Source organism: Pongo abelii, chromosome 6 (assembly GCF_028885655.2).
Source record: "Pongo abelii isolate AG06213 chromosome 6, NHGRI_mPonAbe1-v2.0_pri, whole genome shotgun sequence".
NCBI lineage: Eukaryota > Metazoa > Chordata > Mammalia > Primates > Hominidae > Pongo > Pongo abelii.
This window is the reverse complement of record NC_071991.2, coordinates 37,169,374-37,457,731: the sequence shown is the minus strand read 5'-3', so window position 1 is coordinate 37,457,731 and position 288,358 is coordinate 37,169,374. Positions and strand designations below refer to the sequence as shown.

Below are 288,358 nucleotides of genomic sequence, written 5' to 3'. Positions count from 1 at the left end.
GGCACCTGTATGTCCTCTTTGGTGAGATGCCTCTTCATGCCTTTTGGCCACACTGAGAGTTCCTTTTCCTTGCCTCTCACAGTGATATTTGGAAAACAAATGAGTGGTGGTTGCCAGGGGTTAGGGCTGTGAGGGAGGAGAGGGGTATACCTCTAAAGAGGTAGCAGGAGGGAGAGCTATGTGGCAGTGGGACAGTTCTGTGCCTGGATTGCAATGGTAACACAAATCTTCATGTGTGATAAGATGACATAGAACTACACCCACACACTGAAGCAGCGCCCATTTTCTGGCTTTGACATTGTGCTATAGTTATGAAAGATTGGGGGAACTAGGTGAGGCGTGTATGGGCGTTCTCTCTGCTATCTTTGCAAGTTCCTGGGGATCTACAATTATCTCCAGATACAAAAATTAAAAAGAAAAGTCAGTATCGATCAGTCTGAGAGTAGAAGTTTCATTAACCTATAATTGCTATTTTACCTTTTCCTCCCAATTAATTAGTTGTTTGTTCTCACACAGCCAGACCACATCATATAACATTTAGGTTCTGACTATGTTCCTTGAAGAAAATACACACTCATCATGTGGGGAAACAATGGTGACGTTTCACCTAAGGAATGTGAAGATGGAAATCAAAGTTTTCTCCCAATCAGGTAACTGAGAAAGGCAGGAGGCCAGAGAAGCAGCCGCTCCAGCCCCACGGGTCACATCTGTGCTGAGTGACAATCTGTGTCTTAATGAGAAGCAATAAAGGCTAATTATCCCTAGAGTTTGACAGGTCTTTCTCAACACTTCTGCATAAAAAAGCAAGGCCACCCAGTTGGTGTCTGGATTGCAGCCTGCAAGAATCCCATGGTGGTGTTTAAACAAACGAGAAAGAACACATCAAAGGGGCATCTTACAAAGGCCCAGGAGAAACCAAAGGCACCTGGTGGCCCAAGTCCCCAGCTAGAAAGACAGATTGAAGAGTGGTCATTGCAAAGTGTAGGCTTGAAGGGGATAATGTGTGGCCATATGGAATAAAAGGAACCTCATCTCATCGGCCATCCATCACTCCCCTCCAACAGGAACAGGTGGGTGATGGACAAAGGCTGTAGATACAGGTGCGTTTCTACCCCACCAAATTAGCCTAAGGAAAAGCACGGTAGGAATGAAATTAGGCATTGCACCATTTATCTAATTTACATTTAGTGCCTTAAGAGCCTGTGAATGAACTGGTTTATGCAGTCTGTTCACTCCGTTTTCAGTGGATTGCTGCAGAAGTAGCCTCTGATTTTATGGGGCCTGCACACGCTGGCTCCTGCAGTCTTAGGGCCTGGTCTGAGGAGGGGCCCAGAGAGTGTGGAAGGATGAAAAATAGAGCAACCCGGGCCAGGCGCGGTGGCTCACACCTGTAATCCCAGTACTTTGGGAGGCCAAGGCAGGTGGATAATGAGGTCAGGAGATCGAGACCATCCTGGCTAACATGGTGAAACCACGTCCCTAATAAAAATATAAAAAATTAGCCTGGCATGGTGGCACACGCCTGTAATCCCAGCTACTTGGGAGGCTGAGGCAGGAGAATCACTTGAACCTGGGAGGTGGAGGTTGCAGTGAGCCGAGACTGCACTACTACACCCCAGCCTGGGCGACAGAGTGAGACTCCGTCTCAAAAAAAAAAAAAAAAAAAAAGAAAGAAAGAAAAGAAAAAGAAAAATGGAGCAACCGAGGCTCAGAGGGTCTAAGGTGCTGGATGATGGCAACTCTGCAGGGGCAGGCTCGGATTCCCAGTCCGGTGCATCCACCACTGGCCTTCACAGAGATTCTTCGGGGTCTGCAGGGGCCTGCTGTATGCCAGGCCCTGGAGGTATGGCCAGGAACACGACCCACTAGGCTCTGCCTTATGAGCTTACATTCTAGAAGTGGGAGATGGAGGTAATCAGTCCATATAGATGGGGTCAAAGGCCTCTCTGAAGATGCAGACTTTCCGAACACTCACACCAGCCAGAGGACAAAGCATTCTGGGGGTCTGGGCTGGGAGGACATACGAAGTCCTTACAGTGCCAAAGAGCTTGGTCCCTCCCAGGCTGGACAAAAGCTGATGGTGTGGGGCAAGCAGGAGGGGAGAGAGGCAGAGCCAGGCTCTGAGCAGCAGGCAGGCGCCCCAACTCACTGAGCTAGGGCTGATGGGGCATGGTGAGGAGCTGGGTTTTAGTTAGAACTCAGGTGGAAGCTGCTGGAGGATTTTAGGCAGGGGAATCATAGGGTATTATCAGCTCTACAAACAGAGAACTCAGGTGTTGTGTGGAGAAGGGATTCTGGGGGGCAAATGTGGAGGAAGAGAGGCCAGGTAGAAAAGTGATCAGAGCAGAGCAGAAAACACACCTGCATTCACACGCTCATGCACACACACATGCACACATGCACACATACTCTCACACACACACACACACACGCACACATACCCTCACAATGCTCTCATACAATTGTGCACACATACACCCATGCACACATACTCACAATGCTCTCACATGCCCCACAGACACACACACTCTTACAGACTCACACACTCACGTGCACTTTCATGTACTCACACTCCCTCACACACACAAACTTTTATACATATTAGCATACACACTCAGACAAACATACACACTCAAGCACATCCCGGTGGTGACTGATCAGGGCAGTCACTGTGCACATTTTAACACAGGAGAGAAATGGCACCTTTAAGGGATTGTGAGCTAAAGCAATCCTCCTGCCTTGGCCTCCCTAAATGCTGGGATTACAAACATGAGCCACCACACTTGGCCTCAATGCAAATTTTTTTTTGTTTTTTGAGACAGAGTCTCTTTCTGTCACCCAGGCCGGGGTGCAGTGGCCGCAATCTTGGCTCACTGCAACCTCCGCCTCCCTGGTTCTAGTGGTTCTCCTGCCTCAGCCTCCTGAGTAGCTGGGACTACAGGTGCCCACCACCATACCTGGCTAATTTTTGTATTTTTAGTAGAGACAGGTTTTCACCATATTGGCCAGGCTGGTCTTGAACTCCTGACCTTGCAATCCGCCCACTTCAGCCTCCCAAAGTGCTGGGATTACAGGTGTGAGCCACCATGCCTGGCCACCTCAGCGCAATTCTTAAATGACACTGAAAATTGTTAGCTTAGTATGATGTTTTTCCAGGCATACTCGGAATACTGAATTGACTTAATTTATGCATAGGAGGCAACATGCTGCCTGAAGAAAAGGTATCCTAAACCCTAATGGTTCAAGTCATCAGGTATGTCCAAGTTCACCAAGAAATTCAAACCCTGTCCTTGTTTACCATTTGAGGGAAAGCTGACACAGATCTAAATATTGATGTCTTTCATGTGTACTACTAACAAGTAAGGCAGCACAGAAGAGTAAAAATGCCTCAGTTTCCCAAATCTTGCTCTTGGGTTCAAATCTTGACTTTACTGAGTTTCAGTGTGCCTGTGTATTGAATGGGTGCAACAACAGTTATCGCCCATTCTTTTTTTTTTTTTTTTTTTGAGACAGAGTCTCACTCTGTTGCCCAGGCTGGAGTGCAGTGGCACAATCTCAGCTCACTGCAAGCTCTGCCTCCCGGGTTCGTGCCATTCTCCTGCCTCAGCCTCGCAAGTACCTGGGACTACAGGCGCCCACCACCATGCCCAGCTAATTTTTTGTACTTTTAGTAGAGACAGGGTTTCACTGTGTTAGCCAGGATGGTCTCAATCTCCTGACCTCGTGATCTGCCCACCTCAGCCTCCTAAAGTACTGGGATTACAGGCATGAGCCACTGCACCCGGCCCAGTTATAGCCCATTCTTTTTTTTTTTTTTTTGAGATGGAGTCTCATTGTCGCCCAGGCTGGAGTGCAGTGGCGCGATCTCGGCTCACTGCAGGCTCCGCCCCCCAGGGTTCACGCCATTCCCCTGCCTCAGCCTCCCAAGCAGCTGGGACTACAGGCACCCGCCACCTCACCTGGCTAATTTTTTGTATTTTTAGTAGAGACGGGGTTTCACCATGTTAGCCAGGATAGTCTTGATCTCCTGACCTTGTGATCCGCCTGCCTCGGCCTCCCAAAGTGTTGGGATTACAGGCGTGAGCCACCACGCCCGGCCAGTTACAGCCCATTCTTACAGCACTGAAAGAATTGTGCACTGGCTATGTAACCCCTGGGTGAAGTGCCTGATTCATGATGGTGGAAAAACATTCCTTTCCATTCTATAGAACACATATGTATTGGATGTCTTTTCTGTGCTGGGTATAGTGCTTGGTGCTTAGGGAAAAAGCACTAGAGAGACAGATGTGGTCTGTGCTTGTGACAGTTTCATGTGTCAACTTGATTGGGCTAAGGGATACTGAGATAATTGGTAAAACATCATTTCTGGTGTGTCTGTGAGGGTGTTTGCAGAAAAGATTAGCATTTGAATTTGTAGATGGAGTGAAGCAGATCCACTGCAAACTTCTCTACGCTGTCCTCCAAACCACATGACACTCCTCTGTACTGTGAGGTTTTGTCATGTTGGTTATCTGTAGATGTCATAGCTCTGCAGGTACCTGCTATGGTTTGGAAATGGGCTTATTCATCTCTACCATCAGTGTGGTGGCTTTGGGAGATGGGGCTTAGCGGGAGGTGCTTGGGTCATGGGGACGGATCCCTCGTGAATGTCTTGGTACTGTTCTTGTGGTGGTGAGTTCTCACTCTGATGAGCCTGGATAATTTCCCACAGAATGAATTAGTTCCCACAAGAGTTGACTGCTAAATAGACAGAATGCCTCTTGCATTTTGTTTCTTCAGGTGTGTCTTCTTGCCCTTTGACCTTCTTCATCATGTATGTTATGATGCAGCCCAAAAGCTCTCATCAGAAACCAGGGCCATGCTCTTGAACTTCTCAGCCTGCAGAACTGTGAGCTAAATAAACCTCTTTTCTTCACACATTACCCAGACTCAGGTATTCTGTTTTAGCGACACAAAATAGACTATGATGGAAGATTGGTACTGAGCAGTGGAGTCTTTTTATAAAGGTACTTGAAAATGTGGAAGCCAGTGTGGAACTGGGAAATGGCCACAGGTTGAAAGAGTTTGGAGGAGCAGGCTAGCAAAGCACTGCATTGCCCTGAAGCAGGCATTAAGGATAATTCTGGTGAGGGCCCAAAGAAGACAAAGAGATTAGGGAAAGTTTGGAATTTCTTGGAGACTAGTCAAGTTATTGTGACCAAAATGTTTATAGAATTACAGACAGTAAAGGCCATTCTGATAAGGTCTCAGATGGAAATGAGAAGTATCTATTTGGAAACTGGAACAAAGGTCACATTTGTTACGTTACCAAAGATTTGTATTTATGCCCTAAGGCTTTATGGAAGGTTGAACTTAAGAGGGATGACCTAAAATAATCTGGCGGATGAAATTTCTAAGCAGCAAATCACTCAAGAAGTGGTGTGGTTACTTTTAATAGCTTATGCTCAGTTACGGCAGCAAAAGAATGACCTGAAGGCAGAATTTACAATTAAAAGGGAAGCATAGAAATTTGGAAAATTTCCAGCCTGGCCATGTGGCAGAGAATGAATGGGCATTTTCAGGAGAGGAATTTAAGGGTTCAGCAGAGCAATCACTTGCTGAGGAGATGACTGGGGATGAAAAGGGAGCTGGATGGTAACAGTAAGAACAATGGGGGCTGGGCGCGGTGGCTCACGCCGGTAATGCCAGCACTTTGGGAGGCCGAGGTGGGCTGATCACCTGAGGTCAGGAGTTGGAGACCAGCCTGGCCAACATACTGAAACTTGTCTCTACTAAAAATACAAAAATTACCTGGGCTTGGTGGCAGGCGCCTGTAATCCCAGCTACTCAGGAGGCTAAGGCAGGGAATCGCTTGGCCAGGGAGGCGGAGGTTGCAGTGAGCAGAGATCGAGCCACTGCACTCCAGCCTAGGCGACAGAGTGAGACTCCGTCTCAAAAAAAAAAAAAAAAAGGACAACGGGAAAAGGCTGGAGAGGCATTTCAGAGATCCCTGAGGCCTGCCCCTCCCATCACAGGCCCAGAAGCCTGAAAGGGCAGAATAATTTGCGGGGGATGGGCCTGGGACCCTGATGCCCTGTGTAGCCTCAGGAAGCTGTTCCCTGGATCCAGGCTGGAGCAGCGGTGGCACAATTGGCTGAGATATTAAAGTGGTGTCATTGTCTGGGATAATACCTGAGGTTCATTGTCCCATGGCCATGGAAAACTAGGATGCTTACACACCAGGGTGAGGTTAAACTCAGAAGTTTAATAGGGGAAAGGAAGAGAAGAGCTCTCTGTGCAAAGAGGGGTCTCAGAGAAAAATGGGTTGCTGTGGTGAAATGCAGGAGGTTTTATAGACGAGCTTGAGGAGGCAGTGTCTGATTTACAAAGCGCATGAAAGATTGGCCGGACCAGGTGTGCCATTTGCATAGCATGCATATGGCTGGGGACACAGTTCCTGAGAGCTCAAGTTGTAAGCCTTGGAGGTGTCCATGTGATGTCAAGTCTGCAGGCGCCTAGAAGGCGAGGGCTGTAGAGGCTTGGCAGCTTCCTTTTTCATTTCAGAGGATGTTTCTGAAAATCTAGGGTCCAAGGCCGAAAACTGCTGCAGGGGCAGAGCCACCACAGAGTCCCTCCTGGGGCAATGCCTAGTGGAACTATGGGGCCACGGTCACCACCGAAAACCTGGAATGGGAAAACCACCAGCAATATGAAGCCTCAGCCTGGAAAAGCTGCCAGCACCAAACTCCAACCCATGAGAGCAGCCCATGCTGTGCCCCGCAAAACCATGGGAGCAGGGCTGGTTAAGACACTCACTGAGTGTTTCCTTACTAGGTGTTGACTTCCGCAGCAACTGAAATATATTCCTTGTCTAATTCTGACGAGGCAGGCTAATTAGAATTCTAATGCATAAACACCTCCTTTATCTAGGCACTGTGACTCATGCCTGTAATCCTAGCACTTTGGGAGGCTGAGGCGGGCAGATCACCTGAGGTCAAGAGTTCGAGACCAGCCTAGCCAATATGGTGAAACCCCCTCTTTACTAAAAACACAAAAATTAGCCAGGTGTGGTGGCACGTGCCTGTACTCCCAGCTACTTGGGAGGAGGCAGAAGAATTGCTTGAACCCAGGAGGCGGAGGTTGCAGTGAGCCGAGATCACGCCATTGCATTCCAGCCTTGGAGACAGAGAGAGACTCTGTCTAAAAAAAAAAAAAAAACCAAGAAAACAAAAACCAAAAACCAAAACAAAACCCTTTAGCTGTCTAGAGAACATCAATGGCTGTGCATATATCAGTGGTTCTCAAAATGTGGGCCATGGATACCTGAGGGTCCTTGAGAGCTCCTCGGGGGACTGTCCTTCCCATACCAGGACAACGTTCTTTGCCCTTTTCACTTTTCACTGTGTTTAGATTTTCACTGATGGTCCAAAAGCAGTGGTGTCTGATACTGCTGGTGCCTCAGTGTGAATGTGGTCACTGACACTGTAAATCAAAAATAAAAGTCTAAGCCCCCCAATCCTCAGAATGGACTTCCTCCTAGGCCAGGGAACTCTTATATTTAACCTGAAAGACTGGTTCAGGCCATGATGGGGAGAGGGGGTTGGGCGCGCCTCATTTTCCCTCTCGGGCACCAACATCAACACAGACCTTAAGTCTGATAAGAAACATTTACAGGTCGGTTTGGTGGCTCACGCCTGTAATCTCAACACTTCGGGAGACCAAGGCAAGTGGATCGCCTGAGGCCAGAAGTTCAAGACCAGCCTGGCCAACATGGAGAAACCCCGTCTCCACTAAAAACACAAAAATTAGCCAGGTGTGGTGGTGCGTCCCTGTAATCCCAGCTACTTGGGAGACTGAGACAGGAGAATCGCTTGAACGTGGGAGGCAGAGGTTGCAGGGAGCCGAGATCATGCCACTGCACTCCAGCCTGGGCGACAGTGTGAGACTTAGTGTCAAAAAAAAAGAAAAAAAAAAGAGGCCGGGAGTGGTGGCTCATGCCTGTAATCCCAGCGCTTTGGGAGGCCGAGGCGGGCAGATCACGAGATCGAGACCATCCTGGTTAACAAGGGGAAACCCCATCTCTACTAAAAAATACAAAAAATTATCTGGGCGTGGTGGAGGGCACCTTTAGTCCCAGCTACTCACAAGGCTGAGGCGGGAGAATGGCATGAACCCGGGAGGCGGAGCTTGCAGTGAGCCGAGATTGTACCACTGCACTCCAGCCCGGGTGACAGAGCAAGACTCTGCCTCAAAAAAAGAAAGAAAGAAAGAGAAGGAGGGAGGGAGAGAGGGGGAGAGAGAGAGAGAAAGAGAGAGAGAAGGAAAGAAAGAAAGAAAGAAAGAAAGAAAGAAAGAAAGAAAGAAAGAAAGAAAGAAAGAAAAAGAAAGAAAGAAGAAAGAAAGAGAGAAAGAAGGAAAGAAACATTTACAATCTACTGTAATGTATTCTCATGCAGATGAAGCCTGCTACCTGGAGGCTTCATCTGCATAAAAAAAAACTTTAGTCTCCACAACGTCTTATCGCAACCCAGACATTCCTTTCTACTGATAACTCTTTCAACCAATTGCCAATTAGAAAAATTGTAAATGTACTTAGAACCTGTAAGCACCCCCCTTCCTGCTTCAAGTTGTCCCACCTTTCTGTACAGAACCAATGTATTTCTTCAATGTATTTGATTGAAGTCTCATGTCTCCCTAAAATGTATAAAAACAAGCTGCACCCGGACTACCCTGGACACACGTTCTCAAGATCTCCTGAGGGCTGTGTCATGGGCCATGGTCACTCATATTTGGCTCAGAATAAATCTTTTCAAATATTTTACAGAGTTTGACTTTTCTTTGACACAGCGTTCTTTATTGCCACAAACTTGGAGTAAGAAAACTCAGTTTCTGATAAAACAGTGAACACTATTGATCAAATGTCGAGCCCCTGAGTACAGATCTCTTAAATATATCCTGTGGGTTGCAATGGGAAGGGCACAGAAAGCCCCTTTGCTGCTTGCTGAATGGCACATGCTGTCTGAACAGAAGCGCTTGTGTGATCCTTGCCTTGGAGCTGAACAGACAGCCTTTGCCAGGGAAGGAGCAACTGACAGGCTGTGGTCATTAACACTTGTGTATTGGTTGGCTCATGGAGACTCTTGTGAAGAGAATGGGGACGCTATTGACAAATAGGGTTTCTTTTTTCCTGTCAAATAATAAAATGAGTCGACATTTGGAAGATCTGCTTAATTCAGTGAATCAACATTTTTCAAATGACCAACGGATGACGTTACTGATTCACACATAGGTAAGATATTCATTCAATGTGCTAGAGAGACCAACAGATTTTATACACAAAGTAGGAAAAGTTCATTGATTTCACAGTGTAATTAAACTTTAAGGAACTATTGCATGTCAAGTTTTGGTGGATTATCAAATAAAAATATTGACAATAATCTAAAAATGTCATTAAAAGTGCTCCATCGGCACGACATGATGGCTCACACCTGTAATCCCAGCATTTTGGGAGGCCAAGGTGGGCGGATCACGAGGTCAGGAGATCGAGACCATCCTGGCTAACAAAGTGAAACTCTGTCTCTACTAAAAAAACATGAAAAATTAGCCGAGCGTGGTGGCGGGCGCCTGTAGTCCCAGCTACTCAGGAGGCTGAGGCAGGAGAATGGCATGAACCCGGGAGGCGGAGCTTGCAGTGAGCCGAGACCACGCCACTGCACAACATCCTGGGCAACAGAGCCAGACTCCATCTCAAAAAAAAAAAAAGTGCTCCATCATTTCTTTTTTTTTTTTTTGAGACGGAGTCTCGCTCTTTCGCCCAGGCCGGAGTGCAGTGGCACTATCTCGGCTCACTGCAAGCTCCTCCTCCTGGGTTCATGCCGTTCTCCTGCTTCAGCCTCCCGAGTAGCTGGGACTACAGGCGCCCGCCACCGTGCCCAGCTAATTTTTTTATTTTTAGTAGAGACTGGGTTTCACCGTGTTAGCCAGGATGGTCTCCATCTCCTGATCTTGTGATCTGCCCGCCTCAGCCTCCCAAAGTGCTGGGATTACAGGTGTGAGCCACCGAACCCGGCCTATCATTTCTTAACTACGTATCTACGTGAACCTAGATTTTCTTTTCATATTTCACCAAAACAATACTCTGCACAGACTGAATGCAAAAGCAGATTGAGAATCCAGAATCTCCGCTAAGCCAGATATTAAATAGATTTGCATAAAATGAAAACGACACCACTCTTTCCACTAAGTTGTCTGGTTTGGGCACATACAGTAGTTGATTTCCTTAAATTACTATTATTTATGTTAACATGTGATTGATTTATTACATTTTAAAGAAATAAATGTTTAGTTTAAACAATTTCTACTGTGATAAATATTGATAGTATGAAACACATAAACATAAGCTCTTTTGGCCTCTTAATGATTTTTTTTTTCTTTGAGATGGAGTCTCGCTCTGTCGCCCAGATCATGCCACTGCACTCCAGCCTGGGTGACAGAGCGAGACTCCATCTCAAAAAAAAAAAAAAAAAAGTTGCTCATCTAACGGGTATCTGTGAGAGACACGGCTCTGGAGACGAAGCCAGCCTCGTGCAGGGGACCTCCTGGGATTGCTGTGGACTTTGGTCCTCCTCAACCCTGTTACACCCACACTGTCAGAAACCAAGGCCCTGGAGGTGGAGTGGCTCGCTTTGCTTCACACTGATGCACCACAGCATTTACACCCAGCCCAGGCCTGTCTGGCTGCATTCCCTCTGTTCTCTACAGTGCTTCAGACAATGAGTCGAAAGTTTTAGGTTTTCAGCTCTCATCCCCTGTGCTTTTCCAAGGATATGGACACAGGGGTGACTCCAACCCCTCCCATTCCTTCAGCAACAATGGGGCATGTTGACTTTGGGTCTCCTAAGGTTAGAGGCTCTCATCACGTTGTCTCTATCCATTTACCAGTGACAACACCAAACAATGTTTGTCTACAGTGCCTGGTGAATTGCCATTAGCTTTGCAGGAAACTCTCAGAATAGAGCATTAAAGGGTAGGAAGTTGAGCCCAGTGGCCAGGAGTTTGGACCTTCTAGCCAAGCTTAGGGAGATTCACGCTGGCTGGATTTCCCTCACTGGAGGCTTGTTTGAAAAGACCTCCCAAGCCAGGGCTGGCACTGCGTGTAGCTCCTGGAAGCAATCCTCATGCTGGCCAAACACGCCTACCTTGGGTGGTCAGCACAGCAGCCCAACTCCCCAGCTCCACTTCTCACAGTGAGAATCAAGATTTAGAAACTGCTGTGATTACAGAAGCTGCTAATATGTTGTTAGGGCCAGGTACCTCAAAGGACATGTCTTCAGCTAGGCAACCTCTTCCGTAACAGTGGCTTGGTGAAAGTGCACAATAAACACCTAAAGGAAAAGCGTATAATGGAGAGAAACGCACATGGTGCTTAAGTGCCAGCACAGAAACTGTAGTGGGGTGGCCCCAGCCCCTGCCAGTAGGAAGGGATAGTCTATATCAGTACTCATCACTGCAGTAAAAGGTGTGAATAAAAGGCTTGGGAGAATGGATATAAAGTCCAAGGACTTTGCTTCTTAAAAAAATTAATAGGCCAGGCGTGGTGGCTCACACTTGTAATTCTAGCACCTTGGGAGGTGGAGGTGGGCAGACCACTTGAGGTCAGGAGTTCAAGACCAGCCTGGCCAACATGGTGAAGCCACATCTCTACTAAAAATACAAAAATTAGCTGGGCATGTGGCGGGTGTCTGTAATACCAGCTACTTGGGAGACTGAGACAGGAGAATCACTTGAACCCGGGAGGCAGAGGGTGCAGTGAGCCGAGATTGCGCCACTGCACTCCAGCCTGGGCAACAGAGTGAGACCTTGTCTTTAAAAAAAAAAAAAAATTAATACACTTTATTTTCTATAACAGTTTTAGTTTTACAGAAAAATTGAGCAGATGGTACAGAAAGTTCCCATATTCCTCCTGCCCAACAGCTGCCTTTTTATCAACACCCTCCGCCAGAGTGAGGCATTTGTTATAACTGACGGACCTGCACTGACCCATCCTTAACACTCAAGGTCCATGGTTTACTTTAGGGCCCATTCTTGGTGTTGTATATTCTATGGGTTTTAACAAACGTGTAATGTCATGTACTCACCATTAGAGTATATCATACGGTAGTTTCACTGCCCTAAAAGTCCCCTGTGCGCCACTTATTTATCCCTCCCCCAAACCCCTAATCTTTTTATTGTCTTCATAGTTGCCTTTTCCAAAATGTCATAGAACTGGAATCATACAGTATGTAGCCTGTTCAGATGGGCTTCTTTCACTCTGCAGTATGCATCTGGGGTTCCTCTATATCTCTTCTTGGCTTGATAGTTTCTTTCTTTTTAGTGCTGAATAATATTTTATTGTCTAGATGGACTATAGTTTATGTATCCATTCACCTACTGAAGGACATATTGGTTGCTTCCAAATTTTGACAATTATAGATAAAACTGCTGTAAACATCTGTGTACAGGTTTTTAGGTTTTCAGCTCTTTTGGATAAATGCCAAGAAGCTCAATTGCTAGATCGCATGATAAGAATATGCTTAGTTTTGTAAGAAATCACCTTAGAAACTGCCTATCCATGAAATTGCAAAGAAGGTAAAAGAAGTTTGTGCTAGCTTTGCTGTTGTGCTTCAAACTGCAACAGTTGCAGCCACAGTGTGTGATATATTAAGATTGGAAAGGCATTACATTTGCCCGTGGAAGACCTAAACAGAAACTTGTTACAATTTTTTTTTTTTTTTTTTTTTTTTGGTGGGGGACAGAGTCTTACTCTGTTACCCAGGCTGGAGTACAGTGGTGCAATCTCAGCTCACTGCAATCTCTGCCTCTCCGGTTCAAGTGATTCTCCTGCCTCAGCCTCCGCAGTAGCAGAGATTACAGGTGCACGCCACCACATCTGGCTAATTTTTGTATTTTTAGTAGAGACAGGGTTTTGCTATGTTGACCAGGCTGGTCTTGAACTCCTGACCTCAAGTCATCTGCCTCCCTTGGCCTCCCAAAGTGCTGGGATTACAGGGGTGAGCCACCTCACCCAGCTAACATGTTACAATTAACAGCAATTCAGTTTGGTATCATCTGTAGTTTCAGGATTGGGGGAAGGGGGCCTTGGATAAGGGCTCGGATAAGACTGTGAATGCCAGGAGACATAGTCGTGTGTCCCTTAATGATAAGGATATGTTCCTAGAAGTGCATTGTTAGATGATTTCATCGTTGCGTATATGTCAGAGTGGACTTACACAAACCTAGATGGACTAGCCTACAACACACCCATGCTGTATGGTATGGCCTATTGCTCCTAGGCTACACGCCTGTGCAGCCTGCACTATACTGAATACTGAAGGCAACTGTAACACAATGGGAAGTATTTGTGCATCTAAATATATCTGAACATAGAAAAGGTGCAGTAAAAATACAGCATACAAGATAAAAAGTGGTACATCTGTATAGGGCACTTCCCAGGAATGGAGCTTGCAGGACTGGAAGTTGCTCTTGGTGAGTCAATGAGTAGGTGGTGAGTGAATGTGAAGGCCTGGGCCATTACTGTGCACTACTACACACTTTATAAACACTTACGCTACACTAAACTCATTAAAAAATACTTTTCTTTCTTTAATAATAAATTAAGCTCAGCTTACTGTAACCTTTTTAGTTCATAAACTTTTTGATTTTTTAAACTTTTTTTTTTTTGAGATGGAGTCTCATTCTGTCTCCCAGGCTGGAGTGCAGTGGGGCAATCTCAACTCACTGCAGCCTCTGCCTCGTGGGCTCAAGGGATTCTCCTGCTGGAATTATAGGCACTCGCCACCACCCCTGGCTTTTTTTTTTTTTTTTTTTTTCCTGAGACAGAGTCTCACTCTGTCGCCCAGGCTGGAGTGCAGTGGCACGATCTCGGCTCACTGCAACCTCTACCCTCCGAGTTCAAGCGATTCTCCTGCCTCAGCCTCCTGAGTTGCTGGGATTACAGGCGCCTGCCAGCTCGCCTGGCTAATTTTTTTGTGTTTTTAGTAGAGACAGTGTTTCACCATCTTGGCCAGGCTGGTCTTGAACTCCTGACTTTGTGATCCACCCGCCTCCGCCTCCCAAAGTGCTGGGATCACAGGCATGAGCGACTGTACCTGGCCAATTTTTGTATTTTTAGTAGAGACAGGGTTTCGCCATGGCCAGGCTGGTCTTGAACTCCTGACCTCAAGTGATCCACCCGCCTCGGCCTTCTAAAGTGCTGAGATTGCAGGTGTGAGCCACCACACCTGGCCTGGTTTTTTAAACTTTTTGATGCTTTTGTAATAACACTTAGCCCAAGACACAAACACATTGTATAGCTGTACAAAAATATTTTTTTCTTTATATCCTTATTCTGTAAGTTTTTTTTTCTGTTTCTGTTTCTAGTTATTTATTTATTTAGTTTTTACTTTCTAAAGTATTTTGTTAAAAATGAAGACAAAAACACACATATTAGCCTGGGCCTACACAGGGTAAGGAGCATCAATATCATGGTCCTTTACCTTCACATCTTGTCCCACAGGAAGGTCTTCAGGGACTAACACACACGGAGCTGTCGTTTCCTGCAATAGCAGTGTCTCCTTCTGGATACCTCCTGAAGGGCCTGCCTGAGCCTGCTTTGCAGTTAACTTCTTTTTTGCATAAGTAAGACTACACTCTAAAGTTACTATAAAAGTATAGCATAGGGCCAGGTGTGGTGGCTCACACCTGTAATCCCAGCACTTTGGGAGGCCAAGGTGGGCGGATCACAAGGTCAGGAGTTCGAGACCAGTCTGGCCAACGTGGTGAAATCCCGTCTTTACTAAAAATACAAAAAATTAACCGGGTGTGGTGGTGTGCTCCTGTAGTCCCAACTGCTCAGGAGGTTGAGGCAGGAGAATCGCGTGAACCCGGGAGGTGGAGGTTGCAGTGAGCCGAGATCGCGCCATTGCACTCCAGCCTGGGCGACAAAGCAAGACTGTGTCTAAAAAAAAAAAAGAAAAAAAAATAGCATAGTAAATACTAGGGGATAAGAGTTCTTTAGCTCCATTATAATCTTATGGAACCACTGTCACATACGTGGCCTGCCATTGACTGAAGCGTCAATATGCGCTGCATGAGTGCATTTTTGTGGCACATGAGTATGGTTTTGTTTCTTTTTGGCAGTCGGTGCACAAGGGGGAGTGTTGAAGAGATAACATCATTCAGTACATTTTCACTTGTGGCTTCCACTATAAAATCTGTGGTTAACTACTGACCCTTTTATTAAGCTTATTATGAGGGTGATTTGAGAAAAGATTTCTGAAAAAAACACATGTGATTCAAATTTTTATGCAAAACAAAATTAAACCTAAAATGGCTAGTGGCAGCTGCTTAGCCTTTGGTATTGCTTTTAATTATTTAATTATTTATTTATTTTTTGAGATGGAGTTTCACTCTGTTGCCCAGGCTGGAATACAGTGGCACAATCTCGGCTCACTGCAACCTCTGCCTCCAAGGTTTAAGTGATTCTCATGCCTCAGCCTCCCAAGTAGCTGGGATTACAGGGCACATGTCACCACACCCGGCTAATTTTTGTATTTTTAGTAGAGACAGTGTTTCACATGTTGGCCAGGCTGGTCTCAAACTCCTGACCTCAGGTGATCCACCCACCTCAGCCTCCCGAAGTGCTGAGATTACAGGTGTGAGCCACCGTGCCCAGCCTGGCATTGCTTTTAAAAACACGTGTTCATGGTGGAGAAAAGCTGTGGTCCTGGTGTCCTGTCTTCTGTCCTCATTGTCTGGGAGGCCTAACCTTAGGCTTCCCTCGGAGCAGTAAAGGAACTATAGGGTCTTAGAGCTGGGAAGGGGCTCCCATGTGCCTGATGTTGAGGCCATGGAGCCTGCGAAAGGGAAGCAAGAGGTCTATGGGATGCCACAAGGCTGTGGCTGGATCAAGGCATTGTCCTAAGAGGATTCCAAACAGTCAGAAAAGCGGGGAGATAAAAAGGGCCTCACAGTGCCGGGCAGGGGGCGCACAAAGGGGCTCTGTTCCTGTGCCCCCAGGGTGCCCCCTCTGCCTGCCTGGCTCTCATGCTTGTCAAAACAGAGGGAACATTCCTCAGCTGACCCAGGACACAAAGGCTTGTCCTGGGCTGGGAGCGAGGCGTAGTGGTTTCATTAGTCCAGGCATAGTCATAAATCCTCCCCGGAAGCCTGGCCTGCCCGCCTCAACGCCCAGCCTGACAGCCATGGCCAGTCCCACAAGTCCAAGGTAGGCTTGTTTTTCTTCATCTGTAGAAAATACTTTTTGGTCCCTGTAACATCAATTGTTCATTGTGGAAAATTTGGAAACTACTGAAATCAAAGAATAGAAAGCAAAAGTCATATATACTATCTATATCCACAAATAATTACTGAATACAAACACGATATATGTGTATTTACATACATATTACGTATATATTTTTATATATACGTCAAATATCTATATATGTTTGAATAGGGCGGGATTAGTGTTTTGTCAACCTTTTTATTGTGAAATACAGTACTTAGGATGCATAAACATAAGATGTGCAGGTTAGCAAATAATTATCATGTAAATCCCACGAAGCTGTCAGTGACACCAAAGACCCCCTGAGATAGTTTCTTCTGAGTCCCCCACCTTGACTGTAGCAGTAACCGCCATCCTAATTTTGAGGACACATCCTTTTACGTTTCTTTGTGGTTTACCATCTTACATATGTGTCCCTAAAAAGTTTAGTTTAGCTTATTTTTGAACTGTGTATGAATAGAACTCTCCCACTTATATACCTCTGTTTCTGGGGTGTTTTGCTCAGTTTTGTTTGGAAGATGAATTTATCAATGTTGTTGAATGTAGTTCATTCATCCTCATGACTGTAGAGTATGCCTTTCCAGGAATAAGCTACTTTCTGTTTATCAGTTTACTGCTGAGGGAACATTTGGGTTCTTTACAGTGTTGGACTCCTACACACAGTGCTTCGTTGGTTCCCGTGGCCTGTGTGCCTGGACTTCTCATGTGCAGGCCTTGGATGAGAAGCGTTGTGTCAACAGGTATCCAAAGAAGATAATGCTGAACTGCTTTTCAAATGGCTGCACTATTTATGTTCCAGATGCTCCTCATCCTCCCCAGCATTGTCAGATATCTGGAAGGCTTCTGAGAGTTTCTCATGATGGTGCATGCAGAAATAGCTGACACACAGTAGACATTTAGTATTGTTTGTGGAGGGGCAGGGGACGATGGCTCACGCCTGGAATCCCAGCACTTTGGGAGGCCAATGTGGGCAGATCATTTGAGGTCAGGAATTTGAGACCAGCCTGGCCAACATGGCAAAACCCCGTCTCTACTAAAAATACAAAAAAATAAAATAAAATAAAATTAGCCACTGTGGTGGCAAACGCCCGTAATCCCAGCTACTTGGGAGGCTGAGACAGGAGAATCGCTTGAACTAGGGAGGTGGAGGTTGCAGTGAGCCGAGATCCATCACTGCACTCTAGCCTGGACGACAGAGCGAGATTGTCTCAAAGAAAAAAAAAGCGTCTGGCAGCTCTATTTATTATGAGTATAATTAGTTATATAATTACTTATATCTCATTAAATATATATTATATAGTATAGCTATACATTAGTAACTTAACAGTATATACTATACACATAGTTTCATATAGTTCTATTTGTTATCAATTATATATTAGTTATTTGTCAGTTATACATGGTAGCTCTATAATGAGTTATTTTACGTAGCTAAAGTATTTTAGTGAGTATAGACAGCCTACTTTGACTCTGCATCTTGTTTTTCATTTGTAAAATAAAGATAATAATCCTTGGACCGGGTGTGGTGGCACATGCCCATAATCCCAGCATTTTGGGAGGCCGAGGTGGGTGGATCACCTGAGGTTGGGAGTTCGAGACCAGCCTGGCCAACGTGGTGAAACCCCATCTCTGCTAAAAATACAAAAAATTAGCAGGGCATGGTGGCGCACGCCTGTAAACCCAGCTACTCGGGAGGCTGAGGCAGGAGAATCGCTTGAACCCAGCTGGCAGAGGTTGCAGTGAGCCAAGATCACGCCACTGCACTCCAGCCTGGAAGAGAAAGTGAAACTCCGTCTTAAAAAAAAAAAAAAAAAAAAAAAAAAATAATAGTAATAATAATTCCTGCTCTATAGAGTTGTTATAAGAATTAAATAAGCAACCAGACAGATTTCTGGTACATCTTAAACATTTTAACAAATGTTTATTTCCTTCTCTTAAATAACAACTGTAGAACACTGCTGAAAGGGCTGCTTATCAGAGTTGCCTGATTAAATGTTAGCTAAAGGCATTCACCTTGTCATTCATGTGCTTCAAACTACTCTGATCTAGAGGATTGTGTAATCTATTTAAAATCTCATTTTCATTTAAGAAAACTGTTAACTTCTCTCTCTGATACTTTACCTTGAAAAACATTTTTAAAATGTGTGCTACCAAATAACTCATGAGTCATCCATCATTTCTTACAGTGACCCATTTGGAGAGAGTGACTTTCAAAACGTGTGAATGTTCCAGGATCGCGACACCCTGGAATTCAGGATGGCCAGGACTGCAGTCCCCTGTTGTGAGGTTTCTCGAGCAGACCTGGGCCTGCAGACCAGATGGACACAGCTGGCCTTTGCTTTCTATGCACCACCAGAAAATGCTTGATGATTCACTGGCTTTCTTTGAATCTAGTTTAGATTATACAGAGCTGTTAAGTGTGGATTTTTTTTTTTTTTTTTTAGACAATCTCGCTCTGTCACCCAGGCTGGAGTGCAGTGGCGCGATCTCAGCTTACTGCAAGCTCCGCCTCCTGGGTTCCCACCATTCTCCTGCCTCAGCCTCCCGAGTAGCTGGGACTACAGGCACCTGCCACCATGCCCGGCTAATTTTTTGTATTTTTAGTACAGATGGGATTTCACTGTGTTAGCCAGGACGGTCTCGATTTCCTGACCTCATGATCCGCCCGCCTCAGCCTCCCAAAGTGCTGGAATTACAGGCGTCAGCTACTGTGCCCGACCAAGTGTGGAATATTTTTAGGACAAATGATATGATTTTTTTAACCTTTATCTTTGATGTGTAATTTTTGACCATTAAATATGACCTTTTTTGATCTTGTATTTAAAAAGATGCACTGCCTTATATTAGACACAAGTAGAAAATTTAACTTTTCCAAGAGCAACATATAATTTTTAGTCATGGTCTGCTCATATTAAACATATGGTTACTGTATTACTAAAAAATATCAAACTAATTTATGACTTTTAGAAAATCCACAATGCTGGTCCTTATTAAAAAAAATATCAGGGTGAAGGTTACTGGAAGGAATGCTCTGTTGCAGTTATTTCTCTTTGGATATTTTTAACATCTTTCATTACAGAAAGCTCATAAATAGAAGTAGACAAGGAACATTTTGTCCTTGAGTCTAAAAATATGATTTTCCCCTTTCAAATTTTGAAGACTTTAACATCTCATAGTTTCTTTTCTAATGAAATCATTTAAACATAAAGTCATTGGAATAATTTTAATGAGCCATTTCAAAGAACTAATAAATTAAAATGACTTTCTGTTTCTCATCTTAACTGTTCTTTCCCTGACTGTAGAATTATTATTTGGAAAGTGGAAAGATTGGCCGGGCGCGGTGGCTCACGCCTGTAATCCCAGCACTTTGGGAGGCTGAGGTGGGTGGATCATGGGGTCAGGAGATCGAGACCATCCTGGCTAACACGGTGAAACCCTATCTCTACCAAAAAATACAAAAAATTAGCCGGGCGTGGTGGCAGGCACCTGTAGTCCCAGCTACTCGGGAAACCGAGGCAGGAGAATGGCGTGAACCTGGGAGGCGGAGCTTGCAGTGAGCCCAGATCGTGCCAGTGCGCTCCAGCCTGGGTGACAGAGCGAGACTCCATCTCAAAAAAAAAAGAAAAGAAAAAGGAAAGTGGAAACATTAAATCTTGGCAGGAGGGAAAGATAGAAGTTGGGGAGAGCTATGTCTAAGGTGATAAAGTTCTGGAAGATGTGACTGGGGAAGAGACAGTCCAGTGGAAGGCCCAAAAGCCCGATTCTCTGAGGCACAGTACCAAATCTCTTCTGCTGTCTAGATCTGGAAACCCACTGGGTATCTGTCCTTAGAAGGACACACTACCAACTTCTCAGTCCTCATTTAAGGCATTGGGAATGTCTTTACCTCTTCCTGACACTGTAGTCTTCGTGACGTTGGGGACCTCAGCCTCACCTGGGACGTTGCTTGCTTGTCTGGTAGCTCCTCTCTGGGCTTTTACTCCAGCACCCTTAGTCCTGGGCTGATTCCCACTCCTGCCTCCCAGCTATTCTCATTCTTCACACAGGCCCAGGATGGCCTCAGCTCTCAAGGTGGCAACCATCCCCTACGAACGATGAATGCACTGCAGTTTATTTCCAGCCCAGTCTCTTTCCATAACCTTAGGCTCCTATGCTGAGCATCTCCATGTTTCGCCATTACTTCACTGGATGAACTCCTCTACCCTTGCTGGGTAACTCCACATCCATGCATTCACTCTATGTCAATTGTAGGATGCACACTTCACCCATTCACCTAGACTAGAATACTTAGTTATCTTTGTCTATTTGGACTCCCTTGTTGACTCATTCAATTAGTCACTACTTTCTCTTCTGTTGACTTGATTTCTTGAATTCCACTCAAATCCTCCCAGTTTTCTTTATCAGCCCTAGGCTTTAGTTCAGACTATTCCCACTATCGCTTATTTCATCTTTAAAACTAGCTGCTTAACTGGTTTTTCTCCCTCTAGAGTTCTCCTTCTCTCCCCAGTTAATAGCTGCAATACAACCAGAGATCCTTCTACAACACTACTTTTTTATTTATTTATTTATTTTCTGACATGGAGTCTCGCTCTGTCACCCAGGCCGGAGTGCAGTGGCAAAATCTCAGCTCACTGCAACCTCCACCTCCCAGGTTCAAGCAATTTTCCTGCCTCAGCCTCCCAAGGAGCTGGGATTACAGGCGCCTGCTACCATGCCTGGCATGGTGTATTTTTAGTAGAGATGAGGTTTTGTCATGTTGGCCAGGCTGGTCTCGAACTCCTGGCCTCAGGTGATCTGCCCACCTTGGCCTCCCAAAGTGCTGGGATTATAGGCATGAGCCATCACGCCTGGCCTAACATTTCTGATCTTATCTTTTCTTTAATTAAAATGGTTCGATAGGTCGGGTGTGGTGGCTCACACCTGTAATTCCAGCACTTTAGGAGGCTGAGGCGGGCAGATCACCCAGATCACCTGAGGTCAGGAGTTTGAGAGCAGCCTAGCCAACATGGCAAAACCTCATTTCTACTAAAGATACAAAAATTACCTACTCCGGAGGTTAAGGCAGGAGAATCACTTGAACCCGGGAGGCAGAGGTTGCAGTGAGCTGAGATCGTGCCACTGCACTCCAGCCTGTGCAACAGAGTGAGACTCTGTCTCAATAAATAAATAAATAAATAAATAAATAAAATGGTTCAATGGCTCTCTAACTCATCTAGGAAAGGTCCAAACTTCTTAACGTGATGAATAAAGAAAGCCCTTTGCATTGACTTCAGTCTTTCCTGTCTGAGTCTGAGCTGGACTCTGGTGCTGAATCTGAGCGCCCCCACTTAGTGAGAATGTTGCCTCTCCCTCCATGGGCTCTCTAAGATTTATCCCACGTGTCAGACGTCAGAGAGCCGAGTCTCTCACTAAGGACAACCACTGAGTTGAATTCACTGGCACATCCTCTGCACATATGGAGTTTTGTGCTAAGAAGTTTAATAATATTTCATAAAAGTCATGATGGAATTTATTGTCTACCATAAGGAGCCATGCAATAAATTTCTGTGTATGTTCCACTTCAGGAAATATTTAGTCTCTGCAATTGGAGGCATCTGTTTTCTGTTGTCAAAAATTTAAATCAGTGTAACCTGAGGTCTCCTTTACCGTTAAATGCCAGAAAACTCAGAACCAGATACATTAGTCAAGAATCGTAAACTGCTTGGCTCTGCTGAGACTAGGAACCCCTTTTGCTTACTTTAAATAGATTCTTTTCTTTAACCCCTAAGAAACACTTTTCCCTGTTTGTTCTCCAACAACCTATAAGACTTTCGGATGTATGTGGGGTACTCAGAATGATGTCAATGTTCAACATAATGGGTTTTCTCAGTTTGATTATTAACTTCTAGCTTTTACCCATGCATTTTTACAAAGTTGCAATTTTCACATAACATGAGAAGGACAAATAAATCCTGGCCATCCTGCCTTTTCTCCTGAGCTTCTCTATTGCTTTCACTTCTCTTACATAGCTCAGACCCTCATATTCTCTGACCGGGATATATATATATATATATATATTTTTGAAATGGAGAGTCTCGCTCTGTCATCCAGGCTGGAGTACAGTGTAACAATCTCGGCTCACTGCAGCCTCCTCCTCCCAGGTTCAAGCAATTCTCCTGCCTCAGAGTCCTGAATAGCTGGGATTACAGGTGCCTGCCACCAAGTCTAGCTAATTTTTTTTTTTTGTATTTTTAGTAGAGACGTGGTTTCACCATGTTGGCCAGGCTTGTCTCCAACTCCTGACCTCAGGTGATCCGCCTGTCTTAGCCTCCCAAAGTGCTGGGATTACAGGCGTGAGCCACTGCGCAGGCTCGGCCCTGACCAGAATCATTTCAATCTTCCTTTTTGGACCGTTTGCATCCAGATTGTCTTCTGCCAATCCAACTTCAAAAATGACCACCAGAGGCTGGGTGCAGCGGCTCACGCCTGTAATCTCAACACTTTGGGAGGCCGAGGTGGGTGGATCACAAGGTCAGGAGATCAAGACCATCCTGGCTAACACGGTGAAACCCTGTCTCTACTAAAAATACAAAAAACTAGCCGGGCGTGGTGGCGGGTGCCTGTAGTTCCAGCTACTTGGGAGGCTGAGGCAGGAGAATGGCGTGAACCCAGGAGGCGGAGCTTGCAGTAAGCCGAGATCACTGCCACTGCACTCTAGCCTGGGCAACAGAGTGAAACTCTGTCTCAAAAAAAAAAAAAAAAAAAAAAAGAACACCACAGCAATGTTCTTAATATTCATGAGGTGGGTCAGATATCTGACGAGGTGAGATTTTAAAATTTATGTCTGTATGTATATGTATGTATGTTACTTAGGGAAGAGAACTATTATGTTAAGTCTGGAATTTGCTTGGTGAAGGAGATGATGGTATTCAAAGATTTAAAAGTATTAAAAGTGTATTAGGTTGGTGCAAAAGTAATTGCATTTTTGCCATTAAAGGTTATGCAAAACCACAATTACTTTTGCACCAACCTAATAGAAACCTCTTGGAAGAGAGGAGTTGGAGATTCCGATCCCTTCTCCCTGAGATTCTAAGTATAACAGGACATTAAATAAGACCTTTTCTGTTGCCTTGACATCCAGAAATACCCAAAGGCTCAAAGCGGTAGGTAAAAGACTATGTGTTGTGAAACCTGTTTGGAGACTCTTAACTCTTTACCCTCCTCCAGGATATATAAGAAATGCAGAAGATATTGGTGGAGACCTTTTTTGGAGAGAATGCTGGTGTACTATGCATTCTGGCTCCCTCTGTAGGGAAGCGATCAGGTACTTCTCCACAATCGCAAGCTGCCAGTTGAGTACGCAGTGGTTTTGGAGGGTCACTGTGAGAGCTGCACATGTCACCCAGGCATTCAGAGCCATCAAGGTCTCACACCTGATTTCCACCGGAAAACATCTAAAGGTGAGAAGCTGGCTGGTGCCCTGAAGAGTGGATCACAGCAGGAGGATGCCACATTCCCACTGATGGAGGAGTGAAGACGTGAGTTTCTGTGGTCAGCTATGGAGTCAGGTTATGTGTTAGTCCATTTGCCTTGCTATAAAGGAATACCTGAGACCAAGTAATTCATAAAGAAAAGAGGTTTATTTTGGCTCATCGTTCTGCAGACTGTACAGGAAGCATGGTGCTGGCATCTGCTTTTGGGGAGGGCCTCAGGAAGCTCAAAGTCATGGTGGAAAGTGAGGGGAGCCAGTGCATTACGTGGTGACACAGGGAGCAAGAGGGATGCCAGGCTCTTTTATTTTTTTTTTTTGAGATGGAGTCTAGCGCTGTCTCCCAGGCTGGAGTGCAGTGGTGTGGTCTCGGCTCTTTACAACCTCTGCCTCCCGGGTTCAAGCGATTCTCCTGCCTCAGCCTCTGGAGTAGCTGGGACTACATGCATGCCCCCATGCCTGGCTAATTTTTGTATTTTTAGTAGAGATGGGGTTTCACGATATTGGTAAGGCTGGTCTTGAACTCCCGACCTCGTGATCAGCACCCCCTCAGCCTCCCAAAGTGCTGGGATTACAGGCGTGAGCCATGGCGCCCGGCCACCAGGCTCTTTTAAACCATCAGCTCTCATGTGAACTCACAGAGCAAGAACTCACTTATTACCATGGGGAGGGCACCAAGCCATTCATGAGGGATCCGCCCCCATGACCAAAATGCTTCCCACCAGGCCCCACGTTCAACATTGGGCATCACATTTCAACATGAAATTTGGAGGGAAAAACATCCGAACCATATCAGGTTGCATCACTTTACAGTGATCTGGCTGAAGAGAATGGACATTTACCAGCTTTCCTCCTTCCAAGTGCCAGGGAGGTGGCACTTCTCCCAAACCATTTGAGGTTGGATGTTGCTGCATGAGTTGCTTTGCCCATTAAAAGGTAGCAGAAACAATGTGGGTCACTTCCATTTTTAAGGGCCAGTGAATGATTTGCTTCTTTCTCTCTGGCATATGTGTTGAATGATCACCTCCTGAGTGCCAGGGAAAGCAGATCAGGCAGTCCATGAACAGGTGCACGGAGATAAGGCAGGGTCTTAGATTAGCCACTCAAATCACCATAGACCACAGGTATCAAGCCAACATTCAGAGGTGAATATTTTTAGGTGGAGTTTCCTGTTAGTCCAAAATACCTTTATAATGTCTCTTTGATGGATCTGACTCAGGATGATGGACTGAACACCCACATCCACCACTACCCATTCCAAATCTCTTCAAGGTGGAGGTAAGGATATGAGGAGAACAGAGAGGGCTGGGTTACTATCAGCCATGAAACTCCAATACACTTCTGAAAAATGGAAAACAACTGGAAGGGTGCTGCCTGGTGCAGTGTGGTGGAGGAAACAAGCCCAGGATGTGCCCAGGGCAGGCTGGGACCTGGGAGGTGGAGGTGTTGACCTGGCTAGCAGAGCCCTGGAGGAACAGAAGAGTGGGAAGACAGAGGGGCACACAGCTCAAGCAGGGAAAGGATTGAGGAGCTTGTGGGCAGAGGGTTGACCCTGCCCCTTTTTCCACCAAGCATGCATTCCCTAGGCATTGGCAATTCAAAAGGTCCTTCTTGAAATAAACTGAACTAATCCTCTGTGCAAAGCTGGAGAAGCTGCTATTGAGGCTGACACTCTAGAGCAAGCCCTGTTCATTTTAGCTTTGACTGACTCCCTTGAATTCAATCACTCCTTGCCCACTTAACCTAAAATGGACCTTGCCAATTGACAAGCACAGCTCACCTACAGAGTTTCTGACTGTCTGGTTCTTAGATATAAACAGTTACTGAGCATCACCAGACCCTTGAGAAAAATCTGCAATATAAATTGGACAGACAAGATGAGCCAAGGTAATTCAGAAGAATAGGAAAGAATTACCAACAACTACCATAAAGTTTAAGTATGGTCCACCCAGAACTGCATCCATACAATAAGGAAAGGATGCTACCGTAAAGTAACAATCAGAGAATAAAAAAGGCTCTTGGAAATTAATTATGTGTCTGATTGTCAAAAGAATAAAATTTAATACAAATGTTAACAGATAAAGTCAAGGAATATTTGGAATGTAGAACAAAAACTTAATTAATTAAAAATATGAATAAGAAATATAAAAAACACTAGGGATTAGTCCAGGGCTGTATTAGCTGATTGACAGGATTTCTAAATATAAAAAAGAAAGAGCCAATGTGTAATTGTTAAATGGATTGTAAAAGAAAATTTCCATTTTGACAGAGACATGAGCATTCATTGTCAAATAGTATGAATGAAAATTTCACTTCCAAAAATAACAAAAAGTAACCACTACCACCACCAAAAACACACCATCACCACCATCACCATCACTACCACCACCGTCACCACAACCATCATTACTTGCATCATCACCACAATCACCAATGCCATCACCACTGTTACCACCACCACCGTAACTACCACCACTGCCATTACCACAATCATCATTACTTGTATCATCATCACAATCACCAGTGCCATCACCACCATTACCACCACCACCACCACCATCATCACCATCAGCACCACACCCCCAATACCACCAGCATTATTACCACCACGAGTATCATCACTGTTGTCACCACCAACACCAATACCACAATCATCACCACTGCCACCACCACCACAATCACCGTCTCTATCATCTAACCACCATCACCTCCACTATCACCATCACCATCACCACTATCACTACCATTGCCACCGTCACCACTACCACTATCACCACTACCACTTCTACCATCACCACCACCACCAAAACCACCACCATCACAATTACTACCTCCATCACCATCACCACCATCACTACAATGATCATAACCACCATCATCACCACCACCACCAAAACCACCACCATCACAATTACTACCTCCATCACCATCACCACTATCACTACAATGATCATAACCACCATCATCACCACAATCGCCAATATCATCATCACCATTACTACCACCACTATCACCATCACCAATACTACCACCCTACAACCCCAACCACAATAACCATCACCACCACCGATGTAACTATTATTACTACCATCACTACCATCACCATCTCCGCCATCATAACCACCATCACCTTCACCATCACCATCATCACTCATCACTACCATCACCACCATCACTGTCGTCACTACTAACATCATCACCACCACCAATACCACCATTATCACCACTGCCACTACCACCACCACCACCACAATTAGTGTCTCCTCCATCATAATCACCTTTGCCTTCACTATCAGCACCACCACCTCCACTATCACTACCACCATTGCTACCATTACCGTTATCACTACCACCACCATCACCATAATCACTACCATCAACACCACCACCACTATCACCACTATATTCATCACCATTATCACCACCATCATCAGTACACCACCACCACCACCGATACTACCAATGTCACCACTGCCACCATCGCCACCATCCTCACCACCACCATCATTATCACTATAACCACCGCCTCCATCACCACTGTCACCACCATGCTTACCACCAGGAACAATAACTATAACATATATTTATTGAGCACTTACTACAATCCAGTCACTGTTTCAGGTACTTCCCACATTTTAACTTATTTAGTCGGCACATTAACACTGTAGGGTGAAATTTCAGAACACCAGGAATGAAGAAAAGGTGGTAAAATCTCCCAGGAACAAAAAAAGTCACTCATAAATAGGACTATTACTGGCACCAGACTTTCCATTATCAATTGTAAATGTTAGAAGGCAAAGAAGAAAGCTTTAAAAGTTCTGAGGGGGCCAGGCATGGTGGTTAACGCCTGTAATCCCCGCACTTTGGGAGGCCGAGGAGGGCGGATCACAAGGTCAGGAGTTCAAGACAAGCCTGACCAATATGTTGAAACCCTGTCTCCATTAAAAAAAATAGAAAAAAAATTAGCCGGGTGTGGTGGTGCATGCCTGTAATCTCAGCTACTCAGGAGGCTGAGGCAGGTGAGCCGAGATTGTGCCACTGCACTCCAGCCTAGGTGACAGAGGGAGACTCCGTCTCCAAAAAAAAAAAAAAAAAAAGTCTGAGGGAATATCTATACATTAGAGAAACTATCAAGTATGGTGGCAGAACAAATTCTTTTAGACTTTTAAGAACCCACAGATGTTTTTGCAGGAAGTCCCTGAAGATGAATTCCAAAATGGAAGAGGAGGGGACTGGATCCAGGACATCAGAGACCAGACGGGGTCAAGAGCTCTTGAAGGATGGTCTCCAGGAACACAGCATAGAGAGTGGGCTCCACAACTGGAAGAACTTGAAGACAGGAAAAAGGCAGAGAGGGAAAGATTATAAATAAGCAATTTTACTCTAGGTAAAACAAAACACTGGATGAGAAAGCCGTGAACACATGTGAATAGAAACATGAAGTCAATGGGCCTTAAAGGGGAAAAAGTGGATTCTTAGCTATTGAAAGAAAAAGAGATTAGAAAATTTTAGAGGGCTGGCATGTGTTTCCTCTCTTCTCTATACCCTTTCCCTCCACACTGTGAGGAAGGGCATTCAGAATCCCAGGATTAAAAAGAAAGAGGGGAAGGAAGGAAGGAAGGAAGGAAAGAAGAAAAGGAAGGAGGGAGGAAAGAAGGGAGAATGGTCAAAATATATGATAGCTGAGGTCCAGAATATGCAAATTTGTTGCATGTTTTCAGCCATTGGTAGAATATGAGAAAAGAGAATCTATATGTGAGCATTTAAAATATACATTTGAATTTTTATCAAGGTGATACAAACCCATACTTAACAAAAAATTAAGCACCACTAATAATCTTATGATGATACATAGTGGTCTCTTACCCCACACCCCCATTTTACTTTCTCATGCCCCAGAGAAAATCTCTATTCTTCTAAGTTATTTTTGACATGTATTTCCATATTTCCAAAAAACATTTCTTATATTGATACTTGTGGATTTATTAATTTTAGACAATATGTTTAACTTCCTGTTATGACAAGTGAGACTTAGCTTTCTTACCTGGTAAGAAAGGGTACATGCAGTGCCTCTGCCACACTCTCCCAACAGTGTGTTTGGGTCCTAAAGTTAACTTAAATCATTGGTTGATCTTAATATCATTGCACTTGTGTAAATATTGTCCACTCTTGGGCTAAGAGGTGTCTGTTCCATGTTTACATTTTCTTTTTCACTTTAAACTTTTTTCCTGAAATTATTAATGACTGTTTTTTTCATTGCTTAGATTTCCTTTTTATCTAAGCTCATTTCTTCAGTATGCTCAACCTGATAGCCTACTTTATATTTCTCTTGCAAACCCATCTTGAATATGCATGTCTGCCTGCTCCAGCCTGCACTGGCTGCCCCCAGGCCTGCTGCACAGCTGTCATTCAGGATATTCTCAGGCTGGAATATCCTGAGTGACAGCTGTGTATCAGGCCTGGATCAGGCCTTATTTCCTGGATCCAATGTTGTGCTGGGGCCACCTCATATTATATTAACTTTCTAAAATTGATTGCTAAATATTTGGGAGTTTTGCAAACCACAATCATTGGCAGCCACGATGGGAACATGTATACCACCCAAACTGCCAAATGGCAGAAATCAAGCCATTTTTGGGAGGGTGGTGAGGATCTGTTCTCTCAGCACATTGCTGATTCTATGTCTGCCTCTTTATTAATTTATTCCTTTTTTTGATGAAGCGTATTTTATAGTATATTCTAGGAAAAGGAAAGGACACCAGAGAGGTAAGATTTTTGAGTCCTTACATGTTTCAAAATGCCTTTTTAGGCCGAGCATGGTGGCTCACACCTGTAATCCCAGCACTTTGGGTGGCTGAGGTGGGCAGATCACTTGAGGCCAGGAGTTTGAGACCAGCCTGGCCAACATGGTGAAACCTTGTTTCTACTAAAAATACAGAAATTACCTGGGTATGGTGGCACATGCCTGTAGTCCCAGCTACTTGGCAGGCCGAGGCACAAGAATCACTTGAACCTCGGAGGCACTTTGTCTCAAAAAAAAGAAAATACTTTTTTATTGTACTCTTACTCTTGACAGATGATTTGGCTGAGTAGAGAATTCTAAGAAACATGATTTTTCCTCAGACTTTTGAAGGCATTGTTCCATTGTCTTCTGTCTTCCAGTGTTGCCTTTGAAAAGTTGGAGTTTTTTTGTTTCCTGATCTTTCTCATGGGACCTGTTTCTTTTCCTGTCTTCAGACTTCTTAAGGACCTCCCTTTTCCATAGTATTCTGAAATGTTAAAAGACGTACAACTTGTGTGGTGTTGATGGGCCCTGTATATCTGGTATAGCATGTTCTCTAGTTCCTGGAATTTTTTTTTTTTTTTTGGCAGTATTTCTCTGACATTTTCTTCCTCAGCCTCTCTCCAAGACCTCATCTCTCATTTTCTCCATTTATTTCTTTCTGGAACTTCAACTGGTTGAATGTGATATCTCCCATAATAACCCTTTAATTTTGCATAGGTCATTTTCCCCCTTCTAATTTCCTTTTTTTTCCCCCACCTTCTTCCATCTTTCATCATTCTGTTTAATTTTTTAGTTAACTATCATCTTTTTAACTTCCAGGGCTCTTTTTTTTTGTTCTCAGGTTGTTAATTTTAAAAATGACATATCAAGGAATTTCATTGAGCCAAGAAAATGCTTGATAAAGGAATCCCAGAAGAAAGCATAAAGGGTATATCTTCAAATAAATAAAAAGATTGCTTTCACATGGCAGTGAATTAGGAGATTATTCTTCCTGGCAAAACTAGGCTATGTATGCATGCCCTCTTGCTGCAAACATCTTAAGGAAGGAGCCTGTCCCTGGATGGCTTTCAGCAGTGCCTGCAGGATATATGTAGGTGCACAGGTGAGAAGGAGTCATATCCCTCAGTTCAAGTATTGCTTGGTTCTGTGCAATGGCAATTTAGGAACAGTGATAGCTAGAGCTAGGTTGGTGCAAAAAGAATTGCAGTTTCAGATCGGGAATTTTAAGTCATTATAACCAGGCTCAAACACATCTTTATTAATCAAAGTAGGAACCATTACAATCAGCACATTTTTGCCAAGGACAGATAAGTTTGTTTATTCCTGTAGGATAAAAATACATGCTTTGGGATTAGACAAACTCTTGAAAAGCACTTTCTGCATCCTGCTGGTTGCGGAAGCGTTTTCCCTACAAAAAGTTGTTGAGATGCTTGAAGAAGCGGTAGCCAGTTGGTGAGAGGTCAGGTGAATATGGTGGATGAGGCAAAACTTTGTAGCGCAATTCATTCAATTTTTGAAACATTGGTTGTGTGACATGCAGTCGGCATTGTTGTGGAGAAGAATCGGGCCCTTTCTGTTGATCAATGCTGGCTGCAGGCATTGCAGTTTTCAGTGCATCGCATTGATTTGCTGAGCATATTCTCAGATGTAATGATTTTGCTGGGATTCAGAAAGCTGTAATGGATCAGACCGGCAGCAGACCAGCAAACAGTGACTGTGACCTTTATTTGGTGCAAGTTTGGCTTTGGGAAGTGCTTTGGAGCTTCTTCTCAGTCCAACCACTGAGCTGGTCATCGCCGGTTGTCCTGTAAAATAAACTTTTCATTGCACGTCACAATAGGATCGAGAAACGCTTCCTTGTTGTGTAGAATAAGAGAAGATGACATTTCAAAATGATGATTATTTCGACTTTTGGTCAGCTCATGAGACACCCACTTATTGAGCCTTTCCACCTTTCCAATTTGCTTCAAATGCTGAAAGGCCATAGAACGGTCAACGTTGAGTTCTTCGGCAACTTCTCATGTAGTTGTAAGAGGATCAACCATCATGATTGTTCTCAATTCATCGTTGTCAGCTTCCGATGGCCGACCACTATGCTCCTCATCTTCAAGGCTCTTGTCTCCTTTGCAAAACGTCAGCCACCATTGCATTGTACTTTCGTTAGCAGCTCCTGAGCCAAATGCATTGTTGATATTGCAAGTTGTCTCCTCTGCTTTATGACCCATTTTGAACTCGAATAAGAAAACTGCTTGACTTCGCTTTTGGTCTAACATCATTTTCATAGTCTAAAATAAACATAAAATAAACAGCAAGTAATAAGTCATCAGCAAAAGAACGTAAAGTGAGAAATGCCCATTAAAATGATATATAACATAACCACATTTATTTAAGAATGCATTCCAATATCAAATGACAAATTCCAACAATGCAAAAAATGTAATTACTTTTGCACCAACGTAATATTTTCAGTGAAAACATAGTGATGTCTGAGCATTGAGCAATTGAAGATTGAAACCAAGAATTTACTGTAATTAACACAGAATTCATGTAAAGGGTGATATTAATTTCTACTAAAACAGATGCAGTATGCGGAAGAACATATAGACAGAAGCATAACCAAGTGCTAAAAGAAAAGTGTCTCTGCTATTGAAACTAGCTAAGGATTTCACCAACTTATAGTGGGGAGGGATTGGGGTTAACTCCAGAATTGTGTCATGTCTTAATTAGAGCTTTTAAAAGATATAGTCTTAGGAAATTAACTGCATAAATCCTAACTGCACAAATCATTCTACAGTGAGAATTCATCATTTTCAAAGAATTTTTGTCTTTATAAAGTCGTAATTGTTATTTTTCTTTTTTTTCTTTTTTTTTTTTTTTTTACTTTGAAGAGTTTTATTTAAGAAAAGAAACAGGAAGTAAACAAGGTCATTAAATTGTATTAGGAAAAGAGCCACATTCATTTAACTATTGTTATCGCTGTTTTCTGGCAGAACATCTAGCATGTAACAAATTTGCAATATTTGTTAAGTTTTCTTCTTATGTTGCTATCAAATAAATACTTTAAAAGCCGCTGAAACATTATTGCAGGTATTTGATATAACTAATGAGTTAGGGTAGTTCCTTTCAATTTTTTAAACCTGCAAATTAACTAATTACAAGGATAGCTTCTGCTTGCTAATAATTTTAATGCATATAAATTTTCTATTTTAGTTAATCCTGATGCTTTTCTGTATAGAATAGAAATTTAATAGATCTGTTTATTTGATTATTCTTTTTTTTTCTTTTTTTTTTAAAAAAATTAAGTATTTATTGATCATTCTTGGGTGTTTCTGGGAGAGGGGGATATGGCAGGGTCATAGGATAATAGTGGAGAGAAGGTCAGGAGATAAACACATGAACAAAGGTCTCTGGTTTTCCTAGGCAGAGGTCCCTGCGGCCTTCTGCAGTGTTTGTGTCCCTGGGTACTTGAGATTAGGGAGTGGTCATGACTCTTAAAGAGCATGCTGCCTTCAAACATCTGTTTAATAAAGCACATCTTGCACCGCCCTTAATCCATTTAACCCTGAGTTGACACAGCACATGTTTCAGAGAGCACGGGGCTGGGGGAAAGGCCATAGATCAACAGCATCCCAAGGTAGAAGAATTTCTCCTCCCAGACAGGATGGCCAGGCAGAGGCTCTCCTCACTTCCCAGACGGGGCGGCCGGGCAGAGGTGCTCCTCACCTCCCAGACGGGGCGGCCAAGCAGAGGCGCTCCTCACTTCCTCCCAGACGGGGTGGCAGCCAGGCAGAGGCGCTCCTCACCTCCCAGACGGGGCGGCCAAGCAGAGGCGCTCCTCACCTCCCAGACGGGGCGGCCGGGCAGAGGTCCTCCTCACCTCCCAGACGGGGCGGCCGGGCAGAGGCGCTCCTCTCCTCCCAGACGGGGCGGCCGGGCAGAGGCGCTCCTCACCTCCCAGACGGGGCGGCCGGGCAGAGGCGCTCCTCACCTCCCAGACGGGGCGGCCGGGCAGAGGCGCTCCTCACTCCCAGATGGGGCGGCCGGGCAGAGGCGCTCCTCACTTCCCAGACGGGGCGGCCGGGCAGAGGCGCTCCTCACTTCCCAGACGGGGCGGCCGGGCAGAGGCGCTCCTCACTTCCCAGACGGGGCGGCGGGGCAGAGGCGCTCCTCACTTCCTCCCAGACGGGGTGGTGGCCGGGCAGAGACGCTCCTCACCTCCCAGATGGGGCGGCTGGTCAGAAGGGCTCCTCACATCCCAGACGATGGGGGGCCGGGCAGAGACGTTCCTCACTTCCTATATGGGATGGCGGCCGGGCAGAGGCGCTCCCCACTTCCCAGATGGGGCGGCCGGGCAGAGGGGCTCCTCACATCCCAGACGATGGGCTGCCAGGCAGAGACGCTCCTCACTTCCTAGACGGGGTGGCGGCGGGGCAGAGGCTGTAATCTTAGCACTTTAGGAGGCCAAGGCAGGCGGCTGGGAGGTGGAGGTTGTAGCGAGCCGAGATCACGCCACTGCACTCCAGCCTGAGCAACATTGAGCATTGAGTTAGCGAGACTCCGTCTGCAATCCCAGCAACCCCAGGAGGCCGAGGTGGGCAGATCACTCGAGGCCAGGAGCTGGAGACCAGCCCGTTCAACACGGGGAAACCCTGTCTCCACCAAAAATACAAAAACCAGTCAGGCGTGGCGGCGCGCGCCTGCAATCCCAGGCACTTGGCAGGCCGAGGCAGGAGAATCACAGGAGCCCAAGGCAGGGAGGTTGCAGCGAGCGGAGATAACGGCAGTACAGTCCAGGTTTGGCAACAGAGGGAGACCGAAAAAAGGAGAGGGAGACCGAAGAAAGGGGAGAGGGAGAGGGAGGGGGAGGGGGAGGGGGAGGGGGAGGGGGAGGGGGAGGGGGAGTAATTGTTATTTTTCATTGAGTTTCTTGTAAGTACTAAATGTTGCATTTATGCATTATGTATACAGTCTCACATTAAATATATGTGTGTTCATGTATATATGCAGATTATAAATATATAAAATCTTTACTCAGAATTTTGAGATTATCCTCACTTTTGCTTTAAGAAACTAAGCCCAACAAGGTCAAGTTGCTTGTCTAAGGACACTGAGTGACTAAGGGCAGACCTGAGATTCAGAGCAGGCCTTTTGCTTTTAGATTCTGTGACCTTTCTCCCAGCAGCACACGTACTCCATTCTCCCCACCGAGGTGTGGTCCAGTCAGCTGAGCTGCCTGCCCAGGGGCATCCCAGAAGCTGGGATGAGTGGAAACAGACTAAAAACAGCAATAGAATGCACCCACATAACATCTCCAGCAACAAACTTCTCAGTTTTCGTTTTCAGAGGGGTTTTCTTTTTCTCTTGGAAAAATATAGGAGTGTGGAGATTTTTCACATCTCTGGTCTAAGTGATGAGAGACATGAATTATCGCTTTAGCTCAGGTGGTCTTTGACATGAGGCGTTGGAAGCCGCTATGCTGCTCTGCTGCTTCTCAACACAGACGTCTCCCACCCTTGACATGGAGCAGGAGGGAAAGCCCTTTGCGGGAAGGGAAAAAGGAGCTTCCAACTCCAGACTCAGAATAGAGAGCTGGGTGCAGGTAGGGTGCGCTCATCTGGTGGGGTGTGCTCCTCTGACGGGGCGGAGAGTTTACTGGCTCAAACTCCTACCGTGACTGTGATGGCCACTGCAGGGAACAGCTCAGGGAGTTTATTTTAAAATTCAAAACCGTGGGTCTGGAACGATGGCTTACGCCTGTAATCCCAGCACTTTGGGAGGCTGAGGTGGGTAGATCACCCGAGGTCAGGAGTTCAAGACCAGCCTAACCAACATGGTAAAATGCTGTCTCTACTAAAAATACAAAATTAGCTGGATATGGTGGCACATACCTGTAATGCCAGCTGCTCGGGAAGCTGAGGCAAGAGAATCACTTGAACCTGGGAGGTAGAGGTTGCAGTGAGCCGAGATCATGCCGTTGCACTCCAGCCTGGGCAACAAGAGCAAAACTCCATCTCAACAACAACAACAACAACAAAATAAAATAAATAAAATTCAAAATTGTGGGGAAAATGAAGTCAATGTTTAAAAAAAACTTAGGGTACAAAGTTTTATTTTGAGGAACAACAATGGTACATGATGGAAGCAGAGGGAGAAAAAATAAAAGAACAACCGTAAAAAGTCACAGAAAAGAGTGAGGGATGGGGATGGGGAGAGGAGTGAGGAGAGAGGAGGATACAGGAGAAGGAGAAGACTTGGAAAAACAGATTTTTTTTTGAGACCTAGTTTCACTCTTGTTGCCCAGGCTGGAGTGCAACCGCGAGATCTTGGCTCACTGCAACCTCCACCTCGTGGGTTCAAGTGATTCTCCTGCCCCAGTCTCTGGAGTAGCTGGGACTACAAGGGCCCACCAACATGCCCTGCTAACTTTTTGTATTTTTAGTAGAGACGGGGTTTCACCATGTTGGTGAGGCTGGTCTTGAATTCCCGACCTCAGGTGATCCGCCTGCCTCAGCTCCCAAAGTGCTGGGATTACAGGCCTCAGCCACTATATCCGGCCCCCTGTTGTTTCTTTTAAAAATATATATTTTAGCCTGTAATCCCAGCACTTTGGGACGCCAAGACGGGCGGAACACGAGGTCAGGAGATCGAAACAATCCTGGCTAACACAGTGAAACCCCGTCTCTACTAAAAAATAGAAAAAATTAGCCAGGCGTAGTGGTGGGCACCTGTAGTCCCAGCTGCTCGGGAGGCTGAGGCAGGAGAATGGCGTGAACCCGGGAGGCGGAGCTTGCAGTGAGCCGAGATCAGGCCACTGCACTCCAGCCTGGGCGACAGAGGGAGACTCCCATCTCAAGAAAAAAAAAAAAAAAAATATATATATATATATATATATATATATTTTAGTCCACGGATAGAGCCGTGGTGGAAACAAAGGAACACATGGTGCGAAGATGAAAAGAGATTTTTAAAAAAAGAACAAAAGGGAGAACAAAGCAAGGTAAGCAGAAGAGACCCCATCGCAGTGAAGCAGCTGCCCCTTGCAACGTGTGTCGCACTCACACTGGCGTTGCTTGCCTGGATTCTGAGCAGCTCTCTGGCTATCAGCACTGTTTAAAATACGACAACATTTGACCTCAAGATTTTCCTATAGAATACACTGGCTGACAGAAAGATGTACTGTAGCGGGTCTTAATATTCTTTCTTTGGCACAGGGCTGTGAGACCAGGAAAGTGATACAGATGTAGTCAGATGGAAATATCCATAACCACCATAGCAGAAAATACTCAGATGCAAAAAATGGATGATTTTTAGTAGAAGGAAACAAGTTAAAGAAAAGTAGAGAGAAGGCACCTTCAACCAAATAACATTTCACAGTGGTTATGTGTTTTTTTGAAATAGAATTTTATTTACTTATTTCTGCTTCAGAGACATTATGTGGCCCTATGGTCTATGAATATCATCTTAATTGTCCTTTAACATTTAATTAACATTTACATAATTTAATATCGTCATTTAGTATTTACCCCAAATGAGCCAGGAAAGTAAAAGTTATCATAATTTTTTTTTTTTTTTGAGATGGAGTCTCACTCTATCGTCAAGCTGGAGTGTAGTGTCGAAATCTCGGCTCACTGCAACCTCTGCCTCCCGGGTTCAAGTGATTCCCCTGCCTCAGCCTCCCGAGTAGCTGGGACTACAGGCGTGCGCCACCACGTCCAGCTAATTTTTGTATTTTTAGTACAGACAGGGTTTCACCATGTTGGCCAGGATGGTCTCTATCTCTTGACCTCGTGATCTGCCTGCCTTGGCCTCCCAAAGTGCTGGGATTATAGGCGTGAGCCACTGAGCCTGGCTCACAATTTTAAATTAATTAATTAATTCATATGAAATGGGGTTGGGGGTGTCTCGCTCTGTTGCCCAGGCTGGAGTGCAGTGGCATGAAAATGACTCCCTGCAGCCTTGACCTCCTGGGCTCAAGTGATCCTCTCATCTCAGTCTCCTGAGTAGCTGGGACTACAGGCACGCATACCTGGCTAATTTTTGAAATTTTTTGTAGAGTCAGGGGTCTTCCTAAGTTTTCCAGGCTAGTCTTGAACTCTTGGACTCAAGCGATCCTCTCTCCTCTGCCTCCCAAAGCACTGGGATTATAGGTGTGAGGCCTTGCGCCTGGCCTATCTCAACTGTTAAAAGGGTAGACAATGCCACTTTCAGTTCTGAAAGAGACCAGGCCTGTGAATTGCAGCCTGGCATGCAGGAGTGCCCTGGCAGCTTCCCTATAGACAGTGGCAGCAGTTAGTGTGGGGACTCTGTGGTAGGGTTACTTCTGCAGCTGTACCTGACACCTTAGGCAGGCCCATCCCATGCTGGTCCTGCCTTGCTGCCCTGGGGCCGAGGGCCAGCATCTATCCCTGTTCCACAGGAAGCAGAGAATCACTCAAGAGTTCCTTTGGGGTGGTCACCCACAGTCACACAGTGATAATATTGCACCTCCACCTCTATTGCCAACCACCGCCTTTCCCTCACCTCAGGCAACTGCATTCATCTCCTAATGCAGCAAACACTGACTGACCATCTTCTAGGGTCAGGCTGGTTCCAGGGCCAGAGTGTCTCCATGGTTGAGTGATGCCTGGGGCTGACTGATCATGCACAGAAAAGCTAAAGGAAATGGAAAGTCCTGTTGGAGGAGGGGCAGAAGGCTAGGGAGGGCTCAGAGAGGCACATGATTCAGGCCTCAACGGGGGCATGGGCAGATAGAGGTGGGCCGGAATCAGCCATGTCACCTGCAAAGCTTTGGTGGGAAGTGGGAGGTGGGGTGGGGCACAGGCTGGGCTCAGGACCCACCACACAAGCCATTTCTGAGGGATCTTCCACTCCACCTGGCCATTTGCGAAAGAGGGGTGGATGAACACCTTTACCCAGGAATTGCTCTGTCTGCGCTCAGGAAGAAGCCATCCCTGAGTCTGGCCTGTGAGGCCCTGTTTCTCCTTCCCTCCAGGCAGCCTTCAGCCAGAGCCAGAAGGAAGAGGAGCTGACACAGTCACCCACAGAGACCTGTTTCTCTCTAGACAGTGAGAGATTCGGGCACAGTGGAGGACCTGCCCTTCTCATTCCTGCGGGGCCCACAGATTCAAAGACTCCAGGCCCTCAGTCCCATGGGAAGAGCTCTTCGCTGACCCCTGGTGAGTCCAGCACATGGCTGAATTGATTACACCACGATCTTCCAGCTGCAGGTTCCTGATTTCTGCCGAGGCCCACTGCCCGGCTTTGACGACACACATCTTTCTGCATTGCGGGAGTCTCCCCATAACAGATGAGCCACGGTGGCTTTCGGTAGGGCTGAGACATGCTTTGGGGGTTGTATCTGGAAAGGACATGTGTTCTCCATGACGAGGTGGAAGCAACCAGCCAGTGGACCAGCCCTGTTTCTGGGCCCCAGCTCCCCAGGCTGGGTGGGTTCCAGTGCTGTTGGGGTCACCTGTGGTCTCAGACGTGGTTCCTATCACTGAGTGCATAGGAGAGGAACTGCAAGGTTGTAAACAACACTGTTGCTAGCCTCCACCTGTGACATTTAAGTCAGAAATGAGGATGGGAGTGAGGCTCATAAGTCCATATTTTTAGAAATCTCCCCAGGAGCTTTTACCTGCAGTTAAGGGGGAGGACCCCCCCACTGTCTGAATCACGCTGTTGGTGAGGGGCCCGGATGGGCTCATGTGGGCTGAGCAGCCTCCCAACCCCTGCAGTGCCAGCAGAGGGGCCAGAGGTCAGAGAACTGGACCTGCCCACAGTTTCCAGACAAGGTGAAGAAAAACAGACTCCACTGTCCAAGTCAGCAGTGTAATGTGTCAAAGAGAAAAGGCTGGGACTCCATCCAAAATATGGAATGGATTGGAGATAAATGACTCCTTGAAACCAGAGCTCAGCGGCCATTGTGTGAGCTGAGGAGACTCCAGCAAAGCTGGGCACAGCCGGCTCAGGCTCTGGAGAAGTCTCCTCCCCAATGCGGAGGGCAGATCCTGAGGCAAGGTGTGGGTGGCCCCTAAGAACTCCAGCAGAGCCCTGGCCAGACGGAGGCAAGCCTGGGTCTGTCTGGAACCTGAAGTTCTGGGGGGTCTCAATGGTACAGGGTGGCTCCACCCTAGGAGGACGAGAAGCAGGCAGGGGACCTCAAGGAACGTCCCCTGGAAGTGGAGGAAGGACTTATCCTTGGGTCCCATGCAGTTGCATGCTGCAAGGGCCACACGGGTACACCTGGACCTTCTCGGCCACTAGAGTTGCTGATCGTCTAGTGTGGACATCCATGAAAAGGTTAAATTCAGTAGGAGAAAATAGTGAATGAGAGGGCAGTTAGCACAGGACTTTCTTCTGTGTGAAAACAGGGTTGAAAATTAAGTTCTGAATAAAAAATCTCTCTGAGCATTCAAAATAGATGTCATATGTATCTGTAGACTGTTGCCTGCTGACTGTGACTCTTCAGTGAATGCCATAGGCCTATATAAGGAGGAAATTTGCTCGCACTTCTTAAAAAAAAACCTTAAATGCCAGCACTTTGGGACGCCATGGAGGTAGGATCACCTGAGGTCGGGAATTCGAGACCAGCCTGACCAACATGGAGAAACCCCATCTCTACTAAAAATATAAAATTAGCCAGGCGTGGTGGTGCATGCCTGTAATCCCAGCTACTCAGGAGGCTGAGGCAGGAGAATTGCTTGAGCCCGGGAGGCGGAGGTTGTGGTGAGCCGACATCACGCCGTTGCACTCCAGCTTGGGCAAAAAGAGTGAAACTTCTGTCTAGGCGCAGTGGCTCACGCCTGTAATCCCAGCATTTTGGGAGGCCGAGGCAGGCAGATCACCTGAGGTCAGGAGTTCGAGACAAGCCTGACCAACATGGAGAAACCCCTTCTCTAATAAAAATACAACATTAACTGGGCATGGTGGTGCATGCCTGTAATCCCAGCTACTCGGGAGGCTGAGGCAGGAGAGTTGCTTGAATCCGAGAGGTAGAGGTTGTGGTGAGCTGAGATCGCGCCATTGCACTCCGGTCTGGGCAACAAGAGTGAAACTCTGTCTCAAAAAAAAAAAAAAGAGGAAAGAAAGGAAAGAAAGAAGGAAAGAGAAAAGGAAAGAAAGAGAGAGAGAGAAAGAAAGAAAGAGTGAAAGTCTGTTACAAAAAAAAAAAAAATCTTAAAAATCTGGATGGTGTGAATTTCCAGCTGAAAGAAGGCCAGGAACAAGGTGTAGAAGTGAGGAGAAGGAGGATGAAGAAAATCACACCGAATGTGGAGTCAGGGTTGGGCCCCGCAGGTGAGAGCCCGTCGCATCCTCACAGCCCCTTCCGTGATCCTAGCCCACAGGCTGACCGCAGGGTGCTGCACGGCATGGTAGGTGTGAATGAGGCTCTTCACAAGGTCTGCTGCCCAAGCAGTCCTCTTAGGAAAGTAACTGGTACTGTCTTCCGTGCCTCGGTTTCCCCCACTGTAAAAAGAGCATGCTAATAACAATCTCCCTCAGAGGTTTCTGTGAGGATTCCACATGCAGCAGAAGCTGTGCTCTTGTTAGATTTCAGCAATGATCATGACTGGCGCAGAGTCGTTGAGGAAGGAGCCTTTGACTTGGTGCACTTGTGTGGGCTTCCATCTAAATGGGTTAAAAAATCCAACCCCCACCCCCATCCCGACCTGACATTTACAACAGCAGTCCATCAGCTATTCAGGAAAGTGATCTTTCCATGGGCTCTTAACAGGTAAGACTTCACTGCAATAATCCTAAAATTTTAAAATCTGCTTGCGTTTTTTTTTTTTTTTTTTTTTTTAAGTGAGCTATTCGGGGCAGCTAAATACTATCTTTGAGTCACTTTTTCCCATGACAGTCCCGTTCACGGGTCCATTCATTTGACACCAACAAGTCAGAAATGAAATAGGAATATCTGTACCTATCACCTAGGGATTCACGTCAATATCACAGGCAGGTAATTACATTGAAAATTGAGCTTGAGGCATCACAGTTGTCTTCATTAGCATAAAAGCCATAAATGCATTAGGCGACAAGCACTGCATGCGTGCTCAGCCCCCTGCGCTCTCTGCTGCTTCTCAGCGATTTCAGTTGACCTCTCCTGGGAGCAGGACCTTCCAAGTGGATGACTAAGTAAAGAATGTGAGAAGGGCTGGAAAGAGCTGTGTTCTAAAATATCTGTAAAGTGCCTTGAAAATTGCCAGGAGACATTGCTTGGGAAACCCTGACTTCTATTATGTCCCTACACTTCATAGCAGCTTGACTGCAAACTATCTTGGCTAAATTAAAACCTTCAAAGGAAATTCCTTAAAGTAAACATAAAAAGGTCATCTTTAAATGCACAAGAACTAAAATATTTGAGGTTTAGGAGCCCCAAAGTAAATGATACATCATATATTGTCAAGAGCCCATGGGATGTTTTATTTTAAAAATGTTTTCACTTCAACTTCAAGGCGTACGGGTACAAAGTAGGTAATCTGATAATTCCAAAAAATCCAAAAAGAATGAAAAAATTTTCCCGTCAACAGCGATCACAGAAGTTCTATTTGAAACACTTAAAAAGATTAATTTAACAATCTTAAAATATCTAATACTGGTGGTAGCGTGAAGTAGTTATCCTCATGAGTTGCTCACACTGCAATTTGTAGCAGACATTTTAGAATGCATGTGGCAATATGTGTCCCAAAATATATTTTATTTTCCCTGGCCCAGGAATCAAAATTCTTTTTTTTTTTTTTGAGACGGAGCTCTGTCGCCCAGGCTGGAGTGCAGTGGCGGGATCTCAGCTCACTGCAAGCTCTGCCTCCTGGGTTCACGCCATGCTCCTGCCTCAGCCTCCCGAGTAGCTGGGACTACAGGCGCCCACCACCACACTTGGCTAATTTTTTTTTGTATTTTTAGTAGAGACAGGGTTTCACTGTGTTAGCCAGGATGATCTCGATCTCCTGACCTCGTGATCCGCCAGCCTCGGCCTCCCAAAGTGCTGAGATTACAGGCATGAGGCACCGTGCCCGGCCAGGAATCAAAATTCTAAGAGTCTATCCTTAGGAAATATTTCAAAAGAGGGAACACTTTAGAAGCAGATTAATACTCCTTGTAGTATTTTATGCTTGAGGAAGAAGACAATCACTTGTAGCAGGGGTTGGCAAACTATGTCCCACAGGCCAAACTGGCCTTCCGGCTGTTTTAGTGAATAAAGTTTTATTAAAATACAGCCATGCTTGGTGGCTCGTTTATGTTTTGTTTTCACACAATCATGGCAGAATCGAGCAGCTGGAACAGAGGCCATGTGGCTCCTAAAGCTGAAAAATGTTTACTACCTGGCGTATATTGTGGTACTGAGCTTTGAATCCTGAATTATGATATCACTCTATTCATCAAGTTATTCTCTTTATAGCCTTCTGTAAGTCTTAAATTTAATCCTAGATATTTTAGATTTTTTTGCTGTTGTGAGTAGAATACTTATTAAAAATGATATTCTCTTGCTAATATTGAAAAAGCTTTTGAATTCTAAATGTTTATATTATAACCGACCACACTCTGAATTATCTTATTTCATCAATTAATCTTTACTTGATTCTCTTGATTTTTTTTTTTTTTTTTTTTTGAGATGGAGTCTCGCTCTGTTGCCCAGGCTGGAGTGCATTGACATGATCTCGGCTCACTGCAAGCTCCACCTCCCGGTTTCACACCATGCTCCTGCCTCAGCCTCCCGAGTAGCTGGGACTACAGGCGCCCGCCACCACGCTTGGCTAATTTTTTTGTATTTTTAGTAGAGACAGGGTTTTACTGTGTTAGCCAGGATGGTCTCGATCTCCTGACCTCGTGATCCACCTGCCTAGGCCTCCCAAAATGCGGGGAGTACAGGCATGAGCCGCTGCACCTGGCATCTTTTAAGATTTTTAAGTAGACATTTTAAATTAGTTTTAAATAATTTGTAATAATTTTAATTAGTTTATCTGGAAGTAATAAACTAATAGTTTACCCTCTCACTTCCAGTATTTTTCTTTCGTCTTCTTGTCGTACTGAATCACTTGCTATTTCTAGGGCAGTGTTAGATACCAATAGTGAAGATGAGTACCATTCTGCTAATTTTGAAATAGCCTTGACCTAGTTACTCAGAAGTCTGGAGCCTGAAGCTAGCTATGAAAATCCTGATTGCAAAGAGTTTTATATTCCCCTAAAGAAATTCCTCCTGATCAGCTCACTCCACACAAGGCAGCTGCACACAGAGCAACTGAGACATCCGTGCTCTGAGCAGAGTTCTGGGTCAGCTCTACCTGGGCCACTGCGGAGAAAACCATGAATTCTTTCTACTCTCTGATCACTGGGATGTTGGTTCCAATGCTTAAGTTTTTCCCCCCAGGCACATAAAGACAGGTGTGAGGAATACAAATTTCAGAAGCTAAATAAACCAAATAAAACGTTTTAGTCAAAATATGAGGTAAGCATCCACAGTACAGAGGGTGAAAACAGCTGTGCTTTGATAGACAGGTTCTGGTTCTGTCCTATCTCCTAAAATCTCAGTGACACTGGCAAGCCTTCTCTGAGTATCAGTTCTCTCAATTGTAAAATGAGAAATAATACCTAAACTCTAGAGTTCTTGCAAGAATTAGAATTCGTAAGTATGTTATGTAGGAGATATTGAATAAATAATTTGTAAGTATTGTATGTAGGAAATATTGAATAAATCCTCATAAAACAGCAGCAATAACCATCAAAACTTTCTCAGCAATTTGAGGAAGTTCCATTGGGTGCTGAAAACACAACTGTCCTTTGAACACAAGGATTGACTGTGGGGAGATGCTGTGGTCTTGGATGGTTGTCATTTGCATAGTTTCTCTTTCAGGTTTCTTTCCTTCCAGCCATGCAGACCAACATCCAATATGATCACAGCAGATGCAATCTCAGTCTTTACTTAAAGTAAGCTTCCTTTGCTACAGAAAGGCCTAATCTTTTCCATTCATTTTTTGTGGACCACCACAGTGTGACACCCCCATCCCAACCCAAGTAGGCACATGGCAGTTGTCAAGTAACCAGAGGTCATTGATTGTGACCCACGGGTAGCCACTTTGACCCATGAAGGCCCTGCGTGGGGCAGGGCAGGTTATATGTCAACATACACTTCTAGAAAGTGCTTGATCTTATGTTTAACTAAGAAACCATTGGCACCTCCTCTCATCCCATGCCTAAGTCCTTTCCTCAGCATGCTCTATTAGGGAGACCCCACCTATTTTGTCTCTGCCTAACAATCATACACGGGGGCCTACTGCCCCTGGTGTTACAGATTAATGTACAACATTGTCACCTCTGCTAAAGAAGGACTTGCTGGGCTTCCAATCTGTAAACAAGAAGGCAGGGCTTGCATGCATGAAACACAAGGACCCTGGACTTGGCACAAAGGGCGCTGGCTTGGTGCCTGGCTCTCCAGCTGGATCTAGGCCTGTCCTTTAATTTTCATGTCTCAGATGTCTAACCCGAAAAAGGGGAGAGCATTCCAATCATTACTCTGTGTGGAAAAAGTAAAGCGTCTCTTTTTTGATGGGATCTTTATCCATTAATAATTTAGTTGGACTAAATTATTTACATTTAACTTGTTAAAGGTCTATTTATTTATATATATTTAAATTTTTATTTATTTATTTTTTTGAGATGGAGTTTCTCTCTTGCTGGAGTGCAGTGGTGCGATCTGGGCTCACTGCCACCTCTGCCTCCCGAGTTCAAATGATTCGCCTGCCTCAGCCTCACAAGTAACTGGGATTACAGGCGCCCGACACCAAGTCCGGCTAATTTTTGTATTTTTAGTAGAGCCAGGGTTTCGCCATGCTGGCCAGGCTGGTCTTGAACTCCTGACCTCAGACGATCCGCCTGCCTCGGCCTCCCAAAGTGCTGGGATTACAGGCATGAGTGAGCCACCGCTCCTGGCCCTATTTATTTTTTTAACCTAATGACCTAATAGTACTTAATAAATAACAAATTTATTGTCTATTGTTGATTCCTAATACATAAGCTATTAAAATCCATCCTGGAAGAATGCCAAATATTATTCCGAATTAAAATAGAAGTAAGAAATATCGGGGCTTGGCGCGGTGGCTCACGCCTGTAATCCCAGCACTTTGGGAGGCTGAGGCGGGCGGATCATGAAGTCAGGAGTTTGAGACCATCCTGGCCAACATGGTGAGACCTGGTCTCTACTAAAGATACAAAAAATTAGCCAGCGTGGTGGCATGCACCTGTAATCCCAGCTACCCAGGAGGCTGAGGCAGGAGAATCGCTTGAACCCAAGAGGCGGAGATTGCAGTGAGAGGAGATTGCTCCATTGCACTCCAGCCTGGGCGACAGGGTGAGACGCCATCTTAAAAAACAAACACGAAACAAAACAAAACAAAAGAAATATCAAGCTTTGTAAAAGTGAAAAAAATCCTTGCAACTATTCACAGTTTGTCATTTGTGTAGGGGATAAGTATTGAAGTGGGCAAAATATTTTCTCTCCCTTTATTTAATCTTCACAATTACTCTACAAGGCAAAAGCAATTAGAACAGTGTCTGGGCCAGAAATAAATCTGTGTTTCTATGGGAAATTGATTTTAAATTAGAGCACAAAGACAACTCTTTTTTTCTCAACAAATGGTTCTAGGACAACTGAAATCCACATGCAAAACAGTGAAGCTAGACTCAAACCTCACACCATATACAAAAATCTACTCAAAAATGGATCAAAGACCTATATGTAAGAGCTAAAGCTATAAATCTCTTACAACAAAACATAGGACTTAATCTTCCTGATCTTGGATTTAACAGTGGTTTTTCAGATATGACACCAAAAGCACAAACAACCAAAGAATAATAGATAATTTCAGTATTCAGAATATAAAAAGAACTCATACAACTCAACAATAAAAGGACAAATAACCTAATTAAAAATATACAAATTAAATAGACATGCCTCCAAAAAAGATACACAAATGGCCATGAAACACACGAAAAGATACTCAACATCCCTAGTCATTAAGAGAATTAAATCAATACCACAATGAAATACCATTTCACTTTTCACAGGATGGCTGTAATCAGAATGACAGGCAATAATAAGTGTCAGTGAGGAAGAAGAGAAATTGGAGCCCTCCTACAAGGCTGGTGGGAATGTAAAATGGTATAACCACTGTGGAAACAGTCTGGAAGTTAAGCATATAATTACCCTACAGCCTAACAACTTTGCTCCTAGGTTATATACCCAAGTGAATTAAAAACATGTTCACACAGGCTGGGCGCGGTGGCTCACGCCTGTAATCCCAGCACTTTGGGAGGCTGAGGCGGGCGGATCATGAGGTCAGGAGATGGAGACCATCCTGGCTAACACGGTGAAACCCTGTCTCTACCAAAAATACAAAAAAATTAGCCGGGTGTGGTGGCGGGCGTCTGTAGTCCCAGCTACTTGGGAGGCTGAGGCAGGAGAATGGTGTGAACCCGGGAAGCGGAGCGTGCGGTGAGCCGAGATCGTGCCACTGCACTCCAGCCTGGGCGACAGAGCGAGACTCTGCCTCAAAAAACCAAAAACCAAAAAACAAACAAAAAAACATGTTTACACAATAATTTGCATATGAGAGTTTTTAGTAGCATCATTCATAATAGCCAAAAGGTGGAAATAGCTCACATGTCCATCAGCAGATGGCTGGATGAACAAAATGTGGCATATAGGTGCAATAAAATATTATTCAGCCATAAAGAGGAATGGAGTATTGACACGTACTGCAAGGTGGGTAAACCTTGAGAACTTTATGTTAGATGAATGAAGCCAGATCCAAAAGACCATGTTTAATATGATTCAATTTATATTAAGTGTCCAGAATAAGAAAATCCATAATGACAGAAAGTAGGTTAATTTGTCATTGCCAGGAGGTGGGGGTAGATGATGAATTGGGTGCGGGATTACTGCTAATGGGTACAGGGTTTCTTCTAGGGTGATGAAAATGTTCTGGAATTAAATCATGATGATGGTTTGTAAACATGCTTTAAAAAGCCAATGAATTGTACACTTTACAATGGTAAATTTTATTACACGTGAATTTTCTCAATTTTAAAAATAAGTGCCTGAAACCCAGGGAGCACCTGGTAAGTGACGACTATTATAACTATTAAATCCTGTCACCAGCCGCAATTTACACATGACTAACAGTCTCCGAGGGAACAGGTGCTTCATCTAGGGGCACAGGGCTGGATTGCACTGCTTCCAAAACCCGCCAGTTAACCAAGATACCTTACGTCTCTACAGGATTCGTCTCTTCAAATCCTGCCAGTGACTTCCAACCCAGAGGGAGAAGGAGAAGGTAATATGCTGAGCTAAGAAATGTGTCTGATGAGAGTATGGTTTCTGTTTATTATATAGACAAGTATGACAGCATTTACATTTGCACATTTTCCTCTGTGATTAAGCATTACGTGTTGTCTTCATGTAGCATTGTTGACCAATCTCTATTCAGAATGAAGTTTAGAGAACACATGCGGCTTCTTGAATCTGAGAAAGTGTTACTATGATTGTGTTCCAAAGCTCCTACGAGTTTAGCATCGCCCTCAACCTTTGGAGTTGGACAGAATGTGGAAGTTCTGGGTACACTGTTAAGTACTCCATAATGGCGAATTCCAGCAGTAATAGTGATCACCGAAAGGTCCTAATAGTAAGGCGTAGAAGTGGTAAGAGATTGGAGCCCTTGTGTTGGGGGGCAGGGAACATGAAATAGTGTGTCCACTGTGGAAAACAGTATGGAAGCTTCTCAAAATATGAAAACTAGAATTACCATATGATCTTGTGAGTCCATGCTGGGTATACAAGCAAAAGAATTGAAATCAGGGACTCAAGCAGATACTTCCATACCTGTGTTCATGGCAGCATTATCCACAATAGCCAAAGAGAAACAGCCCAAATGTCCTCCAGCAGATGAATAGATAAGCAAAATGTAGTATATGCATACAATGGAGTGTTATTCAGTTTTGAAAAGAAAGGGAATTCTGTCACATGCTATGACACGGATGAACTTTGAGGACATTCTGCTAAAGGAAATAGGAAATGGCCAGGCACAAAAGGACAGATACTGCGTGATATTTAAGGAACCCAGAATAGGGACCTAGAATAGCTAAATTCATGTGACGGATCTAGAGTGATCAAATTCATAGAGACAGAAAATAGAGTGGTGGCTGCCAGGGGCTGGAGGGACGCAGAATGGAGAGTTCATGTTGAATGGGGACAGACTTTCAATTTTGCAGAACGAAAACATTCTGGAGATGAAGGGTGGTGATGATTGCACAATAATGTGAATGTGTTTAGATATCACTGAACTGTATTGTACGCTTACAATGGTTAAAATGGTAAATTTTATGTTAAGTGTATTTTACCACATTTTTCTTTTTAAGAAAGAGAAGGTGCAGAAGTTGTACCAGCTCACCTTTCTGTCAGTGAACCTCTTAGATCAGACAGGCCAAAACTTCTGGAGACGTTCAGGCCACTGGGGTCCCCTTTCCCCAACTGCCAAGCTATTTTCTGATTTTCATAGCTGCCCTCAAGGCCTCCTGGCCGATCCTTGAACTTGCTGCGAACTTTATGGCGATTGGTGATTGCCCTGCTTCCTGGTGGCTGGGCTGTTATAAATAATAATGATGCTGATAATGAAAAGAATTGCTCAGGGTGCAGCAGGAGGCTCACCAGGCTCCCAGACTCACGGCGGGGGATGAGGAATGTCATGTCCAGGGGGCTGCTTTATATACTTGGTGTTAATAAATCATAATAATTAGATACTGGTCCAAGTCATTTGAAATTCATTTCTTTCATTCATGCAGCATTGCAGGAAGATGAAGATGCTGGCTGATTGACCTCATTCTTCACGTGCACTCAGGGCTCAGGGCCAGCGCAGGGCTGGGGACGCTGCTTTCTTCCCACACCTCCAGGGCCCAGCCTGGCTGTCTCAAAACCTGGCCTCCTTCTTGCCTGTGAGCTCACACTCTCTTTCTTCCCCTGCATGCAGATGGTGATGATGGCCAGGACACTGGCCACCTGCCTGCAGCATGCCCAGGGCCTAGGCTTTGAGGCTTGTCTTCCCATGCTGAGTGCTCCACATGCTTTATCTCGCTGGAGCCTCACAACATGCCTTTGGCAGGTGAGGAGCCTGAGGCTGAAGCTTGGCCTTGAATGTTGGCATGAGTCCTCACCAGTGTGTGTACTTGTCAGGTCAGACTGGGCTCTGCCGTGGTAACGAAACATCTCCTAAATCTCAGTGGCTTCACATTGTCCTTGTTTATTTCTCACATACACAAAATCTTCTGTGGGCCCGTGACTTCACAGGGCAGCTGTCCCTTGTACAGAAATCCAGCCCTGCAGGCTGCTCCTGTCTCCAAGCTTGGCCAGCTCCAGAGAAAGTGACCTTCACCTTCATGGTGGGGGAACGTCCATGGAGGTCTCTCACCCTCATGTTTACGCTTCTGTCCAGAAGTGACACATGCACTTCCTCTCATGGCCTGTTATCCAGAGCAGCCACAAGCCAATCCCCCTGCAAGAGTCTTGGGGTGTGGAGATCCTGGGCCTCCGTGAGCAGAGCTGGGGGTGAGTGAGTTCCAGTGAGATCTGCAGCTGTGTCTCCTCACCTCAGTGCTGTTGACCTTTGGAGCTGGAGAAATCTTTGCTATGGAGCCTGTCCTGGGAATCATAGGATGTTTAGCAGCATCCTTGGCCTCTACCCACCAGATGCCAGTGGCACCATCCACTTATGACACCAAAAATGTCTTCCACATTGCCAAATGTCCCTTTGTGGGCAAAACGGCCTTTAGTTGAGAACCCTTGGGGCCTGCACCATGCTGTGTCTATGGGTAAGGTGCCCAACACTCTGAATCTCTTTACTAATTTCGAGTTCATGCTGCCCACTCTAGAGAGATGATGTGAGGATGAAATGTCTCTGACTTGTGTGAAAGTGTGCAGCACTGAATCCCAACTCAGTAGGGCCAGGGCCCTGTTTTTGCTTCCCACTCTATTCCCAGTGACTGGCATGGAGGAGGCTCTCAGTGTTGATTGAGATGATGAATGAATGAATGCTCAGTCCTGGCATAGGACCGTGCTGAGTAAGTGGCAGTTCCACCCCCACCCCATGACCTATTTACACACAGATATGGGTTTTTGGGCCTTCATGGAGGCAGGAAGCAAGGGGCAGAAAAGGATGGCCCTGTTACGCTTCTCTACCTGGCTGACAGGTGTCCCTCCAAGCCCCTTCTCATGGGATACTGCTCCCAGAAAGGCTATGATGGGGCTGCTTGCTCCCCAACTCTCCTTTTCCCTGGCCACTGGTCAGAGTCTCCTGGGAAGGCCCCGGCCACAGCTGGCCAGCCCAAGGGGGTCTTCATCTGTAGGGAGTCTGTGCTTCTGCGGGGGAAGAACCTCCTGGGGAGCACATCTGGTGCTTTGACTCTGACGCCAGATGGGACAAGTCCAGTGCTCAGCAGCCCCAGACTTCGCTGACAGAGGCTGTCACATTCCTTACACACCTGGGACACTTTCTCTCCCTGTTGAGACTAGCTCTTTTTCTCTTTCCCTGCACTTGGTTCCCCAAACCTGTGCTTCCCCAGCCCCTCCAGGTACCTCCAGTTCTTGGTGAATCACTCTGTGCCCCTGATACCCTTCACCCAGGCCGTGGGCCAGTCTCCATGAGCAGCGTCTGTCCTCACGTTGGCCTGTCCCCCTCTGGAGGCATGTGTGCTGGGCTCCTCCGGCCATGCTCTCCTCACTCTCCTTTGGCTCCACACAGCTCTGCCGAGGGGCTTCAGCTCGGCTCTGAGTGCCTCCTCTTGGCCTAAGACCTGCTCACTATCTTCTGCACTTTCTACCTGGGACAGGGAAAAAGGGAGCTGTGCCCGCTTCCCGTGGTTGTGGTGTGGTGGGAAGAGGAGACGCTGAGGAGCCAGACACATCTGGGAACCATCCCAGTTCAGTCCTTTCACAGGCTCAGTTTCCTCAGTTTCAAAGTGTTAATAAGATTGACCCTCGTGTCTTGGTTAGCTCAGGCTGCTGTAATAAAATAGCACAGACTGGGTGGCTTAAACAACAGACATTCGTCTCTCACAGCCCTAAAGTCTGGAAATCAAAGATCAAGATGTTGTCAGGCTGGAATCCCCTGAGGCCTCTCTCTTGGGCTTGCAGATGATGGTCCTCCCCCTGTGTCCCCACATGGTCCTCCGTCTGTGTGTCTGTATCCTAATCTCCTCTTCTTATAAGGACACAGGTCATATTGGATGAGGGCCTACTCTAATCATCCCATTTTACTTTAATTACCTCTTTGAAACCCTGTCTCCAAATACAGCCACATCTGAGGGCCCAGGAGGTTGGACTTCAGTGTATGAGTTTTGGAGGGACACAGTTCAGCCCATAGCACCTGGCAGTTGGACCTGAAGATGACCCCAAATGATTCAATGAGTTGATGTGGTTACCTCCTGTTATGCTTCAACCCCATCCTGTGCCCGCCATCCAGCCCATCATCTTCTACTCCGTTACTGCTCTCCTATTCAACAGCTGGAGACAGAGAAGCCAAGACCTCCTAACTCCACATTTAATTTTTAATTTCCCCCACTTTTTACTTATTCTGTGCTGGGAACACAGAAGTTGCGCATAGATGGAAAAGAGTAGTGAGTGACATTTCAGGGGGATTACACATGGCCGTCTACCTTCTTAGCCCAATGGCTTGTTTGCATTTGCCCCAAGGGGTGGACTTGACTTCTGCTACTTCTGTGATCACCTCTTTGCCCTCCCAGGTACAAGATGGAAGTCCTGATTTCAAGTCACTCCATTATTCTCCATGACATGGGTCTCATGCACCATGGGTTCTGGTTGGAGCCATAAGCGAGTATGAATGGAACTGTCTGTGTGACCCTGGAGATGGCCTCATGCAGGGGTCCTCAGCCCCTGGGCCTCGGGCTGGTACTGGTCCATGGCCTGTTAAGAACTGGGCCACACAGCAGGGGGTGAACTGCAGGCGAACAAGCATGACTGCCAGAGCTCCGCCTCCTGTCAGATCAGCGGCACCATTAGATTCTCAAAGGAGTTCAAACCCTGTTGTGAACTGCACATGTGAGGGATCTAGGTTGCATGCTCCTGTTTTTTTTTTTTTTTTTTTTGAGATGGAGTCGCTCTGTCACCCAGGCTGGAGTGTGCAGTGGTGCGATCTCGGCTCACTGCAAACTCTGCCTCCCGGGTTCACGCCATTCTCCTGCCTCAGCCTCCCAAGTAGCTGGGACTACAGGCACCCGCCACCACGCCTGGCTAATTTTTTGTATTTTTAGTAGAGACGGGGTTTCACCTTGTTAGCCAGGATGGTCTCGATCTCCTGTCCTCGTGATCTGCCCACCTCAGCCTCCCAAAGTGCTGGGATTACAGATGTGAGCAACCACGCCTGGCCTACATGCTCCTTCCAAGAATCTAAGTAATGCCTGATAATCTGAGGTGAAACTGTTTCATCCTGAAATCATCTCCCCTGACCCCATTGCCAGTCTATGGAAGAATTATCTTCCAGGAAACTGGTTCCAGGTGCCAAAATGGTTGGGAACCGCTGGCATACTGGGTGTGAAAGCTGTGTGGAAATTGCCATACCCCTAGAGGAGTGAGACTTTGTCATCCTTTGGCCATTCGTTCATGCTTTCCTGAGTCCACCTCTCTGGTGTCTACTGGAGTCTCCCACTGGCCATGCATGAAGAGGATACAGGGCAAGTCTGACGCTGACACTGTTCTCAAGGGCGCTGTCATCCTGGGGCAATCATCTAAGGCCTCCTGAAATTCCTACAAGGCAAGGCCTAAAGGGCCACTGGCAGGATGTGGGGACGCCCCTGTGCCAGCTCAGAGCAGCAGCGTTGGGGAAGGTGCGTGCCCGGTGTGTGGCCTTCAAGTTGGCCCCTGAGGTGTGGCGTGATGTTGCTCAGGGAGTCAGGAGCAGGGAAGGGGCCTGAAGCAGGTGGAACAGCCTGGGTGGGTGCAGGGCCAGGTATGGTTAGAAATGGCCTGCCTCCCTTGACAAAGAGCTACATACATCCAAGCTTCGAACAGTCCCCTAAACCCAGTGCAGCTGGCAAAGCCCATGTGTTTAAAAAGCCTGCAAGTCCCCGACCCCAGGGTGGCCCCTGCAGGATGCTGAGGAAGGCCATTCAAGGCATTTGGAGATGAAGTCATCAGGATTCTTTCAATACTGCTTAGATTTCATGTAACCTGAAACTTTTACACAAGCCAGTCTCTGCCTGTGAATGAAAGAATACTGTCCCCCCACCTCCAACCAAACACTTCCCTTTCCCCCTTTCTTTGATCTGGTGACAGACAAAAGAGACACGTTTGCCTATGGAAGCCATGGGATTTAGGTTCCAGGCCTACCCAGTGCTCACTCTGAGATTCCCAGAAATAAGGTTAAATGGCTGAGCCTGGATGCAAAGCTGAAATGTGCAAGGACCAATGAGGGAAATGTCAGAAGGGCGGGGTAGGGTGCCAAGTTGGGATGATGAGGGCAGGCAGTGGGCGGTCCTGGTGCTATACAAGCTCTGGGGAAATATCTGAGCAACTCTGAATCTGACATGTTCCACACTGATGGACTCTGAGATTCAGACAGCAGTAAAGGAGTTGCAGGAGCTGGCCAGGCCAGGTGGGGGTGGCTATTCCATCAGGGAGTGGGGACCTTGTGGTCTTGAGTGATGCTGAAGGGCATGGGGCCTGGGCTCCTCAGAAAGAAACAAGCCTGCTCCATGCTGCTGGCAGGCCCTCCTGCCCATTTCTGGGGTTATCTGCAAACTACCTTCAGGGAGTTCAGCAGGAACCAAAACAATGAACTCTTGAGAACAAGGTTGCCCTTAAAGGAATCCACACCCTGAAAAGCTGTTGAGGCCTGATACCTCAATTTCCTGGTGAAGGATATTTTTATCTGGTTGGCTGGGCACTCAGCTCATGGTGTGTTTGTTCAGTAAGTCATTCCGCCGAGCCCCCACGTGTCAGGGGTTTCCCCCTGGCCTGCGGAGCTTGGAAGGGCAGGCTCTCCATCCTGCGATCTGTCCATTTCTGTCAACTCAACTTCTCCTAGATGATTAATCTGCTCCCAACCAGCAAAACAGAATACTGTATGTGGAATACTGTACTCAGGATACAGCCAGGAACACCTTTGATCTGATTCTCATCAAATGTTCTGCTATGAACACAAAGTTTACACTCATGGAGGATTGCATGAAAGTCTCTTTCTTCTAAGAAGACTACATTTCAAACTTGGATTAAACAAATTGGGAAGCGTAATATTTTAAACACAGTGTTTGGCTCCTTGTAGAACCTTTACCTTTACTGAATTATACATGGGGATTAGGCCAACGGTCAGCATGGAGAGATGTGAGAGTCAATTAAAAAAAAGAAGAGTTGAAACATAGACAGTGTTGCCCAGCAGTTGAGAGAATAGGCTTTGGTGCCAGTAAAACACTGGTGTCCTCTGGCACATTACTTAAGGTGTCTGTGCCTCAATTTCTTCACCTGCAAAGTGAAGCTGTCGCTCTACCTACTTTATAGGCTGGCTGGGATGATTGAGTGAGAGGAAGAAGGTCAATGCCATGCCCCATAGAGCAGGTGCCCTTCCGTGCATGTTGCTGGAGAAGTCAGAGACCAAAGGAAGGTAGGCATGGCAGCAGGCATGATCAAGTGGAGGCTGGTTCTTCTCAGCTGGACTGGCTGGCACCAAAACTGTTTCCCAGTTCTGTTTTTGTTTTTTATGTATTTATTAGTTTTTTCACTCTGCTGCTCCACTATAAAGCCAACACAGAGTTTCCAACCAATGGCTTCTTCTTTCAACAATTTAACATCCAGCCAGGTGCATCTGTAGCTGAGCCAGTTGGAGGCATTCTGGCTCGAGGGTGCAGGGCTAAACTGATTACTCTGCATGTTGCTGTTCTGGTTTGCAAAGAAGCAATGTTCCTCATTAGTGTGTGTTAGCCTGTAGAGAGCAGAAGTTGAATTAGGAATTGCTGATTGAAAACCCGATTTTTGAACTCTCCATAACCTGGTAAATGTTTAAATGTCCTATTAGGAGGAAATTAAAGCTCTGCTGGACTAGTTATAGATTAACAATAGGAAATCTTATTATAAAAGTATAAAGAGATTTCACATTTCCTCAATATTCAGAACAATATCAACCTAGCAATAGCAACTTGTTATTTGACATTAAGCACAGAAACCAGATTATTACCATAGTAATGAAATTGTTATTCTGTTCTTCTTGCAATGAAAGACACTGATTTCTGGATATGGTTGACTACAATTTGCCACAAGGGTCCTAAGAGAGTTGGCTCTTCTTGTGTTTTGTTTTTTTTTTTTGTCTGTGCCCACTGGCATCTCCAGGTCATTGGCTTCTCCATCTCTCTGTCTGAGATATATATGAGGCAAGAGGAAGATGCCCCAAAGAACTCACCATTGAGCCATTCAGTGGGGGCCCAAAGTCTCTATACAGTCTGCCTTCTTTCTACCTTCAGAGTCTTCTTACTGTGCTTAATACCCAGTGCTCAGGCTTTTTAGTTATGCTTAGGGAAAAGTCGGTTTATTTCATCTTTCCACAAGATAGAGTGCCCTGTTGTTTCTTTTCTTTCTTTCTTTCTTTTTATTTTTAAGATGGAGTCTTGCTCTGTTGCTCAGACTGGAGTGCAATGGTGCAATCTCAGCTCACTGCAACCTCCATCTCCTGTATTCAAGCAATTGTCCTGCCTCAGCTTCCCGGGTAGCTGGGTTTACCAGTGCCCGCCACCATGCCCGGCTGATTTTTGTATTTTCAGTAGAGACAGGGTTTCACCATTTTGGCCAGTCTGGTCTCGAACTCCTGACCTTGTGATCTGCCTGCCTTGGCCTCCCAAAGTGCTGGGATTACAGGTGTGAACCACCATGTCCTGCCAGCTTTTTTTAAAAAACAGTTAAAAAATTGTGCTGAATAGCCCTGAAGTAATCATGTATGTTGATGCAGTACTTTGCATCAATTATACTACATATATTCTCTCTCTCATTCCAATTCTTTTTCTCATTCTTTCACTCTCTCCTTTGTTTTTTAAACCTTCTCTCACTGTCTCTCTCACAAAAATATGAACACACTTATATAAGCTTACACACACAGACCTTAACCTATAATTAACACAAGTGAACAAATTAAAATTAAATGCTAGAGGAGTGAAGAATCAGTAAAGAGAATTATGAAGTTATAAAACAAAATTAAATATCTAGATACATTAAGAATTTTTAGTTCAACATCTTCTCTGCAAATGTTAAAGTCAACAAAGAGATCCAATTCCTTTGCTGAGGAATAAAAGCTTTTTAAACACATTTTAAAAAGGAGTTGTTTATGATTAGAAGATCCAGATGTGCTCATATTTAAAAAGATATTTTTAAACTAAAAATGACTGCCCAATTGAAAGACTCATACTTTTTTGTTTAATGTGGTTATAGTTTAGATGAGAATCAGACTAGTTATAATCTCGAAATGCTTTAGTTCTGAAAGTTAGGGATCGATATAAAGTTTTATGGATGAAATTTTTGAATTTTGAGAGAGTAGGCCGCCTACAACTTCATGCTGTTTTCAAATTTTAACTCCAGATTGAAAAATTTTTATTGTATTTTTAGCAATTTCATCAACGGGCTGATGGCTTTCAAGTTGAAACTCTAGCTTAAGGATTGAATCTTAATAAACAGAAAAGGTGGGCTGTTTCCTCCTCATTCCCTGGTTTTGGTTTACAGCAAATGATGCCTCTGTAAGCATTCCTAGATGTCTATTTATGTCTATGTGCTCGCATCAATGTTGGGCTTTTCCTAGGAAGGAAGTTTCTAGGGTATCAGGTTTGTGTAACGTTCATACTTAGTAGTTGCTTTCCAAGGGTTTTCTGAAGTGGTTGTGCCCATTTTCACCAGCAGCGTACGTGAGTGCCCATGGCTCCCTTCCTTTCCAACGGTTGGTGTTGCCCCAGCCTCCACTGCCACTGCATCTCACAAGAGCTCCAGGGTAAGGCGTTTCTCTTTCTGTCAGTTAGAATGTTAACGATCCCCCTTCAGTAAACTAGAGGACTTCTGCACCCTCACTTTCCCGTTGACTTTTGTCATTTATTCTACTAAGTTATAATTCACATACCATACACGCCACCATTATCAATGTCTACAATCTTCATAAGGTTGTGGAATCATAACCATAATCTAATTCTGGAATACACATCTACTGAGAGCCACGTTTTCAAGTTTCGGGCGTGTGTTGTTGCATGCATCAGTTGCATGTATCATTCATTATTATAGCTGAATAATACTCCATTGTCTGGCTGGAATGCATTTTGTTTTCCATTCATCAGTTGATGGGCATTTGGGTTGATTCTGCTTTTTGCCAATTTGGAATCATGCTGCTATGAATATTAGCGTACAAGTTTTTGGGTAGACATATGTTTTCAGTTCTCTTGGGCATGTCCCTCGGAGTAGAATTGCTGAGTCATGTGGGAACTCTATGTTTAACTTTTTGAGGGACCACCAGATTGTTTTCCACAGCAGCTACACCATTTTGCATTCCCACCAGCAGTGTATGAGGCTTTTAAATTCTCCACGTCCTTACCAACACTTGTTATTGTCTTTTTAAAAATTGTATTTTAGCCATCCTCGTGGGTGCACACTCATTTTTGCAACCAAATTTCTCTTGGTAGATTCTCATAAACTCAGAGTTAAGGTTGATTTCTTTCTGTTTATTTTCCTGTAGGAAGGAGATTTAGCATACCTCTTTTAAAAACAAATACAGTTAAAAGCCTTGATTTGTTACTAGCAAGACTATCATAATTACACCAACTTTAACGCTTATTCTTTAATAGTTGTAGGGATCATAAGAAGAACTTCTTCTGTTCCCCTGAAATTGATAGCTGGTCCCCAAACTTCAGACAAAGAAGATATCAAGTACAGCTTATTCTAAAGAGAATTGCAAGATGAGAGGCAGATACTTGCTCCAGGTTTTATGAAGAGGCCGGCTGACTCTGATCACCAAAAAGTAGGGTACTCCTCCTCCCACCCCACCCCACACTCCCCCAATACCACATGGACATGTCCACCCAAGTACTCCCACTTCAGTGGGCCAGGTGCCCCAGCTCCCACTTTGTGGTTTCATCATGATCAGTGAAATCAGACAATTCCTCAACGTTTTGCTCATATTTTCATTTTGATACCTCGGGCATCTATTCCATTTCCCTTGTTTTGTAATCTCCCATGACCTCCCATGACTCATAACTCACAGATATTTCTCCCAATTTCCTCCGAGAAGGTTTCCCATCATATTAACGCACATTTCGACGGCTTGGTTTTTTTTTGCCAAGGAGCTCTGGTGCCTCCGGGCTCAGAGCTAGATTGAGGTCCCAGCTGAAGGCATTCTCAGGAATTTCCATAAATCAGGGGTGGCTTCCTGCCCAAAGGCAAGGCAGCTTGGAGGGGGTTTCACAAAGAGAAGTTTCCACATGGGGAGGAGTGGTCTTCCAAGCTGTCTCTGGCTCTAGGGGAGCACCCTCCAGGAGCAGGAATTCCTCCTGCTCTCAGTCCCCGGGTCTCCAAGGCTCCACTGCAGGTGGGAGTCAGAACCCAGGAAACACATGACAACCAGGCTGTGCGCATTGGTTGCTGAAGCGCTCATCACACTTCTTGAGGTGCTCCATCCTTCCTTGAGGAGGCACACTGCCATGGGTTGAATGGTGTTCCCCAAAAGGTATGCTGACATTTGAAAACAAATTTATGGGTAATAAAGTTTAGAGCCTTATATGTATACAAGGTGTACTAACCACACAGTTTAATATGCAGCAAAAATGTACGCTTGATATTTTTGAACTGGTTATTATTATTATTATTTTTTCTGTATTCCAACTGACCAGAACAATGTTAAGAATGCATCTTAAATGGGTGCTCACTGATCAAGGAATGGTTAATAATGAAGCCATACATTTATGTCTGGATTTAAATATTTTAAGGACTCATTTACCAAGTCCTTGTCTGTTGCCTTGAAGAACATAAACTACTGTTTCCAGTATTCACATCAGCAGGATCTTATTCATAATGTGAAATGTCTTATTGCATTGAAATGTACTGTAACATGGGAAAGTTTAAGCCTTTTGTATGTTTTCTTTCATTGTGAAATAAAATTTAATTCTGAAAGAAAAAAAATACGTTGAAGTCCCAACTCCCCACTAACTGTGAATGTAACCTTGTTTGGAAATAGGACCTTCACAGGTGTGATCAAGTTAAAATGAGGTCACTGGGGTGCGCCCTGATTCAATAAGACTGGTGTCCTTATAAGAAGAGGGAAAGCTGGACACAGACACAGAAGGCAGAGGCCACGGGAAGATGGAGGCAGCGCTTGGAGTGATGCACATGAGCCAAGGAGCACCAGGAGCCTCAGAAACTGGAAGAGTCAGGAGGAACCCTCCCCTGGAGCCTTCAAAGACAGCACAACCCTACCGGCCCTTGATTCAGACCTCTGGCCTCCAGAACTGGAGCTGTGAGGGAGTAGAGTTAGGCGGTTTAAGCCACCTGGTTTGTGGAACTGTGCAACGGCAGCTCTGGGAGAGTAGGACAGAGGCTGAAAGCACCGACTCCCAGGCCTCCCTGGCCAGATAACTGGGCTTGCCTGGTCTGCACCTCAGCCTCCTGGCTCTTCCCCTGCCTGGAACCCTGTACATGGTCTCATCATGGCTGGCTAACCTCATCATGCTTCTGCTGTGAGACCCCTCATTAGATTGGTTGGATAATGGCTGGGTGTGGTGGCTCATGCCTGTAATCCCAGCACTTTGGGGGGCTGAGGCGGGAAGATCACTTGAAGTCAGGAGTTCAAGACCAGCCTGGCCAACATGGTGAAACCCTATCTCTACTAAAAATACAAAAATTAACCAGATGTGGTGGTGGGTGCCTGTAATCCCAGCTACTCGGGAGGCTGATGAGGCAAGAGAATCGCTTGAACCCAGGAGGCAGAGGTTGCAGTGAGCTAAGATTGTGCTATTGTACTCCAGCCTGGGCAACAAGAGCAAGGCTCTTGAAATCTGCTTGGCTTCATCTCCGCTCAGGAACTTGCATGGGGTGTTCATTTTGTTCTGGTTTTGCTTTTCAAGCTGGATCTTCCAGGTGGAAGAAACCTCAGAGGTCATCTCCAGCCTTGACATTTCCTAGTTTTTATTTGAGAAATCAGGAAAGAGAGGCTCAAAGAGAGAAACAAGGCAGATCTGTCTTCTCAAAGCCCTCTCGATCACCTGGGTCTAAATTCCTCACCTTCTCTATGAGTTAAATAGACAGGTGCCATAACCATGCAATATGCAAAATGCATGTGCCTATTGGATTGTCATTGCATTGAACTCTTTGGCATCCTTGAGAGAGGCACAGTTGTTAGCCCAGGTTGCAGATGAGGAAACAATCTCAGTAGGGTTATGTGTCTCCTCCATGTTTCACAGCGAATCCTGGATGGGGCAGGATTTGCACACAGGACTGTCACTATCGACTGCACAGCAAACATGTGCAAACCTCTCCCTGCAGCGTGCTTCTGTCTACCGCCTCTCAAATCGTCTCTCCCAAAGCAATTTTGGTTGGCCAGTGGGGTGCTCTGAGGCCACAGCCCTTGGTGCCATTCTTGGGGGATCCATCCCTTACTTCTAGCCTGGATCCTGGAATCTCACCCTGAAATTTTGTTCTGATCCTTGTATGTGGTGCCAGAACTCTGTAGAGGTCACTTCCACAAACACCCTGACACCTAATATCCATGCAGACTGATTAATTAACTGAAGTTTTTGTAGAGGGGCTAGTTGGGCAAGGTGAGCTTAAGTTTTCACCCCATTTTGAGATGCAGATTCTGTGAATTACAAGTTTGTGAGAAAACAAACAAAATCAGTCAGGGTGCGGTGGTTCATGCCTGTAATCCCAGCACGCTGGGAGGTGGAGGTGGGTGGGTCACCTGAGGTCAGGAGTTTGAGACCAGCTTGGTCAATATGATGAAACCTGTCTCTACTGAAAGTACAAAAACTAGTGGGGCATGGTGGCGGGCGTCTGTAATAGCAGCTACTCAGGAGGCTGAGGCAGAAGAATCGCTTGAACCTGGGAGGCAGAGGTTGCAGTGAGCCGAGATGGTGCCACTGCACCCCAGCCTGGGCAACAGAGTGAGACTCCATCTCAAAAACAACAACAATAATAACAAACCAAAAAACAAAATCAGAAGGAAGCACAGAAATCTAGAGTGGGTAAAGAAGGCTGGGCAGCTTTTTACGCCTCCTCAGGTGTTCGTCAACTTAAAAGAATCTAGCAAGCCACAGAACAGACTTCCTGCCCTCCTCTGCAGCCTGGAAGGTAGGTGGGAAGGTATTTCTCATAGGGAAAGCAGACACCAGGCATTGGAGCCTTGGAGCTAGGTTGGAAGGTTGTGCAGACAAGCCCTGTCATTCCCAAAGTGCCAGTCAACTGCATACGGGGCTGCTCCTCTGAGCAGTTACTGCAGTGCGGTTCTTTCATTGCTCTTTCCTTCACCCTACCTCCAATTTTTATTCTTTTTGTTTTGTTTTCTTTCTGAGATGGAATTTCGCTCTTTTGGCCCAAGCTAGAGTGCAATGGTGTGATCTTGGCCTGCTGCAACCTCTGCCTCCTGGGTTCAAGTGATTCTCCTGCCTCAGCCTCCCAAGTAGCTGAGATTACAGGTGCATGCCACCACGCCCAGCTAATTCTTTGTATTTTTAGTAGAAACAGGGTTTCACCATGTTAGCCAGGCTGGTCTCAAACTCCTGATCTCAGGTTATCCACTCGCCTCAGCCTCCGAAAGTGCTGGGATTACAGGCGTGAACCACTGCACCCGGCCAAATTTTTATTCTTAAAAAGCTAACTGCATAACATCACCCATGCTGGAGAATGTGAATATGTAATGAGTCCAGTACAGAGAATGCTGGGTTCCTGTTTCCATCTACTCCAAGGCAGCCACATCCCTCCTCGTGCTACCATGGTATTCAGTGGGCAACAGGTATTGCTGCACGTGCACGGTTTACTGCCAACACCAAATCTCACTGTAAATTCAGACTAAAAAAATACGAGGAACTCTACACTGGTTTTTTGTTCTGAATCAATATAACGGTGTAAAACAGTTACCAGGGTACCCGGCATATACAAAGAGTCCTTAATCGTTCATTACAGTAATCATTACTGTTCAGTGGAGACTTTGCCATGAAGAATAAAATTTACTTTGATAGTATCAGGTGAAGCCACCTTCAGCTGCTGGAGTCCTATAAAATGCATGTTTAGTCTGTTGGTCCACCACAGACTGAGTTTTCTCTCGCTGGAAAGAAGTAGTATCCAGCCCATGGTCTGTGATCCCTAAATATTTGCTGAGCGATGGATGATTTAGTGCTTGAATAACTCCAGCAAAGCCCATGGCCAAACTGGTGAATGTGTAACTGGGAGAAACTCTTTCTAGATGTGGTCAGTCTTGTCTAACTGTGGTCACGTGATGAGAGGAGATGACAACGACAGAGATGAGGAACGGATGTCTGGGCTGGAGACAGAAAGCTTTGTCACCTGTCACCTCAGTTCTGGGTTTCTGAATGGTGATGGGGGTCTGTGTACACAGGACATTTAGAGGCAAAAGAAACATCCGGCTCTGGGCTTCCACCCGACCTGGCTCCCTGCCCCTTCCTCCTGCCGGCCCAGGACATAGGCTGACTCGTAGCCGGAGAGCAGAGAAGGTCACCAGCTACAGATCCCCCACCAGTCTGGCCAGGACAGGGAGCTTTCCTGCTGGCCACCATCATCACAACGCTGTGTGTGTGCAGGTGAGACCAGCCCGTCCACAGGCAAGGCACTGATGTTCCGTCAGAGTCTAAGTCATTTCTAGTTCACCCTATTAATGATTTGCTGTTCTCAATATAGGATATCTCTATCTTTTTCAACATAGCCCAGCATTTACTCAGTCATCCTACTTCTGACCTAAACAGCTGATTATTTCCAATGCATCTTAAACACAGTGCTTTACAACGGCCTCCCTACTCAGCCTCATGAACAGCCCAATCTATAGATGAGGCAACCAAAGCCCAAAGAGGTTGCTTCATGTGCTAAGGTCCCAAATCTCAGGGAGGACTGCGGAGATGGGGTTTGATCCACAGTGACTATTTACCTATTACGTTACTTTTGTGCAATGCTATTTCCAGTATGTGCTACATCAGTTAGAATTGCAATCGGCTGCTATTAATAGAGACCGGGGGCGGTGCAGTGGGGGGAACAAGATAAAAGCTTCTTTTCTTCCTTTTCATAAAATCAGTCTGGAGGCAAGGCATCCAGAGAAGCTATGGAAACTTGAGGGCCACTTGGGACCTGGGTTTCTTTTCTCCCACTGCTTTGCTTGTCCTCTCCAGATGGCTCCCACCCTTACAAGCTTCTCATGAATCAAGGTGGCTGCTGGAGATCCAGCTCTCAAATTCAGATTCCAGGAATAGGGGGAACAGGTTTAAGGGGGGCCTGGGTTGGAGCTCTGTCCATCTCTTAAGGAGCTATTGCAGAAATCTTGCTTAACAAACTCCACTTATGTGTCATCTGTCAGACTGAGTGGCATGCAAGTACCTGGGTGTATGGGATGCGGGTTTGTATTTCCACTTAGAGCTGCAATTCTGTTCCCAAGGGAAAAGGGAGAGTAGATAGGAAGGGCAGCCAGCAGTCTTGGTTACTTGTTTCACTTATATTTAGTGGCTTCCACAATGTGTACTCCTCTGTGCTTAATTCCAACAGAGCACTTTCATCCTTAGGCCGTGGGATCCCATGCCTGCCCGCTGTAACCTACAGAGCGTGTCTTCCCTGGATGGGAGAGTGAAGAGTGGAGGGGAAACAAAGGTGTGAGCTTCTTTTTCCTGACTACCTTCTCACCATGAGCAGGCAACACATTAAGAATATGCTGGTCTCAAGGGCTCCTTTCTCCAGGATGGACACAGCAGGTTGCCCAGACTTCAAGCAGGAAGGCGTGGCCACTGCTTTCCACTGCCAAGATGTCTCTTTCTTTCTTTCTTCCTTTCTTTCTTTCTTTCTTTTTCTTTCTTTCTTCTTTCTTTCTTTTCCTTCCTCCCTCCCTCCCTGTCTTCTTTCTTTCTCTTTCTTTCTTTCTTTCTCTCTCTTTCTTTCTTTCCTCTCCCTTTCTTTCTTTCTTCCCTCCCTCCCTCTCTCTCTTTCTTTCCTTCTTTCTTTCCTTCCTTCCTTCCTCCCTCCCTCCCTTCCTTCTTTCCTTCTTTCTTTCCCTCCCTCCCTCCATCCTTCCCTCCCTCCCTGCTTGCTTTCTTTCTTTTCCTTCCTTCCTTCCTTCCTTCCTTCTTTCCTTCCTTTCTTTCACGGAGTCTCACTCTGTCACCCAGGCTGGAGTGCAGTGGTGTGATCTCGGCTGGCTCACTGCAACCTCTGCACCCTGGGTTCTCTGCCTCAGCCTCCAGAGTAGCTGGGATTACAGGTGCCCGCCACCACGCCCGGCTAATTTTTGTATTTTTAGTACAGATGGGGTTTCACCATCTCGGCCAGGCTGTTCTTGAACCCCTAACCTCGTGATCCACCCGCTTCGGCCTCCCAAAGTGCTAGGATTACAGGCATGAGTTACCACACCCGGCTGATGTCTCATATTTCTAATGGACTATTTTCTGAGGGTTGATAGGGTTCAGGAGAGAGAGATGCTTTTCTCTTAAACGAGACACATGAACGCCTGCAGGAATTAGGGCTCTCTACAAATCAGCGAGTTGGCTGCTGGGCTGCTGAGAACATGCCCTGGACTGGGGAAGCATCAAGTTTCAAAGCCCCCTACCCGCCATAGCTGAGTCCTCATGATCTTGGCCTCATCCTAGAAAATCACGAGATTCTATTTGTTTCCTATTGTTGCTATAACAAAGGAACACAAATTTAGTAGCTTAAGATGGCTCAACTGCATTGTCTTAGGGTTCTGGAGATGAGAAAGGCCCCCAGGGCTGTGCTCCTTCTGAGGCTCTAAAAAAGAATCCATTGCCCAGCATTTTCCAGCTTCTAGAGGCCGTCCACATTTTTGGGTTGTGTCTCCTTCGCGCATCCTCAAAGCAAGCTGCACGGCATCTTCACATCCCTCTCCCTCTGTTCTTTGACCTCCGCTTCCATTGTCACATCTCCCACTCTGACTCTGAGCCTCCCTCTTATAAGGATCCTGTGATGACATTGGGCCCAGCCCCGCAATCCAAGACAATCTACTTCAAGACCCTTAATTTAATCACATCTACAATGTCCCCTTTGCCATGTAAGGTGCCATACCCACATGTTCTAGGGCCCAGGACATGGACATCTTTGGGGGTCATTATTCTGCAGATTGCAGAGATGTTGTGGGGATTCCCCTCAATTTCTCCTTACTCCCCATTCACTCTTCACTTTAGCCATTTAAAATAATCAGTCCCCAACAGGGCCCATCTGACCAAGGGCTGTCTTACCTGGGAGTGCCAACTGTGAGAAGGGATGTGGAGAGCAAGCGAGGGGAGCAAACTGGGACCCACAGAGGGGCCTCCATGTCTGAACAGCTGGCAGCAGGACGGACTTCCCTGCAGCCAGTGCTCAGGTCCTGACCTGGAGGGAGGCTTCGGCTCCCACCTCCATCCTTTCCCTCTTTGTACAAGCCCAGAGGGAGGGAACCATTCCTCTGCCTCAGTCACAATCTGACAAAGCAGGACCGTTGTGCAACTTAAATGTTCCAGGCTTGGCTCTGTGGTCTGCCAAAAGCACAGCTGACATTCATTCATTGCTGCAGGGCAGACAGTGGCAACAGGGACAAAAGGGCATCTGCCTTCAGCTCATGTTGCCCTTCTCTCGTGGGAAACACAGAACCAGCGGAGCCTTTTTAGTGTTCAGTCTTGAGCTGCTCACAGTGGCCCAGCTAGTTCCAATTTCTAGGTCCTGAGCCAGAGGCTAAGGGTATGGATGTGAGTATCTCCCACCCCCTGCCCTGTCTGAGACCATGTGAGGAACCTTTTAGGCCACACCTGTCCTCCGGCCCCATGATGATGTTCCTAGTGTTTCACATCTGCTGCAAGTCGCCTCAATTATGTGGGGGCTGGTCCATCTTTCACTTGGGCTTCACAGCCTTTGCCCTCCCTGGTTTCAGATCCTCATCTTCAGGTGGGTAGCAAGACTGGTGTCTGCATCCTACAGCCCATAGCTTTCCTGATTCAAAATGTTAAACCACACTTCCCCAGGCTCTCACTGCAGCCTCCCATCTAGTCCAGACTGTGGCTACTCAAAGTGTGGTCCCCGGACCAGCAGCCTTAGCATCTCTGGAGAGCTGGTTAGAAAGTCCACAACTTTAGGTCCACGCCAGACTTGCTGAATTCTAATCTTCATTTTACCAAAAGCCCCAGGTGGCATGTGTGCAAATTCAAGCATGAGAATCACAGCCTGGCTTTGGGAAACCATGCCATCTCCCAGAGTCATACTTTCCTTGTCTGTAAAATGAGCAGTTGGATCAAAGGAGCCCTGAGTTTCCCCCTCTGTGGTGTCTTATGGCTCCTCTATGTGGCTCCACCTTTTGTAAAGTGTTTAACAAGAAACCAGCTCCATGAGCCTCACAAACCAAAGACTGAACAATAATCACATCAGTGGCTGAGTTGTTAAACTTCTAAATAGAATCTGACTTTTATGCTATACGATGTGTGACCGTAATGAGTGACTTGGACATTTCTGGAGGCTGCCCCACCCTTCTTGTGGGCCTAAGCCACACTCGCACCTGAGTCACAGCAACAGCCTCCTCAGGGTCTCTGCCTCTGCGCTCAATAAGCAGGGGAGAGCTCTTTGCAGAGCCCACACGGACAGAGCCTGAGTCCCTCCACCAGAACCCCCCTCACCTCCTGCCCCTTCTCACTCGCCCTTGCTTCCAGCAGCCTGGCCTTGGCTGGCCTTTGACCTCAGGTCCTCGGGCCTTTGCACGTCATCCTGTGGGCATGAGACACTGCCCCATAGGCCCAGCCGAGTCTGCTTTCCCATCACCCTCAGGTCTCTGCTCAAATGACACCATCTGCAGAGGCCTCTCTGGAGCAACTTATTTGATGCTGACACTTGCCATCCACTAGCCCACACCACACTCCTGGTCCCCTTTGCTTTCCTCTAATTTTTCTTTTTTCCATAGCAATTCCCACCTCCTAAGACGATGCAGCATTTACCTCCTAAGACGATGCAAATTTACCTTGTTGCCCCACAAGGACAGGGATTCTCGTCAGTTTCAGTTCCCAGATATTTCCCAGCATGGTGAATGTCTGGCACAGAGCATGCACAGTATTTTTGGGAGGAACACACTTCTTATTCCTCGAAATTTCAGGGGACAGGTCCCATCAGGTGCCTCTGTATCCCCAGGTGATGCCCAAGGGAGGCCGAGGGCTGAGTGGCATTCTCCTGATGTCCTGACCTGGGCCACAGTGGGGCCGGGAAGCCCTCCGGTATGGAGACTTTCACTGAACTAAACACAGCCTGGGTGGACCGGCCCAGGCCTGATGTGGTCTCCTCCTTCCCTCTTGCTCTGACCCACGCTGGCCTCCCCGTGAGGCCCGCCTGCCCCGAGCCTTGAGGATCTGTTGCTTGTTGCTGCTGCTTCTCTGCCTCCAGTTCTTTCTCTGCAGCGTTCCCTCAGCAGGAGGGCTCCTTATTTTCTCTATGGCTTTCTTATGCGACACAAAAGAACTGGCTCCTTAGTGCAATGAGAGGACGAGAGGATGGTCACTTTGGGAGACTGGCTGTTCGGCTTTGATACATGGTGGCTCCTGGGAACATCAACCAGGAGGGCTGCGTTTTTATTTTTATTAATTTTATTTACTTATTTTACGTCTAAATCTCATCTGTGGCTTGACAGGGAACAAAGCAGCTGGACTCAAAAGTCCAGCCCCTGCCCCCCCGCCCCCAGTTAATCATCCGCAGGTGTAGGTACAGGGTCCCTGTGCCCCTGGGACTTAATGCAGGTGGCCCAAGTTCCGGGCACACGATCATAAGAACGGAAGCCTTACTATGTGGAAGTGGCGTAAGCGTTACTCAGCAGACAGTTTATTTATTTTCTACTTGTGTTTATAAACCCCTCCTCTGCAGAGGGGGCCTGGAAGCTGCTCAGAGGCCGTTGTACAGAAATGAAAATGTACTAATGTGTACACACACACACACACACACAATGGAATATCATTCAGCTTTCAAAAGGAGATCTTGTCATTTGCAACAACGTGGATGAACCTGGAAGACATTTTCATTAAAAAAAAAAAAAAAAAGGAAATGCCAAATTAGACAGAACAAAACATTAAATATGCTCAAGGATCAAAATATGACCATGACACTATTGCCATTCTGCTCTGTTTTCTTTCAGTCTCATGTAAATGCTTTGTACAGTAGTCCCCCCTCACCTGAGCAGCATAGCTTCCAGGAACCACAGTGGATGCCTGAAACTGTGGCTAGCACCAGCCCCCATACAAACTATGTTTTTTCCTACATACACACCTATGGTAAAGCTTAATTTATCAATTAGGCACAGTAAGAGATTAACAACAATGAATAATAATAAAATAATAGAACAATTATAACAACATATGGTAATAAAAGTTATGTGAGGCCGGGTGCAATGGCTCACGCCTGTAATTCCAACACTTTGGGAGGCCAAAGCAGGTGGATTACCTGAGGTCAGGAGTTCGACACCAGCCTGGCCAACATGGTGAAACCCTGCCTCTACTAAAAATACAAAAATTAGCCAGGCATGGTGGCACATGCCTGTAATCCCAGCTACTTGGGAGGCTGAGGCAAGAGAATTGCTTGAACCTGGGGATGTGGAGGTTGCAGTGAGCCGAGATCGTGCCACTGTACTTCAGTCTGGGTGACAAGAGCAAGACTCTGTTTCAAAAAAAAAAAAAAAAAGCTATGTGAATGTGGTCTCTCTCAGAATGTCTTGTTATTTCATAATTGTTTCATCTATTCTTGGACTGCAGTTGACTCAGGGTAACTAAAACTTTGGAAAGCAAAACGGGGACTATAGTACATGTAAATAATATGAATAATGTGAATATATATCACAATTTCTTTGTCCATTCATCTATCAATGGACATGGAGGTTGTTTTCATATCTTGGCTGTTGCAAATAATACTGCAATAAAGTCTAATGGAGGTGAGGAAAATTCTCTTCCTCCTCAAGTCAAGTCTCCCCAAGCCAGGTCTCCTGCCCTCTACCCGCCCCAACCTGCCCCAGCAGGTGAGCTGCCACTACTGAGAAAGAGAGCCATCACCTGCCTCCTGCCTTGATCCCAAACCAGAAACTCTCCTCCAGACTCTGAGAACTCTTCCTGTGTCCTCCCACCTCCTCCAGAATCAGTCAGAAAGGTGTTCCTTTACCTCCCCCTCAGCTGGGGCTCCAACCTCACCACTCTTCACTCTTGGTTCTTCACTAAGTTCCTCTCCAAAAGACTCTCCCGTATAAATGTGTTAACTGCACCAACCTGACCTGGGCACCCACAGACTTGAGAGGTCGTGGTGTGGGCTCCCTGTGTGAGTTTCTCTGTGGAATATTCTTTTTTATTTTTATTTTTTATTTTTTGAGATGGAGTCTCGCTCTGTTGCCCAGGCTGGAGTGCAGTGGCGCAATCTTGGCTCACTGCAAGCCCCACCTCCCGGATTCACGCCATTCTCCTGCCTCAGCCTCCCGAGTAGCTGGGACTACAGGTGCCCACCACATGCCCGGCTAATTTTTTGTATTTTTAGTAGAGATGGGGTTTCACCGTGTTAGCCAGGATGGTCTCAACTCCTGACCTCTCCACCCGCCTTGGCCTCCCAAAGTGCTGGGATTACAGGCGTAAGCCACTGCGCCTGGCTCTCTGTGGAATATTCTTAGACGGGGAACTGCCAGCTGCAGGATGTGAGCATCTTCAATTTTCCTAGATGTTGCCAAACGACTATGCCCTGGCTATACTAATTTATGCTCTACCAGGGTTTGGGGTTTATAGAATTCTTACAGGACCTGTGGTCTTGGACACTAGCTAATCAGTTGATACAGAAATACTGCCATGATCTAGGGGCATGCTTAGAATCTGAAAAGGTAGATTCTGGAGGAGAGAAGCAGTCCTTTGTACCGTAGGGATGGACATAAGGAATTCATTACCCAGGAGGTCATGTGGTTTGACAACATAAATAGACTCAAGAAAGATGAAGACACTCTCAGGAATGATCTGTGAGCAGCCGGGTCATTAGGAAGAGCTGAGCCCCTCTTTATGCCTCCTGTGTTTATTTTTCCCATTAAAAACACATTTTCATTAAAAAAATTAGAAATACCAAGTTAAATAGAATACAAAATTAAATGTCTAAGTATCAAAATACGACCACCAGTGCCATGTTTTTCTTCCAGTCTCTCTGCAAATGTTTGCATAATTGAACCGTTGTATATAAACAACTTGATAACTTGCTTTCTAATTCAACATTAGATCATAAATATCCCACCAGAATATTTATAATTCTTTTTGACCATTTGTAAAAGGTTTAAAACAGTCCAAAGATAGTTAGATTATTTAGTAGCATACTGTGATGAATAACTTTGTACTGTTTTTGTATATTTAGAGTTGTTTCTTTTGGTCATTTAAAAATATATATTAAGCATTTTGTTTTTGAGACGGAGTCTCACTCTGTCACCCAGACTGGAATGCAGTGGTGCAATCTCGGCTCACTGCAACCTCCATCTCCCGGGTTCAGGCAATTCTCCTGCCTCAGCCTCCTGAGTAGCTGGGAATACAGGCATGCGCCACCATGCCTGGCTAATTTTTTTTATTTTTAGTAGAGACAAGGTTTCACCATGTTGGCCAGGCTGGTTTCAAACTCCTGACTTCAAATGATCCGCCTGCCTTGGCCTCCCACAGTGCTGGGATTACAGATGTGAACTACTGTGCCAGGACTCAGAATTTTCTTTAGTAAGATTTGCTGATATGGATTACTGGTTAAATGATCTAAACATCAGGTTAAAAGGCATGGTTATCTCCCATCATTCTCAGCGAACTATCGCAAGGACAAAAAAACAAACACTGCATGTTCTCACTCATAGGTGGGAATTGAACAATGAGAACACATGGACACAGGAAGGGGAACATCACACACCGGGGACTGTTGTGGGGTGGGGGGAGGGGGGGAGGGATAGCATTAGGAGATATACCTAATGCTAAATGATGAGTTAATGGGTGCAGCACACCAACATGGCACATGTATACATATGTAACAAACCTGCACTTTGTGCACATGTACCCTAAAACTTAAAGTATAATATATATATAAAAAAAAGGCATGGTTATCTCTTATGGTTCTTAGTACATACTGCCTGATTGCCTTTGAAAATGGTTGTATGGCCTTGGCAACCACTGAGCTGTTCTGTGTTGCTGATGGCTGACGCCTGTAATCTCAGCACTTTAGGAATCCAAGGCAGGCAGATCACGAGGTGAGGAGTTCAAGACCAGCCTGGCCAATATGGTGAAACACCATCTCTACTAAAAATACAAAAATTAGCCGAGCATGGTGGTGCACGCCTGTAGTCCCAGCTACTAGGGAGGCTGAGGCAGAAGAATCCCTTGAACCTGGGAGGTGGAGGTTACAGTGAGCCAAGACTCCAGCCTGGGTGACAGAGACTCCGTCTCAAAAAAAAAGAAAAAAAGAAAAAGAAAATGTTTGTACTGATTTATAAGTCTACCAGCATCATATGTGTTTCCCTGAGTTTACCAGCTTTAGGTATTATATTATTTTTAAAGTTTTGTTAATTTGATAGACAGTGAAATAACCTAATTACTTTAATGTTTATTTCTTTAATCACTAGTAGGATTGAACATTTTCCCATATGCGTGTTCCCTAATTCTTTTTCTTTTGTTGGGAATTATCTGTGCCTATTGCTCACCTGTTTACAGGATCTTGTTAATTTTCATAATTTATATGAGCTCTTCCTGTAACAAAAATACCAAGCTGCTAACGGAACGCCGGCACCCTGGCTGAACAACAGCACACGTGGTTAGAGCGGCCGGCTGGCCTCACCCAGGGGAAAATGTCCATGTACTCCTTTCTGGGTCGTCCTCTCCTTCCTAAGGCTCTCTCTGCATCAGAGTCACCCTTTCTGAGCGGGGTCATGTTTGTTTTACTTTTCACAACAATTTATTAAAATAAATGAGTGTGCTTTTACTGACAGCCCACTTCCTCTCTTTCCCCCAAGGAAAACACAGATAATCGGCAGATCTGGTGCTGGCAAGGAGCTTGCCTGTAGCTGGCTGTATCTGGAGACCCTCTGCAGCTTGTTAATCAGCCCCAAACGAGGTGCCAGCGCCCAGATCCCGTGCTGTCACACAGGTGGAGTCAGGTTACAGTGGCAGGGCAGCCTGGACAGGGAGCCCTGGACGCCCAGAGGGGTGGAGGTAGAGGTGATGGGTGAGGCTGGGGGAGCTCTTCGGGCCTGGTTGAGGGGAATGATGGATGCAAGGGTTGAGGAAGAGATTAGTGGCTATGGGACGCGGAATGGCCTCCGTTCTACGTGGTGCGGCACTTTAGAAAATACTCTCACAGGCTGGGCTCATGCCTGTAATTCCAGCACTATCGGGAGGCCGAGGTGGGCGGATCACGAGGTCAAGAGATCGAGACCATCCTGGCCAACATGGTGAAACCCAGTTTCTACTAAAAATACAAAAATTAGCTGGGCGTGGTGGCGCACGCCTGTAGTGCCAGCTACACAGGAGGCTGAGGCAGGGGAATCGCTTGAACCCGGGAGGCAGAGGTTGCAGTGAGCCGAAATAATTCCACAGCACCCCAGCCTGGGTGACAGAGTGAGACTCCCAGTCTCAAAAAAAAAAAAAAAAAAAAAGGAAAAAGAAAATATTCTCACATGATCCTTACGATCACCTTGTAAACTGGGCTATTTGATCCATTTCCTGGGTAGGGAAGCTGAGTCTCAGGCAGGAGGGAGGGGTGCCTTGCCCACCGTCTCAGAACCAGGGTTCCCCCCCGAGCAGGGACCTGGTCCAGCCCAGCCTTCTCAGGCCGGCAGAAGAAAGGCTGCACCAGGGCAATGTTCATAGGCCTGAGAAGACTGCAGCTCTGGACCCATGGTAGTAACATTAAAGGAAGACAGCACGCTGCAGCCGGCCAAGCCCTAAAGTGTTCTGGATGAAATTTCTCATTTCCAGCCCAAAAGTTTCACCTATTTTGTTTAGAATGAAGCAAAATAACTAAGAAATGCTGGAAAACTAGTCTTATTGAGGATAAACTTAATTCATATATTCATCCATTCAGCAAATGATGATTTTTAAATGATATATTTTAAAGTAGCACACAGTAATATTAACTTTTTGTGTATAGTTCTATGAATTTGAGCACATGTATTGATTTATATGACTGCTATGGCAATCAGGATACAGAACCGCACCTGACCCATAAACCCCCCCTCACACTATCCTTTAGAGGCACCCCTACCCCAATCCTTGGCAACCACTGAGTTGTTTTGTGTTGCTGTAATTTTGTCTTTTCCGGAATGTCATGTCAATGCAATAATATCTATTGAGACTGGCCTCATTCACATAGCATAATGTCTTTGAGATTCTTCTTGCTGCATATAGCAATAGTCCTTTGCTTTATAGAGCTGATAGTATTCCATTGTATGGATGTAACACGCTTTCAACCACTGGAGGACTTTGTGTTGTTTCTAGTTTTGGTTGATTATGAATAAGGCTACTATAAACATTTGTGTCAGACTTTAAACACCCTAAATTTCTTTAGGTTATTTCTTGAAGGTAAATACCTAGTAGTGGGATTGTTGGGTCATATGGTAAATGTATGCTTAACTTTATAAGAAAGTGCCAAATTATTTTCCAGAACGGCTGTACCATTTTGTATTCTCACCAACAATATAGAGTTGTCAGTTTTTCCACACCTTCACCAGCACTTGATATCGTCAGTATTTATCCCAGCCACTCTAATGGGTATGTAATATCCCACTGTGGTTTAATTCACATTTCTTTAATGGCTGATGATGTTGAACATCTTTTTATGTGCTTATTTGCCACCTGTAGTAAAAAGACCTGGATATTTTGGTGGAGTAAAAAGACCTGGGTACTTTGCTGAAGTATCCAGGTCTTTTTACTACTTTTCTTTCTTTTTTTTTTTTTTTGAGACAGAGTCTCACTCTGTCACCTAGGCTTGAGTGTGATGGCTCAATCTCGACTCACCGCAACTTCTGCCACTCAGTTCAAGCAATTCTTCTGCCTCAGCCTCCCAAGTAGCTGGGATTACAGGCACCCGCCACCATGCCCAGCTAATTTTTAGTATTCTTCATAGAGATGGGGTTTTGCCATGTTGGCCAGGCTGGTCTTGAATTCCTGACCTCAGGTGATCCACCTGCCTTGGCCTCCCAAAGTGCTGGGATTACAGGTGTGAGCCACTGCCTCTGGCTGTCTTTTTACTACCTTTCAATTGGGTTGTTTGCTTTCTTTCTGTTGAGTTTTGAGAATTCTTTACACATTCTGGAATAATTTGCCTGATTTGCAAATGCTGGTTGATGGTTCCCAGGTGCCAGAGCAGTGCTGGGTATGGAAGCTATAGCCCAAGTGAAGATGGCCTGCAGGAGCCTCCAGACAGGGCTGAGACCAGCCGGCCAGCAAGCTGTTGTTACCTCTGAGTGGGCTGAGGGCACACAGGACATGTCTGCTCCAGCCTTGAGTGTCCAGTATGACTTTCCAGATGAGGCGTTCCTGAGCCAGGGTTTATCCAAACTCCTTGCCCAGTTGTCTGTGGTTATTCTACTTCCACAGGTCTCATTGGTTGCTTGCCCCACTCCGGCCAGGCTGCACACTCACCGGTCCTCTGTCACAGTGATCCACCTCTTGCCTGGGCAGGAGTCAGTGCTCAGCTCTTACCTGAGTGCATTGTCAGCAGCACCCCACTCCATTTCTGGCTACGCCCGTCCTGGCACACTTTCTTTCCCAGCCTTCCTTCCCTGCCTGCACACCCTCCTGATGCTTCTTCCATCTCCTCCGTTGCTCTCTCTGCATCTCCTTTGTGGGAGGCGGTGGTCTTCTCCAGAAGAACCCTGAATGCACAACTGTACTTAGATTTCTGTCTTTAATCCCCTACTCTATTCTCTCTCACTCCCCTAGGTCATCTTGGTAAGAACCATGTCTTTAAACATTAGGAATGTGTTTGGTTGGACCTCTCTCCTGCTTCTCGACACAGGCACCCAATAGCCTACTCTGAACCTCTGTTTGAGTGTCAAATGTGATGGCAAACAGAGCTCCTGATTTCTCCTGCCGAGCCTTCCCCAACATGCTGTAATTTTAGGATCAGATCAGCTTCTGTGTTCTGTGTTCCTTCCACCCCCATATCCGGTTCACTCTGTGGGTTCTAATTCCACAACACAGCTTGAATAGAGCCACAACTACTGCCCTAATCCAGCAATGGCCACCTCTTAACTGGGCTATTGCAAGAGCTGCCTGTCTTCCTCCACTCTTGATTTTTTTCTAGCCAAGAGCCAGAGGCAACACACATATCTGCTCTGATTACATCTCATTATTCCCGTGGCTTCCCATCATCCTAGTATTTTATTTTATTTTATTTTATTTTGAGATGGAGTTTTTTTTGAGATAGAGTTTCGTTCTTGTTGCCCAGGCTGGAGTGCAGTGGCATGATCTCGGCTCACTGCAACCTCCGCCTCCCAGGTTCAAGTGATTCTCCTGCCTCAGCCTCCCGAGTAGCTGGGATTACAGGCATGCACCACCATGCCTGGCTAATTTTTGTATTTTTAGTAGAGATGGGGATTCACCATGTTGGCCAGGCTGGTCTTGAGCTCCTGACCTCAGGTGATCTACTTTCCTTGGCCTCCTAAAGTGCTGGGATTACAGGCGTGAGCCACTGCGTCCGGTCCCATCACCCTAGTATTCTTATCCTTCCAACGGAGGACCACAAGGCCCTCTGTGATCTGACCCTGGCTAACTGTTCTCTCCTCCTCCCATTTTTCTTCTCCATTCTCCCAGATCTTCATGCTGCTGCCTCCTCTTTACAAAGTTTTTACTCAAATGTTTCTTCATGTTACTATTGTGGCTACCCTTGGGAAATCTCTATCCCATTAACCATTTTATCTTCTTCATAAAATCTGTAAGGTCCTGGAAGCATTCTGTTTGTCTGCCTGTGGGCTTGTTGACACATCTCATTTGCTTCTCCCTACTAGCATGTCTGTTGTATGAGGCAGGAGCTCAGCTTGGTTTGCAAGGCATCCCCAGCTGCTAGCACGGTGCTGTGGGCACAACTGGTGCCCTACACACACCAGGAAGAGAGAGAGTGCCGCTGGTGGGTCCCCGTGGATTACTATGCCTGGATCCTGGGTAATAGAGAGGGAGGAAAGGAAAGCCAGGTTGTGGTGTGAAGGGCTTAAAGCAGAGTATGAAAGTCGGATTTTTATTCTTGGAAATTAACTCTGGATACTGATTGGAAAATGGACTGGAGTGGCAAGATCTGAGGAAAGGAGATAAGTTAGGAGAATGTTATAAAATTCTCGGGGAAAGGTTGTGCTGCTTTAACTGTAGTATTTCAAATAAAGACTAAGATGAGGGGGCAGAATCCAGAAATAACAAGGAAGATACATCTATGGGATATTTTGGGTAGGAGATATGAAGTCAAGGATAACACCCAAGTTTCCTTCTTGCCAAATCAGGGTCACAGTGGTGTCCATCCCTGAGAGAGGTGGCAGGAAGAGGGAGAGGATGAGTGGGCCTAGGAGGCAGGCTGGCTGAGATTCCCAGTGGGCCTGAGGGTTCTCAGCCAAGCAAGTAACTCTGCCCAGTGACCCATGGACAGGAAAGGTTACTCAAGGGCAATTGATGGGTTATATATTTGATCTAGCTTGGAGGATGTTAAATCTTATATTTATAGGGAGAATTTTAAGTACCTGATTCTCTTAGGGGGACAATACCTTCCTTAGCAACAGCTTTTTCCCATATTCCCTTTTTTTTAATTAACAGACTCATTTTTCTTTTTTAGCCTATTGCTGTGATTGATTACACTAATTGATTTTTGAATATTGAACCAGACATGCATACCTGAAATAACTGCCTTTTGGTCATAGCATGTAATTCTTTTTATATGTTGTTGGATTTGATTTGTTAATATTTTGATGAGGATTTTTGCATCAATGTTTATGGGAGATATTGGTGTGTAGTTTTCCTTTCCTGTAATGCTTTTGTCTGGTTTTAGTATGAAGGTAATACTGGCCTCATGGAACGTGTTAGGAAGCATTTCCTCTGCTTCTATTTCCTGGAACACATTATAAGGAATTGGCATAATTTTTTCTTGAGTGTTTAGTGAAATTTACCAATCAACCATCTGGGCTCAGCGACTTCTCTTTTGGAGGTTATTAATTATGCATTCAATTTATTTAATATAGGTCTATTTGTCTATTTTTAATGAGTTTGATAGATTGTATCTTTCAAGAAATTGGTCCATCTGAGTTATCAAGTTTGTGGGCATAGAATCGTTCGTAATATTCTTTTACTATCCTTTTAATGCTCATGGGCTATAAGCTATTTCAATTATGCCATTAGTTTTTTTTCTTTGTTTGTAGGTGCTGCATACTAATTTGCTTTTTTGCTTGCCTATTTCATAAATATTGATGAATACCTGTTGAGGTCAGGTGCTGTGTTGGGGACTGGGAATCCCGATAGCTGTCTAGGGTGACAGCTAGAAAGATCCCTGGCTTGTGGACCTAACATTAATTAGACAGTGTAACATGCAAGGTGGTTCATGGCTTTGGTAGGGTAAGTAGCCCATTGGAGAGTGGGCTTGGTGGTCAGGGAGGTATTCTAGAACTAGAGCTGTTCTTTAGGTAAGGCAAATCTGGGTTTGCAGTTTTGTTCTTTGGTGTGGGGGTCTGCAAAACCATTGCAGCAGGTGGCTGGAGGGGCACCAGTGACATTATTAGCTATGGCTACTCTCACTTTAAGACAGTGACAGAACATTAGATTTACAAAAACATATATAGGGATAATCCGGTTTAATTGATTAGAACAACTCAGATGAATCTGCAATTGGAATGCTGGCTAATGGAATTATTGAAAGGGATAGGAAAGTTTACCTAATACGATTGACAAATGGGCTTCTTTATTATATTTGTTGCATGTTTCCTTGGTTGTGAACAAAAGCACCAACCTTGTCTATATTCAGTGAAATGGGGCTTATACCAACCCTGGGGGCTCACAGAACCAAGGAGTCTCTTATAATTAACATGAGGTTGATACTGGGCTGGATGGGCAGGACCCAAGGGCACAGCACTCTTTCTTGGAGTGAAACCGCAATCATTTCCATTTCTTTGTACTGCCGTTCAAGATTCAAATCCTAGCGGGCGATATCCACTTGGGGGGTGCGCTCACCTCTCACATAGGAGACAGTGGTGTCTCTGATTACAGTCTGCCCGATTCTACCCAATGGCAAAGAAGTCAAACTGGATCTATGATTATTTCTTTAGTATGTGTTTTTTAAATTATTATTATTTTTTTAGATGGAGTCTTGCTTGTCACCAGGGTGGATGCAGTGGTGTGATCCTGGCTCACTGCAACCTCTGCCTCCTGAGTTCAAGCAATTCTCCTGTCTCAGCATCCTGAGTAGCTGGGACTACAGGCGTGAGCCACCACACCCAGCTAATTTTTTGTATTTTTAGTAGAGACGGAGTTTCACCATGTTGGCCAGGATGGTCTCTATCTCTTGATGTCGTGATTCGCCTGCCTCATCCTCCCAAAGTGCTGGGATTACAGGTGTGAGCCACCGCACCCGGCCTCTTTAGGATATGTTTAAGCAGGTAAAATTACTGAATCAAAAGGAATGTCCGTCTTAGATTTGCACAAGATTTTGTTGAGGGGTGAGTGTCATTTTAGAGTTTCCTGGTGAAATATGTTCACGACCTAAATGTTAGAAATAATTATGGCAAGTAGTATTTTAAGCTTTTGAGATAAAGTAGTAGTAATGGTGATGTGAAAGAATCCCATCAAGCAGGGCTGGCTGTTCTGTTGAATTTCACTTTCCATTTTGGAACCAAGTATTTGAGCTCATTTTCTTGGAATTGATTACTGTGCCTTGGGGCAGCATGGTACATAAAGCAGTAGATGTTGTATAAATATATTGCACAGCTTCATTGCAGAAACCTCATCTTGGAGGAGGCACAGGTTTTCCAGATTGAAAGATAAATTAGAGACACGACAGGAGGTGGCCTTCAAAGATGTGGTTCTTGTGGTGTGCTATACCACAAGGAGCTAGAGCAAGTCAAAGAAGAGCTTAGAGCAAGCCAAAGAGTGATAACTGAAAGAGAGAGCGTGTGGTCCTGGGGAGGACGGTGATGAAGACAGGGTAAACTCTTGTGTGCCTACCAAGAACCTCTAGGGATCTCTAGGTCACAGAAGGCTGCCCTCTCCCTCAAACGAGAAGTGTCCTCCCTGCAGGAGGCTCTGCTTGTGAGGTGGTGTGGCTGATGGGCCCAGGCAACGCCAGACTCTCTTGCCATAGATACCAACCCAGATTTACTGGGGAAATGTACAAGCAAAACTGGCAAGAAAATTAGGTGTGCTTTCCTCCAGGAACTTATATGACAGGCTGGGAACAGTGGGGATAACCTGGGGTCCTCGTGGTGGGAGATGAAGCCAGCTGGACTTCCTGGGTCGAGTGGGGACTTGGAGAACTTTTCTGTCCAGCTAGAGGATTGTAAACGCACCAATCAGTGCTCTGTGTCTAGCTAGAGGATTGTAAATGCATCAATCAGCACTCTGTAAAAACGCACCAATCAGTGTTCTGTGTCTAACTAAAGGAATGTAAGTGCACCAATCAGCACTCTGTAAAATGGACCAATCAGCACTCTGAAAAATGGACCAATCAGCAGGATGTGGGTGGGAACAAATAAGGGAATAAAAGCTGGCCACCCCAGTCAGGAGCAGCAGCCCACTGGGGTCCCCTTCGACGCTGTGGAAGCTTTGTTCTTTCGCTTTTCACAATAAATCTTGCTGCTGGTCACTCTATGGGTCCACGCCACCTTTAAGAGCTGTAACACTCACCATGAAGGTGTGCAGCTTTATTCTTGAAGTCAGCAAGATCAAGAACCCACCGGAAGGAACCAACTCCTGACATAGTGGGAAATGGAAGCCATGCACACCCTTTTCCCATGGGGAAGGAGAAGGACTCCTCCACCCCTGCTGTGTCTCAGCAAACCACAGAGGTGCCAGGTGGCCACTCCTCCACCACCTCTGTGTGTGAGAGGAGCCACTTCAGATCCACACTCAATGGTGAGAACCAAAATAAACAAACTGATTGGAACTACAGGACTCTACTTCATTTCTTTTCCTAGAAAGGATTTGATTTAACATTTACTTTTTCTCATTTTTTTTTTTGTTTCAAAGCTTATAAAAACATTGAGAGGCTAATACATTGAATACCTATATAAACATCACCTGATTCACCAAATGTTAATGTTTTTCAACATTTGTGCTCTCTCTCAATCTCTTTCTCTTCCTTCTCCCTGTCATATATATTTAAACATATCTTTACTGATAGATAATAATTGTACATATTTCTGAGCTATATGTAATATTTTGCCACATGTATATACAATGTGTAATAATCAAATCATGCTAATTAGGACATTCTTCACCTCAAACATTTATATTTTCTTTGTGTTGGGAGCATTTCAGATCCACACTCTAGCTATTTTGATACATATTATAAACTATTGCTAACTACAGTCACCCTACTGTGTGACCAAACACTAGAACTTATTCCCTCTTCTACTATATCTTTGTACTCATGAATTGACCTCTCTTCATCCTCCCCCTCCCACTACCCTTTCTAGCCTCTGGTAACCCCCATTCCACTCTCTATCCCCATGAGATTCACTTTTGTTTTTGAGACAGTCTTGCATGTCCCCTAGGCTGGAGTGCAGTGGCGTGATTTTGTCTCACTGCAACCTCTGCCTCTCATGTTCAAGCAATTCTCCTGTCTCAACCTCCTGAGTAGCTGGGATTACAGGTGCCGGTCACCATGCCCGGCTAATTTTATTATTTTTAGTAGTGATGGGTTTTCACCATGTTGGCCAGGCTGGTCTCAAACTCCTGACCTCAAGTGATCTGCCCACCTTGGCCTCCCAAAGTGCTGGGATTACAGGCGTGAGCCACCACACCTGGCCGAGATCCATCTTTTTAGCTCCCACATATGAGTGAGAACATGTGATATTTGTCTTTTCGTGCCTGATTTATTTCATTTAACATAATGACCTCCAGTTCTATCTGTGCTGCCACAAATGACAGAATTTAATTCTTTATAATGACTGAATAATATTCCCTTCTGTATACATACCACATTTTCCTTATCCACTCATCTGTGGATGGACATTTAGGTTGATTCTCTATCTTGGCTGTTGTGAACAGTGTGACAGTAAACATGGGAGTGCAGATACACCTTTGATATTCTAATTTCCTTTCTTTTGAATACATACCTAGCAGTGGATTGCTGGATCATATGGTAGTTCTATTTTTAGGTTTAGGAGCAACCTTCATACTGTTTTCCATAGTGGTTGTAAGAATGTACATTCCCACCAACAGTGTACTAGCGTCCTTCCTTCTCTGCATCCTTGCCAGTATCTATTATCTTTTGTCTTTTTGATAACAGAGACTTTTTTTTTTTGATACAGAGTCTCACTCTTTCACCCAGACTGGAGTGCAATGGCATGGTCTTGGCTCACTCCAACCTCCGCCTCCCAGATCCAAGCGATCCTCCTGCCTCAGACTTCCAAGTAGCTGGGATTACAGGCACCCACAACTACGCCCGGCTAATTTTTGTATTTTTAGTAGAGATGGGGTTTCAGCATGTTTGCCAGGCTGGTCTCGAACTCCTGACTTCAGGTGATTCACCCACCCCAGCCTCCCAAAGTGCTGGGATTACAGGCGTGAGCCACTGTGCCAGGCGAATAACAGCCATTTTAACAGGGCTGGGCGGATATCTTACCATGGTTTTGATTTGGGTTTCCCTGATGATTAGTGATATGAAGCATTTTTTCATATGTGTGTTTGCCACTTGTATGTCTTCTTTTGAGAAATGTCTATTCAGATAATTTGCTCATTTTTCAACCAGATTTTTTTTAAATTTTACTTATTTTTTTTTCTATTTGAGTTGTTTGTGCTCCTTACATATTCTGGTTATTAATCCCTTGTCAGATGAGAAGTCTGCAAATATTTTTTCCAATTCCATAAGTTGTCTTTTCACTTTGTTGATGTTTCCTTTGCTGTGCAGAAGCTTTTGGCTTGATATAATTTCATTCATCTACTTTCACTTTTGTTGCCTGTGCTTCTGAGGTCTTACCCAAAAAATCTTTACCCCAACCAATGTCCTGAAGCACTTGCCCATATATACATGCATATTTTTGAACCATTTAAAAACAGTGACAGACATCATAACACTTCACCAGTAAATGCCTCGCCAAGAACATTCTGCTATATGATACGAAGCCATTATTATGCTTAATAAGAAACTTACTATTGATTCAAATGTTTTCCTTTGTCCCCAAAATATCTCTTACAGATTTTTTTTTTTTTTTGAACAGAGTCTGCCTCTGTCGCCTAGGCTGGAGTGCAGTGGCAGTCTCAGCTCACTGCAACCTCTGCCTCCCAGATTCAAGCAATTCTCGTGCCTCAGCCTTCCGAGTAGCTGGGATTATAGGCATATGCCACCACACTCGGCTAATTTTTGTATTTTTAGTAGAGAACGGGTCTCACCACGTTGGCTATGCTGGTCTCAAACTCCTGACCTTAGGTGATGCTCTCCCCTCAGCCTCCCAAAGTGCTGGGATTACAGGTGTGAGCCACTGTGCCCGGCCTTCTTATAGATTTTTAAAATACAAAATCCAGTCAAGGATCTTACATTGCCTTTTAATGTCATGTCTCTTTAATCTAGAACAATCTTCTGTATATTTCTGTTTTTCACGATTTTGTTTTTGTTTTTGAGACAGAGTCTCACTCTTGTCACCCAGGCTGGAGTGCAGCAGCATGATCTCAGCTCATCAAAACCTCCGCCTCCTGGGTTCATGCGATTCTCCTGCCTCAGCCTCCCCAGTAGCTGGGACTACAGGTACTCGCCACTATGCCCAGCTACTTTTTGTATTTTTTAGTAGAGACAGGTTTTGCCACATTGACCAGATTGGTCTTGAACTCCTGGCCTCAAGTGATAGTCCCACCTTGGCCTCCCAAAGTGCTGGGATTATAGGCGTGAGCGACCTCACCTGGCCCATGATTCTGTTTTTAAACAGTCAAATTTTAAGCCAGTAAGGAGATCATTTATGGAGAAATCAACTATGTGCCAGGAGTTTTGCGTATCTCAGCACAATTTTAATGGTATATTTTTGACATTTGTTTTCCAAGTACCTACCTCACAAGACATAGGACCCATCAGGGCAAGAGTTATGTTGAAGAACAGACCCTAAACTCAGTCCCTACCTCAGTGCTTACTTACCGGGAAATAGACAGTAAAGACTGCTTGTTGTAAGAATGATTTCGGTTGATTCCTATGAATGATATACTAGTATCTGATTTCCAGGGTATGGTGGGGAGTACCAGATTTATCCAAAGTGAGAAAAACTGGCAAAATAGGGATTCAAATCAGGCCTCTGATTGCAAGCCTGAATTTGTTCAACTTGAAGGCAGCCCATCTTCTCAGAACTTTCGTTTCCCCATAGGGAGATTAAGGTATTAAACTATCTCATCATGAAGATGTATCCCAGTTCTTGATGTGCTGAAAGTCATCCCAGTTCTTGATGTGCTGAAAGTCTGAGCATTCAGGAGCTCCAGCGCTATCATGTTCTTAAAGCAGCATGGCTTAGAAAAGGACATGTACAGACCCTGGCCTCCCATCACAGCTCTAGTGCTTGCTGTCCGAGGCCACGGGCAAGATGGTGAACCTCATGTGGGAAGAGTGAACAGTATCTACCTAGTGGAGCTGAAGAAGGAGAAAATGATGCCAAACAACCAGCATGATGCCCTGCTCGGGATGCCCGAAGTGCCTGATGAATGAGGTGGAGATTGGGGGAGCCGTAGCCTACGAGGGCAAAGGGCAGAGCAGGCGAGGATGGAGCAGAAGTGACATCAAAAGAGTCAGGAAACAGCCAACACTTTCTGCTTAATGAGAGCTCCTTATTTCTTATTTATTTATTTATTATTATTATTATTATTATTATTATTTTTGAGATGGAGTCTCGCTGTTTCCCAGGCTGGAGTGCAGTGGCACGATCTCGGCTCACTGCAAGCTCCGCCTTCCGGGTTCACGCCATGCTCTTGCCTCAGCCTCCCCAGTAGCTGGGACTACAAGTGCCCACCACCATGCCTGGCTAATTTTTTGTATTTTTAGTAGAGACGGGGATTCACCGTGTTAGCCAGGATGGTCTCGATCTCCTGACCTCATGATCCGCCCGCCTCAGCCTCCCAAAGTGCTGGGATTACAGGCGTGAGCCATCGCGCCTGGCCCTTATTTCTTACTTTAAAAAATATTTCCAAAAACGAAGGCAAATGTCCTGCCTCCTGTTATATACTTTAACCTTTGTTCCTCCTGGGAGCTTGCTGCCTCTGGGGTTCAGGGTGTCTCAAGAGTTCAGACAGCACTGTTCAGAGCCAGTGGAGGACTCCAGAGGTGACCCTGGAGCTCCACACTGTAATTCGCCCACACCATGCCCTGCCCGCAAGCTTCAGTCTCTGCCCCAGATTGTGGCTCAGAAAATACATAACAAAAAGATACTTGGCATAGTTTTGGAATGACCATGTGGAAAGTTGAAACAGGCTGATGCACTGACATTTTAATTCTCATCAAAGAATTAAATGGATCAGACTGTGTGTGTCTTCCAAGTTTCAGGTAAAATAAAATAGATTACTTTTAAAAGAAAAAATATTTTTGGTTGCTAAGGCCATATATCTAGATCAAAACCATCCTGGCTTCATAAACTTTAAATTATTTTAGAGTTCTGAAAAACATGCTTCAGTCTGATGGTGAGAAAATGGGAATTTCAGAAGTGTGCCTAATGCTATAACAAACTGTCTAGAGAGAAAATCATCATGATTCTTCCTGAGAATGGAGGTGAATGGGACTTCTTTGAAAGTAAAACCTACAGTGGGTGTCCCCATTAGACAAAAGAGAAGGCCAAATATATATAAAATATGTATTTTTTTTTTTTGAGACAGAGTCTCGCCGTGTCACCCAGGCTGCAGTGCAATGGTGAAATCTTGGCTCCGCATTCAAGCAATTTTCCTGCCTCAGTCCCCCAGGTAGCTGAGATTACAGGCCTGAGTCACCATGCCCGGCTAATTTTTTTGTATTTTAGTAGAGACTGGCTTTGCCATCTTGGCCAGGCTGGTCTCGAACCCCTGACCTCAAATGATCCACTCTCCTCGGCCTCCCAAAGTGCTGAGATTACAGGTGTGACCCACCGCGCCTGGCCACAATATTTTTAAAGCCTGATTGGAGAGTTGACTGGGCAGGAAACCACCTGGATATGCCACTGTAAAAACCCAGGCGGAAAACAAGGTGGCTGAAGCAGGTGGAGGCAAATGGTGGGTGGCCGGCAACAGGGGTTGCTTCACTGATTGGATGTCGGGGGAGAAAGTGGCCAAGGATGGGAAGTCCAGGATGAACTGGGCCTCTGGCTTGAGATGTCGGATGGATGTTTGGGCCAGTCACTGTCATAGGAAACTCAAGAGTTAGGGGCACACTTTGGGGGAAGTTACTTAGTCTTTTGATACCTTAGTTTCCTCTGCTGTAAAATGAAGAAAACATCATATACTTGACAGTTGAAATAAACATTGGAAAATTTTATAAAACATCTGAAAGTGCCCAGGAATGGAGACTGTCATCAGAAATGCTTTTTCCACTAAGTGTCTCATGGCACTCCTGTTTGCAGGCGCGGCGGCTCCTCCCCACAGTCAGGCATGCTCGCCCACACTGCATCAGAACATCTTGTTCCTGCAGGATGGCCCAGCCCTTCGCTGGCTGCCCTGCTGGCCACGGGACCGAATCACCATCACTCTCACCCACAAAGCTGCTGTTGGAATGCAGGCATTTCATGGTGTGGGAAGACAGTATTTTTACACTTTTCTCAGAAATTGGTCAAATTCTTTTTGCTCCCTGCTATTTTTCCCCTTCTCCCTCTCCCCTTTCCCTTTTCTTCATTCCAGCAATAGCTAGATCTCTACTGCACCCGAGAAAGGACATGACAGTGGCAAAGCAAAACAGTAAACAATCAACAACAAAACTCCTGAGCCCGGCTGGCTTTGATTTCCCAAAGCAAATCAGTCAAGTAATTAAGAAGGCATGAGAAAAATAGAAACACACACACAATCTTTACTACCTGTGGGGAGGATTGTGAGGGAAAAAGAAAAATATATTCCTCTGTACCCCACGGGTTATGGAAGGAAGTGACAGATGTGAGGAGTGTGTGTGAGACAGAGACAGAGAGACAGAGACAGAGATAGAGCGACAGAGAGACAAAGACAGGAGAGACAGAGACAGACAGAGGAAGACAGACACAGAAATAGAAAGAGAGACAGAACAGAGAGAGACAGGCATAGACAGAAGTGTCTCCTGAGGTTGGGCCTCTGAGTCCTGCTCTCTGGGGACTACTCTAGAAAAATGGCAAGATCTCAGGGACCTTGGTGTGTAGGTGACTGATCGCCAAAGCAGGAACTCTGGTCTTAGGCCAGATACACTGAAGCAGCCAAAGAGTCAAGTTTCCCTCTGGGCCGTGCCCTGGGGGTGCAGGGGTGTATGAAATGCTGCAGCTGGGTGCAGTGTTCCTCTAGGGCTCAGGAGAAGTGACAGACAGAGAGCCCAGGAAGCGCCCACAGCCTGGGCCTGGTGCGTCCATTGGTGTGACCAAGACCTACATACAGAAAGGTGAAGGTGCACAATGAACTCAGACTTTATCTGAAAAGGGGTAAGATCCATTTCAAAATTGGAAGTGGGGCTGATTTGAAAGAATCTATTTTATGAGGATAAAATGATGATGAGATATATTCTATAGATAGGGTTTTCCTTGACTTCTAAGAGAATAGATACACAGAGGTAATTATTGAGTTAGAGTTGTCTTTTGATTCTGAGAAAATGATACGACAATTTATATTTTTCACAGCCTTGCTTTCTTGCTCCACCAGGAGTCACAGTCGATCTTACACACTTCGGGGTGTGGGCACAACTTCACCACCCTTCCAAGGACCAATGTAAAACCACCCTGGCACCATCCTTTCCTTACTGAAGACTCCCCCATCAAATCCACGTGCTACCTGTGCCTCATCCATCACTGGTTAATTATTCTGATTAAAATAAAGCAGTGATTTGATGTTTCCAAGGAGCTTCATTAGAATGAGAAAAAATTATATTTACCAAGGAAAGGAGGAAATGGTTGAATAAAAAATATGACAAGTAATTTAATTTTAGGTCAATGAATGCTCCACTGTGATTCAATTCTGACACGTGAAACAAATAATGAGATGATCAAGCCCTCTTCTTCCTTGCAGAAACACGCTAATCCATATGAATGGTCTGCTGTTCACGAGCATCTGGTTCCCTTAAAGACCTGTGGCCTGTTTACTCCATGGGGAGAATCTGGTCCTCAGAGCAGCTTTAGGGTCCACGCACATTACTGGACATCCATAATGCACCACAGAGTGTGGTGCGGCAATATGCCATGTGAGGATTTTTTAATCCTAGAAAAGTTGGGTGAAGAGGATAAGATTTTTCGTATAAGATAATACAGGCTTCAAAAGGTTGGAAAAAGAGCACATTTAGAAAGTCCCAGAGCTGGGATTTGAACCCCTGTGCTTCTGATTCTAAATTGCTTTGTACCATGCTCATGGTGACCTCTAGAGGGCGTTAGTGAGGTGGAGATGAACCCGGTAATCCTGCCAGTGCCTCTGTGCACTGAGTATTGCTGGCTGTCCTTCTTGGCATCTTATTCAACAATAGCTACTATAAGGGGAGAAATAGTCTTATATTTTGTGAAAGAACTCAAATGGCCAATTCATATATGGTCAGTTTACTTAAGAATGAATTACCGACTGGGCACAGTGGCTCATGCCTGTAATCCCAGCACTTTGGGAGGCTGAAGTGGGTGGATCACCTGAGGTCAGGAGTTTGAGACCAGCCTGGCCAACATGGCAAAACCTCGTCTCTACTAAAAATACAAAAATTAGCTGGGTGTGGTGGCAGGCACCTAAAATCCCAGCTACTTGGGAGGCTGAGGCAGAAGAATCACTTGAACCCAGTGGGCGGAGGTTGTGGTGAGCCGAGATTGTGATTGTGCCACTGCACTCGAGGCTGGGCAACGGAGCAAAAAAAAAAAAAAAGAAAAGAAAAAAGAGTGAATTACCAGGCTCTAAAAGCCTATCAGTAAGTTTTTTGTTGTTGTTGTTGTTTTTTTAAAGATAGCACTTGATGCTAAGGAAATTGCAACAACACAATGTCCTAATACACTGTTGACAAGATTTAAAAAATTTTTTTATTTTTAATTTTTGTGGGTACACAGTAGGGGTATATATTTACGGGGTACGTGGGATGTTTTAATACAGGCATGCAATGTGAAATAGGCACATCATGAAGAATGGGGTATCCATACCCTCAAGCATTTATTCTTTGTGGTATAAACAATCCAATTATACTTTTATTTATTTTAAAATCTACAGTTAAATTATTATTGACTATAGTCTCCCTGTCGTGCTATCAAATAGTAGGTATTATTCATTCTTCTATTTTTTTTTTTTTTTTGGTACCCATGAACCATTCCCACCTTATCTCCCCAGTCCTCTACTATCCTTCTCAGCCTCTGGTAATCATCCTTGCTATTCTCTATGTCCATGATTTCAATTGTTTTGATTTTTAGATCCCACAAATAAGTGAGAACATGTGATGTTTGTCTTTCTGTGCCTGGCTTATTTCACTTAACATAATGTCCTCCAGTTTCGTTCCATCCATGTTGTTGCAAATGACAGGATCTCATTCTTTTTATGGCTGAATAGTACTCCATTGTGTATATGTACCACATTTTCCTTATCTGTTCATCTGTTGATGGACTGTTAATTTGCTTCCAAATCTTAGCTGTTGTGAACAGTGCTGCAACAAACATGGGAGTGCAGATATCTCTTCAATATACTGATTTCCTTCCTTTTGGGTATAGACCCAGCAGTGGGATTGCTGGATCATATGCTAGCTCTATTTTTAGTTTTTTGAGGAACCTCCTAACTGTTCTCCATAGTGGTTGTACTAACTTACATTCTCACTAACAATGTACTAGTGTTCCCTTTTCTCCACATCCTCACCAGCATTTGTTATTGCCTATATTTTGGATAAAAGCCATTTTAAATGGGGTGAGATATCTCATTGTAGTTTTGATTTGCATTTCTGTGATAATCAGTGATGATGAGCACCTTTTCATATGCCTGTTTGCCATTTGTAAGTCTTCTTTCGAGAAATGTCTATTCATTTCTGATTTTTGATTGGATTACTAGATTTTTTCCTGTTGAGTTGTTTGAGCTCCTTATATATTCTGGTTATTAATTCCTTGTCAGATGGGTAGTTTGCAAATATTTTCTCTCATTCTGTGGGTAGTTTCTTCACTTTAATATAATTGTTAATTGCCTTAGTCATTCTAAAAAGTGATTTGGCAAATAAGGGTTGAATTGTGTCCCCCAAAATGTCTATGTCCAAATCCTAACCCCTAGTACCTCAGAATGCAACTGCATTTGGAAGCAGGGTTTTTGAAGACGTGATCTAGTTAAAATGAGGTCGTACTACAGTAGAGTGGGCATCTAATCCAATAGGACTAGTCCAATATGACCGGTGTCCTTATAAAAAGGGGAGATTTGGCCAGGCATGGTGGCTCATGCCTGTAATCCCAGCACTTTGGGAGGCCAAGGTGGGTGGATCACCTGAGGTCAGGAGTTTGAGACCAGCCTGGCCAACATGGAGAAACCCCGTCTCTACTAAAATTACCAAAAAAAAAAAAAAAAAAAGCTGGGTTTGGTGGTGGGCACCTGTAATCCCAGCTACTTGGGAGGCTAAGGCAGCAGAATCACTTGAACCCGGGAGGTGGAGGTTGCAGTGAGCCAAGATTGTGCCATTTCACTCCAGGCTGGGCAACAAGAGTAAAACTCCATCTCAAAAAAAAAAATTTAAAATAAATAAATAAATAAATAAATAAATAATAAAAAGGGGAAATTTGGACCCAGACATGCCTAGAGGGAAGACGATGTGAAGAGACACAGGGAGAAGATGGTTGTCCTCAAGCCAAGGAGAGGGGCCTGCAACAGATTCTCCTTCAGCCTTTAGAAGGAACAACCCTGCCAACACCTTGTTCTTGGATTTCTGTCCTCCAGAAATTGTGAGACAATACATTTTTGTTGTTTAAGGCAACCAATTTGTGGAACTTTGTTCTGGCAGCCCTAGCAAACCAATACAACAAAATATACACTGTATTGAGAACCTTAATATTGGCAATACCATTTGGCACAGGAACTCCTTGCCTTTGATTGCCACCTAAGAAATCATGCATATTGACATGGAATTACACGTAAAGTATATTTAGCTAGTTTTTCTTCAATATGCTATTGCAAGAGGACAATTCAAAAATCCTCCCAACTCCCAGCTGATTTCTGAAAGTTCTCTGGGAGCCTGCGCATCAGCCATCAAAACATACTTGTCACCTTTTTCTTTCCTTTTGGCCTCCTTTAGTGAAGTCAGCTGCCTGAGGCTGGGCGGAGGTGCCCAGCACTCCCTCTGGTTTGTGGGGGGCTGGGGTGGGTCACGCTTATTCTACTGGATATCACTGTTCCTGGGCCCTGCCACCACTCTCAGCCCTGGTGCTGTGGATTCTGTTCATGAGAGGGGCTGAAGTCAAGCCTCCCTGTCAGGCCCAGATCTGAGTCTACAGGTCAGCTGGGGCTGGGGCCTCGTGGTAGCAGGTGGTGATAGAAGACATGTCATTGTCACAGTCATTGAAGACACTGGTTCTCATAGCCCAGCCTCTGTGCCTGGACCTCAGCTGTAGGCCTGGCTCCATTGTGCTCTCCCTGATGAGAATCTCCAGGCCTTGAGCTACCTGACTCTTCCCAGTTGGCCAGACACATCCCAGTGAATGATCATCATCCTGTTCTCATCTCATAGCCAGCCAGTCTGTTCACCCTCCACCTACTCAAGTACAGAGTGGCACACCCCAAGCAACAATCACATGAGAAATTCCACCACTTGGGGAGGGCAGACCTGGGACAGACTTCTTTCATTTTCTGATCTGCTTTTGCCAGATGTCCTCTGTAGCAAGAGGCAGGACAAACAGTGAGGACTCCACCAACACTCACCGGGTGACCCCTTTGCTTTGGAAACTTACTCAGGGTGAAAGGAATTCCGATTTTAAACAGCATCTCTTTGTGTGGCCTGTTTGAGGCACCACACAGAGCTTGCTGGAGCAGCCCTGTTGACCGCTGACCCTTGGCCTGCTAACTGAAACAAGGTGAGTATTTCTAAGGCTGTCCTGGCCACGGGAGGGCCAGAGAATAAATGTGGACCTATTCACATTTTCTTTTCCCTGAAGGTGATAAATGGCTTCCCCCATCCAAACCAGGCCCCTCTAGGGCTTTTATTTGCTATTCTGGTTTTAAAAGGCAGACGGAGAATGTATTGAGTTATCTTTCAACTGTTTACTAGCAGAAGGGCAAAGATCAGATTACCAGCTCAGAGTGATTCATCTTTTCTCCCAAATCAAAGCCATATGTACACAGAGTCTGTGTACACATTAGTTGATTTCATTCATTCATCTGGGTCAGGAGAGGGAGACCCGGGACAAAGGCCCCGCAGAAAGAGATGGAGGCATCAGGCCACAGACAGTGAGCACCATGGGTCTTTTCTCTGCCTCCACATTAGGACTTTAATGGTTTTTTTTTGTGTTTAAAAAAAAAAACAAAACTGTCTGATTTCCTGTCAGGCCAATTAATGATGTTTTTTTCCCAGGTTTCTGGTATAGAGGATGTTTTAATTTGGGAGAAGTTTCCACCCACAAAAACACATATTTGTCTGGGCATGGTGGCTCACGCCTGTAATCCCAGCACTTTGGGAGGCTGAGGCAGGAGGATCATGAGGTCAAGAGATCGAGACCATCCTGGCCAACATGGTGAAACCCTGTCTCTACTAAAAATAAAAAAATTAGCTGGGCATGGTGGTGCATGACTGTAGTCCAGCTACTTGGGAGGCTGAGGCAGGAGAATCTCTTGAACCCGGGAGGCGCAGGTTGCAGTGAATCGAGATCACGCCACTGCACTCTAGCCTGGTGACAGAGCGAGACTCCGTCTCAAAAAACCAAAAACAAAAAACCATATTTAGACCTTTGGAAACATTAAGCATCCAACTGTGAGAACCAAGATTCATATTTAAAGGGAAATGTGAGGTAATTCTGTGACTCTTAGACAGATTGATGGTACAAAATGGGAAGCTCCATCATCACTGATATTCTGAAACTATGGATGACTTCAAATATCCAGAAAAGCATAAAAACAACATAATAAACGCCTATATTCTCACACACAAAACTGCAACATTTTGGCAGATTTGCATCAGCTCTTTTTTCCTTAAGAAACAACACACACAAGGATCATGGAAGCCTCTCCATGCTTCCCACCCTGTCCTTAAACTGATGTTTTTCATCCACAGAATGACGCTATATTAATACTACAGATGAATGGCTCCATAAACTATATATAGCAAAGTATTGAACTTTTGTTGATTACATCACTCTCTAACAAGCTTTTTTCACTGAACATTATGTTTTTGCAATTTAATAATGCCAACAGATGTAGCTACATCCATTTAACTAGTGTATTGCATTTCATTGTTACCAAACTGAACTTGGGTCCACCCATCCTGGCATAGCAAAGCCAAACACTGACAGTGGGATTTGCAGTGAAAAAAGTGAGGCATTTATAACAGGGCACCAAGCAAGGAGAAACAGATAGCTCTTGCCTAGGACCTAAACTCCTGAATGGCTTGAGTGTAAGGGTTTTTAAAGGTGGGAGGGCAGAAGTTACAGGCAAAGTCATAAATCAATACATGGAGGTCTTACATTGGTTTGGCCAAAAAAGGTGGGATATCTTGAAGTGTGGGGCGAGGCACAGGTCATGGGTAGATTCAAAGATTTTCTGATTTGCGAATTGGTTAAGGGAGTGAAACTTTGTCTAAAGCCTAGGGGTCCGCAGAAAGGAATGCTGAGCTCCGACCTGTAGGCATGACTTCCTCCAGGCCACTCAGGAAGAAATTCAGAGCAAAAAATGGCAGTCAGAGTTCAGTCCCCAGTTCCTCTGTTATCTAAGGTCTATGTGCCAGCAGATGTCATTTTCCATTTGGTGGGAGTCCAGGTTTTTTGAAAACAACTCAGGGATATATATTAAGATGTTGTCTTTAGTTTCTATGGGGAACCAAACATTTGGTGGCTCTAACTTCCTTGGCTATTGTCTTCAGCTATTGTTACCTTCTTGCTTATCAGGTTGCTCACTTACTCCTCAGGGCTAGCTAGGTGCCCAGAATTTCCCTCAAAGGAACTCAAGATTTTTCTTTATTTCCATGCTTCGTTGGGAAGAGGGGCAGTCCCCTCAAAAGGATCGCTGCTGTGTCTCCATTTCACGTGAATCATACAATTTAATCATGATGATGATAATGGATATTTGGGTGGCTTCTGTCAAGAACTGTGAAGAGGCTGAGATTTCACTCACTACTTACAGATTCACAAGTGAGGCTGCTGCCCCAGGTTCATGGATGTTGGCAGAAGACTTAAGATTTCTGAATCAGAGACAAAAGACTTCATTTATTTGTCACAGCTAAAGCAATGGCCAGTGTCAGTGTATTTGCACTGGTGCCCCAAGCCCTGATGCCCACGGGGTGATGCAGAGACCCTATGACTCCCGCACATGCATTGGGTCAAGTCACAGTAGAGGACCACTGAGCTGGGGCACCGTGTGGACCTACAGCAGGCAGTAGGCAAGCCCTCTCCTTTGAGGTTCCTCCCTGCAACTACGACCCTGAAAAATGGATCCAGTAAAGAAGAGTCAAGGCTTTATAGTCTTGGTGCACCCAGTAAGACCTGTAGGAGAACAGGAAGCCTGTGGAGGACTGTTTCTTCCAAAAGTTTCCAAGTGTTAGCTCTTATAGACGTATAAACAACACTGCCATTTGTCTCCTTGCACCGTACATCCAAGAAGCAGATTTGCTTCTTGCCAAATTGTTTCCCTCAGTGATTTCAGGAATTGACAATTCCCAGTCGCATATAGGAATTTTCTTGCGTCTTCTTTTCCTGACTAACCCTCGTGTTGTCAGACACTTTCATTTGTGCTAAGCTGATAAGTATCAAACGATGATGCAGGCTATTCATTATGTGTGTCCTTGATTACTGATGAGTTTGAGCAATTGTCATTTGTTGGACTGATCGTTCAATTTCCTCTTCGGTCCTTGGCCTTTTCATATATTTTGCCTTTTTTTGTAGGTGTGTCCTTTTCAAATTGATTTTTTTTGGTGTTTTCTGTATATCCTGTGTACTAATTCTTTGTCATTTATATGCATTAATAATATCTCCTTTCACTCTATGGCTTGTCTTCTCAATTTGTTTTTGGGTTTTTGTTTTGGAGAACATTTTATAAGCTTTAAATAATAAAGTTTATTTATTTTTAATTATTTTTATTTTGCTTGTGCATCTTGTTTAAGAAACCCTGTCCTACTTATAAATAAGGCCATAATTATTTTTCTTATTTTATTTATTTATTTATTTATTTTGAGACACAGTCTTGCTCTGTTGCCCAGGCTGGAGTGCAGTGGTGCGATCTCGGCTCACTGCAGCCTCCGCCTCCCAGGTTCAAGTGACTCTCCTGCCTCAGCCTCCTGAGTAGCTGGGACCACAGGCGCGTGACACCACGCCTGGCTAATTTTGTATTTTTAGTAGAGATGGGGTTTCACCATGTTGGCCAGGATGGTCTCAATCTCCTGACCTTGTGATCTACCTGCCTTGGCCTCCCAAAGTGCCTTATTTTTCTTTTTAAAATATAAAACTTAGGCCAGGTGCGGTGGCTCACTCCTGTAATCCCAGCACTTTGGGAGCCCGAAGCAGGTGGATCACCTGAGGTCCGGAGTTTGAGGCCAGCCTGACCAGCATGGTGAAACCCCATCTCTACTAAAAATACAAAATTAGTGGGCATGGTGGCGGGTGCCTGTAATCCCAAGTACTCCAGAGGCTGAGGCAGAATTGCTTGAACCCAGGAGGTGCTGGTTGTAGTGAGCCAAGATAGTGCCACTGCACTCCAGTCTAGGCAACAAGAGTAAAACTCTGTCTCAAAAAAAAAAAAAAAAAAGAAAGAAAGAAAAGAAAGAAGAAAGAAAGAAAAAAAAGAAAAGAAAAAGGAAAAAAATACGAAAGTTTTTGTGTTTTTCATTTAGGTCATCAATACATGGGGAACTTAACCTCTTATGCAGGGTGAGGTATGAATCTAATTTATTTTTACATGTGGACAACCAGTCGTCTCATCAACTTTTGGTGGATGCTCCTTCCTTCCCTGAGGACATGTAAAATATTCATTCCGTCGTATCATATATCACTTTGCCAGTTGCTCAGGCTGAAAACCTTGGGGCTATCGTGCCTGACATCCAATCCATTAGCAAATCCTGACAGCTCTAGCTTAAAACAGACTTTCTGAAGCCAGCCATTCATCACCTCCTCCAACCCTGCCACTCAGGGCCAAACCACCGCCACCTTTTGCCTGGACTACTCTGTGGCCTCCTAATTAGTTTACCCCTTCATCTCTTGCTCCCCTACAGTTTTTTGTCTACATAGCAACAGAGTTATGTCTTTTTTCTTTCTTTTTTTTTTTTTTTTGAGAAGGAGTTTTGCTCTTGTTGTCCACGCTGGAGTGCAATAGCACAATCTCGTCTTACTGCAACCTCCTCCTCCCGGGTTCAAGTGATTCTCCTGCCTCAGCCTCCCGAGTAGCCAGGATTACAGTCATGCACCACCACGTCCGGCTAATTTTTGTAGTTTTAGTAAAGATGGGATTTCTTCATCTTGGTCAGGCTGGTTTCGAACTTCTGACCTCAGGTGATCCACCCGACTAGGCCTTCCAAAGTACTGGGATTACGGGTGTGAGCCACCTCGCCGGGCCAAGTTATGTCTTTAAAAATACATTTGATTGTGCTCTTCCCTGCTCACATTCAGAATAACATTCGCAATCTTACTGTATCTATAAGACCTCCTATGTCCTGGTTGCTGGTTGCAGTTTGCACCTCATTTTCTACTGCGCTTTCTCTCTCTCTTGCTGTGTTCCAGAAACACTTGTGATTCCTTGCACACTGACTGTGTTCCCAGTTCAGGCCTTTGCACTTGCTGTTTCTTCTTTCTGCTATTTCTCTTCCCCCAGAGAGCTGTACAGCTTGCTTGAACCTCATTCAAGTTTTCTGTTCAAACATCACATTATCAAGAGGGGCCTTCCCTTTTAACCCTCTTTAAAATGGAGTCCTCCCTAATTCACTTAATTTTTCTTCATAACATTCACCACTGTCCACGATTGTAGTGTATTCTTTTTATTACTTGACCCACCTGCTAGAATGTAAGCACCCTGAGGGTAGGCATTTTGTTGGTTTTGTTGTTTGATCTATTCTCAAAGCCAAGAATAGAGCCTGGGACACAGTGGAGTTTTAAAACATGACAAATAAATGGATGAATGAATGAATGAAAAAGCAAAATTTTCCATTGGGAAAGATAAAATCTTTTTTGGTAATAGTTGCACTGAGTTGAGATCTAAGTCTTTCCATTTTGCTATCGTTATAAAAATTATCTTAGCTATTCTTGGCCCTTTCTTTTCCCATTTGAATTTTATGATCAATGTATCAAGTTTCACATAGACCTGCATTGGAATTTTGATTGGAAATGCATTGAATTTATACATTCATTTGACATGAACACCATCCATAAATATGGGATGTCTTTCTATTCAGGTTTAAAGTTTTTCAATAAGCATTGGGGTTTTTTTTAAATGAAAGGTATGTACATGTTTTCCTAGATTTACTAGGTACACTCATAATTTTCTTTTTGTTGTTGTTCCCCCACAGTGAATAAGATCTTTTCCTTTTGCATTTTCTAATTGTTGGTGTATAGGAATAGTATTCATTTTTTATGTCGATCTTCTAAGAAGTTTTCTTAGTTGACTGTCTTGATTTGGGAAGGAAGGTAGGCAAGTATGTTGTCTGCAACTGAGGACTGTTTGGTTTCATCGTCTTCTATTCTTATCCTTTCTGCACCTTATTCCATTGGCTTTATCTTACTAGTTGATTGCATTTTTTTTTATTACATTGGTTTTCAACCTACAGGACACATGCAGAAATAGCAGACATCCATGTCCTGTCCTCTGTTTTCCTAGGAATGCTTCTAAGATTGTACTATTCAGTATGATGTCTGCTAATGATTTTGGAGGATAGCCACCTTGGTTTCCTTGCACAGGTTTTATTATGAAATAATGTTGAATTTTATGAAGTACTTATTTATTTATTTATGTTTTGAGATGGAGTCTCGCTCTGTCTCCCAGGCTGGAGTGCAGTGGTGCAATCTCGGCTCACTGCAACCTCCGCCTCCTGGGTTCAAGCAATTCTCCTGCCTCAGCCTCCCAAGTAGCTGAGACTACAGTTGTGGGCCACCAAGCCCAGCTAATTTTTGTATTTTTAGTAGAGATGGAGTTTCACCACGTTGGCCAAACTGGTCTCAAACTCCTGACCTCAGGTGATCTGCCCGCCTCAGCCTCCCAAAGTGCTGGAATTACAGGCGCAAGCCACTGAGCCCAGCCAAGTACTTTTTTTCCTTTAATCTTTAATGTGGTGGATTACATTAACATATTTTCTGACGTTAAGCCATCTTTCCATCTTCAGGATAAAACCCCACTTGTCATCACGTTAGTTTTATACACTGCTGAATTTATTTTAAGATATTTGAAATTATGTTTATTAGTAAGATGGGTCTATCATTTTCACTTTTGTATGATGTTCTTAAGTTTTTAAAAATCCAGATTATACTAGTTTCATAGAACAAGTTGCTAAACTTTACCTCTTTTTTTAATTCTCTGGAAAATTTGTATGAGATAAAGAGATCTGTTTTTTGAATGTCTGGTAAAATTTGCTTGTAAAAATGCTCTAGAAATTTTGAGTACCATTAGATTTCTAATTCTATATATTTAATGTCTATGGTTTACATTTCCTATTTTCCCCGTCAAATTATTTATATTTTCTAAAAAATATCATTTAGGTTTTCAAGTGTATTGAAATAAAGTTGTTCATAGGATTATCTTACTAATTTTTTAATCTTTATGATGTCTGAATTTGCTGTTTCATGCTTTTTTTTGTTATTTTTCTCATTATTTCTAAATCAACTCTGCTAGAAATCTATCTGCTTTAGCATTCTTTCAAAAAATCATCTTTTGATTTTGTTGAGTTTCTCTACTGTTTCATTGTTTTTCATTTATGTGCTTATATGTTTAAGTTTTATATTTCTATGGTGTTTTGTTGTTTGAGATCGAGTCTCACTCTGTTGCCCAGGCTAGAGTGCAGCGGCGTGATCTCGGTGCAGTGGCGTGATCTCGGCTCATTGCAGCCTTCACTGCCCAGGTTCAAGTGATTCTCCTGCCTCAGCCTTCCGAGTAGCTGGGACTACAGGCACGCACCACCAAGCCCAGTTAATTATTGTATTTTTAATAGAGACAGGGTTTCGCCATGTTGGCCAGGCTGGTCTCGAACTCCTGACCTCAGGTGATCCACCCGCCTCAGCCTCCCAAAGTGCTGGGATTACAGGCCTGAGCACTATGCTGGCCATATTTCTATGTTCTTTATGTTTATTTGATTTATCTTCCTCTAAGTTCTTGAGTTGCATTTTAAGTTATTTATTTTTAAACTTTCTTGGTTTTAAATAAATATATTTAAAATATAATTTTCCTTCTAAATACTGATTGAGATGCATCATATAATTTAGTTTGCATTGTGATTTTTCTCTGTAATTCATGAGTTTTTTCAGAGTTATTTTAAATTTTCAGTGATATGACTGTTTTCAAATTATCTTTTTACCTTTTGTATATCTAATTGGTCACATTGTGGTAAGAGAATGAGTTCCAGATAACATCAGTTTCCTGAAATTTTGTTCAGAGTTCTTTCTACAAGGTGTCATGTGAGAAACTCCTTTTCAAAATTAATGCCGGACTGTGAGCTCCGAAATCCACGTTTGTTCATTCACTGCAGTGTTCTGAGAAGCCTGGGCGGCGCCTAGGGGTGCATGCCCAATGGTGTGATGGCACCAGTGTGTGTTTTCCACTGGAGAGCTCTCTAACAGCAAGGGCTGTGTCTGCTGCAGTCTTTTCTTCATCTTGGCCATCAGCAGCTTAACTTCAGTGATTAATTTTCCTCCTGGGGTCATTTACTTTTCTTTCCATGACTTTTTATTAACTACTGTGTAGTCTGGACATCCTTCTTTATACACTGTCTTGATTTAGTTTTTTAATGGAGAGAGGCCAGGTAGAAAGGGAAATAGAAAAACAGAACTCACTCCTGTTCACAATGAAAGTATTTTTTATAAAAACAAAAATAAAGCCTTAAGCAATTTTTCCACTTGTCTCATACGTGACTGTACAACCAGATTCCTAGGAAATGTCCCTGTTTTTCTCATGCTTCTCCCTGTGGTGTGGAAACAGGATCCCAGGTCTAAAGGACGAGAACTCTCAGGGCGCAGGTTAAAACTGGATGAAGGGAGCCCAGTGGCATCAGCTGGCTGTGCCCTGGTGGGTCACACAGCTAAGTTCAGCAAGAATAGAATTTAATTACATATTCTACACAATGGGATGGAATGAAAGACCGTTTTGAGGAAATAATAGTTTATCAAAGAAGTGGAGAAATGCCCATGGGAGAAGCACGTTCAGAGCAGGCACAGAGTGCATAGATTTCAGAAGGAATTTAGCTGTCACTGGTTCGAGGCCAGGCCAATCCCCTCTAAGCAGGCTCTGACAGCAAGGAGCTGCTAGGACCTGGATGTGTGGTGAAAAAACAAAGTGGTTGTCTGTGCAGAATTTCACAGTTTACAAATCACTTAAACAAAACAATCTCATGAGCTCCTCCTCTCACGCCTATGGGAAAATGTTAATTGTGTTTATTTTGTGAAGTTGCATATTAGCTTAGTTTCACTGAGCCCAATGTGAGCCCCAAATTGTATAAAAACATGCAATCAGCCCCTCTACCACCTCCAAGCAACTTTACTTGCTAAAAATGTGTGTCATTCCGAAGTTCTAAAATGGTCAGGGTGACCAATCATTCCCAACCATTGCTAGAAATCAACGTGACCAATGGGAGCAAATGCAGCAATTGATACAATAACGTCCTCATTTCTACAGGTTTGGTTTGACAGTTCCTTTCACGCCTTCCCCCTTGGGTGGGTTCCCTAATAATGTCCCCCTACAGAACCTTCTCCCAGGTCCACTTGCCTCACTAAGGACTCACATGGACTGTGGGTTAGAGAGTTAGCTAGTCACTTACTCCCTGTGTGACCTTGGGCAAGGTGCTTAACCACCCTTGGACCTCAGTTTACTCACCTGTGAAATGGATGATAATAACAGAGTGGTGAAGAGCAAACGAGCTGAAGCAGTAGCCCTTAGAAGATGCACTGGCACATAATGGCATTTCCCTTTCCACAGCAGCCACTTGCCCTCTCTAGCCTCTGTTTCCTGTGAAGTGGGGTTAGCAAAAGCTGTGCCCTGAAAAGCTCTTGTAAAAGAGGGAGGCTTCTGTGGGAGGCAGGACAATTGCTCCTCCCAGACCTCCATAGCCTGACCCTCGGCACCTATGTTTCCTACATAACAAAGGGGATAAGGCTCCAGATGGAATTAAGGCTGCTCGTCAGCCACGTTGAGATGAGAGATTATTCTAGATTATCCAGCAGGCCCAATGTAACCACAAGGGTCCTTATTAGTGGAGGCAGGAGGCAAGAGTTTGTGTCAGAGTGATGGGATGTGAGAAGGACTCAACCTACCATTGCTGGCCTTGAAGATGGAGGAAGGGGCCATGAGCCAAGAATTGCAGGTGGTCTCTGGAGGCCAGAAAATGCAAAGAAATGGACTCTGCCCTAGAGCTTCCAGAAGGAACATTGCCCTCATGGCAGCTTGATTTTTCTTCAGTGAGACTCATTCAGACTTCTGGCCTCCAGAACTGTAAGATGACACATTAGTGTTGTTTTAAACACTAAGTTTGTGGTAACTTGATACTGCAGTCCAGCAGCGTGCTTTGCTCAGGTAACCTCCTATATGCGATGCTGTCACCATGTTCATTACCGTCACTATTGTGGGCCTAAGGTATGCAGAAGTGAAAGTTATCCCAAAGGTTCTCACAATGGCTCATTCTGTAACGCAGCCTCATCTTAAGACTGTCTGATCTCCATGATACATCACCTCCTCATCCAGACCCCCCAGAGCATGTGAGAAGAGCCACTCTGGAAGCTCCTCGGGCATGCTTAACCCTGCTAACCTGCATCCTGTGTGCTATGGGAAAGGCAGCAGCCTGCCAGTGTCACCTCTGTTGGGATTGGTTCTACCCTCCCTATACAGAACTCACTGCTGGACTTACTGCTTCCCCTGCTAAAACAGCTGCCTGTAAAACGGGCATGGGTCTTGCTTTCTTTGTATTTTTCAAAGCTCTTGAACATGGTGAGTGCTTCATGAAAGTATTTGGAATGAAAAAATCCATGAAAAGAGTCTGTCAAAGCATAGCTGATGGAATGAAACAAGATATAACTGGATGAAGATGTATGTTGTGATGCCTTATTACTTCACTGGGGAAGGGAGGAGTCTTCTCCAAGCCACCCAACCACCTGGCAGCCCTGGCTCATGCAGAGGTCTCCAGTCTGGATGCGCTCTCACTGTCCATCAATGTGGAAATGGGGCAAAGCCTGCCAATCATACAACTTACTCCCTGAGGAGACCTGTACATTCTCAAATACATAAACGCACACAGAGAATTCGTATTAGCTTCGGTCAAATCAATGACACAGAGATGCCATGTGTCATCAGGCACTGTGCTACATGCTTTACACAAACTCTTTGAGGCAGGTTCCATTATACTCCCATTTTGCCCATGAGGTAATTGTGGATTAAGATGGCCATGCCCCTTGCTCAGTTTCTACATAACAAATGATTACACTGAAAATCTTTCCCAGGTCTGCTTGCCAGACCCCCTACCCCTGTCCTTTCCCAGTGTGCAGCCCCAGGTCCATGGGGAAGCCACAGCACAGTGTGTTTCCATGACTCTGGAGACACCTCCATCCTATCCATCCACTTCTACCCACTGTCACTGATATGCATGCCAAACCAGGCACTTTGAAACTATTTAGAATCCAAAAATATAGCATGCATTCCAAACTTAATAATCTCCTTAGCAAACTCTGATCTGAGCATGTAGGTTTTTAAATGGATTCAAAAACAGCAGCCCAGATAACTTCGAAGTTCGGTTTGAATAACCATTTTATATTGAATCAGTAAATAAGGAAAGATGAGTTATTAATCTAGCAAGATTCAATTGTGAAATTTACAAAATAAGGACTTTACTTCAAAAATCTTATTTAAATATTAGAACGTTATCCTGGTCTCTTTCATCGCTTTTATTAGACCTAAAAGAAATTTCACAAGATACGAGGCTTTTAATACTCAGACAGATTCAGTAAAACAAACAAGACAATATGTAACTCTAGGGCAACTGGCAAATTAACCATTTGGGAGAAGGCTGGAGTTAGAATCTTGTCCCACATCTGAACTCTCTGAATGGTGATTATGAGTAACAGTCTGATGACAGATAAACCTTGATTTTCATCCTGGTTTCCCATTTACTTGTTGCATGAACTGGAAAAATTAACAAAACTTCTTCGTACCTCAGTTCTTCTCACCTGCAAAACCAGGATGTCTGCTAAAATTGGCTATTGGGTGGGTTAAGCAAAACAGGGTCCATAGTGCCTACGCAAGGTACCAGGCTCCTCAGAAGTCCTTGATGTCTGCTGGCTAAAAAGAAAAAATGAAAAACATACTGAAACAACACCCCTCTCTCAGTGATTGACAGGACAAGTAGGCAGAAAGGCAGCAAGTGCTGAGCAGACCTGAACACCACCATCAGCTAACTTGACCAAGATGACATTTACAGAACACTTTGCTCAACAACAGCAGAATACAAATCTTTTAAAGTTCAAATGAAACATCTGCCAAGTTAGATCATATTTTGGGCTATTAAAACAAGCTTCAATGACATTCAAATGATTCAAGACACAGGATGTTCTCTGACCACAGCAGAATAAAATTAGAAATCAGTTACATAAGGACATCAGGAAAATCTCAAAATACATGCAAACTAAATAATATACTTCCAAATCACCCATGAATCAAAGAATAAATCAAAAGGGAAATTAGAAAGTATTTTTATCTCAATAAAAGTGAAAACATATCATTTTCATTCAGGGATGAATGCTAACGCAATACTCTGAGAGAAATCTGTAGCACCAAATGCCTATATTAAGAGAAGAAAGGTCTTAAATGACCTCAGTTTTTATGTGAAAGACTATAAAAGGAAAAACAACTTAAACTCAATGTAAACAGAAAAAAGTAAATAATAAATAAATAATAAAGATCAAAGCAGAAACCAGTGCTGTAGATAACAGAAAAAAAAAATAGAGAAAATGAATGAAACCAAAAGCTAGTTCCTTAAGATCAATTAAATTGATAAGCCTCTAGCCAGGATGATCAGAATAACAACAACAACAAAGACACAAATTGCCAATATCAGGAATGAGAGAGGTGACAACACTACACTTTTTACAGATAAGATAAAATGGAAATATTATGACAACTTATTCCTATACATTTCACAGCTGAGATGAAATAGAAAAATTCCTTAATGATACTCATTACCAAAGTTATCTCAAAAAGAAATAAGCTGTATAGTCCTATACTTCTTTAAAAATTGAATTCATAGTTAAAAATTTTCTAACAAAAAACTTCAATTCTAGATGGCGTCTCTGGTGAATCTATCAAACATTTAAGAAAGAAATAGTTCCAATTCTAGTCAAACCCATCCGGAAAACTGAAGCAGAGAGAATATTTCCAAATTTATTCTAGGAGGACAGCGTTATCCTGATACTAATATGAGATAAAGACATTACAAGAACAATAACAAAAAAACAAAACCCAGGGTCCCCCATTGTCACTGGCTGCTTCTCCCTTGAGGAATTCTCCTCCAGGTCTCTCAGCTCCAGCTCTGATGCACCCTAATTTGCTCCAGCAGCTGACTCAGCCTGGCCCCAAGACTAGCACATCTCCACACCTGTTTGCTCATTTGCTTTTACTGGATTGTGAGATGGCTGAGGAATTTTTTTCTTCATACCCCAGTGCTGAGAACATAGTAGGTATTTGGTAAATATAGGATTCAGTTTTGAAGCTGGGAGGTAGGTTGAACATAAGTGTTAGCAGAATCCAATTTGACCTGGAATGCTGTGATAAACATAGGAAGTCTAACAGGAATAATAATGAAGAACTGCATTTATGACCATGGAATAAATAGCACCATTATGGAGAGAAAGGTACAGGAGCAAAGACATTGCTCAGCAATAAAATTTAAGGACGGGTAGGTGTTGAGACCTCCAAAGATCCTACTGGTTGACACTTAAATTCTTTTTTATTTTTATTTATTTATTTTTTTTGAGAAGGAGTCTTGCTCTGTTATGCAGGCTGGAGTGCAGTAGTGCAATCTTGGCTCACTGCAACATCCGCCTCCCAGGTTCAATCAATTCTCCTGCCTCAGCTTCCTGAGTAGCTGGGATTACAAGCATGCGCCACCACATTCAACTAATTTTTGTATTTTTAGTAGAGATGGGGTTTTGCCATGTTGGCCAGGCCGGCCTGGAAATCCCAGCCTCAAGTGATCTGTCCACTTCAGCCTCCCAAAGTGCTGGGACTACAGGCATGAGCCACCATGCCTGGCTGACACTTAAATTCTGACTATCCCAAATGATTAGTCTAAATTAATCACGATAATTCCATTTCACCATGATCAATTTAGGAATGAGTTTGAGGGAAAATATTCTTGGGGACTTCGTGAAAAAGTTTCCTCATATCTAATGATAAGACCGAGGGAGATGGTCTCCTCCTTCCATGGACATTTCATCTTTGGATATGATCCCTGAACCTGTGGCAGATATCCTGCAACCAAGCAGGGTGTCCTCCATCCTGAGGCAAAGCCAGCACACAGCAGAATGCAGAGATGGCATCTGCCCTACCTCTCAACTTCTGGTTTTGTAGATAACATATTTCCTTGCAGTTTCAGTCAATTAGGGTCATGTTTTATATCATTTACAGTCAAAACCATTGTCAAAGGTTATAAATAATAATATAATTGGGGGCTGCATTAGTATAAGTATAGTTTCTAAGGCAAGTGTGAAGTGTGAGAAATTAGTTAGGTAAAAGACATGCTACTGCTATAACAAAGAGTCCCCAGATTCCTCAGAGCAAAACAGGATCAAGGTTTATTTTTCACATAAGCAGGGGGAAGTTGGCACAGTTCTCATCCTAGAAAGGCAGCTCTGTCATCTTCAGCACAAGGCTTCTAATCTTGCTCCAGGTATCACTTACACTTGGGAAAGAAAAAAGAGCGTGAAGAGGCACATGCCTGATGCCTTCAGGAGCAAGTTCAGAAGCAGGGCACATTGCTCTCTGTAGGGGCTGTGAGGAGCTGCAGGGGAGGTGGCGTCAGTACCTGGGCAGTAGCTGGGGCCTGGACAAAGCTTGGGCAGTGAGGGACAGACAGAGATGGATGCTGGTAGCCATCAACATTTAGCATAGCACATATTTTTTCTAATCCTGGTACTCCTGGACTATTGTTTATCATTAAGAGGAGACACAAGAAGTACAAACAAGGCCAGAGGAGAATCACCAGGAGCCAACCAGCAGATGAGGTGACTCAAAGCTACGGCATGGGAGGATGGTGGTGGTGGGGGCTGATGGGGCTTAGGCTGGGGAAGGAAGACCACCAGGGCTGCCAAGGCAGGAGGAAGAACACAACACTTCCTCACATGTGTGAGAGATTATCATGTGGAGAAGTGGTTAAATGATTAATTTTGATTCCGGGGCAAAGACCTTCCATTTGGTGGAGTTTACAGAGCAGGTTATGACTCAACATCAGAAGGGAAGAAAAGAATGACAGCAGTTGAAGTCATTCATGATTAGAATAACGAAACACCAGTGAGTCACATGGAGGAGATAATACAGACCTGGTGGCTCATCAAGGAGGTATTATAGCCCACAGACAGGTGAAGATGAAGAAAACATTTTCCCTTACAAACAATAATGCACCTGTATTTGATCTGCTGTAAAGGTCTTTGACCTATGATTTACCAACTTCCAGTGTGCTTAAGTCTAGTATAGAGATAAGGGCAATTGAAAGGAGACTGTGTAATACTGATATATAGGAGATTTATGATTTTAAAAGTCATGCTCATCTTTGTATGAGTTTCTTAGTCTCATAAGAATTTGCATTTCAGGACTGGCCTTCAGCACATGAATGTCTTCTCCGACCCAGCATGCTGTGGAACAGGCTTGGACACTGACTTCCCACTGACCTCAAAGGCAGTGCTCTTCTTGAACTGGACTTACTTCAAATGCAAGGCAGAACTTTTTATTCTGGAAAGAATCGTGCCCACAGAACAGACACTGGCGATCATATCCTTTTAAAGAATGATGTTCAGCTAACAGGTTGTTACATTAGTAACTAAACTAGAAGTTCTTGTCCTATGGAGAGAATCTCAAGTCTTTGAAAACAAATTCTTTCCTACCCTTCACTCAAGTAATTTATCTGCTCTGAAGAATGCCAAAAACACACCACTGTGCCCTGCCCAGCGCCACACACATTTCCACTTATTTTTTAGGCTAAGCAGTAAATGTGGATCCAAAAGTGGAAGAAATCAGACACTGCTGATGGCAGATGTTTTGCCAATAGGTCAGATGGCTGCATGTTTTTAATCAAACAGTCTCCATCACCTGAGATCAGAGATCAAATTATCAAGGTGGTGTGTGTGGACAGCTTTTTGCAGCCACTGGCAGACTCAGTTTCCTTTGTCAATTTCTGTCTGGGATACGATGCTGTTCAAAATACTGGTGAGACTTTTATGGTTAAATTATGCTGAAACATGGTGTGTTTTGAGGAGCAAGTTGTCAGCCAACTCAATGATACCACCAGTGGGAGTAGTCCATAACTCAGGCTCAGCTCCTGTATCTCTGTGGCTTGGTCAGATTCTCTAATTACTCTTCCACCCACATTTCTTGCTGGTATTCTCTACGGAGATATTTGGCTACTGATACAAACATATTACTCTTGTCCCAAATAACTCAAATTTATTTAGCGTCTGAGAACGGCTCCACCTTTACAGAGTCTAAGATGACACAGGCTCTTCCCTCCACCCCTATTTGGGTTTTGGTCCAGCAGCAAGTGCGAACATATGGTGCGGGGCCCACAGATGAGGCCAAAATCTCATTAGGTAGAAATCTGAGCAATTCAGGATGTCCAAATACTGCAGAAGCTCAGATGCCTTCATGCTTTGGAGCTTTCATCTATGAAAGATACTTGGGGAAAGGATAAACCATGGGCTGGGTGGGAGAAAGGAGGTGCCCAGAAAGAGCACTTGTTATGCACATTTGTGACTGGACTATTCTCTTGTTTGCTAGGAAAAATAATTAATATTTGCACTGGTTTTTAAGTTAATACCATTTTGAACTTATTGTAATTTTGTATGCTATAACTACCTCGTTATTTTTTAATTATTTTTTTTTACTTTGAGATAACTGTAGATTCACACACAGTTGTAAGACATAATACAGAACACTCCTATGTACCTTTTACCAGGTTTTCCTCAATGGTCACATCTTGCAAAATTACAAAACAGTATCCCAGCCAAGATATTGACATTGATACAATTAACGTAAAGAACATTCCATCACCAAGATCCCTTCTGCTGTCCTTTTATAGATGCACCTAAGCCTTCTTCCTTCCTTCCTCACCTTCTTTTCATCCCTGACTCCTGGCAACCACAAACTGCTTCCCATGTCTATAATTTTGTCATTTTTAAGAATGTTATATTGGCCTGGCGTGGTGGCTCATGCCTGTAATCCCAGCATTTTAGGAGGCTGAGGTGGGTGGATGGCTTGAGGTCAGGAGTTTGAGACCAACCTGGCCAACATGGTGAAACCCCGTCTCTACTAAAAATACGAAAATTAGCCAGGTGTGGTGGTGTGCACCTGTAGGCCCAGCTACTTGGGAGGCTGAAGCCTGAGAATCACTTGAACCCGGGAGGTGGAGGTTGCAGTGGGCCGAGATTGTACCACTGCACTCCAGTCTCGGCGACAGAAGACTCCATCTCAAAAAAAAAAAAAAGTTATATAAATAGAATCATTTAGTATGTAACCTTTTGAGTTTGGCTTTTTGCACTCACTCAGCATAATTCTCTGGAGATTCACCCAGGTGGCTATGTGGATCATTAGTCTTTTTGTCTTTGTTGCTTAGTAGCATTCCATAATATGAAGGGGCCACAGTTTGTTTAACCATTCACTCAGTGAAAGCTATTTCCAGTTCAGAGGTGTCACAAATAAAGCTGCTGTGAACATTCATGTGCAGGTTTTTACGTAAACCTAAGTCTTCACTTCTTTGGGATCTATGATCCAGATAATTTCTGGGTGATAAGTTTTCATGTTTCATTTTATAAGAAACTGCCAAACTATTTCCCATAGTTGCTGTACCATTTTACATTCCCACCAGTCATGTATGAGTGATGTGGTCTCTGCATTCTTCCCAGCATTTGGTGTTGTCACTATTTTTTATTTTAGTCTTTCTAAGGTATGTAGTGAGATATCATTATGGTCTTAATTTCCAGTTCCCTAACGGCTAGTGATAGTCACATCTTTTCATGTGTTTGCTATCTGTACATCTTCTTCAGTGAAATGTCTATTCATTTTTTTGGTCCATTTTCTAATTAGATTATTTACATTTTTACTGTTGAATTCTGAGGCTTCTTTATATATTGTAGATACTAGTTCTTTGTTGAACAAGCGGTCTGCAAATATTTCCCTCCAGTCTGTGGATTGTCCTTCCATCCTCTCAACAAAGTCATTTGCAGAACAAAAGGTTTTTTTTTTTTTTTTTTTTTTTGAGACAGTCTCACTCTGTTGCCCAGGCTGGAGTGCAGTGGTGTGATCTTGGCTCACTGCAAGCTCTGCCTCCTGGGTTCACGCCATTCTCCTGCCTCAGCCTCCCAAGTAGCTGGGATTACAGGAGCCTGCCACCACGCCCCGCTAATTTTTTTGTATTTTTAGTAGAGACGGGGTTTCACCGTGTTAGCCACGATGGTCTCAATTTCCTGACCTAGTGATCCGCCCGCCTCAGCCTCCCAAAGTGCTGGGATTACAGGCGTGAGCCACCACACCCAGCCAGAACAAACATTTTTAATTTTCAAAGTTCCAATTTCTGATTTTCTCCTGTTTTTTTCTCCCCCAAATTTGACAGTTTCATGTTTTGCATAAAACATTGTTCATGATCCATTTCGAATTACTTTTGTATATGGTATGAGGTATAGGTCCAAGTTCTTTTTGTTTTCTTTTGCTTTTGAATGTTCAATTGCGTCAGTAACATTGTCAAAAATGCTATTCTTCCTTCAATGAATTGCTTCAGCACCTTTGTCAAGATGAGTTTGGCATATTTGTGTGAGTCCATTCTGGGATCTCTATTCCTGGGATCTATTCTGTTCCAAGGATCTTTGTCTCTTCCCCTCTGTCAGGACCACATGGTGTGGATTGCTGTGGCTGCATAGTATAGTATAACCACCTTCTGTGCAAGGCATCCAGTTCCTCCCCTCTCCACTCTGACCCACCATCCAAGAAACCAGCTGCCTATGAGAGTTATAAATAATGTCACCCGTAGCTTTTGAAAAAAGGTGCTCAACTTCTGCAGGGTGCAGGGTGTTGGTAGGTCCTTCAAAGGTCAGTGCATATTTCTAAACTTTAATAATCACATTTCCTTACTCCTGCCTGGCAACAGGACCAGGATGTTGGTCAAAAAAACACAGTAACTTATGAAAGTAGAGACTGCAAGGAGGCCCTGGCAAGCACAAATCTCTGGAAAATTATTCAACTCAGGACAACTGCAGCAGAAAACTTTCCTAAGGGCTCTACTTTTTCAAGGACAAGGGCTAGTATTTCAGTAATACTTAAATTGATTCTAAACTAGCAAGAGAAGCCAGGAAGAAGGTCACCATGAGAAAAGAGTTCCTCCCTACAGTCCCAGAGATTTGTACAACCTCATTCTATATTTACTTGAATTCTGAAGAGCAGATAGAATAAATCCCCACACTGGTGTAGTGAATGATGACATTGGTACACCCATGTGTGCTAGCTGTAACTTGGACCCTCTGTCTTCCACTCAAGAAAAGTCTACTGGGATACTGGTTGAGTGAACATGGCTTTGTAACAGGGAAACCTTTGAATCTGCTCTAATTTTTCCTCTCCTTGGTCCTACTTAAAACCAATTAATTGTCAAGCCTTTCAACTATATGTTGAGTAATAAATTATTCGAGACATAGCTAAGAGTGCAAAACCAGTGGGAACTGCTGTACTAGATTTTACCACTATTTGGTACTAGTGAGTACCAAATAGACACTCACTCCCAAACCACTGGGGAAATGGATTTGATCTTTACTAAAGGTGTTGTGCTTGGACATGGATGAGGTATGTCTTTGGGGATTCTTACGTGATTTTATCCCTTGAGAATGAGTCACTTACCTGAGGAGGAGGCAACAGGAGCTCCTGACCTCAGAGGCTCTCCTACATTCCTGTGCTCTGTAACTTAGAAAGCCATTGGGAGTATACATTGATAGCTATATAGTATTTTAGGGAAGACCCAGTGGCATTTCTGTTTAAAAGTATTATTTAAAATGGCAAAAAAATCATCTTTTGTTATTACTTGATCTGTTCCACAGTCAAATACTCAGATAATCTACTTGTTTTATAATTTTAATGATAATCAACATGTACTAACATACAAACGTCATTCTTATAAAAGCATTTATAAATTAAGATCTACACAGAGTAAAAAAGAAGAGTTTGCTAATTTTTTTGAGTATTTTGTTTTACTTTTGTCAGATTAGTGAAACTAAATTTTTCAAAAAGGTAGAATTAATGGAAAACTATAATACTTTCTTCAAATATTTATGGGTCCTAATAAAAAGAGAAAATTTGGACACCCAGGGAGAATGCCCTGTAAAAATGAGAACTACACTGCCACAAGCCAAGGAGCTAAGGGAAGCTGGAGAGAGGCCTGGAACAGATCCTTCACCAGGGCCTTCAGTGGGAGCGTGGCCCTGCTGACACCCTGGCCTTGGACTTCTGGCCTCCAGACTACAAGAGAATAAATTTCTGTTTGTGGCACTTTGTCATGGCAGCCCTAGCAAACTAATGCAGTATTTTACATATTCTTTTGGGAAATAATTGTAGTTTGCAAGACTCCAATTGAAATAGAAACCTCAAAAAGAAGCCAGCTGACAGTGTATTTTAGTCCTTGAGAATTCAACTTTCTTGAACCCTGCTAGGAGACAATTTGGCCCAAGTAAATGAATTATGTGTTCACAGTCATACAGAAGCCCTGGTTTATATCCTTAGTGCCTCGAGTGCCATTCTAGCACACATCTAAATAAAAGGGATTAACAATAATATTTCAACTTCATTGGAGCTATGTCTGCCAGGAAGGAATGAATCAGCAGCCATAAAAACATTCCTGCTTGTGAAGTCATCCCAGGAAGCCTTAGTATAATCCATGAAAGCAGAGATAATTCATTTCAGAAGGCTGTCTGCTTCAACATTTCTCTTTAGGTTTTAAGTTATTCCCACATCTAACATATTAAGTATTTGTAAGCCATATCTAGTTCTTTTAAATTTAATTAGCTTTTCTTGTGATATCTATCATGGGAAAATTCCAAGACATACTTAGGAACATAGAAAAGCTTAGAAAAAACAATAAGAACCATTAAAACAAATCATATCTCACAACTATGACCCTATCATTTTGTCATCTCTTTACTTGAGTAATACAATAGCTTCTTTTCTTTTTTTTTGAGACAGAGTTTCACTCTTGTTACCCAAGCTAGAGTGCAATGGTGCCATCTCGGCTCACTGCAACCTCCATCTCCCAGGCTCAAGAGATTCTCCTACCTCAGCCTCCCAAGTAGCTGGGATTACAGGCGCCCACCACCATGCCTGCTAATTTTTTGTATTTTTAGTAGAAACGGGGTTTCACCATGTTGGCCAGGCTGGTCTCAAACTCCTTACCTCAGGTGATCTGCCCACCTTGGCCTTCCAAAAAGTGCTGGGATTACAGACATGAGCCACTGCGCCCAACCCACAATAGCTTCTTTTTAAAAGCGTTTCACTTGGAAATAATTTTAAACTTAACAAGAAAGTTACAAGAGTAATTCAGAAGCACTCAGCTACCCTTTCCAGAGCCACCTATTAGCATTTTCCCATGCTTGCTTTATTAGTTGCCCTTTTCTATCCATATACATCACCCACCACTTCTTTTTGCTCAATAACCGGTTCACTAAATATTTACTGAGTGCTGGGCTCTGTGGAAGCCACAGTGGCGGAGAAAAAGTCATGAGAACTCAGCTAGCAAGGGCAGAACCAGGATGTGAGAGCAGGTGACAATGATCATTTTTAGTTAAGTCCAGGAATATACTGGTACTTAACATACTGAATGAAGTCTGGGAATTATGGGGTGCATTCTTCCTGAGCATACCTCATTTGAACTTGATATTTGCACCCTTACTGACCCCTCTCGGCTTCACATGAAGAAACACATCATAATATAGGTCCAAGTGGATACAAAAGTTGCTCAGGTTTTTGTCCATAATTTTGAGATTTGCATTTTCCAAGTTCCAGGAATATAATGTTTTCTGAGTGGACATAGTTCACTTTCAAGTCAATGTTGTTCATCTTTGGATCCCCAGCCTCTAGAATTGTGCCTGGCACAAAAATACTTGAGGAATGCATGAAACGTGAAAGTGTTAATAGTCTCTATTAAAGCTATAGAGAGCACTTACAGCATGCAGACACAAACTCCTTTAACTCCTTTACCTCTCTCAGCGGTCTCATGGGAGAGGCTCTACTACTGTCCTCCTTTTACGGAGTAGGATGTAAAGACACGAAGAAGTCTCTTTCCCACAGTCACCCAGCCAGTGGTTAAAACTGAATCACACTCCACAGTTGCTCAACCCTCAGACCGCGTGACCTCCATGTTTATCAGCAGGAGTTGGGGCATCTCTAGGGCATCATACTTTCTGCATGTTCAGGCCGAGTTGATATTTCCTTTTTTTTTTTTTTTTTGAGACGGAGTCTCACTCTGTCGCCCAGGCTGGAGTGCAGTGGTGCAATCTCGGCTCACTGCAACCTCTGCCTCCCAGGTTCAAGCGATTCTCCTGCCTCAGCCTCCTGAGTAGCTGGGATTATAGGTGCCCATCACCACACCCGGCTAATTTTTGTATTTTTAGGAGGGACGGGGTTTCACCATGTTGACCAAGCTGGTCTCGAACTCCTTACCTCAAGTGATCCACCTGCCTCGGCCTCCCAAAGTTCTGGAATTACAGGTGTGAGGCACCGTGCCTGGCCAATATTTCATTTTAAAAAGCCCCTTCTAGCCTGTTTCTTCCTCAAGGATTCAAACTTAGTGTTCAGATACATTGCATCATCTGTTAGAAAATACCGAAGTCAATGAAGATTCAGTAAGTTTACAGGACCCAACTATAATTACAAAAACTTCTGGATTTGAGGGAGCTCAGTAAATTTCTTTGACAGTCACCTGTGATGGGGGCTATGTAAATGCATTGGGAAAACCTAAGTATTCTAAATCTTCTCATTATTCTACAAACTGGCAAGTTAAAAGAAGAAGCTGAGAGAAAATTCACCCTCTTCATGTCTTCCTGCTCCTAAGTAACACTGACCGACAGAGTTCAGAGCACAAACCTTGCTGAAAAAAGTGGCTGTGGACTGTGGTACGCCAGTCTTCACAAATTGTGTTGGGGACCCCAAATGTGAAAGGGAATGCAGATTTCCCACAGTTATAAAAAACGTCTCACCTTCCTCCTGGCAGGTAGGTGCTAAGGAATTACACTGAAAAAAAATAAAGGCAAAAATCCTCTAGGAGAGACTCTGTGCCCTGAGGTCAGGCGCTCCCCTCTGGATGTTCCTGCCTTATGCAATGGTATTCAGAAAAGCAAATCAAGAGGAAAATATGTGGAGGAAAAACCCTTCTGACATCTCTAAATTGCATTCACTGACTGGTGGCTCAGCCGGCTCCTGCAAAGTGGTGAGTCATCGCAGTGCAGAAGAGGCCCGAGCAGGGAGCAGGGCAAGAGCTCGGAGGTCCTTCGGCCCAATCAGCAGCAGCCCCTGGCTGGGAGCTCTCTTCGGGGTCCAAGGCTACATAGCTGAGAGGCCACAGAGTGCCAAGAACCGTTAAGGGGGCCGAGCTGGCAAGGGGGAGAAGGTGGGGGCTGGCAACTCACCGCATTTTGTTGCCATGAGTCACTTTAAAAATACAAAGAACAATATGATTTGTAGGTGGTTATTGATAGCTCCAGGCATCCAATCCTTCTAGTTTATAAAGATACAAATCTTAACTATTAATGGTTAAGATGAAGAAACAAATGCCTTGAAGTTAGGAAATTCAAACGAATTGTTTCCTCAGATCCCCTCACACAAAAGAGGGTCTGTTCTGTAAAGTCCAGCTTGCTTGGCCTATTCCAAGACCAATGACGTTCCTGGTTCTTTCCCAGGGAGGCCAGCTAAACTCACGTTGCAGAAACTTGAGTTCTGCAGGCAGAAACCCACCTGGGAACCAGGTGAGAGGGACCTACCCTTGGCAGCATTAACTTTTTGCCAAACATACTTTTGATAAATACCTCATAAAGTGATAGTCCAGAAAGCGTTGTGTTTTCCTGTGGAATGAAACCAAAGTTATGATTGCATTGCTGCTGAAAACGTCCCACTCATACACAAGAAAAGTAAGTCATAAGGGCAAAGACAGCACCTACAAGCCTCCACCATCATTTAAGGGACATTCTTTTCTCAGCCATAGGAAATTAGTATAGATTACTATGTGTTGTAACTGTATAAGGACTCACAATAGTGTGTGTTGTGTATACAAAAGACTGCTCAACCATATTATAAATTTAAAGTTCTTGCTAGCTATATGAGCTATAAAATATATAAACAAATTAAGTGGGTTTATAGGAAAGAGATGAGCCATACGCCTTTAAAATGCTGTGGTGGGACTTTGTTTTCATTTGCTTTTTGAGACAGGTTTTCACTCTGTTTCCCAGGCTGGAGTGCAGTGGCATAATCATGGCTCACTGCAGCCTTGACCTCCCCAGCTCAAGTGATCCTCCCACCTCAGCCTTCCAAGTAGCTGGGACTAGAGGTGTATGCCACCACACATGGCTAATTTTGTATTTTTTGTACAGACAAGATCTCATCATGTTGCCCAGACTGGTCGCGAACTCCTGGGCTTCAAGTGATCCTCCAGCCTCGGGCTCCTAAAGTGCTTGTATTGTAGGCGGGAGCCACTGTGTCCGGCTGGTTGTAGGACTTTTGAATTGACAATCTTTTTGTCCTTAACCTTAGTAGTAAAGGCTCTGATGTTGTATTATTAAATATAATACTGACATTTAACTTGAGCTATATTCCTATTTTTTAAAAAAATATCAATTTCATTTTTATTAAAAATATGTTTTAAAACTTAGGAATGAATGTTGAATTTTATCAAATGCAGCCATGGAAAAAATAAAATGATAGCTTCCTCCTTGTTTGGTGAAGGTTATTAATATATTCTTATTTTATTTCATTTATTTTTATTTATTATTTATTTATTTTTATTTTATTCATATATTTTTATTTTATTTTATTTATCCTATTGCCCAGGCTGGAAATGCAGTGGTGCGATCTCTGCTCACTGCAACCTCCACCTTCCAGGTTCAAGAGAGTCTCGTGCCTCAGCCTCCTGAGTAGTGGGGATTACAGGTGTGCACCAGGCTGGGTTAATTTTTGTTGGCCAGGCTGGTCTCGAACTCCCGGCCTCAAGTGATCCACCTGCCTTGGCCTCCCAAAGTGCTGGGATTACAGGAGTGAGCCACCACACCCAGGCCAGATATATATATAAATTTATAATATACAAATATATATAATAAATATATATAATATATAAATATATAAAAATATATAATATATATAAATAATATAATATATAATAATATAATATATAATAATATATAATATATATATAATATATAATATATAATATATATAATATATATTATAGCATAATATATAACATATTATATTATAATATATATTATATATAATAAATATATATTATATATAAAATATATATAATGTATATATTTTTTAATTTTAATTTTAATTTTTTTTTTGAGATGGAGTCTCGCTCTGTCGCCGAGGCTGGAGTGCAGTGGCGCAATCTTGGCTCACTGCAAGCTCCGCCTCCCAGGTTCAAGCCAGTCTCCTGCCTCAGCCTTCCGAGTAGCTGGGAATACAGGTGCCCACCACCACACCCAGCTAATTTGTTTTGTATTTTTAGTAGAGACGGGTTTTCACCGTGTTAGCCAGGATGGTCTTGATCTCCTGACCTCATGATCTGCCCACCTCAGCCTCCCAAAGTGCTGGGATTTCAGGTGTGAGCCACCGCGCCTGGCCTATTAACAGATTTTTAATATTAAAACATTTATATCCTGATTTAATACTCATATGATCATGGGATATAATTTTCTTAATCTGCTGCTGGATTCTATTTGTTAATGTTTTATTTAGATTTTTGGTATCAAAAATCAATAAGACTGACATGTAGTTTTATTTTTAATTTGGAATATTTTTGTCCAGTTTTTAGATCAATAAATTGCTTGTTTCATAAAAACACATTCAGAAGCTTTTCTTCTGTCTCTGCTGTGGCAGTTTGAAGATCGTTCTGGACTTACATGCTTCTTAATAGTTTGGTGTATTTTCTCTGTGAAACCATCTGGGACTGGTGCTTTTGGAGGGATAGAACTTCAAATACTGTTTCAGATTTCTGTCTCTACTCAAGTCAGTTTGTTGCATAATAAACAATGATAACTGTTCTCTCCTTCCAAAATTTTATAATTTATTTAATTTCCTTAAGGTTATTTTCTGTTTCTCATTTTTATTTTGTATATGAATTGTACTCACTTTGTTCACCATATTTAGATATGTTAGCCAATAATTTGTCAATTTAATTGTTTGTAGAAAGAATCATCTCTTGGATTACTTCATTTTGCTGTTGATTTCATTAAATTATACTTTCATTCTTTCAACTTCTTTCCTTCTGTTTTGCTTAGTGTGTGTGTCTGTGTGTATATTTGTGTGTGTTGTGAATTTTTCCTGTTTGAGTTGAACACATACTTAGTTTACTTTTATTTGTTGTTGTTCCACACTATATACCATGGGTTTTCGTCTGTCAGTGCTTTCTGCTAAGCACTAATTAGCAGTATATATTGTCCTTTGTTTGTTCTAATCCTATCGTTCAAAAATAACAATATATACCTTATGGTTTAAATATAAATACATGCAATTATCTTTCTTCTAAAATTTTTAATTAAATTCTTTCATTTTTATGTTACAAATATAGTAAATACTATCCTATTTTTTCTTCTCTATATAAATCCTCTATTTTATTTTATTTATTTATTTATTTTTGAGGTGGAGTCTCACTCTGTTGCCCAGGCTGGAGTGCAGTGGTGTGATCTCGGCTCACTGCAACCTCTGCGTCCCAGGTTCAAGCAATTCTCTTGCCTCAGCCTCCCGAGTAGCTGGGACTACAGCCGTGTGCCATGACGCCCAGCTAATTTTTTGTATTTTTAGTAGAGACGGAGTTTCACTGTATTAGCTAGGATGGTCTCTATCTCCTGACCTTGTGATCCGCCCACCTAGGCCTCCCAAAGTGCTAGGATTATGGGCATGAGCCACTGCGCCTGGCCCAATTTTATTTTATTTTTTACAAAATTGGTCATTATATTTTCTTTTCTTAAAAATTATTTTTTTTGCTATCATTTGCCCAATTTTCATATGCACATTTAAACAGTTTTTTATAATTAAAACAATAATAATAATTGCTAAATAAGTAATTTTTTTTTTTTGAGATGGAGTCTCGTTCTGTCGCCCAGGCTGGAGGTGCAGTGGCCCAATCTTGGCTCACTGCAAGCTCCGCCTCCCGGGTTCACACCATTCTCCTGCCTCAGCCTCTGGAGTAGCTGGGACTACAGGCGCCCACCACCACACCCGGCTAATTTTTTTGTATTTTTGGTAGAGACGGGGTTTCACTGTGTTAGCCAGGATGGTCTCGATCTCCTGACCTCATGATCCGCCTGCCTTGGCCTCTCAAAGTGCTGGGATTACAGGCGTGAGCCACCACGCTGGGCCATAACTTAAATAATTTTAACTCACTTGGAGGTGACTTGATTTTCAAGGGTAGGAGGTATCTAGCTTTCAGTAGGATTATCTTTTTTAAGTCCAGCGACTTTATTAGAGTGTGTTTTATTTTTTATTTTTATTTTTTCTGTTTTCTGTTTTTTTTTTTGAGATGTGGTCTCACTCTGTCACCTAGGCTGGATCACCGCTCACTGCAGCCTCTACCTCCTGGACCCCAGTAATCCTTCCATCTCAGCCTCCTGAGTAACTGGGACCACAGGTTTTTTTTTTTTTCTTTGGAGAGATGGGGTATCACTATATTGCTCAGGCTGGTCTTGAACTCCTGGGCTCAAGTGATCCTCCTGCCTTGGCCTCTCAGATGCTGGGATTATAGGCATGAGCCACTACACCCACCCATGTTCTAGTTTTAATAGATGTGAATCCGTTTCTTCCCTGGGACACAGTTCCGTTTTAAATATATAGGTCTGTATCTCTTTTCCAGTAAAGTCTTTTAAAATTATATTTTAAAATATTTTTTTCTGTTCAAATTTTCTGGGCTTTTTTAGGGGAGACACTAATTATAGATACCCTTTTCATGTCTTACACACATTTTTCCTGGTCTGATTTCCATGTGTATTACTTTTCCTAAAATCAATTTTAACTTTTTTTCTGTTGCAGAATTTTCCCAAATATGTCATCCATATAGTTTATTCTCTTTTCTGTGAATCCATTTGCTTTATTTTTTTCTTTTCCATTTCTTTCCTCAACTCTGTTAATTCATTGTCTTTTTATTTCATCTTGGAGTTCTTTCATCTTGGCTTCAAACTGTCATTTCAAAGAGACTTTTTTTTTTCATTAACTTACCTTTTGTGTGGAGAACATCTCGGTTACAATTTTTACCTGTTGATGGCAATTGTTTTCAAAGTTATACCCTTCATCTTCACTTTTGGTCATTTTTACATACTGCTTTTTCCTGAAGCAGATTTGCATAGATGCAATAATTATTTGCTTTTATTATTACTACTCCTCTCTACATGTGGAAGTTCATCTTTTCATAAACGGTGTTCTTCCCTGGGTTGTTGTGAATTAGGGCCTGGGAAGGGCTGGGGCAGAGAGCTTATAGCAGGTACTTCGTGTTCTCCTCTGCCTTCAGAGAGCTCCTTCATTGCCACTCAGTCATGTGAACACGACTGCTCTGGGCCAGCAGAGTATCTCTCTGGATCTCAGGGAAGTTACCACTGGAAGCTATTTATCTTTGGGGCGCGGCACTCATCTTTCTTTTTCACTGTGTACCTGGCACATGGTGTGTCTATTGGTGTTGATTTTTCTATAGTTTGCAAGTAGTGTGACTCCAGGTCTGTGAACCACCAATAGTTCCTCCCCTAGGCAGCCACATCAACAAACAGCTTCCTACAAAGACGGCTTCCTGCACGTTTTGTCCTTCAGTCCTATGTCCCAGGAACTCTGTGGCATTAGGTCTCAGGGAGATTCCTTAAACTCTTTTGTGCTCTATAATCTATTCTTCCAAACCAGGGGCCTTTGTTGGCTCCTCCAGATACACTGTCTAACTTGGAGAAGTCTGTGTGCTCTTGGAAATGGTAGCATCCTTTCTCCTTTTGGTCTAAGTTTTACTGTTCTTGGCATCCATTCTTGAGATTACTGGTCATATTCTGGGCCATAGATTTCTGGGGTTTTTTTGTTTCTGGGAAGATCCAGTTTCCATTTCTGTTTCTCAGTCTCCTTGTTGATTTCAGTTGTAAACAGAAATAAGGGGCAGATAGATACTTATGCTACCATTTTAAACTGGAAGTCACATCATGAACTTTAAATTTTTAAGTGGTTCTTTAGTTCTGGCCAGAGCATATCTTATCAGCAGTATGATATCTAGAGAATATTTATGCAAATGGACCTTATAATTTGGAAAAACAACTATTCCAAAACTCCTTTAGAACTTAAATTGCTATAAAGAAAATTGACATAAATAATTTTGCATGGTCTTACCTCAGTAGCTTGGTAACTAGAAATGTCCACTAAGGGACTCTCTTCTGTCCTTGCCTCCCTTGTGCTGTTGGATGTTTTTTCCAGAAGGGGGAGTTGTAGGCTGTCAGACAAACCATTAATCTTCATCAGAAGTTCGTCCAACAGATTTGCAAATTCATCCAAGTAGTAATTCTGAAGGGAAGAAAATTAGATTAGTAAATGCATTCAAGAATCTCATTATCCCTCTTTCCTCATTATGTGAAGCATTTAGGGGTATCATCCGTAGACAGTATTGGGCTATGTTAGGAAACATACTGAATCTGCCTGCAGTTAGAAGACCTGGGTGCTGGGCCTACTCTTACGTCTCTATATCTCAGTTGCTTCATTAATAATGTACATATACAGATATACATGTAAATGTTACAGTTAATAATGCCTACATAAAAAAACTATTGCATGGATTTAAAGGCAGTAATGCATTGTGCTGCTATGGGAAAATGAGGTCACTCTTTCATCCTTTCAATTAATAAATCTTTATTGAGCACTATTAAAAAAATAAGGCAATAATGGATGGGGAAGCACATGACAGAGAATAAAGCCCTATCAAAATGTACAGTACCGTGATTACATATGACTGCCTTCAGAACCTTACTGGATGATGCTTAAATATCACCTGATATGGTTTGGTTGTGTCCCCATTCAAATCTCAACTTGAATTTGTATCTCCCAGAATTCCTGTGTTGTGGGAGGGACCTAGGGGGAGGTAATTGAATCATGGGGGTTGGTCTTTCCCGTGCTATTCTTGTGATCGTGAATAAGATCTCATGAGATCTGATGGCTTATCAGGTGTTTCCGCTTTTGCATCTTGCTCATTTTTCTCTTGCCGCTGCCACGTAAGATGTGCCTTTCACCTCTCGCCATGATTCTGAGGCCTCCCCAGCCATGTGGAACTGTAAGTCCAATTAAATCTCTTTTTGTCCCCAGTTTCAGGTATGTCTTTATCAGCAGCTTGAAAATGAACTAAAACAGTAAATTGGTACCAGTAGAGTGCGGTGTTGCTGAAAAAATACCCAAAAATGTGAAAGTGACTTTGGAACTTGATAACAGGCAGAGGTTGGAACAGTTTGGAGGGCTCAGAAGAAGACAGGAAAATGTGGGAAAGTTTGGAACCTCCTAGAGACTTATTGAATGACTTTGACAAAAATGCTGATAGTGATATGAACAATAAAGTCCAGGCTGAGGTGGTCTCAGATGGAGATAAAGAGCTTGTTGGGAACTGGAGCAAAGGTGACTCTTGTTATGTTTTAGCAGAGACTGGCGGCATTTTGCCCCTGCCGTAGAGATTTGTGGAACTTTGAACTTGAGAGAGATGATTTAGGGTATCTGGCAGAAGAAATTTCTAAGCAGTAAAGCATTCAAAAGGTGACTTGGGTGCTGTTAAAAGCATTCCATTTTAAATGGGAAATGGAGCATAAAAGTTAAAGAAATTTGCAGCCTGACAATGCAGTGGAAAAGAAAAACTCATTTTCTGGGGAGAAGTTCAAGCCAGCTGCAGAAATTTGCATAAGTAGCAAGGAGCCTAATGTAATCCCCAAGGCCATGGGGAAAATGTCTCCAAGTCATGTCAGAGACCTTCACAGCAGCATCTCCCATCACAGGCCTGGAGGCCAAGGAGGAATAAGTGGTTTAGTGGACTGGACCCAGGTTCTCTGTGCTGTGTGCAGCCTAGAGACTTGGTGCCCTGTGTCCCAGCTGCTCTAGCCATGGCCAGAGGGGGCCAATGTACAACTTGGGCTGTGGCTTCAGAGAGTGGAAGCCCCAAGCCTTGGCAGCTTCCATGTGGTATTGAGCCTATGGGTGCATAGAAGTCAAGAATTGAGGTTTAGGAACCTCAGCCTAGATTTCAGAAGATGCATGGAAATGCCTGGATGCCCAGGCAAAAGTTTTCTGCAGGGGCGGGGCCCTTATGGAGAACTGCTAGGGCAGTGTGGAAGGGACCTAGTGGAGCTGTGAGAAGAGGGCCACCATCCTCCAGACCCCAGAATGGTGGATCCTTTGACAACTTGCACTGTGCACCTGGAAAAGCCACAGACACTCAACGCCAGCCCATGAAAGCAGCCAGGAGGGAGGCTGTACCCTGCAAAGCTACAGGGGCAGAGCTGCCCAAGACCATGGGAACCCACCTCTTGCATCAGCATGACCTACATATGAGCCCTGGAATCAAAGGAGATCATTTTGGAGCTTTAAAATTTGATTGACTTGTTGGATTTTGGACTGGTATGGGGCCTGTAACCCCTTGGTTTTGGCCAATTTCTCCCATTTGGAACAGTTGTATTTACCCAATCCCTGCACCCCCATTGTATCTAGGAAGTAACTATTTTTGATTTTACAGGCTCATAGGCGGAAGGGACTTGCCTTGTCTCAGATGACACTTTGGACTGTGGACTTTTGGGTTAATGCTAAAATGAGTTAAGACTTTGGGGGACTTTTGGGAAGGCATAATTGGTTTTGAAATGTGAGGACATGAGATTTGGAGGGGCCAGGGGCAGAATGATATTGTTTGGCTGTGTCCCTATTCAAATCTCAAGTAGAATTATATCTCCCAGAATTCCCACATGTTGTGGGAGGGACCTAGTGGGAGGTAATTGAATCATAGGGGCTGGTCTTTCTCATGCTATTCTTGTGATAGTGAAGAAGTCTCACAAGATCTGATCATTTATAACGGGTTTCCACTTTTGCATCTGGATCATTTTTCTCTTGACGCCACCATGTAAGAAGTGCCTTTCACCTCCCACCATGAATCTGAGGCCTCCCGAGTCATGTGGAAATTAAGTCCAGTTAAAGTTCTTTTTGTTCCCAGTTTTGGGTATGTCTTTATCAGCAGTATGAAAACGAACTAATACATCAGCCATGGAAGAAAGTGAGTATTCAGTGTGCAAACACCTGGTTTGATTTGTTTACATGCATGTCTGGGGTGACTGAACTCAAGTAATGCACCTAAGGCTCCATGTTTTGGATAGAAGTTTGGGTTTGATAGCAGGCACCAAAAGCAAATGACTAACTCTAACTCAGGGGACAGAATACAGCATGTCTGTGTCCTGGAGAAGACCATAAACTCTGTCTCTCCAACCGTACAGGTCACTATAAGGATATAGTGAGTTAATGCAGGAGAATGTGCTTGGTAATCTGTAAAGTGTTTTAGAATTGCAAGGGAAAATTCCGTGAGTTCCACTATGATTGAGACTAATTTTGTGGCTTTGCAAGGAGATGTGGCATGGAAACATACTCATGCTTTGATAACTGAAAGCAAAATTCTGCAATGAAACCATCATCTTGAGTGTGTGCTATCATGCTCAGTAATCCAAGATCTCACAGCTTACGTGATTCTCAACCATCTCAGCCTCTTCCAACTTTGGTGTTTCCAGTCTCAGAAAGGTGAGGACCTTTTCCCACACATAAGCAGTGACATCTTTAAGTCTCACAAAAGATTTACTTTGAAAAGATTTTCTTTTTTGGGGTGAAGTCATGAGAAAACCTCTCAGCTAGGAAAAAGAAAAAAATAAAGACAAATTTCATGTTAGCAGCCTAAATAAAGAGCTTTGTTAATATGATAAACTATGCAATGGAGATTATATCTGATGATGCTACTTTATGACCTTTTGGTAAAATAGTGATTTCTTGGTGAAAAAAAGCAAAATCAGGAAAATACCTCTCCTGAATTGAACTAAATGGCAGTAAGACGATCTCAGCAATGGAAATTCATTGTATTATAAAGGTTGTTTTCAGTATCTAACTTTGGAGACTGAGATTATCAACGCGATGTGCATGCCCATATGTAAAGTCTGTGTCTCAGTTTCGGTGTCCCCTGGTGGGCCATTCTGAGCTGTGGGTGAGTCTCAGAAGAGAGGCCTGTGCCTGTGCCTGGGAAACCAGAAAGGGTCTTGGGCTCAGCAAGTTGTTGTGCCCCCAACATGTGCTCTATAAGCCTCCACGTGGTTTATTTCTTCACTGCAGGCTGTAAGCTGTAAGCTCAAAAGCCTACTGGTACCAAATTCAAATTTTTACACATCCAGTTGTTTAAAAAATAATCAAAACAGGGCTGGGCACGGTGGCTCACACCTGTAATCCCAGCACTTTGGGAGGACAAGGCGGGCGGATCATGAGGTCAGGAGATCGAAACCATCCTGGCTAACATGGTGAAACCCTGTCTCTACTAAAATTACAAAAAAAAAATTAGCCGGGCGTGGTGGTGGGCACTGGTAGTCCCAGATACTCGGGAGGCTGAGGCAGAAGAATGGCGTGAACCCGGGAGGCAGAGCTTGCAGTGAGCCGAGATTGCACCACTGCACTCCAGCCTGGGCGACAGAGCAAGACTCCGTCTCAAAACAAAAAAACAAAAAAACAAAAAAAAACACCCAAACAAACATTTTAGCCATTTAAAGCCTGTCAGCTTTACACACCCTGCAAAACCTCAGGGGACAGCTGTTACCCACTGATAATGTTATAAGGCCCCAAGCTGCTGCTGGCCTCAGGAGCTTTCTGACCCAGAGCCTCCCCTCCATGTTGCTAAGCAGCATCCTCTAAGGGGTAAGCTCCCTCTCTGCTGCCTCTCTCCCCTGAGATCGCCCTTGCTCTTCTTCCTTTTTGGATTGTTCTTGGCCCCTATGCTGTAAACCTGTGGATGGTTTCATAGCATGAAGCATGAGGGAGTTCCCCCACATGGAAACACTTCAAAACATTACCCAGATAAAGCTTGTGTGTGTTATCATCTCTTGTGGTCATAAGTTTGTTCTTGATTGGTCCCCAAATCCCTCGAACCCCTCACAAAGTTTCAGAACTCTGCAAAGATGCTCAGGAGCCTGAAAGGGTAAGCCACTGGTGTGTAGGTCTGAGGCCTCCCGGCTTTACCAGCAAAACACCCATGGGGGACGGCAAGGCCTGACTCTTGCACCCAGAGACGTCAATGCAATATTGCTTGCCTGTCTCAGAAGATAGCATCCAGGTGCCTAAGCATGACATTCAAGGCCCTCCATTCCTGACTCCAACCATCCTTTTCAACATAATGTCCACTTGACCCAGAACTCCAGCATGGCCCTTCCTGCATGCCCCGTGTCTAAAATGCTGCTGTCAGCAGTCGTCACCATGAGTGGAACTCCTCATCAAGGCTCCCTCTCCTGTTGTATGAAGATTCCCTGGTCTCCTTAGGAAGAATAAATGAGTCTCTGATCTAAGTTTCTTGTTCTTTGAGGACACTTCTAGCTAGGCTTTAAAATTGCCTATAATTGTGTAGGATCTGTATGCTGAGAACTATAAAACAGTGATGAAAAAAATCAAAGAGTATCTAAATAAATGGAGAGAAATACAGAATTCTAGGACTGAAAAAGCTTAATATTATTAGGATGCCAATTCTCCCCAAATTTGATTTATAATTCCACAGCAAGCTCAATCAAAACACCAACATGATTTTTTAAAAAGATAGTAACAAGATGATTCTAAAACTTATATTGAAAGGCAAAAGAGCTAGAACACCTATAATCAAAACAGAACAAAGCTGGAGGACTCATCCATGCTACTTTAAGATTTGCCACAGAGTGATAAAGACCTCATGGGATTGGCTAAAGGAAAGATCAATGGAGTAGAATAGAGAACCCAGATATAGATCCACACAGATACAGTCAATTGCTTTTTGACAAAGTTGTAAAGCCAATTCAATGGAGTAAATATTCTTAAAAAAAATTGTGCTGGAATAATTGGATATTCATTTATAAAAAACAAGAACTCTGTTCTATACCTCACATCTTACATTAAAATTAGCTTAAAACAGATGATTAACCTAAATGTAAAACATAAAACTATAAAAATTCTAGAAGAAAGGCCGGGTGCAGGGGCTCACGTCTGTAATCCCAGCACTTTGGGAGGCTGAGGCGGGAGGATCACGAGGTCAGGAGTTCGAGACCAGCCTTACCAACATGGCGAAACCCTGTCTTTACTAAAAATACAAAATTAGCTGGGTGTGGTGGCACATGCCTGTAATCCCAGCTACTCAGGAGACTGAGGCAGGAGAATCACTTGAACCTGGGAGGCAGAGGTTGCAGTGATCTGAGATCACACCACTGCACCCAACCTGGGCGACAGAGTGAGACTCTGTCTCAAAAAAAAAAAAAAAAAAAAAAAATTCTAGAAGAAAATAATAGGAGAAAATATGTGACCTTGGGTTTGGCAATTCATTTGAACCAGGACACTGACAGCAAAATCCATAAAAGAAAACGTTGAAAAACTGGCCTTTATTAAAATTTACAACTTCTGCTCTGTAGAGATGCTATTAAGAGAATAAAAGGAGAAGCTACAGGTTTACAAATCACATATCCAGTTGAAAAACTGTATTCAAAATATAAAAATTGCCATAATTATTTGTATACGCCCGTCTTCCCCTATGGACTGTGAGCTCCCTGAGGCAGGAACCAGTTATTATATTTGTTTCACCATTGCCTGAATATAATGGGCATTCTTTAGGTTTTTGTTGAATTAATGAGTGCATGAATGAACAAATGAGTGGATTGATGGATGGATGGGTGGGTGGATAGGTGGACAGGTAACTAGTTTGGTGAGTAGGTATGTGGATGGGTGATCGATGGATTTATGCATTCATGGATGAGCAAGAGTAGGGAGCTAGGATCATTGATAAAAGCAAAGGACTCGGGCCTGAGTAGCCTGAGGGAAACTTTTAGTTTCCCTCTAGCTACTAAACTAGAATACCAGTAGACTTTTAAGGACTGCAGAGAACTTTTATCCACTTAAAAAGCTTGAATATTCAAATTACTGAACTTGCAGTGGGCTCTACAATGTGTCAGGAACTACTACCCTAGAAGGCAGGCACACCAATATGCCTGCTAGGAATGTGGCTAGAGTTCAAAAGGAGACAAAAATCAACAGCACAAGACAATGGGTGCAATGAGGAGGCATGCTCAGAGCCTTTGGGGGTCCAGGGGAGAATCGGTGCTGGGAGAGCTTCTAGAGGGAACACCACACTGACCCTGTCTTAGAACTTAACGCTGAACGAGTCACAGTGGAGGGATCTGAGGGACGGCATGTTCAGTAAGTATGGACAGCAAGCCTATAGGCTTAGTCAAGCACAGAGCAGGGGTCCCAACCCTGAGCCTTCCATAGGAACACCTGTAGGGCCTTCTGGAAATGGAAGTGATGAGCTCCACCTTTGCAATGTGGGCATAGCAATCCTGGGTCGGGCTGGGCAGAGCAGGTGGGAGCCTCGACAGGGAGGGGTAAAATAGAAGACACTCAGCTGCATTTTAATTTCAGGTCAACAACAAATAAATTTTAACATAAATATGTTTGAACTGCTGTAGGGGGCTTACTAATACTGAAAACTTTTCCATTGTTTACTGAAACTTAACCGTAACTGGGTTCCAGTTTTATTTGCTAAATCTGTTGACTCCAAGTCCAGGCAACAGGACAAGACCATGGGGGAGCCTCTTCTTCCGTTGAAGGAGTTTAAGCCATATATGACATGACTAGATTTGCTAGTGGCAGATCAGTAGGATGGCATGAAACAGGGAGCCATTCCTCCTTCAGCCCCTAGCCTGGAGAACACGTCCAGTGGAGGTGGCTGATGGGAGTGCAACTCTGATAAGATGGAAAGATTGAGAAAAGGCAACAGATACCCCTGAGGCAGTGTGAGATTGCAGATGAAGTTCACAGCAAGAAATGATGTGATTCAGTGCAGAGTGAGGGGGGCCAGGGAAGCTTCCTGGAGGAGGTGGCACCCTGGGGTGGCTGCTCTCGTGCTGGACTATTCTAGAGTAAGGGAGAGTCAAACTAACTGTGTTTGACTGACCTGACCTCCCAGGGCAGGTGAACTGGACGGCAGGAATTCATTACCATGAGATCTGGCCTGTGTTGCCTGGCCCTGTCCACATGGACCAGAGTTTCACCCCAACAGCAAATGAAACTTTTACAAACCATAACTTGAAAGTTGGGGACGTGTGTACTTACCATTCCAAAACACAGTGTGGCAGAGACTATTAAAAGGATCCCAAAGTAACAAGCCATGGCCCGCTGGTCAGACTTGGAAAGGCCAAGGAGGCAGTCTTTTTGGCTTCTTCTGGGAAAATGAAACAGTAGCGTGGGGAAGGCGTCTGTGAAGGTGCCAGGTGGTAGAACCCATATAGAGAGCAGAAATTGGCGCAGGTGGGAGAGGGCGGCCAGCATCAGGGCCCCCGCCAGCTGCAGAAAGAAAATCCAGAGAGCACTGACCTTGTCACCTCTTCTTAGGAGTGGAAGACTCAACTTCCAAATGTTGAAAATAGAGACAAACTTGGAGGGGCAGTTTTGGGAGTGTGGATCAATCATGTCATCTCTGGTTTTGAACCCAAAAGGCGTATGTCGCCCTCTCACCCGTCTCCCAGGCCTCCCTCCTCCCACCCCACCAGCCTCCCACACTGTGGCTGGTCTCCCTCCTCCTTTCCAAGGGCTCTTCCTGCCAGTGACGTCTCCTCTCCTCAGCTGCCTCCTCTGCCTGTGGTGACAAGCAGCCTGCTCCCCTGGCCTTTGGCTCCCTTAGGAGGCCATGGTTGCCATGAGGGGGCAGCTCCCTCATGATCTTTATGTCCCCCGCACCTGGCCAGAGCTTAGTAAAATGAATCACTTAGGAAGCATCAGGAAGCCTTTCCAATTTTGATGTAAATTTGGTTCAGGTTAAGTTTCGTGGTCCTGGTTGTCATAACAGACTGGGAACTTGGCCTGGGATCTGAGGGGTTGTATCACTGGCTCCGTTCATGCTTCTCACCCCATCTGCTCCAACCAGCTCTGGTGCTGACAAGTACTTTCTCAGCCTGGATGTCAGACCATCAGGCGGTCGTCCCATAGGTCCACATGGGGCTGTGTGTGTAGACTGTGGACAGGCCTACAGAGAGGCCCTACCTAGCTGCAGCTGTAGTCACAGGCTGCGTTCTGTGTGGGTCCTTGCTGGATTCACGTACAAGCCTGGACAGGTACCCAAAGACTTTCCTACGAATGCACTGGGACTCGTTTTAGTATTACTTACTCCACAAGTGAAATCAGACATCAGTGGAACTCAGAAGAAAGAAAGCACAATCTATGAGTCTACAACTGGACAAATTGAGCTGTGTGGTCTCCTGGTCTCCTCTTGATGCCTATGCATCTATACTTGCTGCACAGTTAGAATTCTGCTACTTAATTTGGACACAAATTATTTATATTCTGGGCTTTTTTTTCCTTACATAAAAGCATTTTTGGCTGGGCGCGGTGGCTCACACCTGTAATCCCAGCACTTTGGGAGGCCGAGGCGGGCAGATCACGAGGTCAGGAGATCGAGACCATCCTGGCTAACACGGTGAAACCCCATCTCTACTAAAAATACAAAAAATTAGCCAGACGTGGTGGCAGGCGCCTGTAGTCCCAGCTACTCAGGGGGCTGAGGCAGAAAAATGGCATGAATCCGGGAGGTGGAGCTTGCAGTAAGCTGAGACTGCACCACTGCACTCCAGCCTGGGTGACAGAGCGAGACTCTATCTCAAAAAAAAAAAAAAAGAAAAAAAAAAAGCATTTTTGCGTGTTGCTAAATGGTCTTAATAATGACTAGTTTAATCACTCCATAAATTCTACATGCATATAATCTCAAAGGCCAATGGTAACCTTCGGGGCAAACATCATCAATGCTTTTTCTGGAGGCAGAGGTTGGGCAACTGGCTGGTGCTAACAACAGTGAGCTGAAGCGTGGGACAGCCAGGTTCAAATGCCGCGCTCTCTGCCTCTCAGGTTCGTCCTCTCTGCCTCTCAGGTTCGTCCTCTCTGCCCTGGTTTGCTGAGCATGCTCCTCCAGTGTAAGGCGAATAGGGCTTGGGGAACCCCTTCCCTGGAGCAGGAGGCCTGTGCTTGGTGTCCTGTGTGGCTTGGATCCTGACAGCCAGAGCCTCCTAACTCAGGGAACTTGGCCTAGACTTTCCCTCGGCCCTGATTGCAATTCTGTGCTGTACTAGGGCCTGTCAGGTTGGAGAAAGCTCTTTCCCTGCTGGGACCAGATCGGAATCAACAGCACCCCAGGAACTTCATCAGGGCTCCAAGCTGTACTCTGGACCTGTTGATTTGGAGCTTCACCCTCCAGACCAGACTTCAGGGCTAGCCCTGGAGGAAGACTTGGCTGTGCCCTGGGGTTTGAGCCAGGAAATCCTGAGAATCTTCTAAGAAGAACTGTGCCTGCCCATAGATAGCTTGGTTGTGATAGTTAAATGAAGTAACCTATGAGAGGCCCAAAGTGCCATTCCTGGCACTTAGAGATAGCTCAGTAGGTGATAATAACTACTTATATTAGTAATAATAACACGCTGTTGTAAGGTATAGTACAGAGCAAGTGTTTCATAAATCATGGTTATTGTTGTACTATGTAACTATTGATATCAGTTATCTAAAACCACACTGTAAGGGATTAGAAGACTGGAATTCTAGACGGTGTTTACCTTGAGAGCAGTTTGTTTTTCCCTTGAGAAAGGATGACAAGAGTACACAGATCAATGGTTTACAAGAGAAATCACCTGATAAAGGTGAGAGTTCTTACCCCTGCTACAAAGATGTTGGGGAGTGAGTGGCGCATCATGGAGGAGCAGGATGCCATTGTGTTTCGAATGCCAGGAAGATAGATGCATTTTAATGTGAAGAGGAATAAGAGGATTCCCCGGAGCCATCGAGCCCTCTGAGACAGAAGAACAGAACAGTCAGTGTGCCATGCCAGTCACTGAAAGGTGCAGACATATTCACAGCTGTCAGTCATGCATAAAGAGTTCACTGGATTTGATGATGTTATATAGACCCATGAGTCTCCGAGGGACATCAAGTGCAGATGTCTGAGAGGAGAATGAGTTGGAACTAGGGGTAAATACAAATCATAACACATTTTGAGAAGACCTGCTCTGAATTCTGGCCTGGCCATTTCTTTGAACACCAGGATGGAGCAGGTCTAGCAGGCACACACAGATGGGACTCTGTCCACCCCACGTCTGTTCTCCCTGTCTGCGCCTCAATCTACTGGGCTATAAGAAAATCATCACCATGGAGGGGACTCAAAGAAGTATTTGGTGCATGCTTTATTTCCTTCCCCCCGGATACATGTACAGAATAGGGCACCAACACTTTCCAAGTAGGTTTTTAAAAACGTAATCCTCGCAAATACAGGAGGCACTCCCCTTTTATAGCTCTAGAGTCTATGGCTCAGATAAACAGTGTGAACAGACAAACATAGTACAACTGGGGGCATGGCAGACCCAGGGGCAAACAGCCTTACGGACTCGTCCACATTCACAAGGCCTCTAGGAAGGCTGCTCCCTTCTCCCCTCCCTACCAGGGGCTTATGGGGAAAGTACTTTTGGGTGTATGATCTCATATGCTCTCACCAAAATTGTAAGCCCAAGAGAAAAGAAATGACAGCTGGATGGTTTAAAATCTATATGGGCAATGAATCAAGGTTTTCTGTTTGTTTTATTTCCTCAGTAATTGGGACAAAGTCAACAATGACTTCTGACAACCAAAACCTAGAGAAGCTGTGAGTGGCTGTCACCCCTCAGGTTCCCTTCAGAGCAGGCAGGGCCGCACATGGGTGAATGGGGATGAATGGGGCTTTAGCTAGCACCGGCCAAGAAAAATGCAATGCAAGTTATGGGTGGAATTTTTCTAGTAGTCACATTTTAAAAAGTACAATTAAAGAGAGTAAATTTGTTTTATAATATATTTTGTTTAAATTAGTACATGTAAAATCATATAAAATAGCATCATGTCAATATGTAACCAACATAAAAATTATTGAGATATTTTACATTTTTAATTTTTTTTTTTTTTTTTTTGAGATGGAGTCTCAATCTGCTACCCAGGCTTGAGTGGCAGGATCTCGGCTCACTGCAACCTCTGCCTCTTGGTGAGTTCAAGCAATTCTCCTGTCTCAGCCTACCGAGTAGCTGGGACTACAGGCACATGCCACCACAGTGGCTATTTTTTTTTTGTGTGTTTTAACAGAGACAGGATTTCACCATGTTGCTCAGGCTGGTCTTGAACTCCTGAACTCAGGCAATCTGCCCGCCTTGGCCTCCCAAAATGCTAGGATTATCGGCGTGAGCCACTGCGCCCAGCACATTTTTAATTTTCATACTAAGTTTATGAAATCCAGTGAGTATTTTACACTCACAGCCCATCTCAGTTTGGACTAGCCACATTTCAAGTTCTCAATAGCCACGTGTGGCTAGTGGTGACTATTGGACAACACGGCTATAAACCTCCTGTGGACAGAGTGGAAGGGCCCCTTTCTTGCCTCCATCTGATTGAGGGATGCCATAAAGCCTTCCGAGTAATTGCCATTATTATGAATTTCATTTATGGAACATCTGCTAGGTGCCAAGCTGTTCCAAGGATATGTTTGAATGTGCCTGTACAAATACACACACACACACACACACACACACACATTCAAATCCTAGCAAAACCCCCAAGATATGTATCATAGTTCTACCTTATTAAGACTTGAAGAAAGTTAAGAAACTTGCCCAACGGCACGTGGTCAAAGAGGAGCTGGGAGCGAGTTTTAGGTCTGCTGATTCTAAAGCCTGTGCACTTTCATTTTCACACACTCAAATCATAGCTCTTTAATCCTGGGTGTTAAATTCCATCATTAGAAAGTCATTTGTGTTTATCTTGAAGACGACTCGTTCTTCCAGCACCTGGGATGCAGCCTACATTGAAGTTAGAGCTAAATTCCTCTAACTGTCTCTACAGAGAATAATTTGACAAACAGCACAAGAGGTGCCCACAGAAGTGGAATTAGGAGGGAAAGCCGTAGTGTGGGCACAGGCCAAGGTGCCAAAACAGAGACGGGTACACGAGGGCACCTCAGAAGACAAACATTGTCTACACTGCACATTTCCCAAAAGCTGGCCCTGAACACACAGCAACACAACAATACAGCTGAATGGTGTGAGATACAGGTTCCTGCCTTGAGCGCTCCTGGGTCAGGACAGTGTGGACCATGTCCTTGGAGGGCCGTTCCATTGCATTATAGTTCTGTGCTTAGGAATGCAGCTACCCAGGACCCCAAGATCAGAGGCCAGTTCCAGTGCAGCTCCTATGTCAATGTGAGTGACCTTGTGCCAGTTGCTTAACTTTTCAGAGCCTCGGTCTAGATGGGTGGCATACTAGTACCTGTTTCATTAGATGGTTGGATAGCTTAACATACACTTGACTATATAGAATTTAGTGCCTGGCAGGAGTGAACCTCAATACATGTCGGCTCTTCTCAGAAGCTAATTGAAGAATTGGAAATTGGCATCTGCCTTAGACAGGATCCCCAGGGAAGAGGGACTCTCCCCAGGTAAGTTTTTCTGGCAGGGGCAGGGAACATAATGAGAAAGATAGGACATCAGTGGGGAAAAGGGATATAAGGATGAACTCACTTCCCAAGGTCAGAAGTCAGGAGGAGGCTATTTACTCCAAGTCACCAGGTCAGTATGTAGACCAGATTCATGTTTGCCCTACTCTTGCTTCTAGAAAACCTCCCCTGTACACATCAGGTGAAAAGAACATCCTACAAAGTGTTTCACTCTGCCCCGTCTTCCTGAGGCCCATGCCTGCTGGCCAATCAGTGACTAATCAGATGCTCTTGTAAGCTGTGCACTGAGAGACAGAAAGCCAGCCACCATCTGTGGGCCTTTAAGCACAGGCAAGGGAGTGTCAGGCATGTCGGCAGTGTAGCCGACAGGACCATGCAAGACCACAGTTACGTGGGTAAGCCAGAACTCAAATAGTAGGAAGCGGGTTGACTAGCAGAGCTATACTATAAAAGGTAGACCAGGAAGCTTGCTGTCTGTCCCAGAGAGAGATGCCAATAAATTAAGCAGCCAGTCCTCATCAGGCCCTAATATTGGTACCAGGGGAGCAGTAGTGAACAAAATAGATACATTCTCTATTCTGCAGTTTCCAGCCTTGTGGGGGAAGACAGTAAACCAAATAATTGCTTAATGCAGATTTCATTAGATGCTGATAAGTGCCTGCAGAACAGGTCCCTGGTTGGCCTTGGCCAGCCCAGCTCTTCCCCTTTTCTTGCTTATAGTTCTCACAATAACTGTTGAATGTGCTAGGAATGCAATATCCAGAGATAAGGAGGAACTACGTGGAAGAGCGTGGGCTCTGGTCATGTTCCTCCGAGAAGAGGATGCCCTCTAACACTTTAGCACAGCATGTTATGTTCCCCCAGCTTATGAAACTTCAGGGCAGGCAGCTTTCCAGGCTCTCTAAAGTGGTGCAAGTGGGACACACATAGACAGGACTCTGTCGGGACACACACAGACGGGACTCTGTCGGGACAAACACAGACGAGATTCTGTCGGGACACACACAGACGGGACTCTTTCCACCCTGGTCAGCTTTCCTGAGCTGGGGGCACCGGCTCACCATGCAGCCCAGGCTTCTGCTGTCCCTGCCAATCTGTGAGTGACAGCTGCTTTGCCTTGCTTGTGCGAGTGTTCTGTCTCATCAGATTCATGTATTTTTTACTTCAGGAGAAAAGCCAAATCTTCTGCTTGGGCTCCTTTAGAACCTGTTTCTTTCCTCTAGCCTGGGGAGTTTCTCTTGCTTGCAACAAAATGATCTCCAACAAAGAGGCAGGGACTGGGGCACTGGTGGAGGAAGCAGAAGTATAGAGGAAATGAGCCTCATCCTGCCTGGTTCTCCTTACACAGCGGACAGGAGCCAAGGGGTGAGAGGGAGGTTGTGGGGCAGATGGATGGACCTGGGGAGAAGGGGCGTGAAGATGGAGGTGAACTGGCCCTTGTTCTCTAGTTGCTATAGGACTCATCCAGCCCTGGGGGTGGCCCTGGGGCCCTGACCGCCCTCTAGATGGGCAAAGGAGGACAAGGAGGGTAGGGGAGGGGAGGGGCTAGATCTGAAGGCAGCAGGGCAAGGAGGCAGAACATGTGGGTTCATCTTCCACCACCACAGGAAGGCAGTGTCCCATGCTGTTGTGGGGGGATCCTCCTCTGTCTCATTGGCCCTCTCCCCAGGGCTCGTCCAGGCCCATCTGTGCACATTTGCCTGGTCCTCCTGATAGGAGCCCCCATCCCTGTGGGGAACCATTCCCTGCAGGAAGGGCTGCCTAGGGGAAGGAGGGGCAGGGACTTTGAAACCAGACTTCCCTCTGTTGAGGGACCTGATACTCTGTGAGCTTTGGTGTCTTCACTTGCAAAGCGGCTAATACTGCCTGCATTTTTGACTGTCGCCAGGATGAAGAGAGAAAATGGTGTGTCTAAGCAAGTCAGTGCTAGTCTCCTTCCTCCACGCTGCATCAACACCTGCTTCCTGTGCCCCTTAGCATCCCCTGGAGGCACTGGGGGAATTCTAGGCTCTTGAGTTCTGCTCCACGCAGAATCCACATACCCCAGTGTTCAAAGCACGTCTCAAGCTCTTCAGGCCCTTCACTGTCCTGGCCACTCCCATCTGCCAGCTCAGAGCATCATCTCTCAATATGGAACAAATCTGTTGTCTTGCACCTTCTAGAGTTTGTGTGACCTCTGCCTTTTGGATGGCATCACAGTGCATGGCCTCTATCTGTATGGCCCTGAGCACACCGTGTACCTGATTCCATGATGCCATAAGGGTGAGGTCCATAAATGCTTGGGAAAGTCCTCTGTGAAACTGGTCAGTGACATCTCCAGCAAGAGCAGCAAGGTGGCCAGAAACTGCATAGTAGGTGAGGCTCACTCCAACCATGGAGAGCTGCAACATCCAAGAGAAAGGTCCTCAGATGGCTCCTGAGGAAGGGCTTACCTGGCACCCCATGTGACATGTGTTTGTAAGTTACAGTCATGAGTCACTTAACTACAGGGATGCCTTCTGAGAAATTCATCGCTGGGTGATTTTGTCCTTGGGGGAACATTATAGGGTGCACTTATGCAAACACAGACAGTTCCACACACCTAGGCTATATGAGACAGCTTATTGTTCCCAGGTTACAACCCTGTGCAGCGTGTTCCCGTACTGAATACTATAGGCAATCAAACACAGTGAAGTACTGGTGTATCTAACTATATCTAAGCATCGAAAAGATACAGTAAAAATACAGTACAAAAGGTAAAAAATGGTCCACCTGTATCAGCACTTACCATGAATGGCACTTGCAGGACTAGAAGTGTCTCTGGGTGAGGCAGTGAGTGAATGTGAAGCCCTAGAGCATTACTGTATGCTAATGTAGACTTTATAAATGCTGCACACTTAGGCTACACTAAATTTGTAAAACATTTTTCTTTCTTCAGTAACAAATTAACCTTAGCATACTGTAACCCTTTTACTTAAAAATTTTTTAATTTTTTTAACTTTTTGACTCTATAATAACACAGCTTAAAACACAAACACACTTTACAGCTGTACAAAAAATATTTTCCTTATATCCTAATTCCAAAAGCTTTTTTCTATTTTTAAAATTTCTGTTTTAATTTTTAATTTTTAAACTTCTTTATTAAAAGCTAAGATACAAACAGACATATTTAGCCTAGGCCTATATACAAGGTCAGAATCAAGATGTCATTAGGTGACAGGAATTTCTTAGCACCATATGATCTTATGGGACCACCACCTTGGCTGAAATTCGTGTGGTACATGACGTTAACTGTAACAACACTAAATGATGCCTGATCTCAAATGCTGTTTTGAGATTAACACTACAGAGGGAGAAAACTGCAATAATGTTGGCAGTAGATAGTGCACAATCAATTTCTTATTTAAATTATTTTTTCAGTATATAAACAGTTTATTGTTATTTTTCAAAAGAAAATGACACTAGAGAGGCTACCTCCAGCCAGTTCCTTGGCTTTCGCCAGTAGCTGAGGACACCCTTGTCCATCATACGGTAGAGTTGAACACAGAGGTGGATCAGGCTGAGTGTCAGGAAGACCAGCTGGTGGAGAGAATGTAAACAACAAGATCAACAGGAATGCTGATAAATTGTTTTTTGAAGGTCTAAACATGTGACCAGCTCCCCTGCCAATCACCTTTGAGTAGCTAGGATGCAAGCCCATTTCCTGTTCTGCAGAGGTTTAATCCTAAACTTGCTCTTCCGTAGGCACTTGGGGTGGTTTGGTGCCTCTCTACAAGTCAAGCACTCACAGAAACTCCATGCCAGGGGTTAGAACTCGAGATGGTCTCTGCACTCAGGGAAAGCATGGAGTACGGGCATCTACAGCCACTAGGCCTCCCGACCTCCATGCCAATCCTCCAGTCCTTCCTTGGCACCACTCAAAAGAGTGAGTTTCTGTGTACATGTGAAATAGATAACATATGAACTATATATACATATATATTAGTTTTCTCAGCCAAGTAAAGTCTTCTAAAGCTCCCTTATAAGCACTTTCTTAAAGTTCTGTATGTGATTCTCTCTCCAGTGGTGAGTTACCTGTTGATTCATGCCTTTAATCACTAATCCAAACTCAAATTTAGTTATGGATTTGCAAGGAACTGAAGCACATCAGCAGGGCTTTATGCATCTTCTCTGTCCTCTGTTGGAGTTATGTGCATTGTGTCCCATTGGCCCGCTGTAAGGAGCTACACACATAATCAAAGCAGGGTTCACTTTTGGGTGCTGCAAGGTGTTTAACAGCAGTGCTGTTCTGAGCCTTATTGGAGCCTGAGGCAAAGAAACTATCAGGAAAACATCCTGCCATTGCCTACAATTTCCATATTTTGTCCAATATGATTTTTTGATATGAATTCTGATGTTTATAAATATTGCACCAGAATACTGTTTGCCTTGATAACCAAGTATTTGTGGTGCCCCTTAAATTTGATGCCCAAGGTAAGTACTTTATGTGTCTCCCCCAGGCAGACCCTGACCAGTGGCCCATGCTCCCACCCTCCATTCTGCCCACACCAGCGCGAGCTGAGCTCTACACAAATCTCAGCCTTTACCGGGTCACTGAACAGTCCCTAGAGTCTAAAACCTCTTGAGACTCCCCTCTCTTCACTGCTAAAGCAAAGTAACCTTGACCTGAAAAGTCAGCAGGACTTAGTTCTTCATAGAAGAAAAGTCAACTACAGGCAGAAAATCAGGAAAGTTCCCAGGGAATAACTCAGAGTGACTTCTGGCGTTTTGGATTGCTCGGTGAAGCTATGTGGACATATTCCATCTCATCAAAACCCTGGGTACTGTGGACTGAAGATTTGTGTTCCCTTGAATTCACAGGAGGAAGCCCTAACTCCTAGTGTGGATACATGTGGGGATGGGGCCCCTAAGGAAGTAATCAAGGTTAACTGGGGCTCTGGTCCTATAGGATTAGCGTCCTTACACAAAGAGACTCTAGACAGCTCTCTCTTGCTCTCTTTCCCTGTGTATACCCACAAAGAAGAGGTTCTGTGAGCACACCGTGAGAAGGCGGCCATCTCCCAGGACTAGAGCCCTCACCAGAATCTCACCAGGCTTGATCTTGATCATGGAATTCCAGCCTCCGGGAGTGTGGGAAGTAAATGTCTCCCTCTTTTTTTTTTTTTTTTTAAGACGGAGTCTTGCTCTGTTGCCCAGGCTGGAGTGCAGTGGCGCGATCTTGGCTCACTACAACATCCGCCTCCCAGGTTCAAGCAATTCTCCCGCCTCAGCCTCCCAAGTAGCTGGGATTACAGACGCATGCCACCATGCCCGGCTAATTTTTGTATTTTTTTAGTAGAGATGGGTTTTCACCATGTCGGCCAGGCAGGTGTTGAACTCCTGACCTTGTGATCCGCCTGCCTCGGCCTCCCAAAGTGCTGAGATTACAGGCGTGAGCCACTGCGCCTGGTCATAAATGTCTCTTTTTAAAGCACCCAGTGTAGGCTATTCTGTTACAGCAGCCTGAGCTAAATCCCTGGGGGGATCTAAACGTCAGGCCCAATTCTCCCGTGATGAATTTGGTACCTCAAGACAGCTCTATATTTGCCTTTGCCACACATGTGAAGATTGGTTTCCCCACTGGGGGTCTTCTTCATCTCATGCCCCAGCCCTTAGTGTGATGCTTGCCGCACGAAGGGGATGTGACAAAGAGTGTGACCGGAAGGGTGGGTGAAAGGGTAGGGAACTAGTCCTGTCTGGTGGAGAAGCCCAGCCCAGGTGAAGCCCCATCTTCCTGTGCACCTCCAGGAGGCCCAAGAGGCAGGTCAGCTCACCTGGGGAAGCATGAGGTGGTACTGCAGGGCTGAGTTGCTGTGGAAGATGCTGAATGACTCCACCAGGGATGAGGGGACGAGACTCCCCGTAGGGAGGATCTCCACGCTCAGGGACACGCTGGTGAAGAGTTGGGTTGGAGGGTTATAGAGGGTGAAGTGCACAGACACAGCCCTGGTGCTGCGGTCAATCCACATGCTGGCCCTGAGTCGGGACAGGAACGTGTGGGCTTCAGGCCTGTAAAGCAGCATACACTGGGGTAGGGCAGGGCAGGGAGGAAGGCGCAGAAGTCTACTGAGGCTCCCAGCTGCAGGTCCCATGCTGGGAACACCCTATGCTAGACTTCGCAAGGACACACAGTGCCTGGGCTTCAAGGGGCAGGACAGATGGCCCTCTGTGTCTAAGAGACCTCATCAATAGCCCTCTGTCCTCTCTCCTTGCCCCACCCTCTTCCCTGCAGCAGCCCAGGGGACCCTCAGGCAGGAGGGATCTGGAGAACAGAGGCCTCCATTTCCCACCCCACCCCATGTGAGGCAGAGATGCCCACTGTCTCTCCCCAGGGACTCTAGAATATTCATTTTTCTTTTTTTTTCTAGAGTCCCCACTGTTTGGAACAAACAAGCTGGGAGAAGGCAGTTACTAAATACTAACCTGTATTTAGTAACAATTAAATCATTCCCTTTTTAAAGAGTATTACTCAAAGGCACACATTATTGTAACTGTCTAGACCTTCCCGTTGGTCTAAGACCATCTGTGTTACCACTGGGTCAGCACAGCTTCAACCCAGTGTGAAGTGCACGCTGCTCGGGGAGCCATGGGTGGCTGTGGACAACAGTGTGACTGGCTGGATGGGGCAGGCGGCCTGACCTCAGACCTAGCTGCAACATGGGGTCGTGCTTGTTACGCCCTTGAACCTCCACCCCTCACCCTCAGGACGTGGGAAAAGTAGCACAGGGCCTACTCCACAGAGCTGGGTGAGGATTAAATGAGACAGTAAACACCCAGCTTGGCACAAGGTCAGCATGCAACAAATGCTCCTTATATTCCATGAGCTACAGATGTTCTAGCAACCACTTTTTGAAAGAACGTTTGCTCTGTGCTCTCCCACATGGAGGCCTGAGCCTGTGTGATGTTTCTATCATTCAAAACAATGACAAGTCTTGCTGGAGCCCCTGGCAGTGGTGTGCTGACCTCGCGGGCCTGTCAGGAGGCCACACCTGCTGCAGATGCGCCACGTACAGCAGGCACCCGAGCTGGAGTGGCAGCGGCAGGCAGGATGAGTCCCGGCCCTTCGAATCTCACTGACCTTGTTCTGCCCAGGCTGAGCACACAGTCCTCCCTTGCCCCACAGCCCCTGGGACCATTCAAGGTCACGTTTTGGTTCTCTGGGTCTATCAGGTAGGGGTTCTCAGGGCCTCCAACTTCGGGAATACATGTAGGAATAGAGTCTTCGATGAGTGCTGAAAATGGCCTGGGAGGCTGCAGAACAAACCAGCAGTCAGAAGACACAGATACTATTCCCAAGGCTACCCTGCAATCTGGGGTCTCCAGGCCTGGCCACACGTGAACACCTGCTCTGTCCTGCAACATGGCGCCCTTCTCTCCTCACAGGCTCATTCTGCAGCCTGTTTCGTGGTCTATGGACTCTAGCTCAAGCTACAGGATCAAGGCTCTATCCACGGAAGGTTGGCATCTGAAATGTGTAAGGGTCTAAGGCTTAGACCACTTGAAGACTTCCCCATCATGAGATGCTAGGTAAAATGCCTGTCTCAGGGCACACCCTCCCCATTAGAAAAAGATATGTGAATATTCTATTTTTAGATTGTTTGATTAAATATCCTAGTTTTGCCTAGAATGCCAGTCTCTAAGGCCAAAAAGTGAATTGAAGAAACCTGCAGCAGAATGCCAAGGAAGGAAGAGGCTTTGGGAAAGGGTTCATAAGGGGGAAGGAAGGAAGGGTGAGGCTTGCCCTCTCCCCAGCCCTGGCACTGACAATTCCAATCACCACTGAACTCTCAGAGAAGTTCAAATGATCTGCCAGGGTCCTGCCCCAGTGTTGCCTAGACGTCTCTATTTCCATTTATTTTTGGAAGCAAAAGGAAAAGGAACATCTTACCTTGCATAAATGGCTAGGAAAAACTTTTAGCTGCCTAATTGCAGAACTGCCTATTAGGTAGCATTTTCCTCCAAGAGCTCCAGGCTGAAAGGAGAAAAAAGATGATGAGGACTGGGTGTGCTGTGGACCTCGAACCTCCTCATCAAGCAGTGCTCAAAAGGCGTGGGGATGCTCTGGGTAACTCCACCTACTACCATAGAGGTCAGAGTTTTATTTTCCTTCCAATACCATTTTAGGGATATAACCAACATTCTAAGAAGGCAGCAACAACCTCCCTAGAATTGTCCTGGAAAAGGATTAACGTTCAAATGATGTTTGTAACTTGCGTCACATGAGAATGCTCTCTTTCATCTTTTTTGAAAGTTTCTCCAGTGTCATCAACCCAAGAGACTATATAGAATACAACAAAATAAAATTATAAATAAACTGCTCAAGGAATATGGACAAATATATCTCTCTCTCTTTTTTAAATTTAGAGACAGAGAATAGCTCTGTCGCCCAGGCTGGAGTGCAGTGGTGTGACCTCAGCTCACTGCAACCTCCATCCACCGGGTTCAAGCAATTCTCCTGCCTCAGCCTCCCAAGTAGCTAGGATTACAGGCATGCACCACCATGCCCAGCTAATTTTTGTATTTTTAGGCTGGAGTGCAGTGGCATGATCTTGGCTCACTGCAACCTCCACCCCTCGGGTTCAAGCAATTCTCCTGCCTCAGCCTTGCAAGTAGCTGGGATTACAGGCACAGGCCACCACACACAGCTAACTTTTGTATTTTTAGTAGAGACGGGGTTTCACCATGTTGGCCAGGCTGGTCTCGAACTCCTGACCTTGTGATCCATCTGCCTCGGCTTCCCAAAGTGCTGGGATTACAGGTGTGAGCCACTGTCCGCAGGATATTTCATTTTTAAACATGGGAAAGGGGTTGAAAATAAAAGATGAGCAAGGAATGGGATTATGCAAAATGCGTATTAACTTTTTCTTCAGAACTTGGGATCAACCTCTCCTCTTTCTGGAAGCTTCCTTGCACTTCCTCTGTTTTGGGGTGGTTCTTGTGTTTCCTTGTCAGGGTATTTTGCATATGCAACTAGAATCTTCCATTTCCTGACCTCGTACCCCATCAGCCTGAGGGCTCCTGAGGCTCTGCCATAGCCCCTGTGTCTATCTCAGGCCTGGGAAGCGCAGGAATCTGGAGAATCCCATGCAGCTCAGCAGGGTGTAATGGGATGGGGCCAACGGGTTCTGACAGGAAAGGAACAGGATGCTCTGCTGGGACCCGCTGGAGAGTCACCGGCCTTACACCTGCATGGTCATTGAAGAACCTACGCAGTGCTGCAGTTCAGCATTAGTGATTGTTTCACCCACTGCAAGATGGCCTTTCTGAGATGATCTCCTATGAAGAGGAGACAGAAAGCTCACCTGAGCCCCCGGCACATGGGTTGATGGGGAGCCTCCCGGGTACAGCCTGTCCAGAAGTGTGGTCAGACTCCAGTCCCACCAGTCAGCGATGTTTCTCAGGCCACCCAAGGAGTTTCTGGCATTTCTTAATGCAAGAACAAAAATAAAAAGTTGCTTCTGCATCAACAAGAACAACTAAACTTGAGAACAAAAGCATGTTTTCTTGCCAATTTTTCTCTCATTCAGATTTCAGGTACTCCGCAGGAATTAAACTCAAGCTGCCTGCAGCGTGAAGCATGAAACCCTGGAACTCACTTTGCTCCTTAGTAGCAGGAGATAAGAGAGAATGGTGGGTGAAGCACTTGTTCATTTGCTCACTCTGTCAGTCACTCAACAAACATTACTATGCAACTACTAGGTGTCAGGCACTCTTCTAGGCACTAGGAAACAGAAAATCAATTCTCTGCCCTCCTATGGGGAAACAGGCAACAAATAAGATAAATAAGCAAATATATACTATGTTGTGACAAATATGAAGGAGGAAAAAAAAAGCAGGAAAGACAGGCAAGTGGTGGAGTAAGCAGGTGTTCCAGCAGCCATGGAAGGCTTCAGTAGGTGGTGACATCTAGCAAAGACCTGAAGGTGAGGGTGGAGCCCGTGGTCATCTGAGGGAGGGTATTCCAGGCAGAGGGGATGGTGAGGGCTTCCACAACCCTAAAGGGTGGGAAGGTGTCGGGGCCACAGGACTGGTACAGAGGGAGCATCAGGGCTAGGGTAGACAAGGGAGGCTCTGGGACACCCAGACCAAGACCCAGTCCTCTCTCTGCACCGACTGCCGACTGGGCGCAGCATGTGACTGGCCTCCCAAGATGCCTGTGAGTGGCGGATATGAAGACATAGATGAAGTGCAGTGTTGGCACAAACACTAGTCTGTTTTCTTTCCAATTAACTTCTTTATTATGTTTATAGATATGCTTCATTTTTCTACCAAGGAACCGATTTAAGGGAGCACTGAAATAATGTCAAATGAACAAAATTTATCATTTTTAGTTTGCTCAGACACTGCTATAAAGCCACATGCACAGGCCAAGGCTGTGCATGGCAGCAGCAGGGTGTCCATTTGGCTCTGAGCTACAGCCAGAGGCAAAAGGATACAATCAAGTGTTCCTAAGAGAAAGCAAAGTACCTCTCACCTAACTCTAAAAAACTTTCTCATATATAGCTTCCCATGAAGAATCACTGAAGAGTGGAAAGGATGGGGTGCTCATCAACATGCCCTCAGCAAACAGAAATGGCTCTGATGTGGCTGTTTCATCCAGGTTTCTCTCCACAAAAAAGGGGAGACCAAAATAGTTCTCAGAAAAAGGAATTTTGTCATAAGGTGAGAAGAAGTTAGAAAGTCACCCAAGTACACACAATTGAATGCCTGGTCCAGCACCAGATCCAGACTACTCCAAAGAATGAACACACTATGAGTCATTCAGATGATAGCTATGGCTTTGGTAAACGAGGCTTGAGAGCAAAGTTGGGCTGTAGATAGCAGGCCTGGAGCTGACTCTCACTGTGAGAGCCAATTTTGCACAACTCCTCCCAACTCCATGTTCAGTGATGTCACATTGGTGGTGTGAAAGACCATGGTGGTTCTGGGCGCAGTGGCTCATGCCTGTAATCTCAGAACTTTGGGAGGCTGAGGCAGGCATATCATCTGAGGTCAGGAGTTTGAGACCAGCCTAGCCAAAATGATGAGACCCCGTCTCTACTAAAAATACAAAAAATTAGCCGGGCGTGATGGTGCACGCCTGTAATCCCAGCTACTCAGGAAGCAGGAGAATCGCTTGAACCCAGGAGGCAGAGGTTGCAGTGAGTAAAGATCATGCCACTGCACTCCAGCCTCAGTGACAGAGTGAGACTTCATCTAAAACAAACAAACAAACAAACAAACAACCATGGTGGGAGGATTTACACCACGGAAATTGGCTGGCAGATGCTATAAATCAGTGCTTTTGTTCTCCAGTTGGTAACTGTTTCCAGCACACCACAAAGACTATGTTTACAGGTAAGGTGTAGAACGGACACTCCACTGTTGATTCAGAGCAGATTTTGCAGATAATTTAGAAAAAGTTTTTTAAAACCTGATAGTCATGACAATAATTGGACAATATTAAAAAAATCAAAGACAAATAAGTGTCACTAGTATGTAGAGTAATAAAGAGATGCAGTAGCCTCAACCAATCATCTATATATACTATAAATGTGTTCGAAAATTTCCATATGGCTGGGCACGGTGGCTCAGGCCTATAATCCTAGCACTTTGGAAGGCCGAGGTGAGTAGATCACTTGAGGCCAGGAATTTGAGACCAGCCTGGCCAATATGGCTAAACCCCCGTCTTTACTAAAAACACTAAAATTAGCCAGACATGGTGGTGGGCGCCTGTAGTCTCAGCTACTTGGGGGGCTGAGGCAGGAGAATTCCTTGAACCCGGGAGGCGGAGGCTGCAGTGAGCCGAGATCGCATCACTGCACTCCAGCCTGGGCAACAGAGCGAGGCTCTGTCTCAAAAAAAAAAAATTTCCATAGCATGTATGAGTAAAAGTCTAGTGAATTAATTTATCTGACTGGTTTTATTTCCTTTTTCTTACAAAGAAATGATCTCTTATCCTTTCAAGTATTTGATCTTCATTGGTTTATACATCTTTAGAACTTAATCTTTGCAGGTCTTTTATTGGGTGCTGGTTCTTAACTCTGGACTTCTCTACAAGTTTTGTCAAACTATCAAATGCAGAGCAAATTGGAGGCCTGCCAGAGCCCCCAGAGGGTGGAATGAAGCAACAGAGAGGCATCAGGAAAGGAGAACACAGATGGAGACAGAGATGGGAGGCATAAGGTGAGCAGATACATCTCTGCAAATATTCACGCCAAAGGAAAGGATGAATGAGCCGGGGGCACAGTGATGCAGGGAAAAGGGCAGGAGGGTAGGAAAGAGGCAAAGGATGGCTGGAGGTGAATTTTCAACAGAGGAAAGTGTTGAGCATCTGCTGTGGGAAGTAAGATGATTTGACGACAAACATTGTACATTTATAGCAACTAATATGCTCCATTTTCTGTGTTTTTAAAGAATAAAGTATAGACATTATAGCCATGTTGAGTTTGCACCACTTTTGGGGAAATGGTATCACTTCTTGACACTTGCTTCCCTATTGGAATAACATTAAGGAACTAAGTTAAAAAGCCCTGAAAATAACCCAAAGACAAAAGGCCCAATGGCCAGACTGTAGACATCTCACACCTCACTCCTGGCACACCCAAAGTGCAGGTGGTGAACCAAATGAGCCAGGAGTATTCTGGCCCTGTCTGTATTAGTTACCGCAATTATATAAAATAAGCCCACAAAGCTGGCTAAACAACACAAAAGATAAAATCAGCTGTTATTTTACATTTATGGCACTTGGATAGAACTCCTGCTTCATTGATTGCTGCTTTATTTGCTGGCTTATTTTTTGTTTTTGTTTTTTTTTTTTTTTGGAATTTCATGAAGTCTTCCATAAGTTTAGAAACACTTCAAATACAATTTAAATATGGCAAAATCCAAGAACGCAATGACTTCTTAAGACATAAGGTACTTAGTAGTCCAGTTCCCTCCCTTTATAGATGAAGATGCTAAGTCCAAGCACTTGCCAGAGTCACCTGGCAACCAAACATGAGTTGGGGGCCCAGTCTCTGAACTCTGTTTCATCCATTTCCACTCCTGGGCTTACTCAGCTTCTCTATCTGGAATGCTAGTAAATGCCAAACCCTCAGTTGTTGTTGATGTTTCAGGATTAGGTATTGGGGGCTAGGAGGTGAGATGGAGAGGGTCCACTTTAAACATTCCATTACCAACCGGTTCACTTATATATCCCTGCCTGGTGGCCAGAGCACCCAGAGGCAGTGAGGTTTTGCATCCCTGTGGGAAACATAAGATCTATGCAAACCCACAGGAGTTGTGAATGTGAGCACATCAATCTCATGTGCACCTGAGAGATCTCACAAACATTATCTCAGCTGCGATATTTCTGATTTGAATATCAAGAAGCAACAATTCATATGAGAAATATGTCAAACAATGTTGACTTGTGAAATGTGAGATAAAAAATAAACTAGCAAAAGCCAGAGGTTTTTCATGTTTAGATTTCCACTTCCATTGAGGACCCAAATTATCACTTTGTTTTGCACACAGCACCACCTACTGGCACAGGCTGTGCACTTGCACAGATAGGAGAGCTGAAAAGTTGGTCACGGATGGAAATAACTGCTGGTTTCACAAATGAGGAGGCGGAAAATTCCACTTAATTTCATTATTACAATGCTCAGCAGAAAAAAAAAAAAAACACTTGGATTGCTGAGCTACAGAACACCCAGACTCATAGCACTGGGACTTCCAGGTCTTACCTTACGAGTGGGTCAAAACACTGACAAAGGGGACAATATCCATTAGCCATTATCTTGCTGCGTATGAATAACCCTCTCTCACAAAAAATAAAGATAAATATGTTCTGAAATAATTGATAAAATTAAATTGACTTTCCAGCTACTCACTTCTGCCAAAAAATCCAACCAAAAACTATTTACGTCAAATTGAACTACTTAGTCAAAGGCAACATACTCATAGAGTTGCTGCATAAATGTGTCTTTAAATATTCACCAAGGTAAATAAGGTAACTCCTGGAACACACTGAATTATTGTATTTACCAGCATTGAAATCATAGCAAAGAACCAATATTATTTCGTATCATGCACTTTATAATTCAAAGCCACACTGCCTTGAAAGGACTATCAGACTGACTATTTGTGGCAGGTGAAAATAAAGCCTAACCGTGGATTCAAGAACAACTCTCAGAAATAAAAGGAAGACTACATTAAATGCACCTGTTGATGACAATATGCATCCCAATTTTAGAAGCACTGAGACATGGAAAAGAAATATGACACAACAAAATGCTATCATGCTTGCCTTTGCCTGGTGGTATCAAGGAAATTTTTCTGCTTTACACTTTTCAGTTCTGCTAGATTTACCTATGATCAACATCTGCTACTTACAGAAAGGAGGAGGAAGAAGCAAATGAACAACTTGAGAAATGATCAAGAACTTGAGAGGTGTTAGAAACTGAAGGCTGGGCATGGTGGCACACACCTGTAATCCCAGCACTTTGGGAGGCTGAGGCAGGTGGATCACTTGAGGTCAGGAGTTCAAGATCAGCCTGACGAACATGGTGAAATCCCATCTCTGCTAAAAATACAAAAAAATTAGCCAAGTGTGGTGGCACATGCCTGTAATCCCAGCTACTTGGGAGGCTAAGGCAGGAGAATCGCTTGAACCTGGGAGGCGGAGATTGCAGTGAGCTGAGATTGCGCCATTGCACTCCAGCCTGGGTGACAAGAGCAAAACTGTTTCAAAAAGGAAAAAAAAAACTGTTAGAAATTGAGTGTCAGTTATTATGAACTTCAACTATAGGCTTTGATAGAACTCTGAGGTCTCCAGCAAAAAAGAAACTGCAAGACCCTGTTTTGGCACAGAACTTAAAATTCCTTCAAATATCCTTGTTTTACTATTTACCCCAAACGAGATGCTAAGAACGTGTCCAAAGTCTGTGAATGGAGGGGGGTTTTATTAATACTGGGGAAATGGTGACAGTCTTTCCAGTGTTTCATATGTGGGATGTGAAATATGGCGAAGGTGCACACAGGCTATGGAATAGTGCAATGGCCCCAGATCTGGAGGAGTTACCCAAACCTCCTACCTTGTAAATTCTTTCCGGATGGCTTGATTGAGGGAGTATTCATCTTGGGAAAATCTCCCATATATTACACACAAAAGCAGAAGCAGCATGAGGATGTCCATGGAAATGTCTCTGTAAGAAGAGTTTTTAAGTTAGCATCCATACAGACCCTGTATGTAGGTACCTGAGTGTTTCAATTTGCAAAAGATTTATTATCATTATTATTATTATTATTTTTGAGACGGAGTCTCACTCTGTCACCCAGGCTGGAGTGCAGTGGCATGATCTTGGCTCACTGCAACCTCTGCCTCCTGGGTTCAAGCGATTCTCCTGCCTCAGCCTCCCGAGTAGCTGGGACTACAGGCACGTACCACCACGTTCGGCTAACTTTTCTATTTTTAGTGGAGACAGGGTTTCTCCATATTGGTCAGACTGGTCTAGAACTCCTCACCTCAGGTAATCCGCCTGCCTCAGCCTCCCAAAGTGCTGGGATTACAGGCGCGAGTCACCATGCCGGGCCAAAAGATTTTAAATGAAACTCGGCTTTTAAATCCCTGGGAGGAAATTTTTGTATAAAGTGTGAAGTGTGTGTTGGGGTTTATTTATTTATTTATTTTGCATATCAATATCCAGTTTTCCCAGCACTTTTTTTTTTTTTTGAGACAGTCTAGCTCTGTCACCTAGACTGGAGTGCAGTGGCACAATCTCAGTTCATCGCAACCTCCCCATTCCCAGTTCAAGCAATTCTCCTGCCTCAGCCTCTGGAGTAGCAGGGATCACAGGCACCCACCACCACGCCATGCTAATTTTTTGTATTTTTAGTAGAGATGGGGTTTCACCATGTTGACCAGGCTGGTCTCGAACTCCTGACATCAGGTGATCCACCTGCCTCGGCCTCCCAAAGTGCTGGGATCACAGGCATGAGCAACCACGCCCAGCCCCCAGCACCATTTTTAAAAGATCATCCTTTTTCCATTGGATCATCTTTCTGTCTCTGCCAAAAAAAATCAGTTGAGCATATTTGGGTAAGTCTATTCCTAGGTTCTCTATTCTGTTCCATCGATTTGCATGTCTATCTGTCCCCCAAACATCATGCTGCCTTGGTTTCTGCAGCTGTATAGTATGTCTTAAAGTCAGATAGTGTCCGTCCTCTGACTTTGCTCATTGTTTTCAGAATTGTTTAGGCTATTCTAGTTCCTTTGCTTTCCATATAAATTTTAGAATCAGTTTGTCAATATCTGTTAAAAAAAAAAAGGCTTGTGGTATTTTGCTGGGCACAGTAGCTCACGCCTGTAATCCCAGCACTTTGGGAGGCCAAGGCGGGTGGATCACGAGGTCAGGAGATCGAGACCATCCTGGCTAACACGGTGAAACCCCATCTCTACTGAAAATACAAAAAAAAAAAAAAAAGAGCCAGTCATGGTGGCAGGCACCTGTAATCCCAGTTACCCTGGAGGCTGAGGCAGGAGAACAGCTCATACCCGGGAGGCGGAGGTTGCAGTGAGCCAAGATCGCGCCATTGCACTCTTGCACTCCAGCCTGGGTGACTGAGTGAGACTCTGTCTCAAAAAAAAAAAAGCTGTGGTATTGCATCGAAACTACAGATCAAATTGGAAACAATAGACATCTAAACATTACTGAGTCCTCCAATCAACGCACACAGTCTCTCTCTCCATTTATTCAGATCTTCTTGACTTCTTTCATCAGTGTTTTGTGGTTTTCAACATACAGATCCTGCACGTGTTTTCTTAGACTTACGTCCATGTACTTCATTTATTTGGCGCTGTTGTAAATAGTATTCCTTTTTAAATTTCGATTGTACATTGCTGGTATATAGGAATATAATTTACTTTTTTATATTGACTTGTGTCTTGCAAACTTGCTAAATTCACTTATTAGTTCCAGAACCCTTTTTTTTTTTTGTAAATTATTTGGGATTTTCTGCAAAGACGATTTATGTCATTTGCCAATAGATGGTTTTATTTCTTCCTTTCAAATCAGTATGTTTTTAATTTCTTTCTCTTGCCTATTGCATTGGCTAGGACTTCCAATGTGATGTTCAATAGGTGTGATCGGACAGGACATTTTTGCCTTGTTCGATATCTTAAAAAACATTCAATATCTCTCTATTAAGTATGATATTAGGTGTCGAGTTTTCATAGATACCCTTTATTAGTTCAGGGAAACTCTTTTCTATTCCTACTTCTAGTCCTAGTTTGCTGAGAGGTTCTTTTTTTTGGATGAATTAATGTTGAGTTTTATCAAATGCTTTTTCTGCCTCTATTGAGACGAGCATGTGGTTTTTCTTATTTAGTCTGTTAATATGGTGAATTACATTTAATTACTTTCCTCCTCATGTCTCTTCCAGTCCATAGGTATCATCTCTATTTATTTTTGCTTCTTTGCGATCTATTTGTTGAGCAAGTGGTTATTTGTACTATAGAGTTCTCAGAGTCTTGCTTTTCTGTGGTGATATCAATATACTCTTACTGTAAACTACAAGTTGGCAAAATCACTTCATCAGATTAAGATTGGACTGTTTTGGATAGGTTGCCTCATAGATGATGGTGTTTTCCCACGAAAACACACATAATGTCTAATGTTTCTCTCTCTCTCCTTCTCTCTTTTATATTGGCCACTGTTAATGAGCAATGTCTAGATTCATTACTTCATTAAAACTGCAAAAATGGTCAGGCTCTAATTCTATTGCCTGGTCCTCATTCATTAGCTGGAATTTCTCTCTAAAGAGAAATATCCCCCCTCCTGTCATGTGGTTTCCCAGGGGTACAGTCTGTGTAGGAAAGGCAGACTCTCACTGGCTTTTATAAAGTTGGTTTCTGGGTGTCCACCAACACTGATCAATTACATTGTGGGTGTTGTTACCAGCTCATGGCTTTAGATAGATTTCATGAACTTCAATTCAGTAGTTTCTAATCTTGATGTCAAATTACCCCATGTTTGACCAATGTGAGCCTCTTCAAACTGGCTTCTTGGTCCTCTGACAATGACTCTAGCAGTTATTAATTGCTCCCTTGCCTAAGAAATATTCCAGGTTCATCTTGTACATTTTCTATCACCAACTTCAAATCAGGAATCCTAGTTACTCCTATTTCTTTTTGGTGGACCAAATCTAGGTGCTAAAAGTGTGTGTTGCTTCTGGGCTGTTTCTAGGGCTTTTGTTGCTGGAAAAATCTAGAAAAATATTTTTTAAAACCCCACATGATTCCATAGCTATACTTTCAATTCAAATTCAGGACTACAGAGTTTTGACTTCCTTGAACTCAAATCTGTACCTTCTTTCTCTCATATCAAGAATTCCACTTTTAAAGGACACCAGGAATGACAGAATTAGAAAATAACAGAATTCTTCATTTCCTTTACCCCACAATAAATCAACAATGAAAATAAAGATACTAACGCTCCACTAACAATACGATTGGTGAAAACAGCTTTAGAGTTTTTTCCCCTAGTTCTTTTCTGTCCTTAGAGACTAGGTTTATATGGTCGAATTTTTAACCTTAACACAGATTTTTAAAAAATTGTATTCCTTCTCTCCCCATAAGTAACTATTAATATTTCCTAAAGGTGCCTGGGTTGCCTTTCCCTTGTTTTATTTAGGGTGAGCGGATCTACAGGCATGCATATTCATGTCCCCTTTCATTAAGCAGTGGGCAGAACAGCACACCCGCTTTCCTCTACCTGGCTTCTCTCCTGCAGAGAATACTGCAGGCCTCTCCCTAGGAGTCTGGAGGGATAGTCCTCATGCTTCTACATAGCTGGACACTACTCCACTGTGTTCCTGTCCCTCCAGCAAGACATATGGGTTCTTTCTAGGATATTCTCATTACAAAAGGTCCCACATAAATTGCTTTGTGCATGGGTATGCTCATGTTTTACTTACTGTGTCTGTAAGAGTGATGGTAAGAAGTGCGGATGCTGGATAAATGGTAAATGAATCTATCATTGTGTAGATACTTCAAATTTCCCCCATAGTGGCTGTACCATTTTGCATTCACATCAGCACTGTGTGAAATGCTCTATTTGCCATAGCCTCACTAACAGAGTATGTGGTCACATTTTTGGATTTTCACAGTTTAATTTGCAATTCTCTTACTGTAAGTGAAAGGGCCATTTGAACTTCTTTTATTTTGGGAACTCTCTGTTCACTTTTCCAGTCCACTTTTTTTTTTGTCTTAAAGAGTTGCTGGTCCTTTAGGCCAGATGTGGTGGCTCATGCCTATAATCCCAGCACTTTGGGAGGTTGAGGTGGGTGGATCACTTGAGGTCAGGAGTTCAAGACCAGCCTGACCTACATGGTGAAACCCTGTCTCTACTAAAAATACAAAAAATTAGCCGGGCATGGTGGCGCATGCCTGTAATCTCAGCTACTTGGGAGGCTGAGGCAGGAGAATCGCTTGAACCTGAGAGGCGGGGGTTGCAGTGAGTTGAGATTGAGCCACTGCATTCCAGGCTGGGCAACAAGATCGAAACTCTGTCTCAAAAAAAAAAAAAAAGAAAGAAAGAAACAATATTAAAACTTTGTTACAAGTATTTTTTCCTAGTTTGTCACTGCCATTTTATTTTACAAATAGTTTCTTTTGACATAGGAGTTATTTCTTTCGCTTCTTCAAGTTTTATGTAATCCAATTTATTTTTATTTTCCCTTTTTGTGTCTGGATTTTAAGTCACAGGGAAGTTTTCCTCAGTGAAATCTTAGAGAAACTTATACTTAAGATTATGCCTAAGCATATTTTGTTGTATTTATTATTTGCTTTGTTGAATATGGTCTTGTATTAAATCTCTGACTTTTGCTTGTATATAAATATGATATTGGTTTTTGTCTTTTAATTTTATAACCTAATACTTTACTAGTTTTGCCTGTTTCCTAAATGCTTTCTCTGGGCCTGTTTTGCTTGGTTTGGATGCTTCCTCCAGCAGCGCCCCCAGCCACCCCACCCCAGAGCGCTATGTCCTGGCAGAGCTGGGTTTGGTTAGTTCTGAGGGCTGGGCTGGCCCAGCAGCTCCAGACCTCCAGACCTTGCACTCACCTGTGAACTTGACTCTGCAAACTCCTTCAAGATGCGCCCACCACACTCCCAGTGAACAACACCTACAGGAACTTGGAGTTCTCCTATTCTCAGATACATCAGGTACCCCATCCTTCCCTCCACCATGTTCTGTAGCTGCTGAGCTATAGGGTGGGTGCACTCTCTGATTGGTCCCCACCTGAGTGCCTTTGGAGGTGTGTGTGGTGGAGGCCAACTCATTTAATTTTGTTGTGCATGTTTTCTATGGGTTTTGTTTTTGCTATCTTAATTACTCTATTTTTATGTGGAGGTTTGATAAGATTAAAAAACTTGGCCACTGCTCCATCTTCCTGGAATTCCTCTCCCACTCTCCTTTAAATGTGACATCCTAACACAACCACAGCTCTTCTCCTTGGAAAGGGATGTGAAAATATTTAAGGGGAAGCTAATGGTATGCCACACTGTATGAAGGGATTGTTTTTTAAGGAAGATGGTTGGAAGTGCTTCTATGACACGCCATTTTTTTCAAAACTATCAGAAATTCCCAAGTCCTTGACAAACTACATGAGAAAGATTTGTAGGAGACCGAATTCATGTTCTGAATTTGAAGAGGGATTTTGGCTAGCATTTAGAGAAGGCTCCTTGTAGTGGCTGCCATTCAGCACCACCATGATGGGAGGGGGATGGTACCACTGAGAGAAATGTGTTGGAGTTAGAAGTTGGAGAGCTTTGCCACAGCATGATATTGCTTAAGGTTTGTGTTTTATCTAAAAGAATTCAAAATATTTTATGAGAACCATAACATAGCTGTGCATATCTGAATATTAAACTTATTTTTAAATAACCTGTCACTGGGCTAAATCCATGCCCTAAGAAGAGGTGTTGCATTTATCTTACAGCTTCCACATCCCTGTGTGTCCCAGCTGGAGAAGCAGAAGTCCCAGACCATGTGCTAAGCACACGTATGGGGTGGGATGAAATCCAATCGTGTGTGTGAATCCATGCTGGACGCATGAAGCTGAGGCCCAGAGGAGGAAGCTTTCTTAATCAACTTCTCATCATGGGCAAATTGTGGAACTGAGTTTTCTGACTTCAATTCTGTTTCCCTGAATTCCTCCCATCTGCTGGGCAGCACAGGTTGTTATATAAATAAGGATGGCTCTGGGGACAGCAAGGTGGTCCCCACCTCCACTCCCCACTTCTCGAGGAGAACAATCTCCCAGGCGGATCAGCGGCAGCAGGGCGCTGCCTCCGAGAAGGGAGCTGGAGTGGAGCAAGCCCTCCCGACAGAAGCCGCCACCCACCTCAGGGCAGCCCGTGTGCGACTCTCTCTCCTCATCCTCTCTCTGGTGACCCTCAGCTGGGCATTGGATGGTGGATGCGCCCAGCGCAGGTGGCGAGCTTGTTGTCGGGCAGCCAAGACCTGTTAGGGACAAGAGCGCTGTGAGCCGCTGGCTGGCGGGTGGAAGGAGAGAGGCCCCTGGTGTTCCTGCCAAGCCAAGGAATGAGTCATTGCTGTGCTGTGCCTTCAGCCTGGCATTTGGGAACAAAGAGGTACTTTGTATGGATAACATAGACCAGGTTGTTGGGGAAGGGATCAGAGACGGGGGGTAGACCTATTTTTAAAAATCTGCTCATGTCCCAGGCAAGTTTTTTTTGGCAGGGATTGCAGTTGGGCTATTACAAAGAGCTGCTGTACACGAGGGGTGTGTCTACTACCGTCAAATTACAGCAGCAATTATCTTGGGCACTGGCACAGTATTTTCTCTTAGAGACTTTCAAGGTATGAAAAAATCATTTTAAAGTATAGTCTTAGCAAGAAATGACCTTTCTTTTCTTTTTTCAAAAATCATTTTTACTTTCATACTCTGTTCGTGACAGGGCATAACAGTAGCCAGGTAAGTGAACTCATTGTAGGTATTCATTCATTCAACACACACATTCGCTGGATCAGGCACTGGGGACATCTGAGCAATCAGAGACAGTCCTTCCTCCTAGAGACTCTGGGCTTCTAGGAACTTGACAGCAGGAATGCGAACAATATAAAGCTGCACATGCAGAGTGTTGGGGCTTAAGTTACTCCCTTCAGCTGTTGTGCCATTCTGAGAAAGGAACATGTGTGGCAGAGAGATCCGTGGGGAGGCTTGGGTATAGGGGAGCACCCCAACTCTAAGGTGCTAATGAGCCATGCATAGGTTTGGAGATGCCAGCCTGGCCCTCAGGATCAGGCTGAATTTACTAGAAGGAGCCTCACCTCTGAGGTTGGGACGATAGAAAGAAAATGAACAAACTGGCAGCACAGCAGGGCACAGCTGTACGAGGGGAGAAGAGGAAGGAAAGCCTTCCAAGCAGAAAGGAAAGCTGAGATCCAACAGGTGTGAGGGAACCAGGGCAACGTTGCTTCTCAAGAGCTAAGGTGCTGCAGGGTGGGTTTGCAGGAGGAAAGGGCAAGGTGGGTCAGGTTTGGGCCCCAGACTCCCATTTACTGCAGTGTAGCCTGGGTCTAATCGCTTCACCTCATCTTCAAATGGGGTACAGTGATGCTGCCTAATTCATAAGGTGTTATAAGGAACAAATGATCTGATAAATGTAAATACAGTGTAGATGTAAAACAGCACAATGACTAGTACACAGCCTGTGTGAACCACCCATCTTCAGCAGCAGCAGCCTTGGTTTCAGGCAGGGCTGAGAGGCCTCAGACAGGTCCTTAGACATGGAGTTTATTAGGATCCTTTGCGAGGAGGGTGGAGATGAGGAGAGGCCCAGACTGGGATCTGACTCTAAATGAACTGGGATTGGGTCCTTGGTCATAAGTGACTTGTGGTTATTACAAGAGTACAGAATTGCACGTGCATTTCATGTGCACTAAGTCAATGAGCCTGTGAACGTCTTTGCGGTGGCCAGTAGACCTTTCTCTTCCTTCATATCATTCACACTGCCCAACAGAATGCTACACATACAACAGGCAAAACTGAATAAAAGAAGGAAGAAAGGGAGGGAGGAAGGGACAAAGCTATGAAAGCAGGGAGGGAGGAAGGATGGGGAGGAGTACATTTTCTGTGGGTTCACTGAAGGGCAAATGGCCTAAAAGTTCTCCAAAATCATGGCCAAGAATTAGAGTTCTCATTTGCTTCAGTATTTTAAAATATGCTCATTTTCTTGATGCTCTAACTTCTTTAGGATTGGAGTAAAAAAAAAAAAAAAGTCCTATGTGTTCATCTATCATATAGGTATGTGCAAAGAAGCATAAGAAATTAAGACATCTCATGGGTCTCCAAAGATGCAACCCAATCTGAATTCAAGGCCTACATTCAGATATGCATGATAGAACATAAAGTAGTTTTTTAAATCTCAATTTGCACTGCATAGGTAATTTTTTTTTACTTTTTCAACCTCGCCTGCACAGTCAGGAATACTGCAGCTTGAAGAGAAGGGGAGGCGAGTCCAGGAACGTTCTGCCAATTCAGAGTCCAGATCCCTGGTAGCCTCACATAAAGACTCAGTAAAAAAGTGGTTGTCAGCTCTTCTTTTCCAAGCAAAACCCAAGGCCATGAGGCATACCTGGAAGGAAAAACATGACAGCGCAAAGAGCCGCCCTGTGTCTGTGTTCATTCCACACAGAGCTGTCCTCCTGTCCCCTAATCATGAACAGGACTCCATCTCCCAGTTTTAAAGACACCAGTAGTCACTGCCTTAGATTCCCAGCCCAACTACTCACCAGGCATGGCCTCGCCCAAGAGACCTAAATTCTCTGAGTTCAATTTCCTCAAATAAAAAATGTGGGTTAAAGTGGTTCCCTCCTCAAAGATTTTTATAAGGATTAAAGAATAGGCCCATGTGCAGCTTAGCACAGAGCCTAGCTCCTGGTTCTCTCTCACCACAGCTGAAATCAGGGTATAAAGAAAAGTCATACACAACCAAAATGAAGCCTCTATTTCCCCTTCCCATCTAGGTCCCCTGCTGATGGAAGGCACTTCTACCATGGAGAGTTTTCTTACCATAAGTGGCTGGGTGATGAAAACACAGCAGACCACGGAGAGGGACAGCAGGTGCAGCCACCGCACACACTGCTCCTGGCCAAACCTGCCCCCAGGGAAAGTGTGGTGGTCAGCACCCTCTAAGGGAGCAGGCCACCCAGCAGTCATTGCTGCCTAAGCACAGGGACACTGCCTGAGAGGGCCCATGGCCTCGCCGTGGCAGGAAGCCTGCTGTGGGGGTGGTGCTGGACATGGGCAGTGTCTTTCTGCTCATCGGAGGGGAACCCCTGTCTGCCAAGAGGACATCGACCTCCCTGAAGCTGCCTAGTGGGAAAGAGAAAGGAAAACCCAACAGGCAGATGAGACAGAGCACAGAGAGGGGAAGGGGGAGGAAAATGGGTTGGGGTATAATAATAATAACAGCAGCAACAACAACAAAGCTGGATGCTGGCGGGCGCTCCGCAGGGGCAGGCATGATGCTAACAGGACTGCTTTCATATTTCAGCTGTTCCTCCCCAAGCCCTAAGAATTAAGCTCTCTGATGTTCCTATTTTACAGAAGAGCAAACTGAGGCACAAGAGAGGTCTAAGTACCTGCCCATCCTCACAGAGTGATTCAACATCTACAGTCGAGGAGAGGGAAGAGACGGGAAGAAAGGGCCTTGGCTTTGCAGCTACTCTTTGTGGTTTATGAACCACACTGAGTGACCCTGGGGTCTCCGATGGCGAGTCCAAGCTGTACAGAAGCCAGAGAGGTACCATGTGCCGGAGTGACAGGATCAGAATCTGTGACACATGCATCATAATCCCTGTCCCAAAGGCATATGCTTTTTCAAATGATGGGAGACCATGAACAGTATATTCTAGCCAGAGTTCCTGGCTGGGAACCTGCTCCTCTCAGGAACTCTGCAGCTGGGTTCCTTCTTTCCTTGGGCGGGCGTCCTGCAGCTTCTTGTTTAATATCTGGACCCCATACGGGCCTGCTGCCGCGGCAGGGCTGGCCAGGCCAAGCCACCCTTTGGGATCTGCATAGGATTTTATTTACCCCAGGAGGTGGGAGGGAGAAATGAGGGAGAAAATAGCAATAGTGACATCTGGAGCCTGCATCTGATGAATTCCCAGAAATGCAGGGATTTATTTACAAATGTGAGACTTTCCATCCGAGGACCTGAGGATGTTTGAAAAACTCTACAGCTCACCTGTAGGCTAGAAATCCTGTCCCCAAATTGCAGGCCAAAGAAGCGGTCCCACAAATGGCCCACACTGCAGAGCTCCACCAAGGCTGAAGGGCCCTTGACCACTGGGGCATTAGTCCCTCCAGACCACTGCTGGGTGCTGCGGAAGAGTAGGACAGAGACAAGGCAGCTTAAGAGACCTCGGCATCTCCATCCACGCGGAGTGTGGTGGTGAATCTTAGGTGTCAACTAGACTGGGTCGCAGGGTGCCCAGGCATTTGGTTAAATGTGATTTTTGAGTGTGTTCGGGGTTGGGGGTGTTTCCAGGTGACATTAAGATCTGAATCAGCAGACTGAGTGAAGCAGAGGGCCTTCCTAGCCACAGGCCTCCTCCAATCCCTTGGGGTCCTGAATAGAACACATAGGCTGAGAACAAGGGAACTCCTGCCCGACTGCTGAGCTGGGACATTGGTGCTCACCTAAGGGTCTGGGGTCAGGATGGGGGTGGTGAGCAGCAACTCCTGCCTTGCTGTGCCCTCAGAAGGCTTTTAGGGATCTCCTCTTCTGATCTGCATAGGGACCTATGGGTCCCCAACATCAGAGGCAGAGGGGTCAGTTTCTATTTCAGACCCCGAATAACTAAGCAGGCTGACCTGGAACCTGAGGGTCTGCCCTGATTTGGATCAAGTCCCACACACCACAAGGGACAGGGCTGTGACTGGTCCCCTGCAGTTTTCATCCTTCCCTCTCTGCTGTGTGATTTCCCCAGGGCCAGGTATAAGACCAGAAGGTTGCCCCATACAGCTCTTCATATCTCCGGGTGCAGCCGTCTTAGCTCGTTTTCTAGCAACTGCTCTTAGAGGCAGGATGCCATGTCAACCTAGGGCAATTGAGCACAACACCTTTCAACAACTAAGGAGCTCTTGCTGGGAAGCTGGTATTAGGCAAACCGAGGGACACTGGCTGAACATAAATCAAAGAATGTGAGCTGTGGCTGGGACAGTGGTGTCGTCCTGAGCCACACCTTCTCCACAACCTCATCGGTGGCTGGTCTGCCAGTGTGAGCCTTGCACTCCTGAGTGCTCCCTTCCAGCCCAGGCCACGTGTCCAGCTTGTCTGGGAGGGTCGTAAGTCCTTGGGATGAGTTTCCCTTCTGATCTACTGCTGATACTTGTGCCTACACTGAAGGCTCACCTGCCTGAAGCTTGTTCACTCACAGAAAGGATCTTTTTTGTGCCTCACTGTGTGTAAGGTGCTGTGCAGCACGGGCCCAACCAAACATAGCTGCACGCACAGGCCTTGCCAGCCACTGTGAACGAGCACCTGAATCCAGCACACCAGGACCTGGGCTGAGCTGGAGCCTCGAGAAAACCATCTGCTCATGTACCACGTGGCTCTAGGATCCCAAAGCCACACACCCCTGCCAGGCCAGGCCCACCACAGTCTCCTCTTTGCCATCACTTGGCCACCCTCCTAGGAGTGCAGCAGGATTCAATCTCCCTGGGCACAGCCCTGGTTGTTCTAGGGTAATCCCTGCCTCTACCAGCTCATTGCTGAGATTCCAGCATAATTGGAAGCTGGGACTATCGTTCACTGTCATTAGCATTAAAAAATGCAAATCTTCAAATTCCAGAATACTTTAAAAAGGTTATGAGTGTATTATTGGCTTTTAAAAAGATCTGACCAAACTTATGTTAAGTACCTGCCAGAAAGCACCAAGACTTTGGAGGAAAGCTGGACGCCTCAGTTTTGGGTGGTCCTATGCCTGGTTTTTAGATGAGACTAGAGTATTCAGTGACATTTCGCCCAACTGTGACTCTGCTTGCCCTGCCTCTCCCAATGGCTGCAGGTCTGCTGGACTGGCAGGAAGGGGGCTGTGGTTGCAAGCCACAGTTACCTTGAGTGTCGGGAGGGCAGTAGTGGCTCTTCCCCATCAGAGCAGTCCTGCTGTGGTCAGCCCCATGAGCCTGCAGCTTAGGGGCTGGACAAGCTGTGCCATTGTCACTTGCCGCCTTCCTTTGGGCCCTGCCACTCCCAGAGAGAATGACTGATGCGGGATGCTAGAATGACAAGGTCATGCCAAGGTTAATATCTCCATAGACAGGGCTTCACATGTGACGCTCAACAGTGGTGTGGCTTGCTGCCTTCTCAGAGGACAGGCCTGGCTTGGGCAGGGTGTGGTGCTCAGGCCTCTAAAGACTTCTGAGGGAGGAAGCACAGGCAGCCTGGGAGCCGGCTCCTTCATACCCCTTGGAGGACGGTGGGTGCCCCTGGGGAAACGTTGGTGGCCTAATAGCAGCTCCATGCAGTCAGGGTGATTGCCCCTGGTTCTCTGGGAGGCATGACCCTGCCACAGAGGGGAATTCAGCCAAGAGCAACAGGTTGAACAAAGCCTCCAAGTGGGGAGGGTGCAGAGCTCTGGCATGGTGTTTGGGGCATGGGGGACACGCTGTGTTTCCAGCAGCGGATCGAGAGTACCACCCTCAGGAACAGGAGCGGTGGAGCTGCCGCCAGAGAGTTAGAGCCTGGCAAACAGGGCACCATGTGTGCCCTCACAGGTCCCACAGAGCAGAATCCCACGTAAGCAAAGGGGCAGTCACACAGATCCGAAAAGCACTATAGCAATGGGGTGCTGCAGCTGTGCCATTAGAAGCTGCCCTCCAACAGCCCTGTGTCACAGGCCTCTTTGAGACCTGGAACGGAGCTCCCAGCACTGGGGCAGCTTCTCTGAGCCCCCTCCTCACAAGGAGGTGGAGAAGCTCACTGAGCAATCACCCCAAGCCTTGCTGCTCCACAGTGTCCCTCCCATGGTCCTGCTGGTATTTACTGAGTAGACACACAGGGCTTTCCAAATTCTGCTGGGCTTCACTTCCTTCCTGTTTCAGGCCTCTGCTGAGACCCCTTCTCTCTGACCCACCTGGAGAGCCGGGTTGCCGTGGCATGTGTCCTGGGAAACGGACCTCCCTCTAGGGAGGACGGCCCCCAGCCAGCACAACAGGTCTTGCATTGATCTTTTCCTGTGTCTGTCTCACCTTGAGCCTGACCCATCCATGGCCAGACCATAGCCAAGGGAGGATGCCAGAGAAATCTAATTGTTTGCATTTCATGCTAGAAGATTAGCTGCCGTGCATAATGATTGATTTACCTTGCATGGCTCCTGTGCGTCTGGTATCCTTCTCCAGGAATTAGGACCTGATTCAAAAAAATAAAAATCCAATGTATGATGCTTTGGGGTGATACATTTAAACAGGGATATGTTTAAGGATTAGCAGGGACACTACTTCCTTCAGCAAATACTTCCTTCCTGACTCAGCCAGAATGAGTATTTCTGAGAGGATAAGGCTAGAACGAGGACTTTTGTTGATGCTTCAGTCCTGATATTGGCTTGGGCAACCCTCACACCCACTTGAGGCTGCCCTAAGGAAACATGGCAGCTTGAGAAAAATGTTTAATTAATAAAATAAATGGCACTGGCAACTAGAAAATGGATTCACTATCCATCTGACAAAGACCTACTTTACTTAGCTGGTGAAAAGTATTTATATGTCACTCAGAAAAAAAAGGATTTTATAAGGTTCATATAAATGTGGGCAAATAAAATGGACAGATCACAGAAAATAAAATGACTTTTAAACATATGAAATGATGCTCAACGTTACTCATAATAAACATAATGCAAATTGAAAGCAGAAGATGCAATTTCTACTTAGTAGATTGGTGCAAAAGGCTCAGCCCCACGGAGAGTTTCTGAGAGTTTTAATGTACATTTACCATGGGGTGCCTCGGTCTGTGCTCCTCCTCTAAGTGGGCTGTGCGGCTCCGCTTGGGCAGACCCCGGGGCTTCCTGCAGAAGGAAAGAGGTGGTTCACCAAGCGTGTTCCCCAGCAATGAAGGGGCTGCTCAGGAGAACAGGGCCATGAGGACAAGTCGCAGGTACCTTGCTGAGCCTGAAGAGCAGGGACAAGAGCTGAGCCCCTGGAGAAGCCAGGAGGGTACACAGGAGACCCACCCTGAAGGATCCAAGGGTGGGGCTGACATCCAACTGGTGCTGCAACAAACCAACAGCAGCCATTACACCAACTCAATATGAGTCCCGCTTAAAACGCAGTCATTGTGTAATTACAAATACATGTAATGTGAATACATACATTATATTTAATTAAAGTGCTCTCTTCATGAATCATGAATTTTAAGTTACAATTCAATTGATTGATTGATTGAGATGGAGTCTTGCTCTGTCACCCAGCCTGGAGTGCAGTGGCAAGATCTTGGCTCACTGCGACCTCCGCCTCCCAGGTTCAAGTGATTCTCCTGCCTCAGCCTTCCGAGTAGCTGGGATTACAGGCATGCACCACCACGCCTGGCTAATTTTTGTATTTTTAGTAGAAACATGGTTTCACCATGTTGGCCAGGCTGCTCTCAAACTTCTGACCTCAGGTGATCTGCCCGCCTCGGCCCTGCAAAGTGCTGGGATTACAGGCGTGAGCTACTGCGCCCGGCCACAATTCAATTTTAATAATGCTTCATGTTCAATATTGTTCTAAGAAAAAAATAGAACTATGTATAGAACTGATATGGTGGATACAAGCAGAAGGAATCCAGCAAAGGCCCTTCTACCCCAGGAGTGAAAAAAACACAAGAAATCATTTTTTTTTTCTTATACAAATCCTTTTGGATTGAACAAATGGTTGCCGAGCACTCACTCTCTACCAGGCACGTGCTCCATGGATTGAATTATGGCTACAATCCAGCAAGGCATCAAAACCCACAAAGTACCAATGAACAGAGAGAAGTGGTCAGTGGTCTAACATCAGACATGTCGGCTTCAAAGAAGAGGCCGACCGTAGGTTTCCTCACCACAGGCCCTGGTCTATTTCCAGGTGGACAGAGCTGTTCCCTTCCTGCTACTTGATGATATTTCTTTATCCTGTTTTTACAAATTCTGTGCGCTGTTATTTTTTTAATCCCACCAATCCATAATTGTTATTGGACCTCTCTGATACCTGGTGTCATAAAGGAGCCACTATGCCTGGCTGTCCCATGGATGGGTCGCTGACCCCCACCTCAGAAACGGACCTTGTCACCACATTCTCCAGCCGCATCACGACCCAGCGGGGAACCCAGTGCATCGGGTGCATGAATGGCCATGATGTTGTCGTAGTAAACAAGTCAGTTTTCCCTCAGCCCACGTCCTGCTGTGTTGTTTTTTCCTCAGGAAAGGGAGAGTCTCCATTTTAACTGCTGACACTGATTTGGAAGTAATTTACTACATCTCATGAGGAACAATCAGACCAGAGTTGCCAGTGCAAACTGGCATCTTGAGGGAAGATGTGGCCATCAGAATGGTTCTACGTTCTTTTGTCCAGAGGATTTATTTAAAATCTAAATGAATTGCCAACTTAAAAAAAATTCAAGTTCTCAAAGACAACTGGCTGCCAGCCTGTCTGGAAAAGTTCTGCTGCTGGGCCTGGGCACGAGCTCCCACACAGCAGCTGCCCACCGAGACAGCAGAGTCAGGGCTGTGCAGGGCCACCCAGTGCCACACCGGGCAGAGCCCTTCTGCTCCTTCTCTGGTCCCCAGGTAGCCAGGCTTGCTTCCCCTGGTTTAAACTTTTCTCGGAGGACTGTGAGCTTTGTTGATTTCTTAGGCAAAAAGGGGCCACAGTGTAGTCTGGGATCTGGAAACTGCTGTAAGGAAAAGCGATGGCTCTCACCTGCTCTTGCCCTCCAGCAGCGACCAGGGCAGTGAGACACGCGTAGACGCACAGCAGGGAGAAGGACACAGTGAGGCGCGGCGTGTGCAGGTAGGGGCTGGAGGAGGGCCTGCTGTACACTGACAGCCAGACATGAAAATCCTCCAGGTACTCTGTGAACTTGCAATAGAAAAGCTGAAATGGAAAGCAGGAGAAGTGTTCCCTGATACGGGGCATTTCTGTCAACAAAGCAAAATCCTGACTGTTAAGTGATCTTCTGAGCAGAGACCGCAAGCTTTCTGGCTCTTCCATCCCAGCTGCTTAGCTGTGTACCAGGTGGGCCACGGTGAAGGTAGACGGCACTGCACTCCCCACACTCTCTGGCTCTGCTATCCTGGCTGGTTAGCTGGGTACTAGGTGGGCCGTGGGTGCAGGTGAATAGCACCTCACTCTAGGCCTCTCGAAGCTGCTCATCCTTCCGCCTCCTTGGCAGCCCCCTCGCTCCAGCCACGCTCCTATCACGCTGGACTCTGGCCCACCTGGCCTTCCCCTGGCACCTCCTGAGCTTTGGCACATGCTTCTCCAAGCTTCAATTGTCTGGCTCTCAAATGCCTTCACTCCCAGCCTCAGGAGAACTTCTCTCCAGAGCTTCTGATCAGTCTCTCCTTGGTTCTCCTTCATATTCCTAAGAGACTTCCTAAAACCCCTCCACTCTCAGAACTTTCCCTGGCAACACAGTTAATTTCAACTGGGCTTTGAGTGCACTGAGAGTGGGGCTGAGTCACCTCCACCTCTGTCCTCAGTAGCCCACAGTGTCTGGCACACAGTGGGAGATACATTGCTTAGGAATTGCACTAAATTTTAAGTTCCAGTTCAATTTAAATAATGCATGGGGCGCAACATTGTTCTAGAAAAAACAAAAGTATATACAGAACTGCTCTTATGGAATATGAGCTGAGCACAGAAGCAAATGCCAGAAAAATCGTACTAACAGAACGAGAATATATCTTCTTTATGTAAATAGACTAGCCAACAAGCAACGCTTGATTCACAGCACACACAAGTGCTTATACGTGACTAAATTAATAAGCCTATGTTTCTCACAAAAAGCTCTCAAGCACAATAGCTGGAGGATAAGCAACATATGTCTCCCATTTTTAACTACGGTTCCTCAGCTAAACAGTCATTCTCACATGGAAACAGTCATCTAAGGGGAAGCCCCAGTTGAATGGACCTTCAGTTTTAGATGTTGAAGAATTTCCACATGCTGTGGCTGATTGAAAACTTGTTTCAAATCCTTTGTGATCATGTTTCTTACTAGCTTAGCAATATGTCAGGCCTGAAAATGCCAAGGCCTTGAGCCTGGGCCTCTCGTCAAGGCAGGTGGCAATAGGGCAGGTCGGAAAGAAAGCCCAGTGGCCTGGCAAGGTCCAGCGACACTGGGGACTGTCTGAGTTCACTGGGCTTTTACCACTGTTTGAGACCCAGCTTCAAGAAGTACTCATCAGGAACACAGAGTCACACATGAAAGTTCCCACAATGTTGTCCATTACATTCATTGTCCATAAATGAAAGAAAGCTATAAATGCCCAACAGGTCTTCAGCAAATGGTCATGCAGAGTGGGCCACTATATAGCCCTGAAATATGTTTTAAAAATTCATGAAGAGACCTACTCTAAAATGTTGAATAAGAAAGTGCAAAATGCAGCCAGGCGTGTTGGCTCATGCCTGTAATCCCAGAACTTTGGAAGGCCGAGGCGGGAGGATCACAAGATCAAGAGATCAGGACCAACCTGGCCAACATGGTGAAACCCCATCTCTACTAAAAATACAAAAATTAGCCAGGTGTGGTGGCGTGTGCCTGTAGTCCCAGCTACTCGGGAGGCTGAGGCAGGAGAAACACTTGAACCTGGGAGGCAGAGGTTGCAGTGAGTCGAGATCGTGCCACTGCACTCCAGCCTGGCAACAGAGTGAGACTCCATTTCCAAAAAGAGAAAAAAAAAAAAGAGAAAGAAAGAAAGAAAGAAAGAAAGAAAGAAAGAAAGAAAGAAAGAAAGAGCAAGCAAAATGCATGACATTATCATCACAATTGTATGAAATGTGTTTGTATACAGGGAAAGACGGAAAGGACATGCAAAAATCACAACTTCCATGGTTAGTTTGTGAGGTTATCTGTTATTTTGTCACTTTGGCCATCTCCTGCCATCCTGGACCTGACCACATCTGTACCACATCTGTAATTACTCTATTGATAGTTATCTAGGTTGTTTGGGACACACACAGGGCGCTGAAAAGTCTTTAATTATGGGCCTCTAGACATCACAGACCACCAGCAACCATAAATTCCAGAAATGCTATTACAATTACAGAGAAGCATTACTGCAATAATTAATAATTGTGAAGGGTAATTAATCCATGCTTGGATGGCCACTTAATGAATGTATCATTTAATATTTTTATATCTTGGTAATTAACTAAGAAAAGAGGAATACATTTTAGAAGAGTTCAAAGACACAACTGTGGCAAGCGAAGCAGAGACAGGTGCCATGCTCTGCCGGTCAGCCGGGTGCGCCACGAGAGGCCACCCGGAGGGAGCCTACCTTCCAGAAGCCAAGTCCCCCTTGCAGACAGGTGAGCTCCCGCTCCACGCGACCATCATGCCTGCTGGCAGACAGCCAGCACTGGGCAGGGAAGAACCAGCCCTGTCCCGTGCGCAGCTCCTTCACCATCACGTGGCTGATGAACCAGCCTGGGGAAGGCCCACGGCTGTTGTGCCAGAGGCGGATCTTCCTCAGCAGGCCCAGCTGGGCAGGAGCGCTGGAGGCACACACGGCAGTGTCTCAGCCGGGTGGGTGACGGTGTGGTCCTGGCATCCCATCAGCCCCAATGCTCACCCTCAAGGCACTGATGGCCCACAGAGTGTGGATGGGACATGTCAAAGGTGACTGACATGCAGAGTGACATGTGAAGCCCCCTGGAACCCGGCCAGAGGATGGGAAATCCCACCAAGCACAGTGACCCTGCACTCAGGCCTTCAATATCCACCAGCTTTCTCAAACCAAAGTCACACAACTCTTGTTCACGTATTTGTCTCTGGTGTGGATTAGTCTAAAGTTAACCTTTTCTCTCTTAATGAAGACATAATACTCCAAACCTATAAATATCATACATGAAATTTACCAGGAGAAAAAATAATTTAGTTCAGTCCTTTCATATTTTCTAAGACGCCGGGTGCTTGCATCCTATCTTGTTAAATTCACTCTTTCTCCAACCCCACCATCTTTGTGACACCATGTGTCCTCGCTCTTCCAAACCGAGGACAAACCTAGTTAAGGTCAGAAGGTTTAGTGTCATAGAAAACACTGATTATGAACTTTACTAGTATGTAAAATCAGTAAGTCTTCTTCCCCCACCCTCCTTCCTTCCTTGCCTCGCATAAACCTATTGTTTAATCTACTCAGAATAACAAACTGTAAAAATACATCATAAAATTGTTTGTATATAAATCGATGCTCACTATTAGAGACCAATGTTATGTATTCTACTGTTTTGTATTTGTGATAAGGTTACACCAATTCTGATTGGCCTCTCTTTCCCAAATCTAGCAGTGAAATATTTTGGAATACCTCAGGATAAAGGTGTGTCTGGAATTCCTTTCAAACAGGGGCTTCTCTGGACAGGAGAGCTCCTTGGTTTCTGACAGTCCCTTGTCGCCACATAAAACAATGTACACCTCAAAACAAAGAACAGGGGTAGGAACTCAGGCTATTTCACAGCAGACACCATGCAATGCTGGGCAGGGCTTCCTCGCACTTTCTCCCAGCATCCCACCCTTCCTCAAAACCATCCGCACGGTGGAGTGCCACAGCCTGGAGCCAGGGGATGAGGGGGCACGTCCAGTCCCAGGCTTCCCTGGAGAGCCACAGGAGGGCCTCGAAGTGGAGCCTGGTAGAATTGGCCATTTCCTCACCTATTTGATCTAGAAAAGCCAGATCCCAACTAGGATTTGGGAGGGCATTTGTTTTCTCATGAGGGCAGGAGAACACCACGGTGGGCACACCATTTTCCTCCCTGTGGTTTGGCGGGGAGACGCCAGAGGAGCGTGGACAGGGAGTAGGGTACCCATGCACCTGCGGGCACACCCTGGGGAGGCACATGCCAATCTGGCTGGGCTTGTCGTTCCTCACTGGTATCTTCTGTCACACAGAAATGAACAATTCTGATGTAATGTCACTTATCAAATTTTCATTTAAGAAAGATATTTCTGTTTCTGAAATCCTTCCTTATTCCAAAGTGTATATTTTCTTTGACTAGTTTCTAAACTTTGTGTTTTCATCTTTCTGTCTCTAATGTTCTGGAGTTCATTTTTTGTGTGTATGATGTAAAGATTTAATAGTACCTTTTTCTACAAGGACAGCTATTGTTCCAAAATATTTTTTGAAACAGTGCACCCTTTCCTCTAGTCTTCCCTAGAAATCCCTCCTCAGTACCTCTCCTGAGGTCACGACACGATCTCAGGTACTATAGTTTCAAAATAAGCCTGGATATCGAGTTGGGAGGCCCCTGCCCTGTTCTTCTCTTGAGAGTTGGCATGACTGGTCTTGTAATTCTCTTGTATTCTTTTCTACCTGAACTTTAGGATCAGTTTTCCAAGTTCCACAAAACACCTTCCTGGAATTATGAACAGATTTAATTGGATTTAACCTCATTATGCCTTAGGTTTTCATTTGTAAAGTGGGTATATCAATAGAATTTCATTCACACTATTATTATTAATGTTATAGATTAATTTGGGAGAAATGACAAAGGAAAATCGGCTTTCTCATCCATGAACATAGCTCTTTATTTAGATCTCTTATGCATTTCAGGGATAGTTCCTTCATGATGGTCTTGTATGTGGGGTTTGATGAATTCACTTCTAGGCACCCCACCATTTTTTACTGTGACAAAGAGGTTCTTGTTTTCAACTTCATGTTATAAATAGTTATTACTGTTTTGTAGAGATTATTTTGATGATTTTTTCTTAATCACAAATTCAGCAAGTTTCTTTAATGTTATTAGTGCTAATCATTAGAGTGAAGATGCTTCTTCATTTGCGATGTAGACAACCTCATCCTGTGCGAAGAACCATCTCTTTCTCCCTTTCGGAACCTTGTATTCCTGTTTTATTTCTTGCTTTATTGTTTTTACCAGGATTTCTAGTACAATGATAAATAGCAGTGCTGACAGCAGACATCCCTTAGAAATCATCTAAAGCTTCACCACTAAATCTTCCTTTGTTAGGTTAAGAACATTCCTATGTGTATGCATTGCTTGTGAATATATACATGTATGTTTATCTGATAGACAATTTAAATATACAGTTGGTAGATGAAGGGCTTATGGTGAGTAAGGACCGCATAAGCTTTAAAAATATGTTGTGTCCCCATCTATCCTACTACACTGTGGCACCCCATCTCATGCATCCTCCCATCTAACTCTTTCACATCCACACCCCAATCCTATTGATTCCATAAAGTAACCATAGTTCCCTCAGGAAACGGGAGTGTGAGTTCCAAGGGCAGAGGGAGTCTCCCTCTCTGAGGGATTTGTGTCACACGCACTTTGAATTGCACATGGCTCTGCCCGGGCTCAATTTCCGCCCCTGCAGACCTCACCTCCACAGCTCACCACGGCACCCCTGCTCCACTGGGCCCAGTGCTAGCCTATTTCTTCCTCCTCCACTGCATCCTTCTTCCCACCCCGCCTTCATCCTCCACCAGCTTCTCTGGGACTGTCGTCTTCGGCCCCAAACTCAGAAGAGTACAACTCATTCTCAGAGTCTCAAAGATCCACTCAGAGACAGAACATATCTCCCCGGGCTGCTTTCCACCGTGGAGACAGAAGGAGAAGGGATTGGAGCAGCTGCAGAAGGTGAAGGGGTCTGCTCTTCACCCTGACAGATGTGCAGGCCAAGGGAGGGCAGTGGAAAGGGCAGGCAAGCCTTGCCTCAGCAATGAGATGAGGCTGCTGTGATAGGTGACAGATGGGGCAGCCAAATCACCAAATCCTCACTTCTGATGTTGACACTGCTTAGACACCATCAAAGAGTACCCCCAGATGCTCGAGCTACCTTTGAGGTCAACCTGGCCGGAGCTCGGAAGCCGGTGTCAATGACGACCGCATATAGCTGATGGCCGGGCAGGGGAGCTTCTTGCAGAAAGATGTAACCAGCTTTCTTTTTTTCATGATGATCTACTTGTCTACTTTTAGCGACCAAAAATCCATAAAGAATCACAGAACCCATAATAAAAATACTGGGAAGCAAGTTTTCTGGGTGGCTATAAACAAAAGGAGAGATATAAAGAAAATTGCTCATGAAAATAGGCATATAGGAAAAGACTGATTGCCAACCCTAGCCCCTTACACACAAAAGTCCCTGCTGGGCTTCACTGATACATTTTTACACTTGCTGGAAGCTGAGTTAGAAGGGCTTTGAAGGCAGGGAGCTGGCCTGTGATCCAGTGAGCAGCATCCCACAAGCATGGACTCCAGAGCCAAAGAAACCTTGTCATGGACCAGCCTCTGTGCTAGGCGGCTGTGCCATGCTGCCTCTGAGGAACTTTCATTGTGAACTATGGCTAAGAATGCCAATCTTGCTGCTATTGTAAAGATTAAGCAATACAAATATACAAAATTCTTGAAACATGCAGGTGCCATTATGTTCCTCCCTCTCTCCCTCTCCTGCTAGCAGAACAAGGCCAGGAGACGTTGGTGACGTTTTGAAGACCCTGCCTGTGCCTCCCGCCGCCCCTGTGGATGGTGCTGCTTTTTCCCTACCTGTAGCCTCTACCTACCTGTTCCCAGGCACCAACACTGGCTGGGGAGAGATCACTGAAAGCCCACAGATCCGTAGAATGACATTCATATCAAGCGCTGTGCAGGGACTCTAACCTAACTGGAGTCTTACAGATGTCTGATGGGATCTCAGAGGGTGGGCATCAGGGTCTATGTCACACGGGGATGTTGCCCGCCCCATCCCCTGGCAGTCTGCTCTTTGATTTCATCTGAGGATTGGGCTCTGCTCTTGGTTTCTCACCTGCCATCTTTTTTCCCACCAAGATAGAGCCTGTTCAGAGCTCTGCCCCATGAGCTCTACAGGGTGCTCATATCCTTCCACCTGGACAATACTCTGAAACCTTTCGGATTCTGGCCAGATAGCCCCTGTAGAACTTCAGGTGTTGCTTCTCTCTGGATATCTTCCAGGGCTGCTTCCCCCATGGTTTGCCCCAGCCCCAGTGGTATCAATGCCGCAGACACCATGGTTGAGGCTGCTGTCTTCTGAGCCCTGATCACTGAATGACCAGTGACCTGTTCTGCACCCCAACATCTGTTGCATTAGCAGTTCATGTCTTATTTACTAATTATCTGGTCCACCAACTAGTCTATAAAGTAATATGATTGATGAAATAATAAAGTAATGTAGAGTTTCCTATTATATGAATATAAGGAGAAAAAAATTCTCAACACCCCAGAAAATGCAGACTCTGCCCTAGATATTCATTCAGCAAATATTTACTCTAAGCATTGTATTAAATATAGGGTGACACTGATGAATAAGACAGGGAAGGTTCCTGTCCATATCAACTTACATTCACTTTACTCATATCTCAGAGTCTAAATATAACCATTTCATATAAAAGTGGCTATAAAAATAGTGTACATTTTAAATCTATTATCTAAAATGGGATACTCCAGAGAGAGAAAGAGGGAGCTATTAATAAGTAGGCTATGACAATAAACATAAACCAGGACAGGCTCTTTAGGCATTATTGTCATTGTAGATATCAACCCTATCAATAATAATTGACCAAACTCACACTGAACTAAAACTAAATTTAAAAGTATGAAAAGTATGTTGACTTTCTTGTGTTTATAAATCCCTCATCAGTGAATTTAAGTATAGAGAGACAAGATATATACATATATATTCAACTATATAATATTTAAAGATAATTATCTACTAATATGCACATTTCAAAAACGCAATGATAGTAAGTAATGTGGATTTCAAGCACCCCCGGAATTATATGTGGGCATCCTGAGTGAACAGTAAAACAAATAAAGTCTATGAAGTCTTTATGTAGGAAATGGAACTTACCTCTGTAACTTGGAAATGTCACTCACTTCAAAACTGGCCTTCAGCTTTCTCCTTAGGAGAGCGAATGCCGCGAGGCGATGGTAGCTAGGAGGGAAATGCGGATGAGGATACAGAATGTGTGGAGAGAGCAGCTGTTGACAGTGTAATGGCATGTTGGTTAAAGGAATGTGAAAAGGAAGAAAGAGTGCAATAATGATAACTTTATGACTAAGACCCAGTTTAAAAGATTCACCTGAAACGTAAGTTAGAAATGAAGGACTCTTCTGATGTGCCAGAGTTCTTCACATCTGTGTGTTGGGGCACACGGCTCCCATGGAGGCTGTCCTGAGATGCAAGACTCCAGAGCACATGGCGGTCTTCATGACAGCCCTCCACAGCATGGCTGCAGCCTGAGGCTCTCGGGTCCCAGTCACAGCCTAGCTTTGCTGCTAGTCAAGCTCCGGCCAACTCCTCTGCCTAAGTGCCAGTCCCTGGCATTACAAATATCCTACCCTGACAATCACTGTAAACACTGTCTCCTTTTTTAAAAGTAAAGTCTATCTCACCCTCATTATCTTGTGAGCAGGTCCTATGTGTTATTGATTTATTTTATTTTAATTTTTTGTTTGTTTGTTTGTTTGTTTTTGAGATGGAGTCTTGCTCTGCTGCCCAGGCTGGAATGCAGTGGTGTGATTTCAGCTCACTGCAACCTCTACCTCCCAGGTCCAAGTGATTCTTGTGCCTCAGCCTCCCAAGTAACTGGGATTGCAGGTGTGTGCCCATCTAATTTTGTATTTTTAGTAGAGATGGGGTTTCGCTGTATTGGCCAGGCTGGTCTCAAACTCCTAACGTCAAGTGATCCACCTGTCTCGGCCTCCCAAAGTGTTGAGATTACAGGCATGAGCCACCACACCGGGCCTGTTATTCATTTTTGTACCCTTGGCTCATAAAAAAGTGCCTAGCAGAGAGTAGTTATGTAATGGAGAATGAATGATTGCATTAATGCATTTATCAATAATTTAATATTGAAGCAAAATATTGGGCCATTACCAGTAAGTTTGGATGTGCTCCTAGCAATGGCATTAGAAAAATTTAAGAGTGAAACATAAGAAAATCAAAACGGCTATGAATTGCACTGATAAGGTATGATCTGGATATATTTGCCTCCTAACAGGAAATCACAAAATATAATGTCTTATGGCTTATTTATTTTTTAAAAGGAAATGACTATTTCTGTTTCTAAATATGCCTAATAATTGTTTATCTCTATCCTAATGAAAGGTAAGGGCAACAAAAAAGAATGAACTGAGCCTCTTATAGAATTGTTAGTCTGTCAGCTAGATGACAAATAATTTCTAATTTAGTGACATGACTCATATGCCCAGAAATTCCTGAGGAGGCCGTTCATGTTTGCGCAGAAACTTTTCTTGCTTCAGAAAGCACACCTTCACCACCAGGCTGTGGAGGGTTCTCTGAAGATGAGGGACTCTCAGGGCAACATGGGGGCATGGTGAGAGCTGAGGGTCCCACCTGCCTGACTACAAACCGCTTACTCAGAGGATGTCAGCACTTCTATGATAAGAAAACTGATAGGTTCATCTATCACTCATCCACTGACTCATGTCTTCAACAGACACTTACTAAACACCTCCTCCATGACAGTCGCCACAGGAAGGAGGAACACGAGGACAGTCTATAAAGCAGCCCTTGCTCCTTGGGAGCCCATAGAGTGGGAGAACCAAGGCTGACACACGAACTGGCTATGAGAGAACTGACACAGGCTGGAGAGTTGCACAAACCAAGAGTGCTCCAGCTTCTTATGGACAAGGTTCAGGAAAGGCTCTAGGGGTTGGGCCAAATGCAGTCATTTACTAAAAATCTCAGATTCTTTCTCAATTGTGTCTATACCTGCAGTTCACTTTTTCAGGAGAAGTCCCTGGTTGTGGAGAGAAACGTTCAGATTTCCACTCTCTCTTGTCCCAAAACAGGCATCGGATCCACTGGAAATGTACTGTATAGTTCACTGCCTTAGCTAAATATCTGTTTGGAGGTTTTCTATCATAGTCAGCATCCAATAAGGATAAATAGCCTACACGGGCATCTAAAAAGAGAAAACATAAATAAAAAGTACAACCTGAGGTTTGCAGAAAGGCATTCTCCATTTCAAACGCAGACAGAGTAGGCAGATACGTGGGGACAAGGACTACAGATGAGCAAGAACTGAAAGACAGCATCAAATTCTAGCCATTTCCTGTCCCTGAAGCATTTAAATTTGGATTAAATCCACCCAGTCAAAGCTCCTGGATGCAGATATGAATTGAGGAATGGTAGAGAATTGGGAAGAAAAACAGTGTTTCTAGCATCCCTTATGTTCCAAGTGCCCCCTGACACCCTGAACAGGCCACACCCCCTGACCCTGTGGGGATGGAAGAGGGTTGAGTCAGTTTCTTTAGCTGCCATTCAAGCCCACTTCCTGCTCCTCGCCAGTTTGTCAGCCAGCCTGCGAAATTTCAGTATACCCGGGGTCTGAACCCATTCTGGTAAGGATGGCACAATGACCCATGGAGTTTTAGCCTATCATTTTTTTTTATGTTTAGCCTACTTTTTGTATTTAGAAGCAGAAGTATTTAACATTCTATTTATTTAAAAATTGCCCAAGACTTTTTAATAAGTGGTGTTGGGACAACTAGACATTAGCCCTTTGTAAAAATATGGGCACCTCATGCTATAAAAAATAATAATAAACATTAGCAAATCAGATATCTAAATATAAAAGAAAAAACAAAAACAAACTGCACGAGTACTAAGGAACACATGAATGACTTCTTTTATAATCTGGACGTAAGAGATAAATTTCGAACGGTGGCTCAAAATCTATGAGTCTTACAAGAAATGGTGGATAAATTACTATTTTAAAAATAGCCCTAACATATAAAGAGCTCTTAAACATCAAGAAAAAACAAACTCAATACAAAAGTGGGCATATATGAACAATTCACAGAAAAAAAGTGGATAATGGCTTTAAATATATGAAAAAATACCCAACTTAATTCATATAAAATGCATATTAAAATGAACATTTCTCAATTATATGACTGGCAAAACTCAATAGCTTGAAAATACATCCTTTCGGCAAAGAAGTGGAAAAACAGGCAGCTTCAGACACTGCTGGAGGTAAACGTGACAATACTTACCAAAACCACATAGGCATTTACCATTTGACCCAGGAACGGCCTATCTAGGAATTAAACTTGAAGATACACTCCTCCCCCTACATGTAATACAGTATATGCACAAGTCTTCCATGTGAATACATAGGAGACTGGCTGAATAAACTACGGTCCATCTATACAATGGAGAAGCACATAGAAGTTAAAAAAAAAAAGATATTGATGAATAAATACATATGGAGTGATTTCTAAATATGTAATTTAAGTAAGAAAAGCACAAGGCAAATGGGTGTTAAGAAATAAGAGGAAATAATGTGGGTATGCATGGGCTTATTTTCCCAAAAAGAAACATAAGATAAACAATTCCCATAAAATTATAATCATTGAGGCTGGGCGCAGTGGCTGACGCCTGTAATCCCAGCACTTTGGGAGGCCGAGGTGGACCACCTGAGGTCGGGAGTTCGAGACCAGCCTGACCAACATGGAGAAACCCCGTCTCTACTAAAAATACAAAATTAACCGGGTGTGGTGGCGCATGCCTGTAATCCCAGCTACTCGGGAGGCTGAGGCAGGAGAATCACTTAAACCCAGGAGGTGGAGGTTGCGGTGAGCCAAGATTGTGCCATTGGACTCCAGCCTGGGCAACAAGAGTGAAATTCTAGTCTCAAAAAAAAAAAAAAAAAAAATTATAATCATTGTTCTTCACAGAACTAGACAAAACAATCCTAAAATTCAAATGGAATCACATAGCCAAAGCAATACTAAGCAAAAAGAACAAATCTGGAGGCATCACATTACCAGACTTCAAACTATACTACGAGGCTATAGTTACCAACACAGCATGCTACCGGCATAGAAATAGGCATGTAGACCAATGGAACAGAATGCAGAACCCAAAAATAAGGCCAAATACCTAAAGCCAATTGATTTTTGACAAAGCAAACAAAAACATAAAGTGAGGAAAGGACACCCTATTCAACAAATGGTGCTGGGATAATTGGCTAGCCACATGTAGAAGAATAAAACTGGATCCTCATCTCTCATTTTGTGTAAAAAATCAACTTGAGCTGGATCAAAGACTTAAATCTAAGACTTGAAGCTGTAAAAATTCTAAAAGATAACATCGGAAAAACTCTTCTAGACATTGGCTTAGGCAAATAATTCATGACCAAGACCCAAAAGCAAATGCAACGAAAACAAAAATAAATAGATGGGACCCAGTTAAACCAAAAAGCTCTTGCAAAGCAAAAGAAATAATCAGCAGAGTAAGCAGACAACCAACAGAGTAGGAGAAAAAATTTGCAAACTATGCATCTGACAAAGGACTAGTATCCAGAATTTATAAGGAACTCAAACAAATCAGCAAGGAAAAACAAATAACCCCATCAAAAAGTGAGCAAGGACCTGAACAGACAATTCTCTAAAGAAGATATGTAAATGGCTAAAAAATATGTGAAAAAATACTCAACACCACTAAGTAATAGGGAAATGCAAATTAAAACCACAATGAGATACCATCTTACTCCTGCAAGAATGGCCATAATTTTTAAAAATCAAAAAATAATAGATGTTGGTGTGTACGTGGTAAAAAGGGAATACTTTTACACTGCTTGTGGGAATGTAAACTAGTACAACAGAACCAACCTAAATGCCCATCAACCAATAAGTGGATAAAGAAAATATGGTATGTATGCACCATGGAATACTACTCAGCCATAAGAAGGAACAAAACAATGGCATTTGCAGCAAACTGGATGGAGTTGGAGACCATTATTCTAACTGAAGTAACTCAGGAATGGAAAACCAAATATTTTAGGTTCTCACTTATAAGTGGGAGATAAGCTATGAGGATGCAAAGGCATAAGAATGACATAATAGGACTTTGGGGACTTAGGGGTAAGGATGAGGGGGTGAAAGATAAAAGACTACACATAGGGTGCAGGGTATACTGCTCGGGTGATGGGTGCACCAAAATCTCACAAATCACCACTCAGGAACTTATTCATGTAACCAAAAACCACCTGTTCCCCAAAAACTACTGAAATAAAATAAAATAAAGGAAACAAATGAAAACAATTACCCATAAGGACTAGGTGATAACAAGGTAGAAGAATAAGGCTGTTGGAAGATTTAGCTCTGAATACATACATCTTTAAATGTGCTTTAGACATTTGAACAATAAAAATGTCTCACAAATGCAAAACATAAATTAATGTTAAAAAATGGGGACGGGCGCCGTGGCTCACGCCTGTAATGCCAGCACTTTGGGAGGCCAAGGAGGATGGATGACCCGAGGTCAGGAGTTTGAGGCCAGCCTGACCAACATGGTGAAACCCTGTTCCTACTAAAAATACAAAAATTAGCTGGGCCTGGTGGTGCATGCCTGTAATCTCAGCTACCCGGGAGGCTGAGACAGGAGAATCGCTTGAACCCAGGAGGCAGAGGTTGCAGTGAGCCGAGATCACACCATTGCACTCCAGCCTGAGCAACAAGAGCAAGACTCTGTCTCAAAAAAGAAAAAAAAAAAGGATAAAAGTAAGCCTTAGCATTAAGTACATGCAAAAAAGTGAACCTAGCTGTATATAAAATGTATAGCAAAACCCCACAGAGAAAATAATTAATTAATTCAACTAACTTTTGACTATGTACTCTTACTGTAATATATCATGTAAGAATATGAAGTCAAAACTAAACAAAAAAATCTAGAAAGAAATATTGAACTGTATCTGTGATTGTTAGGGGTACAGGTGCTTTAATTCTAAAATGATTTTGTGTATACTGTAGGACAGAGCAAAGTGAATTTTGCTCATTGGAAACTGGCTCTCAAGTTCTCATGTTTTGGCAACTGGAATTCTCACTGTAGGAGAATGGGGATCTGAACACACAATGGGAGAAAGTAAGAAGGAACCCTGGGTGTTGGATTTGAATTAAGGCATTGTCATTAACTCATTTTACACACACACACACACGTTAAATCAATGACGCCCCAATAGCAATGAGCAAATTTGATGCGCAGTTCTTGTGTTCTAATGTCATTTCCCATCAATGAACCAAGCCTCATTGAGGACATGGCCGGTTCCAAGGAAGGGCTGGCCAAACACAGGATAAGCCAGGACACCCTGGTGTCCCAGAAAGTAAAGAAGCACTTGAGGATCATGATGTCATGTCAAGAAAACCTCAGGAAGCATCTTAGAGGAGCTCCCACGGGAATAATTTGTGCATCAAAAAGTAAAATAATGGAGGTGAACTAAACACATTGAATTTTTTTTTTAACACATTGAATTTTTAAGAAACACTATGCACCATAGAGACAAGAGAGCAAGAGTAAGATAGAGAGAGACTGAAGCTCTTCTTTACTGAAGAATGCCAGCTAATTCATGGTGGAATTAGCAAATCATCATTTTGTAGCCTTCTATGTACCTATATCACCCATGGATCCTTAAAATCATGGGGTGACAGTTTGTAAGGGAAGAAGATATTAAGATAGTCTCACAAGTATCATCTCACAAAGGGGAAAATGGAGAGATTGGAGGTTCTTTCCCCAAGCAAATTACCAAACTTAACACCATCACCTATGGAATATGCTGCCAATCATCTGTGAACTGAATTTAATCATGAGGAAACAGTCAGGCAATTTCCTGAATGTATGACATTCAGAAAATAACTAACCTAAGCTCATAAAAAAAAGCCTGAAAAAAAGGCAAAAATTGGGAGGGTGTTGTAGATTTTTAAAGGGACTATATAAAAACACAGCAACAAAATGCATTCATGGACTTTGACCTACTTCTGACTAAAAAATATAAAGAGCTATAGAAGGCATTTGGGGGGATTTTAAAAATTTAAATTGTGGATAACAGAATAGATATTCTTGAATTAATGTTGATTTTTTTCCTTATGATAATGTGCTGAGTTTTGTAGGGAATGCCCTTGTTTTCATAAGATGTTTAAGTATTTAGGGGTGGTATGTCATGGGGCCTGCAACTTTCTCTCCAACGGCTTGTCCTCTCCCTCAAAAACATCCCCTACCCACGTGTGCACACCTGTACACACGCAGATAAGGCAAATGTGGCAGAAATCAACAAATGGTGAATCTCAAGGAAAAGGATACGGGTATATGTTGTACACATTTTTCTAATTTTCTATCAGCTTGAAATTACAATAAAAACTGTGAAAAAGAACACATGAAATGCAACATTAAAAAATGCCATTGAGAATTTGAATTTGATGAACAATACAGTTTGATTCATTTTTAAAAGAAACAAATACTGGTTCTCAGAAGAAAATAACTATATCCCAGTAAAAATGTAGAGACAATGGGTCTGGCCCACTCACTGACAGTCAGAAGCCAGCTCCTCTCCAGGGCCAGGGCCTGTGGAAGTCAGTGGAAGGTGCGTGTCTGGTAAGTTGCCTGTGGGTGCCACTTCAGCCCACTGAGCTCCAGTTTCTTGCTTTTTTGGGGAGGGGGTTGCTGAGGCTCAGAATCCTAAGCCACCAGGGGCAGACCACAGAGAAGGGGTGAGCCCCAAACTTCACACTCTGCCCCCACACTGCTTCAGAGGGGGTCCTGTGCCCTATTGATACGTGAGATACAGAGACGTCTCAGAAGTCCTAGGTCAACTGTGAGGTCAGGGAAGCTCAGCAGAGGTTAGTTTGAGGGAAGCAAGGCAGGAGGGTGCTGCAGGCAAAGACTCAGCCTGAGCACATGCAGAGCCCTAAGGATCAGGAGGAGGCGCCGGAGACCACCTGGAAGAGATGGGTAGGGCAGTGAGCAGCACCAGCCACTGCGTCACAAGGATGGCGCTCATCATGGGGCAGTTTCCATGTGTGGTATCTATAGTGGAGCAGTTTGTTTATAAGCAAGCAGAGAAAGGATTCTGATGTTTTTGTCATGAATAAAGAAAGACACCACTATACATACAAAGATTATAGGGGATGTTTAATCATGTAAACAGAATGGGAAAATAAGGCGCCTTGTTGACTGACCTTTCTGAGAAGCAGCAGGTATATAAATCTGCACAATTGACTCATCCCAGAAGTAGATCTGCTTCACAAGAAAATCAGAGGGAGTAGGTTTCTCAGAGAATCTAGGAGATAAAAACAAAATAGGGATTTCTCATTTTTTTCTTCTCTCTCAAAGATTTTAGTCAAATTTCTATCAAGAGTTTACTCAATTTGTGCAAAACATCCTTGTCACTGCAAGGAGTTAGCCTGGGACTAAAAAGGGTCAATGTGCTTAATTCCACACCACTACCTGGTCTCTTAGTAAAAACTCCTACATAACACTTTCACCCTGCATCTCATTAAAAACAAACACTTTGGCCAGGTGCGGTGGCTCACACCTGTAATCCCAGCACTTTGGGAGGCCGAAGTGGGCGGACCACCTGAGGTTGGGAGTTTGAGACCAGCCTGACCAACATGGTGAAACCCCATCTCTACTTAAAAATACAAAATCAGCTGGGCGTGGTGATGCACACTTGTGATCCCAACTACTTGGGAGGCTGAGGCAGGAGAATCACTTGAACCTGGGAGGCAGAGGTTGCAGTGAGCTGAGATCGCACCATTGCACTCCAACCTGGGCAACAAGAGCGAAACTCCATCTCAAAAACAAACCAACCAACCAAAAAAAAACAAACCAAAAAACGAACAAACACTTCAATAGCAAACAAGTACAAGAATGGCCAGCACAGTCTGTAGGAATAAGACAAATAGCACTGGCTAACGTGGTTAGGGAGGGGCACTGCAGCACACACACCTATGTTTGCATGTTTGAATTAACTCTTTACCGTAACCTGTTTGCAGATAAAAGATAGCAAGCACAAAGCTAGACTAAGTAGTAGTCTTAGTAGTTAGATTCAGAAATTCCTCAGAACTGATTTACCTTTTCTGCATGTGACTTAAAGAATTAAATTAAAATCCAAACTCTAAGCAGATAGCCACTTTTAGACATCGAATGCCTAGCTAATTTGGCAGAATGAGAGTCAGGCCAACAAGCAGATTAAACTGTGTGCTAAGGGCTGTGTGGACAGCGCCTGCATAAGATACAGCCTTGCTCACGAGAACCCTTTAATCTAGTTGAGATGCCTACCTAACCAACCAGGAGCAGTAGAACAGTGAGCATCTTTGCCATGTAGACTAAACACACAGGGACTCGGAGAAGGAAGGTGATCAAGGCCCTGCCCATCCAGACCTCCAACGAACTCTGCAGACTGGTGGTTTCCATTAGCAACTTTGCTGTAGAATTTCAAAGAATCTTTTCAATAGTCACTTACCTTCCCAGTAGTCAATTACCTTCCCAGGTAATTTATTTATTAACTGGGGCCTATACAAGTCTCATAAACTCAACATTCCTGAGAAAAATTATTATTTTATCAAGTTTCCTTAGATATATAAATTTAAACACATCTTCTCCTTTTGGAAAAATAAAAAAAAATCTTGCTCAGACCTATACTGAAAGAATTAGATTTCTGAATGAGACTGTATGCATTATCACTAATAATTCTAATGCTTCTCACTTTAATAATGTTAACAGGCAGGAATCCAAACTCAAAAACCAAAGTCAGGAAGCTTACTGTCTGAACAGCAGAATAGATAACAATTTATTTAAACAATGAGCCTCATTATTGCTTTAAAAACACAATTTAATTCACTGATTTTTTTTCACAAAACATTCTTCAGGACAATATGTCTTATTCCAATCTCATTCTCATTGTAGCCATCACCATCAACACACCTTACTAGCAACATGACAGGAAATGCCCTTGTAACAGGTTTGGAAAATTCAATTTCTATCTGTAGAGATTCCTGGGGGTTTTCAGAAAGCTCAGTGAACTGATGGAGATTCACTTTATCCCGAAGCAATACAAATGTTGTTTTATTTCTCCTATTATCCTGTCATCACAAAGAAAACAAGTTAAGCAAAATTTGCCTTTGGTAAAATAAACACATTAAAAATCAGCCAGCACAGCCTAAATGAAGCAGAGATACTGAGAAAGGCTCTCCTTACCAGGCCATCTTCCTCCCCAAACTCGACCATCACGGGTTTCCTTAGCCATTGCCTATTGATGGGTCTTCTGCTGGAGCAGGTATAGAGGTTGAGGCCCACAACTCCACCAATCTTGGGGAACAAAGACCATCTCAGAGCAAATGACAGCAAGCAGTGGACTTAAGTGAGAAAAGCAGCAAACCAAAGTATCATGGTGCTGCTATTACACTTACATAAAATTATATGCCTGATATTAGAAGCTAGCATACAAAAATAAACCAGTTTTACTAGTCAGGATGGCAGGATTGGAGTGAATATAATGCTTCATTTGCATCATTCTTATTAAAATTAATAATTTCTAAAGTATTTTGAAGTATTTTTTATTTTAAAAGCTAATAAAAAAGAAATATCTGCTCATTGTAGATAATCAGGAAGGTATAGAAAAGTACATACAAGAGTGAAGAATAGCTATTCTATAGTCTCATTGCTCATAGAAATCATATTTCAGGATGTTGAGTATCAAATTTTGCTATGTAATAGAGTACATATTTGGCAGACAATTTAGTTGTCTATATCTATATCTATATCTATATCTATATTTTTTTGACACAGTCTTGCTCAGTCGCCCAGGCTGGAGTGCAGTGGTGCAATCTCAGCTCACTGCAACCTCTGCCTCCCAGATTCAAGCGATTCTCCTGCCTCAGCCTCCCGAGTAGCTGGGACTACAGGTGCGTGCCACCATACCTGGCTAATTGTTGTATTTTTAGTAGAGACGGGTGTTTCACCATGTTGGTCAGGCTGGTCTTGAACTCCTGACCTTAGGTGATCCACTCACCTCAGCCTCCCAAACTGCTGGGATTACAGGCATGAGCCACCGTGCCCGGCCTCAGTTGTCTATATTTTTGCAGTCTTCCCAAATTACTAAAATTCCCTGATTGACATAATATCAATTAGCTATATATGAACTCTATCCCTATGTTGAACACTTAGGTACATTTCTATTTGAGTTATAATAATATTGTTTTGAGTAAATAAGACAAGACGTCTTGTTCTGAACAAATCTTTTCTCATTTTCCTAGTGTAGATTCTTACAAGTGTAACAGTGTAGGCCAGGTTGTTGCTGGATGCCTAGTTTACAAAGCGCTTTCCAAAAGGTCACACTGCCGAACGCCCTGGTTTACTCACTGCACCTCCACAAGCAGTAAGTGTTTTTAAGTAATTGCACTTTTGTAAGTTAAAAAAATCATTTTAATTTGTGTTTTTTATTGCTTGTTAGTTTGAATTATTTTCATATGCTGATTAGCCATTTCCATTTCCATTTAAAAAAGCAAATGCTATAAAAGATGAGCATTTTTTGACCAAAATAAGATGTACCTCGTTAATTTGTCCATACGTCCATCAGACATTTGTTGGGTCACCAAATGAGCCATGTACTTGAGCCAGACTGGGGTCTGGGGCTACTGAAATACAGAGAATCCTTGCTCTCTGCCCTTCCAAACTCACTCATGGTGACCCTGGGGTCATTCACAAAGCTTCCGAGTGAATGTCTACAAAACTGCCAAGTGGCTGGGACAATCCTCCCTGACTTCCCCATCCTCACATCCCCCTTTCACTGTGGTCCCCTGTTCCTCCTGACCTCTCAGGGAGCCAGGGGCCACCCTGCAGGTTCAGCCCAGCTGTGCCTCTCTGATGAGCAGGGAGGATGGGGGGTAAGCACTGCCATGTCCTCAGCAGCCCCTTCTTAAGCATCATTCAGGTATACTCCGCATTTGATGTTAGACCCATATCTTCATCGTTCTAAAGACATGATTGGCCAGAATGCCTGCATAATCACTGCATCACATGCTGCAACCCCCCAGAGCCTTCTGTTCTCTGACAATGGATTAGAAGGCCTCAAGGAAACACTGAATGGGCCCAGTGTCCCAGATACAAGTGACATCTAGTTTTGCCAGGAGTTTTCTGAAGAAACTAATCTTCTAAGAGGAGTAGAGTCAGCAACATGTTCTAAGTGGCCCCTCTTGGCACTGAGAGGGTGCAAACATGAAAAAAACAGGTGCAAATATGCCAACCTAGTTTCTCTTTTTGTCATTAAAGCCCAATTACTGCAAATCTGAAATGGTCATTAGAAGTGGCAGGTCATCTGTCAGCTTGTACCTGCCCAGGAGCTTGGACCCCTGGATATGGGTTCTTCTTGAAGAGTATGAGCTGGCTAATGTAGCATGGGCTCTGTGTCTCCACCCCAGCAGGATTGTGTCCAGCAAGGTCACCAGGTAAATGCACCTGGACAGATCCCAGGCTCTGGACAGAGCTCTGAAGGTTATAATGAAGAAGGGTCCGGAACTCCATCTGCCCAGTGCTAACGTGGTTCAAAGAGAGACAACCCTGAAACATAGAGCATAGGGAGTGGGATGTTTATAACACAAATGTGCAAACTGTCTTGAATCCAGACTAGGGGAGAGGGGAAAAGTAGTTAAAAAGCCCATCTCAAGTTAGATTGGATGGCAGGAAGCAAAAGCGCAGGTCTTAGGGCTCAGTGCTGGGTAAGTAGGCAACAAATGTTCTTAAACACTTGTGAGTAATGACGATGATTATTAGTAGGTTCAGATAGACTATTTACTTGCTGATTTCCCAAAGCCATCAGTTAAATAAGCCAGCAGGACTGGAGAGGGATGCTAAATTGGCAGGAGAGGAAGGCCAGAAGCCTGTTCACTTACTTCTTCTTGAAAGCACTGGCCATTTCATAAAGTAAAAATAAATACGTCTCGGAGACAATTTCCAAAGTTACCAGAGCAGAAATAAATGAAACAAACTTTGGCCTTTTTAAGCAGTTATGTATCAGCAGGGCTACTTTTAAAATTACTGCATGCAATAAATCATTTGCATTACTTCACATCATTCCTCAAAAAAACAGAAGGTATCCTGAGAAATAATGTTTCTGAGTCAAACATCCCAAATATCCCAAATGAAAATCTACCAAAACAAAAAAAGGATAAAATAGAAGCAAGGTTTCACTGGAAACATTCTAATATTACCATGAAATACTTAAAATTCAAAATGAAAGTCTCCAAATACCAAACTGCCACCCAGAAAAATAAACACAGTACTTCAGAAACTGATTCTGTTTTTGGTTTTGAGAAGCAATTACAAATACAGGTTAACATCCTGGGAGAGGGAAACAATATTTTTATGGATGGAGAAAAAGTGTGACTTACCAACAATAAATCTGAGATGACTGTAATTCCTTCTTCACGTAGATAGCCTTCCTCCTTCGAGTTTTCTTGCTCAGAGGCTTTCCAGACTCTGGATATGAGACCGATGAGCTCAAGCCTCACTCCTTTGTCAACCACAAATGGCCCCGAGAACTGGCCTTGAGCAAGGAGTGCCCGGGTGTATTTGAGGATGAGAACTGCACTCATAAAGCTTAGCTGCACGAACAGAAAAAATGTAAATAAAATGCCTCATGGCATATGATGCATATATTCTTGCCTCTTTCATTATCATAAGGAATTAAAATGACTGAACTACAGGCTGAGAGAACTGGATTTAAGTCCAGGTTTGGTCTCTAGGTGATTATCGGCCAACTTCCTAAGTAACAAGTTGCTTTTTGATATTCGGCCTCTTGACCAAAGGAAAATAAATGGTCTCTATGCTTTAAGATGTTATTTGTTTTAAACTCCAAAGACCGCTTTGCAAATCCCTTCACAAATTGGCCCCCACCTCCTCCCACAGCCTTCTCCCTCCCCATTACCTATGTGCATTCTATTCTCAAGCCATGCTGAATCTCTTATTGTACCCAAAGAATCGAGGCTTTTTCTTGATGCCCCCCAGATTCCTCTACCTGCAGTACCTTTACCCTCATTTGGACTGGAAGAATCCAATCCTACTTTTCTCTCTCTCTCTGTTTCTTTTCCTCTTTTTTCTTTCTCTCTCTCTTTTTGTTTAGAGATGGGGTCTCACTCTGTCACCCAGGCTGGAGTGCAGTGGCACAAGCATAGCTCCCTGCAGACTTGAACTCCTGGGCTCACATGATCCTCCCACCTCAGCCTCCCAAGTGCTGGGACTAAAGACATACTTTTTTTTTTTTTTTTTTTGAGACGGAGTTTGACTCTATCACCCAAGCTGGAGTGCAGTGGCACAATCTTGGCTCACTGCATCCCCCGCCTCCTGGGTTTAAGCAATTCTCTGCCTCAGCCTCCCGAGTAGCTGGGATTTCAGGCACCCACCATCATGCCCAGCTAATAGTTTTTGCATTTTTAGTAGAAATGGGGTTTCACCATCTTGGCCAGGCTGATCTTGAACTCCTGACCTCATGATCCACCTGCCTCGGCTTCCCAAAGTGCTGGGAGTACAGGTGTGAGCCACCATGCCCAGCCTATTTTCCTGAACTCTTAATGTAGTCCCCTTTCAAACCTACACAAAATAGAAAGAATAGTATGGTAGTATAATGTGTCTATCACCCAACTTTAACAATTATTCACTGGAATATTTTTTCTTCTATTCTCTACTTAACTTTAAAAAAATATTTAAAAGCAAAAAGCAAATCTCAGATATTATTTTTATCCATGAACACTTTAGTGTGTAGTGCTGATAGATGAGGATTCTTTCTAAAAATATGCCCACAATGCCATGATCACATTTAACAAACTATGATTCTTTACTACGTATCTTTTAAAACCAACCTCAAATGTCCACGAGACAAAGTCAGTTGTATCACTGCTTGTGTTTATGCAGAATTTTGTCATTCTCCTGATCGTAGGACTAAGCATATTTATTGAAATATATCTGTTTGCAACTTCATTCATCAATGCTTAAAAGACACAGACTAATCTTTTTCTTCTTTGTACCTTAGCAGCTCCTAGCAATTGCTAAATAAATGTGTGTCCATGAAATGAAATTGAGATTCTGTTTTCTATTGGCCAGGCTTATTTAACCACAATGATATCTAATGGCTTAGATAAACCTTTTAAAATCTAGTTCTTCCACCACAATAAGATTAAACTAATTTGGAAATGCGTTTAAACTACTATTAAAGGCCCTTTACATGAGGTAGCTTACCATGGATATTAGGACTTAAAATGAAAGAATAGTCTTTAAAATTAAACAAGTGCTTTAAAGAATATATTATGCTCACTTTCACGATGCCCACTTTTTCGACCAAAAATATCAGAATGGTCACTTTAAGAGGACAATCATGTTCATTTTTATTTCCCACTCTGAACTAAGAACTGTGGCAGACCCCGGGGTTCAGAGATGCACAAGAGAGGGACAATGGTGGGAAGGATTTGATCTCTACCAGATTCATGCTCTGGAGCCTCATGTAGGGTCATCGCTGGGAAGTAATTCCATTTCCCAGGTCCCTCAAGTCCAGGTGAGCCCATGTGACGCTCACCAGGGGAAGGTGAGTGCAGCGAGTTGTACACCTGCGGGGCCACATGACCGACAGGCAGCATACCTTCTCCATGTGCTATTCCCCTGACTTAGGAAGCCACAGAGTGGAGGTACTGGGGGCACAAGATGGACGAGGCCAGAGTCCCTGAGTCACCACGAGGGAGACCACCCACTGAACACCTGCTACGGAATGTGTGCGAATGAAGAAAAAACATCTTTTGTATTCAGCTTCTGGGATTCCAGGGTTATCTGTTATAGCAGCTAACATTATTATAACTAATACAGTTTGTGTCTTAAGAGGATAAGTAGTCTAAAGTTGCAAGACAGATGCACAAAAAGACATTACAAATCAAAGGTGTTGAAGTGCTAAAAACAAAGTCACGTATAAATTTGTCTCGAACAAAATGAACTCTGCCTTCAGACCTTTGTGAAGATTTCACGGAGAAGGTGGCATTTGAATCTACCCTTGAAGAGAAAGCAATATTTTTCCAGGGGAAGAAGTAACCTGCTCCAGTTATGGGAAAACATACAATTTCAAGGACATAAGGGGCATCCCGAATGCCCACACAGGGAAGATGCCTACGTTGGGTTGTGTGCACAGTGAGGTGCAGAGAGTCAAGTGGAAATGGGTAAAGTCCTCGTATGATACAAAGAACAATTGGGACTGGGTGCGGTGGCTCACGCCTGTAATCCCAGCACTTTGGGAGGCCGAGGCAGGCGGATCACAAGGTCAGGAGATCGAGACCATCCTGGCTAACACAGTGAAACACCGTCTCTACTAAAAACACAAAAATTAGCCGGGTGTGGCGGTGTGCGCCTGTAGTCTCAGCTGCTGGGGAGGCAGAGGCAGGAGAATGGTGTGAACCCAGGAGGCAGAGCTTGCAGTGAGCCGAGATCGCGCCACCACACTCCAGCCTGGGCGACAGAGCAAGACTCTGTCCCAAAAAAAAAAAAAAAAAAAAAAAAAGAACAATTGGGCCAGGCGTGGTGGCTCACATCTGTAATCCCAGCACTTTGGGAGGCTGAGGCAGGTGGATCACCTGAAGTCAGGAGTTCGAGACCAGCCTGACCAACAAGGTGAAACCCTGTCTCTATTAAAAATACAAAAATTGGCCAGGTATGGTGGCATGCACCTGTAATCCCAGCTACTCGGGAGGCTGAGACAGGAGAATCACTTGAACCCGGAAGGCAGAGGTTTCAGTGAGCCAAGATTGTGCCACTGCACTCCAGCTTAGGCGACAGAGTGAGACTCTGTCTGAAAAAAAAAAAGAACAATTGGATTTTGTCCTCAAACTACTAGAAAGCCATCAAGTACTCTGAACAAACAGATGGCATGACCAGGTGTGTTGCTTATAAAGACAGATCATCAGAAGAGAGGTGAATGATGATGCCCTCCCACCTAGACTGGAGGTTGTTGGAGTGGAGCAGCCTGAGATGAGGAGGGGAGACTCAGGCAGGAGGGATGGTAGGAGGACAGGGCCATTTAGCCCCCTTCCTGTATCCATTGCCCATCTCTCCTGAGCTCCTGCCATGCGTGACACCTATGGTATTTCTGTGGTGAAGAGGAAGATCACTGGTATCATGGAGTTGACATTCCAGTGGGGGAAGAGCAGCATTAAAGAAATAAATGAGATAGTTGCTGTTGTGAAAATATTGAAGGGGATAGCCCGTAACAGGAAGAGAGGATAATAATAATTACCTTCAGACAGTGGGTCTAGGACAGCGTCTCTAAGAAAGTAAGTAGCATTTGTGCTGAGTCAATGAAAGGTCAGCTATTTGAAAAGCCAAGGGGAGGGCACAGCAGGAAAAGGATCAAGGCAGTACCCCTGGAGGATGGTTAGAAAGTGGGAGAAAAGCCAGGAAAGAAGGACAGAAAGAAAGAAGGAGCCAGACACTGCAGGTGCATAAGATGTTTAGCTTCTATTCCGCATGCAAGAAGCCACGGGGAGTGTTGAGCAGGAGAGTGGCACTCACTGACTCAGGCTTTTACAATGACTCGACTGCTGTGTGTAGCCTGTTTTCTAAGGTGGCCTGAGAGGAGGCAGAGAGGACAGGACAGTGAGAGAAACTGCCATCCTGGATGAGAAATGACGTTTGCTTGGATTTGGGTGAGGGGCAGTAGAGGCAGGAGAGGTAGGAAGATTCTAGCTATGTGTTTGAGGAAGAACAGATAAGACTTCGTTATAAGTGAATGGATGAGGGGAAGAAAGGACTCCGGTGACACCTGGGCTTTAACATGGGATTCTGCATGGACGGTGCTGCCCTGTCCTGGGCTAAGGAAAGTAGGAGGAACACGGGGTTTGAAGGGGTCGGGGGAGGAGCCCATTCTGCCATGCTGGGTCTGTGCAGTTTCGGCCCATGTGGAAATGAGAGCGTGTAGTTATACGTGCGTGTCTGGGGAGCTTGAGTCAGCTTTGGGTTGGAGGTGTAGGTTGCAGAGTCCCTATCAGATGGATGTAAAGTGGAAGTAGTGGATGAGATCACACAGGGAGGAGGTGTGGACGGAGAATCTAGGAGGCCCAAGACAAAGCTCTGAGATACTGACCACGTAACTGTAGATGGGAAGAGCCAACAGGGGTCAGTCAACAAGGCCAACCAAGAAACCGTGTCATGAAGCCTAGAGAAGAGCATGTCCCCCAAAGCAGGGTGAGCCCCACAGAAGGTCCCCGGCAGGGAGAGAATGGGGAGCAGAGGGTGTCCAGTGGATTTGGTCAGATAGAGATCTGCTGTGACTTTGGCAGGAGCAGCGGCAGTGTGGATGGAGATGGAAGCCAAAGTTTGATGGTCTAAAATGCATGAGAAGCTAGGTGTGGTGACGTGCATCTGTGGTCCCAGCTACTCAGAAGGCCGAGGTGGGAGGATGGCTTGAGTCCAGGAGTTTGAGGCAGCCTGAGCAACACCTTGTCTCTTAAAAAAACACACACCCACAAACAAGAGGCAGCAAGTATAGCCCACAGCAGGCTCAGAACTCACTTTTTAAACGCTCTGCTGTGAAGAGGAACATGAAAGTTAGGTGGAAGCTGGAAGCAGGTTTGATTTCACTGGAGGGATTTTTTAAAAAAATAAGTGAGATTCTAAGCATGTGCAGGATCATTCAGAAGAGAGAAGTGGAAGTAGCAGCAAAGACTGGAAAATGAAAAGAGACAAACTCCGGAGAAGGCAAGGTGGGCAGGAGCAGGACTGTGCCACCTGCATCCATGCAGGCTGGGCATCGTCCAACACTGGGGCACCCGTCACTCAGACTGAGATGAGGGGCAATGAGGTGAGCCTGGAGGAGAGCTCCACACAAATAAAGGGAGAAGCCCATGCAGGGGCTGGAGATTCCTTCCATGGTGACAGAGCGTGGCCATAGTTAAATTCACAGACTGGAGGTAGATGAGAGGATGACGCGTGCTCTTCTCATCTCTGAAGCAGCAATGCAGGGGGATCATTGGCCGATGGGGAGGAAAGTGTGCCAGAGACTCAAGAAGAAAAGAAGGTGTGACGAAGGAAAAACCCAATGCCATGTGTTACCAATAAAGAACAAGCCCCTCCCCAAAATTATTCATAGCATGGACAGTACGTGTTCTCAACCATTTCTACTTTGGGATTCCAAATTTTTTCCTTCCTTCCTTCCTTCTTTTTCTTTTTCTTTCTTTTCTTTCTTTCCTTCCTTCCTTCCTCCCTCCCTCCTTCCCTTCCCTTCCCCATCCTCCCCTCCCCTCCTCTCCCTTCCCCTCCCCTCCCCTCCCTTCCCTTCCCTTCCTTTCCTTTCCTTTTTTTTGATGGAGTCTGGCTCTGTCGCCCAGACTGGAGTGCAGTGGTGCGATCTCGGCTCACTGCAACCTCTGCCTCCTGGCTTCAAGCGATTCTCCTGTCTCAGTAGAGTACTCCTCCTGAGTAACTGGGATTACAGGTGCCCGCCACCATGCCCGGCTAATTTTTATATTTTTAGTGGAGACAGGGTTTCACCATGTTGGTCAGGCTGGTCTCGAACTCCTGACTTCGTGATCCGCCCACCTCGGCCTCCCAAAGTGCTGGGATTACAGGTGTGAGCCACTGTGCCTTGCCTGGATTCCAAATTTCTATATTGAAAATTTCTGAGATGGGGTTTGCTATTCAGATGAATTCTTAAGGGAAAATCATATTTCTAATCTAAGTGTCAAACTATGATTCTGGACAGTATATTTTTCAAGAACTGATCATGTCCCTCAAAACTATATAAAATAGCAGGAAAATATTCTTGGGAAAAAATTGCACTTACCTTATTAGAGAAGCTCACGAGGTCCCTCAACATGAGAACAGAACCAATCATTTCTTCCTGACCAGGAGAAACAACAATAAAACAAAAAGAAAATGCAAGGAGAGGGAAATTAGCTTGTTTGGGTTAAAGTTACAGCTTGCCTATGTAGAAATAGTACAGATTCCCTGCTTTTTGGCCAAAAGACTAATTGGAGGCCAGACCTTCTGTAGAGAGACCATTACTGTTGTCTCCAGTTTTCCTTGGAATCCAGCATCTCTCCTGTGTGCCCCCTTGACATCCTCAGCACACTCCATCAGGGAACTGACACGAGGGCTGATGAAATAAGGGCGCAGAGCTAAGCAACAATTTATTTATTATTTTATTTTATTTTATTTTTTTGAGACGGAGTTTCGCTCTGTCGCCCAGGCTGGAGTGCAGTGGTGGGATCTCGGCTCACTGCAAGCTCTGCCTCCCGGGTTCATGCCATTCTCCTGCCTCAGCCTCCCGAGTAGCTGGGACTACATGCGCCCGCCACCACACCTGGCTAATTTTTTTTTTTTTTTTTTTTTGTATTTTTAGTGGAGATGGGGTTTCACTGTGTTAGCCAGGATGGTCACGATCTCCTGACCTCGTGATCTGCCTGCCTTGGCCTCCCAAAGTGCTGGGATTACAGGCTTAAGCCACTGCGCCCGGCCAGAGCTAAGCAACATTTTTAAAAAGAGTCAAGAAGAATGAGAAAAAAATTACATCAAGTGAAGTATCTTATAATTGTAATGAAATAAGATATATTCTTTGTAGATGTGAATATTCTCTATTGACAGTTATAAGATAGCAGTTGCAGAAATGCTGTGAGCAAGGACAGTCACATTTGAATACATGGTAATTTCTTCAGAAGTTGCACAAAATCATGAACTTAACTCTCCAAGATAAAATCAGACTGTTTTACATAAGTTTTACTTACACAAACTTTAGCAGAATTATCTGTAACAATGACTGACTTGGTCATTCTCTCTTTTATAAACCAGCAGCATTCATTTGTGATACATATGAGCTGACTAGAGAGACCACAGCCATGTATGGGAGCTGAGCTGGCTGGCCCTCTTGGTCTCATTTCTTGCCTGTGTTTCATAAGCATGACCACTTGCTAGTGAGCCAGCCAGTCATGAGCCCTGCCACTTGATAAAGGTGTACAGACACTAAAGTCACCCTCCTCTGGGCCATACCTGATCTACAAAAGCTAATTTGCATACTGAAGAAATTAATGCATCCTGTATTCGTGACCACTGGTTGCAGGAGGCAGTTTTGTCCTCCTTAGACAAACGACTCAGGATTCGGGTGATCACAGTGATGTAGTTCCTAATTTCTGTGTAACTGCCCATCAGCTGGAGGGTAGAAAGGTTTTTCAGGCTGGAATTATACCTGAAGGAAACACAAGTGTTATCATTACTATTCCAACACACGGCAAAACTTTTCACCCTGCCTACCAAGAGTGGGATGGGATTTGTTGCAAAAATACCTCTTGGACAGGGCAGGGTAGAAAGAGAATGATACAAAGGAGAACTGGTCTGTGCAACAGAAACTCTAAAAAGACGTTGTAACTCATAATATAAAATTTTACAAAAACTCCTTTTATCAGAACTAAAAAAGGCACAAGGAACCAGATACTAATATAGAAGCATCATGGCAAATGAAGCAATGTATTCCAGAGCCAGACAGAGATACCACCACACTACAGCTGGCCGGAGTTTATGACGTCGGGTTTCAATAATTGCACATTTATTTACTTATTTACAAACAGCATACTTACTTGCACTGGAAAAGATAACACAATATTGTGAAAAGAGGCCTATACATGTGGTCAAAGGCCAGTTCCAGCCCTTGTTCTGCAATTTATTTGCTGTATGAGCACAAGAATATTGTTTAAGAGAATAAATGAGCCTCAGTTTCCAAATGTATAAAATAGAAATTTTCATCTGGACACACCGCAGTGGGTCATTGCAAGAAGTAAATTAATTGGAAATCATGTTCTAATTGATTAGAAAATACATCATGGGCTGTATACACATATGCTTAAGCTCACCCTTGACCAATAAGTGATTTATGGAGACTAAGACCCTAGGAAGCCAAACTAAAGATAAAAAGAACAAACAAATCTGAGCAGAAACATCACTGGCTGCACAACAAGGGGAAATATACTTTACAGAATTCGTCTTGCCAAACTAATAAACATATAAACAAATGACCGAACAAACAAAAACAATGACAACAAGCCCAGGAAAAGGAGGTAGGCCGATACCCAGAGTGGCTGCAATATATTATCTAAAATGTCCAGTTATCAATGAAAAATTATGAGACATCCAAAGAAACATTAAGTGTGACCCAAACATGAGAAAAATGAGCAGGCAATAGAAACTGCCTATGAGGAGACTCAGATGTTGGAATTAGCAAGGACTTTGAAACAGCTATTATAAACATGATTCAAAGAATGAAAGGAAACCATATTTTTAAAAATCAAAGGAAGTTAGAACAATGTTTAGTCAAATAGAGACTATTGATAAACAGATAGAAGCTATAAATTTATAAGTTATAGAGAGAACCAAATGGAAATTCTGAATTTACACGTATAATAATTATAACAAAAGAAATGTTCAAAAGTAAATTTGAGAAAAGAAAGAATCTAGAAACTTGAAGACAGAGCAATAGAGATTATAAATAACAGGAAGAAAAAAGTAGGAAGAAAATGAATGGCAACTCAGAGAAATGTTGAACAATTAAGTTCATGAATTATCTTTTTCTCTCTCTTATTTAAAAAGCCATTGCATAAAGACATTTCTACAGAGCTGTACTGTTGGGCCCATAACACACAGAAATATAATGTAACAAGAACACAAAGTCTAGGCGTAGTGGCTCATGCCTGTAATCCCAGCACTTTGGGAGGCTGAGGTGGGTGGATCACCTGAGGTCAAGAATTCAAGACCAGCCTGGCCAACATGGTGAAACCCCATCTCTACTAAAAATACAAAAAATTAGCTGGGCATGGTGGTGTGCACCTGTAATCCCAGCTACTTGGGAGGCTGAGGCAGGAGAATCGCTTGAATCCAGGAGGCAGAGGTTGCAGTGAGCCAAGATTGTGCCATTGCACTGCAGCCTGGGCGACAGGGTAAGACCCCATCTCAAGGCAAAACAAAACAAAACAAAAAACAACAAAAAAAAACACAAATAAGGGAGGTGGGAATAAAACTATATAAGAATAAAGAAATGACACTAGATGGTAACTTAAAGCCACAGGAAGATATGAAGACAAACAAAAATACTAAATAAGATTAACATACATTAAAAGCAATTTCTAAAAATATATTTGTGCTCTCTTCTCCAGTTTCTTTGAAAGAAAACTGGCCAGGCGTGGTGGCTCACGCCTGTAATCCCAGCACTTTGGGAGGCCGAGGCAGGCGGATCACCTGAGGTCGGGAGTTAGAGACCAGCCTGACCAACATGGAGAAATCCCATCTCTACTAAAAATACAAAATTAGCCAGGCGTCGTGGCACATGCCTGTAATACCAGCTACTTCAGAGGCTGAGGCAGTAGAATCACTTGAACCCAGGAGGCGGAGGTTGCAGTGAGCCAAGATTGCGGCACTGCACTCCAGCCTGGGCAACAGAGAAAGACTCTATCTCAAGAAAAAATAAAAAGACAGAAAATTTTATAAAACAATAATTATAACATTGGACTGTTGGGTTTGTAACACTGATAGATGTAACATACATAACAATCATAACACAAAAAGGGAAGAGGAAATGGATCTATAGAGGAGTAAATTTTCTACATCTTGCTGAAATTAATATAAATTTGAAGTAGTTTCTAGTAAGTTAAGGTGTATATTGTAAGCCTTAGTGCAACAACTAAGAAAATATCTAAAAATACATAATAATTATTAAAGGAGTGAAAATGATATACTAGAAAATACTTAACATAAAAGGAGGCAGTAAAGAAGAAATAGAGGAACAAAGTAATAATGAGACATGCAAAAAATAAGCAAAATGGCATACATAAATCCATCCAACCACATCAATAATAATATGAAATGTGAATAGATTACATGATCCAACCAAAAGGCAGAGATTATAAGACTATACACAAAACCAAGATTCAACTATATGCTGTCTACTGGAGACTACTTTAGGTTCAAGGATAAAATTAGGTTGTAAGTAAAAGGATGGAAAGAGACATGCAAACAGTAACAGCAAGGCATGTAGAGTGGTTATGTTTATATCAGACAAAAAAGAAATTAGACAAAAACAGTAGCAATAAAGAGGGACATTTTCTAATGATAATGTAGGTAAATTCACCAGGAAGATTAAAAAATTGTAAACATACAGGGACCTAACAACAGGTTCCATATACATGAGCAATAATGGACAGAACTGAAGGGACAGACAGAAAACTCAAAACAATAATACTGTCAATAATGGATAGAACCACCAGGCAGAAAATCAACAAGGATACATAAGACTCAAACAATAACATAAATCAATTAGACCTAACAGATAACCAATGAACATTTAGCCAACAAAATCAGATACATATTCTTTTCAAATGCACATGGGACATTTTCTAGAATACACCATATAGTAGGCCACAAACAAAACTCAATAAATTTTAAACTACCGCTATTATACAGAGTATATCCTCTGCCCATGATGGAATTAAATAATTAGAAATCAATGACAAAAGATATTTGGAAAATTACAAATATGTGAAAAAGTAAAAAACATACTCCTAAATATTATAATCAATGGTTCAAAGAAGAAATTGCAACAAGAACTACAAAATGCTTTGAGATTAATAAATGAAAACACCAACATTCTAAAACACATTGGATGCAGCTAAATCAGTGCTTGAAGGGAATTTAAAGCTATAAATGGGCTATAAAGAAGATGACGAATCAATAATCTAATTTTTCACCTTAAGAAACAAAAAAAAGAAGAGCAAAGTAAACCAGAGCAAGCACAAGGTGGGGAAAAAAAGAATAAAAATTAGTGTAGAAATGAATGAAATAGAGAATAGAAAAACAACCACAACAATAAAAATCAATGAAGCCAAAAGCTGGTTTTTTGAAAACATCAACAAAATGACAAATCTTTAGCTAGACTAACAGACAAAAAATAAGAGAGGGAAAAAGAGATGACTTAAATTACTAAAATCAGGAATGAAATTGATATCTCTACTGACCATATAGAAATAAAAAGGATTATAGGAGAACACCATACAAAACTGTATGCCAAAAAAAATAGAGAATGTAGATGAAATGGAAAATTCCTAGAAAGAAACAAACTACTGAAACTGACTCAAGAAGAAATAGAAATCTGAATAGTAAAGATACTGAATTAGTCATTTCAAAATTTCCACAAAGAAAATGCCAGGTCCAAATAACTTTGCTGGTAAATGTTTATAGAAGAATCACTACCCATCCTTCACAAAATCTTCCAAATAGTTGAATGCAAAGGAAGCTAGGTGTGGTGGCACACACTTGTTATCCCAGCACTTTGGGAGGCCAAAGTGGGAGGATTGCTTGAGCCCAGGAGTTCCAGACTAGCCTGGGAAACATGATGAAATTAGCCAGGCATGGTGGCATGTGCCTATAATCCCAGCTACTTGGGAGGCTGAGGTGGAAGGATGGCTTGAGCCTAGGAAGTCAAGGCTGCAGTGAGCCATGATCGTGCCACTGTACTCCAACCTAGACAACAGATGGAGACCTTGTCTCAAAAAAAAAAAAAAAAAAAAAAAAAGGAACACTTCCAAATTGATTGGGGCCAGTATTATTCTGATACCAAAACCAGACAAAGACAACACAGGAAAAGAAAGAAAACTACAGGCCAATACCTCTTATGAACATAGACACAAAAATCCTCAGTAAAGTACTAGAAATCAAATCCAGCACACAGAAAAAGACGTATACATCATGACCAAATGGAATTTATTCCCAGACTGTAAGAGTGACTCAACATCTGAAAATCAATCAGTTTTATATATCTTGCATCTTAGTTTGTTTGTGCTATTATAATACAATACCTGAGACTGGGTAAAATATAAAGACCAGAAATTTATTTTCAGTTTTGGAGTCTGGGAAGTCTAAGATCAAGACACTAATAGGCTCAGTGTCTGGTGAGGCTGCTCTCTGCTTCCAAGGTGGCACCTGTTGCTGCCTCCTCCAGAGGGGAAGAAGGCTGTGACCTCACATGACAGAAGGGACAGAACGACAAAAGAGGGCCTATCTAGTTCCCTCCAGCCATTTTATAAGGTGACTAATTTCATTTATGAGAGCAGAACCCTCATGGCCTAATCACCTCCTACAGGCACCACCTCTTACTACTGTTGCACTGGGGATAGTTTCAACAGGAATTTTAGAGAGGACACAAACATCCAAACCGTAACAAATTAATGGACTAAGGGACAAAAAAACATATAATTGTCTCCATAGACCTAGGAGAAGCATTTAACAAAATCCAATACTTTTTTATAATGAAATACACACACAACAAACTAGGAATAGAAGAGAACATCCTCAATCTGATAATGGTTGTCTATGAAAGACCTCTAGCTAACATTAATATGAAATGGTGAAAGACTGAATGCTTCCTCCTTAAAACTGAGAAGAAGACCAGGATTTCCACGCTTGCCACTTCTGTTCAGCATTGAACTGGAGGTTCTAGTCAAGAGAATTAGGCAAGAAAAAGAAATGGAAGGCATCCAGATTAGAAAGAAAGAAGTAAAGCTATCTCTAGTGACAGATGACATGATCTTATATAGAGAAAACCTCAAGGAATTCGGTAAAAAACTATTAATACTAACAAACATGTTCAGCAGGGTTATAGGATACAAGATACTCCCCAAACTGATGTACAGACTTGACAAATCTCTATGAAAATCCCAGTTAGCTTTTGTTTTGTTTTGTTTTTCTACCCCCCTGCAGCAGGAGCCTGGAGACCCAGTCTACCCCAGCCAGAGCAAGGCTGGAGAGGCTGGCCAGCACCAAAGCCATTGTGCCATGCCTGTGCTGCTTTGTTTTTGCAGAAATTGACAGGCTGATTCTAAAACTCATATGGAAATATGAGAGACCTGAAAGACCCAACCTTGTAAAAAGAACAAAGTTAGTGGGCTCAGGCTTTTCAGTTTCAAAATTTACTACTAAACTATAATAATCAAGGCAGCATAGTACTGGTATGAGGAGAGACATTTAGACTAATGGAATAGAATTTGAGAATCAAGAAACAAACCTTTTAATTAGGTTATTCATTATAAAAATACAGAAAACCTACATAAAAATGGGTAAAGTACTAAGCAGACATTTCTTCAAGGAAGATATACAAAGCACATGAAAAGATGCTCAACCTCATCAATTATTAGAGAAACGCAAGTCCAAACTTTAATGAGATACCACTTCATACTAACTAGAACAGCTGTGAACAAAAAGACAATAACCAGTGTTGGTTAGGATATCAAGAAACCAGAACTCTCATACCTCATTAGTGGGAATATAAAATGGTGCAGCCACTACAGAAAACAGTTTGGTAGTTATCATAGGACACTGTTTCCACTCCTAGTTACCTACCCAAGGAAAATGAAACCACACACTCACACAAAAACCTGCCCATAAATGTTCATAGCAGTGTGATTCACTATAGCCAAAACGTGAAAACAACCCACACATTCATCAACTAATTAATGAATAAATAAAATATGATATGTTCATACAATAAAATATTATTCAGCAACAAAAAAGAATTAAGTACTGATATATTTTACTACATAGATGAAACTCAAAAACGTTCATATGCTAAGTGAAAAAAGACAGTTACTTAAGATCATATGTTATATTATCTCATTTATATGAAATGTTCAAAATCAGCAAACCTGTAGATATGAAATAGATCTGTGGTTGTCTGGGGCTGGTGGGAGGAAGCTGGGTGGTGGGTAAAGGGAGTGACTGCTAATAAGTCAAGGTTTTCACGGGATGATGAAAAATTGTCTAAAACTAGCTTATGGTGAAGGTTGTATAATTCAATAAATTATTAAAACCAAGGAGTTGCATACTTTAAATGGATGAACATGTGGAATGTAAATGATATCTTTAAAAACTGTTTTTAGAAAAGAAGAAAGTGAGGCTGGGTGTGGTGGCTCACACCTGTAATCCTAGCATTTTGGGAGGCCGAGGCGGGTGGATCACAAGGTCAGCAGTTCGAGACCAGCCTGACCAACATGGTGAAACCCCATCTCTATTAAAAATACAAAAATTAGTCAGGCATGGTGACGTGCACCTGTAATCCCAGCTACTCAGGAGGCTGAGGCAGGAGAATCACTTGAACACAGGAAGTGGAGGTTGCAGTGAGCCGAGATTGTGCCACTGCACTCTCCAGCCTGGGTGACAGACGGATACTCTGTCTCAAAAAAAAAAAAAAATAAAGACGAAAGTGGCTTTATAGGCTCTGAAGCACCTGCAAGAATGCCATGCAAATATGAGTGAGCAGGATTGCAGTGATAGCACCCGGACTTTTTTATTTGCTCCATCTTGAGAAGATGAGTTCCTGACATGTTTTTGACACTTGTTAACAACTTGGGGGAGAGTCCACTCTGGAAGAAATACAAACAATGGTTAGGATGCCTGTGTGGCATTGTGTTACTCACAGGTCCTCGCCCAGACAGTCATTTCCATGGTCGCGGGGCAGCACAGTCACCACCACAGTGCATGGCTGGACCTTGGAGCCTTTGCCATCTGTGATTTCAGTGGAAACCATGACTGTGAGGGAACATGTCAGAAGAGGGTCGTGTTGGACATGTGGGTTACAGAGATGCTTCTTCACACACAGACAGTATCTTCTGGATGACTAAAACTGTGACAAGTGCTGACAAAGGGGCTGCGCTCCGGGCCACAGGGAGCCCAGGGAGTGAAATACAAACTCGGCAATGAACTGTCAAGGCTTGGGGTTATAGTTTGACCAGTTCCTACATGATATATAGAAATTTAACAGGCCTAGAAAAAAGGTGAAGAAAAATTCTGACAGAGGGGACTTTTTAAAAGACCTAAGACCTATTTGGGGGACCCGGGAATTCCTTCATGTAACAGGGGTGCAGGGCAGTGGTGAGGGGACCTGCAGATCAGGCTCAGAGTGCAGGTGATGGCCAGATGCTGAGGGCCACAGGCACCGTCATGGGAACCACACAGAAAGATCGATGCCCAGGTGTGCCCTATGTATCTTTATAACAACATTCTCAACATGAAACCCAGTGCCAAGGATTGGGGACTTAATTTTGGAGGTTAACACTTCTCAAGATGTGGTCTATGGACATTTGCAGCCCAAGCGCCAGGAATCTCGTCTACAAGCAAATTCCGTGCTCCATCTTCTCCCCACAGTCCTGAGTCAGCGGATACTAGGTGGGCTCTGGAGGCAGCAATTTTAACAAATACCCTTAACAGATAAGGTTGGTCCTATGCATGGACATAGAAAATCCAAAAGAAGGAGCAGTTTTTAGGCAAGACTCCACTTATTTTGACAAGCTGAGTCTGTGCCATACTCACTCATGCAAAAGATGGGACAAGAAAAGGTATGTATTAAGTATTTACTATATTGTATTTATTTTGCTTATGTTCACCCCCTTATAAATCTTGAGTTCAGGTATTTATAGGAATTGGCTGTACTGATACTGACAATTGTAAACAAATACCATGGTTGTGAATGATTTGAGTAACATCACTAACCCTGACACTGCTCTGGGACTGTGACCTGAAATTTAGTCTGTAAATTTATGTTAAGAAATCTTTACTTCCAACACAGAGCTGAGGCCCTGGCCCAAGGTCCTTCTACTGGGACATTTGCCCAGCCTAGGTCTCACATAACCCTGTATGCAGCTTGACTTCAAGAAAAGTCAAGATTAAACGGAGTACAAAGTCACTGTGATACAAAGCAGAGCACCATTATGAAGATCTCAAAATGCCCTGCTCAGAAGTTTTGCTCAATATAGTTGACTTGTATCTAGAAGAAGGTGCAAGTGTTTCTAACTGAAGGTGACAGGCAAAGTTTCACGAAGAAGAAGGAATTTCAGCTTGCCTTAAAGGAGAGGTGAAACTTAAATAAATCAAGTGAGTGAACTGGTTCAGACTTCAGGCTTTAATAATCTTACCAGTCCAAATCAAAGAAACTTCTAGATCAGTGACTCTCAACCTTCCCTGCACATCAGAATCCTCCAGGCGTTTAAAAAATAAAACAGAAACTTAAAAAGTCACCACCTCCCAAGATTTTTATTTAACCAGCCTGGGTTTGCGCATGTCAAGATACCTTCCTAAATGGCTGCATGTCTCTTATGCTCAGCTGAAGCCAGTTCCAAGGGACTGGTTTAGAAGTAACCACAACCTCAGGAACAGGGTCAGAGCAGAAAGTTGTAAACACTGTGGGATTCATTTTGTTTTGAGGTATGTTACTAACATGCTAACTCACATTCATTTACCCCACATTTTGTTCCTTAGGAGAATACCTTGATTTGGTTTCATCCATAATAAATGCAAGATTCACCAGATATGACATATTTCATTAGTAAATAAGAAATGTCCTGATTTTAAATATTTAATTTATATACGAAAAAACATTCTCTGGCATTTTATCATTTACAGTATATTTCAGTTAAAATTTAAGATACAAAAAACTGATTTAATTTATCGATATTACTAATGTTCTTTCTGCACTAAAAGGTAGATAATAAACCTAAACTGAAAAGCATTAAACTGATCAAGGTGATTTTATTTTCTAGACACAGTTTAGTTTTTGAAAACCAGGAAAAAAGGTTTAGAACTCCAGGTCGGCACAGCTAGTGACTCCAGCTGGCACCATAGCTTACCTTTGTAATTGTCCAAGTGCTCACCAGCTGGCAACACAAAATAATACTGGGTGTCTCTCCCATGGTACAAAGTGTGTTTGGAGGCGTTTCCTATCTGGTAACTAAATTCATAATGGAAGTCCTATGATCCAGTCCAAGGGAGCAAAAATAGTATAAATGAACACACTGTGAATGACATCCCAATACATACATGCACAGCTGAGCCTTCATTGTACCAAGGCCGTTCTTTACAGCCAGGAAGAGGGTAAGTGACAGGTAAGCAGCATTCCCAGCTGCCCAGAGCCCTGGGCCCTGTATGGCTCTCCATTCACCAAGCCCAAAGGGCTCCTCAAACAACACTGAGATTCCCCACCAGTGTCTGTGTCCTCTCCTTGCCCTGGAACCTCCCCACAGTCACAAATCAGACTGTCACAGCCCCCTCAGGGTGAAGGGCCCCAGCTGCCCCTCAGCTTCCCCACTGCTGGGCATCAGGCAGCAGGAGGAGCAGGAGGGAGGGGTGGGGGTGCCTCAAGGGAAGGCCATGGTCTGGGCCCTCTGGAGGACAAGGGTGGGGCTTCCTACAGAAGGGGTCAGGCAGAAGGGCAGGGAGGTCAGTGTCCTGGCTGAGAGGATGGAGAGGGCAGTGCCAGGGTCACAATATCACAGGCTCCTGTCCTGCCTGCCCAACACCTGAGGCATTCATCTTTTTTTTAATTTTTTTTGAGACGAGTCTCACACTGTCTCGCAGGCTGGTGTGCAGTGGCGTGATCTTGGCTCACTGCAACCTCCGCCTCCTGGGTTCAAGCAATTCTCCTGCCTCAGCCTCCCAAGTAGCTGGGATTACAGGCGCCTACCACCAAACCCAGCTAATTTTTGTATTTTTAGTAGAGATGGGGTTTCACCATGTTGGCCAGGCTGGTTTGCATTCATCTTTTTAAATCCATCCTCTCATTTTACCCTCACAAGACCCTGAGCAACAAAATCACAGTGGCCTTCTCCATGGCCCAGAGAAAGAGTGAGGGTAAGTCCTCGTTAGAGATGTGCCCTGGGAGGGAAAGAGCCAGCCTCCTCTCCTCACTTTCGGTCACGTGCCTGCCTTTTTCTTGGGGGCAGCATTAACGGAGGCCCCTGCTCTAACCAGGCTGCAGGGCAGTGGATGCCCTGCCACGACTCCTGGTGAGCAGGCCCTTGTCTCTTTGTGAAATTCTGAACCTTCTCAACCAGGGGACCACTTTGCACTCCTCTCATTAGTGTGTGGGGAAGCCCATTCATGCCTAACCAACTTTCCAACATTCAACTGCAGGCTGAAATCCTTCACAGGTGGGAAGGACATCGCTGTCCATTCCTACAGCACCCATGACTGCTGTGACTGCCAGGTGCCACTGTCTGGGGTCTCTCAGGACAGACATGGGGTTGTCCACGTACCGGTTTTCCAGACATGCAGAAGACACTGAAGACGGTGTGTGCCTCCAGACCATGATGGGGTTGCACCTGACAGGTCATGTCCCGTGGAGCCGGGTTGACTGTCAAGTACAGCTGAGCTTTACCCAGTAAGCCATGCTTCGAAGCTAAAGAGAAAGATGAAGCAGGGGTTTCACCCATGATGGAGAATTACAGCAGCATAGGAATAAGTTTTTATAGATAAACCTTATAGCAGGGGTTCTCAAAGTAGGGTCCCCAGACCAGCAGCATCGGACTAACCTGGGAATTTGTCAGAAATGCAGATTCTGGAGCCCCACCCTAGACCTGCTGACTCAGAAACTGAGACTCAGTGATAGTTTTCACATACCCTTAGGGGATTCTGAAGTTCTGGGGTTTGAGAACCACTGCCTATAGCATTCATTAATATAACAAACACTCACTGGGTGGGGCAGGTACCATCCTAGGCCCTGGGGAGACAGAAGTGTCTCCCTACCTGGGAATCACATGGCAACCACCCAGACAGAAACCGAAAGCCTAAGGGAGAGATGATGCTAACAGACCCATTACCCAGCAAAGCAAACTTTCTCCATTCTGCTGGATTCTCTGAAAACCTTAGCCACATACACACATACGTACAGCTTCGTTGAATGTATAGCACCAATACAATTTTATATTTTGTTTTATTAACTATATTAATATCATAACTATTTTCCATGCTGACATAGAGCATCCAAAATCACTGTTATAAATAGCAGCATAAGATTACATGGAACAGATATACCCTAATATGCACAACTATTATCCCCAACGATTAAACATTTTGCTAATTTTCCATTTTCTGATATTATTGATCATCCCATAATGATTATTCTCATACATATAGTTTTTAAATGTTTAATGTATTTTTCTTGAGATGGATTATAGAAATGAAATTTACATGTCAAATGGTTTAAAATCTTGATGATCATCATCCTCATCATAACAGCAGGTACCATCTATTGAGCCTCTGCTACACACCAGGTGCCCTGCTAGACACTGTTCCTGTATTATCTTATTTAACAGTCGCATTAACCATGGAAGACAGATCTCATAACAAAAGTAAAACCCAAGAGAAAAGGATGATGAATCCTGCCTGGCTGACCAGGGAATCTCCACAAAAGAAGACACATTTGAGCGAGCAGTCTTGGGGTATCAGTCTTATAATGGGCTTAGGAAGGGATGTGGGGAAAAGAATGGGCATTCCAGCCAAAATAACCACAGGGAAAGACTTAGAGTCACCAGGGGGCCTGGTGTTATTCGAAGAGCACGGGAAGGGAAGGCAGCAGTCAGCGAGGGTGTGCAAGGCTGCGGGAGAGGAGGCTGACGGGAGACCTGGAGCCTGAGTGCACCACCTGGCAGCCAGCCAAGGACACTGACCGGGCCCATGGGCCATGGAGAGACTCTCATGTGTCTCCTGCACCATTAAGGAATATGGCCCAGCTAAGAGAACTGTCTCTAGACTTGTCACTTGGGCAAATTTCAGAGGCAAAAGAAAAAGGTACAGCCAAAGGCAAAAGGTATTTGTTGAAACAAAAGCAAATGCTGCCCGTCTTGTACCCAAAGCAGGGACCCAGGGCTAGTTGTTAAATGCTAAACGTGGAAGGGGCAGGCAGATGTTTATAGAAACTGTGAGAATCAAGATGACCCTCAGGGATCTCATTGAGCCCAGCCCAGCCAGTTCTCAGGATAAAGTGAACCTTGGGTTTCCCAATTGCATGACACAGAGTTCACAGAGAATGCAAGTTTGCAAATTCCTGGTAGGTTTTGATTAATGCAAAACTGTGGATGTTGAACCAAACCTATCTGTAGATAAAAACTGTTGGCTGGGCACGGTGGCTCATGGCTGCAATCTCAGCGCTTGTGGAGGCCGAGGCAGATGGATCGATCACTTGAGGTCAGGAGTTCGAGACCAGCCTGGCCAACATGGTGAAACCCCGACTCTACTAAAAATACAAAAAATTAGCCGGGCGTGGTGGCAGGTGGCTGCAATCCCAGTTACTTGGGAGGCTGAGGCAGGAGAATTGCTTGAACCTGGGAGGCGGAGGTTGCAGTGAGCTGAGACCGTGCCTCTGCACTCCAGCCTGGGCAACAGAGCAAGACTTCGTCTCAAAAAAAAAAAAAAAAAAAAAAAAAAACTGGGCGCGGTGGCTCACGCCTGTAATCCTGTAATCCCAGCACTTTGGGAGGCTGAGACGGGCGGATCACGAGGTCAGGAGATTGAGACCATCCTGGCTAACATGGTGAAACCCCGCCTCTACTAAACATACAAAAAATTAGCCGGGCGTCGTGGCGGGCACCTGTAGTCCCAGCTATTCGGGAGGCTGAGGCAGGAGAATGGCGTGAACCTGGGAGGCGGAGCTTGCAGTGAGCCAAGATCGGGCCACTGCACTCCAGCCTGGGTGACAGAGGGACTCCGTCTCAACAAAAAAAATAAATAAAAATTAAAAAATAAAAATAAAAAAAATTATTAAGCCCACTGTGCTTGTCAGATGGAATGAAAACCTCTAGAAATGGGGGAAAATGTCTACAAGTTCCGCAAAACGATGACCTCAGATTGAGATAGGCATGGAAACGCAAGAAGGAATGCAGCACAAGGGTAAGGTGAGGCCTGTGGGTGAATTTCAATGAACATCAGTGGCACAAAACAAGTAATAACACCTTTTCAGGGTTTAAATAGAGAGAGAGAGAGAGAGAGAGAGAGATATTACTGACAGATTTGCAGGAAAGGAATCAACTTGTGCAGTTCTCTAGCATAAATGAGATATATATATATATATATATATATTTTTTTTTTTTTTTTTTGAGACAGTCTCGCCCTGTCGCCCAGGCTGGAGTTCAGTGGCGTGATCTTGGCTCACTGCAAGCTCCGCCTCCCGGGTTCACGCCATTCTCCTGCCTCGGCCTCCCGAATAGCTGGGACTACAGGCGCCCGCCACGACGCCCGGCTAATTTTTTGTATTTTTAGTAGAGATGGGGTTTCACCGTGTTAGCCAGGATAGTCTCGATCTCCTGACCTCGTGATCTGCCCGCCTCGGCCTCCCAAAGTGCTGGGATTACAGGTGTGAGCCACCGCGCCCAGCCCTATATATATGTAATTTTTTAAAAAGGCAACTGCTTAGCCTTTACCCTGATGTAGACCTGCACCCCATTCCTTAGGAAGAGTAAACTCACAGAGATGCAGCAGGACTCCTCATCCTCTCAGAAATGCAACTGACAATGTAACATACCCACAGACGCTTGCAGGACGTACGTCTCTCCAGTGCTCAGAGAGTATGGCTTGATTGTCACTGTCTGTTCTGTAATACCTGCAGAAAAGACGTGGCTGCATGGAAATGACAGTCAGTGGTCTCAGGGACAGAGGTCACACAGAGTCCTTGGAAATGGGTTCCACTCTTCCCCCAGGGGTGAAATTAACATAGATACTAGTGAAACATGCCACTCCTGCTTGGAAAGGTTGCTGGTTACTGCCTTCTATAAACAGCTTCTCCTGCCCAGCAGAAGCATTACTGAGGATGGTCCATCCATCCCTGGCTCAGAAATGACACTAATGTCCCAAGCAACAAGAGAATTCTGTTAGGATCTTATGTTATATGTTTATAATTATGTTCATGTTTAATTTGGCAATTTTATTAATCATACTATAAAGTGTGATTAAGGAATTCTGAAGCTATTTTTAAGTCTGCAGAATACTGGTTATGGACAATTTTTAGCCTGGGTGTAACTGCTGACCGTGGTGACTGGATTACTTCCTTAGCAGGGAGAGGCTGACCTCACCCTACTTACCCTGAAAAAAGGAGAGATCAGAAATACAAGATTGATGATCTAAACACGGACAGTTTCTAAAATTACAGTCTTAAAACAGTACCTCTTGAAATGCTTCAAGGAAAGGGTGAAGGCAAAATTATCTAAAAATAGTGTGAAATCCAGATCCTCCCCAAGGAGGTGGTAATCACATGTATTACCACGAAAGGGGGAAATCCAACAAATTGAGCAAAACCACCATGTCTGGGCTGGGAAATTCCATTAGAAATTCAATCGCTCTTCAGGAGCAGCTTCATTTTGACCAATTCATGTAAATCCCTGACCACCCTACAAAAGGCTGTCACAGAAAAGGTGCACACCAAGGTGTCTGGGCGCACAGAACATGCAGCACTTGGCAGCGCCCCTCTTCCCCTTTGGTCTACACACATGGATCTCCTGGTAGCAACAGACACTAACTTTACTTTTGTTAGAAGAGTCTCAGGCCATAGTCCATAGAAGAATAAGCCCAAGTAGAAAAGGTACCACAATTCTAAATACTTGTCTAGTAAAACGAAAAGTTCAGAAGAAATTGAGGGCTGATATCTAAAAGCTTCAGAAACACTGCAAATTGCAGGGTACAAAGAGGACATTCATACCTGAGGATGAATAGCCTTGGAAAACTGCTCGGCCCAGCAGGGCCTTGGGCCAGTCAATCATGAGGACAGGCTCGGCTCTCCCTGCAGACAGGGAGGGGTCCACCAAGTTATCCCCATCTCCAGGGCTCTCCTCAGCACTCAAGCTAGGTCCTGATCCTGGAAAGCTGGTGTCCTTCTCTAGGAAGATAAGCCAAGCCAATAGACGTTAAAGAAAAAAAAGTCATGATGATCTTAAAGCATTAGTGATTCAATGCTGACATTAATAACTATTTGTACTATTGCTGGATACCACATATCTAATATAACATCTTCAGCAGCTAAACATATTAAAGAGATGTACTTTGTTATCATGTAATTAGTGGTCCAAGGCATCTTCCCTCCCTCCCTCCCTCCTTCCCTCTCTCCCTCCTTCCGTCCCTCCTGCCCTGCCTCCCTCCCTTCCTCCCTTCCTTCCTTCTGCAAGATTTATTATGGTCTACTAAGTCCAGGTACTAGTCTAGAAACAGGAGACACAGCGTGAACCAGATCAATGGTGTCCTTGCTATCTGGAGTTTAATAGTGAGGCAGTCAGAAAAATAAATGAGAAAACACATAAATAAATAATATAAAGTCAGGTAATGAAGGAAAGCAAGGCGGGGTATGCAGAGGAAGAGAGAGGGGTATGGAAAGGGAGTCCTTTTGAGATGGAGGTCAGGGAGGTCCTCTCTGAAGACTAAGACTAGAAGGAGCTCTTTGAATATCTGAAGCAAGGAGTTTCCAGGTTGAGTAAAACCAAAATGCTGTGGGAATGATTTTCCCTAGTGGTTGGAGGGTGGGAGGGAGGGAGGGAGGGAGGGCAGGAGGAGGAAAAACGTGGCTGGAGGTATTGCCAGGGTCACATCATGCTGGGCACACAGCCATGGGCTTTTGTCCTGAGTGCCCTGGGAAGCCACTGGAGGGACCTGTCAGGAGAGTGACAACAGCCTGGTTTGTGGTGAAAAGAGTCCTCTGGCTGTCACGTGATGAGATGACTGCAGGCAGCAAGAAGAGAAGCAGCGAGGGCAAAGGAAGGGCTCCTGCATGGTCTAGGCAAGAAGGAGTTGCTACACTTCACTTAGGCTAAGGAAGCTCCTTTAAGACTTGAAACCAAGATCACTGAAGCAAGATATAGTAGTAAAACACAAATGTTGTAAGGAGGAATAATTTTATAAATGCAATACAAAGGCAGATCTTTCTTCATTCATTCAGTTGTATTGATTAAGCACCTACTGTGAGTATGAATGTGAGCCTCTACAACAGATCTGCGTGTGTACTGTAAAGACTTCTAAATGTTCTGTATGATGATGTTTTGATATACTGAAGAACAAAATGAAACAAAAGTGTTCTGGCTAAGGAGAGAGTGCTTCTCCTGGGGCTGAGGCTAGCCAACTCTTAGAGATTACAAAAGGCCCAGCCTGCAATGTGTCTTTGATTTGAAAACTGACCAATCCAGAAACAACCCCAACAAATCATCCTGGGCAACTAGAGACCACCCTTAGGCCTAGGATCTACTGAAATTAAACTAGCTCATTCTAAACTATTCACCCAGCCCTGCCTTGGCCTTGCCTTTCTTTCCTGTGGAAACCCCAAAAAAGACTTTGGCTTAAGTGCTCCCCTTGCTCCTGTCTGCTGCCTCCTGACCTCCCTGCAGCTTCCCCATGTGGCCTTGCGTGGCCTGCCATGCCTCTTGTCTCTAGGACCTGGGAGTATTTTCTTTGTTTTCTCTCCTCTGTGGCTGCACCTGACTGACCATCTCATCCAAGAACAGCATGACACACAGGAAGGAACGTGGGAAGGGCTGGAGAAGCCGTGCAGTTGGAAGCAGCTGAGGAGGACTGTTGAAGGAAACACTGACGCAAATCAGAGGAATAAATCATTCATTCATCATCCATTATTCCCTCGATAGAAAAATCATTCACTTATCAGCCATTTATCCATTCATTCATCAAATAAGTCATTTACCTACTCATTTGACAGATAAATCATTCACTAGACATCTATCTCTTCACTAGACAGATAAATCAGTCACTTGCTGATCAAACATATGTTCATTCGATAGATGAATAAGTCATTCACTGATCATCAATTCATTCTACAATGCGTTTACTGAGTGCCGATGTGCCAGGGACTGTGATCCATCTGGGAACATAGAATAAGCTGGCCATGGAAGCTTTCCTGGAAGAGCTCAGAGCAGAAGACACAGACACAGAAAAAGCCACTAAGTGCCAGGTGCCACCTGCTTCCCAGAGGAGGGAATAAATACTGAGCTTGTGTGTGTGTGCTTTGGCGGGGGGAAGGTGGGGGGAGTGTGGTCCTTACAAGACAAGCCTGAGGAAGACTTCCCAGAGAGAAATGGAGCCAGACCTGAAGGAGGAGGCTTGCTGAACAGATAACTTAGGAAGGATGTGGAGGAAGGCATTTTTGGCAGACGACACTCAATGACCAAGGCATGCTCATCCTTGGGCCTGGGGCTACTCTTGGGATTTTGGAGCATAGGGTGAGAGAAGGGAAGAAAGAAGGGAGCTAGAAAGAAAGGTTTGGTTCAGACCGTGCCATGTAAGAGTTTCAAATTCTCCCTGTGATTCCGTGGAGCTCTTAGTGGCTGTGTAAGGGAGCAGGTGGGAAATCCAGATTGCAGAAAGGCTGTGGAGGAGAGCTGAGTGGAGAGAAGCAGCAGGCATAGAAGCAGTCACCTGGCTGTCTTCCTCCCGATGGTATTGCTTCTTGAATATCACTGTAATAGGCTTCAAAATCTATATGAAAGGACAAAATCATAATGTTTCCTTTAAAATCACAGAATCCCCTGAAATTTATAGCAGCTCCCCCTGATGGGTCACATTGTCCTTGGTGTATTCCTAGACTCCATACATTGCTCTGTGGATTACAAAATACCCTCAGTGGTGGTGTCTTCCCTCCCTTATGACAGCTGGGCAAGGCAGGTGTCATTGACCCAGGTCCCCAGGGTAAGGAGATGGAGTTCCAGTAGGTGTGTGGTTTCTAAGAATAACCCAGTGAGTTAAGTTGAGACCAAGGCTCACATGTGGGTCTCTGCCTCCACACCCAGCATCCCATCCTGTCTTCAAGTGAGTCTTTTACTGTTCTTTTAGAGAAAATGTCTCTCTCTTTTCTTTTAGAAGGAGAGAAATGGACATAAGATTGCCCTGCTGCAAATGTCGCCTCCTGTCCCCTCAGCCCTCCTTTCCCAGAGGCAGAGGAGCTCACAGCGGTCCCTCCAGCCAGCCAGCCAAGTCTGGGAGGCCTGGAGCACATCTGAATTGACAAGAGCAGGCAGAGCGTGAGACCACCATCACCCAAGAGTAAGCAGCAAAATCAGTAAGCAGCTGGGGACAGTGACAGAGAGACAGATGCCAGGTCAGAGCTTTTCTCACCATTACCTTTTCTCTCCATTTTTTAAGTACCAGAATGGTTTCCGTCCCCCTGAAACCCAATGATAAAGTGAAGCAATTGATCCCAGGGCAGGGGAGAAGGATGAGGAAGCCGGTGTGGAGTAAACAACTACTGTAGCACAGACACTGCACACACGGGACCTCACTGCAGCTTCAGAACCTACCATGGGTTTGTCATTTTCCCAGTTCAGAGATGAGGGATCCGAAACTCGATGACTATTGCACAACCAGCAAGTGGTGGGTGTGAACCTGGCGCTTTCTGATTTAAAGGCCCGTGTTGATGTGATCTCACACCTTGCCCACCAGATTCACTGCTTCCAAAGGTAACTTTGGTGCCCAGACAAGAGGGATGACATGCAGGAACAGTGGCACTTACCAGAGAGGTGAGGGTCAGGGCTGTGGGTGAGCTGACTTGTCTCAGAGAGGCCAGTCATCAGTGATCCCTTGCCATGTGGCCCTGGCTGTAGGTCTAGTGAACCTTCCTCTGGAGCCTCCCCCAGGACTGCAGAGTCCCCCGCAGCAGGAATCCAGTAGACTCCAGTCATGGGCTCTCTGGGGGTTCCCCTTGGAGCTGAAGAGGCAGGCTGGCCAAGGGTCACAGGTGAAGGTTCCCGTGAGAATGGTGTGGTCGTTGCATCAGGATCTGCAATGCCAGGCTCAGTGGGCAGCAGGTTTAACTGTGATGACTCTGAAATGGCACTGAGTCCCAGCGAGCCCAGCAGCCCCACTACTCTGCAGAAGGGAACTTAAGCAAATGTTTGGCAGTGTTAGAATTTTGCAGCAAAAATATAAAATATTTGCTTAAAAAGTCTACAGACTATACAAGGATGCTACGTTATAAACAAATCTGTTGTGAATTTGAAAACCTACACTTAAGAGATACAGGGCACAGAGTGTGGTGTTGGCGTGTTCTGTGTTGGCGTGTTGGCCAACAGCAGGAAGCACACGTATGGAAGTAGAAGGCAGGATTCACAGCGATTGCACCTGATGTTTGCTCTCCCAAGTCAGGGGGGAGGGGTCTGCTGAATCCTATGCACTCCCAGGCATGACTTAGTCATGGGTATTCTAGAAAAAACTTGGGGTGCATGGGGTTTCTCTTAATCCTCACTCCCCTACCCGCCAGTAAGTGATATGGTTTGGATGTTTTGCCCCTCGAAGTCTCATGTTGAAATATAATCCCCAGTGTTGGAGGGGGAGCCTGATGGGAGGTGTTTAAATCATAGGAGTGGATCCCTCACCAATGACTTAGTGCCCTCCTCGCTGTAATGAGTGAGTTCTTGCTCTGAGTTCGTGGGAGGTCTGGTTATTTAAAGGAGCGTGGCATCTGCCCTGCCGCCTCGCTCCTTCTCTCACCATGTAATGTGTCAGCTCCCTTTTGCCCTCCACCATGAGTAAAAGTTTCCTGAGGCCTCATCAGAGCAGATGCTAGCACCATGCTTCCTGTACAGTCTGCAGAACCATAAGCCAAAATAAACCACTTTTCTTTATAAATTACCCAGTCTCAGGTATTCCTTTATGGCAGTGCAAGAAGGGAATAATACAGCAAGTATCTAGTACAATAGTTTTCAAAACTGCTGTTAGAATTTATGATAAAGGATGAATAGCAAAGAAAAAAACACCATGAGCATATAAATGGCCTCTCAATAAAGCAAGCTTTTACCTGCAACCATGGGAGAGCCCAATACTTTGAGACATATCTAAGGGCCATGATTTACTTTGCTGAAAGTCTAACCACTGTATGTGTTTCCACTGCAAGTTCCTCTAATTTATTCAGCATGGGCTCTGATTCAGAAAAGTTAAATTTACCTAAAAGAATTTGGAATGCCTCTCTTGCCAAGAAGGGCACAATCACCCTCTATGTCTTCATGTCTCTGTAGCCGCTGAGGCCAGCTGTACCCAAAGCTCTACCTGTGGAAGCTTTGAATGGCCTCATGGAGGGGAGCTTTAAGAAATGTGAAGGTCAGCGGGGGCTTGGCACCAGCTCTGTTGTAGGAGCTGGCTCTCCAGCTCAAAAATAAAGCTCCTCTGTTTGCCATTCAGAGCCACCTCTCTGATCACAAATAGTGCCAAGTGAGAAATCAGTCTCGCTCCTGGTTCAAACCTTCGTGTCCTGCAGCACCCAGTGTCCTGACACCAGTGCCCAGCACGCTCTGACACATTTTACTTAGCCCTGATACTACTCTGTGAAACAGTAGGATCCTCATCTTTCACCCAAGAAAATGAAATCTTAGAATTGCTTAAAGCCACCAGCTGGTAGTGTGGGAGGAAGGACTGGAACCTTCCGCCCTGGTTCCTCTGCTCATTCCTCACTGTGCAGCTGGCCCAAAAGACAGATGAGGTGGTGAGGGACACAGCCCTCTGGGCAGTGTGTCACATCGCAGGTCCTTCTGAACTGTGGCTTTAGCTCAATAAAACTGCCTACACAGATGTTGGGCGCAGCCTTCCATATCACACTGAGGTCAGAAGCAGCCCTTGAGTGTGTCACCTCTTCTGCTGGTGCCTCACAAGTGTTCACACGGACTGTAGAGGCAAGAGGGGCTGGGGAAGCACGACAGACCATTCACCAGGCAGATCAGACACACTGGGTCATACCAAATGCATTTTGCAACATTTTAGCAATCTCACAATAACCCTGAGTTTTTCCCTCAGACAACAAAATAAAGCTATCAATCCTTTTTACCTTCTATCCTATTCTTTTCTGTTGCATTGACTAAAAAGAGATCCCAGGAATAAGATAGATTCGGTATTTCACTGCAGTCCTCACACATAGCTTGAAGAGAGAGTTTGTCATTCCAGTTGATGAAGGTGTCTTTAAAGCTGACCCAGGAGATGTGGACGAATCTGAAATATGTAAATTGGCTTGAGATCTTAGGAAAATAATGTGAGGGTTCTTTGGTCACATTAATTCATGTTAGGCATGTTTAAATCACCCTACTTTGGATCTTTATTAAGGGACTTCAATAGCAATGTCACAGAACATATGATGGCACATATGGAGTGGCCAACACTGCGCCAAGCTCGACACTCGCGTGATCTGCTCTAACACTGTGAGATCCAGTGAGGCAAGGACACTGTCACCCTACAGAGTTCAGAGAGGCTGTGCAGCTTGTCCGAGTCACACAGCGGTGAGGGCAGAGCTGGGCCTGGCCAAGGTCCCTCTGTTTCCAAGCCTGGGCTCTGGCCCAGCTCTCCACACTAGAGCAGTTGCCACCACGTGATCCCTCCTCGCTGCGTTGCCTCAGGGCTTACTTCTACCAGCTGCAAACCCATCCCCTCCCAAACCCTCCCCGTGGCCGTCCACCTTTGTGATTCCCACACAGCCTCAGATGCTCACAGAGAAAGATGTCTCCACTGCCTCGGCCCCGCCTCTTCCCTGTGCAGGGTTGTGGGTCCTGGGCAGCTCACACATCCCACGCCCACCCGACACCCACCTCCCTTGGGCCTGCATTCCACGGCTGCCTTCTGTCAAGCCCTCTAGTCTCTTTGCTGACCCAGCACTTTCCAGAGTGCACTTTTATGGTTTTTCATAATATCACGGGGGTGGTTTGGGATATAACAGATTTATTTCCTGTGGGACATAGGGAGGTTTTAAAAGGCCAGGTCGGTAGATACTCTGGGGTGTGTGTGGTACCTGGTGTCTCCCATGCAAACATCCTATACCCTGCACCTGACAGCCCACGTCTCAGACCAAGGCCTAAGCACTCGACGCCCAGCACAGAGTGAGGCGCCATGATGGGAGGGGCCACACAGCGTCCTCGCCCAGCACTGGACCCATTGTGTGTGTGTGTGTGTGTGTGTGTGTGTGTGAAAGGGTGCATCTGTGTGGGTGCACAGTGGGGTGACGGGGGTGCAGACGGACATGGGCAAAGAGAGGTCCCTCCAGCTCCAGACCTCCTGGGGACATCATCCAACATAGGCCTGGACCTTCCTGACGGGATCAAAAGATGTTCACCCAACAGCTTTGGCGCATATTGAAAAAATATTTTAAAATAAATTGTGTAATTATCTCATGAGAAGCAGAGGTATATAGTACATTACATTTTTGGAATAAAAGTATTTAATTTGTTAAATTTAATGATTTAAATTGTGCCCCAATTGTTGTAGCCTTGTACCTGGCATTTCTTCACTTTTAATACATATCTGGAGCCTCAAATAACAGTCAGTAGTCCGGACCTGGGGGGGCCCCTGGGCAGCACTGTGTGACCTTGGGGCTCACCATGGCATGGCCCACTCTTATCTACTGAGCCTTATTTTCATGGCTCTAATCTTGAAACCCTGAATTCCAGTCCGGGGAATGACCTTCAAAGCAGTCTTTCTGATCTCTGAGGATAGCAGATTTGCTTCCTCCTCCAGGAAGCCTTCCCAAACCACCCAGCCCACAAATAGGACCATAGTAACTGCCCAGGCCCCTTGCCCCTACCATCCATGATGGAAGGAGCTCAATTTGCCTGGGGCCTTCCAGGTGACATATAGGGCTATGGGCAGAGGGTCAGTCCCAGCATTGCTTCCTGGGTGGGTGCCAGCTTGCAGCTCCCACAGGAGAGTGTCCAAAGCAGGTGGACCTGGGCTCCTGCTCCATCCTGATGCTCACTTACATAATGACCCAAACCCCTTAGAGGAGGAGGCTGGGAAACAGCTGCAACTCACACCCTTCCTGCACTTGGCTCGGTCCTGGTATCCTGTGTTTGGTGTCCGGGGGCTGCACTACACCCACTGGTGCTGTTCTGGCCTCAGCGCTACAAGGGTTCTGGGTTTGGGGCACAGTACTTCTTTGCCTCTGCATCTTTCACAGTCTCAGACATCACAACTGGGCCCACACTGCTGTCCCCTCTGCCCTGTGATGCTTGGAAGGCCTGGGCATGGCCCTGAAACCCCTGGCTGGGAACTTGATGGCTTTGCCTCCTGGCTTCAGCCCCAAGCCCCAGGACAGTCCCCGATCTTTCGGGCAGGTGCTGTGATAGGAGGGTTCCTGCTGAGGTTCCACTTGGAACCCCCGGCTGTGCCAGCTTTAGCTAGTGTGCTTGGCTGTCAGATGCTGCCCAGACATCAGCCCGAAAGCAGGGACTGCTTCCCCAGCTGCTTTCTGAACAGTCTTCTCCTCCTCCTTTGCAGTGAGAATCCTGCATGGCCAAACTCCAAACTGCTTGCTGTGCACAGCAGATTCCTTTCACTGATGCTAGCACCAGGTGGGAACAAACACCTGTGAGCTGAGCTGTGCCGAACGCAGGGCAGGTGGTACCTGAATGCCGAGTCAAGGTAGGGGGACAGGAACACCTGGGCCTCAGAAGAGTTCCGGCCACCACTGGAGACCCTCAGCATCACAAGGAACTGATCATAGCTGTCACTGAGCCATTGTGCCTCAAAGGAAACAGTGGGAGCCGTGGCGTCCAGTTGGTGTGCAGTGGAGGAGTCGAAGCAGGGATGTGCTGGGGAGCTGGCAGTGGCACATTCCCAGTGATACCTGTTGGAGAAGTCATCAGAGTGGCTGAGGGGAGTATCAGGCAGAGTCAGGGACTACCGTGTGTCACCGCATGGGTTTTCCCCAGGTGAGCGGGACCACAGGGGACACATGCTGGGAAAGAGATATTGCTTCCCACATTTTCCCCTGTAAGCGAGGTGAGAGGTTGCAAAAGTGCAGCACCACCATCATCTGGGGTGGGCTCAGGCCACCCCTCCTGACTCACTGAGGCCTGACTCCAGACAGCCTTGTTTCCAGCCGCCCCAGGCTTCCTACCCCTCTCTGCGCACAGCGACCTCCTCTGCTCACATCACTGCCACTTCCCAAGTCACACAGCTGTGCTGCCCTCAAGTATGTCCCAAACACTGCACCCCATCCTCATGACAGCTCCATGTGACAGACAAGAATGCTATGTGAGCCCAATTTTCGGAAGAAAATGTATTTGGGAGGCCTCAGAGTGTTTCCCTGTAGCACAGCTAGTGAGGGGTCTGCGAGATGGACTTCAGGCATCTCTCCTCCCAGTCTCACAGTCTTTCTGCAATACAACAATTGCCACACCCAACGAGATAAACATGGCTGCTCCGTCCAGGTCAAGCAGGAAGATGTCATCCCCAGCCTTGAGCCAGTCTTGCTCTAGCAGGGATGCACACTCAAACATACAGTTCCAGTAGGGAGGAAATGCTGCCATGGAAATGTTTGTGGCTAGGAAGCCCTGGCCCCATCCCGCAGCCATAAGCCCTTTTCAGAGGTATCACCTAAATGTGAACTGATATTGATCTTTTAAAGAGCATTTCTCTGTCTGGTGTGCAGGCACCTCATTCTAGACCTTTCTGTTTCCAGAGCCTGCATAAAGAGGCACTGTGATGGCTCAGGAACTACCCTGCTTAGCAGGAGCACTGCCTCCAGCTCACAGGCTGTGCAGAGCAACTGCCCCGGGACTTAGCTGGAATATTCTATACTCCCAGGGAACAAATTCAGCTCATTTCAGCAGCCTCACATGGAGCTCTTGTTTTTGGGCACTGTGCGGGTGCTAGGGCATAGGGATGTGAAGATGAGTAAGACACAGCCTCTGTCTCCTTAGGTTGGGTGCAGGGAAGTCTGCAGATGGCTGAGGGCTTTCCCAGAACATGTGCATGAATCAAATTGGTGAGTCCAAGCAGCCTTTTGACCCCTCTCAACTCAAGAAACACCAAATCCCACACCTGGAATACAGCAAATATGTGCGATCACAGGGGTTGGGAAAACAACGCAACTCATCTGTTGCTTTATAAATAAATATTCCCTGACTAGCTACTACGTTCCAGGCATGGGGGATATGTCAAGATAAGAGACCTGCCTTCCAGAGCAGTGACCATAGTAAGTGAGCAAAGGCTCGATGTCAGGGGTGACTACTGTGAAGAAAGATGCCAACAAATCAGGGCAGGATCTGTCATTTTGGAGTCTCAGCGGGGACCCCACTGGGAAGGTGATATTTGAGCAATGAGTGAAAGGAAGGGGGTGATGGCAGATGTTTGCTGAACTGAGTGATGAGCTGCAGAAGGAACCCTTGCTGTAAAGAGCTGAGAGAGATGCAAGCTGGGTAAGTCCAAGGAGGGGCAGGAAGGCCAAACAGGCTGAGCAGTGAGCTGTTGAGGCAGGAAGGGACAGCTGAAGCTGCAATGGGTTGGGAGAGGTCACATCAGCCTCACTGGCATTGTGAGGACGTTGGCTTTTACTCTTGAGTAAAAAGGGGGTGCTGGAGGGTCGAACTGTGAAGTAAAGTTCTTCTGACTGTTTTAAGAGAATCTGTCTCCAAAAGGAGGGAGGGTAGGAGGCGGGTGAGGGATGAGAAATTACCTAATGGGTACAATGTACAGCATTCAGGGAATGGTTACATTAACAGTCCAGACTTTAACACCACCAATATATCCATGTAACAAAACTGGACTCATATCCCCTAAATCAAAAAGAATAAAAACCAATAATACTAGTAAAAGAACCCATCCCTGCCTTGGAGACAGCGCTGCAGGGGAGGATGGAGGTGTGGAGACTGGCCAGGAGATCTTATGGAGATGAGCCCAAGACCCTGGCAGCTCAAACCAGAATGTACTTGGGGTAGGGGAGGTGGTGTGGAACCGATGTTTAAGGGAGGGCCAAAAAAAAAAAAAAAGAAAAAAGAAAGAAAAAGAAAAAGTAAAAGATGCTGGTAAAGATTTTGGCCTGTGGCCGGGCATGATGGCTCACGCCTGTAATCCCAGCACTTTGGGAGGCCAAGGCAGGCAGATCACTTCAGGTCAGGAGTTTAAAACTAGCCTGGCCAACATGGTGAAACCCATCTCTACTAAAAATACAAAAATCAGCCAGGCATGGTGGCGTGCATCTGTAGTCTCAGCTACTCAGGAGGCTGAGGCAGGAGAATCGCTTGAATTCAGGAGGCGGAGTTTGCAGTGAGCTGAGATCGAGCCACTGCACTCCAGTCTGGGCGACAGAGTGAGACCCTATCTCAAAAAAAAAATAAATAAATAAACAAAAAGAGAGAAGATTTTGGCCTGAGCAACTGGAAAGGTCCTTTCATGGGTACAGAAGGCAAGTGTGTGGCTGAGATGTCTCGAGGCTGTCCAGAGGGGGTGCTGTAGGGATGCCGGATCTCACAGCCCGGAGTCTGGAGAATGGTCTAAACAGAGAATTCCTGTTTGAGGCTGTTGCACATGGATCATGGATGGATCCACATCAGGACCCTGGCTGAGGCCATAGGTGGGAAGGGGTGTGGATGGAGAAGAGGACCAAGTGCTGAACTGGGGGCAGCCTCTAGCAACAAGAGACCCATCTACCTGGAGATGAGCAACTCGTGGAAACCAAGCCTTCCACACACTACGGCATCTCACTAACCAAGAATTTAACAATGGTGACACTCAAACCTCATGTTCCAAAACAGATCATTCTTTAAACACCACCTTAAAAAGCGACTCACATTTTACTTCCACTCTTTTCCTCAATTCCCTTATATTTTGATCCTAAATAAAGCAGTTAAACTTATGAAAGTTGATGTGCTTAGAATTTAAAACTATTAATAGCCTCCAATGTTCCAGAGCCTGCATTTGCAGAATGCGCAGTCTGAGTAGCTGCACAGCTGTGTGTGTGGGTGGTGCTCACCTGAGAGTCGCCCCAGGGTTGTCAGGGTCGAAGGACTGGGTCCCTCTGAGGACAATGGGGGATGAGGTGGTCCTGGAGAAGAACAGGTGTGTGCCCTCGGAGATCACACTGACAGGGGCCTGGGATCGCACCTCCAGGCCCACACAGTAGTTACTGTACACCACACTGCCTTCAATCTGAACCTGCAGGAGCAAGGAAGGACAGGGGATGTCATGCAGGGACAAGGCAGGGACTCGCTGGAGAAACACGCTCATCTGAAAATTAGAAAGGAAGCCAACGAGTCTCAATGCATCCCTGGCTCCAACTAAAACAGTCTTGCTAGTCAAAATAATCACTCTACTGTGGGACATGAGAGCTGTGACTGGAGTCCACAAGAGCACGGACATCTTCCTTCCAAGCTTGTGTTAATGTACAAAGTTGGGCATTTCCTAGCCAACTTTTGAACACAACAGAGACTTTCCATGTGTGCACATTTTATAATTTTCAAACCTCCTCCTTCCACAGTGAATCCTTCAGGCTCCTGGCTTTTGTGCAACTTCCTTCACCTATCTTACAGCTGCTTCTTTCTAACCCCCAAACATATCATGGACTTTAGGAAATGTAAACGAAATTTAAGACAAATACTTTTAAACCCAGGAATAGTGGAACATGTTATAAATAAAACATTCATATTGTTCTTTTACAAGTTTGATGCAGCCAGGCGCGGTGGTTAATGCCTGTAATCCCAGCACTTTGGGAGGCTGAGGTGGGTGGATTGCTTGCACTCAGGAGTTTGAGACCAGCCTGGACAACATGGTGAAACCTCATTGCTACTAAAAATACAAAAATTAGCTGAGCGTGGTGGCATGCGCCTGTAGTCCCAGCTACTTGGGAGGCAGAGGCACGAGAATCGCTTGAACCCAGGAGGCCCAGAGGGGGAGGTTGCAGTGAGCTGAGATCACACCACTACACTCCACCCTGGGCAACAGAGTGAGACCCTGTCAAAAAAAATTGATGCAATTTGAAAAAATACAGTGTAATACTTGCTGTTCTTTCACTGGGTCTCAGCCTTGATCACTCTAGATTTTCTTCAGATGCACACAGTTCCCTGCTGATCAGTCTCCTGAGTAGGACCAAAGACAACGGAACAGCTGTAGGATCAGAACTCTCATTTCCACCTTCAACCTCTGTTTGCTCAGCCTCTCCAGCTCCAAGGAGCTGCTGAGAATGTTCCAAGTATATACAAAGGCTGGAGGAGGCACCAAGCAGGAAGCTGCTTGGGGAAGATGCAGGGCTGGTCAGGAGCAAAGGAAACCTGAGGCTCTGACTGTGAGGTCAGAGACAGCAGAAGTTACCTTATCTGTCAGAAGGTCTCCAAGACCTAGAGAAAGACACGGACCCCCTGCAAAGACACTGAAGACTACAGAAGTGGCTCCCGGCTCACAGCCAAACCTCCCTCGGAGCTCCCATTGCCTGGCCTGTCCCACAGGCTGGACACATCTTCTATGGCTTGCGGGGTTTAATTTAAAAATTACGTAGTTTATATATTTAGAAAGCAGAGTTTTATTTTTTAAGAAAGGGATTATAATCTGTAAGCAGGAAGTGTAGTCTCTGGCTAAAAAATTGAAGGTAAGTATTTGGAGGAGGGAGGGAGGGGTAAGACAGGAATTTCAGTTGAATGCGTTATCACGTATTCACAGGATATAGGAGCTATGGATATCTATGGAAGAGGATTGTGTTTTTGTGTAATAAGCAAACATATAAATGTGTTTTATGTTTACTTTTGGGTGGAGACAATATTGCAATGTATTATAATTAGGTCTTTTATGTTAAAAGGTAAAGTAGGGACATGAAGGCACTTAAATGCGTAGTCAAACTGGGCAGAATTAGTTTACGGTTGGTGTTTTTTATTAGGAAAAAGTTATAGAAATTAGTTTTTTGTTTAATTAAAGTCATAGTTATGGCTTGAGGAATGGGGGTTAATTAGTTGATGTTTGGTGGTTGTAGAGTTGTAATTGTTTTAATATTGTTTATTTTAAGGCTAGTGTTTGTTTAGTTGATAGAGAAAAAGGGAGAAAAATCCTGTGGCAATGGGAACATAGTTTATTTTTTAATTGTAGGACTGTGTGATTTCACTCGTGCCTAGCATCGCCTTAGGTCTTGTTTATAATTTCGTATCTTATTGTCATAAAGAGTATGACCTGGCCAGGCATGATGGCTCACACCTATAATCCCAGCACTTTGGGAGGCTGAGGGCAGGCAAATTGCTTGAGCCCAGGAGTTCAAGAGCAGCCTGTGCAACAGGGTGAAACCCTGTCTCTACAAAAAATTAGCCAGGCATGGTGGTATGTGCATGTAGTCCCAGCTACTCAGGAGGCTGAGGCAGAAGGATCACTTGAGCCCAGGAGGGAGAGGTTGCAGTGAGCCGAGATTGCAGCCATTGCACTCCAGCCTGGGCAACAGAGTGAGACCCTGTCTCAAAAAAAAAAAAAAAAAAAAAAGAGTCCGTTCTGTCAGTCTTATAATCTCTATTTTAACATTAATGTTGGTCAGTTGTTGTGTCTAAACTGTGAAAGGGAGGGGGCATAATGAGGCATACCTGACCTTGAGTCCCACTATGGCCAGGAACTCTATTTTTTAAGGTTTTTCTGGGTCCCCTTGGCCAAGAGGGGATTTGTTTAGTTGATTGGGGGACCTTAGGATTTTATTTTTAGTTTACAGGCTCTATCTACCTCCCCTACTAGGTTGTTCATGCAAGTGTGCAAAGACCTTATTTATCTCCAGATCCCTCCCCCAGCACACAGCCAGGTACAAATAGTTCTGTTTTCATCAGGAAAATGAAGAGCAGCCTCACCCTCCTCCACTCGTTCAGTATTACAGATTTTCCTTTGCATTTCCCCTTGGCTTATTACAATTGGCCACTCATCAGGTCAGATGCTCCCCACCACCCCGAGGTCCCCTGACATTGACCCTGCTGTGCTCTCTATTCCCCGGCTGCCTGCTGCTTCAGCCTCTAATGACTTCTCACCTTCACTAACACTCTCCCAACATCCCATCCTTCAGTCTGTTTCCTACTCGTTCCCAATCAACATTTCTAAAGAAGAGTATACAGCCTGCTGGGAAAGCTCTGCTTTTTCCTACAACCTGCATCTGAAGTAATGCTATGCTAAGCCTGGTCTGCAGCCTGCTGTCACTTGGCCCATTGTAACCTGCCTGTTTCGCAATGAGATAAGTACAGACACTGAGAGGAAGCTTCTGGCAACTCCAGCATTTGCCATCGCTGTGACATCCCAGCACAGATTGGGAGGATTTGCTTCCTCAGGCAAGGTCAGGGCAGTTTGGGTGCCGAGGAGCTCTGTGGTAAGCCACACAAGGCACCAGATAGAACTGTGCTCAGTAGGACTGCATGACCCACAGCTTCAAAGAACAAAGCTCCTTTGCTGCAGATATCCTGAGGGTCCCTGATCAGGTTCCCGTAGCCTGGCCTGCCCACTGCGCCATTTGATCCCAGAATCTCCCACCAGGGTCTGCTCACTATCCCTTGTCTTCTTCTAGCCTTTGCCAAGCTGTTGCCCCTCCCAATCCCTTTCTATGTCTGTGGACAGATTCTCTTTTCAGCACCCTCTTTCTTGAAGCCTACTCTTTTAAAAATTACCTCTCCTTCTTTTAACTCGCATATTTTCACCACTTTTTCCAGCCAAAATGCACCAAGCACGTGCTGAGAATCGAAGTGCCAGGCAGTCAGTGTGAGTGCCTCTTGGATGCCCTGCCCTCTAACTGTCGTCCCCTTTCCTTTCTGGGCGATTGGCCCCTAAATGGCAGGGCCACATATTCTCCTGACATCCCAGCACCAGCACAGGGCTTATTCAAATTAGGTACACAGGAAGGTTTTGTTATACACATTGGAAGGAGTTTTTCATCAATTGCTTTGACTGCATTTGAACATAGTTTGTTCTCTTTGGGGGAATTAAACATTTCTCTTAAAATCCTATCCAGATTTTTTTTTTAAACAACCTCCCTTTTCCTGGATAGAACAGGGGTTGAATTCCAAATGCTGAGCTCTTGCTCCAGGGCGATGAGAAGCACGGGTTTCACTGAGCGAGTAGAGCAGTAAGTCAGCGAGCTGACCTTGGCAAGGGCAGTGTAGTTCCCATACTCCAAGGTGTGGCTCGGGAGGATGAGGGTCTGTCTGCGAGTGTCCACAGCAGCAGGGAGGGAGACAGGGAGCCCTTCAGAGTCCATCAAGTTCCAGGTGTAAGAAAGACCTTGGGAAATATCACAGAAGACTGCAGCTTCAAACGTCACTCCCAGCCTCACAGGCTGAGACCTCCATATCTAAGTATCAAGAAGAGAAGATGTCTCATTAAAATGTCCATCACATCTAATGTACTGGTAAATTACTAGAAACTTAGTCTTAACTGTAGATCTCCAATTATTTGTTTGCATAATGACAGAATGGTATTCTTAGGGCTGGGCTTTAGACAACACCAGAATAAATACTACATCTATTTTATAGACAAAAATAAAAGGTTAAAAAAAAAAACTAAAATAATGAGTAAATACTTATATACTTATGAGAAAAAACTTCCTGTGCACAAAATTAATGGAAAAATAGCAAAGATATCTGATATTTGATTACATAAAAAATTTAAGTTTCCAAATGTCAAAAATATAAATGTTATGCTCCTGGGTTTTGGCACCTATGTGTATATATAAATTTTTTAAATCAATCAATATAATAAGAAAATCATTTGCAGTATACACAACAGATGTTTGCTTTCCCTATTTTTTTCTTCACTGAAATATTCTTAAGTCATTCTCAGAAATCATGACATTTAACCCCTAAATACTAAATATACATCTCTAAAAACTAAGGGAATTTTCCTACATCAACACAACACTACTATCTCACCTTAAAAATTTACAATAAGTTCTTAGTATAATTTAAACCTAGTTTATAATCAAATTTCCCTTATTGTCTCCAAAACATACCTTTGTGCAATTGTTTGATTTGAGATGCACAAAAGTTCTTTTGTTAAAAAAAAAAAAAGGAGAGAGGAGAAAAAAATTTTCTTTTCTTTTTTTTTTTATTATTATACTTTAAGTTTTAGGGTACATGTGCACAATGTGTGCAGGTTAGTTACCTATGTATACATGTGCCATGCTGGTGTGCTGCACCCATTAACTCGCCATTTAGCATTAGGTATATCTCCTAATGCTATCCCTACCCCTCCCCCCACCCCACAACAGTCCCCAGAGTGTGATGTTCCCCTTCCTGTGTCCATGTGTTCCCATTGTTCAATTCCCATCTATGAGTGAGAATATGCGGTGTTTGGTTTTTTGTCCTTGCGATAGTTTACTGAGAATGATGGTTTCCAATTTCATCCATGTCCCTACAAAGGACATGAACTCATTTTTTATGGCTGCATAGTATTCCATGGTGTATATGCGCCACATTTTCTTTTTTTTTTTTCTTTTTATTATTATTATTATTATACTTTAGGCTCTATGGTACATTACATGTGCGCAACGTGCAGGTAAGTTACATATGTATACATGTGCCATGCTGGTGCGCTGCACCCACCAACTCGTCATCTAGCATTAGGTATATCTCCCAATGCTATCCCTCCCCCCTCCCCCCACCCCACAACAGTCCCCGAAGTGTGATGTTCCCCTTCCTGTGTCCATGTGTTCTCATTGTTCAATTCCCACCTATGAGTGAGAATATGCGGTGTTTGGTTTTTTGTTCTTGCGATAGTTTACTGAGAATGATGATTTCCAATTTCATCCATGTCCCTACAAAGGACGTGAACTCATCATTTTTTATGGCTGCATAGTATTCCATGGTGTATATGTGCCACATTTTCTTAATCCAGTCTATCATTGTTGGACATTTGGGTTGGTTCCAAGTCTTTGCTATTGTGAATAATGCCGCAATAAACATACGTGTGCATGTGTCTTTATAGCAGCATGATTTATAGTCCTTTGGGTATATACCCAGTAATGGGATGGCTGGGTCAAATGGAATTTCTAGATCTAGATCCCTGAAGAATCGCCACACTGACTTCCACAAGGGTTGAACTAGTTTACAGTCCCACCAACAGTGTAAAAGTGTTCCTATTTCTCCACATCCTCTCCAGCACCTGTTGTTTCCTGACTTTTTAATGATTGCCATTCTAACTGGTGTGAGATGGTATCTCATTGTGGTTTTGATTTGCATTTCTCTGATGGCCAGTGATGGTGAGCATTTTTTCATGTGTTTTTTGGCTGCATAAATGTCTTCTTTTGAGAAGTGTCTGTTCATGTCCTTCGCCCACTTTTTGATGGGGTTGTTTGTTTTTTTCTTGTAAATTTGTTGGAGTTCATTGTAGATTCTGGATATTAGCCCTTTGTCAGATGAGTAGGTTGTGAAAATTTTCTCCCATTTTGTAGGTTGCCTGTTCACTCTGATGGTAGTTTCCTTTGCTGTGCAGAAGCTCTTGAGTTTAATTAGATCCCATTTGTCAATTTTGGCTTTTGTTGCCATTGCTTTTGGTGTTTTAGACATGAAGTCCTTGCCCATGCCTATGTCCTGAATGGTATTGCCTAGGTTTTCTTCTAGGGTTTTTATGGTTTTAGGTCTAACATTTAAGTCTTTAATCCATCTTGAATTGATTTTTGTATAAGGTGTAAGGAAGGGATCCAGTTTCAGCTTTCCACATATGGCTAGCCAGTTTTCCCAGCACCATTTATTAAATAGGGAATCCTTTCCCCATTTCTTGTTTTTGTCAGGTTTGTCAAAGATCAGATAGTTGTAGATATGCGGCATTATTTCTGACGGCTCTGTTCTGTTCCATTGATCTATATCTCTGTTTTGGTACCAGTACCATGTTGTTTTGGTTACTGTAGCCTTGTAGTATAGTTTGAAGTCAGGTAGCGTGATGCCTCCAGCTTTGTTCTTTTGGCTTAGGATTGACTTGGTGATGCGGGCTCTTTTTTGGTTCCATATAAACCTTAAAGTAGTTTTTTCCAATTCTGTGAAGAAAGTCATTGGTAACTTGATGGGGATGGCATTGAATCTGTAAATTACCTTGGGAAGGATGGCCATTTTCATGATATTGATTCTTCCTATCCATGAGCATGGAATGTTCTTCCATTCGTTTGTATCCTCTTTTATTTCCTTGAGCAGTGGTTTGTAGTTCTCCTTGAAGAGGTCCTTCACATCCCTTGTAAGTTGGATTCCTAGGTATTTTATTCTCTTTGAAGCAATTGTGAATGGGAGTTCACTCATGATTTGGCTCTCTGTTTGTCTGTTATTGATGTATAAGAATGCTTGTGATTTTTGTACATTGATTTTGTATCCTGAGACTTTGCTGAAGTTGCTTATCAGCTTAAGGAGATTTTGGGCTGAGACAATGGGGTTTTCTAGATATACTATCATGTCATCTGCAAACAGGGACAATTTGACTTCCTCTTTTCCTAATTGAATACCCTTGATTTCCTTCTCTTGCCTAATTGCCCTGGCCAGAACTTCCAACACTATGTTGAATAGAAGTGGTGAGAGAGGGCATCCCTGTCTTGTGCCAGTTTTCAAAGGGAATGCTTCCAGTTTTTGCCCATTCAGTATGATATTGGCTGTGGGTTTGTCATAAATAGCTCTGATTATTTTGAGATACGACCCATCAATACCTAATTTATTGAGAGTTTTTAGCATGAAGGGTTGTTGTATTTTGTCAAAGGCCTTTTCTGCATCTTTTGAGATAATCATGTGGTTTTTGACTTTGGTTCTGTTTATATGCTGGATTATGTTTATTGATTTGCGTATATTGAACCAGCCTTGCATCCCAGGGATGAAGCCCACTTGATCATGGTGGATAAGCTTTTTGATGTGCTGCTGGATTCGGTTTGCCAGTATTTTATTGAGGATTTTTGCATCAATGTTCATCAAGGATATTGGTCTAAAATTCTCTTTTTTTGTTGTGTCTCTGCCAGGCTTTGGTATCAGGATGATGCTGGCCTCATAAAATGAGTTAGGGAGGATTCCCTCTTTTTCTATTGATTGGAATAGTTTCAGAAGGAATGGTACCAGCTCCTCCTTGTACCTCTGGTAGAATTCGGCTGTGAACCCATCTGGTCCTGGACTTTTTTTGGTTGGTAAGCTATTGATTATTGCCACAATTTCAGCTCCTGTTATTGGTCTATTCAGAGATTCAACTTCTTCCTGGTTTAGTCTTGGGAGGGTGTATGTGTTGAGGAATTTATCCATTTCTTCTAGATTTTCTAGTTTATTTGCGTAGAGGTGTTTGTAATATTCTCTGATGGTAGTTTGTATTTCTGTGGGATCGGTGGTGATATCCCTTTTATCATTTTTTATTGCATCTATTTGATTCTTCTCTCTTTTTTTCTTTATTAATCTTGCTAGCGGTCTATCAATTTTGTTGATCCTTTCAAAAAACCAGCTCCTGGATTCATTGATTTTTTGAAGGGTTTTTTGTGTCTCTATTTCCTTCAGTTCTGCTCTGATTTTAGTTATTTCTTGCCTTCTGCTAGCTTTTGAATGTGTTTGCTCTTGCTTTTCTAGTTCTTTTAATTGTGATGTTAGGGTGTCAATTTTGGATCTTTCCTGCTTTCTCTTGTGGGCATTTAGTGCTATAAATTTCCCTCTACACACTGCTTTGAATGCATCCCAGAGATTCTGGTATGTTGTGTCTTGGTTCACGTTGGTTTCAAAGAACATCTTTATTTCTGCCTTCATTTCGTTATGTACCCAGTAGTCATTCAGGAGCAGGTTGTTCAGTTTCCACGTAGTTGAGTGGTTTTGAGTGAGATTCTTAATCCTGAGTTCTAGCTTGATTGCACTGTGATCTGAGAGTTAGTTTGTTACAATTTCTGTTCTTTTACATTTATTGAGGAGAGCTTTACTTCCAAGTATATGGTCAATTTTGGAACAGGTGTGGTGTGGTGCTGAAAAAAATGTATATTCTGTTGATTTGGGGTGGAGAGTTCTGTAGATGTCTATTAGGTCTGCTTGGTGCAGAGCTGAGTTCAATTCCTGGGTATCCTTGTTGATTTTCTGTTTCGTTGATCTGTCTAATGTTGACAGTGGGGTGTTAAAGTCTCCCATTATTAATGTGTGGGAGTCTAAGTCTCTTTGTAGGTCACTCAGGACTTGCTTTATGAATCTGGGTGCTCCTGTATTGGGTGCATATATATTTAGGATAGTTAGCTCTTCTTGTTGAATTAATCCCTTTACCATTATGTAATGGCCTTCTTTGTCTCTTTTGATCTTTGTTGGTTTAAAGTCTGTTTTATCAGAGACTAGGATTGCAACCCCTGCCTTTTTTTGTTTTCCATTTGCTTGGTAGATCTTCCTCCATCCTTTTATTTTGAGCCTATGTGTGTCTCTGCACGTGAGATGGGTTTCCTGAATACAGCACACTGATGGGTCTTGAGTCTTTATCCAATTTGCCAGTCTGTGTCTTTTAATTGGAGCATTTAGTCCATTTACATTTAAAGTTAATATTGTTATGTGTGAATCTGATCCTGTCATTATGATGTTAGCTGGTTATTTTGCTCGTTAGTTGATGCAGTCTCTTCCTAGTCTTGATGGTCTTTACATTTCGGCATGATTTTGCAGTGGCTGGTACCGGTTGTGCCTTTCCATGTTTAACGCTTCCTTCAGGAGCTCTTTTAGGGCAGGCCTGGTGGTGACAAAATCTCTCAGCATTTGCTTGTCTGTAAAGTATTTTATTTCTCCTTCACTTATGAAGCTTAGTTTGGCAGGATATGAAATTCTGGGTTGAAAATTCTTTTCTTTAAGAATGTTGAATATTGGCCCCCACTCTCTTCTGGCTTGTAGGGTTTCTGCCGAGAGATCCGCTGTTAGTCTGATGGGCTTCCCTTTGATGGTAACCCGACCTTTCTCTCTGGCTGCCCTTAACATTTTTTCCTTCATTTCAACTTTGGTGAATCTGACAATTATGTGTCTTGGAGTTGCTCTTCTCGAGGAGTATCTTTGTGGCGTTCTCTGTATTTCCTGAATCTGAATGTTGGCCTGCCTTGCTAGATTGGGGAAGTTCTCCTGGATAATATCCTGCAGAGTGTTTTCCAGCTTGGTTCCATTCTCCCCGTCACTTTCAGGTACACCAATCAGATGTAGATTTGGTCTTTTCACATAGTCCCACATTTCTTGGAGGCTTTGCTCGTTTCTTTTTATTCTTTTTTCTCTAAACTTCCCTTCTCGCTTCATTTCATTCATTTCATCTTCCAGGGCTGATACCCTTTCTTCCATTCGATCGCATCGGCTCCTGAGGCTTCTGCATTCTTCACGTAGTTCTCGAGCCTTGGTTTTCAGCTCCATCAGCTCCTTTAAGCACTTCTCTGTATTGGTGATTCTAGTTATACATTCTTCTAAATTTTTTTCAAAGTTTTCAACTTCTTTGCCTTTGGTTTGAATATCCTCCCATAGCTCGGAGTAATTTGATCGTCTGAAGCCTTCTTCTCTCAGCTCGTCAAAGTCATTCTCCGTCCAGCTTTGTTCCGTTGCTGGTGAGGAACTGCGTTCCTTTGGAGGAGGAGAGGTACTCTGCTTTTTAGAGTTTCCAGTTTTTCTGCTCTGTTTTTTCCCCATCTTTGTGGTTTTATCTACTTTTGGTCTTTGATGATGGTGATGTACAGATGGGTTTTGGTGTGGATGTCCTTTCTGTTAGTTTTCCTTCTAACAGACAGGACCCTCAGCTTTAGGTCTGTTGGAGTACCTGGCCGGCCGTGTGAGGTGTCAGTCTGCCCCTGCTGGGGGGTGCCTCCCAGTTAGGCTGCTCGGGGGTCAGGGGTCAGGGACCCACTTGAGGAGGCAGTCAGCCCGTTCTCAGATCTCCAGTTGCGTGCTGGGAGAACCACTGCTCTCCTCAAAGCTGTCAGACAGGGACATTTAAGTCTGTAGAGGTTACTGCTGTCTTTTTGTTTGTCTGTGCCCTGCCCCCAGAGGTGGAGCCTACAGAGGCAGGCAGGCCTCCTTGAGCTGTGGTGGGCTCCACCCAGTTCAAGCTTCCCGGAGGCTTTGTTTACCTAAGCGAGCCTAGGCAATGGCGGGCGCCCCTCCCCCAGCCTCGCTGCCGACTTGCTGTTTGATCTCAGACTGCTGTGCTAGCAATCAGCGAGACTCCGTGGGCGTAGGACCCTCTGAGCCAGGTGCGGGCTATACTCTCCTGGGGCACCGTTTCCTAAGCCCGTCGGAAAAGCACAGTATTCGGGTGGGAGTGGCCCAATTTTCCAGGTGCTGTCTGTCACCCCTGGAAAGGGAACTCCCTGACCCCTTGCGCTTCCCGAGTGAGGCAATGCCTCGCCCTTGCTTCGGCTGGCGCACGGTGCACTCACCCACTGACCTGCGCCCACTGTCTGGCACTCCCTAGTGAGATGAACACGGTACCTCAGATGGAAATGCAGAAATCACCCATCTTCTGGGTCGCTCGCGCTGGGAGCTGTAGACCGGAGCTGTTCGTATTCGGCCATCTTGGCTCCTCCCCCTCGCGCCACATTTTCTTAATCCAGTCTATCATTGTTGGACATTTGGGTTGGTTCCAAGTCTTTGCTATTGTGAATAGTGCCGCAATAAACATACGTGTGCATGTGTCTTTATAGCAGCATGATTTATAGTCCTTTGGGTATATACCCAGTAATGGGATGGCTGGGTCAAATGGTATTTCTAGTTCTAGATCCCTGAGGAATCACCACACTGACTTCCACAAGGGTTGAACTAGTTTACAGTCCCACCAACAGTGTAAAAGTGTTCCTATTTCTCCACATCCTCTCCAGCACCTGTTGTTTCCTGACTTTTTAATGACTGCCATTCTAACTGGTGTGAGATGGTATCTCATTGTGGTTTTGATTTGCATTTCTCTGATGGCCAGTGATGATGAGCATTTTTTCATCCATCTTTTGGCTGCATAAATGTCTTCTTTTGAGAAGTGTCTGTTCATATCCTTTGCCCACTTTTTGATGGGGTTGTTTGTTTTTTTCTTGTAAATTTATTGGAGTTCATTGTAGATTCTGGATATTAGCCCTTTGTCAGATGAGTAGGTTGTGAAAATTTTCTCCCATTTTGTAGGTTGCCTGTTCACTCTGCTGGTAGTTTCTTTTGCTGTGCAGAAGCTCTTGAGTTTAATTAGATCCCATTTGTCAATTTTGGCTTTTGTTGCCATTGCTTTTGGTGTTTTAGACATGAAGTCCTTGCCCATGCCTATGTCCTGAATGGTAATGCCTAGGTTTTCTTCTAGGGTTTTTATGGTTTTAGGTCTAATGTTTAAGTCTTTAATCCATCTTGAATTAATTTTTGAATAAGGTGTAAGGAAGGGATCCAGTTTCAGCTTTCTACATATGGCTAGCCAGTTTTCCCAGCACCATTTATTAAATAGGGAATCCTTTCCCCATTGCTTGTTTTTCTCAGGTTTGTCAAAGATCAGATAGTTGTAGATATGCGGCATTATTTCTGAGGGCTCTGTTCTGTTCCATTGATCTATATCTCTGTTTTGGTACCAGTACCATGTTGTTTTGGTTGCCGTAGCCTTGTAGTATAGTTTGAAGTCAGGTAGCGTGATGCCTCCAGCTTTGTTCTTTTGGCTTAGGATTGACTTGGTGATGCGGGTTCTTTTTTGGTTCCATATGAACTTTAAAGTAGTTTTTTCCAATTCTGTGAAGAAAGTCATTGGTAGCTTGATGGGGATGGCACTGAATCTATAAATTACCTTGGGCAGTATGGCCATTTTCATGATATTGATTCTTTCTACCCAAGGTTTCCTAAACTATAGTTTGGTCAGGAAAATAAGAATAAATGCTTAATTCTTTCCCTTAATTACCAACATTCAGAGTAAGAAGTTGGGGCACTAGTTACTTCCAAAGGCGACCAATATGTTACTTGTGTCTGCCTGCTTGGTGGAAACAGGAGAAGCTTCTCTTTCTCTTTCAGCATAATTATTTTTAAAATATTAGCATTATTCATTCAATTGTAGATGTTATCTTTTAGATGCTCCAAGTAGCCCATCAGGGGCCTGGGGCACTCTCCTTGACCTGGCTCTGGCAACCTTCTGATATGACCCTGCTAGTCTCTGAAAGTGATGGGTTTGTTGCACTATTCTTTCTACTTTTATTTACGCTTTAAAATTTCCATAACAAAGAATTTTAAATGTAAATAGTAGCTGATACATATATAAAAAGCATATTTGCTCACTTTAATAAGCCAATAAGGACAAGGATATGGGGGGAAATATTAGTGTCTACCCATCCACACCCCTTATCCCTCCCAGACACTCTGTCTTTCTGAAGCCCCTCCACATCCCCTACTTTGGGCTGGAGCCAGATTCCACCTCAAGCATGGAGGAGCAAGCCAGGCTAGGGGGCCTCAGGATAGAGTGTCTCCTGGCCAGGGCCCCTCCACCCTGGGGCAGACACCGGGTGCAGGGTCTCCCCCAGAGGGCTTTTTTTCTTTCTTGAAGGTTCCCTAAAAATTGGAAAGGGAAGGCCGGGCGCGGTGACGCAAGCCTGTAATCCCAGCATTTTGGGAGGCCGAGGTGGGCAGATCACGTGGTCAGGAGATCAAGACCGTCCTGGCTAACACAGGGAAACCCTGTTTTTACTAAAAATACTAAAAATTAGCCAGGTGTGGTGGTGGGCGCCTGTAGTCCCAGCTACTCTGGAGGCTGAGGCAGGAGAATGGTGTGAACCTGGAAGGCGGAGCTTGCAGTGAGCCCAGATTGCACCACTGCACTCCAGCCTAGGCAACAGAGTGAGACTCCATCTCAAAAAAAAAAAAAAAAAAAAAAACTGGAAAGGGAAAAACCTGGAGGCAGCTGAGAAATGGGATTTTGAGAATCTTGGTGCTCATTATAAATGAAAGTTTACTTTTGATGCTCTTTAAGTGACTTTAGTTATAATTAAAATTACTTTCCAATTACTTTTTACTGTTTCTATTCTGAATATGATATCATTCTAAGATTTGTCACAAAACTTCCCAGATTTATATGGGTTACAGCAAATTTTAATGCTAGGATGCCAATTTTTAGCTCATTCATAATAATAAACATTCAAAAATACGAAATGCCTAGTGAGAGTGAGAGTTGGTCCCTCAGAGAGGACACATGTGAGCTGCTACAAGAACATCTCTAGGCTTGTCAAGATTCTGGGAAAGGCATTGTGTTCTTCAATTCTATAACTTGTAGTAATTATTCCTGTGAAAAGGCCATACACTTGCAGGACAATGTACAGACAGTGTATTGCCAAGTTATTTGTAGTGATAGAAAACCGGAAACTTGGCCAGGCATGGTGGCTCATCACACATTGGGAGGCCAAGGTGGGCAGATCACCTGAGGTCAGAAGTTCAAGACCAGCCTGACCAACATGGTGAAACTCCATCTCTACTAAAAATACAAAATTAGCTGGGTGTGGTGGTGAGTGCCTGTAATCCCAGCTACTTGGGAGGCTGAGGCAGGAGAATAGCTTGAACCCAGGGGGTGGAGACTGCAGTGAGCAGAGATCATGCAATTGCACTCCAGCCTGGGCAATAAGAGGGAAACTCAGTCTCAAAAAAAATAAATAAATAAAAAGAAAGAAAACTGGCAACAACAGTTGTTCAATCAGAGGACATTATACACTGATGTATAATCTTTATGCATGATTTAACAGTAGGACATCATTAAAATTATGTAATCAAAAGGCTGCTTAATAACAAAAGAAAATGCTCACACTGCAACCCAGGTTTGTGACAAACACACATACCACATATAAAAAGCCTTAGAAAAATACTGAAAATAAATAATTAGACAAAAGTGGCTATCACCTACTGCCTGGATTTGAGATGATTTCATTTTTTTCTTTATACTTTTAGAAAACATGTAAAATAAAGAAAAAATGACCGGGCAGGGTCCTTCAGGTCTATAATCCCAGAACTTTGGGAGGCCAAGGCAGGTGGATCAATTGAGGCCAGGAGTTAAAGACCAGCTAGCCTGGCCAATATGGCAAAACCCCATTTCTACTAAAAATATAAAAATTAGCTAGGCATGGTGGTGCACACCTGTAATCCCTGCTACTTGGGAGGCTGAGGCAGGAGAATCGCTTAAAGCCAGGAGGCAGAGGTTATAGTGAGCCGAGATCATGCCACTGTACTCCAGCCTGGGCAACAGAGTCTCAAAAAAAAAAAAAAAAAAAGAAAAGAAAAAATGAAATTATCAATCTTATTTTCTGTGTTTTACAGATAAGAAAATAAAAGTAACAATGTTTTACAGATAAAAAACTCAAGAAAACCACTCTGTCCCACGTCCTAACAGCAGAGTCAGGACGGGAGCCAGAGCCCTCCTGCCTAGGGTCTGCGCTTTTTCCTGCTGTGCCTTTTGCTTTAGTCCCTTTGCTATTTGGGTCCAAATCTCACACCCAGAGAACACGTTCCCCCAGCACGCAGACCTGCCCAACAGCGTGGGTGCTCGCTGGTCTAAAGGTGGGCAGGGGTCTTGGCCGTGTGGGGGCCGGGACCCTTTCCAGATTGCCCCGGGCACTAGGTCTCTGCATGCTGATCTCCACCAGCACCCTCTGGGGGCTGACCTCTTGGGGTTAGATGCCATAGAAAGCAGTTTAGCAAATGCAGCTCAGTCACGGATTTTAATTCCCATGTGTCATTTGAGCACCTCTGCCCTGAAAAGGAAATTTTGCTCTAAATCACAGGCCTCAGAGGAATGAAAGAAATAAAAAGCAACCCTATTTTTTTCTAACCCAGAATAGGTGTTCAACAGATAACCGATCATGTCCTTTCATTTTGGTGTTACATATATTCAAATGTTTCATTCTCCTGAAAATGCTACAGTTCTTAGCACAATCCAAAAAAAGAAAGGAAAGGAAAGGAAAGGAAAAGGAAAGAGCTCCTTAAAGTGAGCTGTGCTGAATGCCAGAGTAATGCAGGTGAATAAAGAACTTATTCACATGCCAGACTCCAGAAATGACGCTGTCTCCTCCTGTCCAGGCTGGGGTAGCCCTCCCTCCCCCGAGGACCCAGGTCACCCACTCTGAAGCCCTTATAGGTGCTCCTTTGTGTAAACTGCAGCAGGATAAACTAGACAAAGCCTCGCTTCATTCCCCAAACTCTCACCACTCCAAACAGTGGTCCCAACTCAGAGGGAGGCTGAAAAAAGGCTGGTGGAGGATTTCCCAGACTCTGAGCCTACCTGGACTTTCCCAGGCCCCATGTTCTTCACCAGGGGTGGCTGGCAGGGCTCGTACACGATGAAAAGTTGCTTTCTTAGGGTGGAAGCACTGACATTATTGAAGGCAAGGACCTCCACTGTAAATTCTCCTTCCCTGGGAGGGTGGAAAGCACAGAAATGAACAGATTGATGTTGATGAACGTCAGGCTTTCATTCACTCTTCATACCCATTGCTATCTGCAGAATTATAGTATTTGACAGCAAGTCATCCCAATGAATAAGAACAGAAGAGGCAAGGGTCCCAAGATTGATTTCCACAGAGGTCTTTCATCAATTAACCAACAGACTGGCTCAGGCCAAGTACCAAACTCCCAGACTGATGTCACATGCTATACGCAAACAATACATCCTTGTGAGAGTCGTGTTGCTTCCTTCTTTGGGCAACCATCCCCACAGCCATGACCTGGCCCCTCTTGACAACAGAGCAGATCTATATATTTTCCCTGTGTGATGGGTACCCCAACCCACAACTGGGGGGTCTCTGGGGATGGTCTTCCTGTTCTATTTCCTGCTCCATGGATCAGGTTTCCTGACCAATATCTTAGAGTCCTACAAACTCAGGAAGGACAGGATAGATTCATAGCCTGTCTCCAGGGAAGGGGAGCGGGTCACAGCTGTGGAGGGATTCAGGACAGTTGGAGGTGAGAGCTGGGTAGCTCCTGACCCAGCAGGTAGTGCTTTACTAAGGAAATACATGGTTATTTTGCAAATGTTGCAACATGGATACTTACTTAAGACTTCTGAATTTGAAACAGAAAAATATTCCCATCAGAAGACCACAAATTTGAGTTTGCAAGGACGAGAATATCACTTGCCATCCTGGAGCTCCAGCAAGAAAGGTAGGGCCTACTGATAAGAATGAAGACTGGACGGTCTTCTCAGGTTGTCAGAGCGCCCAGGGCACACTCTAGAGATGACAGTGGAGGCACCGAATAAACCATGTCATTTCCTTAGGGCACAAAAGGGCTCCTGGAGCAACCAAGTACATTGCCAGGTACCTAGGCCACCATGTGCTCAATTGAGCATGCACCAATCAACAAGCCACTACTGCTCAATTCTTTCCTCATGTGAAAATCTATTTCTGATGAAAAAGTCCTGAATCCATAGTTAGTGATGGGGCCATCCAGTCCCCACCAAAGTGTGGAGAGGCTGCAGTATGGGTTCTCATGGAAATCCTGCATTGGAGGAAATTTGCAATCTTTCCCTGATGCCACTGCCTACACGAACCTCATTTTCTAGATACTTCTGCACCCTTTGATATTTCCCTACAGCAGCATAAAGTTTTGATGCCAGCCTGAGGCTCAGCCTTGACGATGTGTGTCTCCCAACTGAAAGGATTCAACCCACTTGGGTCCTAGAACTCACCCTAGAGGCTCAGCTGGGAATGAGATGATCCAGCCAGTCTGCACCTCAACATATCTCCATGATGCTTTGTCCCAGGTACACAGTGGGCACTCAGTAAATGCAGAGTTAAAGGACAGAGTTCATGTTCTTCCATATGACATCAAGGCCCTTCACAATCTACCAACCTACACTCATCTCACCCTTCTATATACATCTTGCCAGTCACTACAAACATCTCCTGTTGGCACCTCACCTAGTGCCTTTGCCCAGGCCCTTGTCTCTGTTTGGGATCCTCGCTCCCATTTTCGCTTGTCAAGCTCAAGATACCACTTTCAATGAGCCATCCCCACCGCATCGCAGGCCTCCTTTGCAGCCACAGCCCCTGTACTGAAAGCATCTCTTTTCTCTTTGTCTTTCCCCTGGACTAGGAGCTCCTTGAGAGGCATGGTCAGGTCTTATTTGTCTCTGTGTAATCATCTGTCACCTACATTGACTGACAGGCAGGTCTCTATGTGGAACCCAAGGGCTGATGCCTTAAGACTCTGATTCCCACGCTGTCTGTAGAGAGCACTCCGTTGCCTTGCAGTGGCTCACCTACTGTAGACATGGCTGCTGGAGCTGCTCCCCAGGCTGATGGTGCCGTCCCCAAAGTCCCACAGGTAGGCAACATCTGTGCCAAAGTTGATCCTGCACTCAAAGGCCACACTGGCATTTACCAGAGCTGAGGAGGGGCAGGTGAGCCGATTGGCCACAATTTTCTTCTGCACCCTGATGACGTGGGGCTCAGAGACCACACTGCCGATCCTGTTGGAAGCCTTCACCATCACACGATACCTGCAGGACGGGGAAAGGAGGGCAGCGAAGGCAGATGGCGAGACAAGAACAGGGTCAGATCTAGAGAAACCGTCTGCTATACTTCAAGAGGAAGGCGGGGGAGGGGGAGGCAGCATTTTAATTTGTAAGAACGACCAAAGTATCCAGTGATTTTCATCTTATTGAGGAGAAGGGAGCTGATATTTTTGACTGCCCCTTCTTCATTATTTAATTCATTTAAGGGTAAGCATCATTGCCCTTTCTTAGATGAGGAATTTCTTAGGTCACGTGGGTGGCCAAGATAGAATTCGAACCTAGGACTATCTGCTTCAAAGCCCTACACCAGTTCCCTTAGTTCAAGCTGAAGAGAAATGAACTAAATCTTCCCTTAAATCTTATGTTGAGTTTGCTTCACAGAAGGACCTAGTGGCCCATTATAATACAAATGCAACAGCCATAAGATGCCTTCAGTAGCAGCATGGTGATCTTCAGACTGAGTATAGGCTGTGGCACAAACAGCTACTCAGCAGGACTGCTACTTTTACTGACCATTGGGGGATGCTGAGTCTTCTTTTAATGCTTCTTGAAGTTGTCCTCGCTGGTGGATCCTCTCCAAAATACCACTCAAATTCCAGGGGTATTGTTTCCTTGGTAACAGCTGTAAATGTAATGTCTGTGTCTGTGGCAAACACAGTTCCATTTGTGTAGACAGAGACGGCTGTGGCAAAAGAAAGGAAAGTGTGGCTATGTCAACACAGGAGGGCTGGAATCTCCAGAGAAACTAGTACCTCTACTTTCCCACTTGGTCATGGGCTTGAGTGATGGTGAGGAAGCTCTGATACGCATGCAGGTTGGCAGCAAGGATGCAGCTGTGGGCACGCGGTAGGCAGTGCTGGCCCTGGTTCAAAGGCCCCAAAGTGCTTGCACAGGAGGAGCTCCTAAGGCCATAGGGCCAACTCCTTTTGGGAGTCTGCTAGAAAGCGTACACATGGAGCTGGCAGATAACAGTCCCGATAACCCACCTTCCCATTCCTTCAGATGGGAGCCTTAATACCTGTGGTTTCAGAAAAGTCCCAGAACAAATGGCAGGTGAATAAAGAACCTGTTCAAGGACAAATGGGGCTCTTGGGCAGGCTGATAACAAAACCTGCTGCTGCCTACGGCTTTCCTAATCTCAGCTGACTGCGCGAGGGAGGTTTTTGTTAAACCTGGAATTAAAACAAAGACGTACATTGCATCTTATACCAGACAGTCATGCTGTGCCAAGCCTGGCTGTCACCCACTTGAGTCTGAGAAATAAAGGACACGTTATATGAAGGAATAGATGGAAAGTGATGTATAACCACAGTGCCTAAAATGAGAAAAAAAGGAGATAATAGTATTAAAATTAATTCATTTTTATCATGCAACACACAGTCAGTATTTTTCATTTTTAATTTTCCCTCTTTGAATCTCAATAAATTTCAAAATTCTAAGCATGTCTAGGTATGTCTCTGAAATCAGACATACCTGGGAAACATAAACTTAATCACAAAATTTCTGTCATTATATTTTTCTTTGTATATTTTCTCTATCTGAGAACTCCCTACATGGTATTAAATATGTCAATTCCTTTGAAATATGTCAATTACTTTGATAGATGGCCTTGTTTTTAAAGTATTTCTCAATATGTACACTAAGTAGTCTTCACTTCACAGGAGTTCTTAAATAGGGGTCTAAAGATAAGCCTCGTGCATTTAAGTCCTATAAGATGTAAGATTGTGCATATATGTATATATACATGTACACATACCATACACATACCATACATATAGCATATACACACATACATACCATATACACACCATACACAGCATATGCACCATACACATATGCACCACATGTACACACATACCACACATATCCCCCTATTACATACCACACATGCATGTACATATGTATGTACATACATATGGAGGTGGATACCAAACACTGAATCAGATTCTGAAACAGTACTGTGATGTCTAAGAAGATTTAGAGCAACTCATTTATCATAAAAGGATATTAAGAAAGGAAGGCTATTATTACTACTGTTCTTCTGCATAGTTTCCTCTTTATAAAGAGAAAATACTTGTTTATAACAGAGATAAAGCAGAATGGATATTCTGTCTTTCATCAATGCATCAGAATTTTTGAAAAATAAATATCATATGACTAAAAATAGATATATGATAAATAAATATCACATGGTCTCATTAACCATGCCTGAAAATTAATTCTGAGCACAATCTGATAATCAAAAGTGTTAAAAAAAAAAAAGATACAGTTTACAGATTTGCACAAGAATACCCTATTATCAATCTGTAGGGCTGGATGCAAACTTGAACCTTTCTATTCTAAATCCTGGCATGGAACCACTGGAGATTTACAAGAATTGTGCTCTTACACTGACTAGACGTGCTGCTTATTTATTCAGGTTTAGATAAGACAAATCAATATGAATGACCAACTCGCTAGTTAGGGTATGCAAACAGGTTAAAAAAATCTTCCATAAATATGTCATAACTTCTTGGATGGAGAGTTTCTTACTAGTCTGATTATAAACAGGTACAGCCACTGTGTGCAACAGCTGGAAAGAATTCTTACATGGATGAGTTCACTGGGACTCATCCTGCCATTGGATCCTCCTGTTTCTGGGAAACGTGACGCCATCATCCCATCCCTGTAGGCTGGGCACTTTGGGAGTGCCTCTGGCTGGCTCCCCATTTGCTCTGTTGTAAAGCGTAGGGACTCTTTTCTCTACAGTAAGTGGCTGGAGTTCCCCATTCCCACCCCCACTGGCCTCTGAGCTTCTGGCCCCTCCCTCTACAAAACTGACATGAAGGGAATACCTCCCTTACAGGTAGCTGTGAGGATAAACTGGGGTGATACGAGTGAGGCATTAGCAGTGGGTAAAGTGGAATGGATATTTTGTCCTTCATCAATGCATCAGTGTGCACCTGGCACACTCCATGAGCACCGGCTGCTTTCTCAATTCTGTTTTAGTTCAAGGCCATGCTGTCTGACCAAAATGTGCCTCCAGCCCGTGCTGCAAGGGTCATCATGTATGCCAGCTCCCACCTCAGATGTGCCCTGTCCTCACAGTTAGATAAAGTTCCTGTCTCCTAAAATCTCCCAGCCCCTTAGCCATATCCTTCCTAAGCATTTTTAATGTCGTGTCTCATCTTGCTCCTACACATATCTTAATGTTTTCACTAAGATAAGAGATTCCTTGAGATGAAGACTTTGTACGACTTTATCTTCATGTTCCCTCAGAACACAGTATTCTGCAAGACATATTTTCTGAATTAGGGAAGAATGAATGAAGGATGTTGTATCGAATTTAGAACTGCTATAACTTGAACAGTATAAGTAAAACAGAGACGCCCTGCTTCATTTATAGCTGAGGTGTGCTTGCTCAGACTCCAGACATAGGTCTTACTTTTCTGATTCACTTGGGAGTCAGCAAAGACAAGCACTTCATCCTCATGGATACTGCTGGAGTTCATGAACGCAGACATGGCCTCATGGCCGATCTCCACATAATAAGGCCCAAGCTCCACTTCGGTTCCATGAAACTCAGTATAAATAACAGCCTTGAGCATATAGACTCCTTCTGGAAAAATAAGAAACAACAGACATTTGATGAATTTTTAATAACATGCATAACAGTTAACATTTGTAGAATGGTCATAATGGGTGACTAATATGGGAACTGATACAGGAAAGGTGATCTTTCTTATCTCTTGTAGCAGCAGGGCCATTTCATGGGCATGTGACACATACAGTTGCACAGAGCCCCTCACGCAACAGAGCTATGTGACTGATTTAATGCTCTGCTATCTTGAAATTCTTCATAATTATTTTTAGCAAGGAGTCCCGCATTTTCATTTTCCACTGGGCCTTGAGAATTATGTTGCCAATCCTGTGCAATAGGAAATATTCATAAGGAAGAAAATAGATATTAGTTATCCCACAGCTAGACAAATAATACTTAAACAGCCAAATAGGAATATATCAAATAACTATGATGGTGGATGACAAAAATGGCCCCAAACCCTTACCTGTTTTTCACACACTTACAATATAACTATAATATGACTCTGTGGCTCCTCTCATTAAGTGGAGAAGATTATTGCTTCACCTCTCAAATCAGTGCTAATCAGAGGGCCAGTGGATTTTCAAAGTGCTTGCACACTCTTTCGTCTTAGGACCTCTGTCATTGTCACTGGGACCCTGTCATTGCCATGTGAATAGCCTGGCCTAGTCTGCTGAAGGATGAGAGACACATGACTGAGTCCCCCCATGGCCCCAGCTGAGGGTCAGTCACCTCCAGGAGAAGAGCCACCTGGCTGATTGGCAGCTGGCCATAGATCTGTGAGTGAGCCCCTCGAAGACCAGCTCAGACCTGAAGAACTCCCAGCAAAACTGGGAGCTGAATAAAAGGTTATGTTTTAAGGCACTAAGTTTAGGATGGCTTGTTAACACAGCAATAGACTATTGATACAATTCCACTGAACTGGAAAGACATTAGCAATTCTCTAACCTCAACTCCCTACACAATATTCTTAAACTGTACATTTGATCATGTCATTCCCCAGCTCTAAAATGTTAAGTGATTCCTCATGTGTCACAGGAGCAAATCTGTAGGTGACCTCGTCCCCCTCAGCTGAGCTGGTCCCAATCACTCATCCTTGACTCCACCAGGCCCACAACTGACTCATCAGCCACACAGAACCAGGCTCCACTGCCCAGACGGCTGGTCTCCATCACAAATATGCCCCTGTGTAGTCTTCTCTCAGTTTACAACATCCTTCTTTGCGCCTCCATCTGGCCAGCTCCCACCTACCATGAGCCTCTTTGAATGACCCAGGCAGAATCACTGGCTTCAACCGGCATCTGACTATGGAACGTGGACCGGGCTTCCCTCTCAGACTCACTACGTTCTCTGTCTTTCTTCTCCTCAAACCTCATCACAGAACACTTAGTACATACACAGTAAATGTTATCAAAGGACCAATCAAGTTTACAAAATGGGATACTGAAGCTCAAAAGGTTAAACAACGTGCTCTAGGCCTAGAGTATGCAATGCTTTCTTAGGAATTAAGATAGTCATTTCTCTCTTCACTTGCTGCATCCAAGTTATATGGAATAATATGTGGATCTACTAGCAGCATAATAATAAGAAAAAAGGGAATGACCTTAAAGAGTAAAAGTCTGTCTCGGGGAAGAAGAGTGAGCCTGGTAGCATGCAGGAGGATTTGGGAATACTGTGATAAGCAGAGGCCACAGAGAAGGGCATCCTACTCTAAGCACAACTCAGATTAACATGTAGAAGAAATAGGTACACTTTCCCAAATTGTATTCTCATCTTGGAAGCTATATCTCAAATGTTGAGACACCATTCGTAACTTTATTGCAATTTTCTTACAATACTGCTCCTCATGACAAGTAGAAAGTGAAATAGATACCCATGCAGGTCATCCCATGCACAGGAACCAGAACTTAACTAAGAGTGTGCTATGTGTTGTTTCATGTCAAAAGGCAGATTTCATGACCACAAGTTAGAAAAGGCAGTTTATATAATAGTTAAGAACACACTCCACGGACTCAGAGGAATTTGGCATTGGAAATCTTTGTGACCAAATCTTAGGCATATCTTACTTTCTTTTTTTTTTTTTTTTTTTTTGAGACGGAGTCTCGCCCTGTTGCCCAGGCTAAAGTGCAGTGGCGTGATCTTGGCTTATTGAAAGCTCCGCCTCCCAGGTTCACGCCATTCTCCTGCCTCAGCCTCCTGAGTAGCTGGGACTACAGATGCCCGCCACCATGCCTGGCTAATTTTGTTTTTGTATTTTTAGCAGAGACGGGGTTTCACCGTGTTAGCCAGGATGGTCTCGATCTCCTGACCTCGTGATCCACCCACCTCGGCCTCCCAAAGTGCTGGGATTACAGGTGTGAGCCACCACGCCCGGCCAGGCATATCTTACTTTCAAGTTGACTGTACTTTTGAGATGGAGTCTCACTCTGTCACCCAGGCTGGAGTGCAGTGGCATGATCTCAGCTCACTGCAACCTCCACCTCCTGGGTTCAAGCGATTCTCCTACTTCACCCTCCCAAGTAGCTCGGATTACAGGTGTCTGCCACCATGCCGAGCTGATTTTTTGGTGTATGTGTATTTTTAGTAGAGACAGGATTTCACCATGTTGGCCAGGCTGGTCTCGAACTCCTGACCTCAGGTGATCCACCTCAGCCTCCCAAAGTGCTGGGATTACAGGCATGAACCACCGCGCCTAGCCTCAAGTTGACTTTAGACTTAACCCCTGATTGAAGATGTAATACTGATATAGTTTGGATGTTTACCTCTCCCTAATCTCATGTGTCGAATTGTAATACCCAAAGTTGGAGGTAGAGCTTGGTGGGAGGTGACTGGATGATGAGAGTGGATTTCTCATGAATGGTTTAGTACCATCCTTTGGTGCTGTCTTTGTGATAGTGAGTGACTTCTATTGAGATCTGGCTGTTTAAAAGTGTGTGGCATCTCACTCTCTCTCTTGTTCCTGCTTTCACTGTGTGATGTGCCTGCTGCCCTGTAGCCTTCTACCATGATTGTAAACTTCCTGAAGCCTCCCCAGAAGCTCAGCAAACGTTGGCACCATGCTTCCTGTAAAGCCTGCAGAACCGTGAGCCAATTAAGCTTCTTTTCTTTATAAATTACCCAGTTCGAAGTATTTCTTTATAGCAATTGGAGAATGGCCTAATACAAATACCAATTCCTTACTTTATTCATAAAGCAACAAAAGAAACCAATGAATACGTATCAAAGTTGCAGATGCTTAAAATTATTATAATAGAGCAAGTCCTGATGTGAAATAGAGACATGTTTGCCTTCTACTTAATCTTCTAGGAGTTAATCCAAAAACAAAAAGGAAAACAGTGAATAAAAATAAAAACTCTTTCTCTTTTTGTTTAGTGAAACTAGGATGTAGCTAGCATGTTCAGAATACAAAATGGATACAAAAACTGCTAAAAGCGGCAAATATCAAGCATGCATGAGCAGGAACCCTACTGAAGGAAGAACAGAAAACGTCCTAAAGTGAGAAATCAGTTGCCAAAGGGCTCAGTGGCTGTGAATATCAACACATATACATGTGTGTAGGCAACACACACACACACTCCACCTGCAGTTAGTTCAGAAAAAATGCAACTCTTTATATTATGAGTAATGCTGTGAAGAAAAAAAAAAGAAAAGAAGAAACAAAGGCAGGCAGGAAAGAAGAAGGGAGGGAAGGATAAAGGAAGAAAAGACCATTCAGCACATATAAGATACTACAAAAGTCAAGAGGGAAAATTCAGGAAATACTCATAATAGATTAAGATAATTCATCAGAAAAACACTGTCCACAAGAACAAGATTGAACAACTTGAGGAATCATTATCTTCTGAGATGCAAGACCAGAGAGCAGAAATGAAGGAAACGAAGTCAACATTTCAGAGTATAATGGAGAATGGAAAATGCAGAACACAAAAGAAGGGATGCAGAGGAAAATATGAGGAGAGCGGGCCAGATGAAAAAGGAAAAACAAAAAAGATTTTAAAAGACAAAAGAGAACTAATAGATGTATGCCAGTCTCCCAAAAAGAAAGCTGACATATTGGAATAGAAACAATGTAAAGATCTAATTCAAGAAATCTTTCCTGAAACAAAGGACACATTGAAAAGGTAAACCATGTGCTGGAGAAAGGTGACCCAGAGTGGCCAGCACTTAGACACATCCTGGCAAAGCTGCTGGAGTTGCAAATAAAGAAATAACTACTGGCTGGGCGCGGTGGCTCAGACCTGTGATCCTAGCACTTTGGGAGGCTGAGGCAGGTGGATCGCTTGAGGTCAGGTGTTCGAGCCCGGCCTGGCCAACATGGTGAAATGCCATCTCTACTAAAAATACAAAAATAAGCCAGGCGTGGTGGTGCATGCCTGTAATCCTAGCTACTTGGGAGGCTGAGGCATGAGAATCGCTTGAACCCAGGAGGTGGAGGTTGCAGTGAGCCGAGATCATGCCACTGTACTCCAGCCTGGGGGACAGAGTGAGACTGTGTCTCAAAAAAAAAAAAAAAAAAGAAAAGAAAAGAAATAATTGTCTTGACAATCACAGAAAAACATTAATCAATGAGGGGGGAAAAAGAAGGCTGACTTTGGAATCACCACAAGATAAGAAAGAGAATGGAGAATTTCAGGGAGGCTTCTTCAGACAGAGTGTCAGGGCCACCAGCTGAATTTCTGATTCAGTAGGTCTGCAGTGGGCCTGAGAGTCTGTATTCTAAGCCAGTCTCAGGTGGTCATGATGCTGCTGGGCCACACTTGGAGAACCATGGTTACAGGACAGAACAGAATGGAAAGACAACCAGATTCCCCAGGAAAAGAACATGTGTCCAAGGAGTCCAGAGCCAGCACACTGTCATTCCAACATAATGGCAGCAACAGTTTTGAATATGGGAACTTAGAGGAAGCTTATTCCATGAATTTTCCTAAAAAAAATCTACTAGAGGACAAACTTCAGACAACCAAACAGGAACACCATGCCAAAAAAAAAGCCGAGTGAGGACCGAATATATTAGCTCTAGAACCAGAACTAAGACTAATGTGGGGAAGCAGGTTGATATGGTTTGGATCTGTGCCCCCACCAAATCTCATGTCAAATTGCATTCCCCAGTATTGAAGGTTGGGCCTTCAGCATTGGTGGTAAGGAGGTGGGAGGTGATTGGATGATGGTGGCAGATTTCTCATGAATGGTTTAGTGTCACCCCCAATCCCTGCCACTTGGTACTGTCCTCATGATAGTGAGCTCTCATGAGATCTGGTCTTTTAAAAGTGTGTGGCACCTCCCCTCTCTCTTGTTCCTACTCCGGCTATGTAACGTGTGTGTTCCCTGTTTGCTTTCTGCCATGATTGTAAGTTTCCTGAGGCTTCCCCAGAAGCTGAGCAGATGCCCACATCAATGTTTCCTATACAGTCTGCAGAACTGTGTGAGTCAATTAAATCTCTTTTCTTTATAAATTATCCAGTGTCAGGTATTTCTTTATAGCAATGTAAGAACAAACCAATACATAGGTAGCAGAAAAAAAGGTAAATATTTCATGTTTTGACAATGTAGAAATCATACAGTAAATGAAATTTGGGCTGGGGAAGAGAAGAGGTAGGAGCTGTGGAATAATGCAGATTGCCTCATACGTAATTGCTGGAAATCAAAAGACATGAAGATTTAACAAAGCAATTAAGAAAGGTGAAAGCATATATGAGAAAAAAATGAGTAAAATTGGTGATAAAGAAGAGAGAAGGGAAGAGGAAGATGGGAAATATGCTAATTTCATCATTGCTCATAGTAGCTGATGAATGGATACCCTAAAGAAACAGAGGGATAAGGACATTTTATAAATAAAAGGGGTCAACTAAAACAAGGCACAAACCTTTCAAGTATCAGAAGGCTAACTCAGATGAACATACAAAAGAAACAAAAGACTATTTAATGAAATGTATTTTAAAATGTACACAGAGCCCACAATGTAAAATATGACAAACATCTGTCATTTCAATAAAGACAAAAATCACTAAACTCACGTATCTCAAATAAGAATGATCAGAATGATTCACACAGCAAAGCCAAGTCCATTGTAGAGAAACATCTAGGACAGTGATTCCAAAAGGTGGCAAATGAAAGAATCTCCAAAATTGTGAGAAGCTGTGTGATGAGGTGGGAGTGACCATGCTGCAGGGGTCTCCACAGGCAAGGCAGGGCAGAAGACACAAAGGAAGAGGCTTGGGCCACCTGGGTTGTTCAAGGAATTGGGATTTCCAGTGAAAAGGGTAAAACGGGGTTATGTTTTCCTACTCACGACAGAGGGCCAGCCATGTGGGAGGATCACCCAGAATCCTGATCCTCAACCTCATCTTACCCAATGTTTGCCTCTCTCTCTCCCTCCCTCTCCATCTGTTTTCCTTTCTCTCCCCTTCTTCCCTCTCTTTCTCTCTCTCTTTTCTTCCCCCCAACATCCCCTCTCCCTCATCAGCCTTTCCCACTGGTGGGTGGGGTGTGGTTATGAGGACCATGGAAAAGGGTGAGCAAACGGGCTCAGCAGATAGCAGATACCTGGAGCCAGCCCACACTCACTGTACAGGAGGGACACAGGGCTGCAACTCCCTGTAACCTCCTGAGCAGCCATGGATTTTTATTCCTAACACTGACCACATTTTAAGCCATAAAGTCAATATCAGGACTTAAAATTAAAACAGCAGAGAAAAGATTTGCTTATCATGCTACATTAAAACTAGAAATTAATAATGAAAGCAGTTCACAAAAGAGGCCACATGACGTGAAAAATTTAAATGTAAATAATAACTAATTTAGCATCTGAGAAAGAAAAGGAGTTTTTATCTGAGGAATGCAAACCTCCTCTAAATGATCAGTCCCCAGAGGCACGTGGGAATGAGACAGCAGTCACAGACCACTTCCCTCCTTGGGCTAAGGAATCCTGTCTTAAAACTGCTAGCTATCCCATGAGCGGCTATAAATTAACCTAACAATGCCACACACAGGACACCGTAGCCCATAGAGTGTATAGCCAATCACTAATCAATGTCATCTGTGTAAACCAATGAAAATTCCTGACAAACAGCTTTATATCAGCCCACTCCTTGTGGCCTCTTTTTGCTTTTAAAAACATACTGGTGACAAAGACAGAAATAAGCTCATATCCAAGGTTACTGGGGTCTGAGTCTTCCTGGCAGCTGTTTTCACTTTGGCACAAGTAAACTTTTAAAGTTGTATTTTGTGTCTCTGCTTCTTTGTAAGTGGACATATCCAACTGAAAATGTAAAAGGAGAAAAAAAAATACCTATAAAAGCAAAAAGAAGAAAATAAAGATAAAAGTGGAAATTAATAAACTAGGGGAAAATGTGGAATAAACAAAATCTGAAAGCTAGTTCTTGATAAATAAACTAATGAAAATTTACCCAACCAATTAAGGAAAGAAAAAGAAATAAAACAAAATAAAATAAAAATGATAGAAGAAAATACAGATGCCAATTAAAATAAAAGAACTATAAGAGCCTATTTTGCTCATCTCTATGCAAAAAAATGTTAAAACTTAAATTAAATAGATAATTATACAAGAAAAAATAACTTGAAAGAACTAACTAGTGGAGAAATTAAAATTCTTAACAGATGAATTTCCATAGAAGAAACAGAAGAAGGTATCAGTGAGCTATTCCAACGGCAGTAAGAAGAAAGTACCAGTCCCAGAGGGTTAAAAGGAAATTCTCCAAAATAGAATATATATTTCTGATGCTATTCAAACTGTTTCAGGACAAATAAAAGACAAAGAAAACTTTCACACAGCACTGATATCAAAGACCAAAACTACTGCACAAAAATCAATGACTAGAAATTGTTCTGCACCAGCCATTTGAAGGTGATCCAGTACCTATCTATCTACCAACCTGTCATTGAGGAGAAAAGCTGTAATGAGGCATCTGGAAAATTGGACTGTTTTTCAACTGCATTTGCAAATGCCTTTAAGGATTTCGGCATTTAGAATCACAGGTCTTGCTGTTACCTTCTGAGTTCTTTCTAGGGTTGACCTATTCATTAAGTGGAACTTGGGTTCTAAGATTTAGGTGTCTTAGTCCACTTTTTATAAATAAATAAATAAATAAATAAATAAATGGGGGATCACAGTGGACAGGAGGCAGGACTAGATTGCAGCTCCAACTTGGATGGACAAATCAGTGTGTGGAGGCTCGCATAGTGAATTTTTGCTCCAGAACGACTGCAGGAATAAATTAGGAAAGCTGAGAGGACCCACAGACTCCCTGAAGTAAGTGGATTGCTCCTGCAGGACCCAGGAGACAACCCAAATACTGTGCTGGTATACACGGCTGAGAGACTCACAAATGCTTCACGTCACAGTACTCTGTGCAGACAACCCCCAGTACCAGCCTGGAACCTGGTAGACTCGCTGAGTGGCTAGATCCAGAAGAGAGATAAAAATCACTACAGCTCAGCTCTCAGGAAGCCACATCCATAGGAAAAGGGGGTGAGTACTACATCAAGGGAACACCCCACAGGACAAAAGAATCTAAACAACAGCCTTCAGCCCTAGACCTTCCCTCTGACAGAGCCTACCCAAATGAGAAGGAACCAGAAAACCAACTCTGGTAATATGACAAAACAAGGTTCTTTAACACCTCCAAAAAATCACACTAGCTCACCAGCAAGGAGCCCAAATCAAGAAGAAATCCCCAATTTACCTTAAAAAGAATAGGAGGTTAGTTATTAAGCTAATTACGGAGGCACCAGAGAAAGGCAAAGCCCACTGTAAGGATATCCAAAAAATGATACAAGAAGTGAAGGAGAAATACTCAAGGAAACAGATAGCATAAATAAAAAACAATCAAAACTTCAGGAAACAATGGACACACTTATAGAAATGCAAAATGCTCTGAAAAGTCTCAGCAATAGAATTGAACAAGTAAAAGAAAGAAATTCAGAGATCAAAGACAAGGTCTTTGAATTAACCCAATCCAACAAAGACAAAGAAAAAAGAATAAGAAAATAAGAACAAAGCCTCCAAGAAGTCTGGGATTATGTTAAATGACCAAACCTAAGAATAATCAGTGTTCCTGAGGAAGAAGAGAAATCTAAAAGTTTGGAAAACATACGTGGGGGAATAATCGAGGGGAATAAACTTCCCTAGCCTTGCTAGAGACCCAGACATCCAAATACAAGAAGCACAAAGAATACCTGGGAAATTCATCACAAAAAGATCATTGCCTAGGCACATTGTCATCGAGTTATCTAAAGTTAAGATGAAGGAAAGAATCTTAAGAGCTGTGGGACAAAAGCACCAGGTAACCTATAAAGGAAAATCTATCAGATTAGCAGCAGATTTCTCAGCAGAAACCCTATAAGCTGAAAGGGTTTGTGGTCAGTCTCTTCAAACACAACAATTATCAGACAAGAATTTTGTATCTAGCAAAACTAAGCTTCATACATGAAGAAAAGATAGTCTTTTTCAGACAGACAAATGCTGACAGAATTCACCACTACCAAGCTACCACTACAAGAACTGCTAAAAGGAGCTCCAAATCTTGAAACAAATCCTGGAAACACATCAAAACAGAACCTCTCTAAAGCACAAATCTCACAGGACCTATAAAACAAAACTATAATTTAAAAAACCAAAAACCTCAACCTCTCCCTCTCCCTCTCCCTCTCCCTCTCCCTCTCCCTCTCCCTCTCCCTCTCCCTCTCCCTCTCCCTCTCCTCCCTCTCCCTCTCCTCCCTCTCCCTCTCCCCTTTTTTCGGTCTCCCTCTGTTGCCAAAGCTGGACTGTACTGCCGGGATCTCGGCTCGCTGCAACCTCCCTGCCTCGGGCTCCTGTGACTCTCCTGCCTCGGCCTGCCGAGTGCCTGGGATTGCAGTCGCGCGCCGCCACGCCTGAATGGTTTTTGTATTTTTGGTGGAGACGGGGTTTCGCCGTGTTGACCGGGCTGGTCTCCAGCTCCTGGCCTCGAGTGGTCTGCCTGCCTCGGCCTCCCGAGGTGCTGGGATTGCAGACGGAGTCTCGCTAACTCAATGCTCAATGGTGCTCAGGCTGGAGTGCAGTGGTGTGATCTCGGCTCTCTGCAACCTCCACCTACCAGCCTCCTGCCTTGGCCTCTTAAAGTGCTAAGATTACAGCCTCTGCCCCACCGCCACCCCGTCTAGGAAGTGAGGAGCGTCTCTGCCTGGCCGCCCATCGTCTGGGATGTGAGGAGCCCCTCTGCCCGGCCGCCCTATCTGGGAAGTGAGGAGCGCCTCTGCCCGGCCGCCCATCATCTGGGATGTGAGGAGCGCCTCTGCCCGGCTGCCACCCCATCTGGGAGGAAGTGAGGAGCGCCTCTGCCCGGCTGCCCCGTCTGGGAGATGAGGAGCAACTCTGCCCGGCCGCCCCGTCTGGGAGGAAGTGAGGAGCGCCTCTGCCCTGTTGCCCTATCTGGGAAGTGAGGAGCGCCTCTGCCTGGCCTCCACCCCGTCTGGGAAGTGAGGAGCGCCTCTGCCCGGCTGCCACCCCATATGGGAAGTGAGGAGCGCCTCTGCCCAGCCGCCCCTTCTGGGAGGTGAGGAGCGCCTCTGCCCGGCCGCCCCGTCTGGGAGGTGAGGAGCGCCTCTGCCTGGCCGCCACCCCGTCTGGGAGGAAGTGAGGAGCACCTCTGCCCAGCTGCCCCATCTGGGAAGTGAGGAGCGCCTCTGCCCGGCTGCCACCCCCTATGGGAAGTGAGGAGCGCCTCTACCCGGCCGCCCACTCTGGGAAGTGAGGAGCGCCTCTGCCCGGCCGCCCACTCTGGGAAGTGAGGAGCGCCTCTGCCCGGCCGCCCACTCTGGGAGGTGAGGAGTGCCTCTGCCCGGCCGCCCCGTCTGGGAGGTGAGGAGCGCCTCTGCCTGGCCGCCACCCCGTCTGGGAGGAAGTGAGGAGCACCTCTGCCCGGCCGCCCACTCTGGGAGGTGAGGAGCGCCTCTGCCTGGCCACTCCGTCTGGGAAGGGAGGAGCGCCTCTGCCCGGCCAACCCGTCTGGGAGGTGAGGAGCGCCTCTGCCCGGCTGCCACCCCGTCTGGGAGGAAGTGAGGAGCACCTCTGCCCGGCTGCCCCATCTGGGAAGTGAGGAGCGCCTCTGCCCGGCCGCCACCCCATATGGGAAGTGAGGAGTGCCTCTGCCTGACCACTCCGTCTGGGAGGTGAGGAGCGCCTCTGCCCGGCCATCACCCCGTCTGGGAGGAAGTGAGGAGCACCTCTGCCCAGCTGCCCCGTCTGGGAGATGAGGAGCACCTCTGCCCGGCCGCCCCGTCTGGGAGATGAGGAGCACCTCTGCCCGGCCGCCCCGTCTGGGAGGTGAGGAGTGCCTCTGCCCGGCTGCCACCCCGTCTGGGAGGAAGTGAGGAGCACCTCTGCCCGGCCGCCCCCTCTGGGAAGTGAGGAGCGCCTCTGCCTGGCCGCCACCCCGTCTGGGAGGAAGTGAGGAGCGCCTCTGCCTGGCTGCCCCATCTGGGAAGGGAGGAGCACCTCTGCCCGGCCGCCACACCGTCTGGGAAGTGAGGAGCGCCTCTGCCTGGCTGCCCCATCTGGGAAGGGAGGAGCACCTCTGCCCAGCCGCCACACCGTCTGGGAAGTGAGGAGCGCCTCTGCCTGGTCGCCCCATCTAGGAGGTGAGGAGCGCCTCTGCCCGGCCGCCCAGTCTGGGAAGTGAGGAGCGCCTCTGCCCGGCCGCTCTGTCTGGGAGGTGAGGAGCGCCTCTGCCTGGCCGCCACCCCATCTGGGAGGAAGTGAGGAGCGTCTCTGCCCGGCTGCCCCGTCTGGGAAGTGAGGAGCGCCTCTGCCCGGCCGCCCCCTCTGGGAAGTGAGGAGCGCCTCTGCTCGGCCGCCCCGTTGGGGAAGTGAGGAGCGCCTCTGCCCGGCCGCCCCGTCTGGGAGGTGAGGAGTGCCTCTGCCCGGCTGCCACCCGGTCTGGGAGGAACTGAGGAGCGCCTCTGCCCGGGCGGCCCCGTCTGGGAAGCGAGGAGCGCCTCTGCCCGGGCGGCCCCGTCGGGGAAGTGAGGAGCGCCTCTGCCCGGCCGCCCCGTCTGGGAGGAGAGGAGCGCCTCTGCCCGGGCGGCCCCGTCTGGGAAGCGAGGGGGGCCTCTGCCCAGCCGCCCTGTCTGGGAGGTGAGGAGCGCCTCTGCCCGGCTGCCCTGTCTGGGAGGTGTACCCAACAGCTCCGAAGAGACAGCGACCATCGGGAGCGGGCCATGAGGACGATGGCGGTTTTGTTGAAGAGAAGGGGAGGAAGTGTGGGGAAAGGAAGGAGAGATCAGATTGTTGCTGTGTCTGTGTAGAAAGGGGTGGGCATAGGAGACTCCATTTTGTTCTGACTAGGAGAAATTCTTCTGCCTTGGGATGCTGTTGATCTATGGCCTTTCCCCCAGCCCCCTGCTCTCTGAAACATGTGCTGTGTCAACTCAGGGTTAAATGGATTAAGGGTGGTGCAAGATGTGCTTTGTTAAACAGATGCTTGAAGGCAGCATGCTCTTTAAGAGTCATCACCACTCCCTAATCTCAAGTACTCAGGGGCACAAACACTGCAGAAGGCCGCAGGGTCCTCTGCCTAGGAAAACCAGAGACCTTTGTTCATGTGTTTATCTCCTGACCTTCTCTCCACTATTATCCTATGACCCTGCCATATCCCCCTCTCCGAGAAACACCCAAGAATGATCAATAAATACTTCAGAAATAAAAAAAAAAAAAAAAAAAAACAAAACCAAAAACCAATAACCAAAGTACACAGGCAACAAATAGCATGATGAATGGAATGGTACCTCACATCTCAATACTAACGTTGAATGTAAATGACCTAAATGCTCCACTTAAAGGATACAGAATAGCAGAATAGATAAGAATTCACCAACCAACCATCTGCTGCCTTCAAGAGACTCACCTAACACATACAGACTCACACAAACTTCAGGTAAAGTGGTAGAAAAAGAAATTTCATGTAAACAAACACCAAAAGCAAGCAGGAGTAGCTATTCTCATATCAAACAAAACAAACTTTAAAGCAGCAGCAGTTAAAAGAGACAAAGAAGGGATCCAGTTTCAGCTTTCTACATATGGCTAGCCAGTTTTCCCAGCACCATTTAAAGACTTAAATGTTAGACCTAAAACCATAAAAACCCTAGAAGAAAACCTAGGCATTACCATTCAGGACATAGGCATGGGCAAGGACTTCATGTCTAAAACACCAAAAGCAATGGCAACAAAAGCCAAAATTGACAAATGGGATCTAATTAAACTCAAGAGCTTCTGCACAGCAAAAGAAACTACCAGCAGAGTGAACAGGCAACCTACAAAATGGGAGAAAATTTTCACAACCTACTCATCTGACAAAGGGCTAATATCCAGAATCTACAATGAACTCCAACAAATTTACAAGAAAAAAACAAACAACCCCATCAAAAAGTGGGCAAAGGATATGAACAGACACTTCTCAAAAGAAGACATTTATGCAGCCAAACGACACATGAAAAAATGCTCATCATCACTGGCCATCAGAGAAATGCAAATCAAAACCACAATGAGATACCATCTCACACCAGTTAAATCATTAAAAAGTCAGGAAACAACAGGTGCTGGAGAGGATGTGGAGAAATAGGAACACTTTTACACTGTTGGTGGGACTGTAAACTAGTTCAACCCTTGTGGAAGTCAGTGTGGTGATTCCTCAGGGATCTAGAACTAGAAATACCATTTGACCCAGCCATCCCATTACTGGGTATATACCCAAAGGACTATAAATCATGCTGCTATAAAGACACATGCACACGTGTGTTTATTGTGGCACTATTCACAATAGCAAAGACTTGGAACCAACCCAAATGTCCAACAATGATAGACTGGGTTAAGAAAATGTGGCGCATATACACCATGGAATACTATGCAGCCATAAAAAATGATGAGTTCATGTCCTTTGTAGGGACATGGACAAATTGGAAACCATCATTCTCAGTAAACTATCGCAAGGACAAAAAACCAAACACCGCATGTTCTCACTCACAGATGGGAATTGAACAATGAGAACACATGGACACAGGAAGGGGAACATCACACTCTGGGGACTGTTGTGGGGTGGGGGGAGGGGGGAGGGATAGCATTAGGAGATATACCTAATGCTAAATGACGAGTTAATGGGTGCAGCACACCAGCATGGCACATGTATACGTATGTAACTAACCTGCACATTGTGTACATGTACCCTAAAACTTAAAGTATAAAAAAAAAAAAAAATGCTAAACATTTACACACTTATGTCACACGAAAGTCATAAAAATGTTTAAATTTATTTCCCTTTACTTTAAATTGGGATTTCCTTGAAGGCAAAATTTTTCGGGGAAACTCCCTTCCACAATTTAAATAAAATAATCAAGAGGGATCTAAGATATTATTAAATGATTAATATAATCTTTAACGTTAAAGTTTTTCAATTTAGTAGCCTCCATGATAACCCACAATGATCCTGATCTCCTAATATTCATGCTCTGTTTTCTCTCACACTTGATAGGGATGACTTGTGTAACTAATGAATCACTGAAGATGATGCAGTGTGACTTTCTGGTTTAGTCTTAGAAAACACTGCAGATTTTGTGTGATTCTTGGATCATTTGCTCTGAAATAAGCCAACTGTCATATTGTGAGGACACTCAAGTACCACTATGCAGACAGCCATGTGACAGAGAACTGAAGCCTGCTGTCTGTAGCCAGAAGTGAGGCCTCTCTTTGAAAGACATTGAGTGAACCATGTTGGAAGAAAATCCTCTTGCGCAAACCATGCCTTCAAATAACTTCAGCCCTAAACCACATCTTGAATGCAGCCTCATGAGAGACCCTGAGTCTGATTCAACAAGCTAAGCTGCTCCCAAATTCCTGACCCACAGAAACTATAAGATAACAAATGATTGTTATTTTGAGCTTTTGTGTTTCAGAGTAATTTTTATGTAGAAATAAATACAGTTACTCTAATATTTCTCAATAAAAAAAAGAGACAAAGAAGGACATTATATAATGATAAAAGAAGCACATTATATAATGATAAAAGGCCTTGTCCAACAGGAAAATATCACAATCCTAAACATATATGAACCTAACACTGGAGCTCCCAAATTTGTAAAACAATTACTAATAGACCTAAGAAATGAGATAGACAGCAACACAATAATAGTGGGGGACTTCAATACTCCACTGACAGCACTAGACAGGTCACCAAGACAGAAAGACAACAACAAAAAAAAACAACGGATTTAAACTATACCCTGGAACAAATGGACTTAATGATATCTACAGAAAATTCCATCCAACATATGCAGAATATACATTCTATTCAATAGTGCATAGAACTTTCTCCAAGATAGACCATATGATAGGCCACAAAACAAGCCTCAATAAATTTAAGAAAATTGAAATTGTATCAAGCACTCTCTCAGACCACAGTGGAATAAAACTGGAAATCAACTCCAAAAGGAACCTTCAAAACCATGCAAATATGTAGAAATTAAATAACCTGCTCCTGAGTGATCACTGGGTCAAAAATGAAATCAAGATGGAAATTTAAAAATTCTTCAAACTGAACCACAATAGTGACACAACGTATCAAAACCTCTGGGACACAGCAAAGGTGGTGCTAAGTGGAAATTTCATAGCCCTAAACGCCTACATCAAAAAGTCTGAAAGAGCACAAACAGACAATCTAAGGTCACACCTCAAGGAACTAGAGAAACAAGAACAAACCAAACACAAACGCAGCAGAAGAAAGGAAATAACCAAGATCAGAGCAGAACTAAATGAAACTGAAACAAACAAACAAAAAATACAAAAGATAAATAAAACAAAAAGCTGGTTCTTTCAAAAAATAAATACAACTGATGGACCATTAGCAAGATTAACCAAAAAAAGAAGACAGAAAATCCAAATAAGCTCAATAAGAAACAAAACAGGAGATAATACAACTGACACCACAGAAATACCAAAGATCATTCAGGGCTACTTAATGAACACCTTTACACACATAAACTAGAAAACCTAGGAGAGATGGATGAATTCCTGGAAAGATATAACCCTCCTAGCTTAAATTAGGAAAGAATTAGATACCATGAACAGACCAATAATAAGCAGTGAGACTGAAATGTTAATTTAAAAATTACCAACAAAAAAAGTCCAGATCCGGACGAATTCACAGGAGAATTCTACCAGACATTTAAAGAATTGGTACCAATCCTATTGACACTATTCCACAACATAGAGAAAGAGGAAACCCTCCCTAAATCATTTTATGAAGCCAGTATCACCCTAATACCAAAACCAGGAGAGGACATAACCAAAAAAGAAAACTACAGACCAATATCCCTAATGAACATAGATGCTGGAATCCTTAAAACACTAGCTAACCAAATCCAACATATCAAAAAGATAATCCACCATAATCAAGTGGGTTTCATATGAGGGATGCAGGTATGGTTTAACATACTCAAGTCAATAAATATGATACACCACATAAACAGAATTAAAAACAAAAATCACATGATCATCTCAATAGATGCAGAAAAAGCATTCAACAAAATCCAGCATCCCTTTATGATTAAAACTGAGCAAAATTGGCATACAAGGGACATACCTCAATATAATAAAAGCCAGCTATGACAGACCCACAGCCAACATAATACTGAATGGGAAAAAGTTGAAAGCATTCCCTCTGAGAACTCGAACAAGACAAGGATGCCCACTCTCACCACTCCTCTTCAACATAGTACTGGAAGTCCTAGCCAGAGCAATCAAGAGAAAGGAATAAAGGGCATCCAAATCAGTAAAGAGGAATTCAAACTGTCACTGTTTTCTGATGATATGATCATATATCTAGAAAACCCTAAAGACTCATCCAAAAAGCTCCTAGAATTGATAAAAGAATTCAGCTAAGTTTCTGGATACAAAACTAATGTACACAAATCAGTAGGTCTTCTATACATCAACAGAGACCAAGCTAAGAATCAAATCAAGAACTCAACCCCTTTTAAAACAGCTGCAAAAAAACAAACAAAAAAAAAACCACTTAGGAATACCTAACCAAGGAGGTGAAAGACCTTTACAAGGAAAACTACAAAAGAGTGCTGAAAAAAAACATGGATATCACAGACAAATGGAAACACATCCCATGCTCATGGATGAGTAGAATTATTGATTCTACTGTGAAAATGACCATACTGCCAAAAGCAATCTACAAATTCAATGGAATCCCCATCAAAATACCACCACCATCTTCACAGAATTAGAAAAAACAATTCTAAAATTCATATGGAACCAAAAAAGAGGCTGCACATCCAAAGCAAGACTAAGCAAAAAGAAAAAATCTGGAGGCACCACATTACCTGACTTCAAACTATATTATGAAGCCATAGTCACCAAAACAGCATGGGACTGGTATAAAAATAAGCACATAGACGAATGGAACAGAATAGAGATCCCAGAAATAAACCCAAACACTTACAGCCAACTGATCTGCAACAAAGCAAACAAAAACATAAAGTGGGGAAAGGACACTCTTTTCAACAAATGGTGCTGGGATAATTTGCTAACCACATGTAGGAAACTGAAACTGGATCCTCATCTCTCACCTTATACAAAAATCAACTCAAGATGGATTAAGGACTTAAATCTAAGACCTGAAACTGTAAAAATTCTAGAAGATAACATTGGAAAAACCCTTCTAAACATTGGCTTACATAAGGATTTCATGACCAAGAACCCAAAAGCAAATGCAATAACAACAAAGATAAATAGTTGGGAGTTAATTAAACTAAAGAGATTTTGCATGGCAAAAGAAACATTCAGCAGAGTAAACAGACAACCCACAGAGTGGGAAAAAATCTTCACAATCTATGCATCTGACAAACGACTAATATCCAGTATCTACAATGAATTCAAACAAATCAACAATCCCATCAAAAAGTGGGCTAAGGACATGAATAGACAATTCTCAAAAAAAAAAAAAAAAGATATACAAATGGCCAGCAAACATATGAAAAATGCTCAACATCACTAATGATCAGGGAAATGCAAATCAAAACCGCAATGCGATACCACTTTACTCCTGCAACAATGGCTATAATGAAAAAATCAAAAAATAGTAGATGTTGGTGTGGATGCAGTGAACAGGGAACACTTCTATACTGCTGGTGGAAATGTAAACCACTATGGAAAACAGTGTGGAGATTCCTTAAAGAACTAAAAGTAGAACTACCATTTGAACCAGCAATCTCACTACTGGATATTGACCCACTGGAAAATAAGTCATTATACGAAAAAGATACTTGTACATGCATGTTTATAGCAGCACAATTTGCAATTGTAAAAACATGGAACCAACCCAAATACCCATCAATCAATGAGTGGATAAAGAAACTGTGATACTACTCAGCTATAAGAAGAATGAATTAATGGCATTCACAGTGACCTGGATGAGATTGGAGATTATTATTCAAAGTGAAGTAACTTAGGAATGGAAAACCAAACATCGTATATTCTCACTCATAAGTGAGAGCTAAGCTATGAGGATGCTAAGGCATAAGAATGACACAATGGACTTTGGGGGATCAGGGGGAAAGGGTGGGAGGTGGGTGAGAGATAAAAGACTAGTAATAGGGTGCAGTGTATATGGCTCAGGTGATGGTTGCACCAAAATATCAGAGATCACCACTGAAGAACTTACTCATGTAACCAAACACCACCCGTTCCCCAATAACCTATGGAAATAAATTAAAAAAAAAAAAACGCTAATTGAGGGGGCTCTTGAGCAGCCACTTGCTCAAGCCTGCTCCCACTCTGTGAATTGTCTTCAATAAATCTGTGCCTACTCTGGCAAAAAAAAAAAATAATAAAAATAAATAAATAAATAAAATCAATGACTAGAAGCCAACGCCATTTATGAGGAAGAACCATGAATAATGTGTTAGAAAACTGAATGCAATAGCATAATCAAAAAGTAATTCACCAAAATCAAGTGTTTTTCACCCCTAGGAATTCAAGAATGAGTCAATAAGATATTGGCTAATGTAACACATGAGATTTGGAGTTCTAAAGAAGCAAAGAAAAAAGTTATAAAATCAGCTTCACAGATGCTGGAGAGAATTTAACAAAATCAACAACTCTTATTTTTTTTTAAGTCTTCATTAAGAGAGGAAAAGATGAAAACTTCCTTTACATGATAAATTATATCTGTCAAAAATCTAGTATCAAGTTTAATGGAACAATGTCACAGCCTGATGGGTTCTTTTTTCCCACTGCCCTGAAAAAAGACTAATGAGACCAGCAGGTGTTGCAGCAAAGAATGTAATAATCACAGGCCTACTGAGCAAGGAGAACAGGGAGAAAGTTCTCAAACCTGTCTCCCCCAGAATTTGGAGTCTGGGGTTTTGTAAAAGTACTTTTTAAAAAGTACTTTCCCAGCAGGGTTCTGGGAAACTGGAACAAATGATTGGCTGAACAACTGGGATGAAATCACAGGAGCATCTCAAACTGTCTTTGTGCAGCTGAGTTAGTTCCTTGGCAGGGATGTGAGGGGGTAGTCTTAGAACTAGATGGTGTCTCTTGGTCTACTGAAATGTTAAATCTAAAAAAATCTCAAAATCAGATCTTTAGGTTTCACAATAGTGATGTTATTTATAGGAGTAGTTGGGAAAGTTACACATTTTGCAAACCTCAGTTACATGACTCTGGGGCAATAGACAACCTATAGAAACACAAACTAAGCAATGGCAGGTTATGGTTTAATGCCTACTCATTAGCAAAGTCCAAACCCCTATCATAATTTTAACCTTGCCTTATGAATGTGGCTTTAATCTTCAGAGAAGGAGGGTGCCAGTTTCCTTTGCCTCCAAGTTTAATGATAAACCTAATCCTTCTCATAGTTATCTTGGTCTCTGCATTACAGTAAGCAAGAAAAATATTTAGTCTGTGAAGTTAGAAGCAAGATGGAGTCAGTCATGCTAGATCACTCTTATTACTTATAATTCTGCAAAAGCAGTTCAAAAACACTGGAAGGATCTTGAGACTGACATGCCCATCATCATCTATCTCATTTAACACGGTTCTAGCAGTATCAGCCATTGTAATTAAACAAGAGAAAGAAACTGGAGGAGTCAAATTGGAAATGAGAGGTTGATAATCACCATTCATAATGAATATGTTTACATAGCTGAAAAACACTAAAGAATACACTTCAAGATAACTATAAACAACATGAGAATTCAGTGAAAGAGAAGAGGACCTAAAATCAACAGCAAATAGCAGCAGCTTTTCTATATACCAATGACAACCAGTCTGGGGACAAAATGGAAAAAAAATGGGAAAAAATATCCCTTTTATAATACAATAGTGCAAAAAATAAAATATCATACAAGAAACAGGTAAATTCTACATAAAGAAATGTTCAGGCCAGGCGCAGTGGTTCATGCCTATAATCCCAACACTTTGGGAGGCTGAGGCTGTAGGAACACTTGAGGCCAGGAGTTCGAGTCCAGCCTGGTCAATATAATGAGACTCCTGTCTCTATTAAAACATAAAAGAAAAGAAAAAACAGAAATGTTTAAAATACTTTTAAAGAAAGATGCATGGAAAAATGGACAGGAACAGGGCAGTTCATGCAGGGGAAACTCTTAAATATAAAGACTCTATATAAATTAATTTATATATTAAACATTTGTAAATGAAAAATAAAATTATAAGCCCTCCAACCTACTGAATGGACCCCTCCTTTTGGCCAAGGGCATTCCAAAGTTAACCTGAAAAATGAGGTCAGGTCATAATGGGAAGGGAGGGTCAGACATGCCCCATGATACCCTCCTCCCTTTGGAATTCAGGCACAACTGACCAGCATTAACATTTAAACAGAGGCCTTAAGAATGACAAAACAGACTTTTTGTAGCAATAAGATACCAACATGACAGATAGCAGGCCCTGAAAGAAATCAAAGTATTTTACCCCAAAATATATTTGACACTTTGAAATTGTCCTACGAAGAGAGGAGACGCAAAGTCAACAGCAAATAGCAGCAGCTTTTCTATACACCAATGACAACCAGTTTGGGGACAAAATGGGAAAAAATATCCCTTTTATAATACAATAGTGCAAAAGATAAAATATCATACAAGCAACATGTAAATTCCATATAAAGAAATGTTCAGGCCAGGCGCAGTGGTTAATGCCTATAATCCCAACACTTTGGGAGGCTGAGGCTGTAGGATCACTTGAGGCCAGGAGTTCAGGGAAAAATTTATGTTCTGTAGAGAATTCCCTTCCCTTTCCAGATCTTTTCCTGATCTAGGACAGAATTAACTGAGTCTGGCACGTTTTAAAGGCTGATAAGAAACATTTACAATCTATTCTCTCTGAAGGCTGCTACCTGGAGGCTTTGTCTGCATGATAAAAACTTTGGTCTTCACCACCACTTATTTTCACCCAGACACTCCTTTCTATTGATTCCAGGTCTTTAGGTAATAACTTAACTCTTTCAACCACTTGCCAATCAGAAAATCTTTGTATCTACCTATGACGTGGAAGCCTCCCCCCACCCCCAACTTCGAGTTGTCCCACCTTTCCATGCAGAACCAATGTACCTTTTAGATGTATTGATTGATGTCTTACATCTCCCTAAAATGTATAAAACCAAGCTGTAGCATGACCACCTTGGGCACAAGTTCTTAGGACCTCTTGGAGCTGTGCCTCAGGCCATGGTCACTCATATTTGGCTCAGAATAAATCCATTCAAAAATTTTACTTGGTTTTATTCTTTTCATCAACACATGATTTAAATAAAAATATCAATAAGATATTTTTATACTAGTCAGTGTGAGTCTAAAGTTCATGTGGAAAAAGGAACAAGCAAAAATGGCAAGAATAACGCTAGAGAAGATGAGTGACAAGGGAAGCCAGCAAATCACCTGAGGGCAGAGAGGAAACCAGCATTGGTAGAGGCAGCACACCCCATCAGTGTGGCAACCGAATTCCAGCATATGATGCTGAGCCAAATGGGTGGCCATGCTAGAGAAGATGAGTGACAAGGGATGCCAGCAAACCGCCTGAGGGCAGAGAGGAAGCCAGCATAGGTAGAGGGAGCACGCCCCATCAGTGTGGCAATGGAATCTTCCAGCAAATGATGCTGAGCCAAATGGGTGGCCATTCAGGAAACAGTCAAATGGAATCTATAATGCAGGCTTTATGCCAGGATATATATTCAAATGCATTCAATATTTAAATGAGAAAACAGAATAATAGAAACTCTAGGAGAAACCATGAGAGAATTGTTCCATAAACTTAGAGTAAGGAAAGAATTTCTAACTATCACATAAAACTCAGAAACCATAAAAAAAGGTTGATAAAGTATACTTAATAAAAGTTAAAAATTCCTACATGAAAAGAAAAAAAAAACTATAAGTAAAACCAAAACACAAATGACAAATTGAAAAAAAAAGTACTAAAAAGACAAATTTTCTTTTTTTTTTTGAGACAGAGTCTTGTCCTGTCGCCCAGGCTGGAATGCAGTGGTGCGATCTCAGCTCACTGCAACCTCCACCTCCCGGGTTCAAGTGATTCTCCTGCCCCAGCCTCCTAAGTAGGGCGCGCCACCATGCCCAGCTAATTTTTGTATTTTTAGTAGAGATGGGGTTTCACTATGTTGGTCAGGCTGGTCTCGAACTCTTGACCTCATGATCCGCCCGCCTCGGCCTCCCAAAGTGCTAGGGTTACAGGCGTGAGCCACCACACCCAGCTGACAAATTTTCTTAATAACAAAAGAGCTCATTGAAACCCCATATTAGATGGAAATGTGAAAGTGCTCTGCTTGGTTGAATATGGTCATATACTGGCAGTTGACAAGGATGAACCTAATAAAACGCAAATTTTAAAACTTCAGAGAGATACTGTTTTTACCTATCATACTGATCTCTACATTGTTCACAGGAATGTAAATAGGACAAGAGTCTTAATTAAAAGCAATTTAGCATTAACTATCAATTACAGATGCACATAGCATTTGAGGCAACAATCTTGGCTTTCCATTAAATGACACACACATGTAATTATTCACTGCAATGTTGTTTGCAATACTGAAAGATCAGAAACAATTTCAATGTTCACCAATAAAAATAAAGAGCTGAGTAGATTTGGTCCATTAAATTAATGGACTACTCAGCAACCACACCAAAAGCCAGGGAAGCTCTTTCTGTGTAGACAGGGAAGCCCATCTAGATATGGATATGCATTTAAGTGGGCAAGGAGTGGGATACTGTGCGTGGTATACTTCCATTTGTGAAAAGGAGGGGAAACAACACTTATACTTGTTTATACACATAAAAGATATAATAAGTAGAAGGCAGTAGTTGACTGCGGGTCAATAGAAAAGGACTTTTTACTATGTATCTTTCTAGAATGTGGGAGTTTACACCATGAGAATGTACATGTTCAAAAAGTAACTTTAAAAACAAAAGGCCGGGGCGGGGGGCGGTGGGAAGGTGCAGTGGCTCACACCTGTAATCCCAGCACTTTGGGAGGCCCAGGCAGGCAGATCACTTGAGGTCAGGAGTTTGAGACCAGCTAGGCCAACACAGTGAAACCCCATGTCTACTAAAAACACAAAAAATAGGCTGGGCATGGTGGTGCACACCTGTAATCCCAGCTACTTGGGAAGCTGAGGCGGGAGGATCCCTTGAACCTGGGAGGTGGAGGTTGCAGTGAGCCGAGATTGCGCCACTGCACTCCAGCCTGGGCAACAGAACAAGACTTTGTCTCAAAAAAAAGGAAGAAAGAACGAAAGAAAAAATTAAATCCTGTCCGTAAGTGGAAAAGTATCAGAACTCTCCACTCACCCTCCACCCCCAATCATCATCTCTAGGGGTTTAGTAGTTGTCTGAGTAGAATGGGTCCAACACTGGAATGTAAAGAATTTTTTCTTACTTTTGTTGAGACTACAAAATGTTGAAAATTTTAGTGCAAATGAATTCATACAGAACATTGTGTGTGTGTATATGTGTGTGCATGAACTTGAAGGACAATTTAAGTAATTTTTCAATAGTTATTATTTTTAGAATTCTGCTTCTGTGTAGGATGAAGTGCCAGTACATTAGCTTTGGGACCTCAGGGCAAATCCCCAGCCTCACCACATCTACCTCACAAAGCAGGTGGAAAGATTAAATGCAATGAAGTATGTAGAGTTGGTCACAGTGCAAAACAGCAAAACAGTGCACAAACCCACCTACGTCCACAGTGCACCACTGAGCTACTATTCTTGGAGCCAGGAAGGTTGGCTGAGTCCAGAGAAACGGAATGCAGTTTCTTTTCTTTTCCCAACACTGCCTCTTGGGTCCCCTAGCTCAGGATCTCCTTCCCAGGCTCCTGATAAGGACATCGTGCACCTTACCTTTTGAGTACTGGTGGTAGGCAGTCACCGCCATTGCCTCAGACATGTTGTGTAGCCTCATTTCAACCCCAGAACTGTCCCCGAAATCCATCATCAGACACAGAGCCTCTCCAGAAGCCATATGAACACGGAATCCCAGATTTGGAGGTGCCCGAGCTTCCATTTCCAGGGAGCAATCAAGAACAGGGTTCATGGAGTTATCAGAATTTCGAGCTAGGGTGGCCACAGGAGGATGCTGAGTAGGGGGATAGACGATCTCAGAACCAGACTGTGATGCCATGAAGCTGGGGGTGCGAGGAGTGCCAGGCGGAAGGCTGTGGGAGCTGTGGGAGAGAGGGACAGGCTTCAGATTTCATGATAGTGGACCACATCACCAGGTGGGGTGGGAGGGCAGAAGCCAAGCAGCCTGGCCTGGGTCCAGCCAGCTAGAAGCCAAGTCTGAGAAACCTGATGAAAGGCTTCACTTCCACTGGTTCTCAGAGTGGGGTCCCAGGGCCAGCAGCATCAGCATCACCTGGGCACTTGTGAGACATGCAAATTCTTGACCCACCCCAGACCCACTGGGTCAGAAACTGGGGTGGTGCCAGCAAGCTCCCAGGTGAATCTGAGGTCAGCAAAAATTTGGGAGTCACTGCTGTAGCTACATTAGTAATAGTAAAAGGTAGAGTTTCTCTCATCACTTATTTAATGGACATGAAAGATGGTATCTCCCACAAGTCACTACTTCCTGTGTTTTTGCGAAAAGCTCTCCGTGAGGGTGGGTGCCACCCTTTCTACATTTCTCCCTAGCTCCTTGTGCTGCAAATTGGTTGGGGAGTTGGGAATAGTCTAGGATACTCAAGTCTCAGCTTCCAATCACACAGGACTTTCATGATCATCATTTATGTGTTAAAAGCTGGTCTTGAGTAAAGCACATGGTGTTGGTACCAATACGTGGCATAAACGAAAGATTAAAGAAAGCAGGAAAAGGAAGATCGTGGAGGTAGAAATGGCTTAAGTATCTTAATGGCCAATTCTCATGCTCCCATGTTGTTTTTTTTTTTCCTCTCCCAGTGTGCTGTGCATGTCCCGTTAAAAATGCACACAGGTGGACGGATCACGGGGTCAGGAGATCGAGACCATCCTGGCTAACATGGTGAAACCCCATCTCTACTAAAAATCCAAAAAATTAGCTGGGCATGGTGGTGGGCGCCTGTAGTCCTTGCTACTCGGGAGGCTGAGGCAAGAGAATGGCATAAACCCGGGAGGCAGAGCTTGCAGTGACCCAAGATCGCGCCACTGCACTCCAGCCTGGGTGACAGAGCAAGACTCTCAAAAAAATAAAATAAAATAAAATACACACAGTCGGCCGGGCGCAGTGGCTCAGGCCTGTAATCCCAGCACTCTGGGAGGCCGAGGCAGGTGGATCACGAGGTCAAGAGACCAAGACCAGTCTGGCCAACATGGCAAAACCCTATCTCTACTAAAAATACAAAAATTAGCCTGGTGTGATGGCGCACGCCTATAGTCTCACCTACTCAGGAGGCTGAGGCAGGAGAATCGCTTGAACCCAGGAGGCAGAGGTTGCAGTGAGCCGAGATCAAGCCACTGCACTCCAGCTTGGGTGACAAAGTGAGACTTTGTCAAACAAACAAACAAACAACAACAACAAAATATACACAGTCAGACAAAGTTTCAGTCTCAGTATGTGATTGATGGGAAACATAAAGGCAACCAAGTGACATGGGTCCCTGATGGCAAATAGTGGCCAATTACGTCTACAGCATCGTAACTTGAAAGTCACTGGACTCAACTGCAACTATAATTAAAGCAAACAACGAAGATACTAAAATCACCTGATTGGGCATGGATGGTTCCAGACTGGGGATGGAGAAGTGGTACTGACCTCCACACCTCCTTCACCTTACCTTTTGGGAGAAGTGGGAAAATGTGAAATCGGCCACAGGGGCACTCGCTGGGAGCTGGTCTGAGTGGGTCTGGCCGCCTTGGTGGGGGTCTCCATGGTGACAGTCCCAGGAAGCAGCCCCGTGGCCACATCCTCCGCACAGCACAGCAGTCTCAGGACACAGCAGGAAGCCTCCATCTTCAGGCTGCAGGGAGCTGCTGCAGAAGTGGTGCCCTGGAGCTTAAAAGTTTAAGAACAGTTCAGGGTTTATTGAATGGCCTCGTCTGGCATCAGTAGCATGATGTCCCCCATGCTCAAAAAGCCAATTTAACAAAGAGCCCCACTGCTGCTGAGGTCTCTGCTATTTGGGTGGGTGACCACAAATTGGCCCCGTGCATTGGCGCTATGTCGTGAGTGGTAGGATTCACACTTTCCAGCATACTAGCCAAGACAGCGTCTTGAGGCATGTTTGATCATGTTTGATCAGGAATTTCAGGGTTGCTTAGTATTAGAAGTTCATGTTACCCCATCAGCTAAGCCAATAGAAAATTAGCAATTGCATAAGGTCATCTATAACTCTATAAGGTTGTCAGCTGAGAGATGGCACTCTTACAGACAGCAAAAATGTAAAGTCTATTTTCCCTTAATGTGGTGACAAACTTTAGTGATGCCTTCAAACTGCCTGAGCAGTGTCCAAATGACTTAGAAAGGCAAAATATGGTTCACTGACAAACTCTGAGGCCGCCTACATACGGGTGAGTCTCCCCCGTATGCATCAGATGCTCACCAGCAGCTTTCTGATGAAATTCAATTGCAGGGGTTAGATACCAACCTGGAGAAGACCAGAGAATGTGCTGTCTGCGGTCCCAGTAGCACACAGCCGCCTGTGATGGAACCTGGGGCCACCACTGCTCCAGGCCCTTGTGATTATAATGAAAGGTTTGTAGGGAATTCTGTATGGGAAGGAAAGTGCAGAAAGAAAAGGAAATCCGGTCATGTTTCAGTCACGTACCTGGCATATTTGATTACGAATCATGCCCTTCACCAGGCTTTGCTGGAAATTCCCTTGCTGTGATCACAGGCCCATTCCTGGGAGTCAGACCCAGGCTGACCATGGGGATATGATGTGGTTAGAAGCCAAACCAGCGGGGCTGCTGCAGGCACTTGAGGGAGAAGTCTTAGGTAGAGTAGAGCTTATTAAACCATTGACTAAAATCCACGCCCACTGCTTCAGACAGTTCACCCAAAGGGGCGAGTCACGTACAAAACATGCTCTGTCTGCCCCGTGGGGCATGGACTTGGCTGGAACATACTGTGGTGCAGTGACTGAGGGGGGCACCGCGGAAGGCCTGGTGGTAACTACTTGCTTATTCCGAGTGCAGTCAAACCTGGCGGGGAGGCAGGGCTTGGGAATGGGACTCAAGGACCATGCCTCTGGCCAGCAGGGACGAGGGTCAGTTAGCCGGTCATCTTCGTGTCCCCTGTCATAGGACCCTGTTTTCAGCTGTTATCACCACCTCACCCTGCTGATGAGCCCCAGCGAGCCCTGCAGGAGGGGGTGAGGCACAGCGGGTTCCTTTCTCGGCGGCGGCTCCAGGCCCCACCTCTGGCAAGACCAGCGTTACTCTCAGCTCGGCGGCGGCTCCAGGCCCCACCTCTGGCAAGACCAGCGTTACTCTCAGCTCGGCGGCGGCTCCAGGCCCCACCTCTGGCAAGACCAGCGTTACTCTCAGCCTCCCTCCCCTCGACATGGCTCCAATGAGGTGAGTGTCTCTGTCTCAGGCTGTGGCAAGGCCAGGACAGCATTATAATCCTGCATGAGAAAAATCCACGACGAGTATTTCCGATGCCTGCAGCTGCCTGGCTCTGGGCTTGCTCTGATCTGCAGAAGAGGTGGTGTAGGCACGTTGCGGGACACAGGCCCTGGGTCAGAGGCTCTGGAGCTCAGTCCCCACCTACACAAGAGTCATCATTCTAGTGCCTCAGCTGAGGCTCACTGTCCGTGTCTGTCAGCATGGAGCTCAGAGAACAGACCTGCCCTGGTGCAGAGTAAACTATTAGATGATGAGAAAGAAAAAGAAACATTTTATCTGAGGAATGCGAGTCCCTTTAAATGATCAGGCCCAGAGATGCATTAAAATATGACAGTAGTCGTGTCTCACTCCACTTGAGCTAAATAATGACCTCTTGAAGTCACTTGCTATGTGGGCTATAAACTGACCGACGCCAAGTAGCCAAAAAATGCCATTCACCTTACAGTTCAACAATGTATAGCCAATCACTGACCAATGTTATTTCTGTAAACCAACGAGAATTCCTGAGGAACAACTTCTATAATTGCCCCCTTCCTGAGTCGTCATTTTTTCTTTAAAACGAGCCTCTCATTTGTTTTCCAAAGCACTTCCCAGTGTTTCCCATTCTGCAGTGCTCGACCTTGGCCCAAATAAACTCCCTGTTTATTAATTTTGCCTCGGTTTCTTTCTTTAGGTCACCAATGTGGACTGCACTTCACCGCAAATCCAACGCAACGTCCTGGCCATTGGACGCTCACAGTGACCACCATGCCACTGCCTGGGCCGCCCCGTTTGTCCCCAACCCTCTCTTCACCATGATCAGCCTTCATGTATGGTGTACCCATGACATAACTAACTCCATCTTAGAAAAAGCCTCCATTTCTTTTCATAGAGCACTCTGCCAACAAGGAGAAGATGTTTTGTTTAATAAACAAATAAAAAAATAAAGGCTGCATCCAACCAGATAAGGACACGAGCACACCCTTCCACTGCCGGTTCTCACCAGAGGGCCCTGTGACCATACAAGATTAGGCCTGAACAGCTCCAAATGGCCATCTTAACTGCCACTTTATTGCAGTCACTCGTGATGAGAGCTTGGCATCTGCCGCCAGAAGCTCTGCTACCTTCAAGATTTTCTTGTAAGACTGATGAACACTTCGGTCCAGACTGGGTCTCCTTTTGTCTTCTTGGCTCCCCCTGGACTGGTTCATTAACCCTTTCTCCTATCACTTTTTCTTCTTGATGTTAAATGTTACTTTGTTTGCCATGGAATGTTTAGCTTACAACATTTATAGGTTAAGTATACTATTATGTATGGTTTGCAATACTGACTGACTTATGGAGTGGCATCAGCCTGTGTGCCCGCAGCTCTGGCTGCAAAGTAATGGGAAATACTACAGAGAATTGCCTCCTTAGGTGCTCCATGTAGCTCATGGCTTTTGTGATTGAATCACAATCAATAAAACCTGACACTGTGGAAAGACACAAACATGAGTGGACCCAGTTATCTCTAACCTTGCACTACTCATGACACTTCGGCTCTGGGGCTTGTGGTGCAGGGGCTCACATGCTGTCCACTCTGTCAGATGAAGCCCACTTCCAGGTACTTCCAATGGCGTGTCAACCTGGATCTTCTGTCTTCCCAGAGGGACATCTGAAGTCACTTCAGCTGTTCCCAATGTGACATATTTTTAGTCCATTCATCATCCTAGTCACTTCCTTCCTATTTTTCCTTTTATATCCCTTTAGTTCTTAATGTAGTGATTTTCTTTAGGAAAACAACAACAACAACAAACCTGCATGTCTTAGCTGAGTCCTGGGAAAAAAGAAAAGGGCACCCGTGTCTATCCAGATTAAGGTCCATGCATGGTTGTGTCTTTCCACAGTGTCAGGCTTTTATTGATTGTGATTCAATCACAAAAGTAAAGAGCCTCGGAACAGGGACTGGCTTGGGGGTGGGGGGATTGCGCTCAGGCCTCTGGAGACAGACATAAGAGTACCCCCACCAGGCTTCAGTCTGCTCACAGCTAAGAAGGTCTTCTGTTGCTAGGAAGGAAGACCCTTTCCTTCTAACCAAGCACACAGGCCAGAGGTTTGCTCACCCAAGCACTTCGGATTTGTAACCGGTGAGTGCCCAAGACAGACCGCGGCAGCTAAGCAGGAGGTGGGAGGTGGAGTCAACGAGCTCCCACACAGGGAGACCCCATCCTGCTCTTGTGTCCTGTGTGTATTCACAGGCCCTGCCTGCATTGCCAGGCCTCAGCAGAGAGACAAGAATGACATTCCTGTGGCGGCACCCAGGGAGTGCTGATTCCACTTGAATATTTCTCTCTAATTGAACAGTTACTTACACCTTAGCTAAGTCTTGAAATAATTTCTCAAAAATAAACTGCAAAATTCTTCATTGGTTGACCCTAGCATTGGAGAAAATCGTTCTGCTCAAGCTGCAAAGAATGAGTTTTCTTAACTGGGGCTCCAGGGGATGTGGCAATCTACCCAGTAGAATCCAAAAGAAGTAAGAATTTCACACAGAGATGCTCTACCCTGAAATGGATGCTACACAGGGCCTCAGCGATCAGATTTCCGGGGGACAGACAGACAGACAAATCAGGCCATAAAAGGTAGGCTTATTGTTAGCAAAATGGAGTCTGAAAAACAACAGCCCTGGGCCCACGCATCCAAGTGTCTGGGTCACAAACCATCTGGGGGGTCCAATTCTCCCCAATACTGCTGTCAGCAAAGACTCAGAGACTGCAATGGTGGGGAACACAGTCAGGTGTGCATCGTGGGCTGCCCTCACAGGTGGCTGTCACGGATTCTTCTTTTCCTAAATTTCCACCTAGGGGCTGAATCATGTGTGTCCATGGTCACAGGTTGGACTTGGCCCGTGGTCTCCCAGGGCATGGTGCCAGCTTCATGCTCTGCCCTGCCCCCTGTCTTGTCAGGTTTGAGGATTTTACAAATAAATAAAAGGAGCAATATTGTAGCAGCAGATCAAGAGTAAAGATCAGGTGGATTGGAGGTAGATGAGAAAGAAATGTGATCTTGGCAACATTGATGGGCCACTACCAGTCACTGCCTTTGAACAGTAACATGAAAGGAAAACTCGCATCAGTGAAAACAGTGGAACTGAATAATAACGAGGAAAACAAACATCTATATTTACCCATGTTTTTCCTTTAAGAAAGAAAAGTTACATTTGTTCTTTATATGCTTAATTTCCATTAGAAGGAGTAAAATCATCAATTTCAGGTACAGGGTGACATTAGAGAAGGCCAACTATTTTTTAAAATTATGCCTACTTTAAATTTTGTATTGCCTGGTGCTATTGTGTTTTTTTAAATTGTGGTAAAACAATAACATAAAATTTACCATCTGAACCATTTGAAGGCACAGTTCAGTGGTGTTAAGTGTATGCACATGTACATGGTTGTGCAGTACATTTTTAGGACTTTCCCATCCTACAAAACTGAAGCTCTGTACCCATTAAGCAACCCTCCGTTCCTCCTCCCCACAGCCCCTGGCAACCACCCCACTCTCCTTTCAGTGTCTATGAATGTGACTACTCTAGAGACCTCGCATAAGTAGAATTATAAAGGATGTGTCTTTTTGTGACTGGCTTATCTCACAAAGCATAATGTCTTCAAGGTTCATCGAATGCTGTTTTAAAGTCTGTATGTTATGCACCATGAAATAACCAATTACCATCATGTTGAGTGCTTGTACCCAGAAGGCTCACCATATTCCTTCCCAGAGTTCATAATAGAGATGATGATGATTCTTGTACGACATCACCTTCTACGGCTCCCAGCATTTGGGGGTTTGTCATACTACCTGTTCTACTCCTGCAAATTAACTTCAGAACACCATTCTTTTTTCCATCAATTTAAGAGCTGCATTTGCTAACCCACCCTCGGGCCATGTAGGAACAAGCAGCGACTTTCACATCTGAGCAATTCTTTGTAAGTCCCATGTCATTTGCATGTTCAGAAAAGCAATATTTCGCCATGGTACATTGACATACCTATCAGCACTGTTATCACAATCCAGAGGCGCCTGTGTTTTTTCATTAACAACAGCCTGTGTTTTTTCATTAACAACACTTAATGCTGCTTCACTAGTTGTTTTCCAAATGTTCTGTAAGAAAAAATAATAAAATAACGTGAGAGAGCTGCTTATGAAAACCCAGTACATTTGGGAAAGCAATATTACTTCATTAACAAAATAGCAGTGGACCCCTGCTGTGCGCCCGGCACTGTGCTGGGCACCAGAGAGGCAACAGCGAGGAAAGCAGACAGCTTCATCCTCCCAGGGTTCGTGTTCTGCCGGAGGAAGCCAGAAAGCAAACTTGTAGCCATAACAGCATCTGCTGGGGGTCGTGCTGCGGAAGAATAGAGCTGCAGGAGGGATTCGTGCGGGGTCGGGGCGGGGTGGGGGGAGGAGGGCCGTGCTTTTTTATACACAGGGTCAGAGAAGGCCGCTCTGTGTGACGACGTCTAAGCAGAGCTGGAAGAGGAGGAATGCAGAGCTGTGCCGAGGGTGGAGGCACACCTGCCTCATTGGAGGAGCAGCAGAAGTCTCGTGGGGCTGCAGCCACAAGTGGGGGGAGAGCACAGGAGGTGACCGCAGAGTTACGGGAGGCCAAGTGGGGTCAGACTCAGGACCTGGAGTTTCATTCTGAATGAGATGGAGGGTTCTGAGCACAAGAGTGGCACGCTCCAATGCGCAGAAGCAACAGTGTGGTTGCGGTACTGAAGAGAGCCTGGCAGGCAGGAGTGGCAGCAGGAGATCCACTCAGAGGGCTATGAGGACGGCAGGTCTTGATTGTGGAGTGAAGGCAGAGGGTGAACACCTCTGAGGTTATGGGGTGGCCGGGCTGGCTGCTGAACTGGAGGCGAGATGGAGCCCGAGCGAGAACTCAAGAGACAACGCCATGGGGCTTGCTTGGCCTGCGCACACTGAGAGCTTAGGTGGGGTGGGGGCATTGGAGGGCAGGTGAGGGGTGCTGGGAGCCCATCTTGGTCATGAGGCCTCTGTTGACCTTGCGTGGACCTGTGCAGCTCTCCTTGTGACAAAACCTCAATCCCGGTGGCACTGGGAAAGCAGGGAGGTGCCCACGGCACAGGAGGAGGGGGACACTTTTGGCCTACAGGAAGCTGGCTACCTTGTTTCCTACGCAGGACGCCTGTCCCCAGACAACGCCCCACTGTGGACATGATTACAAAAAGCAGCCACCATCCCTCAGACTGAGGGCCCAGGGCCTCACTCTGGCTCTTGATAGAACTGTTACCAGAAGTAGTTTCAGCCAATTAAAAAGTTAGTATAGGTTAACCAATGGCCCCGCCCCTCTCTGGGATGTGAGCTCCCTGTGCTGTGGGCCTTTTACAGGTTTGTAACTACAGGACATCAGGTGCTTCATCTTTCAGGAGAACAACACAGGAAGGTGTCAAGAAGGCCAGAGTGGAAGCTGAAAGATGCCTGAGTGCATACGCCTGGCACCCGCCCCTCTTCTGTGGCAAGAACAGGGGACCCCACTGTGGCCTCCCAGAGCAGGACCTGGGTAGATCCTGGCAGTTTCCTGAGGATGTGAAACCCAGGGGCTGAGACAGCTGCACGTACCTGCAACCCCTAAAAGGCATGTGCTAGTGAGCAGCATGGGAGACACAGGGCTTTGCAAGACACTATCCTATAACTATGCCCAGTCAGCAAACTGCCCAGCACGTCCAGGCCCGGTGTATGGCCCTGTGTGACCTTCGCCTGAGCCCACTGGGGCTGTAGAGAGCAGAGCGGCCAGAATGCAGCTTGGAAATGGGTCTCCCAGTCAACCAAAACCAGAGAGCCCCCTGATTGCACATTTCACCAGGACCAAGGCCTTTGGGACATGATGGTCAAATCCTAAAGGCATCGATCTATGCCCAAAGCTGAGGTCCCAGGTGGCTGAACCTTGGAGTCACCTGGGTGGGGTGGGGTTGAAGCACCATCACCCTGAGCCACGCCACAGCACGTCTGTTAGAATCTTCAGAGTCAGGGCTTGTGTGTGGTTTTGTTTGGTTTCTTTGAGTTTTAAGCTCCCTAGGTGATTCTGCATAGCAGATCTGCACCAAGTGTTCAAGAGGCGTGAGGTTTGTTTGCCCCCTTGTGTTTGGAGGTGAGGGCACTAAAAGCCTCAGGAAGTCACTGTATGTGGCTATTTACATTGTGTAATGTGAGAAACACAGGTAATATCACCTCCCCTCTAAAACACCTCTCCCCGGTCTCCTGTTCTCAGGACCATCAGACGCTCATCTTATTAAATATCCTTCCTTGGGAACCTAAAAATGCCTCCTTGAACTTTCGCTGACAAAAGTGATGGCAGAGCAGAGAAAAGCTCCCAAACACAAACACTGTGGGTTGAGATCAAATTCATTTCAATATAAACTCAGATGGATGTGCTAAGGAGGGGGTGGTTTAACGACGCTGCTCTGCATGAGGAATACAGAAAAATGAACTGCAGGAGAGTCTTTGCCCAGGACAGCAGAGGTTCTGGGAGCTTCAAAGAGAACTGGCTTCTTTAAATTTGAACTAGAAACGCACAACTCTGGGCTGTCTGTGCATGTCCCTTTGGAACCAATGCTCATTCTGGGTGAAAAGCATGTCTCACTCAGAAGTTTTCACTCTTCTCTTGGCCCCCACCCCAGATGTGAGAGTCACTCCTCTCATGCTTCTCCTCCATCTCCAGGGCATTGCCCAGGCCTTCAGACTCAAGCCCTGTTAGCTACTCTGATAAACAGATGCAAGGGAATTCACAAACATCCAGGTAGCCCAGTCTTAATAGGGGTCTTCAAAGAGCTCCCCACACTGCGCAAGTTAAGCAGGGTTTCAGTGCTTTGGCTGCTGGAAGCCTTGTCTGTGCTGGAGCCATCTTGGGGCAGCCCCCACTCCCCACCTGGGGGACAGCACCCACTCCCCACCCCGGGGGTAGCCCCCACTCCCCACCTGAGGGCTACCCTCCTACTTCCCACCTGGGAGGCAGCCCCCACTCCCCACCTGAGGGGCAGCCCCCACTCCCCACCTGAGGGCTACCCCTCACTCCCCATCTGAGGGCTATCCCCTACTCCTCTGGGCTGGGCTAGCCCTGCCTGCACTTCTTATCTGTGGAACTATGCTCTGGAGCTGAATTAAGGCTTTATAAGTCACACTTGCTTCACTGGCACAAACACACGATAGGAAAACAATCCCTGATAAATTCCTGATGAAACATGGAGGTGCTTTTTAGCTGTACTGTACATGTACTGTATTCAGGAAGAAAAGCCTAATTTCCCCAGATCCAGGAATACCTTCTGCCCGGAAGCTGATGAGGATGAGCTCTGTGATTCCTGGTCTTCTGCCTTTCCATTCAGAGCACACCAAGGACAGCCACACTTCCCATCACTCATAAGAAGCACATGATTAGCATAGACCTCTAGAGAAAAAAAAAAAAAAGCAAACATTCTGAAGACTGCAATATGCTGGGAAGGTGAGAAAATAAAGCTGGAGAAGCCCTAAGTTATACATAAGGTCAAAGCCACCTGGGCCTAACAACAGGATGATCATGAAGATGCGTGTCCTTGGGCTGCCATGTCCTGCTGTGTGTCTTTTCTTTCTATTTCCTTGCTTAAACAATGTCTTAGGTGTAGCCCACACTAAGCAATATGAGGAAACGCACAACCACCAGCCACGCTGACAATGAATGCCTGTTCCAGAAACACCCAGTGGTCTGGTCATAAAATAATGAGGGTCAAAGGTCCTGCTCAGGGGTGTGTAGTAGAGAGGGCAACACCACAGTCTGAAGGAGTGGTTGGGGAGCTGTTGGACAAACAGGAAGACCATTAAAGACACTCCAAAGTTTATAAGCAGGATGTTCCCACCCAGGCAATCTGGCCCTGATGGTAGCGCGGACCTGGCTGACGTTCACTCCTCCCATCTCTGAGGGCTGAAGGCCGGGCAGTGAGCGGAGCCAGTGTCTACCCGGTTGGGAGGCTGAGGGTCCTGCCACATCCCATGTCTGTGGGAGCAGCTGGAATAGGATCTGCGCACAGCTGACAACTGTCGCCAGCGATGTCAGGTCCTTGAGTGTTTGTGATGTCATTCTCTCTACTCATGCGGATGTTTGAAAATGTCCATAATAAAAGTTAAAAGAAAATATTTCTGCTAGACCTGGCCCTGCACAGAGCCACTCTCAGCAAGAAGCCAGACGACTGCCTTGGGTGCAAGAGCTGCTTTCCCTGAAGCCCCCACCCCTCTCATCCCCAGGTAGGAGGGGAACGAAGTAGGGGTGGCGGGTGAAGAGGGGACTGGAGCACCCTGCTGCTTTTCTCTTAGACCTGAGTCCCTGCAAGGAAACCTGTTTCTGCCTCGGCTCTCTTTACCCCAGTCTCTTATTCTGGCCAGATTTGCTCAGGCTAGAAGGAACCCAAAGGCCTGCAGGCCGCCGAGAGCAGCACGTTCTCCAGGAGCTCCAGGCCAGGGCTGGGCCATCCTCACAGGGGACGTGGCTTCCAATCCCTGCACCCCAGCAGTGGTGCCGGCAGTTAGCTTTCCCCTAGCCTCCCAGGACACTCTCAAGTTTAGCCTAGGACAATATCAAATCCAGTCTTAACATTGTGAGTCAAAGTCACTATTTACTGTCAAGAGTCCAGTGTATTAATATCTTGTGATAATAAAAGCTGAGGAAAAATCAAAGGCCATGTTCCCAGCCTAATATGTGACGTGCTACAAATGCCATCGAGTGCCGTTGAGCACCCACCCACGCAGGCTGGATGCACCAAGAGGTATGAAGTAATTTCCTGAACTGGACACATCTGAGAGGAAGAAATATTTAGAAAATGTTTTGGAATAAACTAGAATAGTCAAGTGACTCATATTTCTCTGAAACCAATTAGTCATCAAAGTCACTGTGCTCAAATTATCTGGAAAAAAAAGTGGATACACCCCTGAGCAGAAAAAAATAAATAAAAAATCATAAAAAGTACATAAAATCACAAAATTGAATAAAGTATGTTACAAAAGGAGAAATAAACTAAGTGAGTAAAACTAATCCTGAAATTGGCCTAATTGTCCCACAGAACTGATATTTGTAGGTTTTTTGAATAAACATGGAAACTGACTCCACTAGTCTTAAAACTTGAAACTTAACATCCATCTCATCTGAGTTCCTCCCTCAGGAAACCAACCCAGGAAAGGGACCCACCAGATCGCTGCATCCAGCCAGGCCCCTCATTCCTCAGACTGCTTCCTCATCCCTCTCTAATTTTTGTTTTCTCGCCTTCCCTGCTATATAAACCCCCAAGTTTTAGTCAGATGGGGAGACATATTTGAGACTTTAGCTCCCTTCTCCTCATCTGCAGCACCTGATAAAGCTTTCTTCCCTGGCAATCCTCACTGTCTCCATGGTGATTACGCTCTGTACGTAAGCAGCAGCAGCAGGCTGTCAGGCAAACCCCTGGCATTTAGGTAACAATTCCACATGACCTTAACATAAGAATTGCAAAAGAGTTGGCGTTGCATTGTTTAAACACTGATGCCAGGCGCACACCCACCTCCTGCCCCGCGCGCCCCCCCCCACCACACACACTCCATTTAAATCCGTCTCTTTAGAAATTTAAATTTTTTTTTAGATTTAATTTTAAAAATCAGTTTCTCAGGTCTACCAAATGTGTAGCCTAAGTTGAAAACTCAAAAATTCCTTCTACTTTAAGGAATCCTGGCAATTACGTTTCCGGCAACACTTTAGAATTTTCATTTAAAAAATTAAAAACAGAGATACTCTCTGTGTTAAGGACGAGGAGGAAAACCCCACACCTGTGACCATGCAGACACCTCCTGTAACCTAAGTATCCCCTTCACTGGGCTCTGGGAGGCCCCACTTACAGTCTTGGTTGTTCTCGAAGTGTGGTTCCCAGAGCTCCTCAGCCTCATCCCAGACCTCCTAAAGCAGAAAGTCAGGGGTGGGGCCCAGTGAAGGAGTTAAAAATATACCATCCTGGCATGTGGACTATTTAAGTTAGAGGCACTTGCAAAACAGCCGGTTTGAGATCACTCTGACCTTCCTTCTGTTTCTTAAAAGCAGAAAATGAAATTCCCATGTGGAAGATGTCCTGTTTATACCAGGGAAATAAAGCAACATTCTTATCATGGTGGCCATGCCTCCTTTCCCAAGGCCTTACCGACCCACAATCCACCTCTGGGAGGGCTACAGCTGCACAGATGAAGACCCCAGCTCTTGTCAGTGCTCACAGACAGCTCACCACCAAAGGAAAGGCAGCAGGCAGCCCGGAGACACCTAAGGGAAAGAAAATAACCAGAGGAAAATTAAATTAAGTACAATCGTTTAATCACAGCCAACCTGTGACCACTCTTCCATCCATATCCATATTTCTGCCACAAATGTATTAAGTACACAATTGGCTGCCATATGAACAAAAAGACTGGCATCTATGGTTCTTTTCACTTCATATTTCCCAAACTCAGGGTCTGTTTTGGAAGATTAACTGAAATATAGTTCCCATCTGACTACTAAAACAGCCTCCGAACAGACCCATCTTTCTTCCTGCTGCCTCCAGGGCTTCCTGCCCAGATGCACAGAGCTGACCTTCCAGGGCAAGGTCTGGCAGCCTCCAGGGCTCCTCTTCCTCCTCCTCTCTTCCTGCCTCACCATCCCCATTCCTGCTGCTCACTCACAGCCCTAAGAGCACGTTCTTCCAGCCCGTGGGGATCTGGCATGCTGCAGAAAAGAACAGCATGGAACCCATGACCCTGGGGAGAGACCCCAGCGCAGGCACAGAGTAGGCACTGCACGGCATCCTCCCTGTTTATCTCCACAACAGACTTGAGAGGTTCTGTGCAGTTACTTTTTAAGATGCTGATATCATTTTGGTATTTGTCCCTGTGCAAATCTCATGTTGAATTGTAATCCCCAATGCTAGAGGTGAGGCCTGGGGGGAGGTGTTTGGATCACGGGGGCAGATCTCTCATGGCTTGGTGCTGTCTTTGTGAGTTCTCCAAGATCCGGTCATTTAAAAGTGTGTGGTATCTTCTCCCCTCCTCTTGCTCCTGCTGTCGCCACGTGATGCACCTGCTCCCCCTTCAGCTTCCACCATGATTGTAAGCTTCCTGAGGCCTCCCCAGTAGCAGATGCCAGCATTATGCTTCCTGTACAGCCTGCAGAACCATGAGCCAATTAAACCTCCTTTCTCAGTCTCAGGTATTTCTTTATAGCAATGCAAGAACAGCCTAATGCAGATGGGATCATGGAGGCCCAGCAAAACAAATTAACTCAGCAAAGCTCACAGCATCAGTGAGAGGCAGAGCCAACGTTTAAACCGGTTCTCAGCACACCCAAAGCCGATGCCAATTCTTTGGCACCTTCCTTCAAAGCTCTCTACAAGTGTGCCTCCAGAGCTCAAGCTGCAGCTGAAGTCAGCCCCAGAGCTCTGCCCCTTGGCACAGCTGGCGACTTTCCCTCTGGACTCCCTAGGCCTTGACAGCTGTCTGCTGCTCTCATGTTTGTCAGCAGAGATCATTGTGGGTCATCATCTAGTACCTGGTCATTCCCTTTCAGCCTGTAGCTCCTTGGGTCCTGAGGTATCTGTGTCTGGTACCAATCGACTTGAGAAAGATCAAGTGCAGCGAGTGAAATAGTCCTAAACTAAGGTGCGGGTTTCCTGGGTTGTGGTCTTGATTCAGCCAGAAATGGATGGTGTGATTTGGGTTTCTCCTCCATGCCCATTCCCAGCGACAGGGCAATAGGAACCGTTGCCAAGTTCCCAGCTCCATGTAGGCTGCTGTGCTAAGGAGAAGGGCAGGCTCTACATCCACTTCTTCTAGACACAGGCAGTCACTTTGCCTCTCTGTGTCAGTCTCCATCTCTGTTTAAGAGGAACGACACAGACCTACTTCACGGGGCTGCTGCCAGGACTGTCATTCCAGAAAGGGCCGCCCTGTATTAGCTAAATGTTTGGTAACCAGCTGCTAAAGGTGTTCGCCTTTGTTCTTTCCCCTGAAAAATGCATTCAGCTCTTTAGAATTCTCTTTTTTACCTGTCTTAGATGTCTATAAAGTCTAGAGAATATCTACTTTATCTTAAGCAAGGTTTCTACAAAGATAAAACTGGATAGTTTCACCCCATTTTTACAAGCCTGGTTCTTGATGCCCAAGAAGCCGCCACCAGAGGACAGACGAGGATGCTATTTATAGTTGAGGAAAGTTTGCAGGGAGGTGCAAAGCTGTTATTTTGAAGATGAAGATGGTCACTAGGTCAAAGGCCTCAAACTGTTGAATAATTCCAAGGATTTCCTTGTCTACTCTCAACTATGCTTGTCTTCCAAAGGCCAGAGAAATGAGAAAATAAAAAATAACAATAATAGAAAAGGGGACAACTTTGGAATCACACAGACCAGACCAGATCAGACTTAGAGGATTTCTGCAATGATCTAGCAGGCAAATAAAATTAAGGAAAGGACCAACCTAACCTCTGTCCACCACGTGAGCCCCACAGTCCACAGCTGTGAGACTGCCCACCACTCTGGGCCCACACAAGCTTCCGAGACCCTCCCAGACACCCCCAGAACAGGATAACTTCCAAGTGCTACACACAGAAAACACCAGCCCTGGTTCCTGGGACACAGTTGGCCCTTGAGAAGTAACTTTCTGTCTCAGAAGGTGAGAAGCACATCCCCAACAGGTGTGTCCTCCACTCAAAGAGGCGCCAAGGATAGTGCTGCAAAGCTAATTTTCCTTGAGATTTCAGAGGTCTTTTCAAATAAAAAAATGGAAGGGGGAGATAATTTAAATACAAGGGAGGCTCTTTTTCCTGGTGTTGTGAGTAGGCAGGCCCCCAGGCCCTGGCACAGAATCAGCACCATTTTCACAGAGGTACCTGGCTTCCTCTTAGTTAACTGTGACTGTTGGGGAACAGCATGATACTGATGGCTCAAACACAGTCTCTCAGGCATCATGTGCCTCAAGGGAACTAGTTGAGCCATTTGTTTGAATTACATGACAGATCTCTTAGAATCCCCTAAGAGTGAGTGTTTTTGGGGGCCTGTCGGGGGGTGGGGGCAAGGGGAGGGAGAGCATTAGGACAAATACCTACCACACAAACACACACCACACACTCACACCACACCACACTCACACCACACAAACACCACACACACACACCACACAGCATCACACACAATATACACACACCACACACACATCGCACACACCACACACCACGCACCACACAAACACACACCATACACACAAACACCACACACACCAACACATTACACACACATCACACAGCACACACCATGCATCACACACACACCATACCCCACTCATACCATACCACACATACTCAGACCACACACTACACACAGACCACACACCACACCACCCACACACATGTCCTATACCACACACACACACAGAGACACTACAGGCCTAACTCCATGAAATGAGGGATACAGGAGAGTCAAGAAACCTCTTCTGTTTCTATGAACAAGATCAGCCACTGTCTTGCTTTAGGTGACTCAGGAAACCCCAAAAGGCTATGACTTCAGAAATGGGGCCTCGACACCAATTACAATGGCTAGTGTGTGCATGAACTAGTTGGTCTGCAAGTACAAGATGTATAAATATACAGGGGAAAAAACATCAAGTCAGCGACTTCCGCTCCTCAGCTTTTCTTTCCTTTCTAAGGACAAAGGGGTAATTCCTTGCAATTCCCTGACTGATAAGAGTGAAGGTCAAATTGGGCCAACATCAAGGCTCTGGGAGTCTGCAGGAGCATGGGCATTTGGAATAAAAGAAACATGAGGTAACCAAAAAAAGTAAGGGAAAAAATTGTAGCCAAAATCAGACAATGCTTGGCAGCAGTGAGTGACATAAGGCAAAGAAATTTCCAAGCATGAATGTGGCCAACCCCGTCAACATGTAAACACGTGCAGCCTCATTTTCTCATCCTGGTTTGCTTTGGGTTTCTTTGATAAAATGATGGTGATAGCACAAAGACAGTAAGATAACAAAGGCAGAAACGCCGACAGCAAGCATTCATCAAGGATACTGATTTTTATAACGACCCTCTGGAGTTTACCGATGTGACAACAGGGGTACTCAGATTTTCGGGATGAGAAATCTGGGGGTGAGGAGGCAAAGTGACCTGCAGCGGCGGGGTACCCCACTGGGCAAGATCTGCAGGCACAGGCTCCCATCATGCCAGGCCAGGGGACAGCAGGGACCCACCTGGGTCCTTACCACATCCCACAGGCAGGTCGCCTTGCTGGCCTCATGCCCAGGAAAGGGGGCATGGAGGTTTGCACCATGTCACACTGCCATGAGACAGTCAACAGCAGAGCACACAGGCTGCCCAGCCTCGACAACACATGGGCACTGGCGTGCACAGAGCATGGGGCAGAGGGTTTAGAAATAAGACCCATGGAGGCCGGGTGCAGTGGCTTATGCCTGTAATCCCAGCACTTTGGGAGGCCAAGGTGGGCGGATCACAAGGTCAGGAAATCGAGACCATCCTGGCTAACACGGTGAAACCCCATCTCTACTAAAAATACAAAAAATTAGCCGGGCGTGGTGGCGGGCGCCTGTAGTCCCAGCTACTCGGGAGGCTGAGGCAGGAGAAATGGCGTGAACCCAGGAGGCAGAGCTTGCAGTGAGCCAAGATCGCGCCTCTGCACTCCAGCCTGGGTGACAGAGCGAGACTCCATCTCAAAAAAAAAGAAATAAGACCCCTGGGCCAAGAACCCATGATCTCTTCCTGCGCCAGGTTTCTCCTGGTCTCCATGCAAGGGACCTAGCAGACAAGCAGATAGTTTAACTTTGTCTACTACCAGGGAGCAGAAAGTCCTGGAACTTGGAAGGTATCCTGCATTTGCAGGAAGAGCAATCAGCACTTCTCATGGCTGAAGGTATCCGCTTGGAGTCTTCTCAAAAGCCTTCAGGAAAAACATCCATTCTCAACACCAACTCCAACCTCTGAACTGACCCTGCCGGCCAAATGCAGCCTCCTGGTACAGGCCCTCCACCCGTGCCACAGTGAGCCCACATCCTAGAGGTGATGACTTTTGAAAGAAAATTTCTGAATGCATACTTTAAAATCAAGCTTACCAAATCCTCTGAGAACAGTGCTAACTCACCTTTCCTGGTCATCAGAAATGTTTCGGGCTGCCTCCTCAGCCATGTCCTGTGCAAGCTGGTCACGAGTATCACAGTCAGCAGACCAGCTTCTTCCTACATCCTCTGGAAGACAAAGAAATAGAGCTTAATGCTTCCAGCTTCTGTATTTGTGACCTCTTATCAGGACACACATCAAACACAGAGGGAAAAATCCAAACTCCAGTAACATTTTACCAATCAGAAACAGCTTTTGTTTTCCTAACACTGTCAGACAAATTCCTTCCTAAGAAGTGTGCTTTTGACAGACGTGGTGGCTCATGCCTGTAATCTCAGCAATTTGGGAGGCCAAGGCGGGTGGATCACTTGAGGCCAGAAGTTTGAGACCAGCCTGGCCAATATGGTGAAACCCCGTCTCTACTAAAAAGACAAAAATAGCCAGGTGTGGTGGCACACATCTGTAATCCCAGTTACCCAGGAGGCTCAGGTGAGAGAATTGCTTGAACCCAGGAGGTGGAGGTTGCAGTGAGACGAGATTGCACCACTGTGCTCCAGCCTGGGCAATAGAGTGAGACTCTGCCTCAAAAACAAAACAAAACAAAAGTGTGTTTTAGGTAGGGATCTTTGTGGCTGCCTGAAACAGATCACTACTCAAGGGAGAGACTGTACATGGAAGCCGAGAGAGGTCTGAGAATAAAAAGCTGTAACTGTTGGCTGGGCGCGGTGGCTCACGCCTGTAATCCCAACACTTCGGGAGGTCGAGGTGGGTGGATCACGAGGTCAGGAGCTCGAGACCAGCCTGGCCAGCATAGTGAAACCTCGTCTCTACTAAAAATACAAAAATTAGCTGGGCATGGTGGCACGCACCTGCAGTCCCAGCTACTCCGGAGGCTGAGGCAGGAGAATTGCTTGAAACCAAGAGGTGGAGGTTGCAGTGAGCCGAGATCGTGCCACCGCACTCCAGCCTGGGCAACAGAGCGAGGTTCTGTCTCAAAAAAAAAAAAAAAAAAAGCTGTAGCTGTCCACAACTG

General features: G+C 44.5%; 1 protein-coding gene, 1 long non-coding RNA gene and 1 pseudogene across 3 annotated transcripts; 1 reads left to right on the top strand and 2 right to left on the bottom strand.

The window, feature by feature from the left end:
- Positions 1 to 30,814: 30,814 nt before the first annotated feature.
- On the bottom strand, positions 30,815 to 31,872 carry LOC134761718 (histone-lysine N-methyltransferase SETMAR-like; annotated as a pseudogene).
- Positions 31,873 to 91,817: 59,945 nt separating this feature from the next.
- LOC134761754 (uncharacterized) lies at positions 91,818 to 124,784 on the top strand. 2 transcript variants are annotated; one of them, XR_010140837.1, is made up of 3 exons: positions 91,818 to 92,102; positions 107,208 to 107,418; positions 122,158 to 124,784. It is a non-coding gene; the product is annotated as an uncharacterized LOC134761754 (long non-coding RNA). The 2 variants fall into 2 exon arrangements; XR_010140836.1 differs by having other exon boundaries at positions 107,208 to 107,820.
- On the bottom strand, positions 103,284 to 287,439 carry PKD1L1 (polycystin 1 like 1, transient receptor potential channel interacting). Its single transcript, XM_063725988.1, has 56 exons — positions 287,351 to 287,439; positions 282,380 to 282,495; positions 279,512 to 279,636; positions 276,220 to 276,332; positions 271,235 to 271,355; positions 270,425 to 270,642; positions 268,518 to 268,840; positions 243,943 to 244,116; positions 241,714 to 241,833; positions 241,032 to 241,200; positions 240,264 to 240,503; positions 238,287 to 238,419; positions 226,231 to 226,437; positions 222,124 to 222,305; positions 218,773 to 218,994; positions 216,214 to 216,374; positions 213,910 to 214,278; positions 212,820 to 212,879; positions 210,109 to 210,285; positions 208,939 to 209,016; positions 205,676 to 205,818; positions 204,272 to 204,392; positions 202,067 to 202,178; positions 194,607 to 194,802; positions 193,405 to 193,461; positions 186,986 to 187,198; positions 185,928 to 186,155; positions 183,795 to 183,905; positions 183,522 to 183,679; positions 181,775 to 181,875; positions 175,530 to 175,722; positions 173,643 to 173,726; positions 171,615 to 171,822; positions 169,129 to 169,235; positions 168,103 to 168,319; positions 165,524 to 165,697; positions 163,747 to 163,857; positions 163,581 to 163,653; positions 162,955 to 163,001; positions 161,707 to 161,869; positions 159,834 to 159,969; positions 158,657 to 158,741; positions 158,043 to 158,219; positions 155,963 to 156,081; positions 149,653 to 149,763; positions 143,896 to 144,019; positions 142,482 to 142,565; positions 141,672 to 141,844; positions 140,368 to 140,602; positions 138,029 to 138,133; positions 136,816 to 136,956; positions 131,765 to 131,899; positions 129,184 to 129,414; positions 124,554 to 124,715; positions 121,195 to 121,365; positions 103,284 to 103,683 (listed from the first exon to the last, which is right to left on the bottom strand). The coding sequence occupies exons 1-56, from the start codon at positions 287,392 to 287,394 to the stop codon at positions 103,660 to 103,662; spliced, it is 8,382 nt and encodes a 2,793-aa protein (XP_063582058.1). The 5' UTR covers positions 287,395 to 287,439; the 3' UTR covers positions 103,284 to 103,659.
- Between the last annotated feature and the right edge of the window lie 919 nt (positions 287,440 to 288,358).

Excerpts from the sequence above, each read along its gene's own strand:
- PKD1L1 (XM_063725988.1), bottom strand. The coding sequence starts at position 287,394 with ATGGCTGAGGAGGCAGCCCGAAACATTTCTGATGACCAGGAAAG. Across the intron at positions 194,803-202,066 it reads GACTGTCTGGGCGAGGACCT|GTATAATTCCAGCCTGAAAA; the intron begins GTGAGTAACACA and ends TGTTTCCTTCAG. Across the intron at positions 169,236-171,614 it reads CGGCCAGGTTGACCTCAAAG|GTGTACATTGTTTTATGTGG; the intron begins GTAGCTCGAGCA and ends CTTTGTTTTGAG.